The sequence below is a fragment of the Moschus berezovskii genome, chromosome 18, assembly GCF_049115385.1.
Source record: "Moschus berezovskii isolate FMDL1 chromosome 18, NW_MosBer_1.0, whole genome shotgun sequence".
NCBI classification, from domain to species: Eukaryota; Metazoa; Chordata; class Mammalia; order Artiodactyla; family Moschidae; genus Moschus; species Moschus berezovskii.
Window position 1 is genome coordinate 59,557,948 of NC_142477.1, and position 288,358 is coordinate 59,846,305.

Below are 288,358 nucleotides of genomic sequence, written 5' to 3' on the forward strand. Positions count from 1 at the left end.
GAGAGCCCGGCGTGCGTCCCGAGCGCAAGGGCTCCCCGCAGCCCGGGGTCGAGGCTGGCCGTGGACTCAAAGGCGCACCGAGTGCGCACGCAGCCACCATCAGCCGCCGAGCGGCCGGGGCGCGCCGTCTGCAGCCGGCTGGACTGTGCGCGCGCGCCTGTAGGGTGTGTGCGCGCGCGCCCGTGTCGTGTGTACTCACAAAGGTGTGTTTGCAAAATCCACTACCCGGGTGTGCCTTCCACCTCGAGCCGGAGCACGCCCGGGCCTGGAGCGGGGTCCCGGTAGAGCGGCCGCGGAGCCGGCATCCCCCGCCCGCGGGGCTGAAGGCGCGCGAGGGCGGGGCGGCTGCGGCCAGCTCGAGACGCGCGTCGCACAGCTGCGGGACAGGTTCCGAGCGCTCTGCGCGTTTTCGGACACTTTGGCAAGCTTGGAAACCGAGACTGAGCGGAGGCTGAGACTCGCTCGGGGTTGAGCGCGCTGCAGACAAGAGGAGCAGCGGAGCTGGTGCTCTTCTCCGCCTTGGTCTGCAAAAGTGAAATGGAAAACAGCCGACTACCGCAGCCTCCTCCCTCTTCTCCGGCGCCGCAGCCCGGGCTGGGGGTGGGGGGAGTTCCTCTGGGCTGACTGAAGGGGAAGCAGGCGGCCTCAGCCGCACCTCCTCCGCCTTCCTCACCACCCCAGTCCCCCGGGTTCCACGCCGCATTTCTTTGTTTTGAAGGCGCCTCCTCCGCCCAGAGGCTTTTCCCCCGGCGGGCCGGCTCTGGCGGGGCTGGGGGTGGGGCCTCGACTCAGGGTCCCGCCCCCCGCTTACCCGGACCCCTCTCCCGTGCTCACCTCCCATCTAGTCTTCCCTCCCCGCAGCGACCCAAGAAGCGCGCGTCCTCACTTGCGGGACATCAAAGGGAGGCAGGGAATTGGCGGGGGAACTTGAGCAGGAAGGGGGCGCAGAGACCCATGCACCCTAGGCCATGCCGGGCGGCCCGCCCCCTCCCCCGGGAACCCCGCCTGAGCCCCGCCCCCCGCGTCACAGCAGCCTGACATTCTCACAACCCGTCGGGCACCCAACCCCACCGCCCCCGCTACCCCCGTGTCCGCGGAGTGCTCTATTTATGTTTCAGCCCAGTGATTTGCATAGGCCCCGCCCTTGGCCCTAGGTCCCCCTATCGGTGCCCCGCCTCGGCCTCGACGTCACGGCGAAGGCCCCACCTCCTGTGCCCGTACATGGAGCGGCGGGCCTTAGATGGCAGCGTGGCGTCGCGGCGGCGTGTGCGTGTCGCGCTTCCTTGTGCCGTTTATAGGGTCCCGGCACTTCCGCTGTCGGGTTAGAAGCGGCGCGGTCATGGCGGAGCGCGGACAGCAGCCTCCTCCCGCGAAACGGCTCTGCTGCCGGCCGGGCGGCGGCGGCGGCGGCGGCGGCGGCGGCGGCGGCGGGGCCAGCAGCGGCGGCGGAGGAGCGGGTGGCGGTTACAGCTCTGCCTGTCGGCCGGGCCCGCGGGCGGGTGGCGTGGCGGCAGCGGCGTGCGGAGGCGGCGCAGCGCTGGGGCTGCTGCCGCCGGGCAAGACCCAGAGCCCCGAGTCGCTGTTGGACATCGCGGCGCGCAAGGTGGCTGAGAAGTGGCCGTTCCAGCGCGTGGAGGAGCGCTTCGAGCGCATCCCGGAGCCGGTGCAGCGCCGCATCGTCTACTGGTCCTTCCCCCGCAGCGAGCGGGAGATCTGCATGTACTCGTCCTTCAACACCGGCGGCGGCGCCGCGGGCGGCCCCGGCGACGACAGCGGCGGCCCCGGCGGCGCGGGCGGCGGCGCGGGCGGCGCGGGCGGCGGCGGCTCCTCGTCCTCGCCGGCCGCCACCTCGGCCGCCGCCGCCGCTGCCGCCGCCGCCGCTGCCGCCGCCTCCGGGGCCGGGGCCCCGTCGGTGGGGGCCGCCGGGCCGGCGGAGGGCGGCGACGAGACTCGGCTGCCCTTCCGCCGGGGCATCGCGCTGCTGGAGAGCGGCTGCGTAGACAACGTCCTGCAAGTCGGTGAGTCACGGGGCAGTGGCGGGGTCGTCTGTCCGTCCGTCAGTCCCTCGGGGGGTGGGGGGCGTCCGCTCCCTCCCTCTGGGCAGCCCCTCAGCGCAGCGCGCGCCCGCACCCCGCCCGATGCCCTCACTGGCCGGGACAGTCCTTGAGAGCGAAGCGCCCATTTCCTCTCCGCCCCTCCCCGCCCCCTGTCTCCCCGGACGGGCCAGCGCGAGTGGGAAATGAATCAGCAGGACGCGCCCCTCCGCGGGGTCCGCCGGGTGGGTGTCGGGAGCCCCCTGCCCGCCCCGTCCCCCGCCCTTCTCCCGGCGAGCACGTCCTGCAGAGCCGCTGACCCGTTTTGGGGGGCGAATGTGGACAAAGGCGCGGGCGGCCGGCCGGGCTCCGGCGGAGGGTGTCTGTGGAGGGGCCGTGCGGGGCGGGGGCGGGGGCGCGGGCCGCACAGACAATGCCGGCTGGGACCGAGCCGGCGGCCGGGCCGCGCTCTGCGCTCTGCCTCGTCTCTCCCCTTGTCTGTCACTCGCCGGTCTCTCTCCTCTGCACCCCCTCCCCGCCCCCTCCATTTGAGGGCAGGGAAATGTGTTTGAATGCCGCTCGGCGGCCGCTCCTCGCTGGGCTTCGACGGGCTGGCGGCCGCGGCGTGCCGGGGGGCGGGGGAGTCGCTGCGGCGTCTGGGCTGGCCCGGGCGAGCTCCGCCGGCCGCCCCGGGGTTTAAACGCCCTTCCGTCCGCGCCTCTCCTTCTCGCGGTGCGCGGACGTCAGGCTGGACCCCTTTCCCGAGGGACCTCTCCTCCCGAGGACGCCCGCGAATGAGAGGGTGCGAGCCGGGCCCGTGGCAGCTGGCTCTTCCCCTTAGCGGAGACCGCGGCGTACCCGGGGCTCCCGGCGGCGGAGTTCGGGTCGCACCGGGGAGGCGGCCGGGGGTCTTGCTCCGTGCGGGCCGCGGGGGGCTGCGCCAGGCCGGGCGCTCGCGGCCGGAGCGCGAGGCGGAGGGGCTCCGCGTCGGCGCCGCGTCCCTCCCGGCGCGACCGCCCGGCAGTCGGGCGCGACCCCGCACTTTGTTCTCGTTTTCGGGCTTATTCGTGCCCCGTTCAGTTTTCTGTCACCCTCCTAAAAGGGGAAACCAAACAAAAGAGTCTCTTTATTTCTTTTCAGGGCTTGTAAAGTAGAAGATATTTGACAAAGGCGAGAGAAGGACTGACTTAAAGCTGCACAGCCCTTCTTTCTCTGACAGACCATGAGAGTTTTCTCAGATACCGAGTTTTAAAAGCTTTCTCTGTGCTCCCCGCTCCCCCCACCCTCCAAAGTGTCTTTCTGGTCGGATATTTTTTTTTCCAGCTATAGTGCCGGGGATGTTTGAGCTAGACGGAAAAGAACAATGCTGTAGTGAAACTCCCCTTTCCTCGTATTTTTTTCTCCTGATTGCAAAACGGCGTATTTTTCTACCCCCCTCTTATAGTGCTATTTAAATTGTCGTGGTGAACGCGGTTCCTAATGAACGGGGAGAGATTTGGCAGCATCACTGTCCCTGATTTTTAATTTAATCTTCTCTTTCCGTAGTCAGTTTCTTTTATCCTTCTCTTTGGGAGTCGGGTAGGGGTCTGGGTGGGGCCCCAAGAGAGAATTAAGATTTGTTTTAATCCTGTCTGGTTAATTTGAATTCTAATGCAATCTGCGAACGTGATTTTCTGCATGGTCATTTATTTCTAAAGGCCGCCCCCAGTGTTGCCTTTTCTAGGTTAGACACCCTTTCCTTATGTCTGGAGCGGGGTTTAACTTCTGAGGCTATCCATCTATCCTTTAAAAAAAAAATCTAATTAACATTCTTTCAAGTTATACCCCTCCTCCCCTTGTTTCCTGCCTGGTTGAAATGGATTGAAGCACATCCATGGTATCTCAGTATAACAAACTAGTTTGTGAGTTTTTATGGCTTGGCTGGCAATGCTGAGTTTTTTTTTTCCCCCTTCTGTGCTTGACTCTGCTTGCAAGCAATGAGGAATGACAGGAGAGCGCACAGGGAGGGTTTCTTGGCTGATTGCATTTAAGCCAGGAATTCACTGTGAAAATAAAGCCAAGGGACGATAAATAAAAGATGCAATCTTCTCTAGGAGACAGACACACAGCGTGGGCCTTGCCTGCTTTCATTGGTGAAGAGGCCTGGGTGAGTTGTAAAAGAAAATAGTAACTTTCTGAATAGTCCCCAGAGGGGAAGGAGGCCACTGAATGGAGTTGGCAGTGGTTGATGTGAAAGTAGGATGATGCTTCTCATATAGCTTGAGAAGTTGACCACCCTTTTGGAAACACTTACATACGTGCTAAACAAGTGCTGTACAAATGGTGGAAAAAAAATTCTTTTTTCCCCTCTGTGTTCTGCCAATTTCCTTTACTTCCAAGTTGTATTACTTGTTGTGCCAGTCGGTGTAGAGATGGAAGGCTGTTAAATGCCTGGCAGTTGGCACTGTGAGATAGAAAACTTATGACCAGGATTTTTTTTTTTTCCTTGATGAAGAACAGAGAGAGTGGCTAGATTAACCGTCTAATTTAGCTCTAAGTGGCGGTTTGAATTGGAACTAACATGAAGCTTATTTTATAATTTTGTGATTTGAGGTAGAAGTCTTTTTTGCTTCATAACCTGAAATGGAAAACAACAGAATATGTGTTGATAGCATCATAAGCAGTTTTCTGGTATTGCAAAATTACAAGTTTGTTTGTACAGGAAGTATTCATTGACTTTTGTAGAGATGACTAAATTATAGCTATAATACAGACAGTCTAGTTGCTGGACTTTATTTTCCACTTACAATGTTGAAGATTACTTAAGGATTGAGGGGCAGAGAATTGGGACTTCCCAGTATTTAAACATACTTTCTTGGTTATTTTTCAACCCCTGGATTTTAAGAAGAAGTTTAAAGGAAAAAATTTGAGTAGTAGTTGTAAGCAGTATTTAATTGGTGCAGAGCTGTCCATCAGTTGATTACGGGAAGTTTTAGAGAAAGCATTGTTAGCTTATTCCAATGGTATATTGGAAGGGAGCTAATACTGAAGGTGCTTGAATGTAAATATAATTAACAGTACTTGAGTAATGTCACAACCGAATTTTCCACAAAAATTTTTGCCTGAAAAGTGTTAGTAGCTTAATCGTGCCTGACTTTTTGCAACCCCATGGACTGCAGCCTACCAGGCTCGTCGGCCATGAGATTTTCCAGGCAAGGATACTGGAGTGGGTTGCCATTTGCTTCTCCAGGGGATCTCCCCAACCCAGGGATCAAACCCAGGTCTCCTGCATTGCATGCAGATTCTTTACTGACTGAGCTACAAGGGAAGCCTGGAAAAGAATGTCCCTGATGGCTGGATGGCATCACCCGCTCTGTGGACATGAGTTTGAGTGAACTCCGGGAGTTGGTGATGGACAGGGAGGCCTGGCGTGCTGTGATTCATGGGGTCGCAGAGAGTCGGACATGACTGAGCGACTGAACTGAACTGAATGGGGCCTGAAACTTGAATTGTAAAGGAAAAGACAGATACAAGTTACTTGATTTAAAAAAATCTCAAAGTTTCTGTAGGACTGAAAATATGATGGACCAAGTTAAGCAACTAACTGGTGTAGTTGTTTGCAACATGTTTGACCAAAGGCTGGCAGATAATTCCTAAAATTTGGGGAAAAAGAGAGATGAAGAACTTGGTAGGAAAAATAGACATTTCACAAATAAATGCAAATTATTAATATATTCATCTTCAATACAAGAGACAAAAATGGAAAGCTGTTTTCATCTACCACACTGACTCACCGGTAGATATTACCCAGACTTGATTGAGGAGTTGGGAGAATAGGATGCTGCCTCCCCTGATACTGGGCACAGTCTTTTTGTGTCATTTCTAGGAATTTATTCTATAGATTTATTGATATCAGTGTGCAGAGATGTTCAGTGTGGTGGGTGATGCTCATTGCAGTACGGTTTGGAACTGAAAAGCTGGACTCAATCTAAATTTCTATCATAGGGGAGCTGGTTAAGAAGTACTCAGTGGAATACTATGCAACCATGAAAAAACAAAGTAAATTTTTATATGCTGACATATAAGGGTGACCAACATGTTTCATTTGAAAACAAATCAAGTGTTCATATAGTACGCTGCAGTTTCTGTTGAAAACAAAGAGACGGATTTGCATATTGGTGTTATAGAGATGTCTGGAAAGGCTACATAAACAACCATTGAATAGTGATTATCTTTGGAGAAGGGCAGATGAATGGGCACGGTTTTGGGGAGAATTTTACTTTTCATTGTATTAACTTATGGTTGGATTTTTCTTAAAATTAGAAGCATATATTTTTGTAATAAGAAATCTTAGAAAAATTATCCTTGTGTTTTTAATGAATGCATATTTTTTGTTTTGGAGTATGTGTGTGTCTCCTTTCTGAAGACCTGGTGTATCCTTAGTTTTTTTTTGTTTTGAAACACCATTTCCTTATTTGTGACTGAACAATCATTTAAAAGCAAGGAATGTCTAAACAAAACTAGAAACTAGTCTTTTGTAGAAGAAAGGAGCTGAGTTTTAAAAGGAATTTTTTTTTTTTAAATGTTGGTTACTTTTGGGAGAAAAGTTATGTTAACACTGGTAAGCATTCTCATGGTCCTTTCAGATTTGTTATATAAATTTCATGATTTAGGGAGTAGCAAGGCAGTAAAAGGGGATCAGTATTAAATACTGGATTTAGGATGGTTACTATTTTAATCAACTAACTTACTTGAGGCTAATTAATTAGTTGGTCTTTGGGTATTTTTATTTTCTTTACAGACCAAAGATTATTGTATAAAGATGTGATTCTGAAAGCACTTTCAGAGTTAGGTGTTTTGTTTATTAATGATGATATAGCTTGTTGAATGTATTTCCAAGTTTAAAGTAATGATATAGAACAAATTTGAATCAGAGCCTATACTTGTTAAGTTTTGGTTAATGAAAAATTACAGAAAAGAAAATTTGAAACTATTGCATATATGTATTTTTTTTGTCTTCCTCTCTGAGTTGTTTCATTTGCTTATAATTGATTTTTCGAAAGCATTTGAGCATCTCATGTGCTCAGCATTGGTCTCAGGGAGTCTCAGTTTTCAATTTTAAGTGAAGAAAGCTTTGAATTTTTGTGATACTTAGTTCTCTGATGGTTAGTACTGGTCCAATGAAGAAATCTGAAGTGTTCATTCGGGAGACAGTACTTTTTGTAGCCAAAAGATTTCAACAGTACTGAAAGGTGGGAATTCCGGATTTGAGTTAAGTAAATACTTCTACTCTTGCTTCAGTCTTTAATTTCTTGCCGTTTCCCCCCTCCCCATTCTGAGTACACCCTGGAATTGAGGAAAAGACCATCTCTCTTATTTTATTTCAGCTGTGCATTGAATTTCATCCTTTCTTCAGATGCGAAACCTGGATACCTTTCCTTTTAAAGACATCAGGATTGTTTGGAACACCTCCTTTAATAGAACGATTATTGCAATTAATTGAGCAGTCGGAGTCAGCATTGTCTTTAAGTATGTCCTGGCCAATTGTTGAGATGTTTATCTGTTTTCCTTTATGTTGGCTTCTTTTCTTTTCACAATGGGTAGTCAGTAACTATCAATTCAAACTTAAAATGTTTCATCTGGAAAAATAACAAGCTAGCATGTCTGCTCTACTCAAAATCATATTAAAAGTTTACTTAAGAATGCATGATTTCATCTAGTAATATCTTTAGTGAACAGGATGGCAGTGAGGGAATGACTGATGCTTTTTTTAAAGAAAGTTGTCCCTTTTAAAAATTATACAAATGGGTCTGTACTAATTCCAAATGCTGATGTGTTTTATATTTTTGTGTTAGAAAATCAGTTTTCTTCAGTGATGGAAAGACCTTTAAGAAACTTACCTATGTGTATGATAAAAAAAACTCATGCTGTGTTAGAAATTTTTATAGGGGCAATCATTAAACTTGATCTGCTGTTGACCTTCAACTGTTTTATTTAAGAGAACAAATATCCTACAAAAGAAGTCAGATTATAGGTAAGTATAAACTTCTGTGAACAAAGCAGATTATAGGAGACTAGTTTTTAAGTGGTAGTAAATTACATAGAGCCCATGAAATCGTTTTTAGTTACCTTTCAAATTACTATCACATAGTTTGAAGAATGGTGCTTTTTCCCAACAAAAACCTAATTTAGTTTTCTTGGTTTATTAATTTTTCGATATATGTAAATATTTGAACATTACTGTAAACTACAAAACGTGAGCCGTTTCTTCAAGTGAGTGGAAAGACTCATCTGCCAAGAAATCAGTATCGAATGATGATTTGGAGAAATATGTTACATAGTTTTGTCCCATGAGAAGAGACTCTTGTTTCTCAATCCTAGCCAGAGTCTCGAAAGTAAAGCGTGTTAGTTAGATTTGTTTGAAAAGATCCGAATATCTTTCCGCTTTCTGCTTTCAGTGCTGGGCGCTCTGCTGAGAATATGCTTTGTGCATGGTTTTCAGTTCTTTAAAAATAGGATGCTTCCTTAATTTTTTTGATCTAGAAAAGGTGGCCAAAACAAGCTTTGGAGAGAATGCAGTGCAAAATCTGCTTTTCATTTTGAACTTAAATGTTGACTTTCAGCTGATAGTAAGTGAACTCTGTTGCTAAGGGTATGCTAACTGAATTCTTAAGTGATAACTAGTTTTCTGTCAGCATATATTACAAGTATTTGTTGTTGTTCAGTTGCTAAGTCGTGTCTCACTCTTTGCAATAAATAAATAAATTTATGTGTTTGTAGCTAATTTGATGTTCCTAAGTGAGAGAAAAGACAGATGGAAGTAGGTGTCATTTGAGTGTCCTTATCCCAAGCATATTTCAGTGACCCTGTGTACAGGTGCTCTCTTCTGTTTCTTCTTAAATATTCGAACAGGTGAGATGCTGTTTTTATACAAAACTATTGTGTGATAGTTATTATAGAGAGAGATTAGAGCTCTGGAGATTTGTAAAGATCAGTTCCAGCCTCTCCCCTTTTGCTGATGAGAAAAGCACCGCACAGACACGTTGAGTAATTTGTCCTGATAGGTATAGTAAATTGCAAAGTTAAACGTGGAATCTCTGTTTTTCTACTCACAGACTGCCTCTTAATTTGCTGGGAACATTTGGTAAATTTCAGAAAATCTCCAATATCAGGACAAGCATATCTTGAATGTAAATTGTCTTTGATGTTGGAGAGATTATTTGGTTAACATTTCATCTAGTGTTATGAGTATTTTTTTTCTAGATAGCATTTTAGTTTCAGACCAGATTCTAATGGCTTCAGTTAAGCAGTGATTCTAGCATGTTTAGTGCATGCTAGTGTAAAATATTGGTGGACATTTGGACATTGTAGAGATGTTCTATGATGAGATTAAAGTTCAGGAAACGGTTAGTATGATTGCTGACTGTATGAAACTGTATTACAGTTGGTGTGAATCTCCATCATCGTATGCATCCTCCTTGTAATACAGAATTTACTGAAAGCTGAAAACACACAGAACAATAGAAGTCAGTACCTTGTAGGAAATTTGTTTGCTCTGACTTGAGCATGTTTGTGAAAACACAGACGTTGTGTTTGGCCTGTGTTTGTGCGCTTCTCAGTGCCTCTGATGAGTGACACCCTCATCATCCGTGAATAGTGCTGTCTGCATAACCCCTCGATGCGCTTCTTTCATGTAATCGATGTGGCCTCGAAACTTTATTAACATCTCATTTAAAGACCTTGTGTGATTTGGGGCTTTTCTTTATTTAGCTGCACATAGTTTATGTTGACTCTCTTAATACTCCTATAACATTTACTAATAGTAATAATGATAATAATAGCAGTCACTTTCAGCACACTTAACCATGTGCCAGTTACGGCTCCAAGTACATTATATTTCTTAACAGCCCTGTGGAGTTAGGTACTTTTATTATTCTCATTTTACAGATGAGAAAACTGAAGCATAGGAAAAAAAGTGCAAGTGACTTTTGCCCAAGGTCACATAGGCTGGTAAATTATGGAGCCAGACACAGCCTCTCTGGCTGGTACTCTTACCCTCTGAGTAATATTACTCATGATGCATCATCATTAACTAGTCTAGAAAGTTCATCTTTATGTTTATAATAATCTCTTGCTACTTTCTAGAATGATTTTTCACAGTAGCCAGAATTTTAAGTTGTGATCAGAGCTATGATTTTTAACATGTGATTTTAAGATTTGAAAAACTACATTTTAAAAAGGCCTTTGTGAGTTAATTTCAGCTTTGCAAGATGGTTGTGTGGAGTGGTTTTGACTGTCACTCATCAGACACTTCTCTAACTTTTGAAAAAGGAGTATCTTCCATGTTAGATCTAATTGCAATATATATGCCACACATATATGTATCTTTTATAACTTTTTTAATGTTATGATTGAAAATTATACTATTTCTTGTGCTAATAAAAAGATTTAATTTTCTTTGAAAATTGAAAGGACGTTAATTGGAAGGATGCAGGATAACCTGTCAGTACATTTAAACTCATACTAACTGAAAAAGCTGATCAGATAAATTGGAGGCTCATTTAGTGAATTAATGTCCTTAAAATTCAAGTGACTCACTACCTGGTCCTGCCATATTTAACAGTCTGTCTGTTAAAGCATTTTTCATTGTTAATTGATGTCAGATCTCTAATGTTAGAAGGTATTATACAGAAACTGTGTGTAAGAAGATAGAACATTGAATGAGTCCACAGAAGCAAGATTTACGTTCTCTTAATTACATTAATACAATTTAGAATGCTATCTGTGCCACCTTATAGCTGTTAAATATTTGCTGACTGTGATCAGCATTTTTATAAATGGAGTATAGGTATTTTATCAGTGTAAAGGGCAAAGCCTGGAGCCTCTTCTGATGTTGCTGTTGATTGGTAAAGGCTAGCAGAAGTTGAAGGCAATGCTGTAGACTGGTTGTGTTGAGCCTTTGTTCCTGCTACAGCTTATTATTATTTCTGTGAAGAAGATGGTCATGGTTTTTCTAAATAAAATAAATACCTAAAATGCAAATATCATAAGTTTGTAGTCAGATGTATGTGAGAGAGGACTTTTTTTTTTTAGTAAGTTTACCTTATTTCTTTAGGACTTTATTTTTTAATTTAAATTTTTTATTTTTTGGACCAAGCATCGAGATTTAACCCAGGCCCTCAGCAGTGAAATCGCTGAGTCCCAACCACCAGACTTCAAGAGAAGTCCTGGACTTTTTTTTTTTTTTTAAAGCATTCTTCAAGCTTTCTTTAACATTTAGGATTTTGAACTATAGATACCATATTCTAATTCTTCCTTCTTTCCCATAATTATATCCTGTGTAGTTTTTGTCTTTTTCTCTGGACCATGGTAAAAAACTGAGGACTGAAATGACCAATGGCTGCTTTGTGATGATGAGGTGAGACTTGAGGGTAAGAGATGTAAGGGTAAATCAAGTGAGACTTGAGGGTCTTGATGGGGGAACCTCTGCACTCAGCCTGCCTCGGAGTTCCAGTTCTTCGTTTCCCTCCTTCCCTGTTGCCCATCCTCTTTCTCTTCCTTTGTTGGTTATGGGAAATGGAGTCGGGGAGTGAGGAATAGGAGAGCGTGGTAGGGAAAAAGGCAAGAAATCCAAAGAGGTGGGACATACCAACCAAGAGAGTGTATTCCATTCCTTTCTTTGCCAGCCGTTGTCCTCTCCCCTTCAACCTGCCTTGATTTAGGGAAATAAAAGTTGAGGTCACAAAGACCTATGTGTTCTAGCTGCTTGGCTGCTATTTTTAGCCTGACCCTACATCAGGCTGGCACTGGGCCATGGTGGCATAGGGCCAGCAGATTGTGGGACTGCTTAGCAAACATCAGAAACTTAGCTTTTCAGTTATCAAACTGAACTAGTTTTCATGTCTGTTCTGTGCTATGATATTCTACTTACCTCTACTTTTTTGAAATGGGACATACATGATTTTTAAGATTGATTTTGAGTAGTAGTCAATAATACTATGGTAATTACTTTAGATAGGAGAAAGATTTAAGAATTGCCTTATCGGGTCAGACTTATGTCTTGCCCAATAATTACGGTTTTGTGGTGTCACCAAGAGGTATGAAATTTGCCTAATTTAAAATGCCTTGGGCATCTTTAAAAGTGGCATTCCTATTGAAGTTGTAGAGTCTGAATTGGTTTGTATAATTATAGGTGTCATCAGACACTTAAAAAAAAAACACACTTGCACTGTTTTTTTTCTACAGTTGTCAGTGTTCTCTGCTGACACAGTTGTGTGTGTTTAGGTTTGGTTAATGCTGTAAGAACATGTGTGGCAAATAAAAAAGCTTACTATTTATTCTAGTAGGAAGTGTAGGTGGGTTTTGATTGAAATACCAGTATCTGGATCTAGATTCTATCTACCCTAGAGCCAGTATCATGTGGATTATATTTGTAAACTGAGTCTTAACTTTTGTATGTAAATGTGAGTTTAAAATTTATTTGATTTTATCAGTTGTACTTAAAATGAAAAACACGTTGTATTTGTTGTTGTTGTACAATTTTGGAAAGAAGTGCAAAGAATACCACAGTGTGAATCTGTATCTTTGGAGGGGACTTTGGTAGGAAGAAGAGTATATTCTTTCCATGGTGGTACATAGAAAACTTGAGGTTTGAGGTTATGTTAGGGGTGGTTTTCAGTGTACTGTGGACTGCACGGAATATGAGTAAGAACTATGGTGATGATTACTCACTTATTCAGTGACTCCTGGTATAGTGTACTTAGATCTGTTGGATGACAGGATAACGTTTAGTGCATTGACCTGATGCCCTTCTTAAGGTAACAAAATAATTGACCAAAATAGCTAGAAATAGAATCAAATGAATATTTTCTTCACTTTTTCTCTAAGGTAGTTTATTGGATGAATTTTGCTGAATTCACTGTTTTGAAATAAAGCTTAAGGTGAGAGATTTAGTAAAAGATGACTTGCTAGTCTTAATGGCTTAGAGAAGTCAGATGTTTTAGAATTTATTTAAATTTTTATATCTTAAGACTTACTCTTCTTCAGCAACTTAACTCTTGCTGATCCAAGATTTTTTTTTTTTTACTTTGAGTGAAAAAAAATTTCATTAGGGAATATAATCAGAATGTCTTGGGGCTAGAGTACTGAGTCCATTGAACTGTATCACAGTGTAGTAGTTATAGCATGTGATGTCTTTCTGCAGTAAGAGATTATGGTAGGTTGTATTTTCCAAAAGTGGATTGGCGATAGAGCCATCTGTGCCTGTGTCTGCAGATAGGGGTGTGTGTGCGTGCATGTGTATATGCACACATTTATTATGTACATATTTATAATTTAATACAATGCTTAGAACACTGTAATCCACTGGATGGTCGTAGGTAAGTGACTATCTTACAGATCCTTAATGTAATTTAGATTTTATTTAGGTGAGTCATGTAAATGATGTCAGCTCCAGTTTAACTAACAAGCTTGATTAAAACCAAAGCCCAGATGGTAGTTTGACTAGTGCTGTTTAAAGTCTTACAAGCAAATGACGTTCTTTATTGGAACTTGTCAGATCAGTTTCTTTGCAGTTTTTGTGGATCTCTCTTAGCATTTTATTACAAAGGCATTGTGTCTAAGCTGTTTGATTAAACAGCAAGAAATTCCAAAATATTGGATAGTATTGCATTTTTGCTTTCAGTGAGAACTATTGCAGTGGGGAAATTTTTTTTTGAAACTTTAACAATTTGTGAAAATTTTTTATTTTAAAATGGACTTAAAAAACTCTGTTTCAACAGTAATTTAAGTTTCATCCATTTCTCATGCTCATCTATTTTACTTAGTTCGTTTTCAAAGTTTGTGATTTTAGATGTGTTAGAAATTGGTGCTATAGGAGCCAGTGACAGGGTTTATTCAAAATTCAGTGCAGTGTATTCGGTCTGAGTTTGCAGTACGGGTGGCTCTGTCAGTAAAGAATCCACCTGCAAGGCAGGAGACTGCCTGTAGTGCAGGAGACCCCGATTTGATGCCCGGCTTGGAAAGATCCCCTGGAAAAGGAGATGGCAGCTGACTACAGTATGTTTGCCTGGGAAATCCCATGGACAGAGGAGCCTGGAGGGCTACAGTGCATGGCGTCACAAAGAGTCAGATACAACTTAGCAACCAAAGACCACCACAGCGTAGCTTAGCAGTGGCTTTGTCTTTTGATTTTTGATAAATCTTGAGATGTCAGAATTTTTGTACTCTTGTATGAATTTTATTTTTTGACATAAAAGAATATGGCTTGTATTTTTAAAAATTCTTTGTGTATATGTTGTGTGTGCATGCCTTTTTGTGTGCGTGCATGCGTGTTGGGGTTTTGGGAAGGAGTGGTGATAAAGATGATTTATGTGGTGATGGGTTAAGGCCAGAGAGGCACAAAAAATTCAAGAAGCCATGTTCAAATACAGAGGGTCCCTTTCCTCCCCTGTTTTCTGGAATAAGCACTGGTCTGCTTATGTAATGTTATAAAAAATGTTTTTTTTACTTACTGCTCCCCCCTTCCTCCCATATTCTTCCTGTTGAAAACTTAATTCAGAATGTAATACGTGCAGTGTATAACGGCTGCCTTATGGTGGTTTTATGGATGGATTGGCTGTTGCATCTCTAAAAGGCTACTTTTTAAAATTTCCTCCTTGAGCTGAGGTTCTTCTCTTTACAGTTGTGGAGTAACTCATTTTCTCTTTATTTTTGATTTGCCTTTTTATCATTTAGAATTGAGCTTTGAATCCGGCTCTTTCAAGAAGTCTTATTTGTTAGTAAACCTAGAAAATTCTGTGACTTAACTTTCAAGATTCTATGTCTTGACTTTAATAAGCCTTACCCGGGAAATCGGAACTGTACTATTTTAAAAAAAGATGTAATAGTAAATCAAGTTCATATATATATGTGTGTCTGTGTGTATATATAGGTATCGATGTTCTTTGAGTGAGAGTAGGTAGATCTTCTAACATTCTTCAGGGGGTTATTATGGAGACTGACACTGGCTTGTCCGATTCATTATCTTTTCCAAACTTGAGAACACAGTTGTGGGATTCATCTTTAATGTAAAATTTGGAGAAAATGAGGGATAGTTTCTTATGAGAAATTACTGTGTGTAGAATTGTAGATTTCTAAGCATCTTTTATAGAGGGGGGTACTAGTTAGGCTATTAAAGAACATGAAGTGCTAACAAATGTGAAAGTACTCTGCCATATATTGTTACAGGAGCATTTTGAGTTTGCTATTGTTTAATATATATTTCTAGTCATGTTTTTTGGGGTGAGAATTATAGAGTATTTAAATACAAAGTCCCCTTTTAGAGTTGAAAGATAAATGTGCTTGAGTGAAAAAAACCACTGGCAAATTTTAAATCCAGGACCATCAACTATTAATAGTGCCAGTGCTGCGTGTGTAGTAGACATTGAAATGTCCCTTGAATGAATGGTAAACTTAGATTATATGCCAGTGTTTTGTGTGTACCTATATGAAATTCTCTTTGTTAAAAAAAAAAGAAATATTTCCAAGCTCCAATTTCTATTTGACTTTCTGAATCAGAGTTAGTTTTTTAGGAGGTATTTTGAATAGGAATAGGAGCATACGATAGGAAGGTTGGTTTTAAAAACTTCATATATTATCATCAGTAAATTTCTACAAAGATCATGTAAGGTTTCTTTCTTCCTTTTCTAATTTGAGGGGTTTTTCTTCTCCCAGCTTGTCAACTTAACAGTATCAACCAAAAACCTATTCTGAAAGCAGCTTATTTATTAGATGATTCCAGCTTCTAAACAGAAAATGATTTGGGCATTCCTGTGTAGAGCACTACTTTTTGGTTACCAAAGAAAACAACTTTGCATTTTAAATACCTTTGAATGATTTAGAGATTGCTTTTCCCTTTTATTTGATGTCTCAGTTTTTAAAGAAGTTGGCAAAAATAAATTTAACTGGTTTCCTAAAACTTTTTTCATATGACTTGCAAAGCACATACAACTTCAAAACATCCCACAAGATCTTACACATTGTTAAAAGACATTCACTAATTAGTAGGAGTGTTTATTAAACTGGTCTACAAAATGCTGATGACTTTCTCTTGACATAGACTTTTCTTAAGATTCAATATTGGACAAAATGGGACACACCAGGCAGTTTTTGGAGCAGTAAGGGTGTATTCCCAGTGCTTGGCTTGTGAAAGGGGGATCCAGCTACTGAGAGACCACAGTTCCCATTTGCCCAGTCATTCTTGTGCCTCTTTGGCTTGCATAGTCAGAAACAGTGACCTCTTTTACACATGTTCCAGTTCAGCTGATAACATACATGATTACCCTAGCCATATATCTGGTTTTTCAGAAAGAAGGGGCCAATTAATAAATCAACTTAGAATTACATCCTGTGTGTGCACATGTGCAGCGGGTGTGTAGCGTGACAGGGCGGGGGGGAAGGGAGAGCTGTTTGGGATAGAAGGGAGACCTCTGGCTTGTCTTTGGTCTTTATCAATGGGTTCCACTCACTGTTTCTCAGACAGGACACAGATGCTTTCTTTTTGCGTTCAGTTCAATCGCTCAGTCGTGTCCAACTCAGTGCGACCCCATGAACTGCAGCACGCCAGCCTCCCTGTCCATCACCAACTCCTGGAGTTCACGCAAACTCATGTCCATCGAGCCGGTGATGCCATCCAACCATCTCATCCTCTGTCGTCCCCTTCTCCTCCTGACCCCAATCCCTCCCAGCATCAGAGTCTTTTCAAATGAGTCAGCTCTTCGCATGAGGTAGCCAAAGTATTGGAGTTTCAGCTTCAACATCAGTCCTTCCAATGAACACCCAGGACTGAGCTCCTTTAGAATGGACTGGTTGGATCTCCTTGCAGTCCAAGGGACTCTCAAGAGTCCTCTCCAGCATCACAGTTCAGAAACATCAATTCTTCGGCGATCAGTCCAACTCTTACATCCATACATGACCACTGGAAAAACCATAGCCTTGACTAGACGGAAATTTGTTGGCAAAGTAATGTCTCTGCTTTTTAATATGCTATCTAGGTTGGTCATAACTTTCCTTCCAAGGAGCAAGCATCTTTTAATTTCATGGCTGCAATCACCATCTGTAGTGATTTTGGAGCCCCCAAAATAAAGTCAGCCACTGTTTCCCCATCTATTTGCCATGAAGTGATGGGACTGGATGCCATGATCTTAGTTTTCTGAATGTTGAGCTTTAAGCCAACTTTCTCACTCTCCTCTTTCACTTTCATCAAGAGGCTCTTTAGTTCTTCCTCACTTTCTGCCATAAGGGTGCTGTCATTCACCAAAAAGAAGCAGTTTCCATCTCCGTGGATTTGATACATATGTCGGAATATAGCATATGTATGTATTAATGGTATAATTCTATTTCGCACATTTTCTTGCTTATGTTCGATGTTTGCAGGTATGCTCATTTTAGGTACTTGCAGTTAACTACTACTGTATCATTTGCTGATCCTATGACTGTGAGCTGGAGAAGATGCCTGATGCATCAGAAGACTAGAATCCTCTTTGCTGGATCTTGTCTTCCTATCTGTATAACCTTAAGCAGATCACATACTGGCTCTGAATTCCCTTGAGCCCTTATAAAATGAAAATAACCATACCTCTATCACCTCTGTCATGAGACTGTTAAGAGACCTACATGGGAATACATGAAAATACTTGAATTCTGAGTATTTACACAGAAGGGAAATATATTATTTTTATGATCCAGTTTCCCCCTGATTTTCTCCATATATTATTATTTTCCTCAAGTTTTCTGTATTTTCCCCCAAATCTGCAGTCATCATATCTTGATTTTGTAATCAGAGAAAGGAAACATTTGTTTTTAAATTTTTGTTACCATTGAAACACCAAAATTCACTATCCACAGATTAATGTCTTACTATTTTGTTATATTGTTTTGCCTGATCTAGTACAACTAAGCATAACGTATTCAACAAAGTAGTTCTTGGCCTTAATGTCTTAACACCTCTCTTGTTTTTGACCACAATGATCGATGAATTTTGTCTTCACTGGAACTCTAGAAATACTCTCCTGAAAGTGTAGAGGGGCATGAGTAAGATCTGTTCAGTTCTATTCTGAGAATAATGGACAGTTTATGGATTAACCTAATCACTTGTGATTTAGTTTTTAGTCTTCCCTGAATATTTGCAATGGTTAAGCAGAGGATGGAAGATAAAGGACACTCAGATTCAGATGCATTTCTGAGTTTCTCAAGTCATAGGACTGTATATATAAAATCTACATTCCCATCTTTTGGAGACGTGAATCAGTGAAAAGAGTTGATTGATATCCTAATTTAAAGATTCACAAGTAAAGTGTTGATAAAAATAGTTTCAAGTGAAATTTTAAGAGCTTACTATGAACTAAAATCTTGGTTGTGTATTTTTTTCAATTCTTTTTGTTTGGGGTGATCTCAAAAATTGTTGCCCTTGAAGCTGTGCTGATGTGCCTTGGAAGACCTACCTACTCCACACTCTTTTCTAACTATCCAGTGAAAGACCTGGTAATGGCCTTTGTGTACTTCTACTATGTACCACAGAGCTTTTCTTTTTCTTGGATATGCTCTTCCATGTGTACGTGCATGAGTCAGAGTAAACGTTATGCATTTGTTAAGAGTGTTACAATCAGCTTGTAAACTTTGGACCGTCAAGGATCAGTTCTTCTGATGCATGTTGCCCCGTGATGATGTTGCCTCTGCTGTCCCTGTGCAGGACCTTAAGTGGTTTCCCTTTGTTCAGAGGACCGAAGTCGTTCATGGGTGTGCAAGGCCTCGCATGATCCAGCCTGGACCCTCAGCTGCCTTTCGCACACTGTTCTCGCTTACCCTTCACTTCCTTTTCCTGTGTGCTTTTTTCTGTTTGAAATGTTCTTCTTTGCCTGATTCACGCCTTAATTGCCAGCTTGGCTTAGAGAAAGCTCCTGGCAAAGAGTTCTCTTTTTTGTACCCTAATCATGGTTTTCTGTGTGAATTTTTTGATCATCTTCCCCATTAGATTGTATGTGTATGTGTCTATATGTGTGTATTTTTGTATTCACAGTCCAGGTAAAAACTTTTGCATATAGTTGACTCAGGAAATGTTTGTTGACTAAATGGATGAAGGCAGGGTGTTATACTTCAGAAATAAGTAAAAGCAGTGCTTTTACTCAGTGGCTCTCTCCACTGCCTGTCTCACATCTATCCCACAGTTTGTGATTTTTATTGGTTTATTTACTTTTGTCTGTGCTGGGTCTTTGTTGCTGAGTGGGCTTTTCCCTAGTTGCGGCGAGTGGGGTCCTCTGTTGTTGCAGTGCACAGACTTCTCGCTGTGCTGGCTTCTTCTGCATGGGCTCCAGGCACTCAGGCTTCAGAAGTTGTGACTCGCGGGCTCTAGAGCACAGGCTAAATAGTTGTGACTCCTACGTTTGGTTGCACTGCGGCATGTGGGATCTTCCTGGACCAGGGATCAAACATTGGTGGATTCTTTACCACTGAGCCACTAGGGAAGCCCAATATGTCAGTTTGAAAATGTAGCTTCTGGCCTCTTTGGGCCATGCTCAAACTACCTAAAGGTACTTTTTCATTGTTTCTCCTGTTGGAGGAACTTCCTTAGAAGCTCCCTTATCACGGTCAGTTGTATTGGTTTGTGGGTGTATATGACAAGGATTGAGAAATTCAGCTTGTTAGGTGTTACCTGGGAAAAAAACAAATTAGCCAAAGGTTTTGAGAGGATGGTAGGACGTGCAGTTAGGGCAGGAGACTCACCCGCGTGTGTGGGTTAGTTCTCTTCTTCAGTCTTTTTCGCAGTTCTCTCGCACAAGCAGCCACGTTCCATCGTGGTAGGCAGAGCACAGCCGTGAGTTAAGCTCCCGTTTAGGGTTACCATGGGCTTCACGGCAGGTCTGCATGCAGCATCTTTTTATGCATTCTTGCCTACTCTTGAGCTTTTCTCTCACATTTTTTTTTGGGGTCATGTTAATCTTTGACTCACGTGTTAGTTGAAGAAGTACCAAGTATCCGCCACATGAGGTTATTTCTATTCCATTGAAGTGATGTTGGACAGAACTTGAACTTTTTATCTTGTTTAGGGTTGAGTTGGGAATCATTTCTAATTTGAAACTTCTGTTCATTTGCTGTTTTATGTAGTTGAAGCCCTTACTGTCTTCTACTTTTGGACCCCCAGCTCTGTGCTTCACAAGCATGATCTCCAGCCATCAGAATGACTTTGGTAAGAAGGTATTCTCTTCATTCTGTGGCTGAAGAAACTGAGACTTGAGATGCTGAGTCACTAGTCCCGGAGCACCCAGTGGGCCTCTGCTAGATGTCTTCTTCTGTGGGATTTTTTTCAGCCTCCCACCTTCTTTCTGAGCTTCGTTAGGGGCAGCTTCTCTGCCAGCATGTGCATAAAGGAAACCGTCCAGAGACCTTGGCCTGCAACACCACTCAAAATCCGACTTTTTAAGAAAGTGTTCCGTCATTTCAGGGATGTGCTGTTTTATTTTTTCCTCCTGGGTATAGTAATGTATGTCTGATCCATAGGATCTTCTTGCTTCTTGGAGCTGTTACTATACTGAGTTAAATATAAATATGACTTTCTTCTTTGCGTAGATTAAAAAAAAAATCAGTCACAGTATTTGGTGACATTAGTTTGGCCTGAAAGAGATACTGTTTTCTTTTCCATCAGTTCATCGCTCCCAAGAAGTTGGGAGCGAAGGATATAGGAGATACTTCAAAGAGAATATTAGTATAATAGAAGCTGTGTGAGGCTGCTGAGGTGCACACAGCTCTTACTGGTAGGCAGTTTCAGGTGCTGGTGGGTTATGTTAGCAACCCTCTTGATGGAGAGATTTAGTGGTTTGCTGAAGTACTGGGGACGTTCTCTTACTACTTAATTATAGCCTGAATACCTGTGTGACTTTTAGGGCAGATCTTAAAATGTTCTTTCCTTTGGTTTTTAGGAAGCACCTCTGTTTGCAGGTGAGGAAAGACTAGATATGTCTTTCCAGGCAACATCCAGGGTCTTTCCCTTCTCCTGTTCCCTCCTGTGTGTAACCATGAGGCTATATAAAGGAACATTTCTGGAGGCTATTTAATCCACTTGCCTGAGATGCCAAGACCTTTATTTTTTCAGTTGCGAGTAGGCGGTTGTAAGGGTATGCAACCTCACTGGCTAATAGAAGATTAGTGATAAAGTTAGGACACTACCCTTCCTTATAAGACATGGATTGTTAGATTTGCCTTCTTCTGATCTCATTCCTGCTGACCCCATCCCCTCTCCTTGGTTAGTGAATTGCATGTGGGTTCAACTCTCATTGTGTAGCTGCATGTGTCTGTAGCAGTCGTAGCTTACTGTGTAGACTGGTCACAAGTTGAAAGTTTAGCAAATCTTACATAATTTGTTATAGTTTTAGCAGTTAAAGTTACTTAATGTATGTGTTTTGATGATCTGATTTATGAATCAGTTCAGTTCAGTCGCTCAGTCGTGTCCGACTCTCCGCGACCCCATGAATCACAGCACTCCAGGCCTCCCTGTCCATCACCAACTCCCAGAGTTCACTCAGACTCATGTCCACAGAGTCGGTGATGCCATCCAGCCATCTGGGGCTTCCCCGGTGGCTCAGACAGTAAAGAACCTGCCTGTAGTGCGGGAGACCTGGGTTCAATCCCTGGGTTGGGAAGAGCCCCTGGAGAAGGGAATGGCTGCCTCATCCAGCATTCTTCCCTGGACAATTCCATGGACAGAGGAGCCTACCAGGCTACAGTCCACAGGGTCACAAAGAGTGGAACATGACTGAGCAACTAACACTAACTAAAATGCTATATAATTGCTGAGATATTGAGTAGCCCTGCTTTTTATGACCAGGTTATAGGATGAGTAATTACTCTCCACAGTGAATAGTTCACAGTGAAATAACTGTGTGCCTAAAGTGTGGTGTGACACCAGTTGTATTTAAGCCCCAAAGGTATGTAATTATCTCAGTCTCTTGCACAAACCCACAAGTATATTTATGCTTATGGCAGGAGTTTTATGTGCAAGAGAAAACACTTTCTGATAAGTGAAGGAACAGTCCATTGTTTTTGAGGGGCTCAGAGATTGTTTTACATTAGAGGCACCATTTCAGTTTCCCTGTATTTCTTTAGGATATTATTTAAAGTCATACATCACTGGATTCTAGAGTAAACTGGTATCAAGCTATAACTTTCAGATATTAAGGATAGTTTAGGGACTTTTCTCAAAGAAGCATGTTTATGATTTATAGTCTGCCTCTGTATTCAGAGACTTGTTATATATGCCATTGTTACACGCTTGCTTTGACCATCAGTTGTATTAATTAAAGGCAGTAAATGTTATACTGTGGCTTCCTATTGAAAATAAAAACTCTTTTGTAGTTTACTTAAACGTTTAACTTTGTACACAGGTTGTGTGTCTGGTCTCATTCTATATAGATCATGAAGATTAAAGGTAGTATCTCCAGCTGATTTATTTTTTAATACATTAAAAATGTGACTGATATTTTTTGTTTATCACAAGTCTAATATGAATGAAGACTTGAGAATAAAGTGATGAGGTTTTAACAGTTTCTCCTTTCAGAGGACCAGATACTTCAGTTTGGGGATTTGGTTGTTAGTTATGGTTAAAGCTGCCTGTTCACAGTCCCAGGAGATGAGAATTCCTTAGCTCTGGGACTGGTAGAGGCCCATAGTGGCTGCTTGGGCTTCCCTTGGGCTAGAGAAAGGCGAGTCGAGATACTGCTGGCTCTGGGACTCCAGGTAAAACAGCAGTGATGATAGCTTACCTGTTTACAATGTGATTCTCTTGAGAGGCTTTTTTTTTTTTTAATACAGTATTAAGAGGCAGGAGTGAAATGTTAACATAGTTTTGTAACTGTCTGAAATGAGTACAAACGTTTATAAAGAGTTTAAAGCTTTAAATTCTTAAAAATATAATTCAAAAGTAATTTGTGAAAACAATATAGTAGAATACTACTACTATGCTAAATATCAGTTTGTCCAAAAAAGAGACTGGTGAGCTTCTGTTCGTCTGTATTTGTGCTGTCTGACGTGGCATTTGAAATGTGGCTCCCTTGAATTGCTGTGTGGGGGAAATGTAACACCTGCAACAGAATTTGAAGACTTCGTGCAGTAAAAAGAATGTAAAATATATTGTTAATAATTTGTTGAAATGATAATACTTTGGGCATTTTGGATTACATGGAGTGTATTAAAACCAATTTCACTTGTTTCTTTTAACTTTTTTAATGTGGTTACTAGAAAATTTAAAATTACATATGTGGCTCACGTTTTTGAATTAGTGCTGGTCTGTAGACCCTTTGGTCTCATAACTGTGTTCGTGCACATAGTTCTGTTGTTCAGTCTTAAATTTCTAAAGTAGAAAAACCCATCTGTCAACTGTTTTCTAGATTTGAGATTTCATTGGTTAAATTATTTCCAATAATCTAAGTCAGCGTTATCTTTATAGAAAAGTTCAATGGCTTGTTTATGATATTTGAAATTGAGATTTTTATTTCTCAGTAAGGTATAAAATAAGTGCTAAAATTATGTTAACTTTTAAAAACCTTGCCTTAGAAACCTGTTGGCCTCTGTAATAATGTAAGGAAGCTGTCTTAAAGGTTTGTTTTTTTTTCATATGAAGGCAGGAGGTTGGGATTTCCTTGAATTTCAGTGTCTTTTGGATTTTATTGTCCAATAAAAAAGGCAGTGATGGTTGCACATATCTGTGAATATAATAAAAACCATTGAATTGTACACTTTAAATGGCTGGATTGTATGGTATGTGAATTATATCTCAATAAAGGTGTTAAAAAAACTAGCTAAAAAAGAAAAGGCAGACCAATGCAAGATGGCCAGTTCTTTGTGTTTTGTCTGTTGTAGAAGTTTCCAAAGTGTGGTCCCTGGTTCAGTAGTGTCAGCATCACGTGGGAATTTCTTTGAAATGCACGTTCTTGGGCTCCACTCCAGAAATACTGACTGGGAAACTGAAGTGGGGCCCACCATCTGCGTTTTAGTAAGCTCTTCAGGTGATTCTGACGTCAGTACATGCAGAACCACTGGCTTAATACACTGGTTAAGAGTTCATCCAGGAGAAAGAAAACCACTCTCTAAGTTTTAAAAACTAGGAATTCACTGTGATGACCTAGAGGGGTGTAGGATGAGGGATGTGGGAGGGAGGTTCTAAAGGGAGGGGATATAGGTACACATGTAGCTGATAATGGGCTTCCAAGGTGGCTCAGTGGTAAAGAATCTGCCTGTCAGTGCAGGAGATCCAGGAGATGTGGGTTCAAGAAGATCCCCTTGAGGAGGAAATGGCAACCCATTTCACTGTTCTTGTCTGAACATCTCCATGGACAAAGGAGCGTGGCCGGCTGCAGTCCATAGTCTCAAAGAGTCGGATGCGACTGAGTACGCATAAAAATAAATGGGAATTCAGTTGAAGGGCTTGGTTGTACAGGTGATGGAGGAGCTGAGACAGCAGGATAGGATGGTGTAGCAGCCTAGAGATTAACAGCGAGAGTGAGAGAACGGTGTCTCTAATGGTAGGGCTGTGGGCGATCAGGAGCCAGAGTTCCTCTAAGGAGATTGGAATCTCCTGGTAAGGAACTAGAGCCATGAAAGAAATAGCAGCCACTGCTGGAAACACTTCCTAAAGTAGAGAAGGAGGGAGAGAAATATCCTGGCTCCATGCTGCCTCTCACTTGCCCATTCTCCACCATGGCTTCCCAAAGGCTGAACCCAGAGAAAAGCCAGCTGAAGTAGGAGCCTGAGAAATGATACGTGGAGTGACCAAGTCTCCTGAGGTGAAGAGCCCTCATAGACATGTGGAGATAGGCCCGTGACTGCCACATCTAGTATTTACACTTTAAAACAAAGTAATGCTTTGATATAATTTTAAAAACTTCAGGCATTTTAATACCAAAAAATAATCTCAGGATAGGGGATAATCTTAATGGAATGAATTTAGCTTTATAAAAACGAAACTGTCCTTTTATAGTTTCAGTGTTGGCCAGGCAAATCTTTTCTTGGACCAGGGACTCACTTTTCATGAGTTTGGGAAATGCTACTACCTTAAACATTTAAAAGACCTTCTTACTTGTTTACTCCGGAATCAGTTTGTTTGTTTTTTTTTAATTAATTTATTTTAATTGGAGGCTAATTACTTTACAATATTGTAGTGGTTTTTGCCATACATTGACATGAATCAGCCATGGGTGTACATGTTACCCCCATCCTGAACCCTCCCTACCTCCCTCCCCATCCCATCCCTCAGGGTCATCCCAGTGCCCCAGCCCTGAGCACCCTGTCTCATGCATCGAACCTGGACTGGCAGTCTGTTTCACATATGATAATATGCATGTTTCAATGCTATTCTCTAAAATCATCCCACCCTCGCCTTCTCCCACAGAGTCCAAAAGTCTGTTCTATACATCTGTGTCTCTTTTGCTGTCTCACATATAGGGTCATTGTTACCATCTTCCTAAATTCCATATCTATGCGTTAGTATACTTTGTTGGTGTTTTTCTTTCTGACTTACTTCACTCTGTATAACAGGCTCCAGTTTCATCCACCTCATTAGAACTGATTCAGATGTATTCTTTTTAACAGCTGAGGAATATTCCATTGTGTATATGTACCACAGCTTTCCTATCCATTCATCTGCCAGTGGACATCTAGGTTACTTTCATGTCCTGGCTATTGTAAAGTAAACAGTGCTGCGATGAACATTGGGGTACACATGTCTCTTTCAGTTTTGGTTTCCTCAGTGTGTATGCCCAGCAGTAGGATTGCTGGGTCATATGGCAGTTCTATTTCCAGTTTTTTAAGGAATCTTCACACTGTTTTTCTGTAACACTTTAGAACACTTCCCGGGATCAGTTTTAACCCTCCCACTCCCTAGTGGAGGAGTTACCAAGCTGTCCTCGATTGTTAGTGCCACCTTGTGGCAGGTATGGAAAGTTTGATTCCTCAATTTCTCTGCCAGCTTTTCCTGGAACACCTTGTATATTTTTCTTTTCATATTTCCCCCTTTCATTTGTTGCCTAAAACTTAGTTCTATCTTTCTACATGTCCTATTTGCCCCCAGTATTTAAGTCTCCAGTGTTCTTTCTTTTCCCTTTCTTCCTTGTTGTTCTGGTTGTGCTTAAACTATGGCTGCTAAGAGAAGGGTAGTTACAATGATAGGTCTCTAACAAGGAAAATTCAAGTGGTAGATTTTTTTAGTATAGTTAAAAATAGTCTCTTGAACCTTTTGAGCTTTTGAAAGAATCCTGAAGATCCCCTCAGAATGTCTGCAGAAAGTCATGCATTTCCTCATCCTTTTGGATTAATTTTTTCCCAGACATTAGCATTTAACTGATGTCATTTGAAACTGTGTTGTTTTGTGGTATTTATAACAAATGAAAGCTATGGAGCTAACCATACTTTTGTCCCTTGAGGGGGACTGTGTTCTGAATTACAGTTGACTGATTTTCTTAGAACTCAATGATGTATTTAATGATCCAAAATAAAATCTAATATTTATGAATGCAAATAGGTCTGGAATATGTATTCTCTTATATTTGAAAGATGTGTGCTTTCATTCACTGATTTCTTTGTATTCACATTCCAAAAATTAAGAAAAAAGTTGTAAATAAGTGAGAAAATGGTGTAGTTTTTCATTTCACGTGTAAGATTTTATAATAGGGAATGCTGCCAGTGAAAACTTGGAAATAGAGGAGTTCTGTTTCACGAGGTTTGATGGGAGACCAGAGTTACTGTTTTGTGTGCAAGGTGCTGAGTTGGATGCTACAGAGCAGTGCTTCCAACCTCTTTCACCCCATACCACTCAGAGGAAAATACTCTGTACAGTACACCAGGGTGGGAGATTTCTAACAGTAATGAAGCTGCTCTAGAGGGTTGGTGGGTGAAGACCACTGGCCTGAAGGCTGGCCAGCCCTACCTGCTTGCCCCAAGAGCTGAGATATCAATATCTCACAATTTTCACCTTTCATACTGGGAAACTCTGCTATTTGGAGAATATTCAAAGGGGTCATGTATCTTAGTCTCCTGAGGAGCGCAATGCTTGCTGCTTATAACACAAGCATGTAGTATTGGGTGGGTGCAATGCTAGAGAAACTTAGGAGAGGTTAGTTCTGTTTGAGGGAGAAGGGCTCTAGCAAAGGCTCGGTGAAGCATGGAAGGAGTCCTACGTGGAGGAGTTATTTTGTGCCAAGGTATGGCGGAACCAAAGAGCAGAGAGAGTTTGGAGGAATGCCTGGGATTTCTGATGTGGTTGGGGTGTGAGATTTGGGGATGTGAATAGGAAACAGTTAATTGAGAGCTGCTGTTAAGTAAATAGGCAGGGGTTGACTTCAGGAGGGCCTGTATGTGATTGAATGGGCTTGTGACCTTGGGCACCACTGGTAGTAGTGACAGGATCTGACACCTCCCCTCCTCCCTTTAGGAAAATCCTTCTGGTCCTGTGTAGAATGAACTGGAGCCTGCAAGCAGATAAATCCTTGGGGAGGGAAAGACATTGATACAGGCACAATAAGGAATAATAAAGGCTTGTACCTGGGGAATGGAGACTCGGAGGACTCCCTGAAGTGAGAACTGGCATATTGTGTTTACTGACACGAAGATGGGCGACTCTGATTAGGAGCCTGGTTGAAGAAAAGGCTTATGGGACCATTTTCAGAAATCATCTGTATGCAGGATAAGGAACTTGATTTCATATGTGCATTTTAAGATCCTTGCAGAGTAATAGTTGTTAACATTTATAAAGTGCCTTCTAGGGGCCAGTTACTGATTCAAGCCTTTACTTTAAAACAAAAGAAAACAAAAATACCTCATTTTATTCTCATAATAACAGTAAGAATCTATAGGTGTTATCAGTTAGTGTCCAATTAGGAAAATCAAAATCACTTGATGTTTTAAGCACAAAAGGATTTAATGCAGGTAATTAATTACATTTTAATTGGAAGGGCTGAGTTGTAGGGGTGGGTATTGGAGCAAAAGAAAGAGTGCATGTGCGTGCGCGTGCATGGTGTGTCGGTGCTGTTGAAGGAGCAGAAAGGGGAGGGGACGGTACTCAGACGACAGCTGCTGCAGAAACTGCCTGCTTTGCAGATTTGCTGGAGATGCTCATTGGTTCTGTTGCTTTGGAGCCACCACAGAAGCTGTGGTTGTCTGCTGCACTGGACTAGGGTTGGCACTAGAAATAGGAAACAAAAGAAGACCTTTTCCTTCTCTCACCTTGCCGGCTTCTTTCATTGTTTCCCATGGGCAGTACCCAGCGGTAATCTAGTTGGCAAGGGAGTTTAGAAGATGTAGTGTGTACATGCTTCTAGCCCCTTTTAATAAAGAGTAGGTGAGACCCAACAGAAAAACCAGCCCAGTGGGTACTGTTTTCTCCTTACCATCCTCAGTGTGGAAACTGAGGCTCAGAAAGGATAAGTCATTTCTTCTAAGGTCATACAGCTACAACTTGGCAGAGTTGAGATGTGACTGTAGGTAGGCTGGTTTCAGAATCTGTGTTCTTAGCTGCTGCTCTTTGGTCTTCCCTTCACACAAGGGCATTGTTTGGTTTTCCTCTTAACTGCTGAGCATTTCAGATGAGTAGGTGTTTCCATTGATTTTGCTTATGCTGCACTTATTTCCTTTTGGTATCTTTACTAGCTTTAGTGTTTTGTTTCCGCTTCTGGAGCCTCTCCTCGTGATCACCACTGATTTTATAGCCAATGCCATGTGTTATTTCAGTTTTTATTTCTCCTTAACCTGTTTCTGGCTTTCGATCCTGATACCCATTTGTGTGGATTTCCAACTTTGACCTCTGTGGTGCTAACTTGCCTTGTTTTACCTCTCTAAGGCTCCTTGGTTTTCTTTTTTCTCTTCCCTTTCCTTAAAACCCGCGCCATCTCTTGGCTTGAGTTTGATTTCAGTGTTTTATAAGAAGCTGCTGCTGCTGCTGCTGAGTCACTTCAGTCGTGTCCAACTTTGTGTGACCCCATAGACGGAAGCCCACCAGGCTCCCCCGTCCCCGGGATTCTCCAGGCAAGAACACTGGAGTGGGTTGCTTAATGTTAATTTCCCAATTCTGTGGCTTTTTTCTTTTTTGTGTTGTGAACTCACAGAAGAGTCTGAGCATCATCCCAATTTGTCCTCTTTGTACACAGAGGAAAAGAGAATGGGGAGTGAGGGAGAGGGACTCATTTTGGTACACACTGTGTGCCAGCACTGTGCTAAAGTGATTTAAATGCACTTGTTTCATTTCAACGTGTGTTAGATGGGTTGTTGTTACCCTTATTTTACGGAAGAAGACTGACTCCTTGTGATGAACCAGTTATAGAACTGGAGTTGAAACCTTCATCTGGCTTACTCTGATGTACTTTCCTCTGGACCATCTGGGACATGCCCCGACTTTATCTGCTAAGTGAAGGAATTGTGCAAGATAATTCATAAGGTCCATTTCAGTATTGTCATTCTTTTTTTTAAAACAATTTTATTTATTCACGTTTGACTGTGCTGGGTCTTCATTGCTGCACTTGGGCTTTCTCTAGTTGTGGCAAGGGGCTACTCTTTGTTGCGATGCGTGAGCTTCTCATTGCGGTGGCTTCTCTTCTTGCAGAGCATAGTCTCTAGGCGCCCTGGCTTCAGTAGTTGCAGCATGCTGGCTCAGTAGTTGTGGTGCATGGGCTTAGTTGCTCCATGGTATGTGGAATCTTCCCAGACTAGGCTGAACTGGTGTCCCCTGCATTGCATGGTGGACTCTTAACCACTGGACCACCAGGGAAGCCCCAGTACCATCATTCTGATTCTGTCACAAACTACTTGTCTTTTTTTTTTTTTCCAATTTTATTTATTTATTTTTTTCAAGTTGAACAGACTAAATTTCTTTAAACAAACTTACTTATACTCCAGAGTCCTTTAAAAACTTAATAGCATTTATACATTGAAGGTATTTGATTTTCTTGTAACTAGCACTTCAAATGCAACAAGCATTTGAAGCAACAAGCATTTGACCCAACAAGTAAAACTTTTTACAGTTCATAACTTTTATAAATAAAATAAATTAAATGTACAGTGAATAACTTCTCTGAAATATTTCAATATTTCTGCAGGTTTAGTAACATCGTAAAATACATTTCAACTAAAATTCACAAATCTAAAAACCTGTTAGGCATTTTTAGGCGTTTTAAGATGGAAATGAAGACCAATGTTACATTGTAATATGCCAATTACAAATAGTACTTCAAATAGCAAATACTACAGTTTGTCCCAAACTTTAAAAACTATTCATGAACTCAACACTGAACTATTGATGGCTATGAGAATTGTTTCCTAGCCTTTTTGAAAATTTCAACCCATTTACGTTTAAGGTAATTATTGATAAGTACGATCCCGTAGCCATTTTCTTTATTGCTTTGGGTTCAAGTTTATACACTTTCTGTGTATCCTGTCTAGAGAAGATCCTTTAGCCTTTGTTGGAGAGCTGGTTTGGTGATGCTGAATTCCCTCAGCTTTTGCTTGTCTGTAAAGCTTTTGATTTCTCCTTCATATTTGAATGAGATCCTTGCTGGGTATAGTAATCTGGGCTGTAGGGTATTTTCTTTCATCACTTTAAGTATGTCTTGCCACTCCCTTCTGGCCTGAAGAGTTTCTGTTGAAAGATCAGCTGTTATCCTTATGGGAATCCCCTTATGTGTTATTTGCTGCTTTTCCCTTGCTGCTTTTAATATTTGTTCTTTGTGTTTGATCTTTGTTAATTTGATTAATATGTGTCTTGGAGTATTTCGCCTTGGGTTTATCCTGTTGGGGGCTCTCTGGGTTTCTTGGACTTGGGTGATTATTTCTTTCCCCATTTTAGGGAAGTTTTCAACTATTATCTCCTCAAGTATTCTCTCATGGTCTTTCTTTTTGTCTTCTTCTTCTGGGACTCCTATGATTCGAATGTTGGAGCGTTTAACATTGTCCCAGAGGTCTCTAATATTGTCCTCATTTCTTTTAATTCGTTTTTCTTTTTTCCTCTCTGTTTCATTTATTTCTACAATTCTATCTTCTAGTTCGCTTATCCTGTCTTCTGCCTCTGTTACTCTACTGTTTGTTCCCTCCAGAGTGTTTCTGATCTCATCTATTGCATTATTCATTGTATATTGACTCTTTTTTATTTCTTCTAAGTCCTTATTAAATCTTTCTTCCATCTTCTCAATCCTTTTCTCCAGGTTATTTATCTGTAACTCCATTTTGCTTTCAAGATTTTGAATCATTTTCACCATCAAAATTTGAAATTCTTTATCAGGTAAATTCCCTATATCTTCTTCTTTTGTTTGTGTTGGTGGGCAATTATCTTGTTCCTTTACTTGCCGGGTATTTCTCTGCCTCTTCATCTTGCTTATATTGCTTTGCTTGGGGTGGCCTTTCCCTCTTCTTGCAGTTTGTGGAGTTCTCTTTATTACGTAGTTTCTTCGCTGTGTGTGGGGTTGGACGGGTGACTTGTCCGGGTTCCCTGGTTAGGGAAGCATGTGTCGGTGTTCTGGTGGGTGGAGCTGGATTTCTTCTCTCTCCTTTAGAAGACAATGGGCTGCTTTTCTGGGAGCCTGATGTTCTCTGCCAGTATTCAGAAGTTGTTTTGTGGACTTTACTCTGCGTTCAAATGTTCTTTTGATGAATTTGTGGGGGAGAAAGTGGTCTCGCCATCTTATCCCTCCGCCATCTTGTTCTTTCCTCCCCAGAACACTGGATTCTTATATTCCACTTGGTCGTGGAGTATCTCTTCCCAGCTTCTCCAGCAAGGCGCAGCCGCTGTACCTTACCTTGGAGGAGAGGTATCTCCTCAAGGCCGCGCCTCCTGCTTTGAATGTAGATCAGCTCCTCTCGGCCCTCCGGTGCCCAAGCAGCCACCACCTCCTGAACGTGGTACAGCTCCTCTCGGCCACCACCCTAACCCTGGGCGCGGGGTAGCTCATCTCAGCCACGATTCTGCACGTGGTCGGTTGCGCCAGAGCCGGGCATCTCCCGCGTCTACAAACTACTTGTCTTTAGCAGTAGTTGCTTCTAATATTAAAAAAGGAAGTTGCCATCCTACTCTATGAAATGTCCTGTTTTATTAAAACCAAGAATGCTCATGTGATTCATAAAAGTTTTGAAGTAGGCAGAGATACTTCAAGTAGTCACAATGATAGATCCTTGTGTAAGTTTCAAGAGAGCCGCATTACCTCCAAATGAGGCTGCTGCCCAGAACATTAGAGGTTGTGGCTGTTATTGACAGGGGCTCAGGTTAATAGCTTTGGAATAATTCTAGTCTAAACAAAGGGTAACCCTGTTATTCCATTTTACTTCCTGCTGAGAGCATTTGCTTCCAGATTATTAAGAATCCCCTTTTTTCCTTGAAGGGAATTTAGTGTGAGATTTGCAAGAGGATAGTGCAAATATATTTTAAGGATAAGATTTATTGTAATGTGGTTTGACATCTTTAGAAAGCCAGCGGACAGCCCTAAAATGATTAACTGTCATGTGTTGTCTTCAGACATGTAAAGAGGTGATTTAAGTGGGTACCAGCATCCTCTCTTGGTATACAGTACCCACCATAGAATGCTTGAGTTGCTGCTACTGCTGCTAAGTCGCTTCAGTCGTGTCCGACTCTGTGCGACCCCATAGACGGCAGCCCACCAGGCTCCCCCATCCCTGGGATTCTCCAGGCAAGAACACTAGCAACATAAATGCATTGCTACGCTCGGTAGCATCTGTTAACTTTCTTTACTTATAACCATCTTACAGCTTTTCCTCATTCACACCTTATTTTTGAAAATTGGGAAATTGAAAGGGAGATGCCTCTTTTTTAACTTTTAGTTTTACTGGCTTTCTCTGCAGGAGAATCCTCAGCTCCTTGGTTTTCCTACTTCTTCTCTGGCCTTGCCTTCGTTTGGTTTAGGTAATTCTTCCTCTGTTGTGCCTCAGTGGTAAAGAATCCACCTGCCAATGCAGGAGACACAGGTTTGATCCCTGGGTTGGAAAGATCCTCTGGAGAAGGAAATGGCATTCCATTCCAGTGTTCTTGTCTGGAGAATTCCATGTATGGGGAACCTGGTGGGCTACAGTCCACAGGGTAGCAGAGTCAGACACTGATGAACATGCAGATACTCCTTCTGTCCAAGCTCTTAGCCGTTAAAGCCCCAGGGTTTGAGATTGGACTCTTTTCTCCTCCCTCATGCCTTTTTGCTCAATAAGGTCAAGTTACCCCAAAACTTCCTAATCTTTGTTCCCAGATCTGATTACGACCTGATTGCTTGCTTAACTCATATGCTTACTTAGGTTTGGAAGGTATTTCAAGCTATTTTTTAGGTCATACTATCCCCGCCCCAAAGTAAGATATTTACATCACAACCCAGTATACACAAACATTACTATAAAAGAAACTAAAGTTTTCAAAACAGTAGTTACCCTTAAAACATACTATGTTTGTGATGTTTTCAAAAGTATTCATTCTTTTAATTGAAAAATGTTGTCTGTGACCCATGACATTGGTCTCTGCCCTGTTCAGTTCAGTTCAGTCGCTCAGTCATGTCTGACTCTTTGCGACTCCATGGACTGCAGCACGCCAGGCCTTCCTGTCCATCACCAACTCCCAGAGTTTACTCCAACTCATGTCCAGGGAGTCAGTGATGCCATCCAACCATCTCATCCTCTGTCGTCCCCTTTCCCTCCCACCTTCAATCTTTCCCAGCATGTTAGTTGATTGCGAATCACTCTTTGAAAAACACGTTCTTGAGCCACAGTAGATATTTGAGATATTTCATGTTATGGGGAGCCTACCACATATTTGGAGACCATAAATATTTAAAGTGCAATAAATAATTATAAAATGAAAGAAGGCATGGACTGATTTCTTGCTTTTCTCTATATCAGGAAGCCAAAATTTCTTGGGCTGTTTCTGCTATTATCTAGGTCAGTGATAATCCAACCACTAGCTGGGTGACCTTCTGAAGAAATTGCATTTTTGTCTTTTTTCTGAGTGAGAGCTGGATAAATCGAATTACTAATGACTTTAAAAAATCTTAAAATGAAACCAGTCAGAATTCCCAAGTCCAAAACAAATGTCTGACCCTTTTTTCCCCCTTCCGAATGAGATTTTAGTAGTCCTAAACAAAATATGTATGTTCTGAGTGAATCCCTAATTTTCAAAGAACTGAGGTCAGTCAGCCTGGTTTCAGTTTGCTGTTTTTCCTGAGGTTCAAAATGAAAAGCTGTTGTTGCTTTTACTACCTGTCCAGTTAGTACATCTCTTAAACCTGCTTGAGCAGAGTTGCTAAAATGAGGAAAAATATTTTCTCCATTTTCAACTGTGTCCTCCAGTCCCCACAGCCACAGGGACACTGCATAGAGATAGTGGTTGATTAGAGTTCTCTGAGACCGACCAAGTGGCAAAGGTTCATTACAGACAACAGTGCTGGTTGAAAAGGCTGTCCCACATAAGAGTCACCATGGAATCAAACCCAGCTTTTGTTTATTCAGGATTATTTATTAATTTATTATTTAGAGTTGGTAAGGATGCTCTCAGTCATCTTCTGACATGTGGAAATTGTTGGATTAACAGAACTCCCATGTAATAAGATTTTATAGGTACTTAACCTTGCATTCAGAGAAGGCAATGGCACCCCACTCCAGTACTCTTGCCTGGAGAATCCCATGGACGGAGGAGCCTGGTGGGCTACAGTCCATGGAGTCGCTAAGAGTCGGACACGACTGAGAGACTTCACTTTCACGCATTGGAGAAGGAAATGGCAACCCACTCCAGTATTCTTGCCTGGAGAATCCCAGGGACAGAGGAGCCTGTTGGGCTGCCATCTATGGGGTCGCACAGAGTTGGACATGACTGAGCAACTTCACTTTCACTTTTCACTTCCATGCATTGGAGAAGGAAATGGCAACCCACTCCAGTATTCTTGCCTGGAGAATCCCAGGGACAGAGGAGCCTGTTGGGCTCCCGTCTATGGGGTCGCACAGAGTTGGACACGACTGATGCGACTTAGCAGCAGCAGCAGCAACCTTGCACGCAGACTTCTGCTATAAGCCCACAGAAGGTTGACTAATCTGTTGTTCTCAGTCTCATCTCTGATCTCAAAATATTCTCATATTTTAGACCCAACACAGCATGTATTCTAATGAAGCTTCAGGAAATAGTTTTGATGCTGTAGAAATTTACATTTGGCACTGTAACTTAAATCATTAGTTGACATGTGGGAAGTGCGGTAGACTCTAGGATGGACTTAAAAGTACTGTGCTAATAATATGAACACTAGAGGTTTAAGTCATTTCCTGAGGGAAGCTAAAATATGCTTAAAGGTTATTAAAAAGATACCCTCTTATTTATTAACATTTTGGTATTAGCTTTAGAAATCAGTATTTCTAAATAATCTGTATATAGCACATTTTCTCTTTCAGAAGTACAGTAGCACATTGTTTAACTTATGGACTATCCCACAGCCCCCTCCAGATTTGAAGAGAACCTAATCTCAGAATTGCAGTTGGTGGGGGTTTTTTGTATTTCCTTTTTAAAAAATAATTAGAGTAACCTTTATGAGGGATCAGAAAATGACCCATCAGCCAAATCTGGCCTGCCACCAGGTTTTGTATAGCCCACAATAAGAAAGGTTCTTACGTTATTTTAATAGATGCTATAGAAATTTATATTTCTATTATGGGAAAAAATCAAAGGAAATTATGTTTTGTGACATGTGAAAATGATACAAAATTCAGATTTCAGAGTTCAGAAATAAAATTTCATTGGAATACATTCATGCTCATTAGTTTACATATTGTCTGTGGCTGCTTTTGTGGTACAAAGGCAGAGTTGAGTAGTTGGGAGAGAGTTTATGGTCTGCAAAGCCCACAGCAGAAAAAATTTGCTCACTCCTGGCCCATATGTTTTGTAGCCCTTTTGCATGTAACATATTTCATCAATTATATCAGTGAATTTGATTATTTTAAGAAGTTCCAATGTGGAATATCTTGTTCATAAACACTGGTAATAAAAACAGTTTGGAAGTTAAAAGCATGACTTTGTTCCTATTTATATGTAGTTTGTATACCAGCTTCTTGGATAGGGAATGAATGACTAGCTGAATGTTTGGAAATGGTAGAAATGCAGCAGTGCTTTATATAGTTGCTGCAGTAAGAGTGGAATAGTTTAAACTTTGTGTCAGATTTGACAATTTTTCTTTTGTTTTTGAGGCATCTCAAATAGCTTTTGTATGATCACCTTCATTTCACTGTCCCTCTTATCCTTTCATTTTAATCCAGTGGTGTCTTGTCACACAGTAAATAGTGTGATTATGTTCTAACACGTTAGTGGCTTTTGCTACTTGTTTGTCTGATAGGCTCGTCACTGAACATTGGAGTCACTTCTCTTTGCTGCCTTGCTGGAGAGCTGGAGCACATGTATGGGTAACATTTTGAGTTGGCAGCATGTGGAATAAAGTTGTTCTTATTGAATCACCACATTTGGCAGTACTTCAGGCGACTGTTTTTAAACTCAGGACCTTTGCGTGGTGATACCTTAGTTCCTCCTCTGTCCAATGTCTCTAACCCTAAACCCTATCTTGTTTTAGCTGTCACTTCTTAACCTCTACTAGCCCTTGGGTAGTGAGCCAGAGGAAAAGGTTGTGTATGCTTTTATGGAGTGTTTGAGCAGTTTGGTGTGTTGCCTGCAGCCACTTCCCCTAACTTCATCTGGTTTGACAGAGTGGTAGTAGTGCCTCATCTTAGTGTGCTCCAGCAAGAACACATTTGTCTGTAGATCTGAAATGTGTGGTGTCCTCAGCACTCTCGGAAAGCCACAAAGAAGCTGAATAAGCATAAAGAACTCTGAGAAGCTAAACCCAGATGTTACAGAGTCCATTCACTGAAGTTTTCCTCTTAACTAGAGAGACCCTGGCTCCTCCTTCACAATCTGGGTGTTGTTACTTAGAAATCATTTTGGAAAGTCTAGGGAGTTAGCTTTAAGAATTGACAGCATATTTGAAAGAAGTGTAGAAGAGGCGGAAAGAGAGGGGATGCCCCATACAGATATATCAGCAGCCAGGAATGCCAGCTTGAGAAAGTTACAGCTTGAGAAAATAAAACCTTAAGGAAAAGAGATTCGGCATCTCAATAAGAGCTGTTTGAAGCCATTTGATGTGGGACCAAAGCCCTAATAAACACCTCACTCTTCCTTGGAGGAACACTGTGTTATTGCTTGCTGACGTTTTTGAGTCCTCATTATGAGCCAGTTTACTAGGCATTAAATTTTCTCCCTGTAACAGTTCCATGATGCAAAAATTACTGTATCACCTCTTACATTCCTTTTGTAGCTGAGAAAAGTGAAACAGATTTTCTCCAGTTCCTCCAAGATTCATCAGTAAGCACAGGAGCTAGGCTTGAACTCAGAATTATATTTCAGAGTCCCTGTCTTTTCCTTCTGTCTCTAAGCCCTACAGGAGAACACGGAGGCACTGTGGTGATTAAACTCATTGGCTTCAGATCCCAAGCCTATTACTATCTGATCTGTTAACTAATATTGAGTGGTTCCATTTCCGTATTTATAAAATAGATTTTAAAGTTGTTTGTATTTTACATCATAGGGTTGTTGTCAGGATTCAGTGAGACTGTATGAAAATTGCCCAGTGCACAGCTCATGGTTAAGTACACGTTCAGTTCAGTCACTCAGTCGTGTCCGTCTCTTTGCGACCCCATGAATTGCAGCACGCCAGGCCTCCCTGTCCACCACCAGCTCCCGGAGTTCACTCAAACTCGTGTTCATTGAGTCGGTGATGCCATCCAGCCATCTCATTCTCTGTCCTCCCCTTCTCCTCCTGCCCCCAATCCCTCCCAGCATCAGAGTCTTTTCCAGTGAGTCAACTCTTCGCGTTAGCTACTGTATTGCATGTAAAGTATGATATTGATGATTCATAGTAGACACACCAGTAATTCTATATGTTTAAGAGGATAGGTGTTTAATAAATTCTAGAAACATTTTACTCAAAATATTTGAAAAGTATTAATGCTTAAGTGCTCATGCTCATTTGTGTCTGACGCCAGGCTCTCCTGTCCATGAGGTTTTCCAGGCAAGGATATTGAAGTGGTTTGCCGTGTTCTCTTCCAGGGTGTCTTCTGGACCCAGGGATTGAACCAAAGTCTCCTGCTGTCTCCTGCATTGGCAAGTGGATTCTTTACCACTGAGCCACCTCGGAATCCCCACTAATGCTTAATGGTCATCATTTAAAGTAAGATGATTGGTGTTGTCGGGCTCCCCAGGTGGTGCTAGTGGTCAAGAATCCACCTACCAACCCAGGAGACTCGATCCCTGTGTCAGGAAGATCCCCTGGAGTAGGAAATGACACCCACTTTAGTATTCTTGCCTGGAAAATCCCATGGGCAGAGGAGCTTGGTGGATTACAGTCCATGGAGTGGCAAAGAGTTGGACATCACTGAGTGACTTAAGCATGTATGCGCACGCGCGCACACACACACACAAACACACTCTTTCTCTCACACACACATGTGCGCACTCACACGCACACGATTGGCATTGTTTTAGATATCGCCTTGTTTTGTTTGATATGAACAGCAGAAAAGAAGGGGAAAAAAACCCGTGAGAAATCTGCCTTTGATATTCCTTTATGGCGTTTGCCCCTGAACTTTCCAATAAATTCCTAAAAAATAAAAGTCTGGGTTTTGGCTCAGTGAGACGCTTACCTTTTTAATTATCAATTTGCCTTTTGGGTAAAGAACTGTGGATTTTCTATTATGTGTGTCAGTAGATGAAACAACTGTTGACTGTTGGCTGGCTACCAAGAAAGGACGTATGTCTTGGATGTCATCGTTTAATTTCCCTTTGATCTCATTGCCTGCACAAAATGTAAGTTGGTCAGCTCTCTAATGGAGATCTGGCATGGGGAAGAGAGGCCCTTCACCCAAAGTGTAGTTTCTGCTTTGCCATCTAACAGCTGTGTTAATTTGGCAAGTCTTTTACTCTTTCTGAGCCTTATTTTCATCTCTTTGATGGTATAATTAATATCTGCGCTGCTTATTTAAAAGATTGGTTTGAATATGTGAAGGAAGCACCTTGAGAGCTATAAAGAAAGGTCTACTTATATTTTAGCCATCAGAAAATATTTTATATATCATGTCCTTTTAAAAACCATAAAGTACTATATATAAATGTTGGTGGTTTTAATGATGTAGTATTACTTCCTTTGGTTCTGGATATAGATTCCTGTATTGTTCTAAGACCTGAAGATCCAGTGGTTTTACTAACTAATGTGGCAGCCCTGGTGAGTTAAATCTCTTATTCCCTATTATAAAATTTATCTTACATAACAACCAAAAGGATCTTGTATCATAGGTAAGTGCAAGTCCAAGTTACTGTTGCAGAATGAAGCAATTTCTTTACTGAATTAAACTCAAGTACATTCTTTTAACGTGTGCTAATAACTGAGCATTTTGTGTTAACATTGTTTTAAATAATCACTAAAAAAATTTCTCAAGCTCTGCTGTAATAAATGTGTGCTTTAGTTGGCTAAAATTAAGTTTATCTGGCATCACGCTTAGGTGATTTGGAGGTTTGGTGGAACTTTTTCATTTTGGTCTTTTGGGCACCCAGTTTTTTCAGAAACGTTTTAATCTTATAAAGATACCTTTGGACTTGCACAGCCCTGTGTATGTCTGCTTACTTGAGTGGAGGTTTGTGATTTTCCTGACTTATGTCCTGACTTATGGGACATTAGTTTTTTCCCTTGTATACCTCCTCAAGCACAGATCTATATGCTTGTAGAAGAACCAGCCACCTTGCTAAATAAGATGCAGTTCTTCTTTCAGAAAATGTTACTCTAGTAAGGGAGATGTTATTAAGGTTTAGAATATTATTAAGTATGAATTTTATTTAATAAAGTTATTTTTTAGATTATGCAAAAGTCAAATGGTATAAGTGTTTCTTCTTTTTCCATCAAAGATTTTGCTAAGCGTTTAGGATGGCTAAATTTTACCAAAAGACTAGAAAATGGAGACTCTAGTATAAATGAGGTAATAAAACACTCCAGCTTAAATTTAAAACTCAAATGGCTTTCTAGTTGCGTTTAAAATGAAATAATAATGAAATAACTTCTAAGGCCATAAATAAGTTGACAGTTTCTTTTTTTTGGGGGGGGGGACTTTTATCCAGTGGAACTTGGATCATATAGAAGAAATTACCTGAGATGTCCTTATTGTTGGACTGGTATTTTTCACTTTTGGAAAACAATGTCAACACTCAAGTTTTTGTTCTTATGTTTTAAATGTGCAGATGCGTTGTGAACCACCCAATTTTTAAAGCTTTATTAAAATATTAGAAATACTTAAACCACATTATGAAAACATTTGTAAGTTAGTGGGAAAAGAACTCATTCTGTACTATCACGTTAACCAGCCGTCGTCACATTTTTTTTCTTTTTGTAATTTTTCTTTATGTTCAAAAAGGGCGAAATGTTCAAAATCTGTACATTTTTATATCCAGCCCTTATGGTTTGATATTGTATGAAAAAAGTGTTTTTCATGTCCTAAACATTTTATAATTTATAATGTACAGTGGATTTGTCATATTTTACATGATTTTTTTTTTTTTTTGGACACGCAAGTTGTTTTCAGGTTTTCACTTTATGAGTAATTGTCTGATAAGGAACTTTGTGTGTGTGCAGTGAGCACCCTCATCTTCTCTGTCATATTTTAATTTTCCTCGTTAATATAGAACTTCCAGAAGAGGAAACTGTGGGCCAGAGGGCATGTGGATGTTTTCATGGCTTGTTCACATATTGTCAAACTGCCTACCAGTTTCAGATACCCCTTACCAGCTCTAGATATAACCATAGTTTTATATTTTTGACAATTTATTGAATTACCATAAGTTTGCCATAAACAGTTTACCTATTTTACTGTGAAAAACTTGGGTTACTCAGGAAATTAAATATTTTCCCATATGTTTGCTTGTTTGTCACATTTTCTATTTTATGGATTTTATTCCTGTCCTCCTCTTCACCTGTTGGGGAAGAGCAGATAAAGGAGCACAGTGGTGGAAAGCATGCTCTGGAGACAAGAGGGCCCAGTCCACACCTTACATCTGCCCCAGGAATGCACAATGTGGGCAGCTGCTGGCACCTAGCTGAGATGCTGTTTTGGGACATTTGGAAGTTTCTATTTTTTTTAATTTTTAGAAATTCAAACTGTTTTTCCATTCTGATTTGCAAATGTAAAGGACTTTCCTCACCTTTCCAGAAATTTAATACTCAGTTTTTTCTTTTTTTTCTTCTAGCTTAAAAAATTCTTTATCTCCTTACTCTGCCTAGATTTTATTTTACATTTTAAGCTTTTTAAAAAATGACTTTTCCAAGTCTGTGCTTATTATGAAGACAAAACACACATTGTTCAGGAATGAAATTTCTCATGACTGAGATTTTTAAATTACATCATTTAATTGTAGTACAACTAAATTCTAACAGTTTAGTGGGATGTATGTTCATGGCTTTACTTAAATTGCTTTTATTTTAGAGAGAACTCGGTCAGAATGTATTAGGTATATTGTCTAGTGTTTAACATGGTGATTTTTTTAGACTTTGGATATTATAAACAACTTTGTTTAGAAGTAGCTGGTGAGATCTTTATCTTTAATTTTTTTTTTTTAAAGGTGAGTTTTATATAGGAATCTGCACCTCAGAATCACATGGCTTTTTCTGCAAAGTGTCCAGGGAGCAATTAGGAGGGCAATCTGTTAAATCTTTGCCTCAAGGCAAAACCATTAGGTGTGCTGTGTATGAGCCTCAGGGGTGTAAATAACCAAACCGTTCTTGTAATAGTTTCCTTTCATTTCAAGGCATCCGTAGAACCTTTAATCTATGGAAGAATCAGAGTAAGTTGACCTGTTGGATCCAGTTCTTAAAGAGATGGGAATTCCAGACCAACTTACCTGCCTCCTGAGAAACCTGTATGCAGGTCAAGAAGCAACAGTAAGAACCGGACATGGAACAATGAACTGGTTCAAAATTGGGAAAGGAGTACGTCAAGGCTGTATATTGTCACCCTGCTTATATGCAGAGCACATCATGCGAAATTCTGGGCTGGATGAAGCTGAAGCTGGAATCAAGATCGCTGGGAGAAATATCAATAACCTCAGATATGCAGATGACACCACCCTAATGGTAGAAAGTGAAGAGGAACAACTAAAGAGTCTCTTGATGAAGGTGAAAGAGGAAAGTAAAAAAGCTGTCTTAAAACTCAACATTCAAAAAGCGAAGATCATGGCATCTGGTCCCATCACTTCATGGCAAATAGATGGGGAAACAATGTAAACAGTGACAAACTTTATTTTCTTGGGCTCCAAAATCACTGCGGACATTGACTGCAGCCATAAAATTAAAAGACGCTTGCTCCTTAGAAGAAAAGCTATGACAAATCTAGACAGCATGTTAAAAAGCAGAGACATTACTTTGCCAGCAAATGTCTGTATAGTCAAAGCTATGGTTTTTCCAGTAGTTCGGAAGGCTGAGCACCAAAGAATTGGTGCTTTCGAACTGTGGTGCTGGAGAGAAGACTCTTGAGAGTCCCTTGGACAGCATGGAAATCAAACCAGTCAATCCTAAAGGAAGTCAACCCTGAATATTCATTGGAAGGACTGAAGCTGAAGCTCCAGTACTTTGGCCACCTGATGCGAAGAACTGACTCACTGGGAAAGACCCTAATGCTGGGGAAGATTGGGAGCAGGAGGAGAGGGGGTGACAGAGGATGAGATGCTTGAATGACATCACTGACTCAGTGGACATGAGTTTGAGCAAACTCCGGGAGACAGTGTAGGACAGAGAAGCCTGGAGTGCTGCTGTCCACAGGGTCCCAAAGAGTCTGACACCAGTGAGCAATTGAACAACAACATTGGATCCACGGATTATTTGCCCTCTCTTGATTATTTTGAGAAAGTGTACTTCAGAATTTATAAATTACCATTGAACATTAGGCATATGAACTTTGAATTCCATTTTCCATTTTGATGTGAGCATCCTAATGTTCTGTTACAATTTAAAAGTAAGCAGATCACTCTTCTGAAATCACTTATGCCTGCATGAGGAATTTTTTTTTTTAAGAGATTTATTGTTAACTTTCTTTTTGCTGATTTTTTAGAGACTATCTTGAGGAGCAAATAAATTCCATTTATGGATTGTTGAGTTTTCTCACTGCTATAAGTCCATCCTCAGAAGGACTTCCCTGGCGGTCCAGTGGTTCACACTCTAAACTTCCAATGCAGAGGGCACAGATTCAATCTCTGGTCAGGGAACTAAGATCCCACACGCTGGCAGTGCAACAACAACAAGACAATTCTCAGAAATGAGCAGCTTTCCACTTTGTTTCCTGTATCATTTTGAGGTCATTATTGAAAGGAAGGAATTATTTGTTTTCCATACTGCTAGTGTGCACAGATACCATTTAAACATGGAGAAAACTTTCACACCTTAAAGAGAAATTTCTCCTTTGACACAGAGGTTTCCTATTCCCTTCTTTTCCTCATATTCAAATTTCTTGAAAGAGTGCCCACACCCTATTTCTTCACTTCCTTCTTCAGCCTCTGGCACTCTAGTCTCAGCCCCATCACTCCACTGAGGCTTTCACTATTAAGGGTACTAGTGTTAAATGCAGTGGGCTCTTCTCCTTCTTCATCTTATTTGACAGCTCAGCTCAACGAAGACCGTGTTTTCTAGTAACACAGTCTTGACTTTCATAAATCCAAGCTCTCCTGGTTTTTTCTTACCTCTCATGTAAGTTCTGTCTGCTTTGTTGAGTCACTTTCCTCTGTTTTTCTGGGCCCTTTTTCTGCTCTGATTTGTCTTCACTTCATTAACTTCTGAGCTCTCGACTCCTGTTGTCTGTTAACTCGATGTCTTTACTTGCTTGTCACACTTGTACTTCTGACATGCTCTTTGCCTTCTGGATCTGCCCTTCCTCTGTGTCTGCTAGTTCTGTAAGTGGCACCAGCATCCTGCTTAAGCCAGGAAGTCATCGGTGTCTTACCATACTACCTCTTGGACATCTCTGAAACGAATGCTTTGTTTTTCTCTGCTGCTGCTACCCCAAGTCTAACCATCCTTGGTCTGGTTCACTGCATTTAACTTTTTCTCTGTGCTTTTGCCACAATACAGTGAGCCCAGCCTCTGTACTGTACGTAGGTGATTTTTAAAAATCAGTTATGACCTTGTTCTTATCCTGTTTTAAATCCCTTTAAGGCCAAAGCCTAAAATTTTTTCTCTTGTTGCTTGTGATCTGGCCTTGCCTCCATCTTTAATCTCAAATCTTACTCCCCCTGCCCTTCAACAGAGAGAACATGTTTCTTTTTTGTAACTAAGATTTGTAACATTAACGTTACAGGATGTAGTAGACATGAATGTTTTTGTTTTAAAATACTGCTTATAAAAATAATTGTTCTTCATTGTTATCTATTACTTATTAATATATAGGTAGACCAATTTATGCGTATAGTATATGTTGAAGTGTTTGTAAATTGTAAGTATTAATGCAAAACATTATTTCTCTGTACTTTTCTACTCCCATTCATCATTCCTTTTGCTTGCATCTGCATGATGATACAAGATATTATACATGTGGTAACAATTCTATAGGAATGCTGGGAGTAGAATAGACATGGTTTTTCAATTTAGAGTGTCCTTTGAATGGTAAATTAGGAAACGGTCCATAAAATAAACTATATGATGGGAGTGATGTGCTCAGAAAAAAAGGTTGCTTAGATTCTGGTCTAGATCATCTGCAGAGGTCTTTTTCAGTTTCTTACTCCTGTGTCTTTAGCTTTCATTTTAAGAAAGCATATGGTGACTGTGGAATTATTTTTTACTTATATTTATGAATAAACTCAGTGAATATGCTATTTTAACAGTACTTATGGCATTCATACATTTTTCATACATCCCTTCTGGCTGTAGGAGGAAAGTTAATGCCAAATGCAACTATTAGCTCTCAGGAAGACCATCATCTTATGATTGGAGACATACTAATATGAAATATGAGTGCTCTAGCTAAGTCATGAATCATGTTCATAGTCAGTGAACATCGTTACCATGTATTAGGGTTATTTCTTAAAGATAAATAAACTCCCTAAGTTTATCTGTAAATTGGAAATGATCCCAATAAAAATACTGACAGGATGTTTTTTTTTGGCTTGACAAACCAATGCTAAAATTAATATAGAAACATGCGTACAATAATAGAAACATTCTGGAAAAGAAAAATAATGAGACTTGAGAACAACCCTACAAGATATTAAAAAATATCATTAAGCCACATTAATTAAAACTGTGATGAAGGCAAATGTATAGATCTATAGATCAATGAAATAAAATACGAAGCCTGGAAAGGGACCCCCAAAACACACAGGCCTTGATAAAATTGGCATTTCAAATCAGTGATGAAATTTATTCAGTAAATGGTGTTGGGATAACCTGGGAGCCATCTGGAAAGAAAAGTTGAATCTATAATTTATATTTCCACAAGACTGAAGTATATGTGGATCTGATTTTAACTTTAAAAAGCAAAGTCACAAAAGAACTAAATAGGGAAGAAAAATTTTATAATTTAGAATGAAGAAGGTTTTTCTAACTTTGACCTAAAACTGTGAAGCAAAAAGAAAAATATTTATAAATTAGACTTTAAAAAGGTAAAAGTTTCTGCATATCAGAAACTAACACAAGCAAAATCAAAGACAAGTTGAAAAATATTTAGAACTCATCAAAGATTCTGGGCAAGTTTCCTTCACATGTAAAAAATTTTTACAAATCAATAAGAAAAAGACCCAACAGTTCATTAAATCTAAATCCAAAGGTGCCAAGTTGCATATATAGTATTGTACATCAACTGTACCTCAGTAAAAAATTAAAATAAAGATACCCAGTTTGTAAGAGAAAAACGATTAAAATTACACTTGTTGTTTAGTCACTTAGTCGTGTCCGACTCTTTGCAACGCCATGGACCGCATGCAGCACACTAGGCTTCCTTATCCTTCACTGTATCCTGGAATTTGCTCAGACTCATGTCCATTGAGTTGGTGATGCCATCTAACCATCTCATCTGTCAACTTCTCCTCCTGCCGTCAGTCTTGCCCAGCATCAGGGTCTTATTCAATGAGTATGAAAATGTAAAATTGTACTCAGTTCAGTGGCTCAGTCGTGTCCGACTCTTTGCGACCCCATGAATCACAGCACGCCAGGCCTCCCTGTCGATCACCAACTCCCGGAGTTCACTCAAACTCATGTCCATCGAGTCGGTGATGCCATCCAGCCATCTCATTCTCTGTCGTCCCCTTCTCCTCCCTCCCCCAATCCTTCCCAGCATCAGTCTTTTCCAGTGAGTCAACTCTTCGCATGAGGTGGCCAAAGTATTGGAGTTTCAGCTTTAGCATCAGTCCTTCCAATGAACACCCAGGATTGATCTCCTCTAGAATGGACTGGTTGGATCTCCTTGCAGTCCAAGGGACTCTCAAGAGTCTTCTCCAGCACCACAGTTCAAAAGCATCAATTCTTCGGCGATCAGCTTTTTTCACAGTCCAACTCTCACGTCCATACATGACCACTGGAAAAACCATAGCCTTGACTAGACGGCCCTTGGTTGGCAAAGTAATGTCTCTGTTTTTTAATATACTATCTAGGTTGGTCATAACTTTCCTTCCAAGGAGTAAGCGTCTTTTAATTTCCTGGCTGCAATCAGCATCCTCAGCGATTTTGAAAATTGTACTAGGTGCCATTAAAAAAAAACCTGTCACACTGATAAAAATTTAGCACATTATTAGCCTGACTGTGGACATAAGTACCTATTCTTATATTGCTTGTGGAAATAAAAGTTGAGAAGGTCTTTACCAAGGACAGTCTTTCAGCATACACTCGAATTAAAAATGCACAGACCTCTCTGCCCCAATAGTCCTCATCCAGGAATGTATATTATGCTAAGTTGAAATACAGTAGTTTATTGAAGCATTGTTTATAGTAGCATAAGTCTGGAAACCTCAGTGTTCACTACAGAAGACTGGTTATATTATTGTCCATTCACATAACAATACAGTGCAGTTTTAAAAAACCATGAGGAAACTGTATCAATAGGGAATAATGTAGATACTGGTTAAATGGGAAAAAAAGAAGATGTAGAGTAGTGTGTGTTATTTTGCCATTTGAGAATAAGCATTCAAGCATTTGTAAGTTGTTTGTATGTGCATATAACATCTTTGGAAAGAGTCACAAGAAAGTCATAATCTTAAACTGCCTTGAGAGAGGCTGGGGCACGCATATTCTTTCAATTTTTTTTCATTTTTGAGTCAATGAAAAATAATATAATGGTAAATAAAGAACAGTTTGGAAGTTAACATTAAGTCTCTGTCTCAGTTTGTCATTCAGAAATGCTTTTTATTCCTTACTGCAATTTCTTGGGCTAGACCTTGTGAGGGGAATTCCTTTTCTATCCTGGGAACGATCTTTTCGATTTGTGAAGTGTGTTTTATTGCTTCTCTTTTCTTTTAAATCTTTATTGTCTAAACGACTGCATGAAAGTAGACTGTCATCTTAAAACTGTATGGATTTACTTGTGGTCGAGCAGTCCATTGCCTTTTACAGTTTCATTTTTCCAGAGGGTCCTTTGACTAGTTCTGAGTTGATAACTGTATGGAGACAAAGAATTTGATACCACAAGAAACTGAAACCCTTTTTTTCCCTCCTAGTGCATATTGGAGAAATGATTCTTTTAAGTTAATGCCTTCTGAGAGATGTTTTTCACAAGGAATAAATTATATTTGTATCTACCCTTTGTATTAATAGAATATCAACTGAAAACTGGAACAAAGCAGGATGAACCTTCCTCTATTTGGTATCTTCTGAAGAAAATAAATACTCTCCTCTATAAAAATTTTTCTACTCTGATAATATTCTGCACATGAAAGTGTGCTTATGTGCAGCTTGACATTATTAACATGTCCAAGTCCTAGGATAGGTGCTGTTGCTGCTGATGTTTAGTCTCTCATTCGTGTCCAACTCTTTGTGTCCCAATAGACTGTGGCCTGCCAGGCTCCTCTGTCCATGGGATTTCCCAGGCAAGAATACTGGAGTGGGTTGCCATTTCCTCCTCCAGGAGCTCTTCCCTGCCCAGGGATCAAATCCTCTTCTCCTGCATTGGCAGGTGGATTCTTTACCACTAAGGCACTTGGAAAGTCCCTCGGGTAGGTAGGAGATCACTTACTGCTATTCAAAAGAAACTAAAAGTGTGAGTACATTTTGAAAAAGGATCATTAGCAGCAATGCAAATACCAAGCTACATCTGATAGTAAACAAAATGTGTTTGCGTGATATTTATGATGAGAAAATGGCTTTGCTGACTTTGAATAGCTTCAGACCTATTTTGTTTATCACTTCTCACACTAGATTTTATATAGCTTTAAGTTATTTATTTAAATAATATTTGATATAACTTTATTCTCAGAATTTGGACCGTCAGCAATAGTTACTCCTTTTAGTACTTTAGTAGTGCTCCAGAGAATGTTCTTAACAGTTAGTGTCTGTAGAATATTTTTTTCCCTCACTAGGAAATGGCAGCCCACTCCAGTATTCTTGCCTGGAAAATTTCATGGACAGAGGAACCTGGTGGGCTGCAGTCCATGGGGTCACAAAGAATTGGATACAACTGAGTGTGGGGATGCACACAGATGCACACACACACCCACATATTTAAATTTAGGTTTTGAAATTACTAGTTCCATAGTATACATTCACAGTTCTTAGGACTTCAGATCTTGACAAAGCTGAGAGTATTGAGTGTATTGCACCAGGGACAACATCCTCTCTATAGACTGTGAGAGTCATTTCTAGGTATCAAGTCAGGAGGTGGAAAGAGCAGGAAATGTGAACCTGGCAGGGTTGTCTGGGACATGATAGACATTTGAGAAATGTTTGTTTATTGGAAAACGTGGACTGGAACCTGGGGAGATGGTATCGCTGTGCACTGACCACCGAGCTGTCTTTGGTTTTTGTCTCAGTGATTAGCAACCCCTAGTTTAGAATTAGTATTGCCATCATAAATTCCTTCATGTGCTTGTAAAAACTTACTGTTTCTAAATATATCCTGAACAGGATATATTTGTAGAATGGTTCATTCTAGGACTTATTTTTTATTTTTAAAGAAGACCATTGACAATTCTTTACATTGAAAATCGTCTCCAATTTTTTCTTTTGCAAATGATGATATTGAATTTACTGTTAAAGTAAGGGTATGTCTGTCTTGGACAGAGACTCAAAGTAACTAACATTGTGATGCATGTCATGTCTTTATCTTAAAGTACGGAGGAAAGCAGACACATGCCTTATTGCTGTTCAAAAGTGGTGAGCAGTTGTCTGTAGTTTATTTTGTTCTTATGTGTGTGACATGTGGCCTCTTGGCTGTGGAAAACCTAAGTACAGTATATTGCGTCTTTGATCATTGGATATTTTCTCCTGTTGTTCAACTGGGACTCTATATAGTTAGCTTTCTGAATGCCATGAGAAAGACTTTTTTCCCTTCTTTAGTAATTGAGGTATTCCCGTGGTGCGGAGTGAATAGATCCCTCCATCACAGTGTATTATGTAGTTTACTGTGTGGATAAATGTAAATGCAGTCTATTCAAAACAATGTAAAATATACTAGGGCTTTTCCTGTAGAAGTGGAATGTAGATATCTTGATATAACCGATGAAGTTGGTTGTAGTTAACTGTTATATTAGCAAAGGTCCACCTGCTAAACTTTGGTTCGTTTTTGAGGGATGGAAAGTAGAGTAATATAGATATGCTTGTGAGAACTGGAATGCAGGCCAAAAGCTGGTCTGTTCCAAATGAATGCTACCAAGACTTAAAGTGGCATCGTGTTATCTGACAGACAAGTGTGGCTGGTGGTGGTTGGTCTTGCGTGCTTTCTTATGGCACATTCTCTTCACTACTCATAGCTCTCAGTCATTTGGTGATAAAAATAACCAGAATACACATCTTTTATATTTTGGAGCAGAAAGAGATAATCCTTTTCATCTCAACTTTTCTCTGATATTTTTGCAAAGAAGTCATGAGTACCCTGCTGCTCTTGGCTTTGGCATTCTTATCAACATTCCTAATCTCAAGAGGTGTATTTTTGTTTATGATCAGGTACTTGGTCTTCAGTCACACAGCAGTTAGTGACTCTAAAGGAGTCAGCAGTTCTCTCTTTGACAGTTTTTTCCAGTTTCCCCAAAGTGCTGCACTTTAAGCGGTGAAGTCATGATGCCTTCAATAGAGAAAGAAATTTGGTATTTGGGGTGAGTGGGGAAATTAAGGGAGCTAATTTGCACTTGAAATACAAGGTGTCCAAACAGGAAATGTGAGCTAGACTTATTTTCAAATAGTATGTTTTACTTTCAAATAACCTGCTCAGTATAATTTTCTTTAACTTTCAAACACCTTTCCAGGTGAAGGTTCTCTAAATTCAAAGGAATAGATCCAGTTCTTAGTCTAAAAGAAATAAAGTAAATACAGTGTTTCCACAAAGTCTGGACACATAGGGAAAATAGTGTGCTTACTGATTGAGTGTATTGGAAAATGTAGCTTACATACCATTTAATTTATTGAGATACACACACTGTATATTTTCTATTGAGGATTTCTTTTCCTTTGAGGTTTCAGGCATAGTATTAAAATAATTGTCCAGTAAACAGACTAGGCAGCTGACAGTCACCTCCCGTCAGGGTCAAGATCTGTCTGGGCAGTTTGAAGCCGCCCTTTAGATTCAGGGCGGTGGGAGACTAGTGAGAAGGCTGAGGGTGAGAGGAGAGGACAGTGTGTGGCTGGCTTTCCTTTCACTCTGCCAGTGGGTTCTAGTCATAATTGAAAATTTGACCTTGTTTTGAGAGAATCAAGCCTGGAAGGTTGATAACTCTAGCACGTAACAATACAGTTTTACCATTTCTTATTTTGATCTGGTCCCTGATGATGTATAAGAACATTTTCTCATTCATGCCAATGCTTTTGTGGTTGGTTTAAGTAATACATCATCATATTTAGAGAAGCAAAAAAGTTGCTGAAGTCAGTAATATTTCTGAGGAAAATGACTACTGCAGTGACAAACTTTTTCTTCTCATTTTAAGGATCAGATTTTCAGTGGTAAACTGTTGTTCTCCTTGCTAAACCAGAGAATATCTGATCTTTGTTGATAAAAGTCTTCCCCATTCTGATGATAATTTTTTAGAACCAGTTTTGTAGTGAAAAGTGTATGTAGCTTTGTGAGTCTAGGAAGGGAGGAAAGAAAATGCAGATAGTGTGAAAGAAGACCACCACCCTCCCAAAACCTTACAAACAGTTGCTTTCATATAGTATAGTTGAATCTGGATCCCAAAGAGTATAGTAGTTAGAAAACGTTAAGGTTGGTAGGCGACCAGTGTGGCTATGGTGGATATGAAACTCAAGTATTGGTGGAATGACTTTGAATTTAAATGGGATGTTGGAAACTTTGTGTTCCAAGAGCTGCTTAAAATTTCCATCCATTGAGCTACATGCAAATAGCTTTATTTTCTTATTTTTAACACTTTAGCCTTGGACAGACCTTGTGGGGAACATCCTGTAGTCTTGGGGTTTGACTCGGTGGTCTGTGTGGTCCCCGCATCTCTAAGATGAGTGCAGTCTCTCACCCCAAATGGTAGAACGCCATGGGCATTGCACACACATTTACTGGTTAGTGGTGGCTGGCATGTTCTCTTCAAGAAGGCAGTTACATATTTTGAGAAAAATTTTCATCAAATGTGGTAAAAATAGAAAAATTTTAGTATTTTTATGGAGTTTGCCCAAGCCAGTTTATACTGCTGGGTTGTCAGGAAAATGCTTAGTTCTTTGAGTTTTAAACCACCTTCATAGGTAGCAACAGTAGAGTCCTAACTATTCAGGGAAATGCGATGATGGGAAAAATAATAAAAGGCATTATGATTTGATAGAACACTTGTTTTGTAGCTAGGCAGATCTGGGTTTGGATTCTGATTCTAACCCTTACCATCTTTATGACCTGGGCAAGTTACTTCTCTTGTCTAGTCCTCATTTGCATTAATCGAGATAATATATATCTAGTGTTTAGGCCAGTGCATAGGTGCTTTATCAGGGCTAGTGCTCTTTTCCTGCTTCATCGTGTCATGATGAATGCACATATTCTGTATGGCACACACTGTCTCACATAACCAGGCCCAGCAGTGTACTTTGCTCCGCCATTGACAATCCACCTAGATCTCGGTTCTTTCAGGAGCCTGCTGTTAGTCCCTGTACCCCAGGGGCAGAGGGCTATATATAACCCTGCTGGTGATGGTGATCATGCCCACTTCACTGGGGTTTTATGGAGCAGCCAACCTGGCTCTGTGTCTTTTGGATAGCACGATAGAGTGGTGGGCACAAGTCAGGCATAGGAGATTATGGTAACAGTGACACTGTGACCCAGCAGTTGAACATTGCTAAGGATGGGGAATATTGCAGGCCTAGTTTGCATTTGGCTTTCATGTATTACATACTAATTGAGAACACGTTTTTGTGCTTTGAAGTTGTGAAAGCTCTCCTGCCTACATTCTAGATTGATGTCTATCTGCCTTGAGTTTGCCATTTGTTTTCAAGTACTACATCAGGGAAACACAGACCTCTGAGAGACCTTTGGTTTATTCCCAGTAGTGGACATTTCTCTTCCTGCTTCTGAGTGGTTTTGCCTTTGTCTTTGTGCCTTGGTAGGTTTTTTTTTTCTTCCTGCCTCTGTTTAAACAAGGATTACTACTTCCTTTAGTTGAGCTAGGCTGTTTTACATGGATTGGTGAATATAAAGCTTTTTCTGAGCAGGTGTGGTGCAATGAATAGTCTTTAATTTCATTTTTTGGAATTTACATTTTTTATAACCTCTTCTGCAACAAATGGTGAAACTCCATGTCCAGACTCTTTCAGTCAATAGTTAATAGTTTTTCCATACTTCCCAGCTGCTTATTGTGGGCACAGCTGACAAAACCAGGAGAGCCTTTCTAGTAAGGTGAGCTGAGCCAGCGTTTGAGTAAGACAGAGAACTTTGCTATAGAATGAGGGCTTTGACAAAGTGAACAAATGTAAAGGCAGCTGAAAACTTGAGTGTTGCTAATCAGGAATATTTTTCATGATCCTGAAGTTTCCAAAACATGTGTGTACTTAAGAAAAGTAATCCAATGACTTGTGGGCTCATAGATTTTCCTGTTTCAGAATTCCTTTATGTGGATTTAAAAAATGTTTTTCATACCTTTGAATATCTTACTCTCTCAAAGAACGTTACTAGCTCTCATTTTCTTATATTTCTGTGTCACAACAAAATTATGATTTACTTTTGAGGCTCTGTACCCATTTGCTCTTGCCAAATGCCCTCTGTTCGACCCAATTATGGCAGAACCCTTTATCTGTCGTTGCTGAGTCTCTTTAAGGAAGCATTTGCTTTTATTGTTTTATTTATGATAATGATAATGAACACTCCATAGAGTTCAAAGGGGCTTGTTCTGATTATTAAGAATGTCTTTCTCTGCTGATAGTTGCTTGTATCTGAAACAGCTTTCTACAGTAGATAGGCCATCTGCTTTGGGGAGAAATCTACACTTTCCTCCAAATCAGCAAGTGGGTAATATCAATAATAATCACAGTGAATCTCAGTTCAATTCAGTTCAGTCGCTCAGTCATGTCCGACTCTTTGCGACCCCATGAATCACAGCACACCAGGCCTCCCTGTCCATCACAGTGAATCTGCTACCCCTCAAAATAGCATATTTACATAAATTGCCTGAAGTTCAGGATTGTGTCCATTCCATATTCTCTTCCATTCTTTATGCTGGAGAAATTTAGGATTATTTTTACTTACCATCACTGCAGTATTCAAAGTAATGAAATATTTTAAATGTAGGAGATAGAGGAAAAGGGTAAAACAGCACTTGTGAGATTTCAAATGTAAAAAGTTATGTGTTGGAAAGTCCTTTTTGAGTTAGCTGGGTGCTTGTAACGGTCTGTACTCTGGGACTGTAACGTGGAGGTGCTTCATGTGTTGAGTACTCTGCAGATGTATTTAAGGTTAGTTTGAATTAATGGCCTGCAGAGTTATTCTTGGAAAAACAAAGCACCTTCCAAACCATCTCATCCTTTTTTTTTTCTTCTTGAAAGATGGAAGATGGAATAGTTCACATTTCACACCTTTGCTGGGTGGTTATAACTCCTTGAAAAACCACTCTGAGCTGAAAAGTTCCCCACATAATAAAAATTTTTTTCAGCTGTAGAAAATATTTTGCATTTATGTAGTTTTTGAAATTGGGAAGTACTTGGAATGCTTTAGAAGTGACAGTCTTGTTCTAGGAGAGGTTCAGTGGAGGTGCTTATGGCAGACCTTCTGGATGATGGTGATAATGGCAGTAATAATAGTAGGACTCATTATTATTACAGGACGTGCTTCATACTGTAGCCTAAGAGCTTCATATATTAATTTGGTTAAATTAAAGATACATAAGGAAACTGAGGTATAGACATTAGGTAACTTGCCTACTGTCATAAACCTGGTAAATGAAAGAGTTGGGATTTGAGCCCACTCAGTAGCTTAAAAATTGTATGCCCTTCACCACTTTCCTGTGTAGTGACTGAGAGGCTTTAAATTTTCTTAAGTTAAAATTGTGACTTTGGAGAAGGCAATGGCAAGCCACTCCAGTACTCTTGCCTGGAAAATCCCATGGATGGAGGAGCCTGGTAGGCTGCAGTCCGTGGGGTCGCTAAGGGTCGGACACGACTGACCGACTTCACTTTCACTTTTCACTTTCACACATTGGAGAAGGAAATGGCAACCCACTCCAGTGTTCTTGCCTGGAGAATCCCAGGGATGGGGGAGCCTGGTGGGCTTCCGTCTATGGGGTCGCACAGAGTCGGACACGACTGAAGTGACTTAGCAAAAGAATTGTGACTTAGGGTATTTTGCTATTCTGTTCTGTTCCATTCGGAATTTTGCTATTAGGAAACCTTAAAATGGAATCCAATACTGTTTTACATAATTGTGAATTGAAATTGGGAAATTCTGAATTTGGTTCTGCACTCAGCAAAAAGACTGTCTTTAACTTATCTTTTTGAATCATTCTAGTCTTTGTCACTTGAAGATCTGTAAATGCATCTTGCAATACTGGGACACTTGTCCCCAAACTCATGTCAGGAGAAGAAATGAGAGAAGAGACAATAGGCATCAAAGTCGGCATCTGTCAGTGAAACTTGGTCTGTTTTCCTGCCCTTGAGGCTTTCGCTGTGGTTGAAGAACTCTTCCCACCTAGTTGGGCTCCTCCCTTGAGGAAGGCCCTCCTCTCCTGAGATTTGTTGTCGTATCACACTTGGATACCGAAGTGGAAGTATGCTTCTCTGAAACTTGACCGAAGTTAGGGAAATGAAAAAGTGATTTAAAGGCAGTAATTTAATGCAGTGATTTAAAGACAAACATACTTGGAAACCATCTTGTGGAGAAAAAAAAACCTAGTCAAAGAGCCTCAGAACACAGTTCTGTGTCTGTCTGCTTTGTGTCTGTGTTGATCTTCTGTGCAACTTGTCAGTGTTGTTGTTCGAGGTTATAGGAAGCCACAGATGTGTTTTGATGCGGACATGCTGGACTGAGAATAATTTCTTAGCTGTGTGCCATACTGGAGAAAGCAATGGCGACCCACTCCAGTACCCTTGCCTGGAAAATCCTATAGACGGAGGAGACTGGTAGGCTACAGTCCATGGGGTCGCTAGGAGTCGTATACAACTAAGTGTCCGACTGAATGTCATTTTCACTTTTCACTTTCATGCATTGGAGAAGGAAATGGCAACCCACTCCATTGTTCTTGCCTGGAGAATCCCAGGGATGGGGGAGCCTGGTGGGCTGCCGTCAATGGGGTCACACAGAGTCAGACACGACTGAAACTTCTTGGCAGCTGCAACAGCATGTGCCATACGTGCGTTAGTCTTGATGTGTAAAAGGTGTTTGTAGTTTTTGATCTGGGAACGAAAAAAACAAGTGTTTGGCCAATCTGGGGAGCTTCTCTAATGAGAATGAGCCATTAATGACCTTTCCTGATGGCGTCTGCAGCATGAGGCAGAATTGAAGTTTTCTTTTTCTTCCGCCTTATTTACTCCAGAGCTCCATTTCTTCACCTTCATTTCCTATCTTCTTTCCTAGACTATGCTTGCCAGCCTGCCTGCCAACCTGTCTTTCCACATATGGTATGTCCTGCCTTCCCCAAAGAATTCCAGTTCAGCTAGAGAGTATGACAGTTCAGAATTCTTTACCATATTTATTTTTTAAAGTTTTTTTCTCTAGGGCTATATATTTAAACTAAGAAGTTAAAAATTTCTTTATCCTATGCCTTTTATAAGGAGGAAAATTACTGGAATTCACAAATAATGTGACCAGCATGGTGCCAAAGGCACAATTTTTTTAGCTCAAATATTTTCAGATACTTTGTTCCTCCTCCTTATTAAATCTGAGTTTATGACAAAGTAATATCTTTTGTGTTTTTCAAAATTTTGTCTAAGTAACAGTGTAAAATTTTATGCCTTGTGTTTCTTTTCCTTTCTTTATCTTTGCCTGGTGCTTTGGAGAGCCCATGTGCAATAAAATTTTTGTGAATGAACATTGTCAATTGGGCAACCTCAGAAACTATTTTGAAAACAACTACTTTTTATTTTTTTGCTGTCCAGCAGGCTTTTCTAGGGCCACCTCCATTTTGCATGTATTTTTCTTCAGAATATATGTTATTTTCCTCCATGGTTGACATGCCACTTTTTATTTTCATTTTTTTAATCCATGTGTAATTGATATATGCCACTGTTTTATCATAGAACTAAGAAACTATCTGAAATTGATTGGGTGATTGGAGCTGTATGTAAGATATCCTTGGGAATAAGTCTTCTAGCTTTCAAAATTGTGTTTTCTGTGAAATGTTAGTCACTCATTCGTGTCTGATTCTTTGTGACCCCATGGACTGTAGCCTACCAGGCTCTGTCCATGGAATTCTCTAGGCAAGAATACTGGAGTGGGTAGCCATTGCCTTCTCCAGGGGATCTTTCCAACCCAGAGATCGAACCCAGGTCTCCTGCATTACAGGCAGATGCTTTGCCATCTGAGCCACCAGGGAAGCCCTTGTGTCTTCTAGTAAGTAGTATTGATGAATTTGCAGTGATGAATCTATAGCCATTTGCTCCTTTTTCTGTTGTAGCAGACAGATGGAGAGCATGGTGGCTGCATCCAGGCTAGCTGTATACATGCACCTCCTTGCCATTTCCTCCCTTTTATCCTGTAAAACGGTATTTGAGATATATTTGTACATGCTGGAATATGTTTTTCAAAAATAACTTTTGTCTCATATACAAAGTCTGTGTTTCTGTAGAGAATATAGAAAATTGTGAAGAAGTAAGAATCACCATTAACAGTTCAGTAATTGGCATGTATGTGTCCCCATGTGCATATATATGCAAACATTCATACATGTGCATTCTTGTGTAACGTGAGTGGAGTTACACCACACATGCTATTTGCCAACCTTTTAAAAATACTTTGTTTTGACATCTTTCCATATTAATGAGTATGATCTTTTAAAGTGACTAAACTGTGTTAAGTGTGGATCATATAGTTACTGTTTTAATAGGTATTTAATTTTAAGTTTTTCACTGTCGTGAACAGTGCCACAGTAAGCATATTGACTGGAGTGTTTATCTTGCAAAGTTATATTTTGGGAGCAGATTTCTTTAAGTGTAATTGCTAATATTTCATTTAAAATATAATTATACTTCGTCCATACAGGTGTGTAAAGTCACTTAAGTTGTGTCCGACTCTTTGTGGCCTTACGGACTGTAGCCCATCAGTCTCCTCTGTCCATTGGATTTTCCAGGCAAGAGTACTGGAGTGGGTTGCCATGCCCTCCTCCAGGGGATCTTCTCGATGCAGGGATCGAACCCACGTCTCTTCTGTCTCCTGCATTGGCCGATGGGTTCTTTACCACTGAGCCACCTGGGAAGGTGCATACTTTGGCCATGGCAGAATATTAAGAAATGTATAGTTTTATAGGTGACATTCCCAGAAAACTGACACTTTTTTGCCTTTGAGAATCTGAAACTGCTCTTTTAGGTTGAATATATTGAAATCCAGAAATACAGGACCAAATGCTCCAGATTGTTGGGCTTTGGGGTTCCTGGTCCTCATTCTTTTAATAGCTTTTTTGTCTGCTTTTGAACTGTGGTGTTGGAGAAGACTTTTGAGAGTCCCTTCGACAGCAAGGAGATCCAACCAGTCCATCCTAAAGGAAATCAGTCTTGAATATTCACTGGAAGGACTGATGCTGAAGCTGAAACTCCAATACTTTGGCCACCTGATGTGAAAAACTGAGTCATTTGAAAAGACCCTGATGCTGGGAAAGATTGAAGGCGGGAGGAGAAGGGAACGACAGAGGATGAGAGATGGTTGGATGGCATCACCGACTCAATGGACATGAGTTTGAGCAAGCTGTGGGATTTTGTGATGGACAGGGAACCCTGATGTGTTGCAGTCCATGGGGTTGCAAAGAGTTGGACACGACTGGGCGACTGAACTGAACTTCTTTGTTAAAAAGTCTTCTCTCAAATGTGATGCTTTTAATCTGTAGGGAGCTTGAAAACAAGAGAAGCAACCTTATACTATGTATACAATAAAAGCAAGAGGAGTCCGTTTCTATGGAGTGTTCCAGTTACAGAGGGAGGATGAAGAAGTTGTTGATTAGATAGGGAAAGAATTTTCTTGGTTTTTTTTGTTGTTGTTGTTTAAGGCTGTTATCCTATGTCCACTTCCTGCTGGATTAATTTATTTCTGTGACAGAGCCGCAGTTTACTGCTGAATGTAGGAGACAAGCCTATATAAAATGAGATAAAGGCAAGCTTTTACGATGAGAAGATTCTCCTCCTCCAGTTGGTAGAAGTGCCGGTGGAGTGACTGCCTCATCACTCGTGGCTACCTGGCACAACCCACTTGTAGCACTCTTCTTGAGGGAAGTGTGTCCTTTCCTCTGGGCATACCCCCTGGGCTGCCTGCCTACTCATTGTCTTCTCCAGGGCTGGTGGTGAGGGAGTCAGCCAGGACCTGACTGCTTGGGCCCTGGAAGCCCCTGCACGGGATTCGTTCCTGTCTGAGCCGTGGACTGTTTAGCGATACTGGTCCTCCCTCCGTTCTGTTTGGTTGAGTACTGGGAATGCAAAGCTGAGTCAGACTTCTTCCCTGTCGTCTTGGAGTTAACTAGGTGGAAAGTAAGATGACCTCGAGGCAAGTAACTTGATTGACAATGCACGAAGTACCCTCTGATTAGTGTGTATGAGCAGAAGTTATCCGTTCTTCTCGGTATTTGTGAAGGCTTCCAGAAAAAGGAGGGAAACTTGGAACCAGTGGTGGGAAGTTAGAGGAAGTGGCCAGGCAAATACAGTTAGGAGAGGAGGGAGCAGTGGCTGGTCAGAGGAGGGGGGAATGGAAATACTTTCTGGGCAGCAGATAAAGCTCATGCAAAAGTGTGGAGGCAGGAGACAGTTACTCCCTTTTGTGATTCAGAGTCCACACTGCTTTTGTGACTTACAGCAAGTGTTGGAAGAGTCTGGTGGTGGTGGTGATAGAAGAAGAGATGGTAGAAGCAGGTCAGACTATGGAGGACCTTATGTGCCCTGATGAAGAGTTGGACTTGATCTTCTAGTGATAGTGGGGTGCCATCACAAGGCTTTAATTAGCCTTGATTCATGGGCGCAGTCATGAGAAGCCAGTGAGAAAGCCTGTCGTGTTCATTTCATGTAGTCATAAAATCCCGTTTATGAGTTGGGGATGTGCTAGACGTTAGTACCAGAGGGAGTACATTTGTAATGTGACTTATCCCTTCGCAAGGCCATTGTGGCCTATAAGGTGACCGGACAGACATCTTTAATGAAGGGGACACCGTTTCAGAGAGGTGGTGTAACGGCTCAGTGCTGAGGAAGCCGCCCTGGCAATCCTACGTGCTGAGAGAATATAGGTTTAGGGTAGGCAGTGTGCACTGTCCTTGCACAGTCCTAACTGACAACCCAGTGCAGGACAGACGGAAGGCTGGGCAGTGCAGAAAAAACCATGTGCTGTGTGTTGCTCCCCCCTTCACACCTGCATACAGATATGGATCTGTCAGCATGTCATCTTTGAATACTGAGTTAAGCAAAATCAGAGTTAAGATGAAAATCAATGGTCTAATTGATTTAATGAGTATAGGGCTAGACACATGGTTATAACTCAGTAAAAATTGATTTTTTTAAAACACCTTACTTTAAAACAAAATGGATTTCAAAAACTGAAAAACACTTGGTTAAAAATATTGTTTTTTTTTTTTTTTAATGTATCCGGACAGATAGAGATTTAGAACTTCTAATTTATAAGTTAAGACATTTTATTCATTTGACCTTTTAAGCAAAGTTTTATAAGTAAGACACAATAGGCCATGGACTACGTTAGTAATCTGATATTAAAGTATTCTCAGAATTTATTTCTCTGTAAATTATTCAATGAAGTAAAGAAAATGGCTTTACTTAATGGAGGGGGTTGCTCAGGGGCTGTCAACTTGAATATCTTCTAAGCTTTACATGTTTTTTTTTCAGGGTTAGTTGTTGGTTTAGGCATTCTAAATCAGTGGATTGCTTGGAAAAGCAGAAAATCAGGAAAGTTTGTGTTTCTTTGTAAGTCTACTAAATACACTGATATCAAAAGGTATTGTCTGGTACTGGGAGGTAGACATGATCTTGGGCAATGTGGACCAGAAGGCCAAGCCCTCCTGTGCTGCTGCCGCTTCTGTGTGCCCTGGATGTCTTATTTGTCACTTTATCTTCTTTTGCAAAATTATCCTGATAACACTTAACAGTACTGACCTCATAGGTTTATTATGAGAACTGGATGTTTTTGTTCAAATGTGAATGAAGTTTTATTTAGCTTGCAAAATGCTGTGCAAATGTAAGAAGGCAGATTATTTATTTATTTATTTTAAAAATTTATTTATTTTGATTGGGGGCTAATTACGTTATTGTATTGGTTTTGCCATACATTGACTTGAATCTGCCCTGGGTGTACATATGTTCCCCATCTTGAACCCCCCTCCCACCTCCCTCCCCATCCCATTTCTCTGGATCATCCCAGTGCACCAGCCCCGAGCATCCTGTATCATGCATCGAACTTGGGCTGGCAGATTTTTTAGTCTGTTTTAGTGAACTAGCATTTGTTGTTGTTCAGTTGCTAAATCGTTTCCAACTCTTTGCGACCCCATGGATTGCAGCATGAACAGGCTTCTCTGCCCTCGACTATCTTTTGGAATTTGCTCAGATTCTTTAATTGCAGTCAGATTAGTTTAAAAGAAGTTTAAAGAAAAGGTTTAGGCTTCCCTGGTGGCTCAGTGGTAAAGAATCAACCTGTAGTGCAGGAGACTCAAGAGTCGTGGGAAGACCCCAAGGAGGGCATGACAACTCACTCCAGTATTCTTGCCTGGGAAATCCTATGGATAGAGGAGTCTGGTGGGCTATAGTCCATGGGATTGTAAGAATTGAACACAACTGTCTAAACCACCACCATTAAAGAAAAGGTTTAAGTGATTTCATTTAAATAAAGAAGAGGAAAAGATCTGCATTCACAACTAACTCAGTTCAGTTCAGTCGCTCAGTCGTGTCCGACTCCTTGCCACCCCTTGAATCACAGCACGCCAGGCCTCCCTGTCCATCACCAACTCCCAGAGTTCACTCAGACTCATGTCCATCGAGTCGGTGATGCCATCCAGCCATCTCATTCTCTGTCGTCCCCATCTCCTCCCACCCCCAATCCCTCCCAGCATCAGACTCTTTTCCAGTGAGTCAACTCGTCCCATGAGGTGGCCAAAGTATTGCAGTTTCAGCTTTAGCATCAGTCCTTCCAATGAACACCCAGGATCGAGCTCCTTTAGAATGGACTGGTTGGATCTCCTTGCAGTCCAAGGGACTCTCAAGAGTCTTCTCCAGCACCACAGTTCAAAAGCATCAATTCTTCGGCGATCAGCTTTCTTCACAGTCCAACTCCCATATCCATACATGACCATGGAAAAAACCATAGTCTTGACTAGACGGACATTTGTTGGCAAAGTAATGTCTCTGCTTTTTAATATACTATCTAGGTTGGTCATAACTTTCCTTCCAAGGAGTAAGCGTCTTTTAATTTCCTGGCTGCAGTCAGCATCTGCAGTGATTTTGGAGCCCAAAAAATAAAGTCTGACACTGTTTCCACTGTTTTTCCATCTATTTCCCATGAAGTGATGAGACCAGATGTCATGATCTTTGTTTTCTGAATGTTGAGCTTCAAGCCAACCTTTTCACTCTCCTCTTTCACTTTCCTCAAGAGGCCTTTGAGTTCCTCTTCACTTTCTGCCATAAGGGTGGTGTCATCTGCATATCTGAGGTTATTGATAATTTCTCCCAGCAATCTTGATTCCAGCTTGTGCTTCTTCCAGCCCAGCGTTCCTCATGATGTACTCTGCATATAAGTTAAATAATCAGGGTGACAATATACAACCTTGACGTACTCCTTTTCCTATTTGGAACCAGTCTGTTGTTCCATGTCCAGTTCTAACTGTTGCTTCCTGACCTGCATACAGGTTTCTCAAGAGGTCAGGTCAGGTATTCCCATCTCTTCCAGTAATGCTGAAGAAGCCGAAGTTGAACGGTTCTATGAAGACCTACAAGACCTTTTAGAACTAACACCCAAAAAGATGTCCTTTTCATTATAGGGGACTGGAATGCAAAAGTAGGAAGTCAAGAAACACCTGGAGTAACAGGCAAATTTGGCCTTGGAGCATGAAATGAAGCAGGGCACAGGCTAATAGAGTTTTGCCAAGAGAACGCACTGGTCATAGCAAACACCCTCTTCCAACAACACAAGAGAAGACTCTACACATGGACATCACCAGATGGTCAACACCGAAATCAGATTGATTATATTCTTTGCAGCCAAAGATGGAGAAGCTCTATACAGTTTTCAAAAACAAGACCAGGAGCTGACTGTGGCTCAGATCATGAACTGCAATAGCCAAAATTCAGACTTAAATTGAAGAAAGTAGGGAAAACCACTAGACCATTCAGATATGACCTAAATCAAATCCCTTATGATTAAACAGTGGAAGTAAGAAATAGATTTAAGGGACTAGATCTGATAGATTGAGTGAGTTCCTGATGAACTCTGGATGGAGGTTTGTGACATTGTACAGGAGACAGGGACCAAGACCATTCCCATGGAAAAGAAATGCAAAAAAGCAAAATGGCTGTCTGAGGAGGCCTTACAAATAGCTGTGAAAAGAAGAGAAGCGAAAAACAAAGGAGAAAAGGAGAGATATAAGCATCTGAATGCAGAGTTCCAAAGAATAGCTAGGAGAGATAAGAAAGCCTTCCTCAGTGATCAGTGCAAAGAAATAGAGGAAAACAACAGAATAGGAAAAACAAGAGATCTCTTCAAGAAAATTAGAGATATCAAGGGAACATTTCATGCAAAGATGGGCTCGATAAAGGACAGAAATGGTGTGGACCTAACAGAAGCAGAAGATATTAAGAAGAGGTGGCAGGAATACACAGAAGAACTGTACAAAAAAGATCTTCATGATGAAGATAATCACGATGGCGTGATCACTCACCTGGAGCCAGACATCTTGGAATGTGAAGTCAAGTGGGCCTTAGAGAGCGTCACTACAAACAAAGCTAGTGGAGGTGATGGAATTCCAGTTGAGCTATTTCAAATCCTGAAAGATGATGCTGTGAAAGTGCTGCACTCAATATGCCAGCAAATTTGGAAGACTCAACAGTGGCCACAGGACTGGAAGAGGTCAGTCTTCATTCCAATCCCAAAGAAAGGCAATGCCAAAGAGTGCTCAAACTACCACACAATTGCACTCATCTCACACGCTAAAGTCATGCTCAAAATTCTCCAAGCCAGGCTTCAGCAATATGTGAACCGTGAACTCCCAGATGTTCAAGCAGGTTTTAGAAAAGGCAGAGGCACCAGAGATCAAATTGCCAACATCCGCTGGATCATGGAGAAAGCAAGAGAGTTCCAGAAAAACATCTATTTCTGCTTCATTGACTATGCCAAAGCTTTTGACTGTGTGGATCACAAAAACTAACTAGACATTTAAAAATTTTAAGTTTTGGGTTTAAAATTTTTTAATAGCTGATGAATAAAAATCAGAAAACAGGATTTTTTGTGTTTGTGTGTGGGGGTAGAGAGAGCTGGGCTTAAATAAATTATCCTTCTAATGTCTTCCAAAGATGGCTTATTACATTTTTGAACTGGAGAGTGTTAACCTCCTAGGAACACTACAAATATCCATAAATTTGTCCTTTAGAGTTTGAAAAACTTACTGTTTGCTGGTTTGGGGACTGCTTCTCAGAAAGGTTAATGACTTACTCATGATTGCGCCAGTAGCAAGTAGTAAGAGGAGACCTGGAATTAAAACCCAGGTTTTTTTAATTTATTGCCTTACTGTCAATTTCTGAGCTTGTGGTCCAAAATAAGTTATTCAGTTTTGGACATTGTTTTAGACTTAATCTAAAAAACATTAAAGTAGTTTAGAATGTGTTCTTTTCCAGTGAAATACTTAGTAATTGTGTGTAATATATATCTTAAAATATCCTACAAAAATATGTTTATATGTAGCGGTAATCAAAATTTTCTTTAACTTAAACATATTTAGATATATTGAATATACCACTAACAAATTTGACCTTAATCAAATCCACCTTGAGTGTTATATAGGGGAATCAGTGAAAAGCTCTGAGGGGTGGCAATTGTGACTAAACCCACATTTCAGGAGAAAAATGGCAGTTTGTTTTGTTGTTCTGCACGTGCTGTGAATCCTCAACCTTGCAGCGGGGGCCCTCCAGGGACTGTGGCATGCGCAGATGCTCAGTGACAGCCACACTGCTGCGAGGTGACTTCCAAAGGAGACAGAGTCCTTGCTCCCAGCTCATTGACTTCAAGTGTGGAGAATGGGGCTCTATGGTCCAAACCCACTTAATCTACATTGAGAGGGAAAAGAGAAGGAATTTTATCTCCAAGGCTAGCATTTCTAGAAAGCAGTAAAAAAAAAATCCAGCCATTCTTAATGTGACTACTTTACCTTCAGTTTCAGTTCAGTTCAGTCCAGTCGCTCAGTCGTGTCCGACTCTCCGCAACCCCATGAATCGCAGCACGACAGGCCTCCCTGTCCATCACCAACTCCCGGCGTTCACTCAGACTCATGTCCACAGAGTCGGTGATGCCATCCAGCCATCTCATTCTCTGTCATCCCCTTCTCCTCCCGTCCCCAATCCTTCCCAGCATCAGAGTCTTTTCCAGTGAGTCAGCTCGTCCCATGAGGTGGCCAAAGTATTGGAGTTTCAGCTTTAGCATCAGTCCTTCCAATGAACACCCAGGATTTAGAATGGACTGGTTGGATCTCCTTGCAGTCCAGGGGTTCTCAAGAGTCTTTTCCAGCACCACAGTTCAAAAGCCTCAATTCTTCGGCGATGAGCTTTCTTCACAGTCCAACTCTCACATCCATACATGACCACTGGAAAAACCATAGCCTTGACTAGACGGACCTTTGTTGGCAAAGTAATGTCTCTGCTTTTTAATATACTATCTAGGTTGGTCATAACTTTCCTTCCAAGGAGTAAGTGTCTTTTAATTTCATGGCTGCAGTCAGCATCTGCAGTGATTTTGGAGCCCCCCAAAATAAAGTCTGACACTGTTTCCACTATTTTCCCATCTATTTCCCATGAAGTGATGGGACCAGATGCCATGATCTTCGTTTTCTGAATGTTGAGCTTCAAACCAGCCTTTTCACTCTCCTCTTTCACTTTCCTCAAGAGGCTTTTTAGTTCCTCTTCACTTTCTTAAAAGAAGTTCATTTTCATGTCTACACTTAGTCCCTCTTGCTGCAGTATAAGCCTCAGCAGTATTTCATGGAATGCACAGTGCCATCTGGTAAGTGTGACACTCTTGAGCAGACTTGGGCCCCACTCCCTTTGCATAGTTCTAGTTGCTCAGAGCCCAGTCACTCTTGTGAGCAAGCAGGCAGGCAGCATTGTATTGGTTAAGACTGTGGGGACCTGAAGTTCTGAGTTTGAAACCTGGTTGTAATGCTTAGTATCTCTTGGCCTTGGGCAGTTAACTTAATCTCTTGGAGTCTTGTTTTCTTCATTGTAATATGAGGATAAGAATATTTACCTTATCAACATACTGTAATGTACTTAGCACTGCATCTGGCACTTGGTCAGTTCCAGTAGAGGTGTGTTAAGAGTGATGTTTTTTGTGTGAGTAAACTGCATATTGTGTGATTTTAATCTTGAGAATAATTTCTCTGAGTTAGCAAAACTGAGTTTGTGAACTGGTGTCATTAGGCTGCTTGTTTGTGAGAAAAGAAAGGATGACCTTAGGTTGTAAGGCTGAATGGCAGTTTGGGAGGCTGAAGGAGTGTGAGTTGTTTGGCTTTCTAAAAGGACAGTCAACATCTATTATTTGCAAATATGTTTTGATTGAAAACATTGAGTTTGATTGTGGATTAAGTCCTTATATGTGACTGGATTGGTATCCAGTCACATATAATATTGGTATCCCAGTTTCTCTTATACACTGAAACTTACTCTTTTCTCTGCAAATTCAGATTCCATCTCTCTCTTTTCAACTGAGGGAAAAAATAAGATATTTTTGCATTTTCTAGAATCTGTCATCCCTTTTTGAATTGGGTGAAAGTTTGAGCAGTGAGGCATTCCTCTTTGGGGAATCACCTGAAACTTCTTTCTGTGCCCTGAGAGCTGAATTCTTAGCGGGAAAACAGATACAGAATCTGTACCAGTAAAGGATTGGTGCTTTCTGAACTGTTTGAATAACTTTGAACTTTACAGAAAGAATTGAAAAACAAGCAAAATCACTCGTTCCAAACAAAATGATTGGTTTTTCAACCCCCTACTTCCCAAGTCTGTATGAACTCTTGAGAATGTTTTCTGTGAGTGAGAGTCAAAGTGGCCTGATACTTAAAGTGAGAAGATGGAACAGAATGAAGAGCTTGGGTCAGGGAGTCCAGAAAACTGGCTCCTGGCCTTGCTATTTTATGATTGTGATACCCTGAGCAAGGTGGTTCCCTTGTCTGGCTTCGTTTTTTCCACCTGTATAGTCAGGGGCTGCAGATCTCCAGGGTTATGGGTTGGAAGTAGCTTTGTGTATCATTCCTTAAGAGAATTGATGAATATCCTTGAACCATCCTTGACAGCTTGTCATTCCGTCTCTGTTTGGCTATTTCATTCACTGGCTTGGCTTCTCTCCTAGAGATGCAGAATTCTTGATTTTTAAGGCAGTTTTGAACAACTTAATTAGGTAACGTTTCATGTTGTATGGATGCCTACCTCTATCTTGTCTCCATCTTCCACATGACAGATCTTCAGATGTTTTCAAGTTACGTTGGTTCTTTGCCAGGTTATGCTGCCAAAGCTCTTTCTACCATCCTTCTTTGATGTAGTTTCAGACCCTTTGTAATCGTGCTAGCTTTCCTGGAATGTTCGTTTTTCATTGCTACTTTAAAATGTAATCCTTAGAGTCCTTCAAATAGGATATGATGATCATGCCCTGGTGGCTCAGTGATAAAGAACCTGCCTGCCAGTTCAGGAGATGCAAGAGATGCAGCTTCGTTTCCTAGGTCAGGAAGATCCCCTGGAGAAGGAAATGGCAACCCACTCCTCTTGCCTGGGAAATCCCATGGACAGATGAGCCTGGTGTACTATAATCCAGGGGGTTGCATCATCGGACATGAACACAGGCAGCATGCTAAGGTTTAAAAACTGATTTCATTAGTATCGCCCAAGTTGATGTGGGTTGTTTTTTTTTTTTTGGTTTATTTTAGACAGTCATGTCCTGTTTTGAACATATATGTAACTGTCATCCTTGATGTGTTGTTTTTCACATGAATTGTTCATTAATGCCTTATAGATGAGCAGCTTCCAGGGTAGTATTTTATGTTTCTCTTTCTTCTTATGAGTTATTTATATCTGTCTCTTGTTCTAGCCTGGTAAATCCTTCTGAATTTGCTATCTACCTTGGGTATTGGGGAGCCCCACAGGTTGTTGTCTCCTTGTTCTCACTGATCCTGCCTCTGAGTCCATCCCAAGTCTGTTCATTGATGAAAATGCTGACCAGGTAAAGTGAAATACAGTCTCTTAAGCCACTCCAGTACTCTTGCCTAGAAAATCCCATGGATGGAGGAGCCTGGTGGGCTGCAATCCGTGGGGTCGCTAAGGGTCGGACATGACTGAGCGACTTCACTTTCACACATTGAGAAGGAAATGGCAGCCCACTCTGGTGTTCTTGCCTGGAGAATCCCAGGGACGGGGGGGGCTTCCGTCCATGGGGTCACACAGAGTCGGACACGACTGAAGTGACTTAGCAGCAGCAGCAGCAAGGCTTCCTGCTAGGGTCTTTATACTTTACATTTGACTTGCGGGGACTTCTGACTGTGGTTCTGGCTCCAATACATAGTATATTTTTAAGTTATGGTTAGATGTAATTTGTCTTGGTTTGAAGGCTTGAATTAAAACAGCTTTCTCATTAATTTATCATCTATCTTAGAAATTCTGTATTTTAAGTTCTAATTTTTTTATACATTTGGACTCCCAGGTGCTAACTTTGTTTCAGTTGTGTTAGCTTTTATTTTAGTGATTTCTAATAATTGCTTCCCAGCTCCCATTCATTCTTCTCGTTCCGTCTCTCCATGGTTTCCTGACCTCTGGAGTGCTCAGCACTGAATGCGGAACAGGGAGGGCTGGTACAACAGCAGAAGGAGAAAATCTCGTATGTTAGGGTTTCCATTGTCCTTCTGGAGGTCCCACTGTAAGTGCGCACCACAGTGTTTTGAAAGACTGTAACATAAGACAGTTTAAGTATATTCTGTGGGGTATGTTTAAAATGCAGTGACAAGGAGAAATATACTGAAATCTTATTCTACACGTCTTGAATGTTACTGTATATTGAAAGGAACTTTTGTAAAAAATAAAGGATGTTACAATAAGTTAAAAAAGTAAATGAAATTTATCTGGCAAATAATTGGTAAAAACATGAGTTATGAATATGTAATGGGATATTACTTTGTCGAAAGTGCCATGTAAGTTCTCTTTTAATTTGTGTGAAGAGAAGTATTGGAGTTTGACATGGAGATAATTACATAGATTATTACAGATAGTTATACAAATACATAGATCTGCATTTTTTATTTTGTGACTTACACTTCATAATAGAATTTCCTTTGTTGAATCAGTTTATTATGACCTTGTCTTAGTTTGATATATTACAGAAGAAACTTTAGTGTAAATGTTTCCAGAATAATACCACTGCCCAAATGTTCTAATAAACCAGGCATTTTATGAATCAGTAAGACCAATCTCATCTCTCCTTGCCACTTTTTTTTTTGTCCTTTTCCCTTTCTTTCTCCCCTAAGAGAGCGCATATTTGTATATGTATGATACACTTAGTTATGTATCCACACTGATATCCACTGTCCTTTTTCTAATCCCAGCTCCAGGGGTAAAAGGAGAGATTGGAAAAACATCTCAGAGGTCTTATAAAGATGGGAGAAAATTGGAAATATCCTATTATTCTGTCACTTTAAAAATATTATTTTATGAAACATGTACATCCCAAGTTATAGTAGTAATTAGTAGCTATTTCTGTGTTTGATATACTCTTTAGTATAAAGTATTAGTGGTAATAGAACACATACTCTGTGAGGTAAAGGATCTTTGTAAAGTTAGAAGATGACTATATCAACTATAAGTACTCTTGGGGAAATGGAGGCCTCACTGAGAATGATTTTGAAGATGTATCTATAAATGCTTGAAATTTTAATATAATTATTAAAAGTAGAACTTTTAAAACTACAGTGGATTTGCCATTATATCACTTTTTGGAATTTTGGCATAGTTGTATTTGGATCCCAATTTATATAAAGCTTTTATCATTTGAAGTATAAACAAACTTTTGTAGCATGGATTTTAGGGGTAGTACATAGATGAATCTCCAGTGATTATTTTTTATTACAGGAAATACTGTGTCCAGAAGTTCTCCAAATGAAGGTGTTTTTAATGCTTAACTTTGTGCACAGAACAATATACTGTATGGTCTCTAGCAGTGTGCTCTAGGGGGTGCATGTGGAAATTGGAACTCTAATTGAATTCAGGTTTATTAAATACATGATGTTTTGCACCTTAAAGGTTAAGTATCCAGTTGCATCTAACTTAGAAAATTCAAAGTTATGATTTTCACAATAACTGTTACGTTGTCCCTATGGGCAGATTTAGAATTTGCATTGCTGGGTGTAATGTATAGTTTCGAGTCTTACATTTAATGAGTGGGAGAAATTAACTTCATTTTTCTATGTATTTTCATTTGACAATATTCCCTGATCTGTATGATTTGGATACATACTGTGTGATAGGCTCTGGGATATAGAAATGAAGAAATCAAACAAAAAACCCCTGATCTTGTGTTGTATGCTTAGATAATAGGGGAGAATGCAGAAACTTAACTCTGTGATCCCATGATAAAATTAAGGGGGTAATTGTGCATTGCACTAGGAATAATTGGCTGCTTACAAATAGTGTCACTTGCCAAGTTTGCACATCTGATTTAGAGGAAACAAAGTTTTTAGACTTAATTGATGACACATGTCTTTGATACCTTTCTTGTGGTAACTCTGTCTAGTCCTTGAAAGCTATCATGAAACCATCAGCAGGACTTACTTAAAAAAACCTCCAATTGAGGTAGTAAGTTAAGACTGTGTAAATATTCACAGGGGCATGGTTTTCATATTACCAAAAATCTAAAAGTTTAAAGGTTCAGACCTCTTTTGGGATTGTTAAAGCTATGGTATTGTTCATTAAAATTCAAAACTGAAATAAGAAATGGCCTGGGGTTTCTAAACCTTGTGCCATGTGGTCAGTCTCGTTTTTCTTGATGTGTAGAGCAAGGAACCATTGTAAACAGGACCGTTCTAATCCATATGCAGCTGGCAGCTTCAGTCTTTCACAGACTAACAAGTAAGACCACTGTGAGCCCTATAGCTCCTTTAGTTCTCGCATGGGTGCTTCATCACATGGAGGCCAGGGGAGGAGGAGCCAGGGAAAAGGAACACTTTGTCTTCAGACTTAGAAAGTATGCTTGGAAAAGAAAAGAGAATCTTTTGAATAAAATCAGAAGGGAAAACACGCATGCAAGCAAGATTCTGGAGTCCCACAAAATAATACATACTCAAACTCTTTGCATGGGAGTTGGAAACGTTTTTTGGCCAGTGTAAGATTTTTGTCATAAAAGGTTTAGTTTTAGTTTTCAATCTTGTTAGCTTCCTGGTATTTGAATAATATTTTTGACCATGAGAACAAATTGTGTTGAAATTTAGCCACTAAAATATATTTTCCAGTATCTTTTCCTGGATACTGTTAGCTGTAGTCTTGTCTACTAAGAGATGAATTAGGTGACCTCATAAAGTCTCTTTAGTAGCCATCCTGAGAGATTTTTTTTTTAAAATAATTTTTGTACCATGGGATCCCCACCTCCTTGTTTTCCCTATCAATTTACGTTTTTTTTTCCTTGTTCCCTGTGATTAAATTTTATTTATTTTGCAGTCCTGAGGCAAAGAATGGCATAAATTAGAGCAGGTAGAAAACCTCAAAGAGCTTCCTCCCCTCTCCTGAAGTTCATATCGTGTCCATCTCCTCTGTGCCACGCCACAAGGGAAGCTCCCATTCCAGGTTTGCTGTCTTTTGTACGTATTTGTTGTGGTGCAGCAGACCTTATGGTAGACAAGGGCAAATGGGATTTAAAGAGGAAATTCCTATTTAAACTTGTGTTTTTAAGAGGAAGTCACCATTCCTGAAATTCTTGCTTTTGCTGTTATTTTCTGTCTCTTCTTTTTTTCAAGGGAGACATGGGAGAGAGATTTTATATGCAAGAGAGCAGAGGGGTGCCCATCTCCTCTTTCACCTGCCTCCGTAGCCCTGCCCGCCTTTTCCTCTTTCAGGCTTCTTTACACGCAGATCCGGGCAGTCTCCTTATTCTGTTCTTTCACAAAATAGATTCTGCCGTCAGTTACTGTCCTTCAGGAAGCCTGGGCTTGAGCCCTACGAATATTTAGGATTCTCGAGTTATTCAGGCTCTTTTGATGCACAATTAGATTTTACAACTGTTGGATACACGTATACCTCAGATACTTCAGGAGTTCTTTGTCTTAAGTCATAGAAGTCAATACCAACAGGGCTTACAGCCTGGCAGATAGGTTCACAGATACCAGGGGTTCCTGAACTGACAGCCAGCACTTCAAGGAGTGTTATGGAGGTTGGTTTTTATACTGCCGTATTTAAAGTATATTGGGAGAGCTATCATGATGGCAGAGAAGCAGGGTGTGGAGCACACCTTCTTCCACAGTTATATAAAAAATGTGTCTATAAATGAAACAGTTCACACAGAACATACACTGAATACTGGCAGAAGAGCTCAGATTTCTGAAAGGGCAAGGAAACCTCCATGTAATGGGTGGGAAAAAAGAAAAAAAGGACGAAAAGGAGGGAAAGAAATCAGGACTGGACCTGTGCTCCCAGGAAGAGAGCTGTGAAGGAGCTACGTCTAGGAAGTCCCCTCATGGACAGAGAGATCAGCCTGGAGAGGGGGAGCTTTGGAGCCTTGGAGGAGAGCACAGCAACTGGTTTGTGGTAGGCAAAATGGAGAATGACCTGTGCAGATGGTCAGGACTGCCACCTTGTGCTCCCCACCCTGGCACTTGTCCACTGGTGTGGGCGGGGACTGGATGCTGAAGCTTGGGCTTTGAAGGTCAGACCCAGGGAGAGGACTGGGATTGGCTGTGTGAGATTGAAGAGGCTAGAGTGTGACAGCTTAGGGTGTACTTGGAAGACGCCTAGGCCCACCAGAGAGGCAAGGCACCACTGTTTCAGAGGAGGGTGCGAGGAGGGCAGTGGCAGCAGCATGGGAGCGTCCTCCTCTCTGTGTGCTCTCAGGCGACAAAACAGCACCTCCACAGACTCCTGGGGCATGTGTGAGCTGCCACTGCCATCGTGGGCTCCAGAGGCAGGCATGGGCAGCAACCATCAAGAGACCCAAGAGCAGGCTTTAGTCACCGCCCACACTGTCCCAGGAGTGCATGGGCTATCACTGCTGCTGCATGACCCAGGAGTGGGCATCAATCGCTGCTCCTACCATCCGAGGAGAGCACAGGGACATCACGTGGGCTGTGAACAGGTGCTAGTTGGTGCCTCCATTGTCCCTGGAGCATGCACAGGCCATTACACCTGTACACCATATATCAAGGGAATAATGGCCAGGTCATGCTGAGGAAAGAGACAGCAGGTATCCAAACTAAAAGCAGCCCCTTGACTCCGGACAAGATGGTGGAGCATAAAGACTTGAGCTCACCTCTTCTCAGAAAAAAATCAAAGTCAAAACTAACTGTTGAACAACCATTGACAATAAAGAATGGAACCTACCAGAAAAGATATTTTACATTCAAAGACAAAAGAACACAACAAGATGATAAGAGAGGGGGTTTCATGTTATAAAAAAATCCCATACCCACCAGGTAGGTGACCCACAAACTGGAAAATATAATTCAGAGGTCTCCCAGTGGAGGGAGAGTTCTGAGCCTGATATCAGTCTCCCTAGCCTGAGGGGTGGAATTAGGGGAAGGAGCCCCCAGAGCATTTGACTTTTAAGGCCAGTGGAGCTTGAGGGCAGGAGCTCTCCAGGAGCAGGGAAACAGAGACTCTACTCTTGGAGGGTGCTCACAAGGTTTTGTGTGCACTAGGAACCCAGCACAAAGCAATGACTCCCTAGGAGCCTAGGCTAGACCTTCTGGTGGATCTTTGAGGGTCTCCTAGGGAGATGGGTCGGCTGTGGCTCACAGGAGCAAGGACTCTGGTGGGGGAGGCCCCAGGGAATATTGATCAGCACAAGTGCTTCTGGAGGTCACCATTTTGGCACGGAGACCTGGCTGAACCCAGCAGCCCACAGGCTCCATTGTTGGGATGACACAGGCCAGAGAACCAGGAGGGTGCTGCCCCATCATCAGACAGGCTGCCTGAAGTCTTAATGAGCCCACAGTCACCTTTAAACACTGGTGTTGAGATGACTTTGCCCACCAGGACAAGACCCAGCTCCACCCACTGGCGGACAGGCACCAGTCCCTCCCACCAGAAAGCCCCTGGACCGACCTCAGCAGGACCAAGAGGAACTAACCCCTGCAATCCGTGGAAAGGAGACCACAAACACAAAGTTAGATAAAGTGAGATGGCAGAGAAATATGGTCTAGATGAAGGAACCAGAGAAAAGCCCAGAAGAGCAACTAGGTGGAGATAGGTAACCTACCTGAAAACTAATTCAGAGGAATGAGAGTAAAGATAATCCAAGATTTTGGAAAAGTAACGGAGGCACAGACTGAGAAGATACACCAGATGTTTAACAGAGAATTGGAGGGTTTAAAGGTCAAATGAACAGAGATGAACAGCACAGCAACAAGTGAGAAATACACTGGAAGGGTAAACAGAATGAATGAGGCCGGAGAGCAAATAAGTGAGCTGGAAGACAGAGTGGTAGACGTCGCCGCTGCAGAACACAATAAAGAGAAAAGTTGAAGAGAAACGAGGACAGTCCCAGAGACCTCTGGGACAGCATTAAATGCAGCAGCCTTTGCATCAAAACTGGTCCCGGAAGAAGAAGAAGAATTGAGAAAAGGCCTGAGAAAATATTTGAAGAGATTATAGATGAAAATTTCCCTAACTTGGGAAGGGAGAAACTCATTCAAGTCCAGGGTATGCAGAGAGTCCCATACAGGATAAACCCAAGGAGGAACATGCAGAGACACATGTTAATCGAACTGACAAAAATTAAAGACAAAGAGAAAACATTTAAAGCAACAAGGGAAAAGCAACAAATAACACACAAGGGAATCCCCATAAAGCCATCAGCTGACTTTCCCATCTAGTCAAAGCAATGGTTTTTCCAGTAATCATGTATGGATGTGAGAGTTAGACCATAAAGAAGGTTGAGTGCTGAAGAATTTATGCTTTTGAATTGTGATGCTGGAGAAGGCTCTTGAGAGTCTCTTGGACAGCAAGGAGATCAAACCAGTCAATCCTAAAGGGCATCAACCCTGAATATTCATTGGAAGGACTGATGCTAAAGCTGAAGCTCCAATACTTTGGCCACCTGCTGCGAAGAGCCAACTCATTGGAAAAGACACTGATGCTGGGAAAGATTGAAGGCAAAAGGAGAAGCGGACAACAGAGGGTGAGATGATTAGATAGCATCACTGACTCAATGGACATGAATTTCAGCAAACTCCAGGAGATAGTGAAGGACAGGGGAGCCTGGTGTGTTACAGTCATGGGGTCGTAAAGAGTTGGACATGTCTTAGCGACTGGACAACAACAACAGCAAATATATATGTATGCAACATAGAACACCCCAATATATCAGAAAAATCCTACCACCCGTAAAAGGAGAAATCGACAGTAACACAAAAATAGGACTTTTAGCACCCCTCTTACAGCAGTGGACAGATCATCCAGACAAAGTCAGTAAGGAAATACAAGCTTTAAATGAACATTCCATCCAAAAGAAGAGTACAGCGTCCTTTTCAAGTGCACATGGAACATTCTGAAGGATAGATCACATGCTGGGCCACAAAGCAAGCCTTGGTAAATTTAAGAAAATTGAAATAATATCATGCATCTTTTCCTACCATAATGCCATGAGCTTAGAAATCAATTATAAGAAAAAAAGTGTTAAAAAAAAAACCTCACAAACATGTGATGGTTGAATAATATGTTACTAAATAACGAATGGATCACTGAAAAAGTTAAGGAGAAAGTTTAAAAAAATACCTGGAGATAGATGACAGCAAAAGCATTAACAATCCAAAACCTATGAGATGCATGAGACATTACAACTGACACCACAGAAATACAAAAGATAATGAGACTACTACAAGCAACTATATATGCAATAAAATGGATAAAGAAGGACTAAACAAATTTTTAGAAGGGTACAGCCTTCCAGGGATAAGCCAGGAAGAAATAGAAAACATGAACAGACCAGACACAAGTACTGAAATTGAATATATGATTAAAAGCTTCCAATAAACAAAAGTCCAGGACCAGGTGTCTTCACAGGTGAATTCTATCAAATATTTAGAGAAAAGTGAACACCTGTTCTGAAATTCTTCCAAAAAATTGCAGTGAAAGAAACACTCTAAAACTCATTCTATGAGGCCACCGTAAACCCATACTAGTCAAAGATACCACAAAGATACCACATAGATGCATGACTCTGTATAACTAAATCACTTTGCTGTATACCTGAAACTAGCACAATATCGTGAATCAACTATAGTCCCAACATAAAATAAACATTAAAAAAATCCAAATGTCTTTGTATACCTTACAAGAAAAAAAATAGTTGTGTCCTCTTTTATATTCCATTTGAAGGTTGATGGAAAGCTGTACTTGAGGATGTAATGAGTAAGCTGATTCCCTGCCCCTCCCCCAACAAGATGAGACTAATTAAAAACATATACTTTGTACATATAAATGATACATCTAAGTAGATTTTTTATAAAAAGGATCCACATTGTTTTTCTTCATAATGGTCCATCTTTTTAGTGGAATATATTCATATTAATATGAGAATTGTAAACATGTATTTTAATGATAGTTAACATTCTTCATCACCATTATCATCATATTGGCATTCTCACTTGTTGGAAGGCTATTCCAGGTACAGGAAAATATGAACAGAGTCAGTAGACGTGTTTGAGAAACAGTGGACCCTGCTTGCTTGGGGCCAAAGGGTAGGCTCCTTGAAAGAAGAGAGTGGAAGAGTAGATTAGGGACACAGTGTCAGGAGCTTTAAAGTAATTTCTGTTTGGACTTTATTCTGTGTGTCATTTTTTATAGAGAAATGGGCTTAGAGTTTAAAATAGTAACTCCATAAATATAATTATAGCACCACATCTCAGAAGGATATATAAAATCTTTTACTTGAGTTAGATTTCTGAACTTTCAAAACCATATATTATGTGCAGTATGTCTATACCACACAGGGAAAATACCTTTAAAAACTTTTTCTTGACACACGGTTTGTGATCTTGTGACTCAGTGGCAGACCTGTCCTGAGAGGACTAGAACCTCTGACAACTGGAGTAAATGATGGCCTCATCATTTAGAGGACAGCCTGAGCTGCATTAGGATCATTGTCTCAGGACTGGGGGCTTCTCCCTGCTTTGGCAGATCTTTATTTTCCGCCTCCTCCCTACCCCCTGCCTCCTGCCCTCTCTTCCTCCATTAACATACTGGTACTTTGAACCTTAGGTCTGCAGGTCTCTATCATCTGTCAATTTGCTGTCCCTTTAGAGAAGCACATGCCCAACATGTTGAGGTTCTTTTCAAAATAGTGGATTCTGCTGCATTTTCAGCAACTGATGATTACTGCATATTACTGTCTTTAACATCTCCTTAAAGTTCAAACCATGTGTGTTCTTAATGTTTACTAAGCAATTGTTTATCAATATGGTTATATAAATATAAAATATAGAAATTTCATAGATATATGGCATAATAATCATTGACAGATATGGAAAGGAGGGCACAAACCAAAGGACTAGTTCATCCTCATTTGTTACTCATTTTTCTTTAAAGAGTGTTCTTCAAAGGGAACATTAAAACTCAGAGTTGGATTTCCCTGGCGGTTCAATGGTTAAGACTCCCTGCTTCTACTGCAGGTGGCAGGGTTCGATCCCTGGTTGGGGAAGATCCTGCATGCTATTCTGCAAGGTCAAAATAAAGTGAAATAATAAAACAACTGCATGAACAGTTAAAAAAAATCAAAATTGTCTACAGTTAGTGTTAGGATTTTAACAATGTTTTCAACATTTTAAATCTTTCTGGTTATTATTTGATGTTTTTATGAAGAGTAAAAGTACTTGCCATAATTAGTCAAGAGTGATGTTTCTGAGTGGATATTTATTTTCAAAATGTAAGTTACTTGAAATAACGTTAGATAGAATTTCAGTATAAGTCTTCACATGTAACATAATAATGTTATGCTTTAATTTATCCCAGAATCCCGGAAAAGGATTTAGTTTGGTTTAAAAATAAAACTCAAATCTGAAATGTATTTATTGAAACTGGATCTTGTTGTCTATACAAAACATACCTTACTTTTTTAGATTTAAAAATGATTACTGATGATAAAGGCAGCATAAAAATACTGTGAACCTAACTGACATAAAGTAATTTAGTAAATATAATATATAAGGGTCAGTCAGTTCAGGCGCTCAGTCATGTCCAACTCTTTGGGACCCCATGGACTGTAGCAGTCCAGGCTTCCCTGTCCATCACCAACTCCCGGAGCTTACTGAAACTCATGTCCATTGAGTCGGTGATGCCATCCAACCATCTATCGTCCCCCTCTCCTCCTGCCTTCACTCTTTCCCAGCATCAGGGTCTTTTCCAGTGAGTCAGTTCTTTGCATCAGGTGGCCAGAGTATTGGAGTTTCTGCTTGAGCATCAGTCCTTCCAATGAATATTCAGGACTGATTTCCTTTAGGATGGACTGGTTGGATCTCCTTGCAGTCCAAGGGACTCTCAAGAGTCTTCTACAACACCACAGCTCAAAAGCATAAGGGTAACATTTCAAAATAGTGAGGAAAGATAGATATTCAGTGGATAACGTTGGGACTAGTGGAGATCCATCTAGGAAAAAACAAACTACAAATATTGTAAAACAAAACATAACAGTATTAGAAACCATAGAATAATTCTTTTATAAACTACATGGGGAAATGACAGTCTATATCTGATACAATAACCAGGAGCTGTGAAAGAATAGATTTATAGCCATTCAGCTACATAAAATCCCTAAATTCCTGTATGACAAGCCACCAAATTCACCTAGCTGGAAAAACGTTTTTGTGACTCATCACAGACAAAGGGCTAATTTAATATATAAAAGTTCCTTCAAACTCATCAGAGACACAAGACTGTTTTTCTAAACAGATACCTGTATTTCTAATAGTAGAAAAACTGTAAATTGCCTAAATGCTTATATACAGGGTACTGGTATCGATAAATACTGTAAATTGTGATGGAATTCCTTGCAGTTCTAGAAAAGAAGCAAGGGAGAAAGCTGTTGAGTTTACCATTTAGTTAAAAAGGGGAAAAAAACAGAATATATTTGTATTTCCTTATATGTAACTAAACTATTCTTGTGTAAATACCAGGGTAATAAATCACATTTGTTTTTATGAGACCTGGATGGCAGGGCGTCAGAGGGTTGGAAGGGAGAGTTTTGTCAGTGCAAATACCAGTTTGTTCGTTTTGTTTGGATTCTTGAAAGTATCATCTCTTGAAGAAATAAATTCTAAGAGACAAATTATGAAGGAAGGATCTTGAAAAAAATTGAACATTTAAATATATTGTTTTAATAAAATGTTTTTGTTTCCTTGCTTGAAAAATAACATTGCTCTAAGCGGTAAAAAGTGAACTGTTCAGGGGGAGCGTGCATGTTTAATTAAATTGCCTCTTCAGCAATATAAAAAATCAGTCAGTTGTGATTTGGGACAGAATACATTAAAATCCAGTGGGAGAGCAAGTTTCCGAGTTCGCTTTTGAATTTCGACCAGGAGAAGAAGGGGTTAAAGGTGTGAAGCAGGTAAAGGAAGGGTTAAAGGTATTATGCAAGCTGTTAAGTAAAAAGGAAGTGCATTACAAAATGCTGAGCTCAGGAGTCTGGCTGCCAGCCAAGCCTTTGCTTTCTTCACTACAGCTGAGGGCTTTCGAAGCTTCCCACCAGTGGGTTTGTCTGAACTGTTTAGGAATGCGGCCGCGGTCGCCAGCTGACGTCAGCGCCGCCAGTTCAGCCGCGGGCCAGCGCCGGGACTGACAGCCCGGGGGCGGGGCTTGCACGTGACTGACAGCGCAGGGGGCGGGGCGGCGTGTGTGTGACTGACACAGCAGAGGCCGCGCGAAGGTGTGCGGTTCCTTAATGCATATTATTAAATTCTGGTGACAGATTTTTCCTTGTAAGGTGAAAGAGTTTCCTTTTCCCATCGCCAGGGTTCTGTTTTGCTTCAGTTTAAATAGTAATATAAGCATGAAATTAAATATTTATAACATATATCAGACTGTCAAATTTCATGGGCCTTTGCTTTTGTTTCAGAAAGAAACAGTAAAAAATATGGTGATTTTTAGTAGAAAAGGGGCCAGAGAGATGATTTTTGCTGAATATGAGGTTCTTGATTTGTCATAACCTGAAGTTTATTTTATTTCAGATTTGGTAAGGGAAATAAATTGTGAAAACTCTCAAGTGGAATTCTGTAAAACAGAAAATCAAAAAGAAGAAATATTATGTGGAAAACTGCTAGTTGTATTGAATACAACTCTCTTAAAACCACCTATGGGCATGATAGGTTTGAGTTATTGCTGCTGATTCTTAAGCCCTTAAAGAAAAATGTAGGCTTTTTTTTTCCCCCCACTGGGGACATCTTACAAGGATTTAAAGTTGCCTTCCCTCCCTAATCTCCTTTTTTCATATGGTTTCTTTTATTTTTAAAAATTTGTCTTTTTCTTAATTATTTATTAATTAGATCATTTTGCTTAGTCATATCTAAGAGTTTTGTTAATCTTCTGGTTCTTAGTTGATGTGAGTCATAGTCAGAAATGCAAGCTTATTAGCCTGTCTTTTGTGTGTGGAGGGGAATCTGTGGGGAAGGAGGGGTGTGGGTGGTGAACATGGAGTGCAATGCAAGTTTATAAACAAGGATCTAAAAAAAGCTGTTAAGCTTCTTGGAAAACTTTGTTACTTGGCCAGGCCAATAAAGGAAGACTATTTGATGTGGCTACTGAACTTATCTGTTATAGTTAATTGACTGGATTTGAATAGCTGTTTTAGGGACCTCAAATTTATAAGAATATGCTATTATGATTTTCGGTAGAGGAGGTTTTAGTCTTTCATGAAAGGAAGCCTTCTGCTTATTTTTCCATCTTCTTAAAAAGTTGTTTCTGCCTGATCTCGATCCTTTCTTTAGACATTGGTAGCACTCACCTTCTGGAGTCAGTCACTGATATTACACCTATGTATAGCAACCCAGCTAAGGTGAAGTCAACCTACAGGAAGAAACAAAGCAACAAAAAATCAGGACGTTCTTTGGCAAAAGATGACAGAGATAAAACCTCTTCAAATACAGAGCAAATGCTTATGTCTTGTTATTTGAGTCTGTATTTGGACTGTGTAGAAGGAAAGTATGACTTAATGAATCATCTGCTTTTTAAGCTCTTTTGTTGGTGATTGCAGCCATGAAATTAAAAGACGCTTACTCCTTGGAAGGAAAGTTATGACCAACCTAGATAGCATATTAAAAAGCAGAGACGTTACTTTGCCAACAAAGGTCTGTCTAGTCAAGGCTATGGTTTTTCCAGTGGTCTTGTATGGATGTGAGAGTTGGACTGTGAAGAAAGCAGATCGCCGAAGAATTGATGCTTTTGAACTGTGGTGCTGGAGAAGACTCTTGAGAGTCCCTTGGACTGCAAGGAGATCCAAGCAGTCCATTCTAAAGATCAATCCTGGGTGTTCATTGGAAGAACTGATGCTAAAGCTGAAACTCCAATACTCTGGCCACCTCATGCGAAGAGTTGACTCATTGGAAAACACTCTGATGCTGGGAGGGATTGGGGACGGGAGGAGAAGGGGACGACAGAGAATGAGATGGCTGGATGGCATCACCGACTCGATGGACATGAGTTTGAGTGAACTCCGGGAGTTGGTGATGGACGGGGAGGCCTGGTGTGCTGTGATTCATGGGGTCGCAGAGAGTCGGACACGACTGAGTGACTGAACTGAACTGAATCTCAACTGAGGTGAGAACATTTTAGCTTATAAAGAATGGGAACATGGCAAAAATTTTGCCTACCAGTCTTGATGTTAGTGAAGGAGCTTCTTAATTGGAAGTGTTTACCCAAAACTACAGTGTTTTTGCTGCCCAAATACTATATTTCAGAAAGCTTCAACCTTGTCTTTATAAGAACCCCTTATAATTACTTTTGTCTAGTTAACCTATGTTTTAAAAAGTATTATCTACAAATACACTTGCATTTGTAATCATTATGTTATTCAAGTAAAAGATATTATAGCAGGGAATATCAGAAAACTGTGGGTAACTAATAAATCACACTGATTTGATTTAATTCCAGCTCACATTAAAAAAAAAAGAATGTTTATTAGCCTTGTAGTGTACCCTTAGTGTCTTTATATTTTAAGAATATTGATTGATTTTCTATATTAATATTTTTTAAAAATTATTTTAAAATTATTTAAACTTTTCCTTTTTTAGAGAGTTTTTTTAGACTATTTTTTGCACGTATCTGTATATAAATAGTCAATAAATGTTTTCTAAGTGAAGGTAGGGCTTCTCTGGTGGCTCAGAGGTTAAAGCGTCTGCCTCCAATGCGGGAGACTTGGGTTCAATCCCTGGGTCGGGAAGATCCCCTGGAGAAGGAAACGGTAACCCACTCCAGTATTCTTGCCTGGAGAATCCCATGGACGGAGAAGCCCGGTAGGCTACAGTCCACGGGGTCGCAAAGAGTCGGACATGACTGAGTGATGGAACGGACGGAATGGTACCCTTAGTCAACATTTAATTTCTAATAGATTGGTTTGAAAATTTGGGCAAAACATGTACATACTTTATTATCATGTCCAGTGAACTGGACTTGAGACTGGGGATTGAGTTTCAAATGGATTGGGGCCCCTCCACTTGAAACCTCATGATTAAAAGGAGAAGACTTCACAGGAGGTAGTTGAGCTACCTCAGTATGCAGGAATAGAGCTATTGGGCAGTCAGAATTTCAACTGTCGTACATTAGATCTAGCATCTTTATTTGGAATGGAGCTGGGGAAAAACAGCATCCTTGATTTGATCCTGTGAGTGCTGATGGCTCAGGCAGAATATTATGGTTTCAGTATGTTTCAGTATTTAACATATATGCAGAGTACATCATGCAAAATGCTGGGCTCGATGAAGCACAAGCTGGAATCAAGATTGCTGGGAGAAATATAAATAACCTCAGATATGCAGATGACACCACCCTTATGGCAGAAAACGAAGAAGAACTAAAGAGCCTTTTGATGAAAGTGAAAGAGGAGAGTGAAAAAGATGGCTTAAAATTCAACATTCATTCAACATTCATAAAACTAAGATCATGGCATCGGTCTCATTCCGTTCCGTTCCGTTCAGTCGCTCAGTCGTGTCCGACTCTTTGCGACCCCGTGGACTGTAGCCCACCAGGCTTCTCTGTCCATGGGATTCTCCAGGTAAGAATACTGGAGTGGGTTACCATCTCATTACTTCATGGCAAATAGATGGGGAAAAATGGAAACAGTGAGAGATTAATTTTTTGGGCTCCAAAATCACTGCAGATGGTGACTGCAGACATGAAATTAAAAGATGCTTGCTTCTTGGAAGAAGAACTCTGACAAACCTAGGCAGCATATTGAATAGCAGAGACATTACCAGCAAAGGTCTGTCTGGTCAAAGCCATGGTTTTTCCAGTAGTCACATGTGGATGTGAGACTTGGACTATACGGAAAGCTGAGCGCCAAAGAACTGATGCTTTTGAACTGGGTGTTGGAGAAGACTCTAGAAGAGTCTGTTGGACTGCAGGGAGATCCAGCCTGTCTATCCTAAAGGAAGTCAGTCCTGAATATTCAACAGAAGGACTGATGCTGAAGCTGAAATATAATACTTTGGCCACCTGATGGGAAGAACCGACTCGCTGGAAAACACCCTGGTGCTGAGAAAGATTGAAGGTGGGAGGAGAAGGGGATGACAGAGGATGAGATGGTTGGATGGCATCACTGACTCGATGGACATGAGTTTGAGTAGGCTCTGAGAGTTGGTGATGGAGAGGGAAGCCTGGCGTGCTGCAGTCCTATGGGATCATAAAGAGTCCAACACAACTGAGTGACTGAACTGTTGTTTAAGAGCTTGAATTTAGAATTTCCCCCTCCTGTTTCCTTGTCTGTCAGGAATTAGTAATGTGAAGGCATTTATTATTTACGTTATCTGGAGTAGTTGGCAGCACATTTGTCTCTTAGCTGTGGTTAGTGTTTTAACTATTTGCATATTCCTTTTATGGGCTACTTCTTGGCTTCTTTTGAGATAGAATTGAAGAGAATTGAAAAGAATTGAAGAGAATTTAAGAGAATTGAAGTTCAGCAGTGGAAACAGATTGTCAAAACGAGAAAAGAGGCACACTGTGCTCAGTTTTCAGAACTCTTCTGTTAGTCTCTGTTTCGGTTTCTAAGAGCATTGCTGAAGAATCTGTTTTCTTAGGAGTGTCCATCTTGAATATTAAGTTTAAAATGGTTTATTGTGAATTTCTTCTTACTGATGCTGGCTTCTCATATGACTTCTCATTGAAGGGGTTTGACATTAAAATTTATTTTCTGTTCCCATTCATTTATTCTTTTCTCAGATATCCTTTGAACACATCAGTTCAGTTCAGTTCAGTCGCTCAGTCATGTCCGACTCTTTGCGACCCCATGAATCACAGCACACCAGGCCTCCCTGTCCATCACCAACTCCCGGAGTTCACTCAAACTCATGTCCATCGAGTCGGTGATGCCATCCAGCCATCTCATTCTCTGTCGTCCCCTTCTCCTCCCGTCCCCAATCCCTCCCAGCATCAGAGTCTTTTCCAGTGAGTCAACTCGTCCCATGAGGTGGCCAGAGTATTGGAGTTTCAGCTTTAGCATCAGTCCTTCCAATGAACACCCAGGATTGATCTCCTTCAGAATGGACTGATTGGACCTCCTTGCAGTCTAAGGGACTCTCAAGAGTCTTCTCCAGCACCACAGTTCAAAAGCATCAATTCTTCGGCGATCTGCTTTCTTCACAGTCCAACTCTCACATCCATACATGACCATTGGAAAAACCATAGCCTTGACTAGATGGACCTTTGTTGGCAAAGTAACGTCTCTGCTTTTTAATATACTATCTAGTTTGGTCATAACTTTCCTTCCAAGGAGTAAGCATCTTTTAATTTCATGGCTGTAATCAGCATCTGCAGTGATTTTGGAGCCCCCAAAAACAAAGTCTGACACTGTTTCCCCATCTATTTCCCATGAAGTGATGGGACCAGATGCCATGATCTTAGTTTTCTGAATGTTGAGCTTCAAGCCAACCTTTTCACTCTCCTTTTTCACTTTCCTCAAGAGGCCTTTGAGTTCCTCTTCACTTTCTGCCATAAGGGTGGTGTCATCTGCATATCTGAGGTTATTGATATTTCTCCTGGCAATCCTGATTCCAACTTGTGCTTCTTCCAGCCCAGCGTTCCTCATGATGTACTCTGCATATAAGTCAAATAAGCAGGGTGACAATATACAACCTTGACGTACTCCTTTTCCTATTTGGAACCAGTCTGTTGTTCCATGTCCAGTTCTCACTGTTGCTTCCTGACCTGCATACAGGTTTCTCAAGAGGCAGGTCAGGTGGTCTGGGATTCCCATCTCTTTCAGAATGTTCCACAGTTTATTGTGATCCACACAGTCAAAGGCTTTGGCATAGTCAATGAAGCAGAAATAGATGTTTTTCTGGAACTCTCTTGCTTTCTCCATGATCCAGCGGATGTTGGCAATTTGATCTCTGGTGCCTCTGCCTTTTCTAAAAGCTGCTTGAACATCTGGAAGTTCACGGTTCACATATTGTTGAAGCCTGGCTTGGAGAATTTTGAGCATGACTTTACTAGCGTGTGAGATGAGTGCACACACTGTGTGCACATACTGAACACATACTGTGTGCCAAACTTTATTTCAGGTACTGGGTACGTATTGCTGAAAAAAGCAGTTCTCTCACAGTCTAATGCAAATCAGCATCAGCTTGCAGTCTAATGGAGATTGGAGATAATAAAGTTCAGCTGAAGGAAGTTCCTGAGGGCAGAAGGACCTGAATAGATATAAAGGTAATTGATGAAGGGAATTGAAAGGAGCCCTGCCTGAGTGGTGAACCTAGAGGAAGGTGAGGGGAGAGTGACGCCTGATGGAGTAGGAGAAATGGGCAGCGCGAGATCCTGTAAGGTGTTTCTAGAGCTGGCCTTTATTCTGAGTGTAGTGGCGGGCCACCCACCAGTTGCTGTGTGGAAAATAGGTTTGCTAAGGGCAAGAGTGGAAGCACGGTTTCCAGGCAAGTGTGTAGTTTCTGCAGCTCTGGTAGTATTAACTTGTACTAGTGGGAGGCAGTGGAGGTGGAGAGCAGGGGACACTTGAGCAGCATTTAATGATGGGATTGGATGGGGTGGGTGAGGAGAGGGAAAGAATCAAATTTGGATGAAGTGTTCAAACAGAGAGGTCAGATAGGTAGAGTGGTTGAAATCCTTTTTTTCTTTGTGCTGTCGAATTAGTTATGCTTTTCAAATGTGAAGTATTTTGACTTCTACTTGTTGGGTGTCTGATTAAGTCATTCTGCATTATTTGTTTCCTCTGTGGAAAAGGAAATATCCTGTAGTAGTTACAAATGCAACAGACCCCCAAACTGAAGGACTCAGCAAGAAGGAACTCTGCTATGCTCATTAAATATTATTGGGAGGTAAATCAAGTGTTTCAGAGGAGTGAGCACTCAGTACCTCTTGTGATTAATTGGTCTTAAAGTATTTCTTTGCTTATTTTTATATTATTTTTCACTGAGGGATTTTGGGTGATTCAAAGGAAATGACATGGTACAACAGAATAATAAAATGGACATAGAAAATAGAAAGTGTAGAGATTTGCCATTGACTAGTTTAAGACAATTAAAAATAGTGTACAGGTTTGTTTCTGGAATAGTGTTAAAAATTAGTACAATGTTCCAGTCTTAGTACACTTATGTATTAGATAGAAGGTTGTAAAATGGATGATTTATGAATCTTCACTTTATAAATGAGAAAACTGGGTTGCTGGCTGGTCATTTGTTGCTTAATGGATATAGAACTGCTAACAAATTCCAAGCTGGGACTTGAACCCAGGTTTGACTGGCTCCAAAGCCCATGCTCTCTTTTTAATGAATGGCACCGGAATACTTAAGATAGAAATGCTCTCTTTTTAATGAATGGCACAGGAATACTTCAGATAGAAATACTTACTGACTCCCAGGTAAAGGTATGTTTGTGTGTTGGGTTGGATATGAGGTGAGAACTAGAATTGGCAACATAAACATTCTGGGCCCCATTTCTCTACAACTCACAAAGGTCACAGTTAGAAGACAGCTTCACTACTCACCTAAAAGCCATCTTTCAGTATATGTTGCTGGATGAACTCAAGTCAATTAAGCCTTATATGCAGGTGTATATATATATATATATATAATTAAAGCAGTATATGCAGCTTTCTACCTCAGAAGGGGTAGTTATCTCTTTAGAACTTTTGTTTCTTTTCCTTTTTTAAAATTTGTTTTAAACAACTGGGAACTTTAAGGACAAAAACCTTCATAAAAAATTTACCAATGACAGGTAATAGAAGCTTAAGTTATTCAAGATAAGCTTATCGGGGCTTGGAATACCAGCAGTCTGATTTTGCTGTAAAACCAAAAGCACAGATCGTAATCTGTGTCTAACCATCTTACATGTGGGTTGGGTAGAGAAGAATTTAGATCCTAGGCATCATTGGGGACAAAAAGGGCAGGTAGAAGTAGGCTGTCTGCATGTGAGCTTGCAGAACAAAAAGCCTTCCTGTGTTGCTCAGTGAGTCAAAATGCTGAGAAGGAACAGAGGGAAAGGAAGCGGAAAGGCTTGATTCTCACAACCTTGCTGTTCCACCTGTTGATGTCTCATGGAGGCCTTCTTAAGATGAGTCAATCCTGGTTACCCTTCAACTTTCCCTACTAGTGAAACCTCTCTTCGTGTAGCTTCATCATCTCTCCCACCCCACTCCCTCAACCCCTAGCCGAGAAATTCTGAGACTTCTTGAAAATTGTAATAAGAATTTTAGTTATTTTGGAGCCTCAACCTCTGATTATCATGCCACTTTTCATCTTCCTCCTGGCTGATGATATATATGTCAGAGTTTGTATACCTCTGATTCCTCTTACAGGTGTGATAGCATCCTATTTCTGATTCTGTCAGAAGTACTGAATGACCAGCAGGTGGACCTTTTAGCTAGGTGGTTAGGACCTCATGCCAGTGAGACTGAATCCTTATACTTCTATCTCTGTGAGGGGGATTTAGTTTATCTTGACTACCTCCTTTGGCCTCACATAGCCCTCTAGCAGTAGCCTGCTACCTTGCCTGCTTCCACTTTTAGATCACAAGACAGATGAATTGAAATGATGAATTGTGAAAAATAAATTACGGAGACTAGAAAAACACAAAGCCCATGTGAAAGAACAGAAGCTGAGGGAAGTGAATACATGTGAAGAGACTGAATGACAAGGATGGGCAGAAGGAGCCAAAGAGATAGTGCTTCCCTTTGTTAGCATGAGCCTGTGGATTAAGTGAAATTATGTTGGAACACAGTTGTAGCAATGAACAGGACTCAGTTCATAAGGAGTTCACTGCTTATCTCTGCTAGAGAGTCCTACCTTAGTACAAATTATCTACATTGAACAGGTTTAGAAGATTATTAAACTAAGATTACTCAATTGTGCCAAATAAATGCCACCTAAAATTACTGAAAAAAGAAGAGAGGCGAAAAGCAAAGGAGAAAAGGAAAGATATAAGCATCTGAATGCAGAGTTCCAAAGAATAGCAAGGAGAGATAACAAAGCCTTCCTCAGTGATCAATGCAAAGAAATAGAGGAAAACAACAGAATAGGAAAAACAAGAGAGCTCTTCAAGAAAATTAGAGATTCCAAGGGAACATTTCATGCAAAGATGGGCTCGATAAAGGACAGAAATGGTATGGACCTAACAGAAGCAGAAGATATTAAGAAGAGGTGGCAGGAATACACAGAAGAACTGTACAAAAAAGATCTTCACGACCAAGATAGTCACGATAACGTGATCACGGACCTAGAGCCAGACATCTTGGAATGTGAAGTCAAGTGGGCCTTAGAAAGCATCACTACGAACAAAGCTAGTGGAGGTGATGGAATTCCAGTTGAGCTATTTCAAGTCTTGAAAGCTGATGCTGTGAAAGTGCTGCACTCAATATGCCAGCAAATTTGGAAAACTCAGCAGTGGCCACAGGACTGGAAGAGGTCAGTCTTCATTCCAATCCCAAAGAAAGGCAATGCCAAAGAATGCTCAAACGACCGCACAATTGCACTCATCTCACACGCTAGTAAAGTCATGCTCAAAATTCTCCAAGCCAGGCTTCAGCAGTATGTAAACCATGAACTCCCAGATGTTCAAGCAGGTTTTAGAAAAGGCAGAGGCACCAGAGATCAAATTGCCAACATCCGCTGGATCATGGAGAAAGCAAGAGAGTTCCAGAAAAACATCTATTTCTGCTTCATTGACTATGCCAAAGCCTTTGACTGTGTGAATCACAAGAAACTGTGGAACATTCTGAGAGAGATGGGAATCCCAGACCACCTGACCTGCCTCTTGAAAACCTGTATGCAGGTCAGGAAGCAACAGTTAGAACTGGACATGGAACAACAGACTGGTTCCAAATAGGAAAAGGAGTACGTCAAGGTTGTATATTGTCACCCTGCTTATTTGACTTATATGCAGAGTACATCATGAGGAACGCTGGGCTGGAAGAAGCACAAGCTGGAATCAAGATTGCTGGGAGAAATATCAATAACCTCAGATATGCAGATGACACCACCCTTATGGCAGAAAGTGAAGAGGAACTCAAAAGCCTCTTGATGAAAGTGCAAGAGGAGAGTGAAAAGGTTGGCTTGAAGCTCAACATTCAGAAAGCAAAGATCATGGCATCTGGTCCCATCACTTCATGGGAAATAGATGGAAAAACAGTGGAAACAGTGTCAGACTTTATTTTTTTGGGCTCCAAAATCACTGCAGATGCTGATTGCAGCCATGAAATTAAAAGACGCTTGCTCCTTGGAAGGAAAGTTATGACCAACCTTGATAGTATATTAAAAAGCAGAGACATTACTTTGCCAACCAAGGTCCGTCTAGTCAAGGCTATGGTTTTTCCCGTGGTCATGTATGGATGTGAGAGTTGGACTGTGAAGAAAGCTGATCGCCGAAGAATCGATGCTTTTGAACTGTGGTGTTGGAGAAGACTCTTGAGAGTCCCTTGGACTGCAAGGAGATCCAACCAGTCCATTCTAAAGGAGATCAATCTTGGATGTTCATTGGAGGGACTGATGCTAAAGCTGAAACTGCAATACTTTGGCCACCTCATGCGACGAGTTGACTCACTGGAAAAGACTCTGATGCTGGGAAAGGTTGGGGGCGGGAGGAGAAGGGGACGACGGAGAATGAGATGGCTGGATGGCATCACCGACTCTGTGGACATGAGTTTGAGTGTACTCCGGGAGTTGGTGATGGACAGGGAGGCCTGGTGTGCTGTAATTCATGGGGTCTCGGAGAGTCGGACACGACTGAGCGACTGAACTGAACTGAACTGAAAATTACTGAAGTTCAGTTTCAAAAGTGAACTTTTTGGGCATAAATAAATTCAATTCCCAATGAAACCTTCACATAGTTAGAAAAGCAATTTGTTCTTTTCTTATGACTATCTTTTCCAGGTACTGCTAGAGGAGACAGGTTCAGAACTGTAGAACACGAGCTGGAAAGACTCTGAGAGAATTGTGACTTCAGTTTGAGTGAGTACAGTTGGAGAGAAATAAGTGAAAATCAGAAACTGATCCAAAAGGTCCATGTTAGCATGTGCTTTTTCCTAATGCTCCAGGTTGTTAATAATAGAACTAATTAGATCTTTACTTCTTGAGTGTACTTTTTTATTTGCACAGTTAGGAATGATTTGTGTTTTGAAATACTAGAAATGAGTCTTTTTCTATAAGTAAAGAATTGGTATACTTAGAATTTTGGAGAATGGGTGAATTATTGATCTGTGAATTTTTGAAGTAGATTGTACATATCATAGTTTCTGCTACATAAGCCAAATGTGTGACTTTTGTAATAGCCTCTAAGAAAGACCTTGAACCCAACTGAATACCATTGAGGATATCGCAGAATAGTGGAGTTTTACAGCTGGAAATTACTTTAGTGGTTGATCTAATTATCCCATCAGTTTACAAGTGAGGCAACTGAGGCAGTAAGAAATCAAGCGGTTTGTGTAGGGCTAAACATCTACTGTTCAAAAAGTCATAACCCAGACCCTAGGCTCTTGACTTGCAGTTCAATTCTGTTACCAGCCCAGCAAGGTAGAGCTAAAAGGGAAAGAAATGACAGTTGCTGTTGTTCATGGGACTTATAAAACCCATCTAGGGGTTTTGAAAGTCTTGATAATTTTAACATAAAGAAGGATTTGATGATGCCAAACAAGTCTATCACTTTTATTTAAATGAAATCTTCTAGTGTCAGACTTTATTTTTTTGGGCTCCAAAAATCACTGCAGATGCTGGTTGCAGCCATGAAATTAAAAGACGCTTACTCCTTGGAAGGAAAGTTATGACCAACCTAGATAGTATATTAAAAAGCAGAGACATTACTTTGCCAACAAAGGTCCGTCTAGTCAAGGCTATGGTTTTTCCAGTGGTCATGTATGGATGTGAGAGTTGGACTGTGAAGAAAGCAGATCGCCGAAGAATTGATGCTTTTGAACTGTGGTGTTGGAGAAGACTCTTGAGAGTTCCTTGGACTGCAAGGAGATCCAAGCAGTCCATTCTAAAGGAGATCAATCCTGGGTGTTCATTGGAAGGACTGATGCTAAAGCTGAAGCTGCAATACTTTGGCCACCTCATGTGACGAGTTGACTCACTGGAAAAGAGTCTGATGCTGGGAAAGGTTGGGGGCCGGAGGAGACAGGGACGACAGAGAATGAGATGGCTGGATGGCATCACCGACTTGATGGACATGAGTTTGAGTGAACTCCGGGAGTTGGTGATGGACAGGGAGGCCTGGTGTGCTGTGACTCGTTGGGTCGCGGAGAGTCGGACACGATTGAGTGACTGAGAGAGAGAGAGAGTGCCTAGCGAGCTGAGTGTGGGGGGAAGACGCTTTGAGAAGGAAGTGGTGTGGATGCGATACTTTACTATAAGGACAGAGGCAAGGAGATGGCCTTTGAGATGTTCCTTTGAGTTCTTTGGTAAATGATTAAAGTGTTAAAATTAGAGAAATAATGCCTGATGTACTCAGATACCTTGCTTTTCATATCCATCTTCTCCTATTTATAATTTAGTTGGATTAGTTTTCATGTACAGTCATGAACTCTTTTTTCCCCAGGAAAGCCATTGTGGCCTGTAGAGTAATGTTGAGTTCTTTGCCCTGCATAGTTATACTGTTGGTAGGCCTGGACTTACATTAGTCATTCATTAGATTTGACTGACCAGAGAGCTTACACAGATTGAAAGATTATCCTAAGGTTATCTTTTGGTTGTATTACTTTTGATGGTATTGAATCCATTCTAGTTCCCATAAACTAGTGCTGTCCTCTGGGCTCACAATTTAGTTGATATTCTTTTCCATTTGTGCTTAAGGCTATGACATTAAACACTAAGCTCAGTTGCCAGGATCAGACTGTGCTCCCCTTTAAGGTTGCCATTAGCCACACATGGCTATTTAAATTAATTACATTAAAAGTTCAGTTTCTCAGTTATGCATTTCAAGTGCTCTTTAACTGCATGTAGCTAGTGGCTGCTATATTAAACAGCTCACATGTAGAACATTTCTGTTATTGTAGAAGGTTTAGCACTGGTCTAGGGTATCATTCTGCATCCACTTATACAAGCCTGTGTGAAAGCCCCTCTGATATATAGCCACTGCTGTTGGGTTGGGTTCATTACAGAAGAGAACATGCAACAGACAGTGAGTTAATCTGGGCTAGAGTTAGGTGTGCAGCTGAGGTAGTCACGGTTTCATTAATAGAAAAATTCTAGAAATTGCAGTCAGATATCCGTTGAGACCCAAACAGACCTTGCTGCTTACTAGCTATAGAGTCTCAGGCTGCTCGTTTGATGTCTTTGAACTTTACTTTCTTCATTTGTAAAATGAAGATCATATCTCACAAGACTGTTGTGAGTGTCAAATGGATTGGAAAGTACTGTGAAATTATAAAGTCTATATAAATATTTTTATGGTCTGTAAGAACTACATGTAGTGGTAGTGTTAATTTACAGTAGTAATCTTTCTGTTATCCTTGCTCAGAAGGAATCACACAGAGCTGACTGAGAGAGAACTGGGCCATCTAAGGAAGCCAACATGTGTCTCAGAGGTCACCAGATTATCTCATGACCATGTAGGGTAGAGTTATAAAACAGTGCTAAAGACCTACAGAATTATCCTGGTATCTCAGCTGCTTACAGTCTGTATATCTAAAAGTTCCTACAGTGTTATAGACATTTTGTTTATTCCTGGACCGGTAAGTGACTTCCTTAACATCAGATTGAAGGAAAGATCACTTATCAGTAAGTTCTTAAATATTATTTAAAAGACAGCTTCTTCTACTTTATGAAAATACAATTTTTCTTCCTGTTCTTGCAAAGAGCTGTGGCATTCGGTACTATCCCTGTTGTAATAGTGGATCAGATCAGCTGCAATGAAAAAGAGGCTGTGGGGGGAGATGTGTATTAGAGCAGAATGACGGCCTCTGATGATTGAAAAGCAGCTACAGAGATTGCAGTTGTATTAACTTCTTACCTTAGTGAATAGAAACGAAGTACTTGAGGCAACCTATTGTTAGTGAAGAATACATGTAAAATCTTCAGCAAGAGATTCTGCTTCAAATCAGATGGTACCACACAGATGGTACGTTTCACTTTGTTTATTCCAGCCCTGCATTCCTCTGTCAGTAGGATGGTTATCTATGCATTCGGCGCTGCACAAACTGTACAAGCCAGTGAGCCTTCTGCCCAAAATCGTAAAATGAAAGCAGGAATGTTAGAAACCAGAAACATTTCATATGTTTAAAAGTTCAGCTTTTTGTTTTTATAAAAAATTTTCCCTCTGTGTAATACTGAATTTTGACAGTGGCTGACAGCATTTTACCCCTCAAAAGCTCCCTCCTCTGAACTTTTACGCTTTCCCTCTCTGCCGTCCTCTGTCCTCCGCAAAGGAGCTGCCCGTTCTCTGTTTTCTTAGCACTATGCTTGTGTTTTCACGAGTGCTAGCTGCTTCTACCTCCGTTATTCCCGGCAATGATGAGTTTTTGAAGCAGGCAGGGTGTCTGTGAATTGCTGTCTCAAGACTATAGCTTTCAAATGAAGACAAGAATTGTCATGAAGAAGAAGAGTTAAACTGTGCAGTGCAGGTTCTGAGGGCAGGTGCAGGACAGCGTGTGGGAATTAGAAGGAGATGAACTGTAATAGTAGGAGCATCTTTTTCCATCTTTCTAAAAATAAAAGGAACTGCTCAAGTGTTTGAGCTGAGGCTAGATAACTACTTATCAGAGATGATGTTACAGGGATTAAGATATAAGGCAGAGGTCTTGATTAGGTCATTTTGGTAGTTACTGAGAGAATTATGATTATATTCATTGGGAACTTCAGGGAGAAAATAAAGATGTGGAGAATCTCTCCTGAGCTGGGGATAGAGAAAGAACTGGACTCAGACCCAGGCCTCCCCCAGAGAGAATAGATGCTGACAAGGATTCCTGGCTCTCTCCCCAGGCTCTCCAAGATCCATTTTAATGCACTGCCTCTAATCTTGAGCTTCATCCTAGCCACTTTCCGGCATCCTGGTACCCTCAAAGAGCAATCTTTAGGTTTAGATTTGTCCCAGCCCTGATGCCAGTAGCCCATCCATGCTACAGAATCACCCTGATTGGGGAGAAGTGGATTAAGAGTGTAGATTCTGGTGTCTGTTTGCCTGGGATTGAATCTTCACTGTTCTGAGCAACTTTCAGCAAGTTAATTCTCATTGGTGCCCCAGTTTCCTCATCTGTAAATATGAGAGGATGTCTGGGAATAGTGCTATATTTCATAAAAACTGAAATCATTGATCATAAGATGTGCCATTGCTTTACCACTGAGAAAGAAGAATATACTGTCCATCTAACAGTATACATTGTATCATTGATATATCCTAGTTACGAAGAGGCTCAGCCTTCCTCTTAGGATTGTTGTGAGCAGTAAATAGATATTTGCAAAGCACTTTTTCTTACAGCATCTGGTAAATAAACATTCCAAGTGTTAGCTCTTGTTTAATGTTAAACGTGTCCTAGTTAGAGAAGTTTAGTCATCTAGTCAGCGTTTATGGAGCACCGTGCTTGGATAACACTGCCGTCCCTGCTCTGAGAGACCTCATGTTCTAGTTGTGGAGAAACTCAGGAAAAGGGAGAAATCCTCATACAATCCAGGAGTAGGGACACAAATTTGGGGGAGCAAAAGTAAGATTGACTTTTGTTGGGAGAGTTGGGAAAGGGTTTCCAGGGCAGTGGCACTTGAGCTTAATCAGGAAGCGTGAGGAAGGGCTCACTGAAAAGACAAGACCATCAGAGAAGGGCTTGCAGGCAGAGGGAACGGCATGTGCAAAGGCATGAGGCTTTTGACAATCAGCAGGACTGGAATGTTAAGGGTGTGTGTGTATGGGGGTGTGATGGCAGCAGATGGTAAATCTGAAGAGGTAAGCCTCCTCAGATTTTGAAGAGTTTTGTATGTTGAGCTTGGTAGGGCGTTCTGTCCAGTAGGAAATGGGTAGATAACTGGGGGTTTTTAACAGGGAGGTGATGTGAGCAGAATAGTGCTTTTCTTTAGGCCTTATAGATTTGCTTTTTTACATTTAGCTGTGGAAATGTGGAGGCTGCTGGTTAAACCTTTTTTGACACAGGTACTCCTTTTCTTTGACGCAGTGAGGCCCTTCAGGCCATTGTGTAATATGTAAAGTTGTTAGATGATAATATGAAGTCTTGTTTTCACAGTGCTATTTAAATATTAATACAAACACTGCATTTACCAAATTAAATGGCAGAATACTGGAGTGATGCATATAAACTTTTCATATTAAAATTTTCTTAAAGTTTTATGTTTCAAACTTATACAGAAAAATTGTGCAAATAATGATCATCAAAGAATATCTGTAAACTTTTGCCTCTGTTCATTTGTTAACAGCTTAGCCAGTTTGCTTTATCATTTTAGTGCTTTCTCTCCCTCTCTCCCTTCATCCCTTTCTCTGCTTCCCTTCCATTCTATCTCTGTCTCTCCCACTGCCTGCCTCCTCTTCCCCTAACACACAGTATTTTTTTCTGAACCATATGAGAGTGGATTTCATGGGGATATTTTCTGGGGGTGAGAAAAACACACAGTAGAGACAGTATAGCCTTAATATTGGTAAGAACTTTAATTACTGTCTATATTCCAGTTTTGTAAATTGATTCAATAATATTCTTTATAGGATTTTTTTCCCCCTTAGTAATGGGATTCATCTAGGTCAGGTGTTGTATTTAATTCTCTTGTCTCTTTAGCCTCCTTGAATCTGTAATGTTTACAAAGATTTTTATCTTTTGTGATAATTGTCAGTTTTAGAGACTACACCCCCCCCCCTTTCTTATGGAACATACCTTATTTTAGTGTTTTTCCAATGTTTTCTCCTGATTATATTCAGGTTATATTCCCTACCAGAATACTACGCAAGTAATGGGTGCTAGAGATGTCACATCTGAAGTTGCCTATCTGCTCCTCGTTGGTAATTTTAATTTTGACCATGACTTGGTCAAAGTGTTCTCCACTTTGACCAAGTTACTTTGTTATATTTATTAGTAATTTTCCTCCTGGGACTAGTAAGCAATCTACGGGGAGTAAGGCCATGAAAATAGTCTAGTAGACTTGGCATCTATTGATGATACATACTTGAATTAATCTTTACTTGCAAGGGTTACAAAATATTTTTACTGTTTTTTTAAAGTTTGATGTTTGCATTCTAATGTATATGTTTTTTTCTAATAGTAATCAAACAACTTTTTATAAAATTACTAAATTGTTAAAATATTTCCATGATTCTTTCTGACTTGGTTCATAAAAATGACTTTTTATTGTTCATACTACCTAGCCAAGGCTCAGATGGTAAGGAATCTGCCTGCAACACCGGAGACCCAGGTTCGATCCCTGGGTTGGGAAGATCCCCTGAGAAAGGGAATGGCAACCCACTCCAGTATTCTTGCCTGGAGAATCCCATGGACCGGGAGGCTGGTGTGCTATAGTTCATGGGGTCCCAGAGAGTCGGACACAAATGGGTGACTAACACACACACCACCTAGCCATATTGAGAGTTCCTTTTCCAGCTGCTGAAGACGGCTTCCTTATTAGTTCCTTTGTATACTGACAGTGCTCCTGGAAGGTTAAATATGAGCCTGTTAGATTTTAATGTTATCAATGGAGAGGGTGCCGCAGGAAGTCTTTATATCTTCAATGGGCAGTATCTAAGGGAGCCTTAATTTACATAGAACTTCTGATTTCTGGCAAGGAACTTTTTAAAAAAGACAGTTGTTCTGACTCAGGCATTAAAAATGTCACACCTTTTTTTTTTCTTTGCAAAAAGAGTAAGACAGCCACGAGTGCTGCCGTGAACTAAAGCTCTTGGCCTGCTTTGATTCTCCTAACTGAAATTAGAACTTTAGTCATCTTCCCGAGTTTTAAACGACATTAGGCTGTTTTATTTTTAAAACGTACAGAGATACCAGGAAGACTGGCGTTTGCCGGGATGGAGCATGTCGCTCACTCTCATTAGGTGTCTTCATGCTGTTGCCCTCTGCTGCTCTGGCTCGTGGGCGCTCTGCTGTTTGCACGAATCTTTCTTTCTGACCCACTCTTGGTTGTGCTCTCCACCTGTCTGCTTTTGGGGCAGCTCTGGCTTTGCAAAGACTGTGGTTTGTGCCTTTCATTTGGCTGACTGTGTTACTCTTGGTCGTGAGGAGAAGAGGCAAGATTGTGAATGACTTAATAACGAGCCCCTTGCTACCATGATAAAACTAACTCTCAAATTTAAAGAAAAAGTTACTTTCGTTTCTTGAGTTTGTTAACATCTTTATCATTCATGTTTTGAGACAACTGGGAAACATCAGTTAAAAACAACTCCTGTTTGTAAGTGAGAGGGATAGTCAAGTGTTGCCGCTATTTGAAGTTCAGATTCTGAGACCTTTCAGAATACCTGCTTCGCATGAAGCTGTTCAAGCAAGGGGGTAGGATTTGTTACAGAGAGAATAATGATGTACTTTTTGCCTTGATCAAATGGCATGGCTGTCTTGCTCTTTTAATTGAAAGTTATTTCAACATTTTACGTTTCAAAAGCTAAAAATCAACAGTTCAACTAATCAGCTAATTTTAATTGGAAATGTGTACGTTGACATGATTAATTAACAGTATACATCAGAGATCTGTGAAGATCTGAAGAGACTAGAGATCTCTTCAAGAAAATTGGAGGTATCAAGGGAACATTTCATGCAAGGATGGGCATGATAAAGGACAGAAACGATAAGGACCAAACAAAAGCAGGAGAGATTAAGAAGAGGTGGCAAAAATACACAGAAGAACTGTACAGAAAAGGTCTTAATGACCCAGATAACCATGATGGTGTGGTTACTGCTTAAAGCCAGACATCCTGGAGTATAAAGTTAAATGGGCCTTAGGAAGCTTTCAGAATTTTCCACAGTTTATTGTGATCCACACAGTCAAAGGCTTTGGCATAGTCAATAAAGCAGAAATAGATGTTTTTCTGGAACTCTCTTTTGCTTTTTCCATGATCCAGTAGATGTTGGCAATTTGATCTCTGGTTCCCCTGCCTTTTCTAAAACCAGCTTGAGCATCTGGAAGTTCACAGTTCACGTATTGCTGAAGCCTGGCTTGGAGAATTTTGAGCATGACTTTACTAGCGTGTGAGATGAGTGCAATTGTGTGGTAGTTTGAGCATTCTTTGGCATTGCCTTTCTTTGGGATTGGAATGAAGACTGACCTTTTCCAGTCCTGTGGCCACTGCTGAGTTTTCCAAATTTGCTGGCATATTGAGTGCAGCACTTTTACAGAATCATCTTTCAGGATTTGAAATAGCTCAATTGGAATTCCATCACCTCCACTAGCTTTGTTCGTAGTGATGCTTTCTAAGGCCCACTTGACTTCACATTCTAAGATGTCTGGCTCTAGGTCCGTGATCACGTTATCGTGACTATCTTGGTCGTGAAGATCTTTTTTGTACAGTTCTTCTATGTATTCTTGCCACCTGTTCTTAATATCTTCTGCTTCTGTTAGGTCCATACCATTTCTGTCCTTTATCGAGCCCATCTTTGCATGAAATTAAAAGATGCTTACTCCTTGGAAGGAAAGTTATGACGAACCTAGACAGCATGTTAAAAAGCAGAGACATTACTTTGCCAACCAAGGTCCGTCTAGTCAAGGCTATGGTTTTTCCCATGGTCATGCATGGATGTAAGAGTTGGACTGTGAAGAAGACTGATCACCAAAGAATTGATGCTTTTGAACTGTGGTGTTGGAGAAGACTCTTGAGAGCCCTTGGACTGCAAGGAGATCCAAGCAGTCCATTCTAAAGGAGATCAATCCTGGGTATTCATTGGAAGGACTGATACTGAAGCTGAAACTCCAATACTTTGGCCACATCATGCGACGAGTTGACTCCTGGAAAAGAGACTGATGCTGGGAGGGATTGGGGGCAGGAGGAGAAGGGGACGACAGAGAATGAGATGGCTGGATGGCATCACCGACTCAATGGACATGAGTTTGAGTGTACTCCGGGAGTTGGTGATGGACAGGGAGGCCTGGTGTGCTGTGATGCATGGGGTCGCAAAGAGTCGGACACGACTGAGCGACTGAACTGAACTGAACTAGGAACTTTCTTATGAACAAAGCTAGTAGAGGTGATGGAATTCCAGCTGAGCTATTTCATATCCTAAAAGATGATGCTGTTAAAGTGCTGCACTCAGTGTGCCAGTAAATTTGGAAAATTCATCAATGGCCACAAGACTCAACAAGGTCAGTTTTCATTCTGATCCCAAAGAAGGTCAGTGCCAAAGAATGTTCAAACTACTGTACTATTGTGCTCAGTTCATTTACCTTTGAGCAAGGTAATGTTCAAAATCCTTCAAGCTGGATTCCAACAGTATGTGAACCAAAAACTTCCAGATGTATAGGCTGAATTTAGAAAAGGCAGAGGAACTAGAGATCAGATTGCCATTGTTCATTAGATCATAAAGATCTATGGAAATTCCAGAAAAACAGCTGCTCCTACTTCATTGACTACGCTAAAACCTTTACTGTGGGGATCACAAGACACTGGAAAATTCTGAAAGAGTTGGGACTACCAGATCACCTTACCTGTCTCCTGAGAAACCTGTATGCAGGTCAGGAAACAGCATTTAGAATCAGACATGGAACCAATGGACTGGTTCAAAATTGGGAAAGCAGTACGTCAAGACTGTATATTGTTACCCTGCTTATTTAACTTATATGCAGAGTACATCATGCCAAATGCCATGCTGGACAGATCCCAAGCTGGAATCTTGCTGGAGAAATATCAGCAACCTCAGATATGCAGATGATACCACTCTAATGGCAGAAAGTGAAGAGGAACTAAAGAACCTCTTGATGAGGGTGAGAGAGTGAAAAAGATGGCTTAAAATGCAACATTCAAAAAACTTAGATCATGGCATCCAGCCCCATCACTTCATGGCATATAGATGGGGAAAAAGTGGAAACAGTGACTGATTTTATTTTCTTGGGCTCCAAAACTACTGTGGATGGTGACTGCAGCCATGAAATTAAAAGACGCTTGCTCCTTGGAAGAAAAGGTATGACAAACATAGACAGCGAATTGAAGAGCAGATGACATCACTTTGCCAAGAAAGGTCCATTTAGTCAAAGCTATGGTTTTTCTAGTGGTCATATACGGATGTGACAGTTGGACCATAAAGAAGGCTGAGTGTCAAAGCATTGATGCTTTTGAATTGTGATGCTGGAGAAGATTCTTGAGAGTCTTTGGACTGCAAGAAGATCAAACCAGTCAATACTAAAGGAAATCAGCCCTAAATATTCATTGGAAGGACTGATGCTGAAGCTGAACCTCCAATACTTTGGCCACCTGATGCAAAGAGCCAGCCCATTGGAAAAGGCTCTGATGCTGGGAAAGATTGAGGGCAAAAGGAGAAAGGGGGTGGCTGAGGATGAGATGATTATTTAGATAGATTGAGTGACTCAGTGGACATGGGTGAGCAAGCTCCAGGAGATGGTGAAGGACAGGGAAGCTTGACATGCTGCAGATGATGGGGTTGCAAAGAGTCTTAACAGGACAGAGCAACTAAACAAGAACAACATTATTAAATGCATATTAATTTTAAATGTTATATTTCTCATAATATTATGGAAGCTTGTTTGTGGTATTCCCAGTATACGTCCGTAGAAAACAAGCTGTAATGAAAATGAATCACTTGTAAGGCTGTACAGGGAATTTCAGGCTTCACGTCCCTCAGTTTTTCCAGTGAATCTGGTATATTTTCTGATTTTGAATGAATATTTACATAGTTGAAGACTGTACTTAGTAGTGATAAACTTGTATTTCAAATGTATAGTAACTAGACTTGCGTTGGGAAAATAATATAGGAACCTAGGAAAAGAGATGTTGCGCTTGAACCAAGATAGTAAATAAATTGGGAGTTTAGTCTGTATGACCCTTTGACCCGGTAGCTCAAATGATAAAGAATCTGCCTGCAGTGCAGGGGACCTGGGTTTGATCCCTGGGTTGGGAAGATCCTCTGGAGAAGTGAATGGAAATCCACTCCAGTGTTCTTGCCTGGAGAATCCATGGACAGAGAAGCCAACGGGTTATCGTCCACGGGGTCTCAAAGAGTTGAACATGACTGAGCTACTAACACATTTTAGTCTGTATGGGCTTCCCTGGTGGCTCAGATGATAAAGAATCTGCCTGCAATGCAGGGGTCCCAGGTTTGATCCCTCATTCGGAACAATCCCCTGGAGAAGGGAATGGCTACCCATTATTCTTGCCTGAAGAATTCCATGGACAGTGTGAATTCCTGTCACACTTACAGTTTATGAGATCACAGAGTCAGGCACCACTAAGCAACTTTCACTTAGTCTATATAGTCACTGCTGGTATTTGGACAGAAGGGTTATGGATGAGAGGGAAGAACCTTATGGTTTTCCAAAAATCCATCTTATGATAATTAGTGATTTTTCTTTCTTATTATTTGAAAGTTTGACTGTTTTAACTACCTTCTTAATTCTGTTAAAGAATGAAGGTTAATTAAGACATAGTTTGCATGTGTTGACATGGATATAATATTAATGATCTGTTCTTTTAAGGAAAGTTTTGTGTTTCCTGTTTCTGTTTTTGTTATTGCTTTTTAGTCTTTTGGGGGGAGTAGGCTAAGACTGTAGTGGTTTTTTCTCCTTTCTGTTTTTGTGAACTACATTAGCCATTCACATAACAGAAGATACTAGCCATTTTTAAAATTCATGTCTTCAAATGTTAATTTGATGCTTTGAGGCATAAATGACCTTTCTAGCCAGCCCAGACTTGTCAAACAAAGGAATGATAGGAACAAGCTGCTGTTTGTTCTAATACAACAGGCTGTTTTTCACAGAGAAATTTCAAAACAATTTTGCTTCCGTCTTCTCCAAAACATTAAACGTCAGCCTGTGCTAGGTTTGAATTTAGGAAGAATTATGTACACACAAGTGAAATCACAACCACCTGTGCAAAATAAACTGTAGGCTTCAAGCTTGTAGAGTTGTCAAGAGTGTGTGGTGCACTCCTGGCTCTTCAGGCCCATATCGGGCCTCAGAGCTGATCCATCGAGTTCAGAGTGTTGGAGGAAAGAAGAAGAGGAAGACCAAGAAATAGATGAGCTGGATGAGGTGCTGTACATAGCTTCCTGTCACTTTTGTTGCAGATTAGTTGAAACTAGTGAAGTGAACTGAGGCAGTGTTTTGGAATGATTGCTGGTCATGGCATCAGAGGATTTGGGTTTTCTCACAGCTTCACCGCTTCACAGCTGGCTTACTAGCCTTGGGTCCTGCCCAGGAGGGGCCCTGCCTGTTGTGTCCATAAGTTTGTCAAATGGGAATAATATTGCTTGTCCTACTCCATTACCAACTCTATATGAGGATGTTTGAGAGGCACCTATGAATGATAGATGTAAGAATGTAAAAACCCTATTGTGTGTGTCTCAGTAATGATGATGATAACATTGCCAGTTTGTTCTAGATACTGTCCTCTGACACCAACCAACTCTTCTTTTCCTGGATATGATGTAAAGAAGTAGATGAAAGTTTTAAGTTTGCTTTGGGTTCTTATGTTCTAAAATAAATGACCAGGAATTGGGAAGCCAGGAACATAGAAAAAGTCCACCTATAAATACTACAAACCAACTCCTTCTGTAACCTTACCCCCAAATAATTTAATGTCCACTTCTTTCCCTTGAGAGTTTAATATTTCATGTAGAAGAGCAGAATATGTGCTTCGTTTGGGGAATTGTTAGTTTATTTTTTCTTCTTAGCTATCATGAAAAAGGAAGAAAGAAGGAAACAATTCATTTTTGTCAAAGCAAGATAGTGACTCATTAACCCAAATAAACTTAAAATAGTCACTGTTATGTCCTGAAAATTTGTTTGTCTTAAGTATTATTTAAAGAGATTGCTAGTACTATAACAACAAAAGACTTATATAGAGTACATTTGGCTTATTGCCTTTTTCCTCCCATAAGCAATGCAGAGGAGACTTCTATATTCATTTATATTGGGAATTAGGTTTGTTTCTTAGGGGGAAAAGGATCATTTGGAAGTTTGATAGTTCTAATTAGGAAAGGCTTTCTGTTTATAAGAAAGCATGCAGTGTGGCATATATTAATAGTTACATTTTAATAGAAAGGGGAACATTAGGATGTGTGTAGGAGCTAAGATGTTACCTTGGATATAAAGTAATAGTTTAGTCTCTTGACCAGAGTAATATGATTGGTTTGTACACATAGGTTTTAATGGGAGAGGTTGAAGGAGGATGTGGAAATAAAAAAAGAAGAGTTTGTAAAATTAAAATTCTTATAAATTTCACAGGATGATTTAAGTTCTTACCACAGTTCTGAAACAAATATGTCAAGTTTCATAATTTATGATGACCAGTTATATTTTTTGAAAATGATTAAAAAATTTTAGCTTGCATTTATTAAATGGTATATTCCCTTGATCAAATTCTATTTTTAGGGCCTTGGGATTTGGTTGGAATAATTTTGTGAAAAGATTCTTGTATTGGAAACCAAGGGATACCTATGTTCCAGACAAAGTCCAGCTACTAACTACTTGTTTAACCTTGGGTGCTTCACTTGACGTCCATGGACCTTCTTTTGTATGATAAATGATTGAAAATATAAATAATTTAGTGTCTTAAATGCCATTTACATTTTTACTGTTTTTGTCCTTGGGGAATGTTATTAAAACCAGTAATGAACTTTATTTTAAGTATATATATTCAAAATACTGTATTTGTTGTTTGCCTTGAAGAGTTTTCATTTAGCCAAATGGATTGATTTAAAGTTTTTGACCACAGCTGCTACAGAAATGTGTGCACAGCTACTGTTTTGGTAAACACAGACTAGTAACCAGATGGTAGTAATACTTTACAAAGTTGGACTATATGGGCTGGGAACCATCCAAGTGGAATTTTAAGTGTTTTGCCTAGGTACATTGGATTTAGTGCACACTAAATGAGTTTGAGTATGTTTTATTACTGTAGTGGCTAGAAAGAACAAATAGAGTATTATGTGGAATACAAATAATGCTTATTAAGCTTGCAGTTGATTCCTTCTGATAGATGTTCCACATTGCTGTCAGACTATATTTACTTACTCATAAACAGATGTGCTTTTGCTTTAACAGGATAACTATTGCAAACTTGGTTATGCAAATTTTAAACAACTGTTAAGGATTACATTTTAAAATCATTGTTGATTAAATAAACTGATTTATTATATTTTGTAAGGTTGTTGGTTTGGTGGTTATTTTCAGTGACAAAGAACTTAATTTTATGTTTTGAAATGCTGATTAAAGATGGGATATCATCAGTTAAAGGTTTTTTTCTGGTCTGCAGTTTGGCATGTGTATATAAGATGAGCAGTTAATTATTATATTAAAAAATTTTAGTCACTTTATCAACAAATAAGGTGTTAGTGGCAATTTGAACATCAGCTGACCTGTGTTTTACATAAACAAGTAGTAGTAGCAGTCTTATTTTATCTTAAAATATACAGGTTGGTAGTATTGGAGAATATTTCCTCCAGTTTTAGTTTTTTTCTCCTACATGTATGCATGATATTGTTATTGTTTATTTAAGATCTTTGCTAGGTAGGTGTTATACTGTTTATTGAATATATAAAGTTTCTGCAATTTCAGATTCTGATATTAGACTGTGGGCTAACTAGTTCACAGAAGCCCTGGTCACTGCCAACTTTATTTAGGTCTTATGATAGGTTCTACTTCAGTGGGTTTGTATTTGATAGTTCCTACTGTTTCTCAGATTACTATTTCTAACATTTATGTGTGCTTGTATTCACAACAAATATTTGTTGAATCATCGTTAGGTATTAGGCATTGTGCTTTAGGCATTGTGCTAGAACAAATAGGTAACACTAGTTCTCTGGAGCATGCTTGAGAGCTGGTAAAAGATAGTGTGTGGGGTGGCTCGTCACGTATACACACTTGCAAATTTGTTTTCTTGGAGTATAGGAATCTAACCATACGCATCTGAGAGAAAAATAGATAATCCTTTAAAGTTTATTAACAATTTTTAGTTTTCATGATTTGGACTTGTGAGTAAAGGCCAAATTATAATGCCTGTCATTTACTGTGGGTACCTTACACGGCCACTACGTCACACTCGCAAACTTATATCTAGCATCCAACTATATACAAAAGTGAAATCCACTAGTCACCTTTGATAACTAAAAGGAGTATTCACCAACAAATATGAATGATTTATAAAGCTAGAAAATCTTTATTAGTCTGAGCAAGTCATTAATCACAGCAGTACTAATGGTGGTGAAGCAGTCCAGATTATTATGCCAGTGTGATGCTTGTAGTTCTGCTAACACATGCATTAGTTCATGATTGTACATCTAGTAACACTTAGGTTTGATTAGTATAATACTGCCATGCATTGTGGTGCTTAAATATTGAACACTCTCAGCTTCCTGCTGAGTATGAAGGTTAATGAACAAAAACAATTGTAATTTTTGATATGAGGAATGTATAGCTTCAAGTTTTCCCCCACCCCAGAGGTTTATTCAGTAATATGCATCACCACAATTTACAAAGTTGTGTCTTTAACACAGAATTAATTTCTGATGAGAGAGAGACATGCTAGAAATACGACTTTTAACTAAGTGTACAGATAGTCCTGAAGAACAATTCTGATATTCTAGGTTTACCAATAGCTATTAATAATTTAACACTCCCTTACCCCAACCCCACAGCTTGCATATAAAACTGCGTCAAGGAGTCAGGCACCTAGGAGATGAAGTAAATTATTGGTAATTGCCAGCCTTATCATATTTTGTTACCATACTCTGATTCTTTTTTTTTTTGACAAGAAACTTGTCATATTTTGTTACCTTAATCTGATTCATGGTTTTTGTTTTTTGTCATTAGTATTCTGTATGCTGTTCATCTGGACCCTGTGTTATAGACAACAGTAGGGAAGAGACCTAATAAAAAGTCCCACATTTTTCAGAGAATAATTTAGAATAATGCTACTGAAGAGTATCTAATATCAGAACAAACAGGCAATGAACAGCATATAATTCTACACATTATTCAGAGACATTAAATATACATATTAGTAAGGTGTAGCAGATGCTTTAGTTCTGAAATTGACATGTAAAGTAGCAGTCTGTCTCTGCAGGGCTCCGCTCTAGCCAGCGCTCCTTCACATGTAATGAATAGCTAATTTCAGTCCTATGGTCCATAGGAGACTTGACTGGGAAACTGGGAGAAGAAAAGCATTCCAGCTCTAAGAACAGCAGGATGTGCTGAGATGTGCTTTTTAATGGAGAAACATTTTAGAACTCTTGGGGGTAAATTCATAAAGAGAGCTGTGCATGTGTTTTTGTGTTTAAATTAAGGAATTATTAATATAGTTAGGCAACCAGGAGTCTGGCAGCTGTACTGCAAAAGAGGAAAACCAGAATCTGGCTACGAACTAAGCTCAAAAATAGCTTGCACTTTTGATAAAACTATTTGTGTCCAGTGGAGCCATTTATTAGAAAATAGGCATTTAAGAACGTATTTTAACTCTTTGAAATATGGAGCTGACTTTTAAAGCTAGTTTTTGCATGCATACAGAAAAAGGGAAGTGACTTTTATTCTCCTGCCTCATGGAGATTTCTTTGTCATTTGAGATTTTCTTGAGTTCATAATTCTTCCATCCTTCTATCCTGTCAGTATTTGTTGAGCTTCTTCTGTGTACCATGATGTTCTGGGAGCCCCAAAATGAATAAAATCAGTCTTTACCCTCAAACGGTTTATAGTCTGGTGGAAAGATAGACTTACAAATGCTATAACTAAAATAAGAATAAGGATTTTATATGTGGAGGCTAGAGTTTTGAAGCTAAAAGTCTGCTTTTTTAAAATTGTGAAGTATAAAATACATATTGAACAGTGTATAAAGCATATGCCTCCAGTTGAACAGAGTGTTAAGGAATTCTGCTTTATGTATTCTTTGTGCTTGCTTTTATTCAACATTATGTGATTCATCTGTATGATTGTAGCATTCTCATTGCTGTGTAGTAAACCGTTTGTATCTGTACCATACTTTGATTAGTCTTTCTATTGTTGGTGGACATTTGGATTGCTTCCAGTTTTGGGGTATTATTAACAATAATATTAAAAGTGTTCTTGATTATGCATCTTGGTACATATGCTCATGTACTTCTTTAGTTTATATTTGCCTAACAGTGAACAACAGACTGGTTCCAAATAGGTCAAGGCTGCATATTGTCACCCTGCTTATTTAACTTATATGCAGAGTACATCATGAGAAACACTGGGCTAGAAGAAGCACAAGCTGGAATCAAGATTGCCAGGAGAAATATCAGTGACCTCAGATATGCAGATGACACCACCCTTATGGCAGAAACTGAAGAAGAAACAAAGAACCTCTTGATGAAAGTGACAGAGGAGAGTGAAAAGGTTGGCTTAAAGCTCAACATTCAGAAAACTAAGATCATGGCTTCTGGTCCCATCACTTCATGGGAAATAGATGGGGAAACAGTGGCTGACTTTATTTTTCTGGGCTCCAAAATCACTGTGGATGGTGATTGCAGCCATGAAATTAAAAGACGCTTACTCCTTAGAAGGAAAGTTATGACCAACCTAGACAGCATATTAAAAAGCAGAGAGACATTACTTTGTCACCAAAGGTCCGTCTAGTCAAGTCTGTGGTTTTTCCAATAGTCATGTATGGATGTAAGAATTGGACTATAAAGAAAGCTGAGTGCTGAAGTATTGATGCTTTTGAACTGTGGTGCTGGATAAGACTCTTGAGAGTCCCTTGGACTGCAAGGAGATCCAACCAGTCCATCCTAAAGGAGATTAGTCCTGGGTGTTCATTGGAGGGACTGATGTTGAAGGTGAAACTCCAATACTTTGGCCACCTGATGCAAATATCTGACTCATTTGAAAAGACCCTGATTCTTGGAAAGATTGAGGGCAGGAGGAGAAGGGGATGACAGAGGATGAGATGCTTGGATGACATCACCGATACAATGGACATGGGTTTGGGTGGACTCTCGGAGTTGGTGATGGACAGGGGGCCTGGCGTGCTGTGGTTAATGGGGTCACAAAGAGTCAGCCACGACTGAACTGAACAGTGAAATTGTTGGGTCATAGAGTATATGCAGCTTCAACTCTACTAGATAAGGCTAAACTATTATTTCTAAACGATATGCTCCAATGTATAAAGACTTGAAGGATTTTTGGCATTGTTGATTTTTAAAAACTCAAATATTACAGGATTTGGTTTTCTTATGGGAGTGTGGTGAGGATAGTTATATGTAGCTAACATGTAGTTCAAAAGACCTTTCAGTCTAACCTGAATTGCAGGAATATGCTTGAAATGCCAAATCATGACTTAGTATTTACTCTGGTAACTGGAAAAGTCTTGAATGAATTGGGGAACATGGGGAAGATCTAGAGACTATAAAGGATGGCACCGTTTTGATTAATGCTTGGAAGAAAAGGGGTGGTGGAAGCTAGATTATATTAAAGGTAAGAGAAGTTTAGTGACTTTAAAATTTGAGCTCACATTTTGAAGTGTAATTCTATTTTAATCTCTTCCCTAGTGGGAAAGAAGAAAGATGACTGATTTGGTAGGGTAATTTTTGAAAAATTGACAATTCTTTGGCATGAGGCCCAGATTTCTTTTCAGATTTTGCGTGAAATAGGAAAATGGCAGTTTTTTTTAGGTGCGATTGATTGCGGTGGCAAGGACTGTGGGTAGGGAGAAGGCAGTAACTCTAGACCTAGCAGGAGAGCAGATAACCGGGAGTAGTGGATATTTCACATAATCAATCTCTCTTATCTTCCCAGACAGGAGAAAGAATGTCATGGATATTAGAACAATTAGCAGAGCATTACTTTAGAGATAGGGGACATACAGGTTACTTCTTCTTAGCTTCCAAATCCATAAGAAATAGGAAGGCTTTTTAAAAACTGCTTTTTAAAATATCTTTTTCCCATAGGCTTCTCTGAGAACTGAATTTACAGAGTGCTTGGAGCTTGCTTTTGCCATTTGGTGCAGCAAAACATGTTGGAGCATGAGTGATTGGGATGTTCAGACCCAAAGCTACGTTGAGTGAATGGGAAATTTTCTGTTGTATTCAGTTCAGTGAGTCTTTAATGCGTGCCAGCCACGTGCCTGGTCCTGGTAGGTACTGAGGACACAAAGATGAATCAAGCAGCTTACAGTCCACTGGGACAGACGGGCATGGAAACAATCCACTGTAGTGTTCTGTGTGATGAGGGGCTGTGCTAACAGTCTGCAGAAAGTGCTTTGGTGCACAGGGGAGCTGACGGGTCTTGTTTATGTGTGTGCTCGGTGGCGGGGTTCTGGGTGGTGGCCGTTCGCTGCGAGGATGAATGGGTGTGAAATAGGCCAGACAGGTGACTAGGATTTCCAGAGAGAAGAGGCATGTTTCACAGAGGAAATCACATGAGCTAAAGGGTTTATGTCATGAATTTAGATTAGGGATAATCTACATGAGATTATATTATATGTAAAAGTTAAAATTTTGTGGCAGTTTAGGCTATGATCCCAAATTTGAAACTGTTTGCTTTTCCTGTTTTGTTTTTTTGATCACTAAAATTGACATACTCTTTTTTTCCTTTCAATCAGAGTTTAGTAATTAGGCAGAGTTACCTTGAAAACACTTCCTGGATGTAAGATAGTTTCATGGGTAGACTAGGCAGTTCATCTTTCATCGTCCAGAGCTACTTATTAAATGCTTAAATGCAAGTCATCTGTGTTCAGGAGAATAAAAGAACAGCTTATATAGGTGTGCTCAGTCTCTGAGTCGTGTCCAACTCTGTGTGACCCTGTGGACTGTAACCCACCAGGCTTCTGTGTCCCTGGGATTTTCCAGGCAAGAATGGTGTAGTGGGTTGCCATTTCCTTCTGCAGGAGGTCTTCCTGACCCAGGAATCAAACCTGTGTCTTCTGCATTGCAGGCTGATTATTTACCACTGAGCCACCTGGGAAGCCCAGATAAAGAGAAAAGCTTAGTCCTTGCTTAAACTCAGTCCTTGCTTTATAGGGTAGTGATTTCCAACCCTCCCCCATATGTTTCATATACTTGTAAAAAAGAAAAATTAATCTATATAATGAATATTCCTTTCAGAAAGGAATAAAAATAGTGGTGGACATAACCTTAAAGTTATCTAGTTTTCCTCCCACATTTTATATCTGGGGAACTAAGGCCTAATTGGGTAAACAACTCATCTGGGAATGTACAACACAGCCTGTCCATATCCTGGGGCTGGATGAGGAAATTGGGATACATTAGGATCAGGTTCTGAGACTGCCTCGGCCCAGGCTTTTTCATAGTTTCTGTTTGCCAGGATTTGAATATATGTCACACATCAGTCTTCTCATATTTACTGGGGTTATGGTTTAAAAGTTTATCTGATTAAGCTAGATTGGAGGCACCATGGTGTGGCAGAGTCAGATGAATCGCCACTTAGTATGTCAACATTGTGCACATCATCAATATCAACTCTTACTTTCCTTTTCCTTATCAATAACCAGGGCAGAAATAATATGTATTTTACTGAGTTGTAAAACTTTTAAATATAATAGCTTCTAATCGTGCTTGGCTATTAATTGCTACCAGTGTCTGTGTGTGTGTATGATCGTATAAGATCATAGAACAGAAGTTACTTTTCGAAGTATTGTATTCTGAAGGGGGAGGGGCAGGATAGGGTTGGGGATTCAGTTCAGTTCAGTCACTCAGTCATGTCCGATTCTTTGCGACCCCATGGACTGTAGCACGCCAGGCCTCCCTGTCCATCACCAACTCCTGGAACCTACCCAAACTCATATTCATTGAGTCGGTGATGCCATCCAACTATCTCATCCTCTATCATCCCCTTCTCCTCCCACCTTCAATCTTTCCCAGTATCAGGGTCTTTTCAAATGAGTCAGCTCTTCGCATCAGGTGGCCAAAGTATTGGAGTTTCAACTTCAAGGTCTGTCCTTCCAATGAGCACTCAGGACTGATCTTTAGGATGGACTGGTTGGGGATTAAGAAGTAAAAACTATGAATGACTATACTTGTATAAAATTGTAAATCAACTATACCTCAGTAAAAAACCCACATGATAGTACCATGTTCTTTATAAATGAACATAGGCCTGTTAAATTAGTTTCCTTAGAATATATAGTTAGGTAAAACTGAATCACTTTTCTGTCCACCTGAAACTAACACAACATTGTAAATCAATTATGCTTCAATAAAAGGGTAAAAAATAAATTAGTTTCCTTTCTTATTCACTGTTTCATTCTCTGCTCCATAACTAGTTTCTTTAGTGGTAATATTACTTCATTAAAATGGTTACAGAACTTAGTGTTTATTTTAGTAAATTCCATGATTCTTTAGTAAATGAGATAGTATATGTGAACAAACAAAAACCAAAAAGCTTCTGTTTGTGGGAGGAGAGATGGTAGAGGTGTTGGTAGGTACTGTGAAAATTCTGTTCATGGAGTGTCTCACAGAGTCCTGGCTCCGATCTGATGCACTTGCAGACAGTAAACAGACAGAACAGCAGCACTGAACCAAGAGGTGTATGAGAGTGTGGTGAGCAGGTTTGTCGTGTGGAAGTAAGAAGTAAGTGTGTTTGGGAATAGAGAAAGAATAAGGCCATATGTAGTTGGAAGTGGAAGTTGACCGAGACTGACCTTGACTCCATGTTTTGAAGTAGTCTAAGAAAACCACCGTGCCAGTAGGAGCAGAGAGTATTAGGCGTAGTTTGGGGCTCCCTGCTGGCCAGGCCTGGATACGGGAAGAGTCGTGGGTTTGATCCCTGGGTCGGGAAGGTCCCTTGGAGGAGGGCATGGTTATTTACTTGAAATGCCACCTCCTCGGGGAATATGTTGGGAAGCCCCGTAAAATGGCAGCAGTGTCACCCGGCGGTCTCTGTGGAGGAGGTGGCAGCCCACCCCAGGGCCCTTGCCTGGGGAAGCCCGTGGACAGAGCAGCCTGGCGGGCGCGCCTATGAGCAGAGCGTCGTCGTTCCCCCTTTCAGTCTCTCTGTTCATCCTGTAGAATTTCTCTTTGGCATTTGTAGCTGAGAGTGCTATTTCATAGAGTCTTAGCCCCACCCTAATGTTACAGCAGATCAGTAAGTCAGAAAACAGCACCGATGTGCATTGGTGTTACGCCCACTGTTGCTTTCCAGTCACATTGGTTTCTCGTTCTGGTTCACCCAAGATGACTTTTTAATTTCATGGCTGGATGGCGTCACCGACTCGATGGACGTGAGTTTGAGTGAACTCCGGGAGTTGGTGATGGACAGGGAGGCCTGGCGTGCTGTGATTCATGGGGTCGCAGAGAGTCGGACACGACTGAGCGACTGAACTGAACTGAAGATGATTTTTAAATTTATTTTCTTAATTCTCTAGAAGTTTGATATTTACTTTCTTGTTTGATTGTTTTTAGTAGCCTCGGTTTGAATAAGTCCATTTATACCATCTCATAACTCTCCTCTTGTTAAATTATGCCAATCTGCTCTCCAGAATTCCTTAGCACTTTGGTTTATAGAGGTATAGCAGTGGTAATAGTTTTCATGAGAGTGTGTTGTCATAATTCCGAGAGTCACATTCTTAGCGTAGCTGGGATGGATGGTGATGCTGACTGTACAAACCTTGTGGGGGACCCACTCCATCCTTTTCATGCTCTTCCTGTCAGTGTGGACATTTTAGGACAGTAACAGATGTGAAGCAGGTGGGAAAGCAGTCTGAGTGAAACACCTGTCCCCTGATTGATGTCCAGGTGTGATTCAGGCAGTAACTAAAAAAGGAGGTTGACTGGAAATACAGATAATTGGTCACCTCACTGCCAGCTTAACCAGCCCAGAGTTGGGCTGGGGTGCCAAGCAGTTTGGACTGGTTCTGCTAAGAGCTTCAGTGAAATGAAAGAACAGCTTATTTTTTAGAAACATTTTGTGTTTCAAATTATTAAACTCCTATTGCTTCCTAGAAATTCTGAACCTAGTAGCAACTCAAAAGCCTCCTGTCTTCTAACATCCTTAACCACTTCTTTCTCTTCCTTCTTTCTTTCTGCTCCTCTAGTATCTATTTACTCACCTTTCCCCTCCCAACAATCTGGTAGTAGCAGAAAGGTGAGGGGAACATGGTGATTTGTTCAAATTCTTCTTTGCCCCAAGTGTGAAATGGGTATTGCTGAAAGCAGTGAAAATGGATGGCTGTAGTTTGATTTTAATCCATCAGCCCACCCATTCTTCTGGGAAGGGGATGAGGTGGGACAAAATGGAAAAACATCCCCAACATTCATGTACTCTTGTTTTAAGTGACTTATTTGTGTGATTAAAAAAAAATAACTGACAAATCAAATAAGGGCTGCTAAAAAATATGCACTCTACTGAATTGCCACATTAGCACGTGTCCTTTCAGCTCGGTTCAGTTCAGTCACTCAGTTGTGTCCGATTCTTTGTGACCCCATGAACTGCAGCATGCCAGGCCTCCCTGTCCATCACCAACTCCCAGAGTTTACTCAAACTCATGTCCTTTGAGTCAGTGATGCCATCCAGTCCCCTTCTCCCCCTGCCTTCAATCTTTCCCAGCATCAGGGTCTTTTCAAATAAGTCAGCTCTTCGCATCAGGTGGCCAAAGTACTGGAGTTTCAGCTTCAACATCAGTCCTTCCAGTGAACAGGACTGCTCTTGTTTAGGATGGACTGGTTGGATCTCCTTGCAGTCCAAGGGACTCTCTAGAGTCTTCTCCAACACCACAGTTCAAAAGCATCAATTCTTTGGCGCTTAGCTTTCTTTATAGTCCAACTCTCACATCCGTACATGACTGCTGGAAAAACCACAGCCTTGACTAGATGGACCTTTGTTGACAAAGTAATGTCTCTGCTTTTTAATATGCTGTCTAGGTTGGTCATAACTTTCCTTCCAAGGAGTAAGCGTCTTTTAATTTCATGGCTGCAGTCACCATCTGCAGTGATTTTGGAGCCCCCCCAAAATAAAGTCAGCCACTGTTTCCACTGTTTCCCCATCTATTTCCTATGAAGTGATGGGACCAGATGCCATGATCTTAGTTTTCTGAATCTTGAGCTTTAAGCCAACTTTTTCACTCTCCTCTTTCACTTTCATCAAGAGGCTCTTTAGTTCTTCTTCACTTTCTGCCATAAGGGTGGTGTCATCTGCATATCTGAGGTTATTGATATTTCTCCTGGCATAGCAGTGTTGATTCCAGCTTGTGCTTTAATTTAACATATCCTTTAAGTGGGTTGATAAAGCCCTCTGACAGCTATAGGTCACTGTTGAAGGTTTTTTTCACTTCTTGGTGCCCTAATGGTTACACTTTTGTGTAACCATGCTTGATCTGCATAATCAGTTTATTATTGTTGTTACTAGATATTTACAGGAATACTGAGCTTACCCATGAACTCAGCAAATGATTCATGAAAGTGAAGCTTGGAGCTTGGGAAAAGCCTGCACTCGAGGGAGAAATAAACGAGAACAGGAGGGAGGAACCTCAGGAACATTTGCTATTGGTCATTTTGGAAACACTTAAGTAGTCAAATTTATATTTTAGGGCTATCTGTAGTTTTACTTTGTTCAATTGAGGGTTATTTATCTAAAGATAATGTGGTTCCAAGAAGTCTGTTTCCAGGGACTGTAGTTTGAAGCTCCTGTTACCTTAAAAAGTATGTCCTGATTCCTGAAGACTGACTGTCTGTGGCTGGTGTGGTTGTTGTCATTGTGATCCGTGAAGACTCCTTTAATTCAGGAGTGATTTATCCTGAGTGTTAACTGCTTACCACTGCACAGAAGAGGCAGTAGTTTGAGTTTTGGCCCTTGTTCAGCTGGGGAAACTTAAGCTACCTTAGTCCTTTCAAAAAGCCTGACTAGGAATCTGGCATCATGGCAGGAATGTTTTAGTTAGATTCAGGAAATCAAGGTACAAGTGTCAGAGTAATTTAGATTGACAGACTTAACTAGGTTGTTATTTTTTTAAATACAAATTGTGCTTTGAATGATAATACTATTAAATACATTATTTGAAGTTTGTTGTTTGTATATCACGAGACCTGTAGGAAGTAATGAAATTTACTATAACTTGATTTTATTTTAATTTCTCCAGTGATCTTAATTTTTCAACTTTATAGTTTTTCAGAAGCAAAATTTCACATTGCAATAGAATCCTCCTATGAAAGGAAATGTAGTTTTTCAGCTTTACATTGGTTACTTTTATACCATCTGGGTGTTTGGGGATTTTTGTTTCCTGTCTTTGAAATCAGAACTTGACTAGAAAGTAGCATTAAGGAAGAGATTATTTTCATGTGGAATCAAGTATTTCTTATTGAATAAAGATATAGTAAACTTAGAGTTAACTTACATTTAAAAGATCCTTCAATAATGACCAAAGTTAGCTCCTTATAAGTATACTCTTGATGTGTTACAGCTCAGTCTTGTCATAATGATGGATTCTACCAATTTCCTCCCTTGAGAGCACTGTATTTAGGTGGGGTATCGAGCTTAGGGCCACTTTAGTGTTCTATGTTTAGAATAGACCTGCTGTTTTTATTATTATGTACACAGATATAATTCACAAAGTTAAATCTAGTACCTTTATCTTGATTTTTTTATACTATATTTTATACCCAAATGTGATAACTAATCTATGTCATTCTAGGAATTTTATTTTAAGAAAAACTTATTATTTAACTCCAAATTTATTTTGAAGGCCTTTAATTAATTTGTAGATTTTAAAAATGAGATGCATAAAATACTTCAAAATCTGAAGACATTTTAATCAGAGTACTGAGTTAACTTACATCTTGCCTTAAGGATGACAAGTGTTCAGAGTTATATAGTAACAGCTCAAGTGATTTCTCCTCGTTATCTTCCCAACATACGCAGGTTTCTGGTTTGTTTAAGGAAAATGCTTTATCCCACGATGGCAGTAGAAGAAGGTTCTTTCCTTTTAAATGGAAGGAGGTAGACATCCCGGAGTAACATTGGACTTCGTTAGCTAAACTTGCTTTATTTTACATTGTAGTCCCTGAAAGGGTGACATACTTTCTCAGTGTTTTTAAAAATGGCTATTTTTTAAATTTAAAAAAGATGAAGTTTGTAATTTTATAGAAATTGAAAAGATTTCAGCACCTAATAAATTGTGTTCAGTTGGCAGGACATGGTATCTGTTAAAAGGTAAACTTCTTCCTCACACTTTTTATAAATTAAACATGTAATAGATATAAAAGAATACTCACCATACATTTATGAGTTACAAAGCAAAAAATGCAAGGAATGTTTGGGTACTTATTGTCTAACTTAAAAATATAGCATAACATTACTGGGACCTTTGGAACAGTTTGTATGCCCTTTCCAGACACCTTTATTTCATTTCTTTCTTACCACCACCAGAAAGAATCATCAAGCACCTTGAGTTTTGTAGTAAACATTTCCTTGCCTTAAAAAAATTCTTCAAGTTAAATATTCTGCCTCCTTCTTTATATACCATAACTTGTTTTTTTCATTTTTACCTCTTTACAGTGTTGTATTTGAGATTCATTAAAACAGGTGTGATAGGACTTCCTTGATGATCCAGTGGTTAAGACTCTGCACTTTCAATGCAGAGGACTCAAGTTTGACTCCTGGTCAGGGAACCAAGATCCCACATGCTGTGCAGCATAGCCAAAAAAAATTAAAAAACAAACAAAAAAAACCCCACAACTCCCCCCCCCCCCCAAATAGATATGTTTACAATTTCAAGATTTGTGTGGAACCACAAAAAACTAAATAGCCCGGACTTCCCTGGTGGTCCAGTGGTTAAGAATCTGCCTGCCACAGGAGACATGGGTTTGGTCCCTGGTTCAGGAAGATTCCACATGCGTGGGGCAGTTAAGCCCACATGCCACAACTACCAAAGACTGCAGGCCCTAGAGCCCATGCTGTGCAATAAGAGAGGCCCTCGCAGTGAGAATCCTGTGCACCTCAACTACAGAGTAGCCCCTGCTTGCCACAACTAGAGAAAGGTTAGGCATAGCAAAACAAAGACCCAGCACAGTAAAAAATTAAAAGGAAAAAAAAAACAGCCAAAGCAATCTTGAGAAATGAAATCCTATTTGGTCCCTGGTTTTAAACTATATTACAAAGCTATAGTAATCAATGCAGTATGATACTGGCACAAGAATAGACAGACAGATCAATGGAACAGCATAGAGAGCCCAGAAATAAATCCATGTACGTATGGTCAATTAACTTATGACAAAGGAATCAAGAATATGTAATGAGGAAAGAACGTCTCTGTAATAATTGGTGTTAGAAAAACTGGGCAGCCACATGTGAAAGAATGAAACTGGACCATTCTTTCATATATTCATGTTGTTAGTTCCTTGACATCAGTCTTGGCAATGGGTTTTTTTTTGTTTGTTTTTTTGGATCTGACTCTAAAAGCAATAGCAAGAAAAGCAAAACAAGTAACACAGCATTAACTGAAAAGCTTCTGCATAGCAAAGAAATTATAAGCAAAATGAAAAAGCAAGCTACCGAATGGGAGAAAATATTTGCAGATCACGTTGCTGATAAGTGATTAGTGTGCACAAAATAGAAAGAACTCATTCATCTCAATAGCCAAAAAAAAACAAAACCCAAGTAAACCAATTTAAAAATGATGGGCAGAAACGTGTATAGCCGAGTCACTTTACTGTCCACCTGAAACTACTACAACATTGTTAATTGGCTGTACTTATTATAAATAAAATGTTTAATGAAAATGAAGCAGAAAATCGGAATAAAAATTTTTTCAGATAAGACATATAGATGGCCAACAGGCACATGAAAAGATGCTCAGTATCACTAGTCATTAGGGAAATGTAAATCAGAACTACAATGCCACCTCATACCTCATATAGTAGTTATCAAAAAGACAAGAAATAACAAATGTTGGTAAGGATGTGGAGAAATGGAGACCTTTATGCATTGTTGATGGGAATTGCTGCAGCAACTATGGAAAAAAGTGTGGAGATTCATCAAAAAATTAAAAATAGAATGACCATATGATTCAGCAATTCCATTTCTGGATATTTATCCAAATAAAACAAAAACACTAAGTTGAAAAGACTTGCATACTCCTATGTTCTTTGCAGCATTGTTTACAACAGCCACGATACGGAAATGACCTAAGTAAGTGTCCATCAATGGATGAATGGATTAAGAAAACATGGTATATAACAGAATATTAGTCAGCCACAAAATAGAATGAAATCTTTTCGTTTGCACCAATATGATGGACCTTGAAGGCATTTATGCTAAGTGAAGTAAGTCAGAGAAAGACAAATACTATATGATCTCACTTGTATGTGGTAAATAAAACAAAAACCTCCACAACAGATTGGTGGTTGCTGATACAGTGATTAAAAACTACAAACTTCTAAAAATAAACGAGTCAGTGGGATATAGTGTACAGCATGATAACTGTGGTTAGTAATGCTGTATTGCACATTTGAGAGTTGCTGGGAGAGTGGATGTTAAGAGTTCTCATCACAAGAAAGAAAATTGGATCTATGTATGGTGATACATATTACGAAATAGACTTGCCATGATCATTTCTCAGTGTATACAGATATGGAATAATTATGTTGTACACTGAAACCGATGCAATTTTATGTGTCACTTATATATCAAAAAAGAAAAAGAAACCAGATGTGATGGATTTTCATAGCTCTAAGTATTCTACCATATGTCACAACTTACATCTGCTGCTGATAGATACTTGGGTTGCCCGTTTTATATTACAAAGCTGCTGAATTCTTATGAAGTTGAATTATTTTGTATGTCTCCTAATATGTACATGCAAGTATTTCTCTAGAATCCTCCTACCCTTTCTTTTGTTGTGAAATATCCTCTTAAATTGGAACTTTAGAAATTTACCTTAAAGCAGCTGAAAGGATCTTTGTGGATTAGGTATTTGTGATCTGTTTGCTAAGATCTAAGTAACCATACTAACTAAGTAACCACATGCTGTGCTTAGTTGCTCAGTTGTGTCTGACTTTTTGTGATCCCATGGACTGGTGCCCACCAGGCTCCTCTGTCCAAGGAATTCTCCAGGCAAGAACACTGGAGTGGATTACCACGCCCTCCTCCAGGCAATCTTCCCAACCCAGGTCTTCTGCATTGCAGGCGGATTCTTTACCATCTGAGTCACCAGGGAAGCTATAAGTAACCATACCATATTCTTTTTTAAAAAACTTTTTATTTTGAAATAATTTCACATTTACAGAGGAGTTGAAAGATGTACAGAATTTTCATCAACCCTTGACCCAGCGTCCCCTACTGTTAACTTGTTACACAACCTTGGTACTTTTATCAGAACTAAAGAAATTAGCCATTGGTGCAGTACTATTAGCTGCAGGCTTTATTCAGATTTCCCTAGTGTTTCTCCTACTGTCCTTTTTGAGCATCCAGTCCAGGATACTCTGTTGTATTTAGTCATTATGTTTCCTAGCTCTTCAAATTTGTGGCAATGTACTGGTCTTTATCTCTTCTGACCTTGACACTTTTGAAGAATACTGGGCAGGTATTTTTGTAGTCTGTGTGTGTTAGGTGCTCAGTCATGGTTGCCCCTCTGCGACCCGTGGACTGTACCCAACCAGGCTTCTTTGTCCATGGAATTCTCCAGGCAGGAGTACTGGAGTAGGTTGCCATTCCTTTCTCCAGGGCCTTAATTTGAATTGCCTTGATACAGGCTTCAGCAATACGTGAACTGTGAACTTCAGATGTTCAGGCTGGTTTTAGAAAAGGCAGAGGAACCAGAGATCAAATTACCAACATTTGCTTGATCATCGAAAAAGCAAGAGAGTTTCAGAAAAACATATTTCTGCTTCATTGACTATGCCAAAACCTTTGACTGTGTGGATTACAATAAACTGTGGAAAATTCTGAAAGAGATGGGACCACCTGACCTGCCTCTTGAGAAACCTGTATGCAGGTCAGGAAGCTACAGTTAGAACTGGACATGGAACAACAGACTGGTTCCAGATAGGAAAAGGAGTACGTCAAGGTTGTATATTGTCACCCTGCTTATTTAACTTATATGCAGAGTACATCATGAGGAATGCTGGGCTCGAAGAAGCACAAGCTGGAATCAAGATCGCCGGGAGAAATATCAATAACCTCAGTTACTCGGATGACACCACCCTTATGGCAGACAGAGAAGAAGAACTAAAGAGCCTCTTGATGAAAGAGGAGAGTGAAAAAGTTGGCTTAAAGCTCAACATTCAGAAAACTGAGATGATGGCATCCGGTCCCATTACTTCATGGCAAATAGATGGGGAAACAGTGGAAACAGTCAGTTCAGTTCAGTTCAGTAGCTCAGTTGTGTCCGAATCTCCATGACCCCATGAATCACAGCACGCCAGGCCTCCCTGTCCATCACCAACTCCCGGAGTTCACTCAAACTCATGTCCATCGAGTCGGTGATGCCATCCAGCCATCTCATTCTCGGTCGTCCCTTTCTCCTTCCGCCCCCAACCTTTCCCAGCATCAGAGTCTTTTCCAGTGAGTCAACTCGCCGCATGAGGTGGCCAAAGTATTGGAGTTTCAGCTTTAGCATCAGTCCTTCCAATGAACACCCAGGATTGATCTCCTTTAGAATGGACTGGTTGGATCTCCTTGCAGTCCAAGGGACTCTCAAGAGTCTTCTCCAACACCACAGTTCAAAAGCATCAATTCTTCGGCGATCAGCTTTCTTCACAGTCCAACTCTCACATCCATACATGACCACTGGAAAAACCATAGCCTTGACTAGACGGACCTTTGTTGGCAAAGTAATGTCTCTGCTTTTTAATATACTATCTAGGTTGGTCATAACTTTCCTTCCAAGGAGTAAGTGTCTTTTAATTTCATGGCTGCAATCAGCATCTGCAGTGATTTTGGAGCCCAAAAAAATAAAGTCACACTGTTTCCACTGTTTTTCCACCTATTTCCCATGAAGTGATGGGACCAGATGCCATGATCTTCGTTTTCTGAATGTTGAGCTTCAAGCCAACCTTTTCACTCTCCTCTTTCACTTTCCTCAAGAGGCTTTTGAGTTCCTCTTCACTTTCTGCCATAAGGGTGGTGTCATCTGCATATCTGAGGTATTGATATTTCTCCCGGCAGTCTTGATTCCAGCTTGTGCTTCTTCCAGCCCAGCGTTCCTCATGATGTACTCTGCATATAAGTTAAATAAGCAGGGTGACAATATACAGCCTTGACATACTCCTTTTCCTATTTGGAACCAGTCTGTTGTTCCATGTACAGTTCTGACTGTTGCTTCCTGACCTGCATACAGGTTTCTCAAGAGGCAGGTCAGGTGGTCCGGTATTCCCATCTCTTTCAGAATGTTCCACAGTTTATTGTGATCCACACAGTCAAAGGCTTTGGCATAGTCAATGAAGCAGAAATAGATGTTTTTCTGGAACTCTCTTGCTTTCTCCATGATCCAGCGGATGTTGGCAATTTGATCTCTGGTGCCTCTGCCTTTTCTAAAACCTGCTTGAACATCTGGAAGTTCACGGTTCACATATTGCTGAAGCCTGGCTTGGAGAATTTTGAGCATGACTTTACTAGCATGTGAGATGAGTGCAATTGTGTGATAGTTTGAGCATTCTTTGGCATTGCCTTTCTTTGGGATTGGAATGAAGACTGATCTTTTCCAGTCCTGTGGCCACTGCTGAGTTTTCCAAATTTGCTGGCATATTGAGTGCAGCACTTTCACAGCATAATCTTTCAAGATTTGAAATAGCTCAACTGGAGTTCCATCACCTCCACTAGCTTTGTTAGTAGTGATGCTTTCTAAGGCCCACTTGACTTCACATTCCAAGATGTCTGGCTCTAGGTCAGTGATCACGTTATCGTGACTATCCTGGTCGTGAAGATCTTTTTTGTACAGTTCTTCTGTGTATTCTTGTCACCTCTTCTTAATATCTTCTGCTTCTGTTAGGTCCATACCATTTCTGTCCTTTATCGAGCCCATCTTTGCATGAAATGTTCCCTTGGAATCTCTAATTTTCTTGAAGAGCTCTCTTGTTTTTCCTATTCTGTTGTTTTCCTCTATTTCTTTGCATTGATCACTGAGGAAGGCTTTCTTATCTCTCCTTGCTATTCTTTGGAACTCTGCATTCAGATGCTTATATCTTTCCTTTTCTCCTTTGCTTTTCGCTTCTCTTCTTTTCACAGCTATTTGTAAGGCCTCCTCAGACAGCCATTTTGCTTGTTTGCATTTCTTTTCCGTGGGGATGGTCTTGGTCCCTGTCTCCTGTACAATGTCATGAACCTCCGTCCAGAGTTCATCAGGCACTCTGTCTATCAGATCTAGTCCCTTAAATCTATTTCTCTCTTCCACTGTATAATCATAAGGGATTTGATTGAGGTCATATCTGAATTGTCTAGTGGTTTTCCCTACTTTCTTCAATTTCAGTCTGAATTTAGCAATAAGGAGTTCATGATCTGAGCCACAGTCAGCTCCTGGTCTTGTTTTTGCTAACTGTATAGAGCTTCTCCATCTTTGGCTGCAAAGAATATAATCAATCTGATTTCGGTGTTGACTATCTGGTGATGTCCATGTGTAGAGTCTTCTCTTGTGTTGTTGGAAGAGGGTGTTTGCTACGACCAGTGTGTTCTCTTGACAAAACTCTATTAGCCTTTTCCCTGCTTCATTCCGTGCTCCAAGGCCAAATTTGCCTGTTACTCCAGGTGTTTCTTGACTTCCTACTTTTGCATTCCAGTCCCCTAGAATGAAAAGGACATCTTTTTTGGGTGTTAGTTCTAAAAGGTCTTGTAGGTCTTCATAGAACCGTTCAACTTCGGCTTCTTCAGCGTTACTGGTTGGGGCATAGGCCTGGATTACTGTAATATTGTATGGTTTGCCTTAGAAACGAACAGAAATCATTCTGTCATTTTTAAGATTGCATCCAAGTACTGCATTTCGGACTCTTTTGTTGACTATTATGGCTACTCCATTTCTTCTAAGGGATTCCTGCCCACAGTAGTAGATATAATGGTCATCTGAGTTAAATTCACCCATTCCAGTCCATTTTAATTCACTGATTCCTAGAATGTCTATGTTCACTCTTGCCATCTCCTGTTTGACCACTTCCAATTTGCCTTGATTCATGGACCTAACATTCCAGGTTCCTATGCAATATTGCTCTTTACAGCACCGGACCTTGCTTCTATCACTGGTCACATCCACAACTGGGTATTGGTTTTGCTTTTGCTCCTTCCCTTCATTCCTCCTATAGTTATTTCTCCACTGAGCTCCAGTAGCATACTGGGCACCTACCGACCTGGGGAATTCCTCATTCAGTATCCTGTCATTTTGCCCTTTGTTACTGTTCATGGGGTTCTCAAGGCAAGCATACTGAAGTGGTTTGCCATTCCCTTCTCCAGTGGACCACATTCGGCTGTGGTCCATGTGATCAGATCGACTAGTTTCCTGTGATTATGATTTCAGTGTGTCTTTCCTCTGATGCCCCCTTGCAATACCTGCCGTCTTATTTGGGTTTCTCTTACCTTGGGCATGGGATATCTCTTCACAGCTGCTCCAAGAAAGCGCAGCCGCTGCACCTTACCTTGGACGAGGTGTATCTCCTCAAGGCCGCCCCTCCTGACCTTGAACGTGGAGTAGCTCCTCTGGCCCTCCTGCGCCCATGCAGCCACCGCCTATTGGACGTGGGGTAGCTCCTCTCAGCCGCAGGCCCTGGCCTCAGGCGTCGGGTAGCTCCTCTCGGCCGCACCTCTTTGTCGTGGTCGGTTGTGCTGGGGCAGGCGTCGCTCGCGTTTGCGCCGCCGGGGCCGGTGTCTCTCAGGCTCCAAAGTCACCGCAGATGGTGATTGCAGCCATGAAATTAAAACGTTTACTCCTTGGAAGGAAAGTTAATAGCAACCTGCTGCTGCTGCTAAGTTGCTTCAGCCGTGTCTGACTCTGTGCGACCCCATAGATGGCAGCCCACCAGACTCTGCCATCCCTGGGATTCTGCAGGCAAGAACACTGGAGTGGGTTGCCATTTCCTTCTCCAGTGCATGAAAGTGAAAAGTGAAAGTGAAGTCGCTCAGTTGTGTCCGACTCTTCCCGACCCCATGGACTGCAGCCTACCATGCTCCTCCACCCATGGGATTTTCCCCGCAAGAGTACTGGAGTAGGTTGCCATTGCCTTCTCCGATGAGCAACCTAGACATCATATTAAAAAGCAGAGACATTACTTTGTCAACACAGGTCCGTCTAGTCACGGCTATGATTTTTCCAGTAGTCATATGGATGTTAGAGTTGAACTATAAAGAAAGCTGAGTGCAGAAGAATTGATGGTTTAGAATTCTGGTATTGGAGAAAGATTGAAGGCAGGAGGAGAAGGGGACAACAGATGATGAGATGGTTGGATGGCGTCACCAACTCAATGGACATGAGTTTTGATAAACTCTGGGGGTTGGTGATGGACAGGGAGGCTTGGCATGCTGTGTTCATGGCATCACAAAGAGTGGGACTCGACTGTGCGACTGAAATGAACTGAACTTATAATACACTCTTCTCATGATTAGATTGAGATTGTACATTATTTTGCTAGAATATCACAGAAGCAGTATGTTGAACATTCTCGTTGCATCATTTCAGAGGGTATCTTAATATCAACTTGACTAACTATTGGTTATGCTAACCATTGTTCACCTGCTTAAGTGACAGATTTCTATAAAACTGCTTTTACTTTTCCTTAGATAGGGGTTGCTAAAGTCCAATCCACACTCAAGGGGAGGAGAATTAAGCTCCATCTACTGGAATGATGAGCATCAAAGACTTTATGTTACTTATCTAGAGGGAAAATTCTTTGAGGCTGTGCAAATATTCTGTTTCTCTTTAAAGCTTTGCCTACTAATTTTATCATTCATCAGTGTATGTTGGCCTGCAGCAAATAGTACTGTGGTGTTCTAATGATGATTTTTATTTTTCTCATCCTCTCTACATTTTTTAATTGAAATTCTTCTGTAAGGAAAATGTGTCCCTTCTCCATTTATTTATTTATTCATTCAATAGTTTGTATCTGTATGGACTCAGATGTTTATTTTATTCTTGAGTTTTAATCCAGTACTAATGTTATTTTGCTGCCCAAATAGTTGCATCCTGGCCAGGGGGACTCTAGGATGGGACAGTTCCCTCAGTTTTTTTTTTAAAGCCCTTCCTTTCTGGCATCAGTATTTTCTTCACCCCAGCCCTAGAATCAGCCATTTTTCCAAGAAGCTTTGGTTTCTCTTATTGGAGAACGGTACTTAGAAAGGAAGACTTGGGCACCTCTTGTTTTTTAAAATAATGTTCTTCTTGAGAAAACATAGAGCCTTCTTATGTTAGACTTCTTACATTAGATGTGTTTGTGCTAAAAGTGATTTTATTTCTGTCTGAGAGAAAACAGAGATACATATGGTGACAGGTAGAAAAGTTAACTCTTTCTTGTTAATGGTTATCTAATCAGTAGCGATTAATCAAACATGTTACCACATCACATATTTCCAGTAGTGAGAAGTAATTTTAGACTTTACCTTTTCAAGTTCAAGCCACAAAACTTGAAAAGTTTATTTTTCTCTAATTATTACTTTCTGCCTAGGATATAATTGAGAACAGTAAGTCAAAAGAAGAACCATTGAAACTGCCAAGCTAAATCCACCAATATCTACCCCAACTCAGTAGAGGAAAACCTCAGACCTGTGCTTAGATCTCACTTAGTCTTATTTCTATACGGCTCTAAAAACAATGGTGGTCTAGTTTCCAAAGTCTTAAGAAAAAGATATAAGCCAACATTTTAGAATAACTCGAGGGGATCCAACTGTTAAGCAAAATGTCAGCTTGAAAAGGGGGCATTTGACTTCTGCAAGAAAGGAGAGGGAAAAAGCAGACTGGTACTTGACCATGAGAGCAGTGCAGGAGCTCTTCAGCTAAAAGACCAATAACCTGGCTGAGTCATGCTGTTGACAGCATTGCTGGAAGGACATAATATAGTAAATGTTCATCATGATAACCTTGAGTCATTACAAGCAAGTATTAAATGAGGTTTTTTGAATACTGTGTAGGAAGTTAAAGTGTTGATAGTTTTTGAAAGGTTTTCATGAGTCTGTTAAGATGAACATGCTCCTTCCAAGAGTAAATCTCTCTCAGTTTTTCGGTCTGAACCTTTTGTTCTTAATTACTATTAAGAGGCAAATTTTTTGAGCATACAGCTCTACTGTTTCAGTAAAGTCATGATCATGAAATCAGATCCTCGTTTAATCTGATTATACCAGCTTAGTGTTCCCTTAGGGTATCAGCCTTTCACTTCTGATTTTCTCCCTTAAAAATTATATCATTAGTGTGGCTGTCATTGTTATACCAGGAGAATTCAGTTCTGCAGAAAGAGTTGATGTATCAGAAGCCTTCTCAGAAAGAACGTGTAATAGTAATTTTCCTGTATTTATTTAGGAAAAAACAAAACCCAAATGTTTGAGGAAGAATCATCAGAGAGAATGAAGTGGAATTCCTTAGCTTTTTAAAGAAATTATCTTAAGGGTGTTATTTCTTTGACTTGCCTAGATGTTTTTACCCTCTTGTTTAATAAAATGTTGAACTTTGGTATTTTTTTTTTAAACTTATAAACTTAGACATGTGTTTTTAGTAGACCTGTTAAGTTGTCCCCAAAAGAAGAAACTTTATTCTTGGCTCAGAATAGCTGAGATGTCCCGGGTAGTTAGTTAATAAATGGTCTGGGTAGAGTTTGGAGTTCCTGGAGAATATGGCTGCCACAGAAAAAGATTTCCTTTGTCTTTCTAATGAATTTTCTCCTGCTGTGCATATGTATTTAAAGGTAGTTTTGATAGAGGAGTGAAAAATAAGGAAAAATGAGGCAAGGTATTAACACAGATGTGTTTAATCAAGGTGGAAAGTATGGAAGGAGCAAAGGGAGGGAGAGAAATGAAAGAGAAGGACCAGTTAGACCAGGTGAAAGATACCTTGGTAGCTGTCGTCCATCTCATCTTTTCTCTTCTCTCTCTACTGTATTTTACAGTCCTAACGTAGGTTTCTGAAGCAGGGAAACAACTTTCTATTAGTAATGAGGCCATTTCCAATTTCTTGATTATCCTTCTAAGTAAAAGAGAAGAGGCAAATTTATTATGTTTTCAGGTAGCAGGGTTCAATTTCACAGCCATTAGTATGAACAATATGAAATGTTTGTTAAGCTAACGTACTTGATTTATTATGTGTGGCCATATGCTTTTTTCGTCAAAATTCCAAAGCCTGAAAACCAGCCACATAGTTCGTTTCTCAGGTTTTTTGTTTTGCTTTAAATGGTGAAATTTTTCTTGACTGTAATATTTTATGTTTTAGGCAACTAAAATAGCTTTCTATAAACATAAGGATTTTGATTGATTAAAGAAGTTGACTATGTATCTTTTGACTGGTCTTTTATGTCATTGAATTATTATATTTTTAATATATATGTTTTATGATGAAATATAGTAATCAGTCATTATCAACATGATGCCAGTTATTTATCATCATTCCATTTTCCTTTAATGCCCATTATAAATTTGTTCTCAAATTATTCTTGTTTCATCATTTCATGCTCATTATTATGTGGACTTTAAGTCCTCTGTTTCTGAGAATGGGTAATAAAGTCTCCTGAACTTGGATAAGTATGTTGCCACCAAATAGGTGAGTACTTGCATAGGCATTGCCGATGCCTTTAAGCATCTTAGAAGTAAACTGAATATACCTTTTAAAAACATTAAATTCTTTTTTTTTTTTGCCCATGCTGCACAGCATGTGGGATCTTAGTTCCCTGACCAGGGATCAAACCTATACCCCCTGCGTTGAAAGTGTGGAATCTTAACCACTGGACCACCAGGGAAGACCCCTAAAACATTAAGTATTCTTTTTTAAAAAGCCCTTGAAAGTTCATTATAAGCAGAAGGAAAAAAAATACTCTAGGTTCATCATTTATTTGAATGTGAGTGTGTGTATTTTGGTTGTTTTTGACTTGTTTAGAACCTGAAGTTTTCAAGTGTAGAGGGATCTACAAGGATGCCCTTAACCTAAATAAGTGACTAGATAACAGATGCTGAACTATGAAATATTCTGCATAATTTTGTGCCTATTTGGGGGGAGCATTTATTGCCTTTTTTTTTCAGGTCGTCAGGGGATCTATGCCTACCTACCTCCTCCTTCTCAAAAAAAAAAAAAAAATAGAAGGTAAGGGAGTACTGATTAGTCCTTTAGCCTCCTTTTGCAGATATGAAAATGAAGCCTAAGACTGAAGGTCAAACAGTTAATTAGTAGCAGAGCTAGGATTAAAATACAAGTCTCTCTCCCAGGTCAGTTCTCATCCTATTATATTGACAATCCTTGGCCACATTATTCTGCAACACACCCTAAGCCACTGTATATGTAATTGCTACTTAATTAGCATTCTTTCATATTTGAAGTCATTTGGGTTTATATTTCTAGTTTAAAATAAACAATAGCCTCAAAATTAGTATAGGAGTTGTCTATTTTATTCAAAATATTTTTTTAAATCCTTAAGTCTGGTAACATCAGATCATCATTGTTCATAAACAGCTTTAATAATTACTTGATATTGAAAGGAAAATTTTGGTTAGAGTCCTAGAGCAATACCTGAATTTTCTGATCCTTTCTGCAATGTTACCATCACTACATCCAATAAAAATGCTCTCCTAAGCTAAAATAGAATAAGCCTGTTCATTTATATTGCTTTGCTTTCTGAAGAAATAAAACAAATTGTCACTTAAGGTAGTGTTTGTAATTGTGTGTGTGTGTATAAAATATACTTACCTATTATTAGTGGTACTTCTGTGAGATTTTGAAAAATATCACACTTAACGTTGTTACCTGCAATAAAAATTTAATACTACTTAAAAATACATGTGTGTGTATGTGTTCAGTTGTGTCCAACTCTTTGCAACTCCATGGACTGTAGCTCATCAGGCTCCTCTGTCCATGTAATTTTCCAGGCAGAAATACTGGAGTGGATAGCCATTTTCTTCTCCACGGGATCTTCTCCATTCAGGGATTTAACCCATGTCTCTTGGGTCTCCTGCATTGGCAGGTGGATGTTTTTTTACTACTGGCACCACCTGGGAAGCCCTCTTAAACATATGCTTCCTGGGTCAGGTATGTAGATCATTTGTTTTCAGACTTTTCTGTCTTGCAGCTTCAAATTCATGCTAGAGCCGTTTGGTGGAGTCTTCAGATTTTATTTAGCCTCTCTACTACATAAAATTTTTACTTTTTCATTCATTCATTCACTCAGTAAATACTGAGCATGTGTCACATGCCAGGCACTGTCCTAGGTACTTGTAAGTATTACCAGAATCTTAGCAGTCCTTTCATAGGACATCATGTAGTGTTTCTCTGTTTGTACTATGAAATAAACTCTAATGCAAGATTTGCATGGTAAACACTCTCAAGTCCTTGAGCTTTGCCACTCATATTTTCAGTATTTGAAGATGAAATATTATAAGTACTTTACCTGACTATTGTGGGTAAAGAATATATGGCACTCTGGATTATCAAATATATTTTTTGCAATAGAAGATTAGTTATTTAATGCTAGATGGGGGATATTGTTGATGAGACATCTCCAGCTTTTAAGTCATACATGTCCAGGTGGGCTTAAACTCCTGGAGAGAAGTTGCAACAAGCTTATCAACTTATCCATTCTGCTTAATGATTTCTAAACTCTCAGTTGATCTTTTTATTCTGTTTACCAACCCTACTGCTCATCTTGAACAGTATGTTTTCTTTTTCATTTCCTATAGTTATTCTAGACTTTTTTTAATCGTTATTCTTCAAAGTTTTAGTAAATAAAGTTCAACAGAAGTCTATTTACTATATGAGGTTAGAGCTGTTACCATTCTGATATGTATCTGGAACTTCCAGATGGGTGGCCCTGGATGCAACTTAATCCAGACTTATATAATGCATAGAACACAATTTGGGAAATAAAGGTTTGTACTGGTTCTCTTTCTGGACCCCACCTCTGATCTGACTTCTTAGCTATTAGTTGCCCAGTAATCCAGTGACTTCTCAGAACTGAAATCCTTGTGTTATTCATGGATGCTTCCCATAGAGACTTGTATATTACCTGTTACAAAGTTAAAAGATTATGAAAGTGGTTGTTCATAATGTTTAATATCTCATAATATTTAATGGATAGTAAAGGAAAGAATGCTAATATTTAGGTGGTGAAGGCAGAGCCGATAATATGATTCAGTCTTTTCATTTCATTTTTAATGAGCTTTCTTTTATATTTTTTGGTAATTTATACATTCTGTATAATAAACTTCACCTATATTTATGCAGTCTGAGACTTTAAAGATGAGGTTTAGATTTTAGATATTTAAAAAACAACAAAATATGTAAGCATCTCAGTTGTAGACAGATGGCTGAAGATTATGTGGATAAAAATTATTTACTTTTATATTGAATTTCAGAACTTTAAAAAAATTCTCCCCATATGTCAATGACATGTATGTGACTGCACCTACAGCAGTGTCTATCGTTTTTCTCTCCCCTTCCCTGAGCCATAGCTTCCAAGTCCTTTGAGGTGACCATTGCTTCAATTCTATAGCAGTCAAGGCAGGTCAGCGGTCTTGTGTGAGTGACTTTGGTAACTACCATCCTTCCTCTTGTCTTGGGTAGCTCTCCATTGCTGCTGCCTACCTATATACTATTTTTAGAAATCATCTAATGTAGTCTATTTCCTTTATTTAATACATGAGGAAAGAAGAGGGAACAAGAAATAGATGTTATTAAGCAACTTGTGCATGAGGCTAACACTGGATAATGGCTGAAATTAGAACCAGGAGTCCAGCCTTGTTCTTGTCTTATTTGAGTGCATAATCCATCTCCTCTGAAGTTTGGCTGACCTGAAAGAGAACCAAGCATCCACCGGTTCAGGAGAGCCTGGGAGTGTCCTGTTATGAAAGTAGGCTGGGGCAGTCAGTAAGGCAGAGCTGCACTGATGGCATTAATGACCCTCAGTGTTTGAACTTGGTATGTGGTCATTGCCAGGCTCCCGGAATGTGTGTTGGACATCATTTATGTAGCAAATTCTTTACTCAAGAAGACTCAAGAGGACTTTTCTAATTTTAGCTAAAACTTTTTTTTTCTTACAAGTAATTTGTATTTGTTGTAGAAATCTTAGAAAAATACTCTCTCTACATCAACAAAAACAAGTTAAATAAAAAAATCATCTGTAATCACACTGCTCTGAGGCATGGGTGGAAATGTCTTAATGTTTCACCCACATTTTGAACCAAAGTCTCTCTGCTTCTCTTTTATCACTGTGTATTTAAGAAAAAAATGTATCTCTATTAGTACATCTACCTTGCCACTCTCTTTTTTCCTTATTAAAGACATGTTTGTTTATATTTTTTGGTAATAATTTTTTATTGAAGTGTAGTTGATTTACAATATTGTGTTAGTTTCAGGTATACAACATAGTGATTCAGGAATATATATATACACACATATATATATATCTGTTCTTTTTCAGATTCTTTCCCTTATAGGTTGTTACAAACTATTTAGTTCCCTGGGCTATATAGTAGGTCCTGTTGGCTATCTGTTTTGTGTCGGTATGGGTGTGGGTGTGTGTGAGTGCACACACGCTTAGTCACTCAGTTCTCTCTGACTCTGCAACCCCATGGGCTGTAGCCCGCCAGGGACAGCCCTCCTCTATTCATGGAATTCTCCAGGCAAGAATACTGGAATGGGTAGCCATTCCCTTCTCCAGAGGATCTTCCCAACCCAGGTCTCCTGCAGTGCAAGCAGATTCATTGCCATCTGAGCCACCAGGGAAGCCCCTATTTTATGTATAGTTGTGTGCATATGTTTTACTGTTATTAAAGACATACACATGGAGCAGAGAGGATTTTTTTTCATCTGAATCTCTCTGGACAGGAAGATAACAATACTTACTGCCCAGGTGGGGCTAGTGTTCCTTTGGATTCTTTGTGGAGAGCAGGGGCTCTGACTTCACTTTGCTTGTCAGGCCATGAATTACCAAGACCAAAAGCTGTGCTGTGGTCCCTTTTTCTTCCACAACAAGAACTGCAAGTTGCTTATTATTGCATCCAGTTTTTAGTCTCCAACTAAGTGAAAAGATGGACTTGAGCTGTAAAAATAATTTTACTTACTTTGACATGGAAGGTAAACATTAGGGATAAAAAAAAAGTTTTAGTAGAGAGCTCATCAAAGTGAGGAGTGAAACATTACTGTTACTTAGGGTAACTGGAAGTTATTTGAGATAAAATTAAGTCTTTTTAGTCCCCTGCTTTTTTTTTCCCTTTGGCGTCAAATCACATTTTAAGACTGTGCTATATAAAATAGCAACAAATTTTTAGAAGTCATAGCAGTTCTATTAATTTGGAAGTATGAATGTATGAGTAGAATTACTGCAGCAACAGCAAACCCTTGTCCATTATTATAATAGAAATGCTAGCATGCTCTTGAGAGCTTGACATTTCCAACAGCAGGTGCATGCTTGAGCATGTGACATTTCTATTACAATAATGATAATAGGCATTCTGTAGAAAGAATCCTTGTGGTAGTTTATACACATTGTCAGCAGTCCTGCAAGATAGATATCATGATTCCCTTTTTAAAGGTGAGAAAGGGCTTCCCTGGTGGCTCAGGGGTAAAGAATTCACCTGCAATGCAGGAGGCATGGGTTTGATCCCTGGGTCGAGAAGATCCCCTGGAGGAAGAAATGGCAACCCACTTCATTATTCTTGCCTGGGAAATACCATGGACAGAGAGGAGCTTGGTGGGCTACAGCCCATGGGGTTGTGGAGTCAGACATGACTAAGCAACTAAACAGTAACATAGATGAGAAAATCAAGACTGTTAACTTGCCTAAGGTTATTTAATAGAACATCTTATTTTAGAAAGTTCTAACCCTAAAATTCTGCCTATGTTATCCTGCATATTCTATTGCCTCTGGCTTTCGCACACAGGGTACATTTTGCCTTAGGCAAAAAATGTGTTACTTAAATAGTAGCCAAAAATCTTTATCCCATTAATTGGATTGTTTTGAATACACAAAGACCCTTCAATTATGAGGAATCCCATGGGACATTGTAAAACAATCTCTTTGTAAAAGTAAATATTCTCTGATTGACCATTTTGAAATTTTTATATTTTTATTTAGATTTTTAATGAAGGTTTTACTTCAAACAGGATGATGTAACTATAAATGTTAACAATTATGATACGGATACATTTTTAAAATAAAATTTATATATTTATTTTAAATAAAATTAAATTTATTTAGTTTTTGTAATGCTCAGGCCAGTTTAATAAATCACATTTGAAATTGGAAACATTTAGGTTACATGATCGGAGAAGGCAATGGCAAGCCACTCCAGTACCCTTGCCTAGAAAATCCTATGGACAGAGGAGCTTGGTGGGCTACAGTCCATGGGGTCACTACTAGTCGGACAAGACTGAGCAACGTCACTTTCACTTTCACACATTGGAGAAGGAAATGGCAACCCACTCCAGTGTTCTTGCCTGGAGAATCCCAGGGATGGCGGAGCCTGGTGGGCTGCCATCTGTGGGGTCGCACAGAGTTGGACACAACTGAAGCGACTTAGAAGCAGCAGCAGGTTATGTGATAGGCTAGAGATTGTATACATTTTAAAATCACAAATTATATATTACTTACTACTCTGTTTACTGTGTTTACTTAAGTATATTTTTACTAGGAAAGTCTTGTTTAGGCTGAATTGTAATCACCTTTGGTCAGCGATCCCTGGATGAGCAGCTTTAGCACCACCTGGGATGATGGGTGGGGCCCAGCATCTGTGTTGTAAGAAGTCTTGGCGGTGACTCTGAAACACATGCCAGTGTGAGACCCACCAGACTATATGTTGCATCTACCAAGAGTGTAAGAGAGTTTGGGCTTTCTTTCATCTAAGAGATGCTTCTTGAGTGTTTTCTCCAGGACAGTCCTCTGTGACAAGGGCGCTGCAGAACTCTGCTGCTTCAGATGATGTCACAGACCTCTGCTTCCGGCTTAATTCAATATGAGAGAGAGGTGAACTCTTAGAAACAGGCTTTAATTTAAAGACGAAGGGTCAAGCCAGAGTTCTAGGTTGTGGGTGGGGGAATTTGACTACAGAGGCCTGCATTCTCCCTTCTGAGGCCTGAGCACACTTTTCTCCTTACTCTTGGCTCTGTTAAACAGTTCATTTCCAGAGGTTGTGCTTCGCCTCAGCTCCTAAAGCAAGTAGCCAAGCATTTCTAAAGGTTGTTTTGCTGTAAACAACAACAGGAAACAAACAGGTAAAAGGATCTTCTGTCTCTTTCCCCCTTTAGGGGGAACTAAGACAAAATTGTGTAAAAGTGCTTGGAGTAGGTGTTTGTACACCAAAGGACTCTCACAAACGTAATGTGCACTTTATAGGTTGGGGACCCAGGTGAGAGGCCATGGGAGGAGGAGGAAGAGGCACAGGGCACTGGGTTGTAGGGGCAGCTTTGGCAGCTATACTGATGGGGCCTGGATGGTCTGGCCTTTAAGAAAGGTGCAAGTCTGGAACTACTTTGCTTGTATTAGAGATGACAGGCGTCAGAGAAAGTGGAATTTAAAACTTGGGGCAGATAAGTTAAATTCCTAAGCACTTTGTGGCTTTATAGTTGTACATACAACTCAAATTCTACCTAATTTGTCTATCACCCCCCTCCCCTGGTTGCCCATCCAGAATGTGGGGCTGGGCAGTGGTTGTTTCCCTCAAGTATGCATGTTAAAATACAGAAATACATTTTGAAATATCACTTGATGGTAATGTGCAGCCTTTGTGTACTTCAAGATTGGGGGTGACACGGAATGCTCATTACAGATGGCTAAATTAGTGGATAAGTGTCTTTTTTTCAGGAAAAATATTAAATATCTGTGTAATGCCATTCATATCTAACACAGTTATTCTGATCATATGGATCCTTGTATGAAGTGTTGCAAGACTCTACGTTAACGAGAAAACAAAACCAATATTGAGCGGAATGCCTCTGGGAACTCTTGATTGGGCCCATCTAGTGCATGCTCCGTAAATTTTTATGTTGTTTATATGGTGTGCTTTGGTTTACAGTCTGGTCTTTGCATTAATTTGCCATTGTCTTTCTCTCAAATATTAATGAAGTGTAGGAGCGATTCTGTTCCAAATAGGCATTTTTAAGATGGACTTCAAAATAAAGCTTTTCCTTTAAAAAATATTTTTTTTCCTGAAAGACGGAAATCACTTCATTAGCAATTGCCGGCAAAATCTCCTAATGTCTTTCCATAAGCTGTTTAAGCTTTAGTATTAGAAATTAAGGCTAGAGGATTTAATTAGCCAGCTCACAGGATGCAGTCTCTTTAATTTAGGATTTCCCTTTGAGAAAATTATGCAGTTAAAGAAAGGATATCATATTTTAGACAAGTTGGTTTCGGGCCCTTAATGTGTCTGTATTGTGATCTGGAAATTATGCTTTGTGTGAATTGAAACTTTTTGTTTCTGAAGTTGATAACTATAGCATGGCATGTTGGAGTGTGTGCAGTAGTTCTCAGAGTTAGGAAAGTAAAAGTTGGGTTTTGTGGGGGCAATGATTAACTCATATATTTTACCAGGGACACATAATCAGGTATTATTTACTATACATTTAGCCAGTGCACTGGGTTTTAGTTAACCAGTGAATACTTTGTTAGGTGAGTGTTAAATGTTAACACTTGCATTTTTAGATTTAGCTTTAAAAACTTACAAGAAACCTCGTACAACCCTTGCCATCCTTTCAGCCATAACATTAACTTGCTTTGGTTTCTGCCTTTAATTTCCCCAGGGGTTCTTTTTATTTAGGAAAAGGGTGAAAGATGTATTTGTGTAAGTACTACACCAGTGCTTCTGTTAAATTCTTTTTCAACAAAGAATTTGTTACTTGAGCACCTCATGCACAGAGTGCGTATTTTTCTGAAAAGAATGTGCCCTGAAAGCAGCAGTTTTTAGTAGATATTTATTTCATGTCTGCCAGTTTATTTTAGCTTAGATATTTTCTAACACTTCCAGTTGGAACCATTTTTCAGTTAACTGAGCACATACACGTATATGCACAAAATGGCCAACCTTTAGAAATTCTTTCTGTATTTTAAAACACTTGTCTCTCCAGTCTGTAATATCAGGGCCTCTCCTTGTCTCCTTTAAAATGCACTAAGATATTGACTTAGATACAGAAAATCAGCTTTCAGGGAAAGATATTTTTAGAGTATCAATGAAGAATTTAGTATTTACTTTCTAGAAATATTAATGCTCATTAACGTGAAATTAATGCAGACAGTTCATGTGTTCACATGTGAGAAATTTGCCCCTTAAGGATTTTTATGTTGTCTTATAAACCATTGACCTACAGTAAGGTCAAGTGCAAAAATGAAGAAGTTTTGGTGTTGTGGACTCCCCTGAAAGCCTCACGGGTACTTGTGGGTATCCCTGGACTGTGTTTTAAGAATCATTACATTATAATATTTTTGAAGTGTCTATGGTTACTTGAAAGAAGTCTCTCCCCTAAAATTATCTAGTTCTCTGTGTATGAAAGTAATACTCTTTCACGCTTATTTTCCAAGTTACTTCAAGAGTGAGACTCCACCTTCCCCGAAGATTCCAGTAGCTGTGGAGGGAAAAAAGTGTTATGGAGGAAGGGAATGTATCCAGCACCCCTCCCCTTTTTTTTCTCCAGCTGGGAAGAGAAGGAAAGGGAAATAAAATTTAATGAGCACTTTTACTATGTGCCAGGTGCTTTACATATGTTATTTCATTTTAATCCCCCAAACAACCCTAGGAGGTATTTCTAGCCACATTTTGCTCAAAATAGAGCAAGTCTCAGAAAGGTTAAGCAGCATGCTCAGATCACACAGCTTTTAAGTGGACAGAACCTGATCCAAATCAGTGTTTTACCAAGGCCTGTACATCACTGTGGGCTTCCTAGGTAGAGCTAGTGGTAAAGAACCCACCTGCCAATGCAGGAGACGTAAGACATGTAGGTTCCATCCCTGGGTTGGGAAGACTCCCTGAAGGAGGCCGTGGCAACCCACTCCAGTATTCTTGCCTGGAGAATCCCATGGACAGAAGAACTTGGTGTGCTATAGTCCTTGGGGTCACAAAGAGTCGGATACGACTGAAGCAACTTAGCACGCACACACACACAGCACTATGCTTTGGTTTATGCTTTTTCTTTAGTTCCTGCAGATTGAGGATGTGAATACTAAAGTTATATTGGGCTCTGTGGTGGCATGATGACCAGACAGTTTGACTGCCTGTGAGGTTTGCTGTTAATGGGATTAACTGTCTTTGACAGATGATATTTCATAAAATCAAATATATTATTTAAAAAGATTTGCATAATTTCTTCAGTTTTAGTTATTTGAAAATAAAAGTTAATTATCCATGGTTTACCGTAGAGTGCAGGATTACCCCCTTTTGTATCCTCAGTTCTGTCATATAGAACAGATGACTGTCCCAGTAGGAGATTTTCGCATCTGTAGTCCTGAGGCAGTTTGTTGTCTGGGATTGTCAGAATTCCAGAAAGGCAAAATCCGTTCTCAAGAACCTTGCTTTGTTTCAAGTGACCCAGTACCTAAGGGATAAGACCATTGTGGGCTGGGGTGGAGGAGGTGGGGGAGAATGTCTTATAGGGACATCTCTAAGAATCTTTGAGGGAGGAATATTCTCCTTGCTTCTCCTGTGGGTGCTCTGGTATGATTTAGGACGTGGAGAAAGTGAGTTGGTAGAATTCCCAAGTTTTCTCCAATAGGCGAGGCCAGAATACATGACTACACAACCCTGAAGTAAGGCTTGATGGAACCTCCTACATACTGGCTCAGTATTATACCTTCTGTCCCCTGTGTAATTTTCTTGTATCCATCCCAACCTCAAAGTGAGGAGGGGAAACCCCAAATAGGCCTCTGAGTATTAAATAATTGCCACAAAGCAAGTCACATTAGAGGTGCAGCTGACCTGAGGGGAATGAATTTTCTATGAAAAAGAATAGCTGCAGGAGAGAGGAATCATTGTGATAGCTGATAGAGAAAAAAATTAGAGCTCACTTGAAAAATCCTGCCACCTGCAGTTGTCTGTACAGGGAGTGCAGTCTCTTTCACTTGGTAACACCCTAAATGGTCAGCTAGTGACTAGGGTGGTGAGGTAAAACCTATACCATGTAGAAATATTTCTAAAAAAAGTGGATAGAATTTTGAAAAGGAGTTTGGATACTTGAAAGATAATCTAGTTACTTAGAAAGTGGACATTCATGAAACACCTTAATCCTGATGGTACAACATTAATGAAGTGTACTTTATAAGACATGAATGTGTTTATCTGTGTCCTCACACATCTCTTGAATTGTTTTGAAGGTCGCAATATTTTATAATTTGCTTTTTAAAATATTTTATGAGTAGTAAATATTTGATATAATGAAATTGGATAATATGTGGTGTTTTTCTCCTAGCATAATTGTACAATATCAGGGTTTGCTGTACTTCTGACTTGTACAACTACATGAATAAAGAAAAGTTAGTTTTGCAAAACTGTTTGAGAGCTTCATCGGTTTTGCTAAGGGCCTCTTCTTTGATAGTTAAATTAATCTGTTCTGAAGCATCTGTCAAACTGTAGCCTTTCAGAGTGTTTAAATACTAACTAGTATAACTCATTTGGATCCGCAGTTGTCTTGGCTTTGCCTGTGGTAGGAGTTCTTCAGTATGACTTTTGCAGAGGGACTAAAGTGTTGACTTGGTGGATAAGGAGAAATAAAGGAGTGTTAAACTGAGAGATTGACTTTATAAAAGGTTAGTTTATGAAAACTATCTTTCTGTAGTGACAACTAGTTTATTTTGTACACCATATATATGTGATAGGTGGAAAACAGATATCCTTTGCACTAAATATACAGAATATACTTGGAAACTTTCTAGACTCTCTTATAATCCGTTGTTTTTGTTTTCTATTTTGTCTTAATCTATGCCTGTGCCTTGCATGATCTTCTTATTATTGTAAGTTCTTAGTGCACTGATATATAAAAAAGCAAGACTGCTCTTATTATTATTTCTGAAATTTTCCTCAATGTTTACTTTTGTCTGTGATTATTTTTTCTCATGGGAAAATGCATTAAAATTTAAAAAAAATATGATCACATATGCTATGTATCTTTACTTGTGCTTTTCAAAAAAATGTAAATCTGTTTTTGCCCGTGCAGGGCCTTTGTTGTGCGCGGCTTTCTCTGAGTGCGGCGAGAGGGGGCTGCTCTTAATTGTGGTGACCAGGCTTCTTGTCGTGGTGGCTTCTTGTTGAGGAGCACAGACTAGGCACGTGGGCTCAGTAGTTATGGCTCCCAGGCTCTAGAGCATGGGCTCAGTAGTTGTGGCCCTCAGGCTTTCTTCAAGGTATGTGGAATCTTCCAGGATCAGGGATCAAACCTGTGTCTTCTGCATTGGCAGGCCGATTCTTTACCACTGAGCCACCAGGGAAGCCCCCACAAAAGCTTCTTGACCAAAAGTTAAAGCAGGAAACTGGAACATCCATTTGGAAACAGGGATGAGCTTTGTGGGAAGAAAACCAAAGATTACCATATTACGGTTATCAGATTTCCTTATTACAAAGTAATGATAGTGATTTGATTTTTGGAAATGCACCTTTTAAATTTATAATTTGGTTAAAAAATATTACAGCACTTTTCTCTCTCCTCTGTGTTGCTGAATATGAATTATCAAGATGAAGTTATACTACTCTGAAAGATTTCTTGTAAGTTAAGTAGTGTTTTTCCCAACTTCCTGGCCTAAAGGAAGCCCTCCCTTGAAGGTGATAATAAGTAGGGTTCAGATGCCCCACATGTGAACTCTAGGCATCATCTGACTGTCATTCCCCTGTCACATCTCTGCAGCTCCAAGTGCAGCCCCCCTCCCAGAGTTCCCACTGGGAGAGAATGAAGAAATAGTGGCCTGCTGCTGCTGCTAAGTCGCTTCAGGCGTGTCCGACTCTGTGTGACCCCATTGATGGCAGCCCACCAGGCTCCCCTGTCCCTGGGATTCTCCAGGCAAGCACACTGGAGTGGGTTGCCATTTCCTTCTCCAATGCATGAAAGTGAAAAGTGAAAGTGAAGTCGCTCAGTCATGTCTGACTCTTCGCGACCCCTTGGACTGCAGCCTACCAGGCTCCTCCGCCCATGGGATTTTCCCCGCAAGAGTACTGGAGTGGGGTGCCATTGCCTTCTCCAGTGGCCTGCTAGATAAGTTTAATTCAAGCAGCATAGATAGTGGAAGGCTGAGAGAAGCTTCACTACGTTTGTAACATTCAAGTTTCTGTCAAGTATTTAATCCTGAGGTAAATGTGTGGCCTGAAGGTTTCTGGTTTCTAAAGGGATTCCCCTTAAAGTTTATCACCGTCCTCTCCATGTCACTTTCAGAGAGGGTAGATGGAACTGAATGGTGTGCCAAAAAGAATTCAGGATAACTCCCTATATTTAGGGAAAAGGAATGAGGGCAATTTATGCTCTGACCGAACAGGACAGGACTAACTGACTGCGGCCAACGGCAGTGGATGACAGTTTCCAGTTGACTGTGAGCTGTAGCTAAAGCTATCCTTGAGGAATTGCTGCTTGTGTGGCTTGAGTGTCTCATTGCCGGATCCTTCGAATCAGTGGTCTGAAGCCGTTGGTCATGAGGTGGTAGAGAATTTCTTTGTGGTTCTAAGTTGAAGTTATGCAGCCTCTAAGGTCCCTTGCCGCTTCGTGATTTTGTGCACCCATATGTGCAGGTGAGTGTGTTTGTACCAGCTTTACACTGTGTGAGGGCTTCCCTGATAGCTCCGTTGGTAAAGGATCTGCCTGCAATGCAGGAGACCTGGGTTCGATCCCTAGGTTGGGAAGATCTCCTGGAGAAGGGAAAGGCTAGCCACTCCGTTATTCTTGGCTGGAGAATTCCATGGACTCTATAGTCCATGGGGTCGCAAAGAGTTGGACACAACTGAGTGACTTTCACTCACTTTCACCTGCTCTGTGATAGGAAAGAAAGTCATCATTGTGAGCTACTTCAGCTGTGGTGTTGGTTTCAGGTTTTGGTGGGCTTTGCCATTCCTCAGCGGAGAAGGCAATGGCAAGCCACTCCAGTACTATCGCCTAGAAAATCCGATGGATGGAGGAGCCTGGTAGGCTGCAGTCCGTGGGATTGCTAAGGGTCGGACACGACTGAGCGACTTCACTTTCACTTTTCACTTTCACACATTGGAGAAGGAAATGGCAACCCACTCCAGTGTTCTTGCCTGGAGAATCCCAGGGACGGGGGAGCCTGGTGGGCTTCCGTCTATGGGGTCACGCAGAGTCGGACATGACTGAAGTGACTTAGCAGCAGCAGCAGCCATTCCTCAGAGACATTGCTGTATTGGGGCTGCCTGGAATAAAGGTGGAAGGAAGGGGAGGAGTTTGTTGAGAAGAAAGCTTGGAATGACCTACTCTATTTTTAAAAATTGTTTAAAAACAGGTAGGATGGTGGGGGAGAAAACTACTTGATTTTGGTCAAGTATGAAAGTGAAAGTGTTAGTCACTCAGTCGTGGCTGACTCTTTACGACCCCATGGACTGTAGCGCTCCAGGCTCCTCTGTCCATGGGATTTCCCAGGCAAAAATACTGGAGTGGGTAGCCATCCCCTTCTCCAGAGGCTCTCTGAGCCACTATACCACAGATGTAAAATAGTGTAATGGTGGTTTATTAGAGCTGTGATCTAGGTATAGTTCTGATGTGGTATATATATACACATATGTATAGGTGTGATGGTGGTATACTGCAGTAAATGTTTTCATATGGCTGGGTAAAATACTTGAGCATGTCTGTTAAATAGCTTTTTTTTTTTTTACTTGTAAGGTGCTGGGGGAGGGAGGTTTGAGTGACCTGAATGTTTTTACTTGAAAATAAAAGCTGTCATGTTTTTCTTACTGCTGTCAAGTACTACACATTTCAAAGAATTAAAATATTTTGTAGCATCTGAATGCAGAAGCTGAACTCTCTCCTCCCTTTCTTTCACATAGGTTTCCACTTGAGTGGCACAGTGACAGAACCTGCAATACAATCGGAGCCAGAAACTATTTGCAACGTGGCCATCAGCTTTGATCGTTGCAAGATTACCTCAGTGACCTGCAGCTGTGGAAACAAGGACATATTTTATTGTGCGCATGTTGTGGCACTGTCTTTATACCGCATCCGCAAGCCAGATCAGGTCAAATTGCATCTTCCCATTTCAGAGACTCTCTTTCAAATGAATAGAGACCAACTACAAAAGTTTGTACAGTATTTGATCACAGTGCACCACACAGAAGTTTTGCCAACTGCTCAAAAATTAGCAGATGAAATTCTTTCCCAGAATTCAGAAATCAACCAAGTACATGGTGAGTATAGACAGTCATTCTGTAGCTTGCTTCTTGGGATTATTGTTCATTTATAAGTTTAATTCTTCTATATAAAAGTAAATTAAATATAAATTAGATCATCAGCATTGACCTTTTAGGTAGCTGAGGGTTTAAATTCAGTTTTGCATTTTAAAACATTTCTTCTGAAGTGTTCTGTACATTCTCTGTGATACCAAGATCTCTTAGAAAGATCTCTCATTTGTTAAAGCTTGGCTCTTCAACATTTATGTTTTGTATTAATACAGTTTTATCAAATACTAGATATTGGCTATGGTAAACACAAATTCACCCTTGTCAGCCGTTGTCAGTAAACTGACTTGCACATATGCAGAATTTTTTTCATTTTCTTCAAACAGTGTATTTTCCAAGGCATTAAGTTTCTGATATGATCCCGCATGTTAAGAAATAATTTATTCTTAGAAAAATACTAAAATTTGTTTAGAGAGGATTTAGATTTATATTGTATATAAGAAATCTCAAAAAGTTTCTTTTACGTCTTTTATACACTGAACTTAACTCACTTATTTGTTAGCATGTGTATCAGCTGTCTACATAGTTGAGATATGAGACCAGTTCACTCAATCCTATCATTTTAGAAAAGTTCTTACCTGACGTAGAAAGTGTAAATGTTTAAGGAAAGCAGTTTGAACTCATTTCCTAAAAACTTTTAAAATTGTGAGATGCAACAAAAAAGTGCATAAAATATATATGTGCATATTAACAAAGTGAACCAACACCCAGGCCACAAAATAGACCACATTTGGCGCTTGAGAGGGTTCCACGTGTGCCCCTCACTTTTAGTCACCAGCTCCTTTCTGTTCCTCATGGTAACCATTGCCTGATTTTTTTATGGTCGTCACTTCCTTGGTGCTTTGTGTTTTACTGTTAACATCACTAAACACTGGTTTAGTCTTACCTGATTTTAAGCTTTAGGTATCTGACTTTTTTTTTAAAATTTTATCTGTTTATGAATTTTTGGCTGTGCTGGGTCTTCATTGCTGCATTCAGGCTTCTCCCTGCAGTGCCTTCTCTTGTGGAACACGGCCTCTTGGGCTCAGTAGTTGTGGCACACGGGCTTAGTTGCTCTGCAGCATGTGGGATCTTCCCAGATCAGAGACTCGAACCCATATTCCCTGCATTGGCAGGCTGATTCTTTACCACTGAGCCATGAGGGAAGCCCCTATCTGACTTCTTTCATTCAAAATCATGAATGATTTGAATAATCATTTGAATAATCATAAACATCATCTCATGTTTATGAGATTTATTTACATTGTTTCATGTATCTTTTAGTTCATTCATTTTCATTGCTCTTAAGCAGCACTAGAAATACCAATAGAAGTGCAGTGTGAACCACATGTGTAATTTAAAATATTTAAAAAGAAACAAGTAAAATTGATTTTAAAATGTTTATCTCAATAAACCTAAGAAATCAATTCAGCATATTCATATTAGTCTAACAGTCATAAATTTAACAAAAATATATATTTCACTTCTTATTCACATTATTCTTTGAAAATCTGTTTTACACTTAACCACAAACACATCTCATTTCAAACTTTAGCCACATTGCAGGTGTTCGGTAGCCACATGGTTAGTAGTTACCTTATTGGAACACTAGCTCCCTAGAGAGTATTCTGGGTATGAGGACACCATGATTTATTTGTCCCTTTCACTGTTGATGAACCTTGTTTTGAATAAAACTATGAACATTCTTTTATAAGTCTCCTGGTGTCTTATGATACTTTTAGTATGTCTTTTATGTCAGCGGAAAATCCACATGACCGCATTTCTTCTAGTGCTCTCCGTATCAGTCTCAGCTTTATTAAAGTAGCTGTTACAAGGTGTGTAAAGCATTTTACTTGGTAGAGTCTGCCAGTGTTGAGTAACAGGATGGTAAACAACTCTGCCACACAAGTACCCTGGACCCACCGAAAGCACGTGCACTCAAGGACTCTTTAAGTTTAAGTAGGCTTCTGCTCTGTCATACCATCTGTCTCAATTGCGTTACTGTGTGAAAATTCAGGCCAGCTAACAGTTATCTCAGAGATTTCTCAGGAGCCTTTTTGTGGCTTCTTATTAAAACATTCACTGAAGGCAGAAGAATAGCATATACCATTTCTTCAAACTTTAATGCACTCCCTTTTTTCCCTTTCTTTAAAATTCATATAATCCACTTGGTCATTTATTTCTCAGAGTTTTAGTTTAACCAGTGGTCCATACCAAGTTAGTTGTTTGTTCTGCTTTTGTCTTCCTTGTTTTAAAGGATAGCAGCCCCCCAAATTTCTTCTCTAAAAGCTTTTAATATCCATTTCTGCATCAAAATAGTGGGACTGATGAAACAGTCTAAGGTTGGATGTAAGAAAGTGTTCACATGACATTATATTTCTTTCAACTTTCTAAAATTAGAAGAAAAAAAACTAAGGAAATATCAAGGACAGAATGCAGGTTAGCTTTAAACTGAATGTGATTTTCAGATAACTGTTGTGTGAGAACAGCTCCATGAGAGCAGTGAACTTGAGCAGTTTCTCCTGCCAGCTTTCTCCACTTAATTTATCATCAGATTTGCTCCTAGCCTGGAAGTGAGCCAATTACACAAGCTGCCTTCCTGCTTTCCATTCTAGTGTGACAAGTGGCAAAAAAGAAGAGTTAGAAAGCAGGCCGTGACCTTAAGTGATGAAATGGGAAATCTGCTCCCTGGAGGGTCTTATTTTAACTGTTAGATTGATGACTTAGTAGGGGGTGGGATTTAAAATGTTTTGCAGTTATTTGACTACATGGTTCCACCTGCCTCCAGACATCTGTACATTAAGCATCCTCTAGCTCATTTTTTAAGCAGTATTTTCTTGCATGGTTTTGAGGATGTATTTTTTTTTCTTTGAGAAAAATGTCTTGAACATGAATATTGGGAAGAGTTCATTTTTCTGTAAGGAAAAGCATCACTTTTACCTAACTAGATAAATAGAGTTAGGATAGGATTTAGATTAGATTTTGTTAGTAGGTATCTTAAAGAGAATGAGGTTTATCTTATCTAAATCCTTTTTAAAAGAAAGCCATAATACAATTTTTAAGTAAATGCAAACTATGCTGCTAACAGTAGGTTTTTCCTTTTCCTTACGAACTTGTCCTAAAGCTTCTTAAAATTCTATTAGTTGCTTTACTTACTATTTTGAGATATTTTTAAAAGAACTTTATGCTAAGGAATTAAAAGCTTTCTCAAGTCTATTCCAGGCATATTGTTCCTGATAATTTCCTTGTAAGCTGCATATTGCAAATTTATAATTGTAATAGTTTGTCGATGAAGAAACCAGGGAGAATGGGTTGGTGACTTACCCAGGATCACAGATTGAGTAAAAGTACTTGAAATACAGACTTAGTTATCATAATTGTTCGGTCCTTGTCAGGTTTTTACATTTCATTTTAGTTTCATAAAATTTTCCACATAATTTTGATTAGATTAAATCAATTATTGTGTGCTAAAAAGTGGCTGTAAGGTAGTTAATTGATGTTAATGGCCCTCCAGGGAGATTGCCAGTTGTAGTTTTGCATTGATAAGCAAAATTGTTTACCATGATTTTATATTATAATAAAACTTTCTAGCTTCCATATTCTCCAAAAAAAGAGAAACTATTGTTTTTTTCTCAGTGTTTAGAAATTTATGGATTTCTAAATGCTAACCTGCTCTCTTGGTTAATTCATCCCAGCCATTTTTTGGTCTTTTACGTTTCTTATTAATGTATTATAAATTAGTGAATTGTGGTATCTGGACAGAACATTGAAACCTGGAGACATAGAGTACATTATTATCTCTGCTGTATATTACCTGTGTGACCCTGGGTAAGACTCATTTCTCTTATCTTTAAAATGCTCATAATCTTCACTAGTGGCATTGGAAAAAATGTTATTCATACTTATATATGTAAAATATTAAAGAAAAGAGTTTACCTCATGTTGGGGTACCCATAAGTAGTCATAGTTAAACAGAAGAGAAAAGAAACCTATTGGGGGATGGATGATAATAGAGTTGGAGGTCAGCTTGCTGTCCTCTGACTCTCTGGCGTATATTTCCTCTTCTACTTTTTCCCCTTTTGCTCTTCCTTTTGGTGACCTCCCTCTGGGATAGTCTGTACTAGGCAGACTACGACAAAAAGGGGCAGATTGCGTGTCACCTGTGGCATTGGTCTCTTCTTGGAACAGAGGGAAAGGATATCATTTCTGTGGCCCTTTACCTCCAGTGCTTGAGTCAGTCCCCAAAGCAGGCTAGATTCATCTCTCATTTCACTGTCGAGTGTCCAGAGATACCGTCTCAGTCAGCCAAATGTGGCAGGGATGTACAGTTGACCTTTGGACAGTTTGGGTGTTAGGGACATCAACCATGTGTGCAGTTGAAAACCCACAGGTAACTGATGTGGTTAGTCCTGGGTGCCTGCAGTTCCTCTGCATCTGTGGTTCCGCGTACCCACAGGTCTTCTGTGTCTGCAGTTCTGCATCTGTGATTGGACTGGGGATTATGTAGTACTTAGTATTGATTCATACTGTTGAAAAAAATCCTCTGTAAGTGGACCTGTGCAATTCAGATTCAGTTGTTTGAGTCAGTTCTACTTCCATGTCAGGTGAGGGGTGACACATGACATGTAAGCTCTTTCCCACCCCTGGCTCTGTGACTGGTGGTGGTATTTTTGTACAGACACACACAGAAGGACCAATGTACCTCTTCTGCCCAAGTGTGCATTTGGTGTTCTTCCATCAGACATTTCGTTTTGTTTCAGCATGGTTTTGTATAAAACTAGCAGTATAAATTCCATTCATGCCTGCCTGTCTTGCTTAATTTAGCCTTCAAATACTTCCATGTCCCAACCGTTGTATGTAACAATCCATTCAGTCTCTCCCAGATACTACCAAACAAGCGAATCTATTCAGCAGTCCCATGTTTGTTGTGTAGCTTATTTTTACTTGATTGTAAGCTCCATCAGGGCTAGAACTATGACCTGTATCTTTTGGCAACTTTTCTAAGGACAGTATTTAAGAAGTAATGGACACTCAACAATTAGTTAAACAAAAAGTAACAATGTCCTTTATTATGTAATAAAGATCATTTATGACAAACCCATATATAGTTAAAAATCATACTCGGTGGTGAAAAGCTGAAAGCCTTTCCTCCAAATTCAGGAATAAGACAAGGATGTCTACTCCCACCACTTCTATTTAAGATAGTATTGGAAGATCTCACCACAGCAGTCAGACAGAAAAAAGAAATAAAAATTGAAAGAAGTAAAATTGTTACTATTCACATAGAAAACCCTAAAATTTCCACCCAAAAGCTGATAAATGAATTCAGCAAAGTTGCAGGCTACAGGTTAATATACAGAAATCTGTTGCATTTCTGTACATTAATAATGAAATATCAGACAAAGAAAGTAAAAAAAGATGTCATTAAAAATTAAATGGAAAAGAATAAAATACATAGGAATAAATTTAACTGAGTAGGTGAAAGGCCTGTACTCTGAAAACAATAAAACATTGATGAAGGAAAATGAAGATGATACACAGAAATGAAAAGATATCTCATGCTCTTGAATTGGAGTGATTAATATTGTTAAAATGGATATACTACCCAAAACAGCCTACAGATTTGATACAATCCCCATCAAATAACAATGACATTTTCCACAAAATTAGGACAGAAAATTCTAAACTTCATTGTTGTTGTTGTCGAGTTGCCAAGTTGTGTCCGACTCTGTGTGACCCCATGGATTGCAGTATGCCAGGCCTCCGTGTCCTTCACCATGTCCTGGACTTTGCTTAAGTTCATGTCTGTTGAATCAGTGCTGCCTTCCAATCATTCCATCCTCTGTTGCCCTCTTCTCCTTCTGCCTTCAGTCCTTCCCAGCTTCAGGATCTTTTCACATCAGGTGGCCAAAGTGTTGGAGCTTCAGCTTCAGCATCAGTCCTTCCAGAGAATATTCACGACTGATTTCCTTTAGGATTGACTGGTTTGATCTCCTTGCTGTCCATGGGACTCTCAAGAGTCTTCTCCAACACCACAGTTCAGAAGTATGAATGTTTTGGTGCTCTGCCTTCTTTATGGTCCAACCCTCACATTCGTACACGACTACTAGAAAGACCATAGTCTTGACTATATGGACCTTTGCTGGCAGAGTGATGTCTTTGCTTGTACACTGTCTAGGTTTGTTGTAGCTTTCCTGCCAAGAAGCAGTTTTCTTCTACTTTCATGGCTGCAGTCACCATCCACAGTGATTTTAGAGCCCTAGAAGAGGAAATCTGTTACTACTTCCACCTTTGCCCCTTCTATTTACCAAGAAGTGATGGGATTGGATGCCATGATCTTAGTTTTAATACTGAGTTTTAGGTCAGCTTTTTCACTTTCTTCTTTCACCCGCAACAAGAGGCTCTTCAGTTCCTCTTTACTTTCTGCCATTAAAGTGGTATCATGTACATATTGATATTCTCCTGGCAATCTTGATTCCAGCCTGTAACTCATCCAGCCCAACATTCACATGATGTGCTATGCATATAAGTTAAATAAACAGGGTGACAATAAACAGCCTTGTTGTACTCCTTTCTCAATTTTGAACCAGTCAGTTGTTTGATATAAGGTTCTTACTGTTGCTTCTTGACCGACATACAGATTTCTCAGGAAACAGGTAAGATATTCTGGGATTCCCATCTCTTTAAGAATTTTCCACAGTTTGTTATGATCCATACAGTCAAAGGCTTTAGCGTAAAATTCATATGGAACCACAAAAGACGCAGAATTACGAAAGCAATCTTGAGAGAAAAGAACAAAGTTGGAGCTGTCACCAATCCTCTTATCAAACTATACCACGAAGCTACAGTAATCAAAACAGCATGGTACTGGTACAGAAACCAGACACAGAGATTAATGAACAGAATAAAGAGCCCAGAAGTAAATTCACACACCTGTGGTCAATTAATCTACAACAAAAGGGGCAAGAATACACAATGGAAAGAAGGCAATCTCTTCATCATGTGGTTCTGGGAAAGCTGGACAGCCACACATGAAACAGAGATTAGAACATTTTCTTCCAACATTAAAAAAAAATCAAAATGGATTAATGACTTAAATGTAAGACCTGAAACCATAGAACTTCTAGAAGAGAACAGAGGCAGAACACTTATGATGTAAATTGTAGCAGTATGTTTTGCATCTGTCTCCTAAGGCAAAAAAGAAAAAGCAAAAATAAATAGAACCTAGTTAAACTTCAAAGCATTTGCACAGTAAAGGAAACCATTGGCAAAACAATAAGCCTATATAGAATGGGAGAAAATACCTGCAAATGATATGACTGATGTGGGATTAATATCTAAAATGTACAAATAGCTCATATAACTCAGTATCAAAAAAAACATTCAAAAAAATGGATGAAGACTTGAATAGACCTGTTTCCAAAAAAGAAAGATAGATGGCTAACAGACACATGAAAAGATGCTCAACACCACTAATTGTTAGAGAAATGCAAATTAAAATAGCAGTAAGATATCACCTCATACCTGTCAGGGTGGCCATCATCAAAAAATCTTCAAATAACAGGTCTTCCCTGGTAGCTTAGTGGTTAGGAGTCTGCCTGTCAGTGCAGGAGATACGGGTTCGATTTTTGATCTGGGGAGATCCCACATGCGGAGCAGCTAAGCCTGTGTGCCACAACTACTGAGACTGCTCTAGAGCTCGAGAACCACAACTCCTGAGCCTACTTGCCTCAAGTACTGAAGCCCAAACCCTAGAGTCTGTGGTCTGCAACAAAAGAAGCCACCACAATGAAAAGTCTGCACATCACAACTAGAGAGTAGCCCCCGCTCACTGAAACTAGAGAAAAGCCTGTGCAACAAGGACCCAGTATAGCCATAAGTAAATAAGTAATTTTTTAAAAAAGTCTACAAATAACAGATGTTGGAGAGGATGTGGAGAAAAGGGGACACTTATCCTCTGTTGGTGGGAGTGTAAATTGGTGCAGCCACTTACATTAGAGACATTACATTACAAACAATACAGAGGTTCCTTAAAAAAAAAAATGAAAAACTACAAATAGATTGAACAATAGATTCACTCCTGGAATGCAGCAAAAAAAAAAAAAGAGTAATTTGAAAAGGTACATGCACCCCAGTGTTCATAGCAGCACTATTTAGAATAGCCGAGATTCGGAAACAACCCAGCTTCCCTAGTGACTCAGCTGGTAAAGAATCCTCCTGCAGTGCAGAAGACCTGGGTTCGAACCCTGGGTTGGAAAGATCCCCTGGAGAGGGGAATTGTTACCCTTTCCAGTATTCTGGCCTGGAGAATTCTGAAGACTACATAGTCCATGGGATTGCAAAGAGTCAGATGCGACTGAGTGACTTTCACTTTAAAGTGTCCATCAGTAGACAATTGGATAAAGAAGAAGGGGTATATGAATACAAGTGGAATACTACTCTGTCATAGGAAAATAATGAAAGTTTGCCATTTGTAGGAACAAGGATGGACCTAGAGGCCATTATGCTTAGCGAAATAAGACAGGGAAAGACAAATGCTCTATGATATCAATGATATGTGGAATCTAAAATAATAACATGTATACAGCAAAGTAGAAGGAGACTTACAGATATAAAAAAACAAATTAGTGTTACCAGAGGGGAGAGGTAAGGGAGGAGGGTCAAATTAGGGTTATGAGATTAAGAGATACAAACCACTGTATATTAAAAAATAGATAAACAAGAGGGTATATTGTATAGTATAGGGAATTATAACCATTATAGTGTAGTTACTTTTGATGGAGTATTGTCTATAAAAACACTGAACACCTAAATCTAATATAATGTTGTAAATCAATGGTACTTTAAAAAAAGTAACCATATCATTTTAAAATTCTGCTTTCTTAGAATTTGGAGATTTATTCTTGTACACATGTTCCAAATATAAGTGAGTGACAGTTGGAGTCGTTTGATGGAGGCTTCATGTCACATCTCTCTTCCTTTTGTTTCCCTGTGGATGGTCATATTCATGTAATTGGGCTTGCATTAGCAACCAGTTTTTCAGTTATCCTAGGGAGATAATTTGGTTATTACAAGCATTATCCTTTCTATTGTAGAATGTTCTGTCATTGACAGTTGGTGAAACAAAGGTATGACCTACTAGTGGTGGTCAATTTAATTAGCAAATCTGTAGGAGAGAATTAAAGTTGCTTTAAATGTGCTTTCTAAAAGTGCAGTAGTGTGAAACTTAAAAGTAAAAAAAAAAGAATACATGTTGAAAAATGTATAGAAGTAAATGAAGATAAAAAGACAAGTACTCATTGGCTCTCTTAGTCTCCGCTAATTCCCTTATTTCCCCAAGGCAGCCACTGCTGATAGTGTGGTTTATAGTTTTTGAGGCAGTTTTTTGGTGCACACACAAGTACGTAATTTTTTAAAAACAGTTTTAAAACTTTTTTTGTAGTTTCTTTTTTTCATACATCATGAATACTTTCTCTTACTAGTACAAAAAGGTCTGTTACTGTGTTAAGTGCTGTGTAGTATTACATATTATGGGTCTGTTTAATCATTAACATACCAAATGGTTTCAAAATTGTTTTCATTTTTTTTTTTACTATGTGCAATTCTGCTGTGAGCATTCCTTTTGTATGTGTGAATTTGTGCAAGTGCTTTTGAGTAATAGATTTTTAGTTAATAGTAGAAATGCCAGAACAATTGGTATTGGCATTTTGAGTTTTATAATTACTGCCAAATTTCTCTTCAAAAATTACTAGTTTTACCATTAAGTTTTAATTAGAACTTGATGTATATGATTTAAATTTCTTCTGAAAAATTGTTGAAATATACAGTTATGCACACATGAGCATCTTCATGTGGAAAAACATTTCGTTTTAGCAGAAGAGAAGTGATCTTTTGGGGGGCGTCACATCTCTGGCCCAGCAGGTATGCATGACACGGTAGTACAGAAGCAGCCAAGTTACTTTTAGCTTGTTACCCTTTATCCTTTCTGCTTTTACCTCCAAATCGTGCCTTCTCTCATACCGTATAGTCGTCTCTGACACTACCCCGACTCTCATAACTGTCAGTGGCTTGTTACCTGCTGTGCTCGGTTTCCTCACCATCCCTCTCTCCTTAATGGAGGAGAAGGGAACAACAGAGGATGAGATGCTTGGATGGCATTGCCAAATCGATGGATATGAGAAAACTCCAGCAGATCGTGAAGGACAGGGAAGCCTGGTGTGCTGCAGTCCATGGGTCGCAAATTGTCCGACAGAACTTAGTGACGGAGCAACAAGAACAAGTTTCCATGTTGGCTCTATGAGCTTGTTATTCCCATCTCCCCCACTGTAGGTTTTTCACCCCTTGCACTGTAAGAGTACTCAGAGTGTTTAAGAGCTTAGAAGTTAGACAGCCTACATTAGAATTCTAGTCTCTTTGCTTTCCAGCACTTTTAGTGGAGGGAAGGAACTAAATCTCCTCAGGGCTTAGTTTTCTTATTTGTAAAACATAGTCTGTAAAGAGTACCTATTTCATAAGGTCAGGAGAGTTATAACGGAATAAAGTTGAGTTGCTATTATCCATCATTGTGATGTGGCAGTTGACGTGAGTCTTCAGCTGGCAGTGGTATTGTTGAGGAAAATATTTGTGAAGTTTAAAAAAAAAAAAATCTTTGAAAATCTGAGCAAATCATTCTTGATTCTTGCAAACATAGTAGATCTCTTTTAATAAATCAAAAGAGTCAGGTTATGTAAAAATGAGACTTTATGAGAACTTTGCATTTAATTATTGTGTACCAAGTAATTGCTAATACGTTAATACCTCTGTTAGCTAGGTTATGGAAAATGACCTAACTCTTAAGCACTCTATGCTTATATTGTTCATTTTTTAATGAGCATTAATGAATGTACAAGTGTTTTATTGCTCTTTATCCATATAAAATACATGATTATTTCTGTACGTGAATAAGTATATCACTGGAACTTCTGAAGTAAATTAAAAGATAATAAGAGATGAGTAATAAAGTCAGGTGAGAGGAAAAGAGTAGAGGAGCTATAAACCTTGACAGGCCTATTTGAGTTCCCTGAGCTATATCCTGATTACAGTGCTACTTATTTATTTCTTTGGCATTTAGCTAAAGGGAAGGTGGCTTGTTGAGGGAGCAGAGGCTGGCGCATGCCAGGACTCCCTTTGTCATTAGCTTCCAGGCTAAACAGGTTGTCCTCTAACAGCTGTTAGAGAGGACACCGCACTGCATCATGGGAGTAGAATTACATGGGCTGACCATTGAGAACAGATGACGAAGGATCTAGCTGTTTCAGCCACCACAAAATTGTATATGGAAATGAAGACATTAGTTACTGCCTTGAAATGAGGATTTCAGTAAGAATAAAAGTTAAAGCTTTTCTCAAGTGTGTGTTTATTCAGTACACATTATTACATTATTTTTCAGTGGTCTTCTAGTTCTTATTCTTGCTAAAGAAAGATTTTTTTTTTCCTGAACCTGTATCACTGAAGTTTGCTGCATTGCCTTTTCTCTCTCAGTGCCAATGTTTGATGTCAGGATTTTTGCTTTCAGCTTGTAAGACAGGTGTACCTGTGTCTTTGTAAGCCACAGACTTAATGTTTCCCATCTTTAATAGCAGGCACTAAAACTGTAGGAGATGGCATTACTTTATAGGTCCTGCAAAAGAGGATGAATTAATCACCTCTGCAGTGTAGACATCTGCTTCCTGCATTCTTCCTCTGTAGACTGAATTTGACAATTTAATTTTAACAACAACAAGAAAAGAGCACTGCTACTTAAATGTAAATGCTTAAAGCATTATTTGGACAACCATGGTATTGAGGCAGTTCAGTTCAGTTCAGTCACTCAGTCGTGTCCGACTCTTTGCGACCCCATGAACCACAGCACGCCAGGCCTCCCTGTCCATCACCAACTCCCGGAGTTCACTCAAATTCATGTCCATCGAGTTGGCAATTCCATCCAGCCATCTCATTCTCTGTAGTCCCTGTCTCCTCCTACCCCCAATCCCTCCCAGCATCAGTCTTTTCCAGTGAGTCAACTTGTCGCATGAGGTGGCCAAAGTATTGGAGTTTCAGCTTTAGCATCAGTCCTTCCAATGAACACCCAGGATTGATCTCCTTTAGAATGGACTGCTTGGATCTCCTTGCAGTCCAAGGGACTCTCAAGAGTCTTCTCCAATACCACAGTTCAAAAGCATCAATTCTTCGGCGATCAGCTTTCTTCACAGTCCAACTCTCACATCCATACATGACCACGGGAAAAACCATCGCCTTGACTAGACGGACCTTTGTTGGCAAAGTAATGTCTCTGCTTTTTAATATGCTATCTAGGCTGGTCATAACTTTCCTTCCAAGGAGTAAGCATCTTTTAATTTCCTGGCTGCAATTAGCATCTGCAGTGATTTTGGAGCCCCCCAAAATAAAGTCTGACACTGTTTCCCCATCTATTTCCCATGAGGCAGTTAGGTCACCATTAAGATGAAGATGTAAAGCCTTTCACTTTTTGTTTGAATTTGTTTTCCAGCAGTTTTAAGAAAAGAGAAATAATTAAATTCCCCATTAGAATACAAAGCTGTGAATAATTCCACATACCAAACATAGCATAAGCCAGTTATTGAATATGTCTTAATATCTCAGTTTAAAATTTGCAGTGTGATTTGGTGGTGTCCAGTGCTTGGAAATGACTGTTTTTGTGATAAGAGACAGATATCTTAGTCAAGAGGTCTTAAATTTATTGTACTTTAGTGAGTACACTGGACCCTAAATACTTTTCAATCAGAAGATCCAAAATGTGGCACCATGTTTAAGAGTCCCTCCGTATACATAATTGTGTTTCCCAGTCGCACTTCCCATCTCCACGGCCCCTGCCATATTATCTGTGGCAAGGATTCTGGTTCAGTAGGTCTGAAGTGGTGCCTAAGCATCTACTTTTCACAGTGTGCCTCAAGAGTCTTGATACACTCCTGATCTTGAGAACTGCTGGGGTAATAGTTTTGATGCTGGAGTAAATCAAAACTAAAGAAGAACCAAATCAAGTAGCAGACAGGGAAGGCCAGAGGCTTGGACAGTAGTCCTCCACGTTCATGAACTCCCCTTTGCTCTCCTCCTGTGGCATTATGTAACCAAGGTAGGAGAGAGAATCAAATTCATACTCTGGCTGGGAGCAAGACACAGTAAAACCATTGCACTTTGTTCAACAGATAATTTCACTTTCCCTGAAGGCTTGAAACTTTGTAAAATTAAGCTTTAGTCATAAAATGCTCACAAAGATTAATTACACAGTTGTAAAAGTTATAGAGTTTATAATTATAAATATAAATAAGGGTAAAAAATATGATAGTTTTAAAACATTTTAAAGGACCATTTAATTTATATACACAGATTCTGGTTCCTGTCCAATGTGGGTTATATCTAATAGTGAATGTATAAATGCTTGGATTATGTTTCTCTTTGCCTGCTTTTCTCAAAGCTAAATTCTGAGAGGTTTGTCTTTGATTATAGACAGCCATTAGCAAGTAGAAATAAATCTAGCACATCTACATTTTATGCAAGGCTTAGGCAATACTTTAATGCATATAATCATGACATGTTAGGATTTAAGCATTTAGACTTTAGCATTAAAGTTTAATAAATAAATTTCCTCTTTTGGGAGGGTTGTTGTAAACATGAATTTCCTGGTGTATAATGTAAAGTGTACGTGTCTTTTTCCTAAAATGTTGAGTTGTGTTTAAATATATGTTTTATTTATCAACTAGTTACCTTTGTGTGCATTCTTATGACTAAATTGTTTCCTGCATAGTCACATGAGAAGATTTCTAATTTTTAGTACTTAATTTTTTATTCCTACATAATAGAAGATTAGGGTTGAGGAAACAGACCTGTCTTTGTGCAGGTATGTGTCTGTGTCATCTTTCTCTAGAGTCAAAGCGGTGAGCGGGATTAGGGATTGTGTATCCCTATGGGATACAGATAGAACCCCAGTAGTTAATTAGCTCTTCACAGTATTGTGTGTGCTTAAGTTTTCCTGTAAAGAAGAAACAGGCTAACAGATCCCAGTATTCTTCCTTAAATTTTTCTTTGATTTATGGTTGACAACCACTGCCTTGATGCTTTCAGGGTTCAACTTGAGCTCCAAGGTTCTGGGATATATTCTTCGGCAGGGGAGAGAATTGGGAGACTGCATTTGGCAGTGTGGGCTGTGGATAGACAGGTCATGGTCATAACCACCCTGAACCTGTGTCTCTCCTTCTATAGAAAGGGGATCATGAGCTATACTCACCTCCAGGGGACGTTGTGAGAAGAAAATGAAATATAATTCATGTGAGGATGCTGGCGTGCTGTGATTCATGGGGTCGCGGAGAGTCGGACATGACTGAGCGACTGAAATGAACTGAACTGAGGATGCTTGAGCAGTAGTTAGTTTTTGATAGGGTTTCCTTCCTTGGTAGGAGTGGCATGTATTTATATCTTTCTCCCTCCTTGTTTCCCCCCAGCCCTCCCAGTGCTTGATTGGCTGATAGTGGCTCTTGCCCAGCCTTTAAATGTTGGCCTTCTGTATGGTTCCATCCTAGACAATTTTTTTACCCTGTACCACGTCCCATGGTATATCTAGCTCCATACTTTAAATCCTTTCCCCTCTTCCTGGCTGAGTATCTCAGAGGTACGTAAAATTCACCACGTCTAAAACTGAATTCATGGACTTCTCTGGCGGTCCAGTGGTTAAAACTCAGTGCTTCCACTGCAGGGGGTGTAAGTTCTATACCTGGTCGGGGAACTAAGATCCTGAATACCGAGAGGTGAGGCCAAAGTATTAAAAAAATAATAATAATATAATAATAAAAAAATCGGTATTCATGATGCAAACACTGCTCCTCCCCAAAACCTGATCCTGCTCTGGTGTTCTGTGAATCAGGGAGTGAGTTGTCCAGTGTTTTATCTAATTGTATAATCCAGAAAACCATGTCTCTCTGAGTTCCCTGATCGCCCATATCCATTGCAGTACATAAAGACTCTTCACATTCATTTTTATGGCTGCTTAATACTCCATGGGAGGACCGTTGAAATTGCTGTGTATCAGAGCAGAACATCTTTTACTTTCTAGAGTATTCTTTTCTTCTACTCTGCATGACCTTGTTGTGAATTACCACTCACTACTTTTGGGAGTAAACATAAGCTCCTCACTTGTCAGTGCTCCTTGGCCCTTCTGTTCTCCAGAGTTGTCGTGCGTTGCTCTTCTCCCTCATCCCCTGCTGCTGAGCTGCATGGACATTTACCTTTTGTTTCACCCACACGCCGTGGTCCTTTCTGCCTGAGGCCTCTGCTTCAGCTCTTAATCTCACTTGTAGATCCAATGCTTCCTTTTCCTGCCTTCACTGCTGCTGCTGCTAAGTCGCTTCAGTCGTGTCCGACTCTGTGTGACCCCATAGACGGCAGCCCACCAGGCTCCGCCGTCCCTGGGATTTTCCAGGCAAGAGTACTGGAGTGGGGTGCCATTGCCTTCTCCACTGTAATGCCCACGTATTGCTAAAAAATTCCTTTCCCTTTGTAATTTCCTGCCTTTAGTTATCTTCTAATCTACTTAAGGCAGATCTCAGCTCCGTATGCTTATTCTGCCAATCAAAGGCCAGGTCAGAGCTCTCTGATTCAGTCTCCTGGCTCTTTGTCCTTTTCTATGAACACTTCATTTATTCTTATACATTTGTATGGGTGATTACTTTGGTATTTGTTTCACACACTTAAAGCAGTGTTTCTATAATAGTAGATTGCAACCCATTATTCATTATGAAATCAGTTTTAAAAATTACGACAAGCCTTTAAAAAGTGAAATAGTACAGAAAATATCAGACCTTCTCACTTTTACAGTAAGGATATTTTTTGGTCATACTTTTGCTTCAGATTAATAAATAGATATGTTCATATAAGTGTCCAGATATACATGTGTATTGGGTATGGTATTAATTATATTTCTTATTGTGGCTCTTAGTCAAAAAAGTTTGAAAGCCACTGGTAAATTCTATGAGGACAGGAATTCTATTTTGTACCCCATTCCATCCGAGTCTAGCAGAGGACTCTCAGTAAATATGTTGGCTGCATGAATGAATACACACTTCTTCAGGGAGGTTCATAGGCCTATTCTTGCTCCTAGAGGCTAATGGAACCTGGTCCAAGCACATGTTAGTGATTATTTCTTTGGCCAAATGAGTCTGTGTAAGATTATTAAAAGAAAAGAAGTGTGGAACCATATCTACAGTTTTTTTTAAGGCTTAATAAGCAGATGAACCACTATTAATGAGAAGTTTTAGATTTAGTTTTTGTATTACTTAATGAATCTTAGGCCTTTAATACCATTTTATTTTATTAATAAATATAAAACAGTTTCATCTGGGTAATTTTAATTTCTAAGGTACTCTGCAGACTGTTACATAGATGTTATCTTTTGTGTTTACTTCAGCAATAAAATATTTATGCAGTTTGGCAAGGTGATACTACAACCTGGTTTAGTACAACAGCTGCACTGCCTGTTCCCAAGTGGCTTGATTTCCCTTTTTAATCTTTGGTTTTCTGCAGCTAAAGACTTATGTCAGCATGTAGTTTATACAGCAGCAAATAATGGTGAAAGCTTCTTGAATTAACAGAGTAAAGAGAAATACTCTGCTGAGTTTACTTGGTTTCATATTTTTCTAATGTCTTTGAAAAAGATTTTACTAACAAGTCCTACACAGCAGAGTTTTATAAACATATTTACAATGAGACATTTTTGTGAATTTTTTTATTCTTTAAAGAACCTGTAAACTCATCTCATGTACAGTCTCTGATGTTAAAAAAAGGAAACCTCTTAGCTCTTAAGTCATCACCTTTCAGCTTAGCACAGATCAGCAATGTTCTGCATATAAAAGAATAATTTCACACTTATTTTCGGTCATACATTTGTATGTATATTGAGATTGGATTAAAAAGTATTGAGGCAAAAAGTATAGAATCTTAATTCTTTCCAAGTTTATTGTCAGAGTCCTGTTAGCACAGAGTTTTTATCTAGCATATGTGTTATTTTTTCTTTCTATTTCTAGGTGCTCCTGATCCAACAGCAGGTGCTAGTATAGATGATGAAAACTGCTGGCACTTAGATGAAGAGCAGGTTCAAGAACAGGTTAAACTGTTCCTTTCACAGGGCGGGTACCACGGATCAGGGAAGCAGCTTAATTTGCTCTTTGCAAAGGTATGACTTTTTATTTTTAAAGAAATATTCTAAATATATACATTTATAGAAAGTATATACGAGCATGTATAGAATAAGATAAAGGCTTCTTTGTAATTTTTTTTTTTTTTTTTTAAGAAATGGGAATTTCCTGGCAGTCAAGTGGTTAGGACTCTACACTTTTACTGCTGGGGCTCCAGTTCAGTCCCTGGTCAGGGGTGACTAAGATCCTGTCAGCTGAGTGGCATGGCCCAAGGGAAAAAAATAAAGTTATAATCAACCATTAGAGACTTCTGTGTTGTAATGCAAGTATTAATTTACTTAGATGTCTTTAGGTAAGAAATGGGCCATTTTTGTCATTTTTCAGTTCTTATACAATTTTGAAAAACTGTTCAATACTAAAAATAGCTTGATATTAATTGAAATGCCATTTTTTCAGGTTTTTTTTTTTTAATTTTTCTGGTTAATTTTCCCAAATAGAGCATGAATTTGAATATAGTCCTTAAGCTGTGCTTTGTATAATTAGTTTAATGTCAATATTTTAAAATTAGTTTCAAGAACGTAAACTTTGGAGTCATAGAAACCTGGGTTTAAATCTCACTTCTGAAATCTTGAGTGTGTATACCTTTGCAAGTTAAGTCAGTTTCCTCAGTTTCCTCATGTATAAATTTAGCTAAATAATGGCATATCCCTTCAAGTTGTTGTGATTATGATGTTATATGATAATTGTGTCTTAACAGTAGTTGGGTCTTGGTAAATGTTAATTTTCATCACAAACGTTTGATAGCCTAAGAGACAAAAGTTATCTTCAGTATAAGTTTGTTGTGAACAGAAGCTGTGTCTGTTGCTTCACACAGAACTTTAGTACCACAAACACATTTCTAAATACTGGGTAAAATGCTTGTTAAATAATGTTAAGGCAATGTCTTTTCATTGGGGGTGCAGCCATCATTATAGACAATGAATTCAGATTGGTTTTAAAGGAACAGATAACTATGTTCATTGATACTTTTGTTAAACAATTTCTCTTATATTCATAGTAATTAAAACCTTTTGTGGGTAAGTTTAGTCACTCAGTCATGTCCGACTCTTTGCAACCCCATGGACTATAGCCCACCAGGCTCCTATGTTGAATAGGATTTCCTAGGCAAGAATACTGGAGTGGGTTGCCATTTCTCAGAAGAATTAAAGTAAACTGTACTGCTTATGGCCAAAAACTAGTGTATTCTGATTAATGAAAAACCCTTTAAATAAAGATTTAGCCTGGGATTTTCCTGGCACTCCAGTGGTTAAGACTCTGACTTCAGTGAGCGCAGGTTCCATCCCTGGTTAGGAAGCTAAGATTCCGCATGCCATGCAGTGCAACATTTAGAAAAAGTTTTATCTCATATACCATATATAGATTGCCAGTTTTTCAAGAATTATAGTAGTGGCTCAAACAGTAAAGAATCTGCCCGCAATTCAAGAGACCCAGTTTAATTCCTGGGTCCGGAAGATCCCCTGGAGAAGGAAGTGGCTACTCACTCCAGTATTCTTGCCTGGAGAATCCCATGGACAGACGAGGCTGGTGGGCTACAGTCCACAGGGTCGCAAAAGTCAGACACGACTGAACGACTTTCACTTTTCACTTTCAAGAATACATCTAAGTCTAAAATTATTTCACATGACTTAATGAATCTTTGGTAATTCATAGCACTTCAAACTCTTGTAATGCATCAGAGTCAACATTCTGAGATTAATTACCTTTAGGCTATATAGATGTACTTGAGCGTTGGTTAATAGTTCTGGGTTTATATGCTTAGTGATAAAGCATTTATTTTCATTGCTGTTGCTAACCGAGTAGTAGGTTAGAAATTCATCAGGGAAATTAATACTAAATTAAATCTATAACGTGCAGAGGTAATATTAAAGGTTTGGTGTATTTAGACACACAGTATTTCTTAGATTCTCATATCAGAAAGTACACTGTGGCCTAGTGGAAGCAATGTGAAAGAGGAATTAGATGGGCCTGCAATTGCTGTTTTTAATCTATGTATATATGATGTACACATTATATATGTTACATGAAGTAACAAAAACATCTAATTTTCAAAATGGCAAAATTTCCAGAGTTAAGACAGATCTGGATTCTGATTCCAGTTGTTCCTCTTGTCCTTTGGACAAGTTTCTTCACTTCTGAGGCATGGCTTTATAATTTGTAAAATACCTTTTATAGTTGTTGTGAAGATTAAAAGGCAAAGTATAAATGTAAAACTCTTTAGCAAGATGTCCAACAAATGGCAACTCCATTTCTTTCTGCTTCTTAGTACTTCTTAAGATTACTGAAACAGCCCTCCTGGAGGCACACCCTTGTGATTCAGTGTAGAAGTGCATTTGAGTTCTCTACAAGACTCAAATTCTGAGGCCTGTGGAGAGGCGGTTCCTTTACTTCTCGGGGACTGGCCTGAAGCAGAATTTATTGACCTAGAGGTTTAGGCTGCTTTATTAAAGATCTACTATTTCCTCCTTCATTTGGCTTTCACATAGAAAAAATTTTGAATAAAAGGACTCTCCCCTCTCCTTAACTACTACTTATGACTTTGCTCTACTAGTTTCCTATACAGAGAACTGGCGTTCAGCTTAGATTCCTATTTGTTGAACACATAACATTTAATGCTTTAGGAATGGATGAATTCATTAGCATTTCCTGTAGAGCAACTTAGCCTTATATTTCTTTCTTTGCGTTCTCATTTATTTGGGAACTATAACAGAAGAATAGTGGACAGAGTTGATGTTCCAAAACAGAGAAGCAGAGTTAATTTATGAAGTCAGTTATGATTCTGCTATAAGGATTGCTTATTTGGAGCGAAAGAATTCTTGAACTTACACAGCCCTGAACATTTCCTCTTACCATTGCAAAAACAGTCCCATCTGAATGAATAGAAGTATGTGTTGCTTTTTATGTTGAAACCCTTTGTGAGAAAGAATCTAGTGCAATTACTAGTTTACCTCAAACAACGAAGGACTTGTACAGCTTGTGCTTGAATACACTAAAAAAACCACTGAATTGTACAGTTTAAATTGGTGAATTGTATGTATGTGAATAAAGTTTTTAAAAAAAGTGAAGGACAGATGCTATTACTGTAAACATCATTAGATCAGTTTAGAAGATCTCTAAAGAGTTTTTGGTATACTTCTTTAGACTCCATTACTCTGGTGGTACGTGCCGTCAGTTAGGGAGTTAAGAAGGTACCAAATAATTTGTCTTGTTTTGGTATTGTTGCTTTGCAGTCTGGCAAAAACATTTTTTGGGGGAATTGGGAAGTTAGGCAATTTATTTTTTCTTATGTGGATTCTAAAACACAATTTTAAAACTATTAGTGGTCATTCTTTGATTAAATTGCCATTGAGGACAGAGGCTTGTTTTTAACAACTTTTGTTTGCTTAAAAAGGATAGTGTTAAAAAGACTCCACCACCACCCTAACTTCCCTCCCCAAAGAAGTAACGTGTTCTGTCTCTGTATTACTGTTCATTTTTTAACATTTTTCTGAAGGTGTTTTTTTCCCCCCACTAGGTGCGGGAGATGTTGAAGATGAGGGACTCAAATGGGGCCCGAATGTTGACTTTGATAACAGAGCAATTCATGGCTGACCCTCGTCTGTCACTTTGGAGGCAACAAGGCACTGCAATGACTGACAAATATAGGCAGCTCTGGGATGAGTTGGGTAAGTGTAAATCTTCTGACGGGTTGCCATTGAGTTGTGTGTGGCTGAAGACTGGGATAGAAAGTGTAAAAAGCATGGTCAGAACATTGCGGAAGAGAGAGCTGCTCTTATGTGAGCGTGGCGCCATTGTACACTGGCGAGGACAGGGAGAATGAAACATTTGCAGGAGTCAGTCTTGGCAGCATGTGGGGGGACTTGCCTGATGTTGAGGAAAGCAAGCACAGGATCTGCTTTAGGTATTTGGTACAATAGAATTGATTATTTGTTTCCAGACTAATACTGTAATCAATCCACCTAGAATTTGGCCATTTTCCCCTTTTACCTACATTAAAGTTATTGAAAGTAACTTGAGTCGTCATTTTCTTAAATTATTCTCAACTTAGATGAGCTACTGATTGTCAGAATGGAAAAGTCACAGCAAACTCTGTAATTTTTATTGCTTTCCAAATCCATGGTGGTAAAGATGTAAATACAGCAGGTGGTTGAAAAAAATGAGAAATCCACTACTTGTGTTTACTGAGAAATTGGCAAAGATGACTCTTGTTACTCAGTACAAATTGCTAGAGAAATTAATAATGAATTTGTTATCTTGTCTATTAAGAAATCTGTATGTGACAAATGGAATTTTTGGCAAATATTTTGTCAGTGCCTGTTTTAATTTTATGTTCTGGATATTTATTAGAAGGTTTGGCTTCCCTTGTGGCTCAGCTGGTAAAGAATCCGCCCGCAATGTGGGAGACTTGGGTTTGATCCCTGGGTTGGGAAGATCCCCTGGAGAAGGGAAAGGCACCCATCCCAGTGTTGTGACCTGGAGAACTCCACAAACTGTATTGTCCATGGGTAGCAAAGAGTCGGACCCGACTGAGCGACTTTCTAGTTTCAGTGAAATTGAATAGTAGAAGTCTTCATCCCTTCACCTTCTGACTTCCTCTTGGCTATTGAAGGACCACATCATGCTATTGATCCCATGCCCAGACCAAAAAAGACTATTGTCTGTGAAGATACCAGTTATAATGCTTGGAAGGGACCTCTGAGATGAACTGCTTATAGATAAGGAAACTAAAGCCTGAGGAGGTTAGGAAACTTCCACAAAATGACATAGTGTGACCCTTTAATATACAGCAAGATGGTAAGAATTGGACATCAGAGTTTCCTTTTTCCCATTAATAGCATATATGTTCAGGAACTGGTTTGTGGATGACAGCTCTTGTTTGTTTTTTAACATGTGTCTGCTGTTTCCCAATGTTAAGATATTTGTTGACCTTTTCCTGAAGTATTTTTTGTTAAGTATCTTATAATAATTTAATCTTAGTACTTTCCTTGAGTCACCGGAAGTAATATTAGTGGCCTTTCCGTCAATCAGAATTTAAATCAGTCTGTAACTCTAGTGGATCCTTTCAGTGTCCTGGCAGGAAATGTTTGGGAGCTCAGAGTGGTAGTTGGAGAACACAAGTGTAACGTGTGGTTTAAACAAACATTTTTATAGAATACTGAATGATTTATAAGTAAAGATGCCTCAGTTTTGAAACTCTACTGTAAGTGTTGAATTGACTAGTTGGTTTATGGCAGTAAAAAGGATTGACATTAAAAAAAATAAAAACTTTAGTGAAGGTAATCATTTCAGGAAAAATTATTGGATTAATATTAGATGAATAAAATTTAAAGAGCTTTGGTACTTAAAGAAGCTTAGAATTACAAATAACTAATTAGAAAGAAAATATCAACTAAATATTTTGGTTACAAAAAAAAGTACAAGTGATACAGTTAAATAAAAATTTCAGTGTTTACATTTAATCCATTAGTTGTATTTCACTTTTGCAAGTTGGCCTTAAAAATTATGTACTTCTACCCCCAATCAAAAGTATTAACCCTCATTAGGCAGAAGTTTTCACTAGATGATTCTTGTTACACTCTCTGATGGACTACGTTTCTAATTATGGACCAGGCTTTATACAAGTTCTTTGATTTCAGTCCATGATGAAGAATACATATTCTTGGCCTGTGTTTTCTTTTTTCACAAATCATGTCCCCCCGCCCCGCCCCCCCATCCAGTCATTACTAGACTGCTATAAATTCTCCTGCATACTGTGATGGTGAGCAGAGGTCACTTGCCATTTTAATGAGGTCTAAGTTCTGTGAAGAATCTCACATGGGCGTAACAGTAGCTCTCATATCTTAATATTCATTCACCAAAAAAAAATTAACTAAAAGTTGCTTCTGGACTACAAGAGAAAAGGATTTTGCTTCTTAAGAAAATGGGGGAATTTGACTTTGTGCCCCTGCACAGGGCTCACATTGCTTCAAGGCTCTGCTTTGGAATTAAATGCTGAGCACTGCCAGATGCCAGACATTGAGAAGAGGCTGAGTTTTGTCGGCAAATGGGATCTGCAAGTTAATTGGTGTTTTCTGCAGGCTTCTGGCTGTGAAATGAAATTGGAAGCCCTTTAGCCACATGGATAATACAGGACCTGAATACAAATGTCACATGTCACCATCAGGACCCACTGTGAGACAATAGTGTTCCCACTCCAACACTGCACCATTACAGATCATTTAAATATGGGGATTACATTTAAACTAAAAGCCCCATTTGCCTTTTACTGCAATTTAAATGTCCTCTTAGCAAAAGCTAAGTGACAAATTAAATGAAAAAAGTGCCCACATTTTTAAAGCTGTAATGCAAAACAACCTTTTATTGCTTCTCATGTGCCACGAATGAATCATTATACTTGTCAACCCTAAACCAAGCCATAATTGGAGCAGCTACTGTTATCAAAGTAGGGCCGCTCTGTGACAGCTTAATAAAGCTGAAACTGTTAAATTAAATCTCAGATGCTTAACTCCTTAGCACCAGTGGATTCGATGGGTCCATTTCTGGCAATGGCCAATACACCAGGAGAAAAAAAAATTCCTGGCATGAAAGCCTTAATCTGATGAAAGTGTACAAGTAAGAGTATCTGAGCCAAGTAACTGCTTCTTGGCAGAGAGATTCAGCGGCATCAGATTGTCAGCCAGATTACAAAATTTTATTTTTCTTTCATGGGATCAGATTCCCCCCTTCCCAAGATTTACAGTTTTTTGAGTATATGTGATTTATTAAAATGGAAGTGCTGATGTTTCAAAGTTAGTTTTAAAAAATAACCTATTCATTTAGTTCTTTCATTCAGATAAATACATGCAATCTTATTTGAGGTAGCAACAGGCCCAATTTCTTTCCCCCATTCTCTGGCTAACAAAGGGATGATTATGCTCAGTTCTTTTCTAAAATAAATGCCTATGATATTCATTTGGTCTGAGTTAATTTTTCTGATTTATGCCGTGATTTTCATAATGTAGTATGAAATAGATTCAGATGCATACTATTAAGATCCTGTGAATCAGTTTTTCCTATATTAATTTTACTTTTCTCTACTTGATGTTTTCTCAGACATATGACAGTCTTCTCAAGATGAGTGTTGTTGTATCATGATCAGCTGTGAGAACATGTATATATTAAAATCTTGAGACAGAAAGCCCAGTGCAGCGGGAGAAGCTGCATGTTTGGTAGTCACGACACATGTCTGGTAGAGCTATAGAACACATAACTTTGCAGTTATATTCTTTACTCCAGGCAAATTTTCTGGAAAGCAGATCACAGAAATAAGCCTTGGATTTCAAGGAACAGCCCAGTGCAGATTGGTGGTGAACACACCTACTGTTAGCCCTAGTGGCTGACTGTTCAACACACTTCATTATTGTGGGGTCTTTAGGGACGAGGGAATATATTGTAACCTCTCACCTGTGTTGATGGGTTTCTTGCCTTAAATGTCTCTTAGACTGCAAGTTTACTTTGCTTCATAAAACTATAGGTTGTGGCTCCCAGTCTATTAAAATTTAATTAAAATGGACGTCATTAGAGGAAACAAGTAAGATATAATTAATATGTCTTATGTAATACTTTTCCTCCAGATTTTAAACACTTTTCCTCTGAGCTGAGTCATTTGTTTTGCGCTCTGGCATGTAACCTTGTTTCTTAGGGAGAGGCTGGGCCGCTGTCACCAGGGTCTTACTGCTCTGAGCTGTGCTCACTCGGTTCATAAGAAAAAGGTGGTATCTCTGAGTATTCTTCAAAGCTTTTGATACAGACACCTAACTGTGTGAGTAGAAATAGCCATAGTTAGATTTTTTAGTTTGCATTTCCTTGTATACTGTTACTGTGTTTGTGTGTGGTCAGTTGCTCAGTTGTGCCCGATGCTTTGCAACCCCAAGGACTATAGCCTACCAAGCTCCTTACCACTGTGCCACCTGTGAAGCCCCGCACTGTTTTTGAGCAGTAGTTATAATAATATTCCTTGGTAGGGTACTGGATAGATTGAGTGGGTATAAAGATTCAGCGGACTTTGAAGTCAGGATAAATCTACATTGAGTAGTAGGGGACTTAGCCCACCCATTGGGACCACATATATTGCAAAATACTAAATATTACCTACTCCATGGGGCTTCCCAGGTGAAGCTAGTGGTAAAGAACCTGCCTGCCAATGCAGGAGGTGTTAAGAGATGTGGGTTTGGTCCCTGGGTTGGGAAAATCCCTTGGAGGAGGGCATGGCAACCCACTGCAGTACTCTTGCCTGGAGAATCCCATGGACAGAGGAGCCTGGTGGGCTATAGTCCATAGAGTCGCAAAGAGTCAGATACGATGGAAGCAGCTTAGCATGTACACATGTACCTACTCCATGGATTTAGAACCCTGTCCAAGCTATCATCCCAAATATAAATAGTCACTTCTATCAGCCTCTTTTGCACATACCCACATTATTCTTGAATAAAGAAGAAAACATAGGCTTTAGTCACATATTCAAAATGGTACTCTAAGTAACCAGAGGGCCTTGTGCAGAGCCAGAAGTAAGATTCTAAAGGTTTAGCTTTGAAGGTAATTGTGGAGAAATTTTATGCCATCTTATGTCTTCAGAAGCAAAAGTCTTAGTAATTCCCCCACTGTTTTGAGCCCCATACTTAGTTTTTTATGGTAAAGGCAAACTCAGACTTTCCACATTTTAAAGTTAATTGAAAGAAAGTGCAAGTCTCTGAGTCATGTCTGACCCTTTGCAACCCTTTCCCTTCTCCAGGGATTCTTCCCAACCAAGGGATTGAACCCAGGTCTCCGGCATTGCAGGTGGATTCTTTATCAGCTGAGCCACCAGGAAAGCAGTGGCTAGTAAATAGGCTAAGGAGTAACTGCTTCTCATTGAAAACTGGAAAGCATTCCAGTATAGCTTGCCATATAAATTGATATGCTTTTGCTAGTGCCGTGGAGAAAATAGCAATTCCCAGAGCCCCCTTGCAGCAAAAAGATGTCAGTACAGACTTGGAAACTTCAATGTAGCTATAAGTGTAGTATGTAATCCTAATGAACCACATATCAGGGACTGCTCGTTACCTACCAGTTTGTCTTCCTGGGCACAGGAGAATATAATTTTACCACTTAACACCATTTCAATGCCTTCTTGTTAACCCTTCTTTCCAGGGTCTTTTGTGTTTCCTGATCAGAAAGAATAGATGTATTAAGTATTTGATTTTACTGCTGATGATGGTACTGGGAGTATAGAGGGCATAGAGATGCAACCACTGGGAGACGTGAGAAATTAGAATAGGCTTGAATGAACTGTAGAGCACTTTTTGTAGAGTAATTTATTCACATATTAGTAAATAAATAGACTGAACTTAGCATGGTTTTACAGGATGTTCATGGAGGAGAGTTATAGGAAAGAAGCAATGCTTCCCTGGTGGCGCAGATGGTAAAGAATCTGCCTGCAATGCAGGAGACCCAGGTTCGATCCCTGGGTTTGGAAGATTCCCCTGGAGGAGGGCATGGCAACCCACTCCATTATTCTTGCCTGGAAAACCCATGGACAGAGAAGCCTGGTGGGCTACAGCCCATGGGATTGCTGAGTTGGGCAACTAACACTGTAACTTTCAATGAGAGTACCACAAAAAAGAGGAATAACATGAGCAAAGACAAGGAGAACTCAGTGGGGGACCTCATTATCCAAAGTGTTGTCTTTAAGGTTTTCAGTCCAGCCTTGTTGATCTTCATTGTTGCTTAAATTCAAGGGGTGGGGAGGAGAAGGAGAGAGTAGACATTACAGGATCCAGATTTTTGCCATTGTGGTCCAGCTACTAAACTCAACACAGATGCCAGCACTTATTTATCGGGCACTATGCTAAACACATTGGAGAAGGCAATGGCACCCCACTCCAGTACTCTTGCCTAGAAAATCCCATGTATGGAGGAGCCTGGTCGGCTGCAGTTCGTGGGGTTGCTAAGGGTTGGACACGACTGAGGGACTTCACTTTCACTTTTCACTTTCACACATTGGAGAAGGAAATGGCAGCCCACTCCAGTGTTCTTGCCTGGAGAATCCCAGGGATGGGGGAGCCTGGTGGGCTTGCATCTATGGTGTCACACAGAGTCGGACACGACTGAAGTGACTTAGCAGCAGCATACTAAGCACATAATGCATATAGTATTTTATTTAATTCTTAAAACAACCCTGTGAGATAGGGACAGTTACTGGAAGTGAAAGTCACTCAGTCGTGTCTGACTCTGTGACCCCATGGACTATACAGTACATGCAATTTTCCAGGCCAGAATACTGGAGTGGGTAGCCATTCCATCCTCCAGGGATCTTCCCGACCCAGGGATTGAAGCCAGGTCTCCTGCATTGCAGGTGGATTCTTTACCAGCTGAGCCACCAGGGAAGCCCAAGAATACTGAAATGGATAACCTGTCCCTTCTGTAGTAGATCTTCCCGACTCAGTAATTGAACCGGTGTCTTCTGCATTGCAGGCGGATTCTTTACCAGCTGAGCCACCAGGGAAACCCAGGGACAGTTATTAGCCCCAATTTTATAGCCAAGCGAACTGAGCTATAAGGAGACCAGATAACTTGCCCAAGGTCACAACAGCAGAACAGGAATTTGATCCTAGGTGTCAGTGACTTCAAAGACTGAACCCCCCTAAACTATACACCATCCTCAGCTTATTTTAAAAGACCAATATTACTCTCTGCCTGGCAGTCTCTCTGCTCAGTGGAGAATAGGGGCAAAGTGAAGTTTACCGCGATGGCAGGAAATGCTTTGAAAGCTGCCTGGCCTGGTCTGCCCAGCCATGGCCCCACAGTCCTGATGGCAGTTCTCAGCAGATCTTACACCTAGTCTAGTTACCCACCTGTGTTCACAGAGGCTCCCTAAGTTCAAACTCTGAAAAAAAAAAACACCCATTAATACAGAGTAGCCAAATATATGCTATTGATTGAGAACTGTAGTATGTAATAAGCATATCGACAGGGAGGCCTGGCGTGCTGCAGTCCATGGGGTCGCAAGGAATTGAATATAACTTAGTGACTGAACAACAACAGCAATCATACAGAAGCTGCTTACTGCAGATGGAATACATGGAAGTTTTGCTCTCCTTTTCCAGTCCCTCTTGTTATGGAGCCAGTGAAGACCCTTAGGTCACTGTCTCTGTCTTGGCCTGTCCTTACCTCATGTGGTCCACAGGCTCTGCAGACCCTCCTGCACATGGGCTGGGCTGTCCTGCTCTGAAATGGGGTTTGTGCTCCTGTCTCAGCCTCTGTTTTTCCCCTCATTATTCAGAGCTCCCTCTAAATACAGAGGCTTTGTCCATTGTATTGCTCAGGAGGCTTTGCTTCCCTCCAGCACTGTTCTCAGAATGTCTATCTGCTACTGAGTCCTCATTACTGGGGCCTGGTTTCTTTCTCTGTTGTGTGGTTCTCCTGCTTTCTGTCCCTTAAAACTGAAACCTCTGTGTTCTCAGGTCAGAGGCCTCTGGGTTCTGTTCTGCGGTGGGAACAGGAAAAGGGGTTTATTCTCTGCTGTTTTAAGTAGGCAGAGTAATTTCTAGTTTGGGTCAGAAGTTAACCCAAAAAGAGAATGCATATTTCTCTACAGTGGGCAAATCTCTGATAAGTAACTCCTGTGTAGTACTGTCAACCATCCGTCTCTTGATGGCAGCTGCTAGGGCTTAATTATCCATTCAGTTCCCTGTATGAGAAAGAGTAACAATAAAGAGAAAAATGTAAAAGTATATACTAGTAGAAACTAGTAGATTCTCGGTATTAAAAGAGATCTTTACAGGTGACTTGATTCTGTTTAACCAGTTAGAGACTATTAAAGATATTCATTGTCTAAATTATTTAGGTGTACAGTTGGATGATTTTAACAACACTTAGGGATCACCGCTTTGTGTATTTTTGTAAAAGTCTTCTAAATATAGACTGCAGAGATTTTACTTAGAGTTAGATGTAGTACACTTTTGTTGTTCAGTCCCCCAGTCTTGTCTGACTCTTTGCGAACCCATGGACTGCAGCACACCAGGCTTCCCTGTCCTTCACTGTCTCCCAGAGTTTGCTCAAACTCAAGTCCACTGAGTCGATGATGCCACCCAACTATCTCATCCTCTGTTGCCCCCTTCTTCTCCTGCCCTTAATCTTTGCCAGTATTGGGGTCTCTTCCAATGAGTTGGCTTTTTGCATCAGGTGGCCAAAGTATTGGAACTTCAGCTTTAGCATTAGTCCTTCCAGTGAATATTCAGGGTTAATTTCCTGTAAGATTGACTGGTTTGATCTCCTTGCTCTTTAAGAAGCTGTCAAAGAGTCTTCTCCAGCATCACAATTAGAAAGCATCAATTCTTTGGTGCTCAGCCTTCTTCATGGTTCAGCTCTCACATTTGTACATGAAAAACCGTAGCTTTGACTAGACGGACCTTTGTTAGCAAAATGTCTGTGCTTTTTAATATGCTGTCTATGTTTGTCCTAACTTTTCTTCTAAGGGGCAAGCATCTTTTGATTTCATGGCTGCAGTCACTCCACAGTGCATTTGGAGCCCAAGAAAATGAAGGCTGCCACACTTTACATTTTAGTGTTCTGTATTATACATGTGGTGTGCGAGTAGCATTGTTGGGACCAAGAATAAGTTCAGTTACTTTCATTTAGGCTGTCTTTCCATTTATAACATGAGTCCATTGATAGTAGATTTTTTTCTCCCATTCACGGCTAATAGGAATGTCAGAGCATTGGTATAATGCGTCCTCCTTCCTCACAACAATTTCACAAAACTTCTCTCCTTAGTTTTGTCACTCCCTAAAAGTTAGTATTGTGTTTGTCCTCAGGAAACTGCCGCTAAAGGGAAATCTGACTGGGGGAGTCTCCTCACTCATCTAGAGATGTGGATCTCTAGAGAGTACCGTCCTATAGAACATAGGAGGAGTGAGGGAGTGAAAACTAAGAAAAACAGGCTGGGGATCATTTCCTTTCAACATTTCTAACCCTGAAGTGGCAGCATACAAAAATTAACGAGGTCTAAGAAGCCTTATATTAAGACATCTGTGATTCCCAGGGGCTTCACGGGGAATCAAGGCTGCCAGGAGCTAGAATGAAAGAAGTAGAAGCCAAGGGAAGACCGAAGCAGACACTTAGGTTGTTTTCTGTGTGTGCTGGCACCTAACAAGGTGCTTTGCAAATTTTGTCATAGTTCATTTAAGCTTAGGTGGGCTAATGGGATTGGGGAGAACCCAGGGAAAGGAATAATGGTTGTCCCTTAGAGAGATGTTTCAGATATTGCCTCACAGAGCCCCCAGGGTGAGATGGGAGGGAGAAGAGTGTGATGGGAGAAGGCAGGTCCTTCTCAATCCCTATACAGTTACTTTCATCTCTCCATATGCTAGCCTTTCCACTAAGATTTCTCTAGAAGAGAGGATTCTAAGATTTAAAATACATGCTTGTTAGTGATTATCTTCAATAGGCTTTTAAATAGCCACTCATTTTAAACGTATACCTAAGAATGACTTATTTATATCAATTTTGTTGTTCAGTCACAAAGTCATGTCTGACTGTTTGCGACCCCATGAACTGCAGCACGCCAGGCTTCTCTATCCTTCACTGTCTCCCTGAGTTTGCTCAGACTCACGTCCATTGAGCCAGTGATGCCACACAACCATCTCGTCCTTTGTTGCCCTGTTTCCCAACGTCAGGGTCTTTTCCAGTGTGGCTGTTCACATCAGGAGGCCAAAGTATTGGAGCTTCAGCTTCAGCATCAGTCCTTCCAGTGAATATTCAGGGTTAAGTTCCTTTAGGATTGACTGGTTTGATCTCCTTGCTGTCCAAGGGACTCTCAAGAGTCTTCTTCAGCACCACAGTTGAAAAGTGTCAATTCTCAGAACTCAGCCTTCTTTATGGTCCGACTCTCACATTTGTACATGACTCCTGTAAAGAACCATAGCTTTGACTAGATGGACCTTTGCTTGCAAAATGATGTCTCTGCTTTTTAACATGCTGTCTAGGTTTGTAATAGGTTTTCTTCCAAAAGGCAAGTGTCTTTTAATTTCATGGTTGCACTCACCACCCTCTGTTATTTTGGAGCCCAAGAAAATAAAGTCTTGCACTGTCTCCATTGTTTCCTCATTTATTTCCATGAAGTGATGGGATCAGATGCCATGATCTTAGCTTTTTGAATGTTGAGTTTTAAATGAGATTTTTAAGCTGTTTTAAGCCAACAGTTTTAAGTTCATCAAGAGGTTCTTTAGTTCCTCTTCACTTTCTGCCATTAAAGTAGTATCATCGGCATATCTGAAGTTGTTGATATTTCTCGCTGAAATCTTGATTCTAGCTTGTGATTCATCCAGACCAGCATTTTGCCTGAGGTACTCTGCGTATAAGTTAAGCTTACTTAACTTAACCTCCTTCAGTTCAGTTCAGTTCAGTTGCTCAGTCGTCTCCGACTCTTTGCGACCCCATGAATCACAGCACGCCAGGCCTCCCTGTCCATCACCAACTCCCCGAGTTCACTCAAACTCATGTCCATCGAGTCGGTGATGCCATCCAGCCATCTCATTCTCTGCCGTCCCCTTCTCCTCCTGCCCCCAATCCTTCCCAGCATCAGTCTTTTCCAGTGAGTCAACTAGTCGCATGAGGTGGCCAAAGTATTGGAGTTTCAGCTTCAGCATCAGCCCTTCCAGTGAACACCCAGGATTGATCTCCCTTAGAATGGACCTCCTTAGAGGGTGACAGTATACATCCTTGATGTACTCCTTTCACAATTTTGAACCAGTCATTTGTTCCATGTCTGGTTCTAACTGTTGCTTCTTGTCTTGCATGCAGGTTTCTCAGACAGCAAGTAATGTGGTCTGGTATTCTCATCTCATTAAAAATATTCCACAGTTTGTTGTGATCCACAGAGTCAAAGGCTTTAGTGTAGTCAGTGAAGCAGAAGTAGATTTTTGGGAGGTTTTCCTTACTTTTTCTATGATCTAGCAAATGTTGGCAATGTGATCTCTCATTCCTCTGCCTTTTCTAAATCCAGCTTGTACATGTGAAAGTTCTCGGTTAGTGAACTGCTGAAGCCTAGCTTGAAGGATTTTGAGCATAATCTTTCTGGCATGTGAAATGAGTGCAATTGTATGGTAATTTGAACATTCATTGGCATTGCCTTTCTTTGGAATTGGAGTGAAAACTGACCTTTTCCAGTCCTGTGGCCACTGTTGAGTTTACCAAATTAGCTGGGATAATAAGTGCAGCCCATTAACAGCATCATCTTTCAGGATTTAAAATAACTGGAATTCCATCACTTCCACTAGTTTTGTTTGTAGTGAAGATCTTTTTTATATAGTTCTGTGTACTCTTGCCACCTCTTCTTAATGTCTTCTGCTTCCGTTAGGTCCATACCATTTCTGTCCTTTATTGTGCCCATCTTTACATGAAATGTTTCCTTGGTGTCTCTAATTTTCTTGAAGAGACCTCTAGTCTTCCCCATTCTATTGTTTTCCTCTATTTCTTTGCAGTAATTTCTTTGAAATTAAAAGACACTTACCCCTTGGAAGAAAAGTTATGACCAACCTAGACAGCATATTACAAAGCAGAGACATTACTTTGTCAACAAAGGTCCGTCTAGTTAAGGCTATGGTTTTTCCAGTAGTCATGTATGGATGTGAGAGTTGGACTATAAAGAAAGCTGGGCACCAAAGAATTGATGCTTTTGAACTGTGGTGTTGGAGAAGACTCTTGATGAGAGTCCCTTGGACTGCAAGGAGATCCAACCAGTCCATTCTAAAGCAGATCAGTCTTGGGTGTTCACTGGAAGGACTGATAATTGAAGCTGAGACTCCAATACTTTGGCCACCTGATGCGAAGAACTGACTCATTTGAAAAGACCCTGATGCTGGGAAAGATTGAAGGCGGGAGGAGAAGGGGACGACAGAGGATAAGATGGTTGGATGGCATCACCGACTCAATGGACATGAGTTTGGGTAAACTCCGGGTATTGGTGATGGACAGGGAGGCCTGGCGTGCTGCGGTTCATGGGGTCGCAAAGAGTCGGACAATACTGAGTGACTGAACTGAACTGATTTCTTTGCATTGTTCACTTAGGAAGGCTTTCTTATCTTTCCTTGCTATTCTTTGGAACTCTTCATTCGGGTGGATATATCTTTCCTTTTCTCCTTTGCCTTTTGCTTCTCTTCTTTTCTCAACTGTTTGTAAGGCCTTCTCAGACAACCAATTTGCCTTTTTGCATTTCTTCTTGACGGTTTTGATCACCACCTCCTGTGCAGCGTTAGAACCTCCGACCATAGTTCTTCAGACACTTTATCAAATCTTATCCCTTGAATCTGTTTGGTACTTCCACTGTATAATCATTTGACTTAGGTCATACCTGAATGGTCTAGTGGATTTGCCTACTTTCTTCAATTTAAGTCTGAATTTGGCAATAAGGAGTTAATGATCTGAGCCACAGTCAGCTCCTGGTTTTGTTTTTGCTGGCTGTATAGAGCTTTCTCATCTTCAGCTGGAAAGAATATAATCAGTGTGATCTCGGTATTGACCATCTGGTGATGTCCATGTGTAGAGCTGTCTCTTGTGTTGTTGGAGGAGGGTGTTTGTTATGACCAGTGCGTTCTCTTGGCAAAACTCTGTTAGCCTTTGCCCTGCTTCATTTTGTACTCCAGGGCCAAACTTGCCTGTTACTCTGGATATCTCTTGACTTCCTACTTTTGCATTCCAGTTCCCTGTGATGAAAAGGACATCATTTTTGGGTGTTAGTTCTAGGAGGTCTTGTAGGTATTCATAGAATTGTTCAACTTAAGCTTGTTCAGCATTAGTGGTTGGGGCATTGACTTGGATTATTGTGGTGTTGAATGGTTTTAGTGAACTCCGGGAGTTGGTGATGGACAGGGAGGCCTGGCGTGCTGTGATTTATGGGGTCGCGGAGAGTCGGACCCGACTGAGCGACTGAACTGAACTGAACTGATATAATTTAGGTGGAAGGCAGACTGGCCAATGATTTGCAGTAGGTGAATTTTTTTGAGGCTGCTGTAAGCTTGTCTGATAATATTGTAACATTGTTTTTAGTGCTTAAGTTAAAAATTCCAAATTGAAATAAGGATAGGACTCTATGTAGAGTACAGGTGCTATCTGACATTTAGTTGCTTGAAATCTTAGGGCTATTTCATCAGGCTCTGCTCTAGAGATGAATATCCAGTAGTAGTGATAGTTCAGTTGAGTTCAGTTCAGTTGCTCAGTCGTGACCGACTCTTTGCGACCCCATGAATCACAGCACGCCAGGCCTCCCTGTCCATCACCAACTCCCGGAGTTCACTCAAACTCATGTCCATCGAGTCGGTGATGCCATCCAGCCATCTCATTCTCTGTCGTCCCCTTCTCCTTCCGCCCCCAATCCTTCCCAGGATCAGATTCTTTTTCAGTGAGTCAACTCTTCGCATGAGGTGGCCAAAGTATTGGAGTTACAGCTTTAGCATCAGTCCTTCCAATGAACGCCCAGGACCGATCTCCTTTAGAATGGACTGGTTGGATCTCCTTGCAGTCCAAGGGACTCTCAAGAATCTTCTCCAGCACCACAGTTCAAAAGCATCAATTCTTCGGCGATCAGCTTTCTTCACAGTCCAACTCTCACATTCATACATGACCACTGGAAAAACCATAGCCTTGACTAGACGGACCTTGGTTGGCAAAGTAATGTCTCTGCTTTTTAATATACTATCTAGGTTGGTCATAAAGCGTCTTTTAGTTTCATGGCTGCAATCAGCATCCGCAGTGATTTTGGAGCCCCAAAAAATAAAGTCTGACACTGTTTCCACTGTTTTTCCATCTATTTCCCATGAAGTGATGGGACCAGATGCCATGATCTTTGTTTTCTGAATGTTGAGCTTCAAGCCAACCTTTTCACTCTCCTCTTTCACTTTCCTCAAGAGGCCTTTGAGTTCCTCTTCACTTTCTGCCATAAGGGTGGTGTCATCTGCATATCTGAGGTTATTGATAATTTCTCCCAGCAGTCTTGATTCCAGCTTGTGCTTCTTCCAGCCCAGCATTCCTCATGATGTACTCTGCATATAAGTTAAATAAGCAGGGTGACAATATACAGCCTTGACGTACACCTTTTCCTATTTGGAACCAGTCTATTGTTCCATGTCCAGGTTGTGCAAAATGTGGCTAACTCACTCAACTCTGTGAGCAAAGGTAACCTTTGCAATGGAAATCCACATATCTGTGGTTTTTGAGCTATGACCAGCTGGACCTTGTTGTCCTCATGTTGTGCTTTCCAGCCCCATTTTGGATAACTTTGTAAATTTCAGAATTTGCTTCAGCAAACCTGGAGGAGACTGTGAGAATCATTCATAAATTAGGAATCAGACTTCAGTGATAAACAGTCTTGAAATGGCTTAGGCTTAGGAAGCTACAGTCTTCCTTTGTGGAGAGCAAGGGCTGAGGGGGTTTTACAGGAGGAGCCTAAATAGGACACCTAAATCAAATATAAGCTTGAAACTGGGAGAAGATTCTGTTAGGAGGAATGCTTTCAAAATGATGCCAAGATCACAGAAGTCTTACTTCACTTCTTCCCTACTCTGCTCCCAATACACACACATTTAAAGATGAGATTAATATATCCAGCCACCTACTAATCATACTTGTTGATCACACACAGAAAATGCTCTTTGTTAAACGTTAGGATCCTGTATAGACCAAATAATCTGAGAGATATTTTGTTTGTTTTGAAGCTATTAAACTACCATCTATATTTAATATTAGTAGGCCAAGGTCAGTTGCTGTCTTTATTTTGGGGCATTTAAACTAATTTCATGGCCATCCTTGTAAATCTTTGTATTAGCATCCATTTAATAATGTCATGCCATGTTTTTCTTTCTTGTCTAGTAATAGAACACTGAAAATGATTCCTTTTTTTAGTTACCCAGTAAAAGTGAGAAGAAAAATATACCTAGAGTTAGTGCTCAGTCAATATTTGTGAATAAAAAGTGAATGAATAATTAAAGTATAGTGCTTGACATCTATTTGGAAGCATTAAGAGGCAAGCATTTTTGAGGTACTGAAAACAGTGATTGAAAAGCAGTGATCTTCACTGTGTCCTCAGTTTTCCTTTCCTACCCTTCTGGTTTTTCTTACCTTCCTGCCCATATACAGAGGAATCTTTCCAGGCACCTGTGTGCTGAGGAACACACACACATGCACACTGAAATATAAACACAGTTTAGGGTATAGAAGGGCAATGATTCCCCCTTGCCATCAGTCCTACAGGTAATCTATTGCATTAATCAGCCAGCCAGTGGGAAATGCATGGGAAGTGATTATACTATCATGCACAATACAGTCAGCATGAAGCACTTGTCAAGACCAATACATCAAACTGTAATTTGGTAATAGAATGAATTAGAGCAAAATGAAACATTCTGTTCTTACAGAAACTCAGTACACATCACAGATTCTTTCTGAACTCTATAGAAAAGTCAGTGTATTAGAAACTTGTTTTTATAAGTAAAATTGCAGTTCCAGTGTGACAGTATACAGTACCATAAATTCATTTCCTTAGGGTTCTTACAAAGCTATAGTGCTGAAGTGTTTACCTATCATCAGTATTCTATAATCAAAGCCATTGATTATTTTTGATAGGGCTCCTGATTATCTGTTGTCCTAAATTGGTTCTCCATGGTAAGTGGAAGGGAGGTTGTTGTACCAGTGGCTCAGGGAAGCACTTGTTTTAAATGTGCTGGACTGGTAAGACAGTGCCTTACCAGTACAGCAGGCAGCTTAATGTGAACCTCCTCTTTATAGTTCCCTGTGGTAGGCACTGCCATGTTAGAGCTTAGTTAGAATGAGTAAGAGGAAAATAAAAAGGCGCCCAAGTAAGACAACAGAAGTGAGGTTATATAATGTAGGATGTGTTTCAGAAAATTTTGAGGTTAGATGTAATATATTTCATATAAGTCATGATCCATATCAATTTGTAATATATATTCAAAAGTTCAATAAAAATTCAATGTAAATTCTTCACCACATTTAACAAGGCATGCTTTTTCAAAGGGGCAAATTGAGATGATTCCTGTCTACAGTCAGCCTTGTTTCCATTTTTAGAACCTACAACTAGAATGTAAAGAAGAGGGTTCTTGGAGCCAGATGCTCTTTAAGTGTGGATTCTGATCCTCGTGTTTATTAATTGTGTAGTCCTGGGACAGGTTCCTTATCTTAGATAGAACCCCAGTTTCCTTGTATGTAAAAAGGCATAATGCAGATTTTTGAAGCCTAAGATAAGATAGTTTAGGTAATGCACAACACTTTCATTCTCGTTCCAAAAGGCTTTTGTCTATGTTGAGAAAGTGGGCCCAGTGGGAAGCTTGTAGGAGAGAGGCATCCTAAAGACTTATGGAGTATTTTCAGCCCTAGATTTGTATAGACTTGGAATCATGGCTGTTGAATGAACCATGCCACTGTTGATGAAGACAGTTCAGTTAAGCAGCCAGTGCAGAGCACATGTCAAATGTTCTTGCAGGTTCCCACGCTTCATATTCCTTCTTCTCACTATTGAGTGCCCTTTCGTATCCCAAACTAAGATAATTTGTCATTGTGCCCTTTTCTTTCTATTTATTTCTGGCTTTCCTTTTCTCTCTTAAAAAGGAGAAGGGTGGTGAGTGGTGGAGCAGCTGGTCTGGTCATTTCGTATAGAACCAGGTCCTAGTGAGGTCAGATGGTGTTTGATGAGTTGTGAATATTGGCCCAGTAGTACTGACATATAATACACAGAAGAACTGTACAAAAAAGATCTTCATGACCCAGATAATCACGATGGTGTGAATACTCACCTAGAGCCAGACGTCCTGGAATGTGAAGTGGGCCTTAGGAAGCATCACTACAAACAAAGTTAGTGGAGGTGATGGAATTCCAATTGAGCTTTTTCAAATCCTAAAAGATGATGCTGTGAAAGTGCTGCACTCACTATGCCAGCAAATATGGAAAACTCAGCAGTGGCCCACAGGACTGGAAAAGGTCATTTTTCATTCTAATCCCAAAGAAAGGCAATGCCAAAACGTGTTCAAACTACCGCACAATTGCACTCATCTCACACGCTAGCAAAGTAATGCTCGAAATTCTCCAAGCCAATCTTCAACAGTACTTGAACCGTGAACTTCCAGATGTTCAAGCAGGTTTTAGAAAAGGCAGAGATCAAATTGCTAACATCCGCTAGATCATCAAAAAAGCAAGAGAATTCCAGGAAAACATCTACTTCTGCTTTATTGACTATGCCAAAGCCTTTGACTGTGTGGATCACAATAAACTGTGGAAAATTCTGAAAGAGATGGGAATACCAGACCACCTGACCTGCCTCTTGAGAAACTTGTATGCAGGTCAGGAAGCAACAGTTCGAACTGGACATGGAACAACAGACTGGTTCCAAATAGGAAAAGGAGTACGTCAAGGTTGTATATTGTCACCCTTATTTAACTTATATGCAGAGTACATCATGAGGAACGCTGGGCTGGAAGAAGCACAAGCTGGAATCAAGATTGCCAAGAGAAATATCAATAACCTCAGATATGCAGATGACTCCACCCTTATGGCAGAAAGTGAAGAAGAACTAAAGAGCCTCTTGATGAAAATGAAAGAGGAGAGTGACAAAGTTTGCTTAAAGCTCAACATTCAGAAAGCTAAGGTCATGGTATCCGGTCCCATCACTTCATGGGAAATAGATGGAGAAACAGTGGAAACAGTGGCTGTCTTTATTTTGGGGGGCTCCAGAATCACTGCAGATGGTGACTGCAGCCTTGAAATAAAAAGACGCTTAGTTCTTGGAAGAAAAGTTATGACCAACCTAGACAGCATTTTTAAAAGCAGAGACATTACTTTGCCCACAAAGGTCCATCTAGATAAGGCTATGGTTTTTCCATTAGTCATGTATGGATATGAAAGTTGGACTATAAAGAAAGCTGAGCGCCAAAGAATTGTTGCTTTTGAACTGTGGCATTGGAGAAGACTCTTGAGAATCTCTTGGACTGCAAGGAGATCCAACCAATCCATCCTAAAGGAAATTAGTCCAGAATGATCATTGGAAGGACTTATGTTGAAGCTGAAACTCCAGTACTTTGGCCACCTGATGTGAAGAGCTGACTCATTGGAAAAGACCCTGATGCTGGGAAAGATTGAAGGTGAGAGAAGGGGATTACAGAGGATGAGATGGCTGGATGGCCTCACCGACTCAATGGACATTAGTTTGAGTAAACTCCGGGAGTTGGTGATGGACAGAGAAGCCTGGCGTGTTGCGGTCCATAGGGTCGCAAAGAGTTGGACATGACTAAGCGACTGAACTGAACTGAGCACTGACAAGTCAGCTGGGATGGGAATGCTACATTTTAATTAAATGAGGGCCCCAGGTTATCCAGGAACATTATCCAGGATACCAGTTAGCTGATTTGAAATATCTGCGGTAAACGTTCCCTCTTGACCACAAAAGAAGTGGTTATTCTACTTCAGCCTTTTCTCAGAGCCTGGTTAAATGATAATTGATTGTATACCCTTATGCTGTTGACCTAAGTAATCTCAAAAACTCTCTCTTTACAATGTCTCTGAGGCTTTATTTTGAAGTTTCCCCAAAAGTATTTTAGTAAGTTGGGAACTAGCATGCTGCATTTCAATAAAGAAAATGTTTTTACCAGTTAAATTTATTTTCCATTAATGGGTTACTTACATATTAAGCCTGAAGTGTACTGAGAACGATACCATAATTAGGGTCAACAATTTTTGTGTGATCTGACCGAAGAAATTTTGTGACTACAATTTTGCTAGCACAACTAATTATGCCAGTGATCTTCTATTTGTGACTGCAATTAGGCATTTCATGGCCTCTAAATAAGTATAATTAGTTAATTGGATCATGCATGAAATTCTATCCTCTTGTAATAGCCTCTGAGAACAAAAATAAATACGATAAATATTATGAATTGTTTTATAACTATGGAACCCTGGGAAATACCAAAAGTGATTGTCTTACTTTGCCTACTACTATTTCATAAGAATAAACATATTAAAGAGTAGAAATTAAATTTTCCATATGAAAGTCTTCATTTTCCGCCTTTGAGACAGAGGAAGAAGGGATTCACTGACCTTTCTTCTCATCTTTAGAGAAGTGGTGTTGATTGCCCTGCCGCTCTGTCCCCTGCTTCTCACCGGCGCTGCCCCTGTGCTCTCTCTAATACCATTATACATAATATCTTCTGGAAAATATCTGGAATTCCAAAATGTCTTTTATAGAAAATGTCTAGCTTTCACATTAATTACTAAGTTGATTTGCATTTTAACAAAAACTCATGAAGTAGAAAGAACTTTATAAACAGGTTTTATTGTCTGTGGGAAATAGCAGGAGATAGAGAATGGCCAGCTGATTTATTCAGTCACATATCACAGTGCTCCACCCAGCAATACACCAGCAGGCAAAGAGCACACTCAAGTCACAAGTGCATTCTCCCAGAAATGCTGATCTGAGCCCACTCTAAGAGGCCTTGTAATAGTACATCATCATATTTTCAGAGATATGACTTGAATAATCAATCTTGAATTTTAAGTTGAGCTCTTGATTGTTTATCTGCTGTTTTAATCTGCAGTGAAATCACTTATTTGCTATGCCTGTCAGTCCTGAAAAATGCAGAGTTTTCATTTGTTTACTTAGACTTTTTTAGACGGACCTGTGTAGGTTTTCATTGTATGATTAGTATATGCAACATGTTGTAAGTTTGTAAGAATATAGTTAAAGTACAAGGTTTATTAGTTGTACATTTAAGACTACCTCATAACTTTCAACAATAGTATACCATTTGTATTATACTGCTAAAATATGAGGAGTGGATCAATGATTCTATCAAAAGACTAAAATCATTAATCTTAGAATTCATATATGCTAACTGCACATAGCAAGCCTCGCTTACAGAGGTGCTTTTTGACCATGTGTCTGGGCAGAAGGCTAAACACTATAGTGTTTAAGAATGTCAGTTTTAGGGGAATGTGGGCCCTGGTAATAAATCCTGGCTTCTATCTTTAATAGTAGCACTCCATTTCTACTTGTCTCTGAACCTCCATTTACTTATTTGCAAAGTGAGTCTTTTTGTGAGGGTAAAATTTGATAATGTATGTAAAATAGTTCTCACAGGGTTAGTGTGAAGTGTATTCAATATTTGGCAGTGGCAAGTGGATAAGTAAAGATGCCATTCACTTTTAGAATTATGTTAGCTGAACTAGATGAGGTGATCTTTGTACCCTAAAGACAGACATTGTAAAACTAAATGTAGTTTTACATTAATAAATACATTTACATTAATAAATGTAAGCTCTGTTTAGAAACTTAACACGTGTAACATGATATTGTTAGGATATTTCTTGAAGGGATAGAAATCAACATACAAATCAGCACTTAATATTGTGTGTTGGGATACCTTTTATGCATAGTGACTTTTTTGTTTTTTGCTTGATTTGCAGCTCTTTTCTTATGTTGAGTGGTTTGTTTGGATTTGATAATTGTAACTAACAACATTCTCATACCCACTGGTAAATACTTTTCCATTTTGTAATCTAGCAGAGTTATTTCCTGGTAATTGTGATAGATTACAGTGGCTACAGATGCTTTGCTACTCTCTCACTGAGATATGGGGTCTGTGTTTTCTCATTTTTGTAGATGTTTGATTAACAAAATATGACATTAGATGTTTGGAGCAGTTTCTGGGCCCAGTCCTTAAGTGTCTGGCATTGTCTACTTACTGTCTCTTAAAAGGTTCTATCCTAAAGCCCCGAGTTTTCATGTAAAAAATCTGGCTATCATGAGGCTGCCGTGCTATGAGAAATCCCACACTGTCCACGTAGAGAGGCGGTGTTGGGACACAGGAAAGTAAGGTGAGAATTTCTGACCTACAGAATCATGAGATATAATGATACATTGTTATATTAAGCTATTAAATTTAGGGTAGTTTTTTTACATAGTAATAGATAACCAGAACAGTGATTATATATCTTAAAATACTTCACGCTTCTTCTTTTGGTTATACTCCAAATACCAAATATCTCTAGCAGTGTAGAATAAAATAATGTGTGAAAACAAAGTTCTGTTATTTCAGGTAACTTTATCCCTTGTGTTGGACTAAGTCAGGTGTTTGTCAAAATTGAATCTGTGTTACTAGTAAATAGTGTCAAACCATCCTAGAGTGTTGTGCATCTCCATTTTTAATACTTCTAAGTTATTTTCCCTTCACCTTCATGTTCTCCCTGCACCAAATTTCACTTGGTTTGGCTTCCAGGTTTTTCCTCTCCAAAAATAAGAATTTGGGTTTTGATAACGTTTGAGTAAAAGACGGGGAACCCTAAGCACCGACACTATAAAGGAGGCAGGGTGAACTGCAAGTTTTGGCCAAGTAAGGAAAGAGGGGGAGGGGAAGGGTGGCTGAGGGAAGAATGCTCAGACTTCAGCTCTGCACTCCATGCCCATCCTTTGGCATGAAGCTGTCATGGGCAGAGAAGATGTTATAGAACCCTGTAGGGTTGGGAATCAGTTTAAAAAAGGCTTCCTCTGTTCATGTAGTCAAGGATAAAATTACCAAAGCATCTCAGATCTCTAAGTGTCTATGCACAAGAACCTGTTATGATTAGCCTAAATGTTTAATGTCACTGGTACCTTGTTTGTTTAATATGCTCTTAATTGTTTAATTTTACTAAATGTAGAAATATTTAAGGGTGTTCAGAGAATCACAAGTGGAGTCCTTCAATCCTGTTTTCATCTTTTGAGTCTCAATTTCCACAACGTCAGAGTCGTCTACACTGAGTTTGCTGGAGTGCACCTTTCGGTGCTGGGTAGAGCTCTGCATTTTCAGAACATTTCTACACATATTAGTGTAAAAAGCTCTACAAAGTAGGTAGAAATTATTACGCTGTTGTTTAATCAGGAACTGCCACCACAGATAGACAGAGTGGCCTTGCCCAAGGTCTTATGGCTGGTAATCCATATCTTGTGCTTTCCAGATCAAAGTTTGTTGATCAAACATTTCTTCTGGTTGGAAGTGTAAAACACTGGGTATGTGGGACAAAATGATGGTTGTACATCGAAAATTTAATGGACAAAACTGGCCTTCAGGTCATTTAGAATTCATTAATTCTTGTTACCCTCTTTTGCTGGGAGCGTGTGTGCTTATCCATTGACAGTGTGACTGATGAAATACAAAAGTGACTAAAAAGGCCTTTGTGATGATTTGTCGTCTGCCTCTGTGTGATCTCTGTCTTTGTTATTTGCCTGTTTGGGTCAGTGTAGGATATAAACAGATTTAAGACCACTGAGTGGTATGGAACCATTCACCTTGTGCAAGAAAAAAGGTTTTGTTTTCCTTCATCTCAAGGGAGCTGCCTTCCTCATTTTGCTTTACTTTGGCTTGTAGATTACAGTGCATCTTTTTGCTGAGATCACCGAGTGCAGATTAGGTGGAGTAGTGGAAAGGAGAGTAAAAGCATACTGGGTGGTGGAGAAGAAACTGAACTGTAGCTGCAATGTGCCATGGATAATTCAGAAACTGAATGATGCACACACCAGTGATTTGATAATTGCTTTTATATACTTTGAGGCATTGAAGCTAGGAAAGCAATTTAGAAGTATTGAATTTGTTTTCATTGTAATTCATAGCAAATAATTAAGTGTCCTTTGTGAAAGAACCGGCAATACTTTCTAGATGTTGGGTTGTCTGCTAGGTGCTGGAAATGCTAAGTTTCACTGAGTACTGTGTCCTGTTTTTGGTTGAGTCCTTTAAAAAGGCTTTATATTTCTGAGGGACAGCAGAATGAAGTGTTTAATCATCAAAGAGCTTTATTTTTAAAGCTACAAATGTTTCAGGAGTATGTTGGAAGGAAAGGAGATAAATGCTCAAAGTGGGACTCTAATAAAATTTGGCGGATGACTTACTCAGTTTGGTTAACTTGGTTATTAAGGCTAATTACAGCTTTTGTAGTGGTGACTGTTCAGATAAAAGACCATATCTATTATAGCTCTGAACCTGAATCTAACATTAAGAACATCCTTTCAAGATGAAACCTCTCTTTAGGGAGGTGAGCAATAAAAGAACGTAACTGGCAATTTAATAAAGGCTTGGCTTTAAAATTTTTTCTCATTCTGAAACGGAAATTTTCTTATTAAAGAAATGTAAGCATGAAAATCTAGTTTTATAGCTATAAGTTTTCCTCAAATCATAGAAATCATTGTTGAAAGTTTTCAAGAGTATTTAACATTTTGTTTTTAAGATCTTGTAATCCATTTGCATTTTAGTTTTCTCATCTTTAATGTAGGTGTATTATTTCTGATCATAAAGGATTATTGTAGTAAGTTAATGAAAAACATTTGTAAAGCCCTTAATATAGGTCCTATAGCACAATAGGCACCCAAGAAATGGTAACTATTAGTGATAATGATTATTTAATTTAAGTTTTAATTGGTATTCCTACATTTATTTCCTCAAAGGAACTTTTTTAAAAAGTGGAATTATATGCTTTGTCAGTATTGTGCTAGCTTCTGTAAACTCTGTGTTTTCACCAAGTGAAAGTGAAGCTCATTGGATCCTTATCACCTTGTCACATCCTTCATAGGCAAGTCAATCAGTCCTTTAGCATTGTATACATTGATTAGTATTTTCCTAATTTTATCTTTGAGTTACTTCAGAAAAACCACACAGTGCTTAGGATAAATTTGGTTTTTGATTCTAGTTTTAAAACTTTGTATTGCACTTATATCTTTAAAAAGAAAAAAAATTGAATTGTGAAAAACAGTAGATTTGAGATACATATATATGTTAAGATATGTAATTTTTGCATTTAATTCAAAATTAACTCTTAGCTTTTATTTGGCATGTGGGTGCTTTTAAGCTGATTTCCAAAATAAATTACAGTTCACACAGGTGGAAAGAAATGTAGAATTCTAAAATTACAAAATAGGCACATTAAAATAAACTTATTTTGAATAGACATTTACACCAGGTTATTTGTCAATATTAATTTACTTGCCCTTTTACACATGACCATGATTCTTTACTAACAACCTGATAATGAAATTTCTAGTCTTACAACACATCTTTCAGAACATTTTTTTGTTTGTTTTTTTGCTTTAATTCCTTGTTTTTTTGATTGGAGGATAATTGCTTTACAATGTTGTGTTAGTTTGTCCATACAACAATGTGAATCAGCCATAAGTGTACTCCCACCCTCCCAATCCTACCCTGCAAGGTTGTCACAGAGCACTGGGTTGAGCTTCCTGTGTTAAACAGCAACTTCCCACTGCATCTATTTTAGAGCAACTTTTTTATCTTAGTTTTATCTGATGTTCGTTTAAGAGTAATAGAATTATAATATTAAAACCCATCATGGCAGAAAAATATGAAAAGTTCTTAATTCTGAAACATCTGTTGAATATTATAATTTCATTTTTAAAAGATAATTCTATGATTTAGAAAATGAATTCAGTATAGCTTTATAAATAGTAATTTTTGATACAGTATATAGCATTCATTAGATTTAATTATTGCCATGTATCTTTTTGTGTTGTTATGTTGTCCATCAGTTCAAAATCTAAAGCCTGGTAAAGTTGTATCTCATTTTCCAGTGGGGTGCCATAGGGAAAGCTGTCACAGGTTCTTTAGATACTACTTTGGTTTGTCCCTTGCTTTGTGACGGTGTGAGGTCATGTTTTATGTAGTCCTGTTTCATTTGAAGCTGATTTTTCTGGTTCTTGGCATGGGAAATGCATAGTTAATAAGATACTGATGTCCGTTGACTTGTGGAGAAATTCTGCAGAGAGGACACTCATAACTAGGACTTTGCATACCAATAGATAAAATTGTTTGATCCATATATTAATTAGCAATTTAAAAATATTTTTTGTTGCATACAGTAAAATTAACAGTACTGTAAAACAGATGCTTTAACTGGAGCATGTATACACCTGAAATTTTTAGTGTGCAATTTTGAGTTTAGACAAAAGCTTAGAGGCTTGTGATCAGTGAAGATGTGGAATGCTTATATCGCCTCCCAAAATTCCCTCACAGCACTTCTTAGTCCTTCATCACCTCCTCCCTGTCCCTAGCATTGTAGTCTACTCTGTCCCTTTATTCTGCCTTTTCCAAAGTGTCATATAAATGGAAGAATAAAGTGTGTGTACTTGTGTGTACACATATATACAGTTTTGATTCTGGCTTCCTTCACTTAGTATAGTGCATTTGAGTTGTTATGTGTATTTCAATGGTCTGTTTCTTGTTGCTAAGTAGTATTCTGTTATATGAATATACAGTCTTTTCTTCCATTCACCAGTTGAAGGACATTCAGGTTGTTGACAGTCTTTTGCATTTACTAATAGAACTGCTATATACATTCTTGGAAAGTTTTTATGTGAACCTAAGTTTTCGTTTCTCTTGGGCAAATCCTGAGAGATAGGATTGCTGGGTCGTATGTTAAATGTTTAATAAGAAACTGCTGAACAATATGCCAGGACACCTGTATCATTTTGCACTCACAGCAGCAATTATGGACATTCTGATTGCCAGCAGTATTTTCAGGTTTAAAATTTCTTTTTCTAATTTTAATCCTTACAATTTTAGCCTTTATAATAATAGTAATGGTTTCTCATGCTTTTTTTTAACTTTTTTTTTTTTATTATTGGTTGGTTTTGCCATACATTGACATGAATCCACCCCGGGTATACATGAGTTCCCCTTCCTGAACCCACCTCCCTCCTCCCCTTATCCTCCCTCTGGGTCATCCCCGTGCACCAGCCCTGAGCATCCTGTGTCATGCATCGAACCTGGACTGGTGATTCGTTTCACATATGATAATATACATGTTTCAATGCCATTCTCCCAAATCATCCCACCCTCGTCCTCTCCCACAGAGTCCTTGCTTTTTAATTGAAGTATAGTTGATGTATAATATTGTGTAGGTTACAGGTATACACTATAGTGGTTCGCAGTTTTTAAAGGTTATAGCTAGTCCATTTATAGTTATAAAATATTGGCTATATTCTCCACATTGAACAGTGTATCCATGTAGCTTGTTTTTGACATAACAGTTTGTACCTCTTACCTCCTCTGTCCCTGTAACACCCCTTCCCATCATTCTCCCCCCGGTAACTAACAGTTGGTTCTCTATATCTGTGAATGTGCTTCTTTCTTTGTTATTCTCACTAATTTATTGTATTTTTTTAGATTTCACATGTAAGTGCTATCATGCAGTATTTGTCTTTCTCTGACTTATTTCACTTGACATAATACCCTTGAAGTCTACCATGTTACTGCAAATGGCACTATTCCATTCTTTTTTATGGCTGAGCAATATTCCATTCTATGTGTATATACTACATCTTTATCCATTCTTTTGTTGATGGACTTATCTTGTTGATGCCATATTTGGCAATTGTAAATAATGCTGCTATGAACATTAGGGTGAACTCCGGGAGTTGGTGATGGACAGGGAGGCCTGGCGTGCTGTGATTCATGGGGTCGTAAAGAGTTGGACACGATTGAGCGACTGAACTGAACTGATAGCTTCTTGAATTAGTGTTTTTGTTTTCTTTCAGATATGTATTGAGGAGTGGAACTGCTAGATCATATGGTGGTTCTATTTTTTTTTTTTTTTTTGAGAAACCTCCATACTGTTAATAAATATTTTCCATAGTATTCCACCAGTCTGTTTTCCCACCAGCAGTATATGCCAGTTCTTTTTTCTCTACATCCTCAACACCATTTGTTAAATATTTGTGTTCTTTTTGATGATAGCCACTCTGACAGGTGCAAGATGGTATCGCATTATAGTTTTGATTTGCCTTTCCCTGATCATTAGTACTATTGAACATCTTCATATGCTTGTTGGCCATCTGTATGTCTTCTTTGGAGAAATACCTACTCAGTTCTTCTACGTACTTTTTAATCAAGTTATTTGTTATATTTATGTTGAGTTGTATGAGCTATTTATATATGCTACCTATTAACCCCTTATTGATCTTATCATTTGTAAATACTCTGTTGCATTCAGTAGGTTGTCTTCTTGTTTTGTCAATGGTTTCCTTTGCTGTGCAAAAACTTTGAAGTTCAGTTAGGTCCCATTTGTTTATTTTTGCTTTTATATCCTTTGCTTTAGGAGAAAGATCCCCCCAAAATACTGCTATGATTTATGTCAAAAGAATGTTCTGCCTGTATTTTCCTCTAGAAGTTTCATGGTTTCCAGTCTTACATTTAGGTCTTTAATCCATTTTGAGTTTATTTTTGTACATAGTGTGAGAGAATGTTCTGATTTCATTCTTTTACATGTAGCTGTCTAGTTTTCCAAGCACCAGTAACTGAAGAGACAGTCTTCTCTACATTTTATATTCTTGTCTCCTCTATTGTAGAGTGATTTACAAGTGCATAGGTTTATTTCTGGACTCTCTACTCTGTACCATTGATCTGTGTGTCTGGTTTTTATATCAGTACCATGCTGTTTTGATTACTGTAGCTTCATAGTATAGTCTGAAGTCAGGGATTGTGTTGGCTATTTGGGGTCTTTTGTGTTTTTATACTAAAGCCATTGGAATTGTGATAGGGATTGCATTGAATCTGTAGATTGCCTTTGGGAGTATAGTCATTTTAACAATATTAATTCTTCCAATCCAAGAACATGTTGTCTTTTCATCAGTTTGTATCATCTTCAATTACTTTCATTAGCCTCTTACAGTTTTCCAAGTACAGGTCTTTTACCTCTTTAGTGAACGTGGTAGTTGCTCAGTCCTGTCCAACTGTTTGCAACCCCATGGACTATAACCTGCCAGACTCCTCTGTCCCTGGAATTCTCCAAGCAAGAATACCAGAGTGGGTAGCCATTCCCTTCTCCAGGGGAGCTTCCCAACCCAAGGCTGGGGAGACCTCCAATTTTGTTTTCTTTAAATTGTTTGGTTATTCTCTGTTTTTGTCAGTATGTACACAGATGCCTACTTGGGTTTTGAGTAGGGTTATGTTGATTCTTTGGAGAAGGCAATGGCAAGCCACTCCAGTACTCTTGCCTAGAAAATCGCATGGACAGGGGAGCCTGGTGGGCTGCAGTCCATGGGGTCGCTACTAGTCGGACACGACTGAGCGACTTCACTTTCACTTTTTACTTTCACACATTGGAGAAGGAAATGGCAACCCACTCCAGTGTTCTTGCCTGGAGAATCCCAGGGACGGCAGAGCCTGGTCGGCTGCCGTCTATGGTGTCACACAGAGTCGGACACGACTGAAGCGACTTAGCAGCAGCAGCAGCAGCATGTTGATTCTTTACCATCTGAGCCATGAGGGAAGTCTTTTTTACATCTTTAGGTAGATTTATTCCTAGATACTTTGTTCTTTTTGATGTGACAGTAAATGAGACTGCTTCCTTAATTTCTCTTTCTGATAGTTCATTGCTAGTGTATAGAAATGTAGCAGGTCTGGATATTAATTTTGTATACGGTAGCTTTTCTGAATTCATTGATGAGCTTTAATAGTTTTCTGGTGGTATCCTTAGGATTTTTTATGTATAGTATCCTGTCATCTGCAACAGTTTCCGTTTTCATAATGATTAATGATGTTTAGCATGTTTTCATCAGTTTTCCATCTGTGTATCTTTTAAAATTTTTTACATATTTATTTTTGCTGGGTCTTCATAGCTGCGTGCGGGCTTTTTCTAGTTGCAGCAAGTAGAAACTACTCTCTAGTTGCAGTGTGCAGGTTTCTCATTGTGGTGACTTCTACTGTTTTAGGGCGGGGCTCCAGGGCATGTGAGCTTTAGTAGACGTGGCATGTGAGCTCCAGAGCAAGCTTAAAGGGACCTTCCTGGACCAGGGGTTGAACCATATCCCTTGTATTAGCAGGTGGATTCCTAACCACTGGACCACCAGGGAAGTCCTCAACCATCTGTATATCTTCTTTAGTGAAGTGTTTTTTTCCAAATTTTTTTGCCCATTTGTACTGGAATTACTTATTTTCTTACTGAGCTTTGAGCAGATTTTACATCCTCTGGATACAAGTTCTTTGTCAGATGTGTGATTTGCACGCATTTCTCCCCATCTGCGGCTTGTCTTCTCATTCTCTTTGTGTTGTTGTTTTGTAACACAAAAAGTTTCAATGTTGATGAAATCCACTTGGTAAATTTTATCTTTCATAAGTATGCTTTGATATTTAATAAGATTATCTCTGCCTAGTCCTAAGGTCACAGAAATGTTTTCCAGAAGTTTTATGGTTGGGCTTCCCAGGTGGTGCTAGGGGTAAAGAATCCACCTGCCATGCAGGAGACACAAAAGGTGCAGGTTCGATCCCTGGTCAGGAAGATTCCCCTGGAGTAGGAAATGGCAGCCCACTCTAGTATTCTTGCCTGGAAAATTCCATGGACAGAGGAGCCTGATGGGCTGCAGTCCGTGGTCCATTTTGAATTAATTTTTAGTAAGTTAATTGAGTTAATTTTTTTAACAAAATGTGTACTATAGATTTATTAACAAACTGCACATTATAGAGTTAAGTAGATTTTATGTGAATATCCAATTGTTGTAGCACTATTTATGAAAAGAATTATCTCTTCTCCATTGAATTGACTTTGAACCTTGAATTGATCTTTACAATGATATATGTACTTGTTATTTCACAGTCGTGTACTCTCTTGATTACCCCTAATTTTTTAGAAGGTCTCAGAATCAGGTGCTGGGGAGACCTCCAAATTTTTTATTCTTTAAATTGTTTGGTTATTCTCTGTTTTTGTCAGTATGTACACAGATACCTGCTGGGGTTTTGAGTAGGCTTATGTTGAACATATAGATCAATTTTCTTTTTCAGGTATTTCTTTATTAGATTTACTAATATTTTGTTGCAGTGTTTTATTTTATTTATGTAGTAATATTTACTTGGTGGTTTTTTTTTGGGGGGGGGAGGTCTGGTGATATCAGGGCAATGCTTGCCTCATAATATAAGTTGAAAACCATTCCCTTCTTTTCTCTAGAAGCTATTTTATAGAATTGGTGTTCTTTCTTTACTGTTTGGTAGAATTTTCCAGAGAAACATTTAGACCTGCATTGTTGGAGTTTTTTATTTAAAGCTATTGTGATTATTATTTTTTTTGAGAGAACTGTGAAATAGTTTGTGATTTTTCAAGTAATTTGTCCATTTCATCTAATAGAATTTATGGGCATAAAGTTGTTCATAGTATTCCTCTATGAACCTTTTTAAGGTCTCTAGGATCTTCAATGATGTACCCTTTTTTTATTCCTGATACTCAGTTTGTCTTATTTTTAGTCAGACTGATTATAGCTTCATTAATCTTTTTAAAGAACTAGCTTTGGTTTCATTGAACAAATTTAGGGGGTGGTTTTCCATTTAATTGATCTCTGATCTGCTGTTTTCTTCCTTCTGCTTGCTTTGGCTTTGATTTCTCATTCTATTTCTAGTTTCTTAAGTTGGATATTTAGATTATTGGTTTGAATCTTCTCTCCTTTTCCAATATAAGCATTTAATACTGTAATTGTCTTTCTAAACTCTTTATAGCTGTACATCACAAATTTTGAAATATTTTGTTTGCGTTTTCATTCAGAACAATGTATTTTCTGTTTTCTTTTGTGATTTCTTTTACTGATTAATTATTTAGGAGTGTGTTAATTCCCAAATATTTGGGGATTTTTCTGAATATCTTCAAGTCTCATAAACAATACATGTTGTTAGTTTTTCCTGATCTGACAGTGCCTTCATTTCACCATCATACATTAATGATATTTTGCCAAGTCTGGGTTGATATTTATATTTCTTTTAACAGTTTAAAGATATTGTTCCACTGTCTTCTGTCTTATATAATTTTCAATGAGAAATCACTAATTATTTGAGTCATTCTGCTTTATACCAGAGAAGGCAATGGCAAGCCACTCCAATACTCTTGCCTAGAAAATCCCATGGATGGAGGAGCCTGGAAGGCTGCAGTCCGTGAGGTCGCTAAGGGTCGGACACGACTAAGCGACTTAACTTTCACTTTTCACTTTCACTCATTGGAGAAGGAAATGGCAACCCACTCCAGTGTTCTTGCCTGGAGAATCCCAGGGACGGGGGAGCCTGGTGGGCTTCCATCTACGGGGTCACACAGAGTCGGACACGACTGAAGTGACTTAGCAGCAGCAGCAGCAGCTTTATACAGTATTTCATTTTTCTGTGCCTGCTTTCAGTGTTTTATCTTTGGTGTTCAGTGATTTTAATTATCACTGGGCATGGATTTGAGTTTATGCGTTTTCTGGTTAGCTCAGCTTCTTTGATCTGTAAATTCCTAACTTCAGTTTTGGGACATTTTCAGTAATTATTTCTTTTGAGTTTTTCTGTATCTATGCTCATTTTCTTTGGCTCTCCAATAATACAAATGTTACTTTTTATATTTTCTCACCTGTCTTAAGGCTCTGTTTGTTTCCTTCTGATTATTTGTCTCCCTTCTTCAGATGAAATCATTTCTGTCTTCAAATTTACCAACATTTATATCTGTCATATCCATTCTGCTATTAATCCTATCCAGTGAGTTTTTATTTCAGATACTGTTTCAATTCTAACATTTCTGTTTAGGTCTTTTTTTGTAGTTCATATTCACTTCTGTCAATAGTGCTTACCTTCCCTGGTGGCTCAGATAGTAAAGAGTCTGCCTGCCTCTCTGGAGACCCATGTTCAATCCCTGGGTCCGGAATATCGCCTGGAGAAGGAAATGGCAACCCACTCCAGTATTCTTGCCTGGAGATTCCATGGGTGGAGGAGCCTGACAGGCTACAGTCCATGGGGTTGCAAAGAGTCGGACATGACTGAGCCACTTCACTTTCTTTCTTTTCATCTGATGGAGCATAATTATAATGGTTGCATAAAGTCTCTGATAATTCTAACATCTGGTTCATTGTTTTTCCCTTTGGAATTGATCGCATTTCCCTTTTTTCTTTGTAAACCAAGTAATTTTGGATCCTGATTATTTTAAATATTATGAGTTAAGTTCCTATTATAATCCTCCAGAGAAATTTTTTTTTTAAAGCATACAATCAGTTGGATATATTCAGACCATGAGTTTCACCTTCTTGGGGTGATGCTCTGCTGCATTGGTTCAGTCTCAGGCACATGAGGTATGACAGTACTTGTGCCTATTTTTGTACCAGATATCCAAGGATCTCCCTGTCTAGTTTCTGAGTGGCAGGGGATTTCCCTTTTCGCAATCAAGTTTTATTTCCACAAACCAGTTGCTGTTGTTTATTTTTCAGTTTTTTATACTTTTTTATTACTGTTTTTTAAACTTTATCCAGTTTTTAGTTGTAATTATGGGAAGAGATAAGTCATAATGGGCTTTACTTCATCTTGATCTATCACATTTTGTTTCTGATTGGCATTTTAAAATGTAGAAATGTAAACACTTGTGGCTTAGGTTGTAGCCATGTTTATTTTCTGATATAAATATCAAACGTTTCGATATAAATATCAGACATTATTTGATACTTAAAATATCACATTCACTAAATTACTAACTTGCTAGTTTTAAATATGAAAGAATGTAAAGTATCTCTTTTGGACAAGCAAAAAACAAACAGACCATTGTTACCTTTATCAGTCCCTTGGTTAACACAACTGATTAAAATTAACACAGATTCACTATTTCAAAGAAAAAGTGTTGTGAATGGCATTGAAGTACTGGTATCTGTCTTGTTTTGAAATTAATAAAGCAAAATTTGAATTTTTTTTTTTTTTTGGCTGCACGGTGTGGCTTGTAGGATCTTGCCCATTCCCCCTGCACTGGAAGTGTGGAGTCCTAGCCATTGGACCACTAGGGAATTCACAAAACTTTAAGTTCTAAAACTTTTAAAACTGAAATATTTGCTTGAATTAGCTACCTTTTTGAAGAATGTAGAAAGCAATGATAAATTTATCAGTACCTTACTTATTCAAATTATGAGGTGTGCCCTCTAAATTCATTATGGCTTTTTCCTTTGATAACAAGTGAACATTTTTATTGAAATATAGTTGCTTTAAAATACTGTGTTACTTTCAGGTGCATAGCAAAGTGATTTGGCTTTATATATATATATATGTGTGTAATAAAAATATACATGCATTTTCCATTATTTTCCATTAAGGTATTTATAAGCTATTTGACTGTAGTTCCCTGTGCTATACAGTTAAATCCATGTTGTTTATCTGTTCTATATATGGTAGTGCATATCTGTTAGTCCCATACTCCTGATCTGTCCCTCCTCTTTTCCATTTGGTGATTAAGTTTTCTGTGTCTGAATCTGTTTCTGTTTTGTCAGTTAAGTTTCTTTGTAATACCCTTTAGATCCCACATGTAACTGTTACTGTATAGCATGTCTTTGTCTGACTTACTTCACTTAGTGTGATAGACTCTAGGTCCATCCATGTTGCTGCAAATGGCATTATTTCATTCTTTTATTCAATATTCCTTTGTGTGCATGCATGTAGGTATGTGTGTGTGTGTATCACATCTTCTTTATCCACTCATCTGTTGATGGTTACTTAGGTTACTTCCATGTCTTGTCTATTATATGTATCTTTTTCAATTAGGGATTTTGTCTTTTCCAGATATATGCCCAGAAATGGGATTGCTGGATTATATGTTAACCCTATTTTTAGTTTTTTAGGAACCTCCATACTGTTCTCCATAGTGAGTCACTCATTCGTGTCTGACGCTTTGTGATCCCATGGACTTTAGCCCACCAGGCTCCTCTGTCTGGAATTCTCCAGGCAGGAATACTGGAGTGGGTAGCCATTCCCTTCTCCAGGAGATCTTCCCACCCCAGCGATCAAACCCAGGTCTCCTCCATTGCAAGCGGATGCTTTACTTGAGCCTCCAGGGAACATTCTCACCAACAGAGTAGGAGGGTTCCCTTTTCTCCACACCCTCTCTAGCCAGTATTTTCTGTAGACTTTTAGATGGCAGTCTTGCTGACCCCTGTGAACCGATACTTTGTTATAACTCTGATTTGCGTTTCTCTGACGGTTAGCAGTGCTGGAATCGTGTTGGCCATCTGCATGTACTCTTTGAGGAAATGTTTATTTAGGGCTTTTGCCCATTTTCTGAGATTTTTTAAAATATTGAGCTCTATGAGATATTTATGTATTTTGGAAATTAAGCCCTTCTTCATCGCATTGTTTGCAAATATTTTATCTGAGGCCATAGGTTGTCTTTTTGTTTGAAAGCAAGTGAACTTTTGATAAATGTTGAATGGTTTCATTCACAAAAAGACAAATTTAGTGATTTCATTTATATAAAGATTAGTTACTAGTTAAATCATTTAGGGAAGTATATTTAAGTAAATTTATTTTTGAAAGATCTGTTGATATATAGATTCTCATACTAATGAACAGGCATAATAAAGCTGGAATAGCTTATAAGGAGATTAGGAAATAGTTTGTTGGTGTCCATTGTTAAACCTTTATGATTTTATTGTGAAAAGGTAATCTTAGGAATAAATTTACTTTTTGTACAGAAAAACCTTTTAAAGTAGTTTATTAAAGCACCCATGAATAAACTCTGCTTGTAAATTAAAGTAAGAAATTGGTCCTCAAGTTTGTGTTCTGAATTGACTTTCATCCAAAATGTCACACAAGTAGGAAGGTGATTAAAATCACCTTTGAAATATCTCTCATCTTTATGTGTAACAGTATTTGGCTTCTTTGGTTCAAATTTGGGCTCAGTTGTCCCCTTTACTACATTAACCTCTCTATGAGATTTGTTGCTTGGACTAAGGTAAAATTGCATTATAAAAATGCAGACGTGGGTCCATTTTGAAATGACTTACCATTAACTATTAGGATTGGACATTTGTAAATTTTTAAAAATTTACTTTCCTCTCTCCCTTTAAATTAGGTGCTCTGTGGATGTGTATAGTTTTAAATCCCCACTGCAAGTTGGAGCAGAAGGCCAGTTGGCTAAAACAGCTAAAAAAGTGGAATGGTGTTGATGTCTGTCCATGGGAAGATGGAAATCATGGCAGTGAATTACCCAACTTAACCAATGCTCTGCCTCAGGGTGCAAATGCCAACCAAGGTGAGTCCACGGTGATAATCTGCTCATTTTGTACTTACTTAATTGTGCATCTATGGTTATAAGAGTAACTTACAATAAATTTGGAAACATTATTTTACTTAAGAACTTCCTGTAACTCATGGACTTAATGTTTTGACGTGAATGTGTGTGTGTGTTTTAATTTTTATGCAAGATCTTTCTATGATTTTTTTTCATATTCTCAGAATACAGATGGATGTAATACTTACATGTACTAGTATGTGGTAAAATTGCATACTAATTATTTAGTTTGAATTTAAAAAAAATCATGTTATGGGGGTAGTGAATTACTATGTAAATCAAAATTATTGAGAGACCTGAGGAACTGTTATTCTATGTGTTGGGCAGTTCTTATTTGGGATACTATGCTATGTAATCAGTTAAAAATTCATGGTTTTAGAATGAAGCAAGTAAACATTTAACTCCTGGGACTACAGGGGAATGGGGTGCTGCTGGCATTCAGACCAGGAAAATTCTTTATTGTGAAAGGACTGTCTAGCATACTTGCTCCCACCTACTGTAGGCTAATAGTATCCTCCAGTCTTTGGCAGCTAATGCTCCCAGGCATTTCCAAATATCCTCTTAAGTACCTCTCTCTCTCTCTCATTTCTCTAGTGTTTTTTGTGTGTGTGTTTTTTTTTTTTAAGTTTCTCTTTCTCTGTTGGACCCACCCATTCAGGTCAAGTCTTTCTCATCTTAAAAAAAGTCTTTCTTGCCCTCATTGTCCCTGCTAGCTCCTGACAGATTTTCTTCTTTCACGTCCAAATATTTAGTTAATTCTTGCAAATAAAAATGTCATTCACTGTCAACTGTTTTTGTGTAATTTTGTGCTGCTGCTCCCCCTTTTTTGAGAAAATGTGCAAGACTTTACATTGATGATATATGCAAGATGGGAGTTAAATGACATCAGGAGGATTCAGGAATCAAGACTGTCTTTCAGTGTGTGCAGGTTCCATCTGTAGTTGGTACTCCTAGAAAGACCTGGACAGTGCTGAGTATGAAATGTGATGTTAGCACAGTGTTTTCTGTCTCTACAGAGAGAGAATAATATGTATTATTCCATAGGGATTTGTCCAATCAAAAAGAGGTTTCAGGCCTTGAGAAGGATGATTGTCTGGCTCTCCTTTGTCTAGAGATATTTGCCTTGGGAATTCAGTATTTGAAATCTGTCACATCTTTATTGCCCATGATGATTTTATTTAATAATTTCAAAGAAAATAAATCTGCCTCTTATACCCCAAGTTTTTTTGTAGAGGCTCAGAATGTTCAAGTTTAACAATTCAACATTTATTGTCTTCCAATTGCTAGGAAAAGGATGGTTACATCTACATAGGCAATATATCTTTGATCTCTTCTTTATTATATTTAGAGGCTTCTTCGTGGCTGCCATCCTAACATTTTACAGTGTACTTTTACTTTCCATTTGATTACTTTCCCCTTGGTTAAACTTGACTATTCCATAGGCTTTAGAAAACTTCTTCGGAAGTGGTCCAATCTCCAGATAAAACAGTTTCATTTATGGTTTGACCCAGGGATATGCAGTCAGGACTAGTTTCTCAGGGCAGTATTTATGGCTGCTGTGCCTCAAGGCAATGGGGCTCCTCCTTTTAGAACACCCATATTCTCCAGAGGGGCTGGCAGGAGAGACAACCTGCAGAGGGGCTCTGGTGCTCAGCCTGCAGTGCTTCTGCTGGCGGGCTGAGCAGACTGGCTAGCGGAGAGCTTTTGGTGGCCCGCAGAGCCCGGCCGCCATGCAGGTGGGGGAAGGGTGTACATGGTACAGACCACGGGCAGAACTGCATGTGTTTGCACATCAGAATGAATGTGAAGCGCAAGTCAGGCCCTGTCTTCACTGAGATTGTTTGTTAGAATTAATTGACAGCATTAGAATCCACACCCTTAGAGTAGCATTTATTTTTAAAATAAACCCGAATTGGGAGCCTTTTTTATCTTTTTTGATTGAAAAAGCTAATGTTATTTTGTATGTGTGTGTGCTTAGTTGCTCAGTTGTGTCCAACTCCTTGCAACCCCATGGACTGTGGCCCACCAGGCTCCTCTGTCCATGGGATTCTCCAGGCCAGAATTACTGGAGTGGGTAGCCTTTCCCTTCTCCAGGGGATCTTCCCAACCCAGGGATTGAACCCAGGTCTCCCACATTGCAGGCGGATTCATTACCCTCTGAGCTACCAGGGAAGCCTGAGAATACTAGAGTGGGTAGCCTGTTCCCTTTTCCAGGGGAGCTTCCTGACCCAGGAATCGAACTGGGGTCTCCTGCATTGCAGGTGGATTCTTTACCAGCTGATAATGATGATTTCGTTGCTAAGTCATGTCCGACTCTTGCAACCCCATGGGCTGTAGCTCGCCAGTCTCCTCTGTCCATGGGATTTTCCAGGCAGGAGTACTAGAGTGGGTTGCCCTTTACTTATCCTACTTTGCCAGCTGAGCTACCACAAATTTGTGTGTTTATCATTCTAATCATTTCAGATCATCTGTTTCTCTGTTTTCTGTGCTATTACAAAAAATTTAAAAACATAAAATATCTAAGATAAAAATTGACCAGAAAAAAAGAAGAAAAAAAAGAAACTGACTAGGACTTCCCTGGTGGTTCAGTGGTTACGACTCCACATTCCCACTGCGGAGGGCGCAGTTTCGATCCTTGGCTGGGGAAACTAAGATCCCACATGCTGAGTAGCCAAAAAAAAATGACCAATTAATTTTGATACTTAATCAAATCAATTTTTTAAAGTCATTGTCTCTATACATATTTTTTGTTGCTGTGCTATTACAGAGCTTTATATCTTATATTTTCTTTTAAACGGTATTTAGTTGTTTTTTTTTTTTTGTTATAATTGGTATTATTAATCTCTTAAGAGCCAACCACTGTAAAAGGTCTGGTGTGTGTCTTCTGTGTATGTCTATGATCTTACAGTCACATAAAGACGCGATAAGTTAAGATTTTAAGTTTTTTAATGGAATTGATACCACAGTGGATTAGGTAGACAGATAGGACTTTCATTCTCTTCAGTTCAGTTCAGTTCAGTCACTCAGTCGTGTCCGACTCTCCGCAACCCCCTGTCCATCACCAACTCCCGGAGTTCACTCAAACTCATGTCCACAGAGTCGGTGATGCCATCCAGCCATCTCATTCTCTGTCATCCCCTTCTCCTCTCGCCCCCAACCTTTCCCAAGATCAGAGTCTTTTCCAGTGAGTCAACTCGTCGCATGAGGTGGCCAAAGTATTACAGTTTCAGCTTTAGCATCAGTCCTTCCAATGAACACCCAGGACCGATCTCCTTTAGAATGGACTGGTTGGATCTCCTTGCAGTCCAAGGGACTCTCAAGAGTCTTCTCCAGCACCACAGTTCAAAAGCATCAATTCTTCGGCGATCAGCTTTCTTCAGAGTCCAACTCTCACATCCATACATGACCATGGGAAAAACCATAGCCTTGACTAGATGGACCTTGGTTGGCAAAGTATTGTCTCTGCTTTTTAATATAGTATCAAGGTTGGTCATAACTTTCCTTCCAAGGAGTAAGCGTCTTTTAATTTCATGGCTACAGTCAGCATCTGCAGTGATTTTGGAGCCCAAAAAAATAAAGTCTGACGCTGTTTCCACTGTTTCCCCATCTATTTCCCATGAAGTGATGGGCCCAGATGCCATGATCTTTGTTTTCTGAATGTTGAGCTTCAAGCCAGCCTTTTCACTCTCCTCTTTCACTTTCATCAAGAGGCTTTTGAGTTCCTCTTCACTTTCTGCCATAAGGGTAGTGTCATCTGCATATCTGAGGTTATTGATATTTCTCGCAGCAATCTTGATTCCAGCTTGTGCTTCTTCCAGCCCAGCGTTCCTCATGATGTACTCTGCATATAAGTTAAATAAGCAGGGTGACAATATACAGCCTTGACATACTCCTTTTCCTATTTGGAACCAGTCTGTTGTTCCATGTACAGTTCTGACTGTTCTTCCTGACCTGCATACAAGTTTCTCAAGAGGCAGGTCAGGTGGTCTGGTATTCCCATCTCTTTCAGAATGTTCCACAGTTTATTGTGATCCACAGTCAAAGACCTTGGCATAGTCGATGAAGCAGAAATAGATGTTTTTCTGGAACTCTCTTGCTTTCTTCATGATCCAGCGGATGTTGGCAATTTGATCTCTGGTGCCTCTGCCTTTTCTAAAACCTGCTTGAACATCTGGGAGTTGGAGAATTTTGAGCATGACTTTACTGGCGTGTGAGATGAGTGCAATTGTGCGGTAGTTTGAGCATTCTTTGGCATTGCCTTTCTTTGGGATTGGAATGAAAGCGGACCTTTTCCAGTCCTGTGGCCACTGCTGAGTTTTCCAAATTTGCTGGCATATTGAGTGCAGCACTTTCACAGCATCAGCTTTCAAGACTTGAAATAGCTCAACTGGAATTCCATCACCTCCACTAGCTTTGTTCGTAGTGACGCTTTCTAAGGCCCTCTTGACTTCACATTCCAAGATGTCTGGCTCTAGGTCAGTGATCACGTTATCGTGACTGTCTTGGTCGTGAAGATCTTTTTTGTACAGTTCTTCTGTGTATTCTTGCCACCTCTTCTTAATATCTTCTGCTTCTGTTAGGTCCATACCATTTCTGTCCTTTATCGAGCCCATCTTTGCATGAAATGTTCCCTTGGAATCTCTAATTTTCTTGAAGAGATCTCTTGTTTTTCCTGTTCTGTTGTTTTCCTCTATTTCTTTGCATTGATCACTGAGGAAGGCTTTCTTATCTCTCCTTGCTATTCTTTGGAACTCTGCATTCAGATGCTTATATCTTTCCTTTTCTCCTTTGCTTTTCGCTTCTCTTCTTTTCACAGCTATTTGTAAGGCCTCCTCAGACAGCCATTTTGCTTGTTTGCATTTCTTTTTCATGGGGATGGTCTTGGTCCCTATCTCCTGTACAATGTCACGAACCTCCGTCCAGAGTTCATCAGGCACTCTATCAATCCCTTAAATCTATTTCTCACTTCCACTGTATAATCATAAGGGATTTGATTTAGGTCATATCTGAATGGTCTAGTGGTTTTCCCTACTTTCTTCAATTTCAGTCTGAATTTGGCAATAAGAAGTTCATGATCTGAGCCACAGTCAGCTCTTGGTCTTGTTTTTTCTAACTGTATACAGCTTCTCCATCTTTGGTTGCAAAGAATATAATCAATCTGATTTTGGTGTTGACCATCTGGTGATGTCCATGTGTAGAGTCTTCTTTTGTGTTGTTGGAAGAGGGTGTTTGCTATGACCAGTGCGTTCTCTTAGTGCGTGCATAATACTAAGTTGCTCTTTTATTTTTTTTATTTTTTTTAAGTAATTTATTTTTTATTGGAGGCAAATTATTTTACAATATTATATCGGTTGGTTTTGCCATACATTGACATGAATTCGCCCCAGGTTTACATAAGTTCCCCCTCCTGAACCCCCCTCCCACCTCCCTCCTCCCTTTATCCTCCCTCTGGGTCATCCCTCTTTTAAAGTCTTCTTTTAATTTTAAAATCTATTTCTGTGATTTGAGTTAAATGAAATTGCACAGCCATTTAACACTTATGTGTGATTTGGATTTTGGAATCTTTGATTGATTGACTGTAAGAAGTCATGGAATCAGTTTCTTTATATTTATTCTGCTCTGGAAAACAGCCCTGGTAGGTTCCAAAGGCTTTGAAATACAAGGTCCTGTCTCCCCACCTGTACAGTGTACACTGTCTGCTCCTAACAGGCAGCCTGGGCAGGGGCCAGAACAGATACATCAATGCTTATGCCTCTCAAATTGTCTGTCATCCATGCATTTTTATATGTCTGCCATTCAAGTACAGCTGTCTATGTCCACCTGAGACCAAGCTGAAGTAATGTCTCTTTCTGTTAAAGACCATTCAAAAACCTTTCAGAACAGCTGACATAGCTGAATTTGGAGTGAGGTTATCTGTGTTTTGATCTTGACTGCCATTGCCTGGGTGTGTGACCTTGGCAAGTCACTTTTCGTCTCTCGATTTTCATTTCCATCAGCAAAATAGAGGGTTTGGTCTGGATAAGTTTTCAGAGCTTTTCTTGATTCAGGTGTGTTTTGATTTTTATGATTTCCTTTATGTCTGTGCTTAGCCAAAGCTCCAAGGACAGGAAGATGAAACTTTACCAGCTAAGGAAGCTCCAGATTTTACTTCTCATTTAGTTAAATCTCAGAACAGTGAGGGGTGATACTTGAGCTAAATAAAGCACCCATAAATAAAAATAGTTTGTTACTCTGATTGTCAGTTGAGGCTCTTTCTAAGGTTTGTGCCACAGCTGAAGGTAAGTCTGGAGTTTGGGACCCAAGGGCTGGGAGGGCAAGTAGAATTTGAACCATGTTTTCCAGAAGAACTGAATAATCCCAGAAGTTGGGGTAAGAATATCCTTTATTCCCCAAACATTTCTTTTCTCCGTCAGGTCCTGAAACTTGAACCCTCTTCGGAGTGTGTGCTTCTGCTCTTTTGTGATGCCCTGGCATACACTATGCTGGGGACATCACACCAGTCATGGAACCTGCACGGGAGTCAGGAGGCAGCCTGTAGGGCAAGGTAAGTGCGCTGGTTTGTTTTGTAGCTATGTTGTGTGGCTTTGTGAAATGTTAAATATATGCATTTATGCCCTTTGGGATATAAAGTGCCATTTCATCATTATATCCCAAGAAGCATAATAATTTTAATTGTGCAAAACCGCACAATATAGTTAAAAAATACAACCAAAAGCACAACCCTTCTGCATATTTTTAAAGGCTGATTGCATCTTCCTGAAAGGTTCCATGGCTGGTGTCTCATCTCTTGCATAGTGTTTGTTGATCCCATCAGGGCAGCCCACCACAGCACCTCAGAAATGGGGAGCAGTGAGTTTTCCTGTGATTTTTGTGCTGAGTGCCTCCTCTCAGTGTATTTGGCATGGAAACTAGACGTGACAATTCTTTTTGCAGGACGCCTTTAACCTTAGCTTTGATGGCTGCAGAGTGTGTGTGTTTGATAAAACAAGAGAATGAATGGTGGCTCTTTGGGCTGATTTGCCTCCTAGTACTTAGGACATGAGACTCTTCACCCTCCATCCTTCTGCTTAGGGGGTGCAGGACAGTCTGTGTGGGTGTGTTCATGAACATCTGGCCACAGAATGGTATGGTATGAGACTGATTTATTGACGTGTGAATCATAGCTGACACAGCTTTCTGAATTGTGGAAAAAACAGATTCATCGAACAGGCCACATCGGACAGTGTTCACCCGAGCCATCGAAGCATGCGATCTCCACTGGCAGGATAGCCACTTGCAGCACATTATCAGCAGTGACCTATACACCAACTACTGTTACCATGACGACACTGAAAACTCCCTCTTTGACTCCCACGGGTGGCCCCTCTGGCATGGTAAGTGGCCAAACCGGAAAGACATTTCCATGACTTACTTCTTTGTTTAGTTTCTATAGCATTACTGGAGTGGGAGGTGGAGAGTTGAGGGATTCAATGGGAGATGGATGAATGCTTGGCAATAGGAGTTTTTCATTCAAATCCAAGTTCAGAAATGGTTTCTTGTGTCTTTTTAATAGTATCTGGGGGGAAACATCTTACTATTAAATCCTGTTTTTATAGATATATCTGGTAATGGCAACTTTCCCCCCTTAACTTTCTGTTTTAGAACATGTTCCTACAGCCTGTGCACGAGTGGATGCATTACGTTCTCATGGGTACCCCAGAGAAGCACTGAGACTAGCAATAGCTATTGTTAACACGTTAAGACGACAGCAACAGAAACAGTTGGAAATGTTCCGAACTCAGAAAAAAGGTGAATGTGTGAAGGAGTTTGTTTCCATTGGAATGGGATTCTTGGTGATAATGTCACTAGGTTTCATGCTCTTTGGTGGGGAGAGAGCTTTTAAAATTAGAGCCATGGAGATGGCTTCACTCACCACTCTTGAAATGTTTAATAGCTAGCTAATCTGTGACAAATTTTAGGCATTTTCCCTCTCTGGTTGAATGTTGTGAAACATAAGTTGTTTTTTTGGTTTTTTTTAAGTTTCTTAGTTTCCTAAGTTAATTTTTTAAAGGGGAAGTTGTTGTTTTTTGTTTTTTGTTTTTTTTTTACTGTAGTATATCTAAATTACCTAAAATGCAAGTTAACCAGATATGTTTATGTATGCTTTTCTGATTAATCCATGTGCTTCTTTTTCTTCTGTACATGTAGATCTTTTTTATTTTTCTTTGGTATGATTGTTTTGTTTTTACTCTGGAATTTTATATCTTATTCAGAGAGAAGTAGTTTTAGTTGTGATTTTTTTGGCTTATATTTTTAGTTTATTCCTTGGGCAGTTATCCACACATCTAGGGTATAGCTGAAAATTATCAAAAGTTGAAGTGGGCTGGAGATTAGACTGTTGTAATATTTTATATCCTCTTACTATAAGTATTAAAAACATTAACTAACAAACAATCATTTTTTGATGAAAGAAAGTTCCAAAGTTACCACATGAACCAAAAAAGGGGGAGCTCAGATAGGACTGCAATGTGATATCCCTGAAAGTCATTACTTGGTCCAGTTCTTCATGTTCATCATATCATCACTGGTTACCAGATATATCTGCAAAATATATTGCTTGGCCCTTTGCAAAATTTTTCTGAAGTCTCTCCCTTCACCTAAACACATATAATATATGGCCAAGAGGCATTTGACTCTGAAAAGTTGAAAAGGATGAAAATAGGCTAAGAGAGAGTGAAGTATTTTTATACTGCAACAGGACAGCTTGCTCTTGATGATCAGTGGAGTTTTGAAACTTTACTTTATTGCTATTTACTAAAAAATGTTTTTAAAATGAGTTTAATTTAAATGTTAACAATATCTAAGAAATACAAAATGTAAAAATGTTAGTTCATGTAGATTAAGTTGAAACACATGTTAAGGTATTAATAACTGCCTTTGAGTTCTCAGACTCATTTCTCTTTTATCCTTTACATAACAAAAATTTTAAATTCAGACTATTCTTTATTAGTACCTCATATCTATATATCTTTCCCTACTTTATCTTTGTTTCCCCATATTCAAATAATAGGTGTTTTTGTACTGTTACAATTCCAAACTGCTGTAGCAGTTATTTCTTATGGGGCCAAGATTAGTAAATAAAATATCTTGTACATTTTCAATAATATTTGGCATATGTCACTTTTTTAAAAATTGATATAATTGACATACAACATTGGTTTCAGGTATACAACATAATGATTCCATATTTATGTATGTTTTTAAATGATTGCCACAGTCAGTCTAATACACACGCACATACACACATATATATGTGTGTGTGTGTGTATATGTATATATATATATACATAGAGAGAGAGAGAGACGTGTTACTGAGAGTAACACTCATGTTTCTGTTTTCATCCTGGTTGTGTATATTAAAAGCCAGTGACAGAAATTTAAGGGAAAGACCCTTCCATGGAATCTAGTACTTAGTTTCCATACATTGTAATACATTGTGCCAGGCTGTGCTTTATTTTTATGTACTAATAGTTGGTAGTCCAAAACAGAAGACTTCTAAAGGAATATTGAACTTGTGGAATAGCTCTTTAGCTATTTACAAGCCAGTATTTTTCTTGTTTATTTTATATTATATGTAGTTTTTATTGTACTTTCCTTCAAGAATGAACTGCTACTATTTATTATTTTAGTAAACACTTACATGTAAAGTACTGCATTGTTTACAGTAATGGAGTATATCCTAAAGTATTTGCAGCTTTTTTCTCAGCCCTCTAACTTGAGAATTTTGAAGTTCTAACATTCCATGAAGAAAATGAAAAGGATCCATTCCATCCAAATTATGTTATCTTCTGTTGTAGTTCCCCTTTGTGGAAAAGTTTCTCTCTTAAATGGCTTACATATCCATGATAAGGAAGACTCTTATAAGGTGATAGGGGAGTTCAAGTCTGACCCAGAGGATAGCTGCTCTTTAGACTCTATTTTAGATGACTCAATGAGAAGAATATCTTCTTAATAAAGTTGTAGTTAGTTAGCCAATGATAATTCCAGGGGGAATTCTTAGTTCTCTTTAAAGCCACTCCTAGGAGGTGAGGATAGTTGTCCTTAGCTTCTCAGGTGAAAAGTTGGAATTCGTTTTTCCTCATACATTATAATTTAATAGTGTAAACAATAATGTCAACCTAGTACTCGGGACACATGAATTAAATAGATGTTTGAGAGCTTTCCTGGGCAGTTAACACCATTTATATTGATTCACAGATGACCCTTTAGAACTTAAAAATAGTTCACAAGTTGGGGTTTTACAAAACCTTGTTTTCTAATTAAAGAGGAATTTTGAATTGAATGTAGTATTTGTGAGGATGCTGCTATTAAACGGTAAAGCCTTTCTTTCCTCTGCTTCTCTTCATATCTCAATTCTCTTTTCTCACACAGAGCTACCCCATAAAAGCATAACCTCCATAGCCAATCTGGAGGGCTGGGTTGGACACCCCCTGGACCCCGTGGGCACACTTTTCAGCAGCCTTATGGAAGCCTGCCGCACTGGCGACGAAAGCCTCCCTGTGCTCTCAGATTGCACAGGTAAAAAATAAACATAAAACAGTAAGACACTGACGCTTGTCTCATGTCCTTTCCCCCCACTAACCCTGAGTGGCATTCGTCACTGGTCATTGCTCTTCACTGTTTCTTTTATGAATCCATACAGTTAACAGGACTAGCAGTTAGCAGGAAATGGCACTCCCACTTTTTAGGCAGGCTTCTCAAACTGGGAAGAGTCTTGGAGTTGACAGTTTGCAGCATGTGTCAAGAACCTAAAAATATTCATTCCCTTCTAATCAGTGATTGTATATCCAAGAATTTGTCTGTGTTTCTTACTATTTTCCAGCATAAAGATATAAAATAAGGATATGGCAGGGAAGAAGGTTTGTACCTTTGCTGCTCCCATGTCTAGATTAGCTTGGAGAGTTAATTACCTACCCTGTGGTGGTTGCCCTCATGGATTTTGGTGACCCAAACTCTATCAGGAGGGTAAGGGTATGACTCTTGAATCCACTTTCCTTGGGAGTTTGACAGTTGAAGTTTGTTAAGAATTTCTAAACAGAAGCACCTTAACAGTGATAAGACAATGTTCAAAGAATCATTCTTTTTTGACAACTAATGACTCTTATAACAAAAAGGACCATGAAATTGAGTTACATATATGATGTGTTCTCTACTGTTTTTATTATAAATTATAACATTGCGGTAAAAGTATGAAAAATTTTTCAATTCTAGGGTTTAAAAAATTGGTAACTATAACAGTCATCATGTAATTTTACTCTTGGTTAATCAAAAATGTGTTTATTGTTAAGTATTCTTAGTATCTCTTCTTAGATTTTTGGTTTTCTTTGGTGACTCATTTTTAATGAGAGAAAAATATTTGTACTATGCTTTCCCCCAGAACATACACATTTAGTCAATTGATGGTCATTTTTTAAAAGATATTGGAAAACTATATACTTTATCCTAATAAAAATGGTTTTCCAGCTTTCTTGGAGCTAAGTCAATAATTGGTTTATGAGTTCTGGGTAAAATATTAATAGATTGTGCCTGTCAGAGCATCTGCAAAAGTAGTTTCTGAACTCTGATTTCTTCTGTGACAGAGAATATAGGACAGTGCAAGTCTCTGGAATACCAGCATCTACCTGCACACAAATTCCTAGAAGAAGGGGAATCCTACCTAACGCTGGCCGTGGAAGTAGCCCTAATAGGGCTGGGACAGCAGCGGGTCATGCCTGATGGGCTGTACACACAGGAGAAGGTTTGCCGCAATGAGGAACAGCTCATCTCCAAGCTTCAGGAGATTGAATTGGATGACACACTGGTGAAAATTTTTCGCAAGCAAGCAGTCTTCCTATTAGAAGGTAATTGTTAACTTCTCCACTTGTTTAGCCGATTTTATTTAGGCATTCTGCTTTCTTATGTTGGGAATACTGTTTGAGTACATTTAATACAGTAGTTATCCTAATTGGTATGGTCACTGAGTGTCATAGGCATGTTCATTTTCCAAAGAGTAGTATCACTTAATAAAAAAGTACAGATGTTTAGATGTTTATTATTAGGTGATCATGTAAGAAATGAGCCTGCTAGAAATGAGCCCTATTTGAATGTCACAAACTTTAAAAAGGACTGTTATTGTTTAGACTGTTGCTCTTGAGATAAATGTAAATTTGATATTTAGTGAATTATTGCTGGTAGCCATATTCTTTTATGACTGGTAGCCATATTCCTTTGATCTATTAAGTAATAAAATGGAAATTGGTTGGCATTCCTCCAAATTATTGGCTGTTACATGACTTCTGGATTTTGAACGTGTCATTTGCACTTGTTGATAAAGGACCAACAACTGCAGAAGTGAATTTTCACTGTGCTAATTATTTCAGAAAATTCATTAGGTGTAGATTCATCAAGGTAAAAGTTTCATAGAATCTCTAAGGCAAAGTCAAGTTTTCTTCTTTCTGTAAGGTCAAGAGAAAAGTGAAAATGTTAGTTGCTCAGTCATGTCCAACTTTTTGTGACCTCATGGACTGTAGCCCGCAAGGCTCCTCTGTCCATGGAATTCTCCAGGCAAGAATACTGGAATGGGTAGCTATTCCTTTCTCCCGGGATCTTCCCGACCCAGGGATCGAACCCCAGTCTCCTGCATTGCAAGCAGATTCTTTACCATCTGAGCCAAACAGACAAATCCCCAAATTTTGACTGATTTTTTTTTTAATGTTTTTTCCTTGTCAAGAATAAGTGTAGTTAATGTGGTAGCCTACTCTTTTACTGGAAAAGGAAATGGCAACCCACTCCAGTATTCTTGCCTGGAGAATCCCATAGACAGAGCAGCCGGGTGGGCTACAATCCATGGGGTCACACAGAGTCAGACAAGACTGAGGCAACTTAGCATTAGCAGTCTTTTACACAGATTTGGGAGATGTCAGAATTTTTTAATTGCTTCCATCTCTCAAGTACATGTGTGTTATTTTTGTGGGATTCTCTGTGATTGATAGGCTCATAGAATATGGTTTCTTAGTCTTATATTTGGAATGGCTATACTTAAGCAGCAGCAGCAGCATACTTAAGGAAGGGATTTAGAGAAAATAGCATTTCAAAACCTCTCTTATATATCCAAAGCTAAAGATCTAGTTGAAAATTTTTTTTTTCATTAAATACACTTTACATTTATATGTTTTAGAAGTGCAGTTTTTTTTATGCTGGGTCTTAGTAACTCTTGGTAAACTGCCTTTTGATTTTCATTATCCTGAAGAAATAGAAGAGGATGTGTGCTTTTCAAAGTTGATAGTGTCTGATACCCGTTCATCACTTATCTATATGTCTTCATGTTCATTACTTATGAATATTTTTTAACTTTGTTTTACTCTTTGGTTAGTCCATACTTTCTTGTTAAACATTTTAATTAGAACTATGCCCGATAAGGAGTGCTGATGACTTATCCCAGCCTCCTCTCCTTTCCCAACCTTGCTCAGCCCACAAAGAGTGGGTGGTGCAGGACAGGAAGAAGTCCAAGGGGAAGCCAAGGGACCATTTCTATAAACTCCAAAAGATAAGTGCTCCATGATAGAATCAACTGCACTGGGCACCAAGTTCTTCATGCATTTATACTTTGTGAATTTCAGGGGCAAATTAGTTAGCTGACAAGTATCTGAAAAAGAGGAAGCAGTAACCCTATATTGTTGCTGAGTGTTAGTCACTTCTGGACATACTGTGGGCATATTGGATCATACTGGACATACTGTGGGGATATCGGAAAAACACTTCTGGGGAACTTAGAGTCCAAATTTCAGTTTTTTACTTTTCAGTACACTGGAGCTCAGGGATTACACTGATTATTCATTGACAAATAATTCTGTAATACCTGACTGAATGTTTTGCTTGTTGGGAAGTACTGTTATATTGATTATGCATCCTGGCTTTCCCTGCGTAGAAAGGGAGCTTGATGGTTTAAGGGAAATGCTGAAAGGAAATGGAGGAGAGATAAAGAAGAAAAATAGATGTTTGCTATAGTTAGTCCTTAATAAAGTAGAGTTAATGTCTTACTCTGCTCAAGCTGCCATAAAAAATACTACAGGTTAGATGCTTAAACAACAGAAGTTTATTTCTCACAGTTCTGGAGGCTGAGAAGTCCAGGGTCAAGGCACTAGCTAATTCAGTTTCTTGTGAGGGCCCTCCTCCTGCCTCGCACATGGCTGCCTTCTCTCTGAGTTCTCACAAGGCAGAGACAGAGCATTCACTCTGTCTCTACTTATGGGACACTAATTCTGTTGGACCAGGTCAGGGCCCCTATGACCTCATTTAACCTTAATTACTTCCATAAAGGCCATATCTTCAAATACAGTCACATTGGGAGTTAGGGCTTTAACATAGGAATTTGAGAGGAGGGCAAGTATTCAGTCTATAATAGTAACAAATAATCTGGCTTCATATGAACTAAAGGTAAAATCTGTAATGCTGTATCAACTTTTTACTAATATCAGATCACTAAAACATTTTTAAATATCTTTAGTTTGTCTTGGTAAAAAAGTAGTCTGCATGACTTTTAAAGTACTTACATAAGGAACAGTTCAAAACTGCTAACCAAAGAATGAAACAGGGACATTTAAAACAACTTCTGTTAATTTAAAATGATCTAAAATATATCATGCTCTTACCAGAGTGCCCAGTTCAATAACTCCTCTCACCGTTTCCTCTAAACTGCATTTCTTGCATTCTAAACCCTTCACCAGACTTAGTTTTCTCATGGAAATCAAATGTATTATGTCCTTTGAGCAGTAGGGTGATGGTTCATAATTCTAGAGTTATGAAACCGATGTTACCCAAAGGTGACATGGAAACTAACTTATAAAACACTTTACAGTAACTAGACCTCAAAGTACCTAAGCAGAAAGTAGTTGAATTAACCACTGTGGTTTCCTTTCAAAATTTGTTTTAAAAGTTGGTGTTGCCCTTCGTAAGGTAGCATTTAGAGAGCACATAGGGGAAGTCAGCTCTGCCACGATGCCTGTCATAACTTCTGAGAAATGAATTTTGATAGCTTCAATATAAGTTTGCTTTTGAAACTGATCTTTTGAAGCCCAAATAGTGGCAGACTCAGTTACATTTTTTCTTTTGCCTACGGTGAGGAGTATTCTATTTTTTATTATTAATCACTTTCTGAGAATTAACATCTGTTTCTCCTTATTAAAAGCAGCAATATTTAAAAGTCTGTGTATTGGAATTTGTGGTTCAGAATCTCTATCCCTCCCCCTGACGCAGCGCACTCTTTTCTGGAAACCTGGCTTGTCTGTTCCCCTACAGCTGAGTCTGGGGCAGCTTCCAAAGTGAAGCTGTAGAGTTGTCTGTGTATTTGAAGATCTGGATGCTTTAGATATCACACATTGAGAGAGGGTCTGTCTTAAGTCCAGTGAGGTTTCCTGCTTCCTTATTTCCTGAAGCAGTTGTAATGTGAAAAAGCTCCGCCCTATAGTTGTGTGATTCTCCTTTTCGCTGTGCTGCAGGGAGTTGTTCCTGAAGTGAATTTGATGTCTTTTGCTCTACTCTGTAGCATCATTTTTGACTTAGGAATTGTATTAATTTCTGTCATGTCACTTAGATTACATTCTTCACTAGATTAACAGTGTTTATAAGTTTACATAAGAAATTTATACTTTACAAGAAATCTTAGTTCCTTGTTTAAGAATATAAAATGTGTATGCTCTCTTCCTACAGCCGGCCCATATAGTGGTTTAGGCGAAATAATCCATCGGGAGAGTGTTCCAATGCACACATTTGCCAAGTATCTCTTCACCTCTCTCCTACCTCATGATGCTGAACTGGCATACAAAATTGCACTGAGAGCAATGCGGTACGTATTCCGCCCCGTGGGCAGAGGCGACCGAAACCCCCACCGAGAAGAATGGCTGGTAACCGACTTCTCGCGCATCCATGTTTCTTGTGGGCAGCCGAAACCTGCAGAAGCTGTTCGTGCCTCTTGACTTGTGGTGGTGGCGGTTTTTTGCCTCGTTTGGCTTTGGTTTTAAAGTAAGGGAGAGAGGCTGTCACACGCACATCATGGTGGCTTTATCCTACTTTGTCTTGAAGCTAGAATTTGAGACTAGAGAACAATTTCAGGTTGGGTTTAGTCACAAGGCAGCAACAGTTGAAACCTTCCTAAATAACTCATTATTTTGAAAAAATTAGATTTTTGAAACAGTGGTAAATAATACATATCCTTGGCTGAATATAATAATTAAGGGAGCCCTTCACACCTGCTGCAATTATGCATTCCCGTCAGTAGCGCAGGAGAGCCAGCTTGGCACTGAAACACTTTTGTGCTCAACTGGAGAATGAGAGAAGATGGGAGGGAGCCCCATCTAGCATGGACGGCATCGCAGTTTAGGGATCTTCCAGGGTTTGCTTGCCTCAGCTTTGTTTCCCTCACCCTCAGTCCCTTTTTCAGTAATAATAATTAGAACACATTGTCCTCTGCCGCTGACTTTTCTGTTTTCCCCTCCTTTATAAAGTCAGTTCACAAAGTATTTTCATCATGAATTTGTGCTAACTGAATATTTTTAATGCATTCAAGATTACATTTTTCAATCTTATATATAGCCTTTTAAACTTTAAGGATTTGAAAGAGTCTGCTTTCTTAAAACGTGAGCTTTTTCCTTTTGTCTTTTTTTTTTTAAATCAACACACTTGTTAAATTGCAGATTAGACCCTGTTATTGCCACCTAAAGACACACCTCCAACTTTAGATGTTGGAAATAGTTTGATTCCACAGGAACTTTTTAGCCAGTGTAGTGGATTCAAAAACAGTGCCTTTCCTGTATAACTTATAAATCACAGGAGGCCTCTTTTTTATGCAGCAATCGAGAGTGTATTCATGTATGTGTTTATATGTACCTGTGTGTCATTGTGTGTGGAGGCTGACATCTTTAATTTAACATGCTTTCCTTGGAACCTGAAATCTCATTAACATATCAGAAAAACCTTAAAAGTTCTCTCATCTATTTTTTAAATATAAAAAAAAAAATAACTAACATAAGTAAAAGTCCCCCACCAAATTACTTTATACCACTTGTTTTGTATTTTAGAGCACAATTTTATAAGTACGTTTTTATTTCCATTTTTGGACGCTGAAATCAAGTTGTCAGATGAAAACAGGCGTTCTGCTCTGTACTGAGATTTGTGCTCCTGTGGAAAGGGAAGGATGCTAATGTTCTGATGCCACCAGATGCTATTGCCTCAAATCCTGTAAAGTTTAAGGGTAAAATAGTGTAAGGTTTCTCTGTGGCTCTGGCTTATGTGAAGGAATCTATCAGGAGGGGAGAGGCTTACTTTTCTAACACTCAGAAACTCATCTATGTCTGCCCTTGGTGGCTGCCAAGGCAGAATGTTCATGGGGAATTTTAGCAGGGCACAGGGGAATTGTTACCACCTCTTATCCACCTGCCACATGCCCTCAGCCAAAGGGCTGCTGTGGGAGGGAGGTGGTGTGAACTATTAGAGCATCTCTAGTATGCTAGGGGGCTTCCCTGGTGGCTCAGAGGTTAAAGCGACTGCCTCCAATGCAGGAGACCCAGGTTTGATCCCTGGGTCGGGAAGATCCCCTGGAGAAGGAAATGGTAACCCACTCCAGTATTCTTGCCTGGAGAATCCCATGGATGGAGAAGCCTGGTAGGCTACAGTCCACGGGGTCGCAAAGAGTCAGACACGACTGAGCGACTGAACAGAACAGAACAGTATGCTAGGAGTGAATATTCTTCTGGATGGATTCTGATACTGTTTCCAGCCTCTGGGAACAGCCAGGGGAATAGGAAGGAAAAGAGACCTGTAGCTTACTTGCTTCTTAGTCTTTCTTGAAAGAGAGGGGAAGTGCTGAAGAAAGGTGCTTTTACAATCATTTTCCCATCTTTCCAGGAATGTTGACTAGTTTCCTCTACGGCAACTCTGGAAAGATCTGCCTGTGAATATAAGGATATTCCGGGTTTTTTAAAAGCTAACTAGCAACCCCACCAAAATTCTTATAACAAAATTGCCACCCTCTAATGCTAACATCTCTGTGTCCCTACATAAAAGGAAAAGGGAGGGAGGCATTTGACCTGTCAGAGCAGTAACTGCTGTTGGGCGGGGTCCCACACCCAGCATCACACCCTGAGCCCCCCGACCGCTCCTGGCCCCCAGCTCTTACTCCACAGTCCCTGACACTGGTGTACTTGAGTGAAGGTCAGTATTTCTGATGGTTGTAAAAAAAACTATTGCGGTTACAGCTACTCTGCTAGTCTTGTTGGTGCTTGTATTTGGAAGAGACCACTAAGCACGTGCTTTGTTTCAGTAGTTGTTCTTTATAAGTCATCATTCTTAAGGAACGGTGCTGAATTTGTGTAAGACTGTCGGGGGACAAATATTCAGATCATTTGCACTCATCATCTGTAATGTGATTGATAGAACATTTTCTAACTACAAATTTCTGAAGTACAAGGAACTAATTCTGCAGAAAGTATGAATATATGGAAAGGAAGTCGTTCTTGTTTTGCTTTCCCTCTCATTTTAGTAAGTTAAACGTGTTCGTCTCAACTATACAGTGATCCGTAACTCTTTATCATCTCAGTCTTAAATATCCACTTCACTATCAGTTTCTTTCGATTTTGATTTTTTAGTGAATTCTAAGGTTCAGAAATTTTACAGTAGGTAAACACTGAGACTTGTGTTTCAAACCTCTCTATCATTACATATCTTCATTTCCTTGAATATTGCCATTTTCTGAATGATGCTAAAGAAAGGAAACCTCTTAGGTTTAGGTATTGAGCCATTAATGAGGTAACTTTAGCATCCAGACAGCAGAGCATAGCTGTACCAGCTCTCCCCTCACCGGGGACCTAAGCAGTCTCTCCCCGCGTCTCCCCTCTCCTCTGGCTTCGGCCAGTCCCTGTGGCCCAAGTGATGGACAGGTGGTAACTGAGCGCTGCCTGCCGTGTCTTACAGGTTGCTAGTATTGGAATCTACTGCTCCGACGGGAGACCTCACCCGCCCACACCACATTGCGTCAGTTGTCCCCAACCGATATCCTCGCTGGTTCACTCTAAGCCACATCGAATCCCAGCAGTGTGAGCTGGCGTCCACTATGCTAACTGCAGCCAAAGGTACTGGGTCGTCCTGAGGTCTTGCGATTATTTCGTGAATTTGCCTCTTTAAGGGTCATGTTTTCCATCAGATTCTCAGTGGTGGAGCTTATGTTGTAAAGGATTCTTTAGATGTTAGCTTAAGAAGCAAAACAGGTGCTACTCATTTGAGCCAACGTTTTCCTCATTTAACTGCATCATTAAACTTGCTCCTGGCAGAGTTCGGGTTTAGTCACCATGCCATGTAAATGGTGGGTGAGCTCCAGAAGCAGATTAAAAAGTTGGGTTCCGTTTTTTTCTCCCTGAAATATTCACCAGAAATACATCAGTAGGAACCTGGGAGAACTATTTGCTACCTCTTATTGGTTCTGGTTCGAACGTGCTTTTAGTCACTGAGGGTGTGTCTCACTCAGTGTATCTTTTTTTGAAGCTGGGATTCACAGATATTGCAATAACATTGAGACACTTAGTTGGGCCATCTGTGAACATTACCTGTAAATTAACTGTGCTTTGTTCCTTTTTTAACTCCCTTTGGGTGTGTGTGTATGGTTTTTTTGTTTGTTTTGCTCTGCCTTGATTCCGTTTCCCCCTGTTCATTGCAGGTGACGTTCGGAGGCTGGAAACAGTATTAGAATCCATCCAGAAAAACATTCACTCCTCATCCCACATCTTCAAGCTTGCCCAGGACGCATTTAAAATAGCAACTCTCATGGACAGTTTGCCAGACATCACTCTTTTGAAAGTGTCTCTGGAGCTGGGCCTGCAGGTACGTGACTGTGGTTTTTCCTGGGGTGCCAAGGGCTGCTAATAAAAGCATCATCCTCAGACTGTGTCTGCTTGTTTGGGTGTTTCCGTGCAGGCCCGTGACCCTTTGGTGCACGGGTCTGCGAGACCTCAGGAGAGCACTGCGCTTCACATAGTCGTTCCCAGCTGAGCCACACTGCAGCTGCACGTGTAGGACTGTGCAGTTTAGAAGCCCTATTGGTGTCTTTCAACAAAATAATCATCTTCTGTATTAGAGCCTTAACCTCACTGTTTCTCCTTTAATGAATGAAAAAGAGTTATTCCTGTACATGACTTAAGCTCTCCTGTGTAATAAAGATTCAGTTGTTAGGGTTCTATTTTTAGAGGAAGTATGGATATTTATTGATGTTTTTGCATTTTCATAACAGATGGACAGTTCTGTCTCCTTTTTATAACCCTGAGAAAATTAGGTAAAGGAAGAGGGATTGGGTCTGGTTTCAGCTTCAGCAGGCATGCTTAGACATATTATCAAGGACACTTTGAGTTAGTTATTCAAGTAGATGTTGCTTCCTTAGAGTATCTGAAAAGATTACTGTATAAATCAGGGACTGAAAAGTTTATGTTTCTACTTTCTCAGGGAATCCCTATAACATTTGTGGTTTTCCCTCCATAAAAAGCAGTAAAAGAAATTGCCACTTTCTAATTTTCTAAAGTATGGGGGTTAGAATGCCCCAGTTAGATGATTCATACAGTTTTCTAGTTATGGGATCTCCTTACAGTGATTAATAAGGTTAAAGAATTAGCTTACAGGAAAATGCCCTTGCTATATATATATATATATATATATATATAGTACTCTACAAGTAGAGGGCATGGGAAATTATACTTAAAGCTATATAATGACATTTTAGAAGTTTCTTTTTAAAAATAACTTCATATTGTTTGGCTTATTTTTGTTATCATTTGCCTCAGAGATAAGAGGCAGAAAGATCCATTAACATGAGCTTTCTGGTTATTTGGAATTCTGGCAGATTATTTTGGTAAATGGCAGATTACTAGGAGCTTGCTCCCTGTCTCATTCTTCCTGGGACCCAGGAAGGAATCCCATAGACCTTTTCAAGAGAGTATTATGTTCCTAGAGGTTCTGAATCTTAAAAAATGAGGGAAGCAGGAAGATATGGTTGATTTTATGTAGGAATCTATTAGAAAGTAAAAAAATTCGATTGCTAATGATGCCAAAGGTGATTTCCTTCTATGGATTTGTGCTTATCTTCTTAATCACCAGGAAGGAACAACCAGAAGTTGAAGAAATAACTAAAACAATTATTTTTTTAAAAATGGAGGGTTCCCAATCAGAATTAATTCATGAGGTAGCTCAGAGATTCAGAAGCATGGAATGTTAAAGATGGGGAGGAGAAGAGAGCATGGGCCATGTTTAATGTGCCAGTCCAGCCTTTGAGTTTTGCAGAGGAGAAAAGTGGTTGATTGAATGGCTTGCCCAGGATGTCACATCTAGCCAGTCGGCCCACCAGGAGTAGAACACAAACCTGCCTCCCAGGCTGGGACGAGACCAGTGAGGGAAGCCGTAGACAAATCCAAGTTCATTTGCAGAGCTTTGCTCCAAATAAGGCTCTCCATCTTCCTGGTAGTAGGGAATGTGCCTAGTATTAATAATTTATACCTTGGGGTGAACTGTTTTCTTTTTCATTGACTTGGTATAACCTTCCAAAGCATTGTTATCCTGTCTTTATAGGTTATGCGAATGACACTGTCAACCTTAAATTGGCGGCGACGAGAGATGGTGAGGTGGCTGGTAACATGTGCTACTGAAGTGGGTAGGTAAAATCAGGAGGGGGAGCTTCCCCAGGTGCCTTGTGGTCAGGTTCAACTTGTCATTTGCAGATATATACAAGAACATTTTCACTCTTACTTTGACATTTTCAAGGCTCCTGCCCCTTCCAGCAACCTACAGGGGCTCCCTTCCCCCAACCCTCACCTTCCACCTCGAGTTACACCCACTTGAATTGTTCCTGTCACATTTGTGGGTCTCCAGTGTCTTATCTAAAATGGAATAGGTCAGGGAGTAAACCCTTTTTATTCAGTTGTTCTGTCACACTTAAGGTGCCTTTGGTAGCTTCTTGTGATAATCAGATTTACAGTTTTCATATTCCAGAAATGGAATGAATGTGAAACTTTGGTAGGTGGGAAACCATCTTTGAAACTACCTTGAGACTGTGCGTTAGGGGTTCACGGCACTTTAATGAAAATAATATAAAGCTATCTAGTTGCTCTGAGTTTTTCCTTCATCATATGAGGGCATTTCTCAAGGTACCCAGCAGAGAAGTGACCACTGGGTGTGGTCTAGGTGAGCTTTCAGGTGTATGAAAATTTTTAGTAGCCACAAGAAGATCTGGACTGCACATAGGTGCAGTTTGTGAAACCCTTCAGCCAACTAGCTTCCGTCTGCAGCAGTGAATCGGAACTAAAAAGCCCAGACATTCCTGGTGAGAATGCCAACACAAACTAAATAGTGGCTGTTTTAAAATAAGTGTTGGTTAAACAGCCACCATTTCTTCCCTTTTGCATCAGAAAAGGATACACACCTCTTGCTGAGAATACACTGCCACGTCAGTGTGTATCTAAAGACTGACACAGCAGATACCGTCAAAGCATTTTCCTTGTTGTTTTTCTTTTGTTAATCTATAATGGTATGTTATCTTGGAAAGCAGGAAATTGGTCTCAATATAAAAGTTATATTATCGACATGATGCTTTAGTGTATCGATACAAAGATAATACCAGTTCAAAAACTGCCACACCACTGCCCTACCCTGCACCAAGACAGAGGCCTGATTTCTCTTAGATTTAGTGCCTGCTCTTTAAATGGCCCACATTTAGGATTTTCCTACAGCTGAGGCACATTGATCTGTGTACTTAGAATGACGGTTAAACCTCGTCATCCATGTCAAACATTTGAGTCATCTGTATGTCTGCTTCTGTTGACTTTTTTCTCTCTGATTACAGGTCACATTTCCTTGCTTCTTTGTGCGTTTAATGATTTTGTATTATGTGTACTTTAAACTTGGGCACATACACACACATATCACATAAAGACTCCTTATTCTGGTGAGGGTTGTACTTTCTCTGACTCACATTCAGTAGTGGGTAACTGACAGGAGGCCCCAGTGAACTGGAACTCATTAGCAAAAAGCCATTGTCTGAAATGGCAAGCAAGCAGCAGCACAGCGCAAATACCAGCTACCGAGAGGATTCGTTCTTTATTACAGGAAGTTCATGTTCCTTAGGCATTTCACTGAATAACCATCTATAATAACCTTATTCTAAAAGGTTGCTCCCAGGCACATTACCTTACAGGATTTTCTGGCTGGGCTCATGTTCTGTGATAGTTAACAGTGTACGCATTGATTAAAGAGTGGAAGTTAAGGCAAGACCCCTGGGCAGCCAGTCAGTAATGGGGCTTCTCTGTGTCTTGGCAGGTGTTTATGCCCTGGACAGCATCATGCAGAGCTGGTTTACACTCTTTACTCCCACCGAAGCCACAAGTATTGTTGCCACCACTGTGATGTCCAACAGCACCATCGTCCGCCTCCACCTGGACTGCCACCAGCAGGAAAAGCTGGCCAGCAGCGCCCGGACACTCGCACTGCAGTGCGCCATGAAGGACCCTCAGAACTGTGCCCTCTCCGCGCTGACCCTGTGTGAAAAGGATCACATAGCTTTTGAGACGGCGTACCAAATCGTTCTTGACGCTGCTACAACTGGCATGAGCTACACCCAGCTCTTCACAATAGCACGGTACATGGAGCACCGCGGGTACCCCATGAGGGCCTACAAGCTGGCCACCCTGGCCATGACCCATCTCAACCTGAGCTACAATCAGGACACGCACCCTGCCATTAACGACGTTTTGTGGGCCTGTGCACTCAGCCACTCCCTTGGTAAAAACGAGCTTGCAGCTATAATACCTCTGGTGGTCAAGAGTGTCAAGTGTGCGACGGTACTGTCAGACATTTTGCGCCGGTGCACTCTGACCACTCCTGGCGTGGTGGGACTTCACGGGAGGAGGAACTCTGGTAAGCTCATGTCACTGGACAAAGCCCCCTTGAGGCAACTCTTGGATGCCACCATTGGGGCCTACATCAACACGACACACTCACGGCTCACACACATCAGTCCTCGGCACTATAGTGAGTTCATAGAGTTCCTCAGCAAGGCCCGAGAGACCTTCTTAATGGCGCATGATGGACACATTCAGTTTACACAGTTTATCGACAACCTGAAACAGATCTACAAAGGCAAAAAGAAACTGATGATGTTGGTTCGGGAGAGGTTTGGTTGATAGAACTTGTATGAATGAGGGTGGGGGTGGGATTGGGAGGGATGGTTTGTTTTTACTTGAGCCTGCCTTTGTACCCTTTTTAACTTAAAGAACAGAGCCACACCGGTATTATATGTGTATAGTTATATTGCGTTTGCAGACTAAATTGTCATGTTGTGAAAGTTTGTGTGTTTTTTAATTTTTTTCCCTTTTTCTTTCTCTTTTATTTTTTTTTAACTCTTCCTTTTTCTTTTGTATGAGAGAGAGGTTAAAAAGGTTTGGTTTACACTGAGTATATGTTGTCAAGTGGCAAAAGTCCACATAGCTCTCCTGTTTTCTGTATACGTTCACAGCCTCAAAAAAAAAAAAATAATTGAAATGGCTTTAAAAACCAAACAAAACACCTCCATCCTGTGATAAGTACCTCGAATGGATTCAGCTTTACTCCTTTGTAACTCATCTTTACATTTGCAGCATATTTAAACAAACCAACAAAACGAAACATTAATAGTTAAAAGGCTGACCCACGTGGCTTTGCAGTGCTGTTCGTCCAGAAGCATGGCACACGATGCTTGTGCATGTGGAAACTTAGCGACTGTCAACATACATTCTCAGGGATTTATCAAAAAAAAAAATTAAAAAAAGAATGAGAGCATTTATTGTACTGTATATATATTATAGTATATGTCTGAATATTGAAAATATAACATTAACTAATTTATAAAAAATATTCTATGTAATGCAAAATACTTGAAGCTGCAGTAGCTTGGTTTTAAACAAAAACAACAAAAAAACAAACTGAGAGAAAACCTATCAGAAGGACTAAAAGTGCGCCTTGCTTCAGGGTTGGCTCAGGCGGTGAACTTCATGCTGGGCATCTATGCAGAGCCACCTTTTGGATTGCATGGTTGAACTGAGATCTATTGGGAGAAATTATATATGTATATATATTTATACAACTTATGTATACATATATATATGTATACACACAGACACAAGACACACACACACCACCAACAACAACCACTACACCACACATGCTTGTAACAGGCACTAGAAATAAAGAGGGACAACAAAATACACAGCCAGAGCAGCAAGCCTTAGCATTAAAAGTATACAGTATGCCGGAACTGGGGTTCGTGCCTCCTAGCCTAGGAAACTTAAAAGAAATATCCTTTTGACACAAAACGCAAAATGTTTTCCAAAACAATTGACATATGATACATTACGCCTTTGCAGTGAGCTAATAATAAGCTAACCTTTGTGCACAAATAACATTATATATATTATATATCTATTCTGCATAGGTATTTTGACTTTGTGCAGGACAGAAAGTTGTGTAGGTATGACTGTTCTACTTTTCAGTTTTCTTTCTTTTTTTAAATATATTTTATTTTCTCTAGAATTACTCAAAACAAAAGCAGCCTTCTATCTTGCCTTGTCTTAATGCTTTAAAATAACCAAACTGGAGATCTAACTACCAAACTGTTCATTATATTATTAAATACCAACTTTGGTTACAGTATAGTGTCTTTACTTTAGCTGATGGTTCTGTAACCTTGTGCTTTTTAAAGCAATTTTTATGTTTTGGTGCAAAAGTTGTTCAGTGTCTCTTGTTCCCTTCATTAGAGAACATGCTAGAGGTATGTTTGTAGGTATTTTTGTTTAGAGGAACTATTTCATGCGCTCCATTTTATTTATTATAATAGGTAAAAAGAAAAAAAAAAGGTTGTACTTCATCACCCATGTAAACATGCTCATGAAGTTGAAAGTAATTAAGATTTGATACACTGATATCAATTTATTTATGTAACTAAATCACTGTTTTATAAACTTGTTAATGATCAACAATTTTTGTTTTGATTAAAATTAGTTTTTTGAAAGTTGATTCTGCCTCCTTTATGGTATCTCTCTCATTACGCTTGAATTTCGTGATTATGGACCTGGGTGTTACCACATCTTCAGGTGTTTAATACCATATTCGCTCATTGAATAAATATTTGTATACTGTTTTCTAGGGCCTGGAGATACAATGGTGAATAAAGCTAGACACTGGAGCTTACTTTCTGCTTAGTGAAAAACACAGACATAAATGAGATAATCACAAAGATAGACTAGTCAGTTTTCTTCAGTCTGTACACTTGGCATTTCTCCCTAATAAACTATTATTTAAGATGCTCAGTACTTAATATATTTAATAAATGCTAAGTTGTGAGAGGTTTTTTTGCATGTGTGGTTTAAAGGAAATTACAATATAAAGGTTACGTACTACATATACATTATAAACATCTGTCCCACTCCATCTCCATCAAAAATCCGTATGTAAAATGGTGCGAATTCAGTGTGTGTGTGTGTGTGTGTGTGTGTGTCTGTGTCTGTGTGTGTCTGTGTGTTAAAACTGTATCATAAAATGTACCTCCTTAACCATTTTTAAATTTATAGTTCAGTAGTGTTGAGTATATTTACTTTGTTTGAAACAGGTCAGAACTTACCCATCTTACACAACTAAACTATACCCACTGAACAACGGCTTTCCCACCCCCCCAACTCCACTCAGTAACCACTGAACAACAGCTTTCCCCCGACTGGTAACTACCATTCTGCTTTCTACTTCTATGAATTTGATTGCCTTAGAGACATAAGTGGAATTATTACAGTACTTGACCTCTTATGACTGGCTGTTTATTTCACTTAGTATGGTGTCCTCAAGGTTCATACATATTGTAGTATATGAGAGGATTTCCTTCCTTTTAGAAGCTATATAGTATTCCATTCCAAACCACAGTTTTTTTATTCATCTGTCCATGGACATTTGTGTTGCTTCCACCTGTGGGCTGTTATGAATAGTGTTGCTGTGAACACAGATGTACAAATATTTCATTGATACTCTGCTTTCAATTCTTGTGGATATATACCCAGAAGTTATACTGACAGATATGCTTTTTAAAGCGACAATTTTCAGATTATTCAATCCCTTGAAATATTTTAAGTTTCTCTTTGACATTCAGTCTTAAATGTGAAGAAGTCAGTAGGTGGAAGTTAGATAAGTCCATGATGACATTAAAATCACATTAGTGCTAAGTAGGAATAAAAATAAAAACTATAAAGTGGTACGAGGATTGGTTCTTTTTTGTAAGTTTATTCTTAGTTTTTTGAAAGTTGATTTTGCCTAAGGGTCAGTGTAAATTCATGTGAGTCTATTAAAACACTGGGACATTTCATAATAAAGTGGACTCTAATTAAAGTCAAGAGTGGCATCATAGGAAGAATAAAGGTGACTTAAAGACTTTGATATCTTGGCTGACAGGAAATGAGCTGGTGTTCATGGACTGGCTACTATTCATTTCTTTTTACCAAGAAATCTTAAAATTACTGTGGGCCCTTAGAAAGAGATGGAGACCAAGGATGTTGGGCGGGTGAACTCACACTGCTCTCTCACTCCCATTCTGGCCAACATTCTTGAACCGCCATGAGTTCAATTCCTTGATGAGGACTGTGGTCCAGCAGACAAACTTGATGTGATATGTGTGTGTTTTCCTACCTTCCAATGGGCCAGTGCTGGGAAAAAACTTGAAAAATTTTAGTATTGTTAAAATTTGAATAGCAGGAAGGAAAAATGGAAGAAGTGACAAGCTTAGATAATTTAAAGGTGGCAGAATGTGTTCTTAATTGAAGTCCGGGGTGTAGAATTCTGCATTTCACTGCTCTCAATTTCTGCTTTCATTTAAGAACGGAGGCTACAGTTTCAGGGGGAAATGTTTCATGACTTTCAAATATTAAGTCAGTTGGACAAAACATTTTTATTGTAGTCACAATACTATTTCAATATAGCAGCAAAGGCGAACTGAGCTTTTTCCAAATTGCTGAAAAAATTTGGTAAATGACAGCTATTTCAGGACTTAATGAATGGTCAGTGACAAGATGGGAAGATACAGGAAAAAAACTATCATGTAATCTGATAGTGAAGGAAATAAGAGTGAGGTAAAATTTAAGATGAACTGTTTCACACCACTGAGTATGGATTCAAGCTAGCGGGGGTAAGAGATTGAAACATGAAATGTATTAGGATTCTGAATGGTTCACTCAGAAAGCCTCTTTTGTGTACCTACCCATGTGATAGGCTGGGTTCCAGGTACTAAGACAAGTCATGGACCAAAAAATGTCCATTCTTGTAGAGCATATATTCTAAGTCGAAGGAAGACATAAATAATGTGTTGGTGATATGTATTATAAGGAAAAGCAGAGGAAGGGGTACTTTAGGTAGCGTGATCAGAGGAGATTCCGGTGTGGTGAAATATGCAGAGACGTGCCTGAAGGAAGTGAGGAAGGGAGCTGGCCATGCTAACATCTGGCAGACGTGTGTTTGAGGCAGAAGGAACAGCAAGTGCCAGTCCCCGAGGTGGAAGTGTGGGGTGTGCTTGCCTTGTTTGAGATCAGCAAAGAAAAGGGACCTTGGGTAAGGTAGAATGGGGTTGGGAGACTGTGAGGTGGGCAGAGAGAGGAGATAAGGCTAAAGACTAAGATTGAATAAGAACTATTGTTCTTACATTTTATTGGTATGAGGACTTACAGGTTGTTATGAAGATTTTTACTCTGAAGGATCCAAAGTAGAGGAATCTTATGACCTGACTTGTGAGATGAGACGTCATACAGTTAGGAGGGCAAGAGGGGAGCAAGGAGACCAATCAGGAGGCTGACCTGAGTAAATCCAGGCAAGAAACAATGGAGCCTGGACTCTATGGCATCAGTGGTCATGGTGACAAGTGGTTAGAGTCTGCATACCTGGCAGGGATCAGCCATCACTTGATAGTCGATATGGCATGTGAGAATGAGAGGCAGCAAAAATGACTTCAAATGTTTGAACTTGAGTAACTGGAAAGAAGTTGCCAGTAACTGAAATGGAGAATGTGCCAGGGAACAAGTTTTTGATAAGAGGACCAGGAGTATAGTTTTGAACACTAAATTCAAGGTACTTCTCAGAACTCAAGGCATCTAAGTGGAGCTTTCAAGTAGGAGCTAGTTCACTAGAAAGACTGGGGACTAATGAAGATAATTTGACCCAAAACAGAGAGTCTCACCTCCCTGATTGTGCCTGTGGCTCGGGCCTCTGCTTGGCCATTCTTATCTTCCTGGTCTCTAACCGGTGGCTTTCCTTTAGCCCTCAGTCCTTTGAGTGCATCTTATTTTTGTTCTCTATATTGACTTCATGCTCTTAAAATACTTTCATCACAGATAGGACACAGGCTTCTGGTTCTCACAACTCACAGCTCTCCATCAAAGAAGGACTGTCTTCTCTTAGTTCCAGTCTGGAAAATCCCAAGGAGGACTCCCTCAGGACACAGCCCCTGACATAATTGGGAAGCTCAAAGGCACAGACGTGGTCAAGGAGGGGGTCCTGTTGACTGGGGTGTGGGATTCCACAGAAGTGACATTTATTTTCAACTCTATAGGCATTAACTTTGGTGTTTTCTATGTTAGCACCCGGGCTTCCCTGGTGGCTCAGATGGTAAAGAATCTGCCTGAAATGAGGGAGACCTGGGTTCTATCCCTGGGTCAGGAAGATTCCTTGGAGGAAGGCATGGCAACCCACTCTGGTCCAGCATTCTGGTCTGGAGAATCCCATGGACAGAGGAGACTGGCGGGCTACAGTTCATGGGGTCGCAGAGTCAGACATGAATCAGCGACTAAGCACATGTTAGGAACCATGATAGCCCATTGACGGGCAGCCTTATAAGTATGACTGCCTTATGAACATTTTGACTTGCTCCTGCCCTGTGCTGTCCTTGGTAAGAATACGATGCTTCCAACATTTTAGAGAATCTTGAGTTGCTTAGGACTTATGGTCCCTGTTCCTCCCTACTTTTATTTTTCTTGGGTTTTTTTTCCCCTCAACTTTTTATTCTGAAATTCTCAAACATAGAAAAGTTGAAAGAACAGTGAAAAATGTTACCTCCTAAATGTCCACATGAGCTGTAAAACTTGAAGCGTGTTTTGTGTTTGTAGGTTTTGTGACTCTGTGATATGGTAGGATATGAATCACTCCCATGCAGGGAGCCCAGTTCTAAATAGAAAGGGAAGAAAAGAGCCTCATTCCTCTTCTCTTCACCTCAGAGCCAAACTGGAAACAGCTTCCTGTTGTTCGCAGGGAAGCATATGAAAAAGAAAACAAATTTGCTTTTCAAAACAAACCGCCTAGTTTCAAACTGTGTGAATGATTAGGATAAACCTCCAGCTCTACTGATAAATCCTAATTTAAAACACGTGGAACATTCTAACATAAGTATATACTAAAGAATTTAGTGTTTCCTCCTTGGATGGATTTAGAAGGGTTGCTGCCTTATAAATGTGATCCTTTAAGTAATACAAAATGTAAGAAAAGATGAAATATATTTCAGGATGATTTGAACACTGCTGGCATTTTAGAATAGTGCAATGTGCATATTCACACAATGCAAGGACCCTTTGGTCCTATTATATAGTTTGGTTATCAGCACCATAACTGCAATATATACTCAAATCCCATGCCCTCCTGGGGTGGGATACCCACAAACCAGAAGCTAGTTATACTGCAGATCTTCTCCCACAGGAGCGAGAGTTCTGAGCCCCACATCACGCTCTCCAGCCAAGGGGTCCAGAACAGGGAAGAGGAACCTCCAGAGCACTTGGCTTTGAAGGCCAGCAGGACTTACTAACTGTAGGAGCTCCACAGGACTGGGGCAATACAGACTTCACTCTTAAAGAGCACACACAAATTCTTATGCACATGGGGACTCAGGGCAAAAGCAGTAATTTAATAGGATCCTGGGTCAGACCAACCTGTTGGTCTTGGAGAGTCTCTTGGAGATGTGCAGGTGACTGTGGCTCACCCTGGGGACACAGACACTGGTGTTGCACATACTGGGCAGCATTCAACCATGTGAACACAAGGGCTGCCATCTTGGCTCTTTGGCATCAAGGCCCAGCCCCACCCAGCAGCTTGTAAGTGTCAGTGTGGGGATGCCTCAAGCCAAACAATGAACCGAGAAGGGACACAGCCCCATACATCAGCTGCCTAAAGAGCCCACTGCCACTGTTAGATGCAGCTCTGCCCATCAGAGAGTCAAGACCTAGCTCCCATTCCCCACCCCTGCCCCCAACAGTGGACAGAAACTGGACCTTGCCACCAGGAAAACTGCACAAGCCTCACTCACCAGGGAGCAGACACCACAAGCAAGAAAACTATGACCCAACAATGCAGGCCAGACCCTACCCTAGGACTAGCTGGGCCCCAGCCCCAAACAACTAGGAGGAAAATGCAAACTTTGGGACACCCCAGGTCTCATAACCAACATCCAAACTGTGTCAGAAACCACCACTCTCCCCAACCCCCTCATCTGGACAATCTGCAACAAGCTCTGGATCTCTGGGCCCTGCAGCCAAGATTCCAGGAGTCAGCTCTTTCTGTGAATAACCTAGCCAGGATCTGGCTTCACAGGCCAGAGTGTGGGCAACAAGCCCAGAATCTTCAGGAACCTGACTCCACCCACCAGTAAGCCAGCACTAGACCCACGGTCCTCCAGGAGTCCACAACCAGCCACCTTATGATTAGACCCCACTAGAGAGCAGCTGGCAGTGTCTGTACAAGGCAGGGCCTGGTAACCTACTGCACTAGGGGCCATTCAATCTACCAGAGCACCCATCCACATAGTCAGCCCACTGCAACAGAAGGACCCACTCAGAACTCTTAGGAGGAACCCCTACAGCATATAGCTTGGGTGATGAGAGGAGAATGCACCGTTGAGACACATAGGATGCCTCCTACAGAGGGTCAGTTCTCCAAGGTCAAGAAACGTAACTAACCTACCACATACATTAAAATAGAGCAACTTAGACAAAGGAGATGGCGGAGGAATATGCTCCAGAAAAAGGAACAAAAAAAAAAAAGTCTTCCAGAAGAAGAACTAAATGTAGATAGGCAATCTACCGAAGAAAGAGCTCAGAGTAATGATAATAAAGATGTTCAAAGAACTCAGAAGGAGAATGGATGCACAGTAGAAGTTACACGTTTTTTTCAAAAGAGAAAGCGTGAAGAACAACCAGAGATGAAGAATATAATAACTGAAATAGAAAATACGCTAGAAGGAATCAATCCTAGAGATTGATTCAGAAGACTGGATCAGCATGCTGGAAGAAATAGTGGAAATCACCGCCACTAAACAGAACAAAGAATGAAAAGAAATGAAAACAGTTTAAGAGACCTCTGGGACAACACCAAGGATAATAATATGCACAGCAAGGGTGCCAGAATGAGAAGAGAGAAAGGACCTGAGAAAGTATTTGAAGAGATAATAGCTTAAAACTTCCCTAACCTGGGAAAGAAAAGAGTTGCCCAAATCCAGGAAGCACAGAGTCCAAAACAGGATTAACTCAAAGAGGAAGACACCAAGACACACTGTGATCAAAATGACCAAAATTAAAGATAAAGAGCATACTAAAAGCAACAAGCAGAAAGCAACAAATAACACATGAGGGAATTCCCATAAGGCTAGCAACTGATTTTTCAGCAGATTTTCTTCAGGCCAGAAGGGAGTGGCATGATACATTTAAAATCATAAAAGGGAAAAACTACAACCAAGAATAGTCTACTCAGCCAGCCTCTGATTCAAATTTTATGGAGAACTCAGAAGCTTTACAGACAAGCAAAGCTAAAAGAATCCAGCACCACCAAGCTAGCTTTACATATAGTAAGGAACTTGTCTAGGCAAAAGAGAAAAGGCCACAACTAGAAACAAGAAAATTGCAGAATGAAAAATCCCACCAGTAAAGGCCCTGGTGGCTCAGATAGTAAAGAATCTGCCCGCAACACTGGAGACCCAGGTTCAGTTCCTGGGTTGGAAAGATCCCCTGGAGGAGGACGTGGCTACCTATCCGGTATTCTTGCCTGGAGAAGTCCATGGACAGAGGGGCCTGGCAGACTACAGCCCACTGGATTGCAAAGAGTCAGACACGACTGAGCATGGGAGGGGACACAGGAATACGGATAAGGAAGACCCGTTTTAAAGATCATTTTTATTTTGCCTTCACACCCTGCATTCTCAGGTCTCCATGGAGGGTTGATTAGGAAGCAAGGTGGACTAGCAGCAGGTTTGGAGGATGGGCTGCTGGCTAAGCCAGACATGCCCCGGCCATCAGAACCCTGCCTCTTTCTCTTGGCAGCATCACTTCTCTCTCTGTGATTCCCGTGCAGCTCCAGGAAAACAGCCCTTTTCATCACAGGGAAGAGCTGTCACACACAGATATGACACACAGGAATTAGAGAATACCTGTGGGCTGGGTGAGTTCTCTCTGGGTGAGAACCAGTAGAGACAGAAAGCATTCAACCAAAGGGCTCTCTTGGAACAAAATTAGACAGGGATACTGCTTCCTATGATAATCAATACATTTACCCATATATACAGCACTTAAACAAATGAACAAGTGAGCCTGAAGAAGATTAGGCAGTAAACCTGGACGACATGAGCCCTTCCTAACATCACCCTGAGTGGCCCAAATGGTTTCAGCAGGTGCCGCCAACTGTGGTTCCCAGAGCTGAAAGGGCAGCCGCATCTACGTTTAAACCACTCAATTGTGCCAGATGATCAAATGCTTTCTGCCTTTCACGTGTCGTACCTCAAACCCTCAGACCCCCTTCGAGGCTGTGAGACAAAGCCACTGAGTTTTCATATTGGGAACCAGTAAATTGAATTTGTGGATGAAATTCGCCAAATCAGTTTTGACTGCTGTTACTTTAGGAGATCTGGAAGACTTGGAACCGATGACGCTGTGTGAAACCTCTTTAAGTGGCTGAGCAGAGGCTTCACGCACAAGGTCTGCTTGCCCTTCAGCCCCCTGGGTCTTCAAGCCGGTCCTGCCGTGGTTCAGGTGGAGGTCAAGTGGGGGCAGGGCTTTTCTCTTTATCTTGATGACCTTCTCAAGGGTCTCTTTCTCTGAGCCGCTGGTCTGACAGCCCTGAAGTTCCACCACGTGCTTTATAAAGGCTGTGTCTTGGGGGCAGCGGTTTGTCTCCTCCGAGCCCTTCCTGGTGGAACTTGGTCATGCTGTGCACAAGAACGTCTGCGGAGAAAGTGGCTTCCTTTATCTGCAAGGTGTTTCCAACCAGCTGTTCTCAGGCCAGGTCACAGCCTGCCTCACTGCCTTGGTGACTCAGGAGTCCCTGCCCGACCCTGTTCAAGTGCAGTAAAGAGGAAACCAGAAACGCTCTCAGATGGTTTTTGTTTGTTTCCTTTTAATTAAGGAGACATTTAAACACAACTGACTGTTGCCCACCAGCTGGTGCTTGTGGTTTCAGTAACTTCAGAGGGAGAAAGGCTTGGTGCCTGCTGGACAGTGGGCAGACACAAACTTTTTACAACAAATCACCAAACAGAAGTGCTTGGCTCATCTTGCTCCTCCAGTTAAAGCCATGATGGCACAACCACACGCTTCATAAAAGCGTGTAAGCCTAACACAGAGACTGTGTGATGTGGAAAGAGCTTTATTTCACCAAGAGCAAGACTCGAATTCTCTGAGACCACGTAAAGCTGAGGGGAGGGGGCCTTTGTCCTCGGCACAGGTGGATGTGCCAACAGTACAAGGCCCTCCCCGGCTCACTGAATCCTCATTGCCTCCCTCCCTCTGTGAGGCTGCACTGTGGAGTCTGAACTGCTCGTGAACGCCGTTGGAGTGAAACGCATTGCTAGGGTTCTGCCCTTTCCTCTGACAAGCCAGGAAAGCCACAGCCCGACCAGAAGCAGAGATGGAAATAAAGAGACAGAAGCTCATACTCCATCCTGGATGATGCTGTGAGGCGTCCTGTGACCCTGACCAGGGCTGTAAATGGAGCGGGAAGATTTGAGGAGGAAGTGTCTACCTGCAGGTCTCAGACAAGCCTGGAAGAGCAGAATCCTCTCACACACCTGAAGAGCAGAATCCTCTCACACACCTCAAAGGGCTCAATTGCCCGTCCTTTGTTGGAATCAGAGGCATTAGGATACATCAGCAGCTGGTTGGAGCTGACATGGCACCTGCTTGGTATCAGGAAGTGGCAGAGATGCAAGGCCAATGGAAGAGCACACAAGAACCATTTCTGAAGGAGATAATTTGTTTGAGAGGATGAGAAAGAGAGACTCATAGCCTTGTGAACTGTTGATTTCACATATACACAACTCTGTGATCACAATAACTATTTCTGTAGGTCTGAAACCCAGGCTAGGCTGCCCATGGGAATCGCCATCAAAGGGCTGGTCCAATAAGAACTAGCCTCATTGAAAAATAAGGAATAGTTTTAAAAAGAATGAGGATAGAATCTATACAAGCATATTACAAACAAAACATGAGGAAAGGAGTAAGGGAAACAAATGATCAGAAACAGGCATCAGAAACATGTGGCCAAAAAGTAGGTGAAATTTATGACATCACAGTGAATTCAAAAAATGTTACAGGTTGATTTAAGAGCTCAAAGCAGAAACATAAGCGCTCAGGGAAGAACCAGCTCTTATTAATATTGTTATTACCACCACCATCATCATCTCCTTATGCTGATTTATTGACAAGTAAAGCTGGTTTTAGAAAAGACAGAGGAACCAGAGATCAAATTGCCAACATCCGCTGGATCATGAAGAAAGCAAGAGAGTTCCAGAAAAACATCTATTTCTGCTTTATTGACTATGCCAAAGACTTTGACTGTGTGGATCACAACAAACTGTGGAAAATTCCGAAAGAGATGGGAATACCAGACCACCTGACCTGCCTCTTGAGAAACCTGTATGCAGGTCAGGAAGCAACAGTTAGAACTGGACATGGAACAACAGACTGGTTCCAAATAGGAAAAGGAGTACGTCAAGGTTGTATATTGTCACCCTGCTTATTTAATTTATATGCAGAGTACATCATGAGAAACGCTGGGCTGGAAGAAGCACAAGCTGGAATCAAGATTGCTGGGAGAAATATCAATAACCTCAGATATACAGATGACACCACCCTTATGGCAGAAAGTGAAGAGGACCTAAAAAGCCTCTTGAGGAAAGTGAAAGAGGAGAGTGAAAAAGTTGGCTTGAAGCTCAACATTCAGAAAATTAAGATCATGGCATCTGGGCCCATCACTTCATGGGAAATAGATGGGGAAACAGTGGAAACAGTGGCTGACTTCATTTTTTTGGGCTCCAAAATCACTGCAGATGCGGATTGCAGCCATGAAATTAAAAGACGCTTACTCCTTGGAAGGAAAGTTATGACCAACCTAGATAGTATATTAAAAAGCAGAAACATTACTTTGCCAACCAAGGTCCATCTAGTCAAGGCTATGGTTTTCCCAGTGGTCATGTATGGATGTGAGAGTTGGACTGTGAAGAAAGCTGATCGCCGAAGAATTGATGCTTTTGAACTGTGGTGTTGGAGAAGACTCCTGAGAGTCCCTTGGACTGCAAGGAGATCCAACCAGTCCATTCTAAAGGAGATTGGTCCTGGGTGTTCATTGGAAGGACTGATGCTAAAGCTAAAACTCCAATACTTTGGCTACCTCATGCAGAGTTGACTCACTGGAAAAGACTGATGCTGGGAGGGATCAGGGGCAGGAGACAGGGACGACAGAGAATGAGATGGCTGGATGGCATCACCGACTCGATGGAGGTAAGTTTGAGTGAACTCTGGGAGTTGGTGATGAACAGGGAGGCCTGGCGTGCTGTGATTCATGGGGTCACGGAGAGTCGGACACGACTGAGCGACTGAACTGAACTGAACTGATATATTAAGGGCTGATCAATTGTCACAACAGCCCTATAAAGAAGATGCTCTTCCTTTACTCAATTTAAATATGAGGCAACCAAAAGAGCATGACAGAGGATGATAATGGTTGAATGGCATCACCAACTCAATGGACATGAGTTTGAGCAAGCTCCAGGAGTTGGTGATGGCAGGGAAGCCTAGCATGCTGCAGTCCATGGGGTCACAAAGAGTCAGACACGACTGAGTGACTGAACTGAACTGATCCCCATTTTAAAGAACCAAGTAAATAGAAGAAGATACTCAAAGATACTATTTGAATACATTTCCAGAAATAAAAAAGACTTGAATGTCTATTATGAAAGAGCATATCATGTGCCAAGAAAAAATGATACACTAAGCACCAAATCATAGTAATGTAACTAGACTTCAAAGATAAAGAATCCTGTGAGCATTCTAACCAAGAGGAAAAGTCACCTACACAGGGAAAAGCATCAGGCTAATTAATATTTAACTTCTCCACAGGAATAGTTAACATTTTTTCAAAGTCATGGAAAGAAAGTGTGAGAAATCCAAGAATTTTATACCCAGCAAACATGTTGAATAAGTATAAAAGCAGAAGACAAACATTTTCAAATATGTAAGACCAGTAAATGTTGGCCACTTTTTAAAGATGCTATAGGTAGGCAAATTTTTATCAACCAAGAGGTTAGGGGAGAAACCCTGGCACAAAGGATGATGGTAAGCATGGAATCCACACAGCTGTAGGACTAAGAATAAAGCACTCATGGATTAATATCAATGTATGGCAAAACCAATACAATATTGTAAAGTAATTAGCCTCCAATTAAAATAAATAAATTAAAAAAAAGAAATTAAGGTAGTAATACATAATGCAAGTGCCATACACTATTTAAATGTAGAAATAATATATTTCACCAAGTTTCTAGAAGGAAAAAAGAAAGCAAACACACTGATTTCCAAACATTTTATAGATGGAAGTTAAATGACACTTTTTAAAGAAGGTAAGTGACAACAGTATAAAATAATTAGAGAAAACTATCGAATAGTTTTCAAGATGTATTAAGTATTGAAAAAGCAAATCAGAACAATATATACAGTATACTACCACTTAGGGGGTAGAGAATATTTGATATATAAAAACATGCTTATAGCTACAAAGATTATCTCACAAAGAATATACACAAAATTGTTAATAATGTTTATTCCCAGGGAAGGGATCTGCTTGGTTAGGATGTAGGGTAGGAGGGAGACTAACTTTTCACTCTTCAGAATTTCACACCATGTGCTTACATTAGCTAATCAGTAAGTAATTTTAAAGCCAGACTTGGATACAGCCTCCTGAACCTGAAGTTCATGCCACTTTTTTCTTTAACTATTTTTTTGGGGCATTCCATTTTGGCATATTTAGCTTGGCTCTGAGCTCCCTTTGCTGGTCTCCAGGTTGTCATGCTGAGCCTGTCTGAAGAGACACGTGCCATTTTTTCTCATCATAGAACTTTTAAGGCCCTGATGAGAATCACCTTTTGTTAAAAAGATGTCTTCCTTGGTCCTCATCCCTACTTCACCCCGCCTCACCTCTTGCCTCTCACCGGGAACCATCTGCCTCCTTATAAAAGTCTCTGCTTTCTGGCTTCTGAGATGAAATGTGCATGACTGGAGGGAGAAACGTTTGTCATCAAAGAAGGCTGGGCAAGTGCTGAGGTCCACAAAGAAGGTCAATAAAAGTGGCTGTCTATTTTTCTCTGCAGATAACCTGCAACCCACTGAGGCAGGAACAGCCTCCACAAAGGACTTGGGATGTGAACAATGGCCTCTGTATTATTGAATCTCAGAGCTCAATAGAAGCCTCAGACTGAGACGGGAGAAGAGTTGGCTGGTGAATCCTTCCAAACCACTGCATTGCTATGTGCCTTGCAGAATTCTGGACTTTCTGAATGGGCTGGATGGGCTAGCTGCTGTGAAATGAGGTCAAATATTGATGATCAGTATTGGGCTTCCCTGGTGGCTCAGACGGTAAAGTGTCTGCCTGCAGTGCAGGAGACCCAGGTTCGATCCCTGGGTTGGGAAGATCCCCTGGAGAAGGAAATGGCAACCCACTCCAGTACTCTTGCCTGGAAAATTCCATGGACTGAGGAGCCTGGTAGGCTACCGTCCATGGGGTTGCAAAGAGTTGGACATGACTGAGTGACTTCACTTTCTTTAGTCCCTTCTCATATTTGTAAATGTATGCCTTGGTGTGAATCCATGCAATCTCCTGCCAGGTTGACAGTTCCCCCAGTAGAGCATCTGGCTTCCTGCTGAAGACAAGCTGGGGGTGGTGTTTTCTCCTACTAGAAGCTTCCACTCAGAACAGAACCTATCTCAGTTCTGTTGTTCTGGAGCCAAAGTTGCCATCTGGCTTGAGGTTGCCAGACTAAGCCACCTCCATATCCAATAGCTCTCCTCTGGCTTCTTCCACACTGAGTCTTCTGGTCCCTTCCATGGCCTGGCATGCACCTGACCTCATTCTCATTCACATCTTGGCTATCTGATGCCCCCCCACCCTGAGAAACAATGTGGGATAGGATCTGTGACTGTGCCAATCACTATGTAAATGCTTCATTTTTCCTATTAGTAGTCCTATTATTGAGGACTTCTAACACCAAACACAGCACTAGGCATTTTACAAGTAACAATTCATAACAGCCTTTTGAAGTTGGTGTTTGAAGTTTAAAGAAGTTTCAGGTACAAGCATATTTCTACCTGACTCCAAATCTGTAATTTGTTCAGCTGGGTCACCATCTTATTTTATCTGCATAGTGATTCTATGAGGTACTTATTACTATCTTTATTTCTCCTACATCACTAAGCATGGTACTATTTCTGAATCTTAAATGGACTGCCTGAATTGAAAATCAGGAACTTAGGTTTTAACTATACACCTATATATTTTTTTCTTCCTCCTTCGTCTCTCTTCCAAACAATACAAGTGCTAAAGACACAGTAGAAGATAGGATTGGCTGAATGTAGAGGTACTGCTTCCTCTTTTGCCCTCTAAAATCTGAGGGACAAAAAGTGTTCTGGGGCCATTAGCCTAGATTTTGGATTTGGGAGAGGGAATCTTTGTGCACAAATGAAACAAATAAAAAGTCCTAAAGCTGTAGATACTCTAAGTAAGGTCACTTTCTCCCATTCACACAGCATTTTTTTGAACCATTTCCCAAAAATAAAATGTCTTCCTAGATTTATGTCATTACTAGTGACGTGGACAGTCTTTAAAGGTCTGGGATTTCTCAGGTCTCTCTGTCTTACTTTGAAAACATCCCAACTTATAGTCCTGCTTCTGATGTCCCCCACTCCCTATAGATAGAACCTCCACAACCTCCTCAGGTGTCCCATAAATTGCAGACCCAGGCATGACCAGGGCAAAGAGGTATGGAATATTTCAAGGTCCCCCAGCCTGAGGCTCAGCATCATTGCTTAGTTGTTGATTGGACCTATGTCTTGAATTTCAGAGTTGTTACTGAGCCAGAATTCTCACTGTGGGCCATAGGAGTCACGCCAGGCTTCAGCTTTATCCATATCCCCAAATTCCTGTTGTGGTCTTATGACTCATACCCGCATCCCTTTCCAGGGCTGAGCCCCTGGGTGGTTCTTTTAGGACCTTCTTCTAAGAAATGGGAGGATATAATTAACACATATTCAACCACAAGTCTGTACAGGGACTTTTAACAGATGTTACTTCATTTAATCTTTATAGAAGTCTTAGCAATTGGCACAGCAGGACTAAATAACTGGCTCAAGGTTACACAAGTCCAGATCTTCCCGTTACCAGAGCTCTGTGCTTTCTACCACAACATGGAGATAATTCTGGTTTCGCTCTTTTTGGTAAAGCAGCCCTAAACACTGAATTCAAAGGTTACTTTACAGGCAAAAGTATCCCCTAGGGTTCAAGCAGCCATGATATTTTTAAAACACAGTTTTAGTGAAATGTAATTTACATGCTGGGGCTTCCCTGATGGCTCAGTTGTAAAGAATCTGCCTGCAATGCAGGAGCCGCAGGAGATTCAGTGGGTTCAGTCCCTGGGTCAGGAAGATCCCCTGAAGGAGGAAATGGCAACCCACTCTAGTATTCTTGCTTGAAAAGTCCCATAGATCCCAAAAAGGATCCTGGCAGGCTACAGTTCATGGGGTTTCAAAGAGTTGGACATGACTGAGCATACACACACACGATTTATATGCCATAAAATGTATCTATTTAGAATATACAAAGCAATGATTTTAGTGTATTTTACAGAGCTGTGAATGATCACCATAATCTTAAAAAAGTTTGAATCACTCCAATAAGTAACCCCACACCCATGTATAGTCACTTCCAATTACCCCCATCCTCTGTCTGAGGTAACCACTAATCTACTTTCTCCTTATATAGATGTGTTTATTCTGGACATTTCATATACTTGGAAGCAAAAGTGGTCATTTATGCCTGGTTTTCTCTCACTTAGCACTGTATTTTCTAGGTTCATCCAAGTTGTATGTACCAGAATTCTATTCCTTTTTAGTTGCTGAATAATATTCCATTGCATGGGTATATCACATGTTTTTATCATTCTTCACTTGGATTGTTTATACTTTGAGCTATTATGAATAATGCTGCTATGAACATTATGTGTGTTTGTGTAGACATGTGTTTTCAGTTCTCTTGGGTGTGTACCTGTGAGTAGACTTGCTGGGTCATATGGTAACTATGTTTGACATTTTGAGAATCTGTCACACTGTTTTCTAGTGGCTGCACTGTTTGACATTCCTGCTAGTATAAGGATGCTAGCCATGGGTTTTTTAAAAGTCATTTTGATAATGTTTCTTCACCCACGACAAGAAGTTAATAATGTCTACCCCACCTCATTCTGGTGAGGCCTGAAGAACATCATATATAAAGAGGGACTCTCTCAGGCTCTGGAGTAGAGGGGGTATCACTGAAGGGAGGCATTTGATTCCCAGCAAACGGGATACATAGCTCTTGGGCCGCAGCCACGAGAAACTTTGTATGTTCAGGGCTTTCTTCAGCTTCATTTTTTCTCTGGCTAAAGGTGCCTTAATGAAATCTCCTATCATAGCAAGATATGGAGACACCTCAGTCACCTGAGAAGTGTTGATTGTGGGGGTCCACCCAGACTGTCAGGACCTGAGGTAGCTCACAGGCCAGTTTCCTTCTCTAATGTCATTGGGCAGCTGGGCTTCTTTGGTCTTTCTCTGTCACTGAGACTCTGCATGACCCCCAGGGGTGTGGCCTGAGTGGGTTCTGGGGTTACGTGAGCTTCCTGTTGGTTTTATTCATTGGTAACAATTTAGAAGTGAGTTCCAGAGCTCTCAGCTGTCTGGGAATGCCATGCATCTTCACACTTGATCTGCCACCACTGGGCCTGGAGACCCACACTCACCAGAACGGAAACCTGGGCGGGTGCCATGCCCTGGACCCGGCACCGAAGCTTGTTACCTGCTGGGGGAGGGGCGCCCAGCAGAAGTCAGGTCTGGTAGTTGGAATTCCTACCCATGGACCCAAGATTTAACAAGGAAGGCATGAAAACATCTTGCGGCACAGAGTTTGACTAGTGTTGTAACTTGGCAAGATGCATATTTCATTTCCAGCAGTGTCGTTCAGCCAGACAACCAAGCACCAAGTTTGAACCTCTCCCCATCTGAACAGTCTCGCTCTGAACGCTGGTCTTTATTCCTTTAAATTCTTCTATGGCAGCTGCTCCCTGGCCCCCAGACTCTTGCTCTGAGTTGGCCCCAGGGCTCTTCTTTTATTGTGGCATGTGTGGAATACGGCTTATAAGAAGCCCCAGTTGTATCTCTTCAGACACTGACATGATGCTATTACCATGTCTGACTTAGAGGCCAGAACTGTCCTTCTAAGGACTGGAGATCATCTCTGCACAGAGGCTTTCTAAGAGGCTGACAGCTGGGAAGATTGGAGGCCTCAGGAGACCGGCACCGTGTCCAATATTCCTCATCATCCATCCGTCAAAGTCTGTGAAAGCTACACTAATTAAATCAGCACATAATGAGAGGATACTGGGGTCTTCCCAGGCCTGTAGAAGCATCTACTTCCTAGTGGCGTAATCAATGATATTAACACAATTGATGGAGACACAAGGGGAGACTGACTTGCAAGGGAACTCAGAAAAGGGGTAACCTGCAGAGGAATGGGCCACGCGGTTCCCCTGAACAGAGGGGAGAGAGAGAACGCCTCAGAACCGGGGCATCAACATCTCAGACAGGGTGCTGTGAGCACTTCAGACACTGGGAAGGGACCACCCCGTTCTCTCCCAACTTCTCCTCTTGCTATCAGCACACTCGCAGCCTGGCTCATCCTCAGGCCACCTGTGATGACACCTGGATTAAGTCATCGTCACTGAGGAAGATCGCTGAGGATATGAGAGAAGACAGACTGGAGAGCTGCAAGGACAACGCCTAGCCTTTGGACTCTTGGGTCTCCTGGTGACCAGGCTACCAGCATCCTGCCCTGGCCACGCCCTGCACCTGTGGCAGGCTGCCTTTCCAACGGCACCATGGCCTTTGGAGGACAGCCAGGAGATGATGAGCTGACAGGTGGGCCAGCATCAAGTGGGGTGACCAAGGAATGCTGTCCCAGGCATTTGGGGTTTTGATATTTAAGCCTAGAGAGATGTCTTGCCTGTGCCTCCACTACTCTCAGTCATCTCCATATTGTTTCTTATTGACTCATGCCAACAGCTCCCTGAGCCTCACATCACTGTCCTTAGTCTGTAGGTGAAGGGGCTGAGATTCAGAAATGTGAAGTCACTCCCCATGGTCACACTGCTGGGCAGAATAAGGACTCACACTTTACTTTGCATGGAGGCCCCAGTTGAAGGCCTGGAGGTATCTGACCCCCTGGCCCTGGTGCCTCCTCCCCACTGCCCTGACCTCCCCACACTAAGCCCTGCCTGGGGGTTGTGCAGCTGCAGCCCTACTGGGGGAGAGGGGATTTCCACTCATGCCCAGGCCATTTGCTGAGCACTCAGCTGGCCAGTTCCTGCTTTGTTGGGACAAGAGGGGCCTCAGGCATTGTTCTCACGGGCCTTAGAACGGGCGGGGCCTCTGTGAGGAGAGTTCACAGCAGTTACTCTCCTGTCAGGTCAAGGCATTCGTTTGTGAAGGCATCAGCTTCCCTGGGAAGGAAATGCACACTGGAAAGGCTCACTGCCAATTAATCCTCAACAGCACGAGGCGGAAGAAAGACCATTTCCACTCAGATGTCCATGGGGGAAGGGACAAAAGCAGATATCCTGTCCAGGAGGGAAGCTTGGATTGCAGTCACACGCCTCGTGGGCCTTCGGCTTGGTTCTGAAACCCAGGATTAATCCTTCTGCAGAGCTCCATCCTGGCTCTCATCTTCATCATCACCAGTGACGTGGTTTCTGGTTGGGGTCTCTGACACTGAGAGGCCTCAGTGTGTCCCAGAACGTGGGGCCTGGCCCTTCCTTTGCTCCCACACCTGGCCAGGGCACCACCAGTCCAGTGGGGGCCCCGAACTTCTATGAATAAATGTCATCAGCTGATCTGCTGAGCTTGACTTGATGAAGTGCAAGTCTCTGCTCTACCTCGGGCCTTCCTTCCACGGTCCTGGATCATCACATGTCTTTTCCACTCAAGCTCAGGGTCACCATCCAAAACAGTTCATAAACACTGAAAATCTAGTAATCTAAATCAAAGCTCTATTCACTCATACATTTCAAGTCTCTGCCCCTGCCTGCCCCCTGCAACCCTGCACACACACATATACACACACATACACATGCCCCTTCCTGGCAAGGTTTGGTCTTGGATGCCTGCAGCAGGGAGGGTCGCTTCCTTGTTCCACCTCCTGTCTTACTACTGTTCTTTTGGCTCTTTTAGGGTATAGCCTGGGGGAAAGGGAGGGTCTCTGAGAAAACATGCATAGAATCCAAATGATGAGGTTATGATCTGGAATCAGGGCAGTCTGGGACTATTCTAAATGTGGGATGTTTTGTGGGTTTTGGGGGGGTCTCCCATTTGCAGTGACTCACCATGGGCAATGCCTTCTCCAGCATGCTTCCCTCCACTTTCTGGTTCCAGAAGTCCATCCCTCCACTGGCAACCCCTCCTCCCTTCCTGCCTTCTCAGGCTGATGCCATTGATAAGGCCCCTCGGAGACAGACACCACCCCACCTTCCAAAGCTTTCCCTCTGGCTCAGCCACCTTCTGTTTATAAGCCAGGAATAAGTTTCTACCTCCTCCCTAATTCCAGGAGATGTGACTCAAGTTCCCCTCAAGAGAGATTTCCTTGAGGACCTCCTCACTTGCCTCCTCACTCACCTCTCCCCAACAGCTGTCTCTAAAGAAATCCTTCCTACCAGCCTCTTCTGTGTCTTGAACTCCAAACCGGTTCTCCAGCATTCACCCATCATCACCTCCAGGCTACGGATAAGAAAAGGTTCTGTGCTAGGTGACCCAACACCTTCTCCAGAGGGTGGAGTTTGAGCATCTATTGTTCTCAGTTTGGGGGCCTCAGGCAACACTGAGAGACAGAAGAGTCTGGTCTAACAACTGGTTAGGCAAGAAACGCCCAGGGAGACTATCACCCACAATGTCAGCTTTCAGGACCCTTCTGAAGGCTTCAGGTTGGCAGTACCCCCTCACCAGTGGAATTCCCAGGCCCCATCCTCAGCTTATCTTTGCTTCCTGGATGGATGTCGGTCTCCATGAGAGCCCAGCATTTCCAATTTTGACCTCACTGTGGGAGAAGAGCTGAAGTGGGGCTGAAATGCTTCCACATCTAGCCCAAGCTGCCCTGGCCAGAGAACTGGTCAAGGAAAGACAGCAGGGAAAGGGGCAGGACACAACCGCCAGATAAATGAAGAGGGAGTGTAGCCATTGGGCTGTGACAAAGACCAACTGGACCCAAGGTGGCTTTGAGAATAGTCCGGTCATTATATCTTCATTGTAATACTGAAAATCACTCCCTGTTACATCATGGCAGTTTCAAGGCAGACCCTGAAAGGCCAAAAAGTGGGCACTGGCCCAATTCCTGGGAAATTTCCATCTTATCTGAAATAGTAGGAATATTCCTCCCACTTGTTAGCAGTATGAAATCACTCAGCCCATAAAATCCAGCAACCCCATTCCCCAGGGTTGCTCTTACTTTCTGATATGCTCTGTATTCTGCCTACAGAGTATCCCTCCAAATAAACTCGCTTTCACTTTTCTTTGGTTCGCTCTTGAAATATTTCCTAGGCGAACATGGCTGACCGTCCTAGGGACTCCTGGCAGGTCCCAGGACGTGACATTCCCCTCTCCTGTGACACCGGTCAGCACCTCAACCTGAGGGATGTGAAATCTGGAGGGAGGTCAGGCTGTGTCTTTGCTCTCGCGTTCAGGGCTGGCATTAGTCTCGACTGAATGACTTACTATCTGGCGGGCCATGACAAACACCTTAACGGCTTCCCCTGAGGAATGGAGCTGGGACTTGTGTCTGAGGGCTCATCCAGCCACAGAGTCAAAGTCAAAATGAGCGCAAGTGGGAAAATGTGGCTTGCTGCCTGGTTGCTCCAGTGTGTCATGGGCCCAAAGTGTGTTGGCGCCTCCACGAGCTGGAAGGCTATCTCTTGGCAGACCTGATGGTGTCGGTCTGAGCTCCAGTTTGCTCCTCCTCTGGCATTCCCCATCCCAGAACCACAACCCAGGGGGGCCCTGACTTCTCCCCACTCACCCAGGATGAGTCCGACAAAGTCCCAAGGACTCAGCCTCCAAAATTTATCTTGAATCAGCTCATCCTCTCTTCTGCTTAACCCAAGAAAGACTTACCTTATCTCTCACCTGGAGTCTTCATCTTTCTGACCGTTGACTTAAACCTTTGTCACCGGACCCCAAGGTTGGTTGAGTCAGTCCCCAACAAAGATCTTCCTGTCTGGTGTTCTTCAAGCCAATAACAAGACAAAATCTGGTTCAGGAGCCAAGGAAAGCTTTCTTCTTTGAACAGAAACAGCTCCCAGCTGGCTCTAAAGCACACCCAGCACATGCACCTGAGGCTCCCGGCTCCCCGCGTTCCCCACGTGCTCCTGGACAGGCTGTGGGCGGGGCTACTGGATACGGAGCTCCTGGGGGAGGGGGCGGAGCTCCTGGGGGAGGGGGCGGAGCTCCTGGGGGAGGGGGCGGAGCTCCTGGGGGAGGGGGCGGAGCTCCTGGGGGAGGGGGCGGAGACAGGTGCTCTGCTCAGGCTCCAGGCAGCGTCTCTGCACCTGGTCACCCCCACCGTCCTAGACTGAGTGTGAGCAGCGCTTCTCCAAACGGCCTGGAGCTGAGATGTCAGTACTAGGAGCTCTGGCGCCCAGTGCCTGGGGCAAGGCGTCTACAGGCGGCCCTCTATGAACAAGTGAACGGGACTGAGCACAACCGACTAAAAAAAAGGTAAGAATGTATTTCATTACCCAGTTTCTATTTTTGTTTCTGGGGAATAGTTAATGGGCCTCGCCGGTGATAAATCCGTTCTCTGTTTTTTGTTCTGCTTCTCATTTTTGAGGGGTGCTGAAGGGCTGCGACAGTGGTCTGTCTTATATAACTACTTCTGGCTGAGTTCTGGCATCCTCATAACCTTGGGTAAGAGGAACAGAACTTCTCCCAAGCCGCCTTTAGACATGTTTGATCATCACCAGGCCTTGGCCCTAAATGTTCGTATTCCTGAGTGACCACCATTTGTCTGACCTTTTGGAGACGAAGGACACCAGACAATTTAAGAAACATGGCCCAAATGTCAGCACATGATCAGAGAATGGATAGTTGTTATGGGGCCCAAGAAAGGTAGAAACCAAGTGACTCTGGAGGGGCCTGTTTTACCCTGCTCCACATTTGTTTGGCAAGGTTCGCCTGGTGGGCTTCTGTTAGCCAAGTTGCCTTTTCCAGTAGCCTGTCTGCACTTTCTCCAATCAGGCCACTTGTACTGACATAAACACAAATTGACAGACTGGCCAGAGCACAGACCCTTCCCTGTGCTAACAATCCCATGACATAACCCTAGCTAACATAATCTAGGGCAATTTGGTTATCTAGGACCATATTGGCCAGTGAGAAAACAAGTTTTTGTATGGAATTTAAAGGTTTGGACTGCTTCACGTGTCAAGATTTTTTCCTCCCTAGTATTTTGAAGTTGGGGTCAGTCTTAGTGGCCACTGTGGCTGCTACCTTTTTCAGGGTGATGGTATTATAGGTAGTTCCCTTAGCCCGGGTCACTAGGAACCCAGTAAGTGCAGTGATTCCTGAGATTAGTAGTCTTGTGGCTTTTTTGGAGTGTCATGGCTTCTTCCTTTGGGTAGTGGTTTGACTGCAAATTCCAATTAAGTTTGGACCTGGTCCCACAGTTCTCATGGTGATACCACCCCTCACCTTGGTACTGTCTAAACATTGGATGGCCAGCTCCTTATTGAGTTTGGGGGCTTAGCCAAGAACACGTATGCTCTTTGTAAGCACAGTGACCCTCTGCCCTTGGCTTGAGTCCTTGAAGTGACAGTGCTTTGGTTTTTCATCTATCTAAGGACCCATTGGGGCACCCAGGTACCAGAATCAACTAGTTGTTTTCCCTCATTGGATCACCTGATTCACATATTTTTGATGCTGTTTTTCCATAAGTATCACAAGTGAGACCAGCTGAGACTTCAACTTGTTTACAGTTTATCTCTGGCTGGGAAGAAGATGATAGTCCTTCCCCCTCAGCTATTGGGTTTCCTCTTAAAAATGTCTGATGGTCCTTTCCTGCTTCAGGATGGGCATGCAGATCAAACAGTCAGTGAATTTCCATCCATCTTGAGCATCTCTGGTCACACTGTAGAAGACATTTATTTGCCCTGAGACAACAGTGTGGGTGAGCTTTGTAAAGCCCACGATGGAGAAAGCATAAAGGAAGCACAGGGCCCTAAGCTCTGACCCAGGCACACAAAGTAGACTCCATGCGATGGTGGCAGTTAACTATGGTATCTTGTGGGCTGCTGGTTTTCTGGGATTTTAGGTACCACCCGTTTCCAGACGGGAAGGGATGTAGGATCAGGTCAGCAGGGGCAGGCAGCACCTGGTTATCTATTTTGTGAGAACTTTCATGGTTTCTCTTTCCTGAAGGGCATACTTGAGTTGTTGCATTTTAAGGGAGTTAAAATATCCCTTTTCTTGGGCTTAGGGAATGAGCCCATAGTACATGAGTTCAAATGCGCTTTAATTTATCCTTTTGGGCAATCTTAAGAAGCAACTTAATCCAGTTTTCTTGAGCTTCCTGACATAGCATGACTAAGGTTTGATTGGATCTCACTTTTCCCAATGACTGGGATCTCCAGGCTTAGTGCAAGGTCCGTTTTATGCCCAGGGCACTTGTTAACTGGAGACACAAATGCTGGACCATTATCCCTCTGTAGGGATCCTGGGAGTCCAAACTCAGGCATTATTATTTTTAGTAATGCCTTAGCCACTCCAGCTGCCATTTCAGTTCTATCAGGGAATGCTTCTATCCACCCAGAAAACGTGTCTACTAGAGACAGCTGAAATTGCCTGGTACTCTCAGCATGACAGTGAAATCAATCTGCCAGTCTTCTCTAGGATATGTCTCTCTGGTTTGAAAAATTTAAGATCTTCCCTTCTCTAAGTTCTAAGGCTTGGGTGAAGGCTATCAGCTCTGCCTTCTGGGCAGAAGTCCCCATGGCTAGGCTTCTGCTTCTATGACTTGGATCTGGGAGGTTACTGCTTATCCTGTCAGCCTTTTTCCCTCCCACATAAAATGGCTCCCATCTCTGGACCATTCTTTTTCTGATGTTTGGGAGAACCTCATTTCCTAGGTCAGGGCAACTGGAATAGACTGTGTATTTTGTTTCTATGCAATCATGTTTCAAGGGCACTGTTTCTGTAGGTAGTAAGATGGCAGAATTTAATGTGTGACAGGTTTTTACAGTAACCATTGGGTTATCTAATGGTTCTATGAATGCCCATTCTTGGGCCTTTCTTGATGCCCCTCAAATTTGACAACTCTTGTGACCAAGTTTTCCAGAACTGAGTAAGTGGCACTGGTGTCAACTAAGAATTCAACAGCCTTTCCCCCTGTGTCCAATGTCAGCTGGGGCTCCTCAGGGGTCAGCTGGAGTACCAGCTTAGAAACCCCCTGACTCCATTGTTTTTCATCTATTTGGGCCATCTGCTTTCAGGGTAGTGGCTGGGACCTGCCATTTCTCCTTTTGGGCTCTTCCAGGTCGCTCTTGTTTGCTTACGACACATTGACTGGCTCCTGGTCTCTGTGGCTTGCTTCCCCCTGATGGGATCTGAGGATCACTTACGAAAGTTGAGTCTCTGTGGCCACTTAGCCCAGATTCCCATACCAACCAGATGCCAGAAGGGTGACAGCTCGTAGGTGGGCTTGTCTCCAGGTCTTTTTATCCTCTGATTTCTCTCCTTTGTATCTTGGTTATTAAAGGTTGAAGTAGGCAACCTTGACCAGATGAGAGATATGGGTATCTGGTTCTATTTCCAGTTTCTGAAGTTTATGTGTAATGTGGGGGGTACTTTGGGAAATGGGATACAGCCTCAAGATTGCATTGCCTTCCAATGACTCAGATCATTGGCAGTATAGATTCAGAGGCATTCCCTGAGGCACTCTAGGAATGCCAGTTTTTTCCATTGACTCCTAGTTGGTTTCCTTTATTTATTCCCGTTGACAGGTGTCTTTCCTGCTGCCCGGATTCTCTTTAGGATCGTGTTTTTATAATGGGTCAGCCTCTGTCTTCCACTCCCCTCTCCATTGTCTTGGTTGGTCCCAGTTGGATTTGTTGTCTGGGACTGCTTGATTCCCCAGTTTGAGAGTGGCATGACCTGCATTGTTTCTGTTCTCTTGGTGTGCTTCCTCTTGGGCTTTTGAGAAGATTGTGGACTTTCCTCCCCCTGTTAGAGTGCATTGAGGAGGCTCCGGATGTCAGCCCAGGTGGGGTCATGGGTCTCAATGATTCCCTAATCAGATTTAGGACCCCTCTGGATCTGCACTTATTCCCTCACAGTGACATTTTTCCAACTACCAGTGGCGTGGTTGGAGTGATTTGTTGGCATGAAAATACCATAAGATGTGCCCCAAATAAGATTTCAGCAGCCCACAGGGCTTCCTGATTACGGGGGTCCTGGTCTTGCGAGTAGCTCACAGGGCTTCCCAGCCCACTTGAGAGAAACTAGCTCTGACAGGAAGAGGTCAAGTCGCCAGTCGCTTACTAACCTTCCTGAACTGGAATGGGGCGTCTTTGTTCCATTTTGTCAGGTGGTCTTCATTACCTGGGCCTTTTCCTGGTGTCACCTCTTGGCTCACTGGACTGGCCACTTTACCAGATCAAAAGTGACTCAGGAGAATGCTTCTGCTGACCCCCAGAGACTGGCAAGTACAAAAAGCCCCGATGCTGCCACTACTCCGTTGTACAGGGGTCAGGAAGACAGGGCTACCGGTGAGACAGTGGGCAGGACTGCTGTGGCTGCATCTTGTCCACAGATCTCCACCATCCCCAGGCCCCTGGCGCTGCTGGAAGGCCAGCCAGAGGCAGCAGACAGACACGTGTGAGTTTCAGTCTCTGATCCCCAGCGATGCCACAGAATGATTCCCTTAAGAGAGTGTGGTCTGGATGCTGCTGGTGGCTATGCTGTGTGTGCGCCACACTGGGTATTGGCTTGCTGGGCAGATCTGCTCTAATTTGGCTGGAGGCTGCTGCCATTCCACCCTGTCAGAGAGTACTCAAAGATCAGAGTCCTCGTGTGAAGCTCCCAAAGCTTCCGCCATCCTCCCGCTGGAGCCAGAGGAGCAAGAAGACCATGGTCTGTTTCTTCATGGTCACCAGAATTTGTTACCAACCCTTCTGAGTCAGGCCCCAACCAAGGTCCTCCTGGTTATTGTCATTCAGGCCAATAGAATGAGACTGAGTTTGGTTCAGAAGTAGAGGAAAGTTTTACTCCTTGATCAAAGAATGGAGAGGTGTGAGATACAGTTCTAAAGTACACATTCTCTAAAACAAGCCATTGGTGAGCTGCTTTATAGGGTTCTCCTCTGTGGAGGGGGTGGGGTGGTGGGTGGAGTCTTCAAGGTTCAGGGGCAGTTGTGTTGCTTACACAACTCCAGATGGAAGTGCAGCCGGGTGCAGCATTTCTGCACATGAAACACCAAGCTAGGGTGTCAGGTGCAGTGCCTCTGCGCTGAGAACTCTAATAATTTGGACATGTGAGGTGCAAGCCCTCTGTACATGGCACCTTGTGGGCAAGTGAAACTAGACTAAGCACAAAACAAGAGGTTAGACCTTATCACCTAAACTCCACCTTACTTTTCCTGGGGCCCCCAGGGTTTTACAGGGGACATCTTCCCCTGGGAACCTTCCTTGATCCGTCTTCCTTGTCATGTATGCTGATAACTTCCTTACTTTTGCTTCATTGCGCCTGCCTGTGCTTCCGTATTTGTATGATTATTCAAACAATGGCTGTGTTGTCTGCTTAGACTATTAAAACTCCCAAGGGCAAGGACCGAGACTGTTTTACTCGTCATTACATCCCCGGAAGTAGCGCAGAGCAGAGTAGACAAGAGATGATCATTAAGTCTTTAATAAATGATGAGTGAATGAGTGAATGGGCAATCTCAGCAGTCTCCAGTCAGTCTCCCTGATCTCAGGCTTGGCTCACTGTAGATCATTTTTAAATTTTCTTACCAACTGTAGGTTCTGTTAATCCTGCAGACAATAGGAAGAAATTAAACCTGTTAGGTTGGTCCTTCAGAATCTAGTTCTAGTTTGTCCATTTCCACTCCTGCCTTCCCTCCAAACTCTAGCCCAGATTCTCTCAACCTCAGCACTATAGATAGTTTTTATTGTGGGGCTGTCCTGAGCACTATAGAATGTTCGGCAGCATTCCTGACCTCAACCCACTAGATGCCAGTAGTACCTGCCCCTAGTTGTGATGACAGTGTCCCTAGATGTTGTCAAATGTCCCCTGGGGAGCAACTGTCCTCAGTTGAGGACCACCACTTGAGCTGTAGCATAAGCTTTCCCCAAATATGTTAAGCTCTTTGATGCCCTGGTTAGCTGTGGTGGTTTAGTCGCCAAGTCATGTCTGACTCTTGCATCCCCATGGACTGTAGCCCACCAGGCTCCTCTGTCCATGGGATTCTCCAGGCAAGAATACTGGAGTGGGTTGCTATTTCTTTCACCAGGGGAACTTCCCGACCCAGGAATCGAACCCCGGTCTTCTGAATTGCAGGCAGATGATTTACCAACTGAGCTATGAGGGAAGCCCCTTTGATGCCCGAGATCTTTGTAAATCTTACTCCCCCAGCCTGAAATGCCACCCTCTCTGGGATAAAGGACTTCCTATTCATTCTTCAAGATCTAATCCAATGTGTCTCATTTCTTGAAACCTTCCCTAATTTCTCAGGGCAAGAACCAAGGATAATATACTGCTGGCTGTTGTTGTCTTTAAGAGACTCATATGAAGATGGAATAACTCAGTGTCCATGTAAGGGCTCAGCAGAAGGCACAATGCATGTGTCAGATGAGTGAGCAAATGTTTGGCAGGCACATGGTTGGTATCCATGGGAAGAACCAGATTATTTATTTGTCTTCAAATAGCTGAAGGATGATCAGTGAATGAGCAATTACTTGGTGAGCTATGAGTGATCTTGCCTGGGAGGTTGATAGTAACTGAACATTAGAAAAAGCTGTTAATAAATAGGGGTGTCAGGCCTATGGTAAAGGGAGCACCCACCCCAGCCCAGGCATTGGAACAGTTAGGCAGAGGCTGGAAGACCACTTGCTGGGATGTGATTGGGGTCTTTGCCTTGGGTGGAATTGAGTTGTTTGGCTTTGATTCCTTTCTCACTTGAGGACTCTACAGTTTGACATTTTCTCACTGTTTACTGATAAACTGATCTTAGATTTAGTGGCAGAGTTAGGCCTGGGAGTAACCCCAGCCAAAAGGAAATCCCCTTTTCATTGTACTAATTGTGAAAGATCTGGGCACCCCGCTCCCCCAAATGTGGTGAGTGATATTTCTGCTCATCAAGTAAGAGGAAGGGACTTCCCTGGTGGTCCAGTGGTTAACACGCTGCACTTCTAATGCAGAGGGTGAGGGTTCAATCCCTGGTCAGGGACAAAAGATCCCACATGCCTCGAGGTCAAAAAATGAAAGAAAAAAATCACCCATAAAGCAGAAGCAATCCTGTAACAAATTCGATAAAGACATTAAAAATCGTCCACATAGAAAAGAAATCTTTGAAAAAAGAAAAGTCATCCTGGTTGGGGGCTTGTGGTGGATGCTGTGACATGTAACCCTCTTTGGGACCCTTCAGGGCTGTTGTGGGAAGAGATCCCTCAGTTGCTGGCATTCCTGGGGATTGCCTCTGCTGGGAGGGTCATCTTGCCCACAGCCAGCCTGCCTTCCAGAGAAGCCATGTCTGATGACTGATCCCTAGGGGAGGTGCAAGGGCCTGGCTCTCCTCCCCGACTTGGGATGACTCTGTAGGCCACGCCCGCTCCCTGTGTGGTCAGCCAGCTGAGGCCTCCGCTGAGATTGTTTCACGACTCAGTGTCTACCTGTCTCCTTGGACAGGTGTTGATCCAAAGCACTCTAATACACATCCTGCACACTAATCTCTCTCTGTCCTTCTTGGGGACCCCAACTTGAGACAGGATCCCTCTCTTGCTCCCCATTTTGGTGTCTCTCCATAGCTCCTTATGGAGCTTAGCCCATGGAGGTCAGAGCCTTGAGAGCAGTGACCCCTAAAAAGCCATTTAAATTCTCACTGGACTGTGGGGAACTATAAAGTTTAGGAGTTATCATCAAAGTGGCTTTTGACTGTAGGGCTCATTTGATGAAGACTTGGATCACTCTGCTGTTTCCTTGCTGCCCCTGTTTGGGGCCGGTGGAGAGCTTTCTTGAATCTCTCTATTCTAGGAGTCCCTGAGTTCATGGCAGGAGGATACTGTGGCGTAGTTTTCAGAATGGGAAAACCAATATAATTTTGGTGTGGTCCATAGGTATAACCACACAGGTAGGACTCAGAAAAGCTGGGATTTACACACAAGTCATCTGATCCTGAAATCTACAGCTGTAATCACAGAATTAAACTGTTCTTCTATCAGCTGCAGCTTGGAGGGGAGCTGACCCATCTCCAGAACAGGAAAAGAGATTTAGGCAGAAGCACTCCTATTCTTGAAACATACCTACTCACAGGGCAGAGAGAGGTGGGGAGAATGCAAGTGATGGGGGATCCACCATAGAGAGAACTTAGAGGTCTAGGTCCTGGCACGGGGATCTTCTATGAGCTTTGTCTGATTTCCCCCAAAGTTTTAAGCATGCTTGTCATCCGGCAAGGACACCAGGAAAATCTGGATAAATTTCTGTCCCTTCCTCCCTGCCCACAGCAGCTCCCTCTCTCCTTTTCAGAGGCCTCCTCTGAAAGGTCTGCCTTCACTAAATTGCATTTATTCAAATGATCTGTCTCAGAAGGATGCCAGGTCGAGCAGAAACCCCCCTTGGGATTTGAACCTGCAGTTCCCTGGAGCAAAAGTATTTCAAACCTGAGGCTGAGGTCACTGAGCCAGACCCTGAGGGGATCGAATGCAAATTTTGTACTTTAAATATGGACAGGAGAAAAAGTTCCTGCTGCCTGGGAATGCTGGAGCGCCCCAGCTCTTGCTGGTCTTTGTTTCTGATTGCAGCAGGCCTCCTTGGCAACAGGGAGGCAAAAACAGGCTGCAGAGTGCAGGGCTTCTTGCGGTTGCCAGATTTTCCTTCTCCAGTTGAGTCTCTTCTCATTGAGTGAGTAGCTCCTATGTACAGATCACAAAGTTATCAAATTCTCGCCATGGCCGTCAGTGAAGGAAGTGTTGTTTGGAAGCAGATCCAGGAAGCTGGAGCTCAGATCTCACACCTAAGCTCACCCCAATGCATTTCATAATTCCACTTCCCATTCTTGTAAATCAGAATGTCATGGTTGGAAAAAATTAAGCATCCTCTTGTTCTTTAGTGCTCTTTCTGGGGGCAAATGCATATACATTAAAACCTGGGTAAGGGTCTCAGAGGTCCACCCCACCAGTTTACTGTGGGTTGTAAAACACCAGAAACTGGACTAATGATGGAGCCAGACACCAGCATGCCTTTGTTGATGCTAATGGGCAGCTCCAGAATCAACCCCACTGATACTTTCAAAGATCTCCATCCTGTTTGGTGGCTGCTTGAGGTAAATCTTGTCATTTCTCTCTCTCAAAGCATTTATATCAACAGCTATGCAGGGGCCTTGCTGGATGCTGGCTGTTCCTCCCCCAGACTCTTGGGGGTATTCCTCTTGGCCCATCCCCATGTGCTGGTAGGGGTTCATGCTTTTTGAGCCCACCTTCAATTGTCTTTCCTGGTGACCCAGTTTGGGTCCAGAGGAGGGGCTGAACAGTCAGGGGGCCAATAGGATGCTGAGGGCAGGTGGCCTCCCTCTGGGCTACAGGGAGGTCTACACTGCCTGGACAGTGGTCCTCTTCCAGGAAAGCCCGAGGAAGGTGGACACAGGCTCTTAGGCTGATCTTGGGCCAACCCCACCTGCCATCATGTCCCTTCCCTCGAGAACAGTGGAAGGAGTATAAGGAGAGGATTGCCCAATAGGTGACCTTTCTGTCTCCATACAAGACGGGGACAGTCATGGGCTGAACTGTATCCCCACCCCCCTCAGAACTCACATGCTGCTGCTGCTGAGTCACTTCAGTCGTGTCCGACTGTGCGACCCCATAGACGGCAGCCCACCAGTCTCCGCTGTCCCTGGGATTCTCCAGGCAAGAACACTGGAGTGGGTTGCCATTTCCTTCTCCGATGTGTGAAAGTGAAAAGTGAAAGTGAAGTCGCTCAGTCGTGTCCAACTCGTAGTGACCCCATGGACTGTAGCCTACCAGGCTCCTCCATCCATGGGATTTTCTAGGCAAGAGTACTGGAGTGGCTTGCCATTGCCTTCCCAGGACCCCAACATGTGGCTTTATTTGGAAATAGGGTTGCATTGGAGAGGAGAAGGGGAGAGAGAATGAGAATGTTGGATGGTGTCACCGACTCAGTGAGTTTGAGCAAACTCCGGAAGACAGTGAAGGACAGGGAAGTCTGGCATGTTGCAGTCCAGGGGGTCACAAAGAGTCGGACATGACTTAGTGATTGAACAACAACAGGGGTGGTTGAAGACACTGTGAGTTAAGATGAGGTCATTAGGTTGCACTCTAATTCAGGATGGCAGATGTCCTTATAAGAAGGGGGCATTTGGATCCAGATGTCCCGATATACAGACAGGAAGAGTGCCATGTGACGGTGAAGGTGGAGACGGAGGTGATGCTTCTGCAAGTTAGGGAACACTGAAGATTGCCAGAAAGCCTCCAGACACCAGCAGGGAAGCCTGGGGCAGAGTCTCCCTCTCAACCCTCATAAAGAACCCATACCTGGTCTTGGACTGCTAGCCTCCAGACTGCGAGACAAGAAATTTCTGTGGCTAAAGCCACCCAGTTGGTAGTGCTGTGTTGAGGCAGCCCTAGCACACGAGCAAAGAGATCCAGTGTACCCCAGTGCTTGGCCCAGGGGGCTCTTGCACAAATACTCCTTTCTGGGAGGGGCGGCTTCTGCAAGGAGCACGCTGTCTACTGAGGCCAAAAGTGACCTGTATCCTATCTGGTAACAAAAACAAGCGGTATTTTTTTCATTTATTTGGTGTCTCCATTTAGTGCATTTGAGCATCTGCTCTTTACCTGGCACTGTTCTAGGTGCTGAGGATGCAGCAGAGAACAAAACCACATTCATGGAACTTACATTCTAGCAGGTGAAAGGAGGCAGCAAGCAGATGTGCAAGTGAAATGGTCGTAAAACACTGGGCCATGAAAAGTGATACAGAGAGAGCTGGAACTAGAAGATGGGGTCAGGACAGCTGGGGGGCTGTGGGGAGCCATTTGTAGGAAGGAGCTGTCTGAGGTGATATTCAGCAAACCTGAATGAGAAGATGGGGTGTTGTGAGAACACCCAGAAAAGAGCATTCCCAGCAGAGGGACAAGTGCAAAGGCCCTGAGGCTGGGATGTGTCTGGCATGTTTGGGTCCCATAGCAGTCTGGAGCCAGGGGGGAATGGCCTGAGCAAGTCAGAGTGGGGAGGGAGATGGGGAAAGTCTGTGTTCCCTGTCTGCACACTGCAAAGCCCAGCTGCCCCCTCTCCAGGTGACGCCTTGCTGGCAGGATCACTGCAGGAAACAGGTTCCTCACCTCCTGTTGCTGGCTCCAGAGCCAGAAACTATCTGGGGCAATTGACGGAGTCTCTGCCTGCTGGGGAAAATCAAAGTCAGTGCTGCTCTGGGGTCCCAGGCAAAGCTGCCTGGTGCTGGGCTCCAAGAGGAAGCCAGGTTTTCTCTCTGCAGGAAGCCCTGCCCCACAGAGTCCCCCTCCAGCCTGTCCAGGGAAGATGGGTCTTCTGGGAGAGACAGGGGCCCTGGCTGAATCTACTCGGAGCAATCTACCTCCATGTGCTGCATGTGGTCATGATGGTGTTCCAGGCTTGAACCTCCACCAGCAATAGTACAGAAGTAATTTATATCATTTAAAGTGAAAGTGTTAGACACTCAGTTGTGTCTGACTCTTTGCGACCCCATGAACTAACTGTTAGCCTGCCAGGCTCCTCTGTTGATGGGATTCTCCAGGCAGGAATACTGGAGCAGGAAAGTCATTCCCTTCTCCAGGGGATCTTCCAGACCCAGGGATCAAACTCACAGGCAGATTCTTTACCCTCTGACCCACCAGGAAAGCCCTGTATCATTTAACTTCCCTCTGGTTGTTACAAGTCAGTAACACTCCCCGAGTTGTTCACTGGCTTCCTCCCAGGAGCTGGAGATTCACAGGAGGAAGGGAAGGCAGGGTGCTTGTCTCTGCTCCCTCTTCTCACGATTGAGGACAAGGAGATAATACTTAGCAAGTGCCTTCTGGATCTGACGGCAAAAGTGATTGGACACTATTATTACCTTGTCTTGTGAAGGGCGGGTGCAGAGGGCCTTTCACAGAAAACCAAATGATCAAATGTTTAAGTCACCCGGGTTGTGACATACAGTTTCCATGGAGGGAAGAAGGAAAGAGATGGCCACAGTCCTGCCCTGGGAGGGTAGAATCCTGTTAGAGAAGCTGAGTCTGCTTGCATATGGTTTTGGGGGCGGGGGGCGGGGGGTGATGGTGTCAGGGGGAGGAGAGGGGAAGGAAGACAAAAGAGCAATGGGATCCACAAAGAAACCACGGAAGAAAATAAGCCAGTTGAAGTCAGTTGAACTCTTGGGGGAGTGACTCAGCTTTGAGGAGGAGGATAGAGGAGCTCAGACTCCTTGGGGACCCTGTCACCCCGATCTTAAATGCTGCAGATAGGGCTCCAAAGGGGCAGGGCTGGAGATGTGGTTTGGGTCGCTGAGTCAGGAGCCCTTCCCAGACCTTGCATTTGGACTTCTTTCCAGAATTGGTTTTGTCTCCTGGAGCCCACTCTGTCTCGTAAGTGTCTACAGAACCCTCAGACTGTTTGATCCATGGGCAATGTTTAAATGCACAAACACAGATACGCACATATGCACACGCAGAAACAACTTTGAATTTTCAGTGTTTCTTGCCTAGGGAGAAAGAAAAGAACTTAGCTCTCCAGAATGCAAGCCCTACTCTGTCTTTAGAATGGGCGGATGCAGCCTTCCTTTGTGTCGTTTGCCAAGGGCTTGGAATGCCATGTGTGGCTGCTCTTGTTCTGTCCCTTCTGGTTAACAATGAGCCCTCCCTCAAGCCCAGGAATCTGGCTCATTTCCTGTATCTCCTATTTCACTTGACATGTGGTACATGATTCCTGTAAGTAGCTCGTGATGCAAGCCTAGCAGTTCAGGAGGTGGCGGTTCAAGGAGGCCTAGGTGACTTCTGCTAAGTGACAGGGCACATCCTGTCCCTGGCCTTGGAGCAACCCTGACTGGGAGCTTGCCTGTTGGTTTGTAAGCATCTTAGAGGACCAGTTCCAGGATGGGGGTGCGTTAACAGTGGTGGAATTCATCAATGAGGAAAAATCTCTTTATCAGGGAGATGCTCCAACTTCTTGGGATTCTGTCTCTTTATAAAATTAGATCAAAACCAGAAAAAAGTCAAAGGACACTGTATTTTCTGGAGGAGGAAATGGCAACCCTCTCTTGCCTGAAAAATCCCACGGACAGAGGAGCCTGGTGGGCTATAGTCCATGGGCTTGCAAATAGTCAGACATGACTGAGCACGCATGCATGCATTGTGTTTTAATTTTTGCAGGACTGGTTATGGGGAGCCTGAAAGCAGCCACACCTGGCCACACTGTCCTGGTGAAAGCCTGTGCTTTATATTCTGTATTTGACTTCCTTCCCTGTGGCAGGGCCTCTAGACAAAGAGAATCGCCACACTCAGCCTGGCCTCCAGTGAAGGTGATTTCTGGCTCAAACAGGGTGTGTTTGATCTTGGGATAGGTGCCTTTAATCAATAGAATAAGTATAGGGTTAGCTCAGCTTCTCGTGAGCTTTCTGTTTGACAGAGGCATCACAGGATGGGTCTGTGAGGTCCAGTTGCCTAGAACTTCAGTCTAAACATATGAAGCAAGATTCTCCTCAACTTTTTCAAATTTCCTATACAAACCTAGAATCCATCATTCATGAGTTTAATCCAGTAAATGTGAATTAAGTGGAATGTGAATGCACTGTTCTTAGTGGGCACAGAATAGCACCGTGGCTAAAGGCAATTGGAAGGTCTTTCTCTGTTTGACTGTCTGTGCATAGCAGCTCAGCTGGCTTGGGAGGTGGCCCTGGGCAATGCAGACGAACTCTTTCTTTCTTTCCTCTCTCCTGTTACTAGGATGCTTTGCTCACATCCACGTGGGCCCACCTGGCTGGCCGGACGTCTGCATCCAGCCAGAGAAACGGCGGGCAGAGGAGAGCGAGGGCGTACGCCTTCCTTAGACAGGAGACCCCAAAGCTGTGCGTGCCTGTTCGGTGTACTTCCTTTTGGCCAGAACTTAGGCACAGGGTCAAAGTTAGCACAGCAGAGGTTAGGACGTGTAATCTTTATTCTGGGTGGCCACCATGTGTGTAGCTTAAAAAGCAACTCTTCTATTACTGGAAGAGAGAGAGACTGGATGCAAGGGACAGTCAGCAGCTTCTGTCTGACACACTCAGTGGGCAAGATGCTCGGTGCCGAGTCAGGAGAAACAAGGTGCGGTCCACTCCTCACATTAGATGCATGTAATTTAAGGAAACTGCCACCCTAGTATTCTTTTTTTTAAAATGGTCTTATTTCTTTCCTTTTAAAAAAGTTTTATTGGAGTTTAGTTGATTTGCAATGTGTTAGTTTCAGGTGTACAGAAAGTGAATCATATATATATATACTCTTTTTTGATTCTTTTACCATATAGGCCATTATAGAGTATTAGGTAGAGCTCCCTGTGCTATACCGTAGGTCCTTATTATATAGTAGTATGTATATGTCACCACCAATCTCCCAATTTATCCCTTTCCTCTCTTACCCTCTCTTACCCCCTGGTAACCGAAAGTTTGTTATCTGCATCTGTAACTCTGTTTTGTAGGTAAGTTCATTTGTACCCTTTTTAAGATTCCACGTATAAGCTATATCCGTGATATTTGTTTTTCTCTGTCTGACTTACTTCACTTGGTACGACAATTCCTAGGTCCACCCAAGTTGCTGCAAATGGCATTATTTTGTTCTTTTTTAAATCAGCCTAGTATTCTTTACAAGAAAAGTACAAGGCAGAGTTTGAGAAGGAGATTCGGGCAAAGGAAATCTCTGTTGGCATGAAGAGCTGGAATTCAGAAGGGGCAATTCTAGGCAGAGGAACTAGCTTGAGACCACAGACCACGATGAGCAAGAAGGGAGAGCCCGTGTGCAGCTGCAGAGAGAGGCGGGCGGGAGGAGCAGCGGCGGGAGGAGCAGGCACACCCTGAAGGAGGAGGGAGGGAAAAAGTAGCTGCCTCGATCTGACGGTTCTCCAGGGCCAATCCCAGCTCTTTGTGAGGCCTGACTGCAGCTTTCACCCTCAGGTTCTGGGAGACATCCCAGCTTCCTCATAATAAATCTACTTTACCTTAAGCTAATTGGAAGAGTTTCTGCTCATGGAGCTAAACCATTCATCCCCAGGCCCCTGGCACTGCCGCTTACTAGTTGTAAGCCTTACCCAAGTCACTAAGCTCAAGTCACAGCTGGGTTTCAGCTTCTTCAACTGCAAAATGAATAGCCTTTATCTTTAACGGTTCTTTGAAGATTAAATGACATATTGTTTGAAAAGCACTTAGAAAAGTGGTTGTTACTTAATGATCATTGCATAATATGAAGTGATATTATTTTGTGAAAACACCTAGCCGAGTGCCTGGCGCTGGATTGGAAACCAGTGTCAGTTGACCAGTGTATGCGTTCATGAATCATCATACCTTGCCCTGCTCTCTTAGGACGTCCTTTGCCATCGCATGCCATCACATGGGCTGATCCCTACTTAGCCTTTTCATGGAGGCCTCCTAGATGATCCTTCTCTTTGATGACAGTGGTTCTCCTGCATTATCGTCATTTTCCTTCTGTCTCCTCCTTGATATATAAAGGAAGTCACGCTTTTCTTGGTATCACCAGTTTGTGCAGCAAACTTCATACATGATCAAGTCTCCATAAATGTTTGATTAGTGAATTAATGGATGGGTGAAGATGTCCATTCTAGTCTGTGGGGCTGAAAACATCACATGGGGGTCATTTACCAACAGAGGACACTTGAAGCTACAGGTGTGAATGGGGTCCCCTGGGGAGTATAGATTGGGAAGAGAAGAGGATGAAGACAGAATGTGACAGAAACTTACTGGGTGGGGAAGAGTGGGCTCAGAGAAGGCAGCAGAAAAAGAAGAAATTTAGAATAAGGTCCTTGAAGGAAGAAGAGAGTGCGGAGATGCAGAAACCAGGAAAGGAGAACGCAGGAGAAAATGAGGAGTAGTTAGAAGGGTCAAAACTCCACATTGTCATGGAAGAAGGACAGTTAGATAAAGATATTGTATACTGCAATTTGGAGACTGTTAATGAGATATTTGAAAGCAGATTCAGAAGGCTAACTAAGAGGAAAGTCAAATTTTTGTGTGTAGATGGCAAGTAAACACCGTTCCTTCGGGAATTCAGTGGAAAATGAAGATGAAGCAGGGACAAAGAAAATATTAAGATAGGGAACACAGGAGCAGGTAAAAGTCACTTACATGTACAGCCTGCCCTACTTCCCAGTTCGTGGGCTCTCGAAGCTTTCTTCTTTGCAATGTAAAGTATGTCATACTTGTCCCTTCTCCACTTGCCATCATCGTGAAGTGCCTCCAGACTTGATAAACCAGTTTTTATTCATCACTGTGTATGCTCTATGATTTTATATACTGGTTGTCTTATTTCTACCAATTTTCCTGCAGAAGTTCATCCATCTATCTAACCATACATCCATATGTCCATCCTTCCATACAGTATTTATTGGGCCATCCTTAAGATCCAGGTACTACTTTAGGTGTTGTAGGGAATCAGGACTGCCCTCGAGAAGATTCAAATAAGCTGGCTGCTTTCTCTGGAGTTTTCTAGCTTTGTTCTTTTGGGAGTTGTTAGCCCCCTCTTGGCAATTCAGGTTCCCCAATGGTTTGCCTGACCCTAGGAATCATGTAATGTGATCTGAGGACTCCTAATGACTGGCCGGCACAGAACTCACCTGACAATAGGCAGAAACCAGGCTCCACTGAAGAGCATTGTCTGACAGTGGACCAGAGTCCAAAGGCAACAGGCTGTGGATTTTGGAGCCTCTCTGTGAGACCTGTGTGCATTATTCATGGTTTGTCATTTGCAGTTGGAGAGACAGGCTGCCCTCTGACATCTCTGAAGAAGTTCATGATTTATTGGAGGCATCAGAAGAAATATAAAGCTAAATAGTAATATAATCCCCTGGGGGAAGCCTTGCTTCAGTATTTTACATAATATTAGAACTTTAGCAAATAGTTTCCCTGAGATAAAAACTTTGGCAAACAGTCAACTGAAATGTTTGAGAAGTGAAACCATTCATATTTTGATGTCAGGAGACTTGACTCTCATCCAGTCTTCTAAATATCAAATTTTAAGAAATCCCCTGATACAAAGGAACAGGAAGTCTGTAACTCAAGCAACACAATGTCAGCAGTTCTAACCCCGGTTCAAGAGCTGGTGGGTGATTTTGAACTCTTCCTCTTTGCTCCTTTCTCCATCTCACCAAAACAAGTGCTAACCTTTTAATGTGTGATTACTTAGGGTCAGAAAAAAAAAATGATGAATCTGTCTTATCTCTGTAGGATCATACTTGAATAATTCAGGAATCAGTTTTGTTAAAAACAACAGAAAACCCAGCTCTGAGAGACTGCAACTGCTGGGTTGGGCTGCTTTTCCTCATCTAATAAGTTGGAGGCAGGCAGCCCAGGGCTGGTATAGCTGCTCCAGAATGCTGTCTCTTCCGGTCCCATCGTTCTTAGCATGTGGCTTTGAACTTCCTGTTTGCAAGACTGTTTCCAGGCAGGAAGAGGGGGGATGCCAAAAGCGATTTTCTTGAGAGACTTTGTAATTTTGTTTGGAAGGGGAAGTGCTTCTCTCTGACTTTCATGTCTATCTCCAGAATATGGCTTTTCGTGGCTTGAAGATGGCTAGGAAAATGGAGTAGTCAGCTCTTCAGTCTCTATGCTAGAGAAAGGCAAGTATCTGCTGCAACTACATGGAAACTATTTTGGGATTTTTGAAATGCAAGAACTCATACATACATGTTATTTTTCATATCAGTGAATTAAACCCTCAGTTAATAGCTGTCCAAAGACTAGCTCCACTCAGCATACAATGGTGTCTCAACAGGAATTTTCATAATGTTTGATTAAGAGGCATTTCAGAATGTTTCAGTTCCACTCAGAGCTGGAGAGTGAAGAAGGTGGAAAAAGGGAAAGGACTGAATGTCCTCTTTTCCCCAAGAAGACAGAGTTGCCTCTGACTTTAGCTCCTCTTGGTGACAGCCCGTGGGCTGACGAGCAGATGAACCACTTCAGGGTGGTTTGGTTTAAACCCCTGGGGAAAAAAGTCCCAAGGAGCAATCCTAACAGTTTATTCCAGTGCCGATCCCCTGCGGGAGTTCTGAGTGTGCTCTTGATGACATGTCCCCTGGGAACAGAATGACCAGTCTGAGTGCCCAGGCAGGTGCTGCTCTGCTCTGCAGGTTTCAGCGGCAGGTGCCAGACCGTCTTCCCTGCTTACTGGTTCTGCTGTGTGCTGGACACGCCAGGATCATATGACTGGGCCACGCATCCTCCGCTTTGAATTGGGTGGTTAATTCATCACATCCAGGGAGCTGGTGGTTAAAATAGTCTTCTCTGCCCCATGTGACCAGATCTGCCCTCCTGCTGCCTTCTCCCGCCTCTGCCTGCCTGGTGGGCTCAGGATACAGCCAGGAGAAATTCCTGAGCATGATCCCTGTGTCCCAAATGGCTATGCCATCTGTTGTCTTCCCCTAGGTGGTTTGGGCTTGCTTAAGTGAAACCCTTGCTTAAAAGTGAAATTCTGGGAGATGGTGTTGGACAGACAAAGATGGTGCATCCAGAGAGAGGAGAGAGACTGCTCAGATGATAGAAGCCCGATCATAAGGCTGCAGAGAGGAGAACCCCAGGACTTGTGGCACTGAGGTCACGATGGAGATGAATTTCTTTAAGATAACTGGCATTTTTTTGAGGTATACACTTTGTTTTTTTTTTCCTGTCCAGTTTTATTGAGATCTAATTGACATAAGTAAGTTTAAGGTGGACAGTATGATTTGACTTACATACATCATGAAATGATCACCACAATCAAATTAGTGAACATCCATCATCTCATACAGATATAAAACTAAAGAAAAACAATTTTTTTCCTGTGATGAGAACTGCTAGGATTTAGTCTTTTTAACAAAGAAATAGAGGAAAACAACAGAATAGGAAAAACAAGAGACCTCTTCAAGAAAATTAGAGATTCCAAGGGAACTTTTCATGCAAAGATGGGCTCGATAAAGGACAGAAATGGTATGGACCTAACAGAAGCAGAAGATATTAAGAAGAGGTGGCAGGAATACACAGAAGAACTGTACAAAAAAGATCTTCACGACCAAGATAGTCACGATAATGTGATCACTGACCTAGAGCCAGACATCTTGGAATGTGAAGTCAAGTGGGCCTTAGAAAGCATCACTACGAACAAAGCTAGTGGTGGTGATGGAATTCCAGTTGAGCTATTTCAAGTCTTGAAAGATGATGCTGTGAAAGTGCTACACTCAATATGCCAGCAGATTTGGAAAACTCAGCAGTGGCCACAGGACTGGAAGAGGTCAGTCTTCATTCCAATCCCAAAGAAAGGCAATGCCAAAGAATGCTCAAACTACCGCACAATTGCACTCATCTCACACGCTAGTAAAGTCATGCTCAAAATTCTCCAAGCCAGGCTTCAGCAGTATGTAAACCGTGAACTCCCAGATGTTCAAGCAGGTTTTAGAAAAGGCAGAGGCACCAGAGATCAAATTGCCAACATCCGCTGGATCATGGAGAAAGCAAGAGAGTTTCAGAAAAACATCTATTTCTGCTTCATTGACTATGCCAAAGCCTTTGACTGTGTGGATCACAATAAACTGTGGAACATTCTGAAAGAGATGGGAATCCCAGACCACCTGACCTGCCTCTTGAGAAACCTGTATGCAGGTCAGGAAGCAACAGTTAGAACCGGTCATGGAACAACAGACTGGTTCCAAATAGGAAAAGGAGTGCGTCAAGGTTGTATATTGTCACCTTGCTTATTTAACTTATATGCAGAGTACATCATGAGGAACGCTGGGCTGGAAGAAGCACAAGCTGGAATCAAGATTGCTGGGAGAAATATCAATAACCTCAGATATGCAGATGACACTACCCTTATGGCAGAAAGTGAAGAGGAACTCAAAAGCCTCTTGATGAAAGTGAAAGAGGAGAGTGAAAAGGTTGGCTTGAAGCTCAACATTCAGAAAACAAAGATCATGGCATCTGGTCCCATCACTTCATGGGAAATAGATGGAAAAACAGTGGAAACAGTGTCAGACTTTGTTTTTTTGGGCTCCAAAATCACTGCAGATGCTGATTGCAGCCATGAAATTAAAAGACGCTTGCTCCTTGGAAGGAAAGTTATGACCAACCTTGATAGTATATTAAAAAGCAGAGACATTACTTTGCCGACCAAGGTCCGTCTAGTCAAGGCAATGGTTTTTCCCGTGGTCATGTATGGATGTGAGAGTTGGACTGTGAAGAAAGCTGATCGCCGAAGAATCGATGCTTTTGAACTGTGGTGTTGGAGAAGACTCTTGAGAGTCCCTTATACTGCAAGGAGATCCAACCAGTCCATTCTAAAGGAGATCAATCCTGGATGTTCATTGGAGGGACTGATGCTAAAGCTGAAACTCCAATACTTTGGCCACCTCATGCGACGAGTTGACTCACTGGAAAAGACTCTGATGCTGGGAAAGGTTGGGGGCGGGAGGAGAAGGGGACGACGGAGAATGAGATGGCTGGATGGCATCACCGACTCTGTGGACATGAGTTTGAGTGTACTCCGGGAGTTGGTGATGGACAGGGAGGCCTGGCGTGCTGTGATTCATGGGGTCGCGGAGAGTCGGACACGACTGAGCGACTGAACTGAACTGAACTGAACTGAACAACTTTCATGTATAATACACAGTCATGTTAATTTATCATGTTGTATTTATCATGCTGTACATGATATTTATCTTATAACTACTATTTATTTATCTTATGATTGGAAGTTTGTACCTTTTACCTACCTCCATCCAATTCCCCTGCCCCCCACCTTCCAACTCTGGCAACCACAAATCTGATCTCTTTTTTTCTCTGAAGGATAACTGACATTCTTGTGTGTCCACCCATTTCATGAATTCCTGAAAGCAATGGCTCATGAGCCAGAGGTTATTTATAAAAGCCTGCATCTTCAACCTCAATTGTGCTGGGCAGCTTTTCTCTGAGGAAATAGGTGGAGAATAAGGAAAAAGAAGGAAATAAAAGCTATGCACAAACTGTATGACTTAATCTTCACAATAGTCTTGTGAGATAAGAGAGGTCTATTGAGGAAACTGAGGCTCAGAGAGGCAGTGCCCTGCCTTGTATCCCAGGGAGGGGAGGGCGACCTTTGGTCCTCCTCCTGTCTGATGATAAATCTGAGTTTCCATCCGGTTGCCTGTTAGGAAACCCCCCAACTGAGAAATGTCCTAGCCCAGCCAGGTGAGAACTCCTCAGGCAGTATCTGGCAGGGCAGAGTGGGCGGAAGTGCCCTTTGTCCCTCAGAGCAGAAGCAGTGGGCTGGCAGCCCCCTTCAGGAGCAAATGTTTCTCGCTGACCAAGTTGGCTGCAGAGTTCAGCTGAAGTCACTTTCCTAGCTCCATCTGGAAGCTCTTCAGAGGCATAATTTCATTCCAGCCAAATGTAATTAAGAATTTGATTTGATTAAAAAACAAATTGAACGAGAGAAACGAGGATTCTCTTCATTCTCTCCCTTTCTTCACAAATAGGGTGCTCATTAACAAGGTGTGTGTGCATGCCAGGTGCCAGTGCAGGGGAGGGACCCCTCCGTCTTGCCCTCGGCACCCTTCCTAAAGACCCACGGCTGGTGGGGCTGTGAAAGCGGGGTAAGGGTTCTGTTCCCACAAGAGATCAGGGAACTCAGAAAATAAAAGCTAAGGATTGAAAAAATTCTGATTTGGCTTCCAGAGACTAGCAAAATACAGCAGCTGCACCACATCCACAGGAACGAGATGTCCACTTAATTAAAGTGTGGCCAGGCGGCAGGCATCTCCTGGGGGGAGAGACTCAGCATACTGGGTACTGACCAAACCAGACCTGCTGCCAAGAGAAAGCGCGGTCAGCAGGGAGCACCAGCTTGCCTCTCCAGGAAGATGGGCTCCAGAGCCTGCCTGGGTGAAAAAAGAAAAGGAAACTAGTAGGGGAGAGGAAAAGATCTGTGATATTATATTATTGGCCATGACCCAGATGATCTGCCTCTGACCTACTCCAGCTTATCTCAGAGGTTCTAATGAGAATTGTGTGGTGAGCTTTCATAAAGGGCAATTCAAAATGAGATGAGGGAGGTCAAATACTGTGTGGGCTGCTCCTGGCAGATTTCTGCCCAGGCACAACTTCTTGCCTGCTCTCCTGTTTGTGGGAATGCTGATTTTTTATTTTCTAAATCTTCCCTCTTTTCCTCTTTAGGCGAAGAGGCCTCGTCTGAGTGTATATGCAACTCTGAGCTAAGCAGGAGCTGCAAACTATTTTTCCGATGTTCCCATGTGGTCAGAATAATGCAGAAGTTACTAAAAAGAACTGGCACTTACAAAGGAAGTTCCAGAACTCAAGACTGTCATAAGATGGGCTAAAGCATGACTCTAGGGCTAAGGTGGCTGCTAGGGTTGATGTAGCTGCTTGCAATGCTGTGGACTCGGGTTTTTTTTCTCTCTTTCTACTACATTATCCTTGGAGAATTGCCTTTGGCCTCATGTTTGGTGACTCATGGGTGCAAGAGGGTAGCTGCAGGTCCAAGCATCACATCTATATTCAAGGCAGGAAGGAGGGTGGAAGAGGTAGCATTGGCCCCATCCATTTCATCTTGAAAGCAAAAACTTTCCCTGAGTTCCCAGATGTCTTCTTATATTTCATTGGCTAAAATGAACCATAGTCACATGGTCACCACTTGCTACAAGGAAACTGGGAAAGTGGATATTTATCTGGGAACCTCGCTGATCTGATAAAAATTAGAATTCCATTTACAAGAAAGACAAGGGAAATGGGCAATGTGTAGGCAATGAACAGTGTTTTTGGTAGGTGCTTAGATTACTGAGAAGCAGCAGTCTGTTAAGAAAGATAAAAACCACTCCAGGTATGGCAGACAGAGGAAACTCAATGCAGGGATTTGGTTGTTTGACAAGAAGTGTCAGAAGAGCCAAAGGAGGGGGAAAAAGAGGAAAATCAGGTTACTGAGGCATTAGGAATTATAGGAAGTCATTCTGCCCTAGGCTGTAGCTGTCAAAAAGAACATGATGTTACCCCAAACTTAGGACTACTGGACTTCTGGACTGCTGGTATACCTGCTGCTGCCTTCTTTCAGGACATCAGAAGCCTGTCCTCTCATCGACACCACAGGAGCATGGGAACCTGAATACCTCTGCCCTGAGAGTGTTGCTGCAGGGTTAGATCTTGTGGGTGCTGAGCTGCTAAAGTCGCTGCCATACTGCCCAGGAAGCCAGGAGCAACTCTGCCTGCAACTTTTACTTCACTGATGATACCAGAAGCAGAAAAAAATCAAAAAGATACCTTCTCCCTTCTTCCCTCCTTTTAGTCTCCTCCAGTGCCTGCCATTGGCAGACCCTAACTGGAAGCCTGTAGGCTTTCTCTGGTTGCGATGCGCAGCCTTTTTGTTCTAGTGGCTTCTCTCGTTGTGGAACACAGGCTTCAGTAGTTGCAGCGTATGGGCTCAGTAGTTGTGGCACACAAGCTTAGTTGCTCTGCAACATGTGGAATCTTCCTGGACCAGGGATCGAGCCCGTGCCCCTGCAATGGCAGACAGATTCTTATCCACTGAACTACTAGGGAAGTCCCAACGGATCTGTCGTAGTGAACAAATCCCTTGAAGAACAGTTCCAGCTATGTCGTGTCCGACTCTGCGACCCCACGGACTGCAGCACACAGGCTTCCCTGTTCTTGATCACCTCCTGGAGTTTGCTTAGATTCCATTCTAATGTCAACTTGTGTTAGAGAAACACTCACCTTAGGGACAGTTTAGAGCATCCAGTTCTGAAGGCAACAAGTGGACAGAGGCACTTTGAGAAACATTTTGTTTTTAGGAAACCAGGGTGCAGAGATGAGAGTGCAGGCATATAGGTCAGGAATCTCAGGTAAACAACCCCGGAGGTGCCTCTCTGTGATCTTGGCCTCTTTTACACAGCTCACCTGGAAAATCCAAGAGCAGAGGCACAGGGCCAAATCACAAAATTGCCAGGGTATGGAACACAGGCCAAAAGTCACTCTTTGGGCTGAGACAGGAAGGGCAATGCAGGAACTCATAATATTAACAATGACCCTTTACATTCCTGGAACACCTTATGATTTACAAGGTGCTTTTATATAATCTTGACAGTCGATCTCACATGGTAGTCACTTGTTCTGCAAGTTAGGTGTGTCCAATTACCTATTGCTACATAACAAACTTCCCCAAACTTAATGCCAATCCATCTAGAATGATGCAATCACATGGCTGGTGGCGGATTGTGAGGATGTGGACTGTGGGCTGGGACCACTTTTGGCTGTTCTGCGTCTACAGGAGGCCTCCTCAGGTGCCTTGGGCTTCTCAGTACGTGACAGCTCAGCCTAGTGAAGGAGCATCCTGAAAGTGAGTGCCCCAGGAGACTGAACTGGAAGCCCTGACTCCATAGGATCTGGTGATGGCAGCACAGGCTCACTTCCTTTGCATTCTCTTGGTCAAGCAAGTCACTGAAGCCAACTTGAACTCCAGGGGAGGGAAATGAGACTGCACCTCTCAGTGGGAGAGTAGCAGAGAACTGGGGGCTCTCTGTACTCCACTGTATTAGGTAGTATGAGTCTCATTTGACATTTTGTACACAACAGTAATTTAGTTGAAGTGATCGAGTGAGTAAGTGCCAGGCCTGAATTGGATTGGATCATGGGCTTATTGACTCTGTGTGTGTTAGTCACTCCATTGTGTCTGACTTTTTGTGATCCCATGGCCTGTAGCCCGTCAGCATCCTCTCTCCATGGAATTCTCCAGGCACAAATGCGGTATTCTTATAAAAATCATGTTGTGTGTGTGTATGTTTAAGCCTATATTCTCTGTACAGCACCTCATGACTTCATGGTCATTTGGAGAGTACAGAACCCTCTGGTGAGCTGGTCCCTCTCCCAGCTATCTCTTTTTGTTGCAATGATTTCCTATGGCCCTATTCAAGACAAGGAGGTCCCTTCATACAAACCAGAGGGCAGCCTTTCTGGGTCCCAGGTGTGAAATGGGTTTAACCTTTCCTCAAATCCTGGGGGAGTTGAGCTGAGCTACCTGACTTGGCTCCTACAGCCTCTTGCTTTAAATATCAGACCATAGAGGACCCTGCATCTTACTGAGCAGGAGACAGAGGCCCAAAGAAGGGGAGACAGTTGTCTCAGGGTCCACAGCTAAGTCAGAGATGAGACCAGGTCTAGGGTTGGGCCCTCAACTGCAGCCCAGCCTGACTGCCCTTTCAAGGAACAGAGCAGTGGGGCCATTGAAGCCCAGGGCCTTTCCATCTCCATACCTCCCCAGACATTCTCTCAGTCCCATATGCTCAAAGCAGTAGAGAAGGCCAAGGGCATGAAGAATGGCAATGGTTTCTGATGAAGGTAGATGGCAGCTTTTTATTTATAAAAAGTTTCACACCATACTGTTGCCCTAACTCTGCAGATAACATTTGTGCTTCTGTCTGCATGGGCTCTCCTGTTGTGTGCTTTTCAATATTTAGCTCTTCTGAAGCTTGGGCTTGACACCCTTGGACTTGGTAACGCTCACCTCCGTGTGTTGTATCAGAGTCACTCAAAGAGAATATGTTAGGTTTCTTTGGAGAACTTTTTGTACTCAGTAGTTTTATGGGTATATTGTCTTTGCTTCTGCTTTAAACTGGTTTACTAAATTGTTTCTGGAAAGTATAACCACAACTTTGGTTTGTTTCACAGTTCATTTAAACAACAAAAAAGAACATTTAGTCTCTTTTTAGGTTGGCAGCTCAGCAAATGACAGAAGAGTGGCTTGCTGTGGTTTGGGTTTGCTCTTCAAGTCCTTGGTGGAGGCACAGATATTGGACATGGTGGGAGGGTGGTCCCTGACTATGGAGGGTGGGAGGAGATTTCTGAATGAGAAGAGGTGGGGGGGGACACAGAAGAGGGGTTGCTCAGAGAAACAGAAGCAGCAGAATTCTGTGGTCACCCTTGTTAACACAAGGGCTTTGAGGTTGAAGAGTAGGAGAATCATATATTTAAAAAATTCCCATGCTTGTAGCGATTGTAAGTTAATTGTTAGAAACGTGATGGAGTCTAAGTCTATATTATTATGTATCTATTGCCCCATGTTTTTCCAGGAAGAATTGGGGAATACATTTAGCTGCTTGTTACCTGCTGAGGGAACTTCTAAGAGCCAATGTTTGATTTCACTATGCAGTCCCGATGCCATTGGTCTGGAGCACGGCCTGGACAGCAGGAATTTTAAAAGTCCCTCAGGAGATTCTAAAGTTTAAAGAAGGTGTAAAACTGAGGAGAGCAGAGCTCCAGCCATCCATGTGGATTTGAGCAACAATCTTCCTCACCAAATTGCCGGCTTGGATAACCATGTCTCAAGCTTCAAAGATGAAGTATAATGTGGCGGTTAAAGAACGAATCTTCCTTATTTTGGATTCTAGATCTGCCGTTTACAAACTGTGTGACCCTGGCCATGAGACTTCATATTATTGAGTCTCAGTTCTCTTGTCTCTTAAGTGGGTATAAGTGTGGCAACTATGATTATGATGCTGTTATGATGTTTAAGGGAGATAATCCATGTAAATAATTTAGCTTGCTGCTGCTGCTAAGTCGCTTCAGTCATGTCTGACTCTTCGCGACCCCATGGACTGCAGCCTACCAGGCTCCTCTGTCCATGGGATTTTCCAGGCAAGAGTACTGGAGTGGGGTCCCATCGCCTCCTCCGAATTTAAGCTTAGATTTTCTCATATAGCATTTTCTCCCAGTAAAGACTGATTAAAATGAAATTTAAACTTCTTATGGTTCTGAGTGACCGCTCTTGATTTATTCTGTTGGTCTAGATGGGAACTGGCTTGTTCAGAAACCTCCCTGGATGATTCTAACATTCAGCTGGGGTCGAGGCGCAATCTTGGTGTCTGATTCTGCTTTCCCTGTTCTCGCAGGAGCTTCCCAGGCACCTCTCTCAGTGGTCTAGTCCTTAGGCTCGCTTCAGGTCTGCTTCAAAACCACTCTGACTCCAGATCGTTGTCCTTTTGCTTTTATACTTGTGTTTTTTTAATTAGAGTAAATGTGGATTATTACTTCTATTTCATTGTTTTTATTTTTCTAATGACCATTTTCCCTGATTTTAAGAACCCGTGTTTATTTTATTCCCCACACAGAAATAAATAATGAAAATATTATATTTTTGTCCAAATTTCTATGTATCGTGTGTCTATAAATGGAAGTTTTAAAATTGCAAAGGTAGTTTTGAAAGTTGCTTCTTGTACTTCACCTTATGTCATAAGCACAGTTTCAAACGCTACGGATTTTTGAAAGTATAATAATTTATTCTCTTTGTCATGCTGATGTATCCCACTGTATTTTACCATTCCCTTACCATCAGCTGTATTGGTTTCCTTGGGCTGCCTGAACCAAATACCACAGACTGGGGTGGCTTAAGACAACAGAAATCTATTCTCTCACATTTCTAGAGGTTAGAAGTCTGCAGAAGGTGTAGGCATGGTTGATTCCTTTGGACACTCAGAAGAAGAATCTGTCCCAAGCTGTTCTCCCAGCTTCTGGAAGTTGCCCCCATCCTCTGGTGTCCCTAGGCTTGTAGACATATTACTGTGTTCTGTCTCCCTCTTCACATGGTTTTGTGTCCCTCTATGTCTCTGAGTCCAAGTTTCCCTCTTCTTATAAGCTCCTCTCTGATCCAGCATGACTTCTTAACTAGGATTATATCTGCAAAGACCTTATTTTAAAGTAAGATCACTGTTGAATTGAATGTATTGTTTTGAGGGATGTGATTCAACCAGGTATATCAGCCATTTATTACTTCCATCTGTCTTTTTAAGGAACCAGTAAAGGTTTACCTGACAATACTGGTCTTCTCAATACTTCTATGTTTCAGCTCCTTATAGTTTCCCGCCCTGCTGTGAGTTCAGACAGGTGCTGAGGAAGCCAGGCCAAGGGTATGGGGGAAAATGTTCATTTCTGTCCTCCCTAGATGCCCACCTTCCCTGGAGCAAGCTGGGCGCCTGCCTGGGAAGTCCAGGAGGGGCGGGCTGAGGTAGGGAGGGAAGCCACAGGTGGTGGTGGGAGCAGGGCTTCCTGCAGCTGCTTGGCCACCTGGCTGGACAGCTGTTCTCCCGACCAGGGAGCTATGTATGGCAGGGCTGCCTGGCTTATCACAGCCTCTGAGAGTTACGTGATGCCAAAATGCCTGGTCGAATCTGTCAGTTCTTCTGAGCAACTGTTTTAGGGGATGGAGGAGTGGCACTGGGGACATGGAATCTCCAGACTGATTGTTTATAGTGACTGCTCAGTTTAGACAAGTATTGACCCAAGGACACCCACAGTCACCAGTTCAGCTGGGATCGTCTGTTCCAGGGGTCAGCTTACTACACCCTGCAGGTCAGGCCTGGCCCACTGCCTGCTGTGTACATGGAGCTAAGAATTGCCTTTACAAGTGAACATCTGCAATTGATTTGATGATGGGAGCCCTGACTTTGAATCCCAAGTAAACAAAAATGTTCATTATCCTCCACCCTCAATGAATTTCATTCTTCTCACTATTAGATCTTTATTATAAAAAATTCAAACTCAATGATCATATTTTGAATTTCATCAATAAAAAATTCCTGGAAAACTTTTTTTCTTTCTTATTATGAAAGTATGTGTTATAGTTCCAATACTACCTCTAGGCCTGCAAAGTCTAAAATCTCTATCTAGCTCTTAACAGGAAAAGTTTGGCAATCTTTGGTCTGGCCAAATCGTCTCAAACAATATCAAACATCCAAAAAACCTGCAGAGCTTTTAAAAACACAGACTTCTGGGCCCCACCCCTAGAGTTTCCCACTCAGTAGGTCTGGGTTAGGGCTCAGCCATTCCCATTTCTTTTTTTTTTTTCAAGTTGCAAAGTATCTTTATTACCCTCCATTTTAATATCTCTTCTTGATTTGTCCAGGAATTCTTTTTTTTTTTCCTCTTTATTTCCTTTTTTTTTTCTTGGAGGCAAATTACCTTACATTAATATTTTGGTTGGTTTTCCCATACATTGACACGAATCCGCCCCGGGTGTACATGTGTTCCCTTTCTTAAATCCCCCTCCCACTTCCCTCTTCCCCATATCCTCCCTCTAGGTCATCCCCGTGCACCAGCCCCAAGCATCCCGTTTCTAATAAGTTCCTGGATGCTGCTGCTGCTGGTGGTCTGGGAGCCGACCTTTGAGAACCACCACTCTGTCCAGCAACCAATCAACAAACGTTTTCCTAGGAGGCAACATCCTTAGGACTCACAAGAAGAGAAACTAGAATCCGAGCTGGATTGTTGTCCGATTCTGCCACTGACTCTGTGATCTTGGGTATTTTGTTTACATCTAGAGCCTTGATTTCTTCACCTGTAAAATGGGGATAATGGAAGTGCCTACTTCATAAGCATTGTGAAGGTTTAAATAAAATCCAGCTTGCAAAGCTCTTAGCACATGTTAGCTTGTCTTTCAACACTTGACTTCAGACAATTTGCAATTTGGGGCTATGGAAGTGAGAATAACTTTATTGAGTGGCAAGGACTATGAACTGAAAGAGCAGGAGAACAATCCTGGAGGATTTCCTGTAAGAGATGAGGTGTGTGCTGAGCATATGTGAAGGATAGGAAGGCAAATGGGACAACCTGGGGGCTGGGAGGTGGGGACTAGATTGGTGTGCTTTTCGGACAGAGAGGAGTTCAAACTGCCCAGTGGGTAGAAAGGGTTGTCAAGAGACCCAGGGGACAGGGGAATTGTTGTGCCAGCTCTGGGGGTCCAGCTAGATCTCACAGGGCAGATGCAGTGTGTGTAGGCTAGGAGTCCTAGAAACTGCTCTTGGGCTCTGATTAAAACCTGGGTGCTTGGGAAGCTGAGATGTCCTGTCTATTTCTCAACCCCCAACTGCACGTCTTGGGGCTGCTCAGTGGGCGGGCCTCATCTCTGTGTCTCCATTCTGTTTACCCCACAAGCATTCCTGTCATTTGGTAAAAACTGCTGCCTGGCAGAGAAACCTTGGGAAGCTTTGCTCCGTCTTCTAAGAAACAGGAAGTCATTATTTGCCCAAAGCAAACAAACTCACAAACTGCAGGGTTCACGTTCAGTCCAATGCTGCGGTCCCAGGAGGTAAGTGTGTGGGCTGAGGACCAGGGGCCCCGAGCAAAGGGTCCTGTCCCCACCCTGTTTCCCCGGTCAAATAGGCAACTGTGATAACTTTACCGCCCGGGCACGCTGGAAGCCTGGAGGTAAGGAACGCTCGCACGATGTGTAGATGCCGAGCAGAGACCTCTTCCCCAGACGGCATCCATTCCCATGTGGGAATCCTCTTCCCATGACATCAGCAAAACCATTTCCATTATTCCTGGAATTGGAGGAGGATTAACCTTCCACAAGCTGTGCTTCTTTCCTTTACCAAGAGAGAAGAAAGGAATGAGCCCTTATTGGAAGGCTACTGTATGCTGTGCTTGGCCCCAGCCTCGCCTCGGTCCTTTCATTGAAATCTTGCAACATCTCTATCAAATAAAGGATGGTCACTTTCCCAGTGTCACTAAGTAGAGCTGCCACCTGAATTTCTGTCTGGCTGACTGTACATGTGCTCAAAGCTGCTAATGCCCTTTCTCTTCCTCAACTTCCTTTAAAAAGTTTTGCCTTAACTCTTCAAAAATGTGACGTAACTTTTTTGCAGCATATGCAGGTCAGGAGGCTAAGAGAATAGCCCTGTCCTATTTATGTGGGGCTTGCAGGAAACAACTGCAAGAATGGTGGCCCCCTGGACACCCCGGATATTGAATATGGAGGACACTATGAAGGACACACACAGTAAGCCAACAAGATTCACTGTGTACTTAATTCAGGCTTCATGTGACATGGCATACGAGGGGACAGAGGAAGGCTGCAGGCAGCCTTGAGAAGGCTGATAAGATGGGAAGACATCTCCAGTCTCCTGGTTGTGGGGAAAAGCCTTGTACCTAACCTGGGATTTGATAAACTGTGTGTTCAAAGCATGATGTTCTGAAGCATGGAGCACTGTGGCCTCTGGAATCCGAACACTTGGGTTCGAGTCTTGGCTTTACTGTTTACTACCTGTGTGCTCTTCCCCCCGACCCTTTGGCTATCCCACATAGCATGTGGGATCTTAGTTCCCCCAACAGGGTTCCTACCTGCATTCCGTACATTGGAAGCACGGAGTCTTAACCACTGGACCACCAGGGAATTCCCTCTGGGTGCTCTTTTGATACCTCAGTTGTTTCATCTGTGAAATGGGGATAATAAAAGTTCTTATCTCACAGGCAGTAAAGTGCTTACAAATGTGCCTGGAGCATGAGACCCCAGGGTTCAGGAGCCACTGGAATGTAGGAAGAGGGTAGACCGTCCAGCCAATTAGGGAGTAAATGGACCCTGCCCAAACCCATGCAGCTGCTCTGGCTCTGGGCCCCAAACCCATCTCCAAGGTCCAAACAGATCAACTGGGTATGCCCTTGGTGAGGCCGAATCTTTCCTCCTGACAGATATTTGATTGTAGTGAAACCTCTTGGGCCAAACCTTATTCCAATCAATTAATTATTCATGAGTTATAGTCTTCCTGGAGAAGGAAATGGCACCCCACTCCAGTATTCTTGCCTGGAGAATCCCATGGACCAGAGGAGCCTGGCGGGCTACAGTCCATGGGGTCGTGAGAGTCAGATACGACTTAGTGACCGAATCATCTGGATCACGTAGTCTTCAACATTATATCAGTTTCTTTATCCATACTTGAGGAAGGAAAGCAGGAACTGCAACAGAGATTGGGGAACAAGAGGACACAGAGTCCCTTTGTGTACACCATCTCAACTGATATCATCAAGGCCCTCCCAACAGCCTCCCCTACCTGCTCTGCACATGTTCAGGAAGCCTGGCAACAAGTGACTGAGGGACTGTTTGAACTGAGGCTGGCTGAGGGCTTCTGATACCCTCTGTGGCAGGAGGGACCTGGCAGCAAGTGGCATCCTCGAACCCGCAGCTGTAGTTGGCACTGGTACCCAGGAACCTGGGGAGGGGTGTCCTTTGTGACGTCACTTCTTTACCTGGTCTACCTAAAGAGTTCTTCGGTTGCAAAGGTAATACTCGTATCACAAGCTGGGTCTTCATAATGCTCATTACTAGTCAGGAGTGATAATAACAGTATTGATGATTGTAGCTTTGGAGCGCTTACTGCATCCCAAGCATGGCCTTGAGCATCTTATAGTACCAGTGAAATCTTACTCTGGAAAGAACTAGAGAGCCTAGCTCTAGCAGAAACTGTTGGCGCCAGCCTCTCTCCTGCCAGCCCCATCATTTCCATGAACACTCACCCAGCTGCCAGCTCCTGCATCTCTTCAACTGAGGATCTTGGGCCTTTTCTGGAAATAGAGGTCTACTCTGACTGTAGAGTAGGTCAGGCCAGCAGTGCCAGGGAGGGAATGTCTTCATTCATGCCCCGAGCAGACTTCAACCTTGACAATGGGGCCGCGTGGATAAATACCGTGCCTCCTGGAGTTTCTGCTGGGATGACCCTGAGAGATGTGCTCTCACTGTTTCCCAGAGCTTCTCCCGGATTACACCCCTGCAGCCTTCACTGACACCTGCAAGATAATGCCTCTGTCCCTGGCTTTCTTCCCTTCCCTGTCTGACTTCTCTACTCCCCTTCCCATGTTTCCTGCAATCGTCTCCCACATAAACGCCTTGTGAGTGAGTCTTTGTCTTAGGGTCATCTGCGGAAAATAAATGAAGTCTCCCAAACCAAACTGTCTTAAGGTGAAACAAATGTTTGCTCATGTACCTGAAAGTCTGGCTTTAGGACTGGCTTGAGTCAGCTGTGCTCTGATGTCCACAGTCTCCCCCAGATTCCACCCCTGGCTCTGTCTCTTCTGAGCTGACTCTGTCCTCCAATTTTTCTAACTTATCCAAGCCAGAGGAGGAGAATGGCCAGTTCCCTGATAACTTAAAATCCTGGAAAGAGGAATCTAGTCCTGATTGCCCAGACTCGAGCCACGTGCCATCCTTGAAGCAATCTCAGTGACTGGGTACATGGCATATGTGGCTGGCTCCTCCTGAGCTGGGTGTTCTGCTGCTGGCAGGTCCAGGCTGAGACCGAGGGAGGGTGGTTATCCCACACAGATGCTGGGGTGCGGTCGCTGTGCAGAGGGCAGAGGGATGCTGGCTGCACCACTGAAGGTAGCGACCGATGTTTGCACCTTCCTTTTTCCTCATGCAAGGTTTCTTCCCAACAGGGAGGATCCTGAGGCTCAGAACAGTTACTCATGCAAGGTCATGCTGCTGGAAAGGGCAGATTCTGGAAGTGGGCTGCTTTGGCCGTTTCTAACACTGTCTCTGCTGCACTGCCTGTGTGTGCGTGCTTAGTCTCTTCAGTCACGTCCGATTCTTTCTGACTCTGTGGATTGTAGTCCACCAGGCTCTTCTGGTGGGATTTCCATGGGATTTCCCAGGCAAGAATACTGGAGTGGGTTGCCATGCCCCGCTCCAGGGGATCGTCCTGACCCAGAGATTGAACCCACATCTCCTGTGCCGGCTGCGTTGCCCATGGATTCTTCACCACTGAGCCACTGGGGAAGCCCTTTCTGCTACTGATATTGACTTAAATGTATTTTTACTTAAAAGGAATGAATGTATATTCATTCTCCATCCTTTTGATTCAGGGCCAAAGCCTGTTTTGGGGTGTAGGCTCTGCTGATTTCCGACCTCCCTCATCTCTCTGTGTAGACTGCTCCCGCAACTCTTCATCTACAGTTCTAACTTCACTGTCTTTAAACAGAGATGCTTGGTAAGCAGTCTGAGCATGGCATTCTCTTAGATTTTCACATGCCCCTCCTCAATCTTTTACATTTGTCTCCTCTATTGCTATCTAATTTGACAGTAATCTTTTTTGGAAACTTGCCTTCATTGAGCTTTTCCAAAGCAATCAACTTAATTTTCATGGAAACAAAAGTTCTCTTTTTGTTTTGTATTTCACCAGTTTACAGGATAGTTAATTAAATTACTTCAGCACAGTGACACGCGCAGCTGGCATCAGTGGGTTTGGGAACACACATAGCTGACTCTTGGTTGGCACACAGCTCAGCTGGCAGAAGATGGCACAAGCATCCTAGAGGGACGGTCTGCCAGCTGAGAGGGTCAGCCTGCTGGGGGCAGCAAAGAAGACCTCACAGAGGGGAAGGGAGCCCTGGCCACTGGGGCCTTGAGTGGGGGAAGCTGCTTGAGGATACATCTCCACAAGCATCTAGAACCCTGCTGGGACGTGGAGGGTGTTCATATGGGGTGGCCACTGTCAGGCAAGACAGGGATTAGCTGTAGAACATTCCTTCTGGGGCCACCGTCCCCTGCTTAGTCATCTGAGGTTGTGCAGGAAGTGACAGACCACATGTCCCGACTGTCCTTAAGGCCGTGGAGATGACTTGTCCCTCAGTAATCAGAGAGCTTCAGTGTGAGGGAGAGGAGAGAGTGGGGATGCCAAAGCATACCCCTTCCCCACCACAGATGGGGATCCTGGCGGCTCCCAGGGACCCCCGAGTAGGAACACATTTAATATCCTGTTATGTGTTCTGGTGGCTGAAGGGCATTTCTTAAGGGCATTTCCACCACTACCTACGCATGCTTTCACCCAAATTAGAAAAAGGTACCCTCTTTAGTGGGGGCCAAGTGGTGCTAGTGGCAAAGAACCTGTTTACCAATGCAGGAGATGCAGGTTTGATCCCTGGGTCAGGAAGATTCCCTGGAGGAGGGCATGGCACCCCGCTCCATATTCTTGCCTGGAGAATCCCATGGACAGAGGAGCCTGGTGGGCTACAGTCCATGGGGTCGCACAGAGTCAGACATGACTGAAGTAACTTAGTACACGCACGTGCACTGGTTGCTCAGTGATAAAGAATCTGCCTCCCAATTCAGGAGACAAGGATTTGATCCCTAGGTCACGAAGACCCCCTGGAGTAGAAATGGCAACCCACTTCAGTATTCAGTCCCAGGCAATCCCATGGACAGAGGAGCCTGGCAGGGTATAGTCATGGGGTCGCAAAGAATCAGACACGAATGAGTGGCTGAGCATACACACACACACATGCATACACATACCTTTTAGGTAGATAAATTGTGCAAAGGTGCTCTCTCTGGACACATGAGCACCGTTTTGCAGGTCAACACAGCCCCCTGGCAGAGCCCACGGCTTGGCTAGGGGAGCAGGCACTCAGGACCGGGCCCCCATCCCCTCAGATTCCAGGTGCGATTGGACAGTGCACAAGCTATACAGCCACACAAGGAAACCCTTAGGAATGTTGTCATCTGCACTGCGTTCCTGTTGTAAGCCGAGGGACAGAGTGCAGCAGTCAGGCTGTGCTCTTCCAAGTGTGGGGCGCACACCAGCAGTAGCAGCGACATCCCCTGGGGAACTTACTGGGAGTGCAAATTCATGGGCCCTGCCCTGCTGAATCACAGTCTCTAGGGGTGGAGTCCAGCAGCTGTGTTTTAACGAGTGCCCTAGGTACTTCTGATGCTCGCTCAGGACTGAGAAACACAGCAGTCAGACCCGCTGCCGCCTGGCCGGCCTGCGTACCTATAGCTGTGGATCACAGCAGAGCCTGCCCTTCCTTCTCCAGGCTGTGGGGAGGTCCCACTTGCTGGGGACGGGACTTGTTAATATCACCACCAATCCACCTCAATAAGGGAAACCCTTGCATTTCTCACCACATATATTTTTCTTTTTCGCTTTGTGGGAATGAGGAAAACTGTTCCACTTCCTGGAGCATAGCATTTCTGCCAAGTCCGAGGCAAAGCTGGGCCTCATGGTCCTGTGGACTGAACACCCCTCAGAATTGGGTGGAGAGGATGTGAGAGCTAGAGTGGGAGTGCTTGGGGGTGTGGGGAAGCAAATTCCCATGATTTAGTCACTAAATTGTGTCTGACTCTTTGTGACCCCATGGACTGTAGCCCGCCAGGCTCCTCTGTCCATGGGATTTTCCAGGCAAGAATACTGGAGTGGGTTGCCATTTCCTTCTCCATTCCAGGTGAATTCATCCTGCAGCTGCAACCTTGAACAAGGCAGGGGTCAGGACTGCTCAGACCTCCTCCCTCTCCTTGCAGAAATGCAGTTTCTTGTTTCCCGTGATCAGTCTGCTGTCTTTGTGAGCCCAGGACTCTTCCTTGTCCCCTGTTCCTCCCCTCTGGGTGGCAGTCAGTGGTTCCCCCGCCTGCATATTTTAAATTGTCTCTATCTGGTAAACATTTGGTCTCTTTCAAGTCTGAGCTCCGACGGAGGCTTGCTCCATCCTTTTGCTTGCTTCTTTCTAAGACGATATCTGGATGTGGGGGAAATTGTGGTCATTTCGTCATCCCAGTGTTTTGAGGATAATGCTTAGGGCATTTTGCAGGCAAAATAATGGCTCCCAGAGGCAAAGAAACCATGGCTGGGGTTTAGAACATCAGAAGTCTGTGTTGAAAACTCAGTGAGGTCTAGTACAGATTTTAGTATTTAAAGCAATAAGAATTAGAGGCACAAAAAGCAAAGCAAAACAAAACCCTTTATATGTGAAAAGGGAAAGAATTAGACTGCCATTCTCCTCCTTTCTCCCCATGAAAGGAAGTTTGAAAGAAGTTGATTCTATTGCAGAAACTGAGAGAATCTTGCACTGTTCTAAAGTTGTGGGCCCAGCCCACATTTCCTCAGAAAGTACCAAGACCTCAGCGGTTACTGCCAGGGAACACTGGGTCCTGTGTTGAAAGGAGGGGGAGCTCATTGCGATCAGAGAACCCCTTTAATCTGAACAGATACCTAATTTACCAGCTGGTGTGATCTTGGGTGAATTTCTTCACTGAACCATCAGTCAAATCAGTCAAATTATGCACAATAATATCAAATAGGTGTGTGGTACAAAGTGAGGTATAGGAATTAAATAAAAGTATATATTTGAAGTACTGGCACACAGTAGGCATTCAACGGTTAGTTTAATTCCTTCATTATTCACTTGTCTATAAAACATGCTTTGTGTGTGTGTGCGTGCATGCTCAGTCATGTTTGACTGTGACTCCATTGAAGCCACGTCTCCTGTGTCTGCTGTGTTGGCAGGCAGGTTCTTTACCACTGAGCCACCTAGGAAGGCCAAACACGCTTTATGTTATGGTGCCATGTGGAAAGGTCCTAGCAAGTGGTGGCTAAGCACTATTGTTCATAGAGAGTGAGGTCAGAATTCAGGTTCTACGTGTTTTTAGCAATGTGAAATGAGGTGGTTGCTTAGTTTCTCGAAACTTCTGTTTCTTCCTCTGAAAGAGTAGAAATCACCTTAGTTCTTATCTTGAATGATTGATTGTTGAGAAGATTAACTAGGATAATGTTTATGAAGTGAAGTCACTCAGTCGTGTCCGACTCTTTGCAACCCTGTGGACTGTAGTCCACCAGGCTCCTCCGTCCATGGGATTCTCCAGGCAAGAATACTGGAGTGGGGTGTCATTTCCTTCTTCAGGGGATCTTCCCAACCCAGGGATCGATCCCAGGTTTCCCGCATTGCAGGCAGATGTTTTAACCTCTGAGCCACCAGGGAAGCCCAGAATAATGTTTATAGAAGTATGTTTAAATAATACTGAGCACATAGTGTATATGAAAGCTATTAATGTAACTATAATATTTAAGTATATAAGGCTTCCCTGGTGGCTCAGATGGGAATGTGGGAGACCTGGGTTCGATGCCTGGGTTGGGAAGATCCCCTGGAGAAGGACAAGGCAACCCACTCCAGTATTCTGGCCTGGAGAATCCCAATGGACAAAGGAACCTGGCGGGCTACAGTCCATGTGGTCACAAAGAGTCAGACATGACTGAGCAGCTAAGCACATTAAGGCTTTGATTGACATGCATGGAATAGTGACAATGGGCCAGGCTCTCTGTTGAATGCCACACACCCAGAGACCAGCAGGCCATAGTTGGGGCCATAGAGGTCTTAGAGTCTGGTTCGGGAGACAGAAAATTACTCTGGTATTTCTCATAGTGAGTGGGCAATGATAGCTGCAGGACAGATCAGAGCATACAGGAGGGTTCCAGGTCTGGATGGTCGGTGGAAGGCAGGAGGGCAGTGGAGGGCTGAGGTAGGGAAGACATTCAAGCAAGGAAAGTGCAGAGGCAAAGGCTGGGAGGCTGCAAGCGAGATACTAACGTTTAGGTGGGGCCTGGAGCCTGTTCGGTGTTGAGGAGGAAGAGGCAGGCTGGCTTAGATTGCTGGCCATGCAGCTACGCATGGTTGTCTGCTCTGTTCACTGTCTCCCAAGCCCCCACAGCAGTGCTGGACCAAGGGAAACAAGACGTAACTGGTTAGACTCAAGGCAAGGGAAAGAAGAGGGTTGAGAATGGAGGCAAGAGGGGGTCACGTCCCCGGAGCACCTCTGGCAGAAGTAAGGCCCAGGGCGGTGGATGCAGGAGGGACCCAGTCTCCCCTCTGTCAGGAGGGTTGGCGGCAGTGGGGTGGGAACACCTGGACCCAGGTTATTAGGTGGCGGTGAGGGCAGGGGAGGGAGAGGGGGTGAGGCTGCCTGGAGGGCAGGGGAGGAGAGTGCCCACAGGCTGCAGCTTTGACTTAGCATTTCTGTGAGTGTGAAGGGAGCTCCTCGTGGAAGGGGCTGCTGCTCAGGGTCCAGAGTGGGGTGCCTTGAAGTGGGGGCACCATGGACATGACTGTGGGACTTTTCTCTCACAAGCCTCAAGTGACCAGTGTGGGTGCAAAGAAGGGGCTGGAGCCTCCATCAGAGCCTCAGGTGTTGCTGGCATGTGCAATGGAATGCCAGTGGTGGGCCACGGTGCCTGGGCTGGGAAGGAAAACACCAACGATAAAGGATCCAGCTGATTCCACGAGAAAGGAGGCCAGAAGGGTCAGGCCAGAATAGGGATAATGGAAGCCCCATCTTGTTGCGCTGGGGCAGCTTCGCTGTCATTGCCTGGAATTCCACCACCATCTGTGTACACCCAATTTTCTCATCCTTCAAGGCTCTCCTTGAATACCCTTTGAGCATCTTGAAGCTGAAATTTCTTCCTCCTTTGAACTGCTATCCTCCTTGAAAGTGAAAGTTGCTCAGTCATGTCTGACTTTGTGAGCCCATGTGCTATATAGTCCATGGAATTCTCCAGGCCAGAATACTGGAGTGGGTAGCCTTTCCCTTCTCCAGGGGATCTTCCCAACCCAGGGATCGAATCCAGGTCTCCCACATTGCAGGCAGATTCTTTACCAGCTGAGCCACAAGGGAAGCCCCGAAATACTGGAGTGGGTAGCCTATCCTTTCTGCAGCAGATCTTCAGGACACAGGAATCAACCGGGGTCTCCTGCATTGCAGGTGGATTCTTTACCAACTGACCTATACTCTTTAGGCTTGTTTATTCACAAGCCTTCCCAGGTGGCCCAGTGGTAAAGAATCCGCCTGCCAATGCAGGAAACTTGGGGTTCGATCCCTGGGTGGGGAAGATCCTCTGGAGAAGGAAATGACAACCCACTCCAGTATTCCTGCCTGGGAAATCCCATAAACAGAGGAGCCTGGCGGGCTACAGTCCATGAGGTTGCAAACGAGTCGGACATGACTTAGCAACTAAGCATGCATGCACGCACCCAGACAGTTTGTCTTTCTCATGAGGATATGGACTCTTGTAGACCAGCCTCACAGTCTCTGCAGACTCTGCTGCAGTCCATCTTGTGAGTGGATGAATATGCATTTGCTGCACAAATCAATTCATTGTCTGGCCAACATTCCCTTAGAATTAAGAAAATCACAATAGTTCAGTTAGTAAATTCTCTTTCTGTAGAAAGGCAATATTGCTTGAGAGAAAGCATAAGGTTTTTTTTTCTGGTTTTTATCAATTATTTAGTTTTTTTAAAAATTAATTTATTTTTTAATTCAAGGATAATTGCTTTACAGAATTTTGTTTTCAGTTTTTGAGACTTGTATTTCCTTGTCATGAAATGCATCAATGTCCTAGGAATAAGAAATAGCAGACAAGCAGGGTATCTCCTGGCTCATGTGATGGCACGTTATGAAAAGGCACCCCTGGCCTGTACCAGGACAAAGGTTTCGACAAGTGGATTTCAGTTCCCACTTGCTACTCAGCCAGACACCTTTGTGGAAGGCGCACCTGGAAATTGTGGCTTTGCTGAAATGCCTGGCACACAGTAGTCATTCAATCAAAGTTGCAATTATACCTGTAGTTGTCATGAATACAGTATTATTGTTGTTATGCGTGGTGCCCGCCTGGCACTACATGCAGGCAGATCCTTTGATTAATATTCCTCTACAGTCGAAAATTTTCTGTTTTAAAGATTCAAGTCATAGGCACACAGGAGCACAGTCTGCCTTGAAGAAGAAAAATGAAAGGGTGTAGTAAATGATGCTATTAGAATTATACTTTCTTCATTACAGAAGTAATATGATCCTGCTTGAAGGGCTCCAAGCTCCCTCAGATGCTGAAATTTAAAAGACAAGGCCTAGAACAGAGTCCCAGAGTGAAAGGGAAGATTGGAGAAAGCCATATAAATGGATTTGATCTCTTGTTAGAGGTCTCTATTCTCTTGGTAGGGCTAGGGAAGCCAACTTATTATCAATAAAAAAGAATAAACACTTTATAGGAAGCAATTTTTGCTGTCACCAAACGTTTTATATACCTGTCAATAATTGTAACAGTTAAATATGACGTATTGATGAATACAGTGGGACAAAAGGATACTTTTTTCTGATTAGGGTGAAAAGACTTTATGTTCTTTCTTTTATGGATGGAAGTAATCCAACTCACAAACTTCAGCTCTCTATAATCCTCTATGGGAAGGCAATAAAAGAGAAAGGAAATTCTGAAAGGAGCCTTTTTAACCAAGAGCTCAACCCCATGGAGCCTATCCTTCTTGCTGAACTGAATTGGTTTCCTCAGCTGTCTGGAGGGTCCCTTGAGGGTCTGACCCGTGGTGGTGTCTGTGTGGGGACTTTGTGGCCGGGAGGTCCTGTACTCCTGGGCACCTATCTATCACTGTCTCAGGTCCAGGTTGACCAGACACGGCAGTCAGGATGTCTCTGGGTGAGCAGGCAGAGAGAACTACTTGAAAGACAGGCCGAGGCACTTCTGGAGTCGAGTTCACATGAATATGTGGTTCACGGTTCATGAAAATGAATGCATCGCCAATTCTCCATCTCCTTCCTCCACCTGCTTCATGAAGTTCTGTCCGTCTTTCCTGTACAGATCCCTGGATCTCTCCATTTCTCTCCATCTCTGCCACCTCCCTAGTCCAGCGACCTCCACCTGCCACCTACTAGAGCCGAAGTAGCCAGACAGGGAGGACCTGGAAACCACGGGGACCTTGGCTGGTCTGCAGGGGCCCTCTGGGTTGGGCTAGGGGATCAGGGTGAGGCCCAGGTCAAGCCGCCTCCCCTTCACAAGGCCCTGTGCTCTCAGCTGCTCTTCATCAGCTGGATTCTAGCTCACTCTTTGACTTTAGGCTGAACATTCCTTTCCTTGCAGGAGTTTTCCTGACCCCCT

The 288,358-nt window shown here is 41.2% G+C and overlaps 1 protein-coding gene and 1 long non-coding RNA gene across 2 annotated transcripts; one reads left to right on the top strand and one right to left on the bottom strand.

Moving 5' to 3' along the window:
* Positions 1-1,197: 1,197 nt before the first annotated feature.
* ZSWIM6 (zinc finger SWIM-type containing 6) lies at positions 1,198-225,854 on the top strand. The gene is made up of 14 exons (XM_055422014.2): positions 1,198-2,018; positions 143,041-143,397; positions 160,497-160,645; positions 164,179-164,329; positions 199,545-199,724; positions 206,960-207,136; positions 207,405-207,551; positions 210,174-210,320; positions 211,382-211,642; positions 215,490-215,625; positions 218,748-218,905; positions 219,487-219,650; positions 221,382-221,463; positions 223,125-225,854. The coding sequence occupies exons 1-14, from the start codon at positions 1,241-1,243 to the stop codon at positions 223,985-223,987; spliced, it is 3,750 nt and encodes a 1,249-aa protein (XP_055277989.2). The 5' UTR covers positions 1,198-1,240; the 3' UTR covers positions 223,988-225,854.
* A 50,297-nt stretch (positions 225,855-276,151) lies between these two features.
* On the bottom strand, positions 276,152-278,097 carry LOC148774996 (uncharacterized). Its single transcript, XR_016035209.1, has 3 exons — positions 278,004-278,097; positions 277,063-277,249; positions 276,152-276,219 (listed from the first exon to the last, which is right to left on the bottom strand). It is a non-coding gene; the product is annotated as an uncharacterized LOC148774996 (long non-coding RNA).
* Between the last annotated feature and the right edge of the window lie 10,261 nt (positions 278,098-288,358).

Bases quoted from the DNA above. Each gene is read 5' to 3' on its own strand.
- ZSWIM6 (XM_055422014.2), top strand. From the start codon at position 1,241: ATGGCAGCGTGGCGTCGCGGCGGCGTGTGCGTGTCGCGCTTCCTTGTG. The intron at 2,019-143,040 runs GTGAGTCACGGG...TCTTTCACATAG, and splicing joins AGACAACGTCCTGCAAGTCG to GTTTCCACTTGAGTGGCACA. The intron at 160,646-164,178 runs GTATGACTTTTT...TCCCCCCACTAG, and splicing joins TTAATTTGCTCTTTGCAAAG to GTGCGGGAGATGTTGAAGAT.